Source organism: Haliotis asinina, chromosome 8 (genome assembly GCF_037392515.1).
Source record: "Haliotis asinina isolate JCU_RB_2024 chromosome 8, JCU_Hal_asi_v2, whole genome shotgun sequence".
NCBI classification, from domain to species: Eukaryota; Metazoa; Mollusca; class Gastropoda; order Lepetellida; family Haliotidae; genus Haliotis; species Haliotis asinina.
In genome coordinates, this window is record NC_090287.1 from 30,538,432 (window position 1) to 30,826,789 (window position 288,358).

Here is a 288,358-nt window from a genome sequence, read left to right on the forward strand (position 1 = left end):
GTGAGCTTCCATGCCTTGGTCAGCATGTCATTTTCCCCTTATGGCACTGATCACAAGATCAAAGGATTGTCTGGTCCAGCCGTGATGTGCTCAGCATGCCACCAGATGGAACACTGACAAGGCTGGTGTTAACAAACAGAAAAAAGATTTTACAGTCATGGTTGTGTTGAACATGTAGATGTCTCGAAGTTTGGTCCCTTCATTTTCCTTATTTAAGAATCATTCTGCAGTTGTGTTGATCCTCAAGTGAGTGTATGAGTATTGCTTTATGCTGGTTTTAGCAATATTCCAACAATATCAAGGCAGGGACACCATATGTAGTACCCATGTAGGAAGTGAAATCCGGGCCTTCACAGTGACGAACGAACACTTTAACCACTAGACTACCCCGCCACCCACTTGAACCTAAAGATGTATTTACATAGGTTCCCTTGTCACGTTTAAGTATATATATTGTATTATCTCCCCTCCATTTAAAATACTTTAAACATTTCATTGGTCAGTGACTCTTTAACAAGTTTCCGTGTGTATGTATGTGCTTATGTATCCACACCAGCAGTGGCCCACATACCTACATAAACATACAAATGCAATACAACAAAGTGAAACTAGAATTTGGTATACAGTTTATTGTAAAGAACAAGTGGCATTGAAGAAAACATGAGAAACCAAGTAAAAAAGTACAAAACAAAAGCTGGAATAGTTTCCACGAGCATGACAGTGAAGCTGATAGTCCTACCTATTTGATCTCGTTTGTATGTTGAAGAAATCAGATGACACATGGACACATTGGTCCAAAGAGAGACTTGTTACAACATACATAAACATTGATATTGACAAGATATGCAACCATATAACAAAAGATATGTAACTCATTTTACAGACAAAATAACAACAACGCACTTATGTTCATATGGAGTGGCCATTTACTCCTCACTGGATCCCACTATGTCTCTGTGATATTGAAAACAGATCAATTTAATGTTGTTAGGTAAAACACATGCAGTTGTAAAACAAACAGTGTATTCTGGTGAAAACATTACCGGGTGTTTCATGAGTTTGAAAATATGATGCTCTTATATACCATAAACGATTGTTGTCTCATGAAAACAATTGTTTTACATCTAAATTTAACATGTAGAAACATCAGTGAACCTGCAAAGCATATTGTTCTTTTTGTTTTGTTCTACTGCTTAGTATCTTCAAAAACAATCCTGGACATAACAAAGTGATTCCTCTGGGATTTGAAAGGCTCCATGACAGAACTGGACACTGCTGTGAGCTTATGTTTAGACAGTTGAGAGAAAAAGAGGCCCCAGTGACAATCATGTAACATTTTCATTGTGGTATATTATGTGAAACTAAGCATATAGAGGATATTACATGAGTGTCCATGTCGTACGATGTTTATGACATGAAAGCCTAAATATTGCTATGTCCCTAACACGAGCATGGGATATACCGATATTTTGCCATGGGTGTCGTTAACATGGTATGATATGGCCACAAACATAATGTTCTGATTATTATTAAAGTCATCAAATTGAGGAAAATACACCCAAATTTACTTTCAGATATAGGCTGGTCACCCACCTCGTTAAAAAGTAGAATGCAATGTCACAGAAGAAGCATGACATCCTAGCACTGTTCATGACTTCATGTCCAAATGATAAAGTGACAAAATATGAATCCTGATAATTTTGCCCTCATAAGTAATAAATCTACACAAGTATGTGACATCAATGATTTTAGACATCACATTACAAAATCTGTTATTTATAAGATAGGTCAGTCCAGTTGTCAGGACTTACCTTGAATTGACACAAATTCTTATGCTTACAATTGTTATCTTGCAATAAAGATTTTACTGTAAGCTTGTGTCAATCTATCACTAGATAGATTAATGGAAAAGCAACTATTACTGGCACCTACGTTTTAAGAGATAAAGTGTTGTTAATTGTTACACAATGCAAGGCAGCTTAAATATCCCTGTAATATAAAAAAATAAATACACAACATACATTAATTTTCACAAACATCATGAACACGTTTCTTCGTTAAAAACATTATAATATTTGTACACAATATCTATGTACAATATCTAAAGACAAACGACTATTAAAACTAAAAAAACAAGATAAATAATGATTATGCAGAGTTATTTTCATTGTAATGTGGTAACGGTCCACATGCTAGATGCAACCTGTCAAGGAAGACAATTTGGAAATGTAACGAAATAGTTGCCTGTCACAAAACAAAATGGACATACCATACGAAGTGGTGGATTTATGGGCAAGGAGAGTTACAAGATTTTCATACTGTTTTAAGAACTCAGACACTACATAAATTGTTAAGTTACATAGATAATTTGTACACGAAGTATACTCAAGTAATCTGTACTGATGAAAACAATTAACATAAACCTTTTTTGTCAAAACAAAAAAAACTTAGCTGCTTAAGTTAGACAAATTAATTTTTTTCCCATTAAAAATATTTTAAAATGTTTGCTTTCAACCGAATAATTCCATTTTGTAACCGTGATTCTTCCTAAAAATAGAGATACACACTAATGCTGTAATTTTGATAATTTAAATGACAAGATTTTTAGGACAATGTCCTGTTTAGGCTGACATCTCATGAACAGGTGACTATGTTAATAAGAATTAAGTTACACACACATTCCGATCATGTGGCGTAATTTCTGCTGGACAGACAATGATCACCATCCCTAATAAGTGTCGTAACTCAGACACAACAGCATGACAAGGGCTCTCCTTATTCAGTTCATTTGTCATACAGTGCAGGATAGGAATAACCTGAGACAACTATTTGTACCTGAAAAGGGTGGAAAAATGTGAGTAAATACCCAATTCTGTTTTATCATCATGGTTGATCAAGTTCAGTTCAAATTAGTCAAAACAGAAAAGATGTACCTAAACTAAAGGTACCACAACAGTTTAGGGCACTTGACATGGACATCACCTTGAGGTGTGTCCTGAAGGTAAGTTTCACCGGCATGGAAATTTCAAGAACCACTGTTCACAATCAACAAAGAATAACCCGTCAGAAATCAAACTGTATAAAAACAACAGTCATCAGAGTACACCATAAGAAGTAATGCTCAAAGCTCCACATAACATCACAACCAAACAAAAACTACTGATAAAAGTAATCTCAGACCGAAGACTGGAGTTAGGTTCTGTAGCTCACCTTATATCGAAGTTGAAAAATGAGTTTCTCTGGACACTGGGATAGAATTGTAAACAAACACACATTTCCTTCAAATAGTTCATAAAGTTAGTATGCTTGAAAATCTCTATTTCACAAAAATCAAATGGATGGTTGTTTCTATAAACTATTAGGCATTAAAATAATACAATAATTCTAAGCCTTTCTGCAGTGAGAGTGTCTCAGTTTTCAAGGAGGGCCACAGTGTTAAAATTTAAAAGTGTTTGTTAATACCACAATTCAAACTTTGTGTCTGTATTACAACAATTCAGATTCATGAAGATGACTGGTTCTACAACTTGACATCACCGACCCTCACGAAAATCTGTCCATCCTTGGTAACAAAACAGAATACACACACCATGGCACAGACAATATGGCTGGCAATGTTGTAAGGCAAGAGAAATATACATTAGTAGGCAGTCAGGCATTCAAAGTTTGCATGCTTAAAGAGCGGAAAATACCAGACAGGAGACAAGGATTTGTTTCTCTGACGTGTGCAAAATAAGGAGGAGAGTATAACAGAGTTCTCTAGATATTCCAGATAATTATCATACGCTTTAGCAATGGTGCAGGCTTCCATAAATGAAAATAAAAAATCCACTCGGTCAACCATTATGAGTTGGTATAAATCTCTTAAAGTCAATAAAACAGGGATGGCAACAGGTGAAAGTCATTTCTGCTGAAAATCAGCTGGGGCCAAGGCCCCCAACCGGGTCGAGGGGAGGTCAAGATCCATTGATTTGCATTCCAATCTATGGATTCGATAAAAATTGCCATCCCTGAGAAAATGTCTATATCATGTTTTAAAATGTGTTAGATAAACACTGTGAAAATCAAATAAAAGTAAACAGAATATACCTGGGTGCCTGAATACTTCAGACAATATATTTCCAACCAATGCCTACATCATTAATTTGCATTTTTGAATAAGCGGAGCCAAACAGTTTTGTACACCTACATTACTGTCCTAGGAATGACATTATTGATAATACCTGAGAACAAATGACTCTTTCAAGAAGTTAAGGAAGACATAAAATTACCCTAAAAAATCAAGGTTCCCCTGCTAAAATGAGAACGTTGACCTTTGCCCTTCCAAATAAGAAATGTTTAAGCTATTTTATCAACAATTAATATGCTTTATAGACTTTGGAGCGGAGGGTTTTGGGTTTGGAGCACACTATACAGAACAATCCAGCGGGAAGCACCATGCATCCTGAGCTAAAGTGTAACAGGAAGCTGTGGTTCAATAACTTTGGTTACCACGTGAAGACTCGAGGAACAGCAAACATATACAAGATGAATATTGTACATACAAAACATTTTACATTCCAAATCGTGAAAAATTACTTGTGTTTGATAACACACAAAACCATTTCAACATAAATAGTTCATTTACACATAACAACGCCTTACTGTTAGTTCAAGTGGCAGTCGGAAATGTTATAGCACAAGGTCATTCACAATAACATCAGTCGAGTAGCTGGACTACAACGTACAGTAACCATGGCAACAGTGGAGGGAATTGGTAACATATTTAGGAAAAATACTGCAATCTTGGATAGCTGTTTCATCAAAATTAAATCCCATGCCACCATTCTCAGTATAATCATTTCATCAGGATCAGGAGAAACAGATCACCTTGCACTAGTCAGGACGTAAACTTTGATCAACAGTTTCTACTGAAATGGCAACAGTCAGCCCAAACGGAGGACTAGCTGTGGTTTACCATCACACAAAGAGTATTATCATGGTAAGAAAGTTCAGCGAAGACAGGAAAGATTTGACTAGCTAGAAACTATGCATCACTTAAACACAATCTTCATGGTCAGTAAAAAAATATAAAATGATTATCTTGATATTAAGAAAGATAGACTTAAAGTTGTCCATAGAACCATACCTTAGTTTGAATGTGCGAGTGAACCTAAATACCACTTTGAATAGTATTTTCTGTTCAGATTAACCTTGAGAGAGGGAAACCAATTCATACATGTTAGAGACATGCAGTAATATTCTGAACACAACTATAGTGCCAAGATGATAATAAGGGCAATCTTGGATTCAAAGTATAGCGTTTAGTGCTACAAACACTTTGTGGATCGGGCCCCAGATCATGATGTTAAAGATCATCACTTCACAGCATCACAGCACTCACAAGAGAATGACTTATACTGTGTATGCTGTATACAGTCTATATAGAAGCTACAAGTACAAGAGTTGGTAAGATGTTGAGAAGCTAAGGTCAACTACTTGTACTGACATGTTCTTCGTAGTTTAATATAGGAAAAAAAATCTCTGCAGTGAAGATGAGTGAGTGAGTGAGTATGGTTTTACGCCGCTTTTAGCAATATTCCAGCAATGTAAAAGCATGGGACACCAGAAATGGGCTTCACACATTGTACCCATGGTGGGGGATGGCGTCTTCGGCGTGATGAACCAATGCTATAACCACTAGGTTACCCACAGGCCCACTTGAAGATATGAAATGGTAAGAACAGAAAAAAAATGAGGATTTCGTATGGACTGTAATAAATCCCCATTTGGAAGCTGGAGAGTAATGTTGAGCTGTTGACTTGGTCCTTCATGCAGCACTGTAGATGCCAGTCCAGAGGTGCCATTGTAGAAGTCTTGGAAGTGCAAGGAGGGTGGCAGGCGCAGTTACTGCAGACATAAATACATCTGTTGATATTGAGTGAGTGAGTGAGTGAGTGAGTGAGTGAGTGCAGCACTATTTCAGTAATATCAGAGTGGGGACACCAAATATGGGCTTCATACACTGTACCCATCTAAGGAATCAGAGCCAATTCTCAGGCACGATCAAACACTTTACCCACCAAGCTGCTGTGAATTCGAATCCCAAATGGGACTTAACTCAACAAATGTACTAGAACCTGTACTTCACAGAGAAAGTGTAATCTGAAATGTAATGTATGTACCCTTTTTCTTCAACTCACGAATCAACACAAAATACATCAACATCCCTTACCTCTTGGTCTGTTGAGCATAGAAATTATTCAGAGTGCGAACCTACCTCAATGAGTTTGATTGCGTCTTCAGAGAACACACGAGGTGGACACCGTGAGTACTTCATACACAGCTCATCACCAAGTTCGTCAATGATGACCAAAGCCTGCAGGTGATGATGGAAAAGGTCAGTGACTCGAGTGAGGGGGGAAATCAAACTTGAATGGCAGCCTATAACATCACAGTAAATGTACGAAGGGGCGGATACAGCTTCTTAGTGAGTGAGTGAGTAATTTTATGCTGCTTTTAGCAATATTCCAGCAATATCATGGTGAGAGACACCAGAAATGGGCTTCACATTTTGTACACATGTAGGGGATTGAACCTGGGTCTTCAGCATGACAAGCAAACACTTTAACCACTTGGCTACACCACCAGCTATACAGCTTTTAAGAAAGGGGTGGGGGTGGAAGGGCTGGATGCACAGTTACTTTTCACACGCTTTCATGAGAATTTCAATAGTCATTTAATAAACTGTCAGGACGAAAGGGTGGTGTGCAATCCCCTACCCTCCCCTCTGGATCTGCCTATAGTGTGTATGCTAATTGGGTCACATGTTACAAGCACTGGATCATTTCCTTGGTAGGATGTTGTAATTGCTTTGATTGGTTAGTACAATTCGGGAATCTACTCTAGTAAGCTTGTGGAAGCAGGAACCACCCTACCCAGGAACCACAGGAAGTTAAAACATGGGGCACTCTCCTGAGAGATAAACATGAGTGTAGTGGTGAAGATCGTTTTATCTTAGAATAACTGCAAGAACTGGGCAGCTGTTCAACTACATATCTAAGGGAGACAAGCATTGAGGGTTGGTTGCTGTTTAACATTGTACTCAACAATATTCTGATGTTCTGTGGTGGCAGTCTGTAAATAATCAAGTCTGGACCAGACAATCCAGTGATCAACAGCATGAGCATCAATCTTTGCCATTTGGATACAATGACATCATAAACAATGAGTCAGTCATACAGAAAATGCTACAATCCTCACAACTTACTTTATCCAGCATCTCTTTCGTGTGAGCAGCAGACAGACAGAACCTGGCTCGAGATTTAATGATAGGAGTAGCTGGGAATCCCACAACCACAGTTCCCAGACCTCGCTCTAAGGCCTGTCTGTTGAAGGCACTGTAACAAAGTAATTCTTTCTGAATCCTGTTTCAGAGACTGGACATAATTCTTAACAAGAATTAATTGTTGTTGGGTCAAAAAAAAAGCCCCAAAGACAATCAACTAGTTTTGTTTAATGTGGCACTCAGCAATATTCCAGGTACATGGTGGTGTATAGTTGACAGGGTGATACTCTTCTTAACATAAAATTGTATTTGACAAAAAGTGTTTTTTTTTTGTAAGACTGGCATTAAATTACTTACGCTATTTTGGATGGTAAGAATATAAGCATAGGCACAACTGGAGAATCCTTATTGCCATAGACAATGAAGCCCAACTCTTGGAGTCGGCGACGAAAGTAGCGGACATTCCAAGCCAGTTGTCGGATACGCTTTTGACCTAAAGACAAACATGAAACACTTACTGAGAGTGTACATAACTATGAGATCTCGCAGCATAAAAGAAACTTGCAACGATCAAAATATTTAACACAGAGGATGTGAAGTAGTAAACTCAAGAGGTAAGGAATAGATTGCCTTCAAAAGTTGCCCAGTTCTCCAGACGTCTGATCTGTTGGGGAGGAAAGCCTTCAGTGATGCAGGTATTATGTATTTATCTATCAAACAGTGCATGATAAAATAACTATATAATACTGAAGAATGGTATATATCATTGACATAAATGTAATAATGACATACATGTCACTAGTTTCCGGTCACGTGACATCTAATCACATGTACCCATATTGACATGGCAGAAGTGGATAAGCTTGAGCATAGAACTGTCTTAAAGTTTTTGGTCATAGAGGGATGATGGAGCACATTAAAGAGCACCTGACAGCAGTACGAGTACTCCCTGGGATGGGTGATTGAGTACATTAAAGAGCAACTGACAGCAGTACGAGTAATCCCTGGGGCTGGTGGTGGAGCTCACTACAGAGCAACTGACAGCAGTACGAGTACTCCTTGGACTGGCAACGGAGCACACTAAAGTGCAACTAACAGTAGTATGAGTACTCCCTGGGATTGACTCAGTACTTTTACTGCTGTTTCCGCCATTCTCATGCACTAAATTAAGAATGGGTAAAAACAACAAATCCAGAAATTGACCTACCGAGGGTGGTTCCATCTCTACCCATGATGATCTTCATTGAGTGAATGATCTGCCTAGCAACAGGTGGTGAGATGGCACAAGCATAGATGGCGCTGTGGGAGTTCACTTTCAAGTGGTTGATCAGGCGCTGATACAGTAAAAAGTGTGTGTGTTGGGTACAGTGTCACATTTTTCTGCACCATATTTGAGTTATATTACAACATGAGAGACAGACAAATAAGAAAGCCTGGAGCACTGGATGACAGATTAGGATCTTAAGCCTATATCATTCTCTTCTAACTCTACAATGCATTGCCCCACAATACTACTACTAGGTAGAAAAATCCACATAACACAATTATCTGGTTCCTTCACAAAGTTTGGAATAAATAAATTGATGTGTGTTTGCTCTTACAAACATTGATCAATTTATTTTCACTTTTACATTATCTTAATATCAAATTATGAAAAATTATGAAAAGATTACTAAAAAAAGTTTTGGACAACATCGTTTTGGATTGAAGAGATTGCTTGCGCTATAATGATGTGAGTTGCATCACACAGACATCATAAATAATCATGGGATGGCTTGTTTTCAAGATAAAGTTGAAAACAAAGGTTTTAAGCATCTGAAATTCCACACAAATATCTCATTCCAGGATATCAGTCCTTTACCCATCCATGGGGACATAAACATACAGATCATGAAGTTCACGCAACATGTCAGTCCATTGTTTTGTGTTAATTCCTAGAAACCAACCTTAGTTCCACCAATGTAACCTCCAGCTGCACCAAAGCTCTTGGTGAATGTACCCATCAACACATCCACATCTCGTGGGTCGATGTTGAAGTAGTCCACAACACCACGTCCATGTGGCCCCATGGCTCCGATGCTGTGAGCCTCATCCAGGTAGATATATGCCTTGTACTTCTTCTTCAAGGCAATGATCTCGGGCAGACGGACAACAGACCCTTCCATGCTGAAAACATACATGCTTTAACCTGAGACTAACTGATATGCAGATCATGCCAATAGTTCACAAAGGCTTCCCACAGGCACAGTAGCAGGTTTTCCGCTAAGTGAAGAAGTAGTTAAAGTCTACCCCAATGTATCCCTTATTAAGATTACCCAACCTGTAACCCTTAGTCTGCCCAATCCAAACCCTCTAAACATAGTCCCCGGACATGAAATCCTTATTATGGTTCTTTCCTACTTTCACATCTTCACAGTCTTCCGTTCCTGTACTCATGTCAAAGTCTTCCCAACTATCCCCATGCTAAATTCGACCCTGAATGTCACCATTATCAAAGACCCTACCTGTCCCCATGTCAAAATCGTCCCTATGTGTCCTCATGTCAAAGACTCTACCTGTGCACATATCAACATCTACTCTACCTGTTCCCTTATCAAGGTCATCGCTCCCCTACCTGTACCTGTTTAAAAGTATCTCATATCAGTACCCTTTGTCATCAGTCTCCCCTCCCTGTATCCTTATAACAAGTTTCCAAGTCCTATACCTTCTGATCCTCATCCCTAACTGTAGCCCTTAATCAAAGTTCTGCCTACCTGTACACCCCTTCTACAACAATGAGAATCTTCTTCCAGGGTCGGTGAGTACGAGGCTGTCCATGCACAACAGCATCGCTGAGTTTCTTTTCTAAATCCTTCATGTCTGGAAGAAGAAACATTTGTGCACATCAATACAAAATGAAGAGACAAGACCTTAAAGCATGATTCCAGCAACCAATAATGACTCAGCAAAACAGATCTGTCTCCAATCTGCGAGTGAGGTGATATCAGTAAGTTTGGTTGCACCCCACTTTTAGCAATATTCCAGCAATATAGAAATGGGCCTCACACATTGTACCCATGTGGAGAAACGAACCCTTACTGCTTGGTATTGTGAGTGCTTTGACCATGAGGCTATGCCACTGCTCTTTGAGATGATATGAATCGTTGTGTTCAAGATTATTTCACTACCAGTATATAGTGACATAAACCGGAAGTACAGTCAAACACCATTGTGTCAAACTTACTGTGGTCTTGTAGTAAAAGTTTGGTTCCTTTGTGTGTTTATCTTTCATTACCTTTGATACCTCGAAGTAACTATGTAGGTTACCTCCACACATCAGCGTTTGACAGTACTGTACCTCATCTTACATGAAAATCAGGAAGACAGTCAAGTAAACTTAGTCTCAGTATTATTTGTTACACTCCTCTGCTGTGTCTAACAAACCCTAGTAGGAGGTTGCATCAGGTAACCTTTGAGTGACCTATGACCGTCCAATTAAACGTGAGAGGGCCAAACACACTTAACCAATCACAAAAGAGCTACTGTTAAGGGTTTGGCAGGACAAAAATTTCCAAGTCAATGACAATGATCTTTCAACAAACGAAAATCATAAAACAGATATCTGACCTGCACTATAGTAGTAAGTCTATTTACACTTTGAGGTTTCTGTTGACATGGTTACCATTAGCTAATATTTCCGTTAGCTGACATTATGGAATATTGCCAAAATGTTATTTTCTGCAACTGTTCACTCACTGTTACTGCGTGCTCCATGTGCATCACCCAAAAATGATCACACGGAAAATAGGGTTCGGGAACAAACCTTTTCCAGGTAAAAAATCAAAAGGTATACGAGAATGTCAACTTTCGCATTTTGGTAAGCCTTGTTCTGACTGGTCAATCTCAAAGGTAACCCGACATGACCTCAGTCTGCACTCTCCAGTCCTTGTTTAATCCGAATAACATGAAGAGCATAATTTACAAAAATCTTCCAGAAAGACACATCACAAGAAATGTGGCACAGGGGATTTAACCACTGAATTTCCATCTTTGGTGCTGTTGCACAAAGTGAACTTAGGGCTAAGGTGAATGTATTTCCAATACCTAAACATAGACTTAGGACTGTCGTAGGGCAGGAACATGTATACTGAACAGCAACAGAAATGAAAACTACGAAAACAGAAATCTGATAAAAGTAAGCGTTCATCGTAATGTCTCTTTCAAAACCTGACAAATAACATAGGTGTTTCTTTTGCTGTTCAGTAATTAAGCTGTACTACAGGAGTAGCCTTTATTTCTATGTATTTATTTCTTTTTCAGCAATATTCTATCAACTTCATGATGGAGGACAAGAAGGCAACCAAGCAAAGGTCTCACAAGCCAAATGTTCATAAACCAAGCCCAAACTGCTTGAATGTTATTATGTTGACCTGATTTTCAAATAGAAAAGGAAATATTGATGATGTAATAGCAGAGGAATGAACATCAATCATTTATTACATTAATATTCACACATGATTGCAAATAATGACTTACTGTTATGCTTGTACACTCTGATTGTGGCACCACTAAGCCGTGAGCCCAGTACCAGGGAGGCGTGGTTCAGCTCATCACTCAGGATGAGGCAGCCCTGCAACAATCACACACAACCATTCCAAACATCTCCATACATACATTACACAAAACATTGTAAACCAAAGTCAATATCAGGGATGTCGCGATACACACATTTCATGAATCGATATGTATCACAATAAGAAACTTTTGATATATGTCACCATCTGAATGTCTCCATTTAATAACTTCAAGTTATGATGTCATTTGTAGTGTTTCTGATGACATTTTTCTATAGCAGTCATATAGGTTTGTAGCACATAATAAAAGCAGCTTTGGTTAAAATATTTTGAGTTTTTCTTTTGTATTTTGGAAAATTGAGAATGGGGAGTTGTATTGCGCTCATCCACTTGATCATTCAGTATCAATATTGTTCAGATGTATAATCATGACAGTACTACTTTGGTTCCCCATGCTGGTAGTTAGATGAACTTCCCCCAAAATATAGAGATTATGTCATCTCTTTCTTAGCCTTCAGAACTTTAACATGCACTGGGGTAGAAAAAGAAGCTTCTAGACAACAGCATGTATGCACAAACACAACTGAACTATGCAACTATCATGCATTTCTGTGCTATTTCTAGAGCCATGGTTTCCTTTAAACTTAAAGTAAGTTAACACTCAAGCTTTTGAAACTGTGATTAAATCTTTACAGCAAGTCACAGCATACGATAAGCATTTTTGATGGAAAAATAGTTCTCGACAAAGAGAGACCATCGAATTCATTAGTCCCAGTCACATGTCAACATTTTGCTGCCATTTTCTGGAAGTGAAAACCTAAAGGATGTCAAACAGACTACACACTGCTGCTGTTTGCAGACTTCTGTTCACTAACCTTATCCACCAGGGCAGGCATATTCATGGAGTTGGTGGCGAAGCCCATTGGGAAGGTGACTGACGCCTCAACTCCAAGAAATTCAGCCATCAGGTCATCCAGCTCCTTGTGAATGTCCAAATAACCTGACAACATATCAGCAATAACTACAGAATTGGTAAATGGTTTCGAGATGAATGGACATACCAGGCAATACATCTAAGTGTTTCATGCATTTCCTGTTTACTGGTTCACATCCACCTTCTCCTCCATACAACTGAACCAGCTCCTCTCTGCTGGCACACACACACTCCCCAAGCTCCTGTCTACTGGCATACATGAACATCCCCTCCTCCACACAACTCACCCAGCTCCTGTCTACTGGCACACACACCCACCCCCTCCTCCACACAACTCACCAAGCTCCTGTCTACTGGCATACACGCACATCCCCTCCCACATACAACTCACCAAGCTCCTATCTACTGGTATACATGGACATCCCCTCCTCCACAAAACTCACCCAGTTCCTGTCTACTGGCACAAACGCCCACCCACTCCTCCACACAACTCACCAAGCTCCTGTCAACTGGCACACACGCCCACCCCCTCCTCCACACAACTCACCCAGTTCCTGTCTACTGGCACAAACGCCCACCCCCTCCTCCACACAACTCACCCAGTTCCTGTCTACTGGCACAAACGCCCACCCCCTCCTCCACAAAACTCACCCAGTTCCTGTCTACTGGCATACACGCACACCCCCTCCTCCACAAAACTCACCCAGTTCCTGTCTACTGGCACACACACCCACCCCCTCCTCCACAAAACTCACCCAGTTCCTGTCTACTGGCACAAACGCCCACCCCCTCCTCCACACAACTCACCCAGTTCCTGTCTACTGGCACAAACGCCCATCCCCTCCTCCACACAACTCACCCAGTTCCTGTCTACTGGCACACACACCCCCCCCCCCCCCTCCCTCCTCCACACAACTCACCCAGTTCCTGTCTACTGGCACACACACCCACCCCCTCCTCCACAAAACTCACCCAGTTCCTGTCTACTGGCACACACACCCACCCCCTCCTCCACAAAACTCACCCAGTTCCTGTCTACTGGCAGAAACGCCCACCCCCTCCTCCATTGTTGTGACCTCAACGGCATCCGCACAAGGCCCCTTGTTCTCTGCGAAACCCAGGTAATTGTATGACCCAAAGTTCAATGCAGGTATTTTCCTTCCAGTGAGACTGAAATAAACAAAAACATGTTTACTAAGAGAGTTAGAATGAAAACAAAAGTCTAAAGCAATGCGCATGGTGTACTGCTACAAAATGGTGTGGTAGTCAGAACATGAATGATTGATCGTAACCCGATGGGTTTGCTCATTAATCACTGGTCTATCTGGCCCAGATTCAAATATATGTGGGCTAGCTTCATATTGGCATACTGTGTATACTATGTTTTCGAATGCGTCTGGATAAACAGGGTAACAAGTATAGTGCCAAAGTTTCATCAGCCTGAATATTGTAAGCATTAAACAAGATATAGGTGTACAAACAATTAAAAACTTTATCGCAGAATTTTGATGTACTCACTTATAGTTCCAGCCATAGTCGCGTGTAACTATTTCGAGCACCTCGAATTCGGCCCCTGCACAGCTGGAGATTGGTCGTATCCAGCAATCCTTGATACGCCGGAATACGTTTTTTGTGTAGAAACTCTCCCAACTTGCATAGAGCGGTACAAAGTCCTGAAGGAAACACACACAAAAATGTCAAATATCAATCATTAACATTAATCAAATCAGAAACACTCCATTTTTTTTTATCAAGAAACACGTTCAGAAGATGCCGTTGCACATTCTACACCAAATTGTCACTGTCTGTCCAAGCTTTGACATTCTTGTTAACTTTAGGTGTGAGAGAGAGGCAATGTGTCTTTGTAGTGTTGCATCCAGGGATTTGGGATAAACAAAAACATCCCATTTAATTATTACAAAAGACAGGGATCTGACACCAAACAGTTGGGATCACAAATTGACTAAAGATAGGTATTTATCTTTACTAAAGAATCGTGAAGCTTAGTATCCAGCAAGGATCTATGATTCACTTGCATATTCAGTGAATTGAAACACAGCCCTTTATGAACTCAATTCATTATTCATGGTCTCTAGAATGGAGTATTTTAAGAAGTGTGTTTTACTCGAGTCCTCATGTCCTTTTTCAAAGAGAGATAAGCAAGAAAGGAATATGTACTCGCCTTCAGAAGTCATGCTAGTTTGCCAAGGCAACACATATTATTATCGACAAAGACCATTTCATTCCATATTTGATTGTCATGAGATCATTGGTTATTGCTGTGACAAACGAACCCATTCAACATGGGCATCCATGTTGTGCATCAGTCACATACCTACAATATTGTATTCATAAATAAATATTTGTATTCATTGCCCAATATTCGTGATACATATCATATTCGTCAAATAACATATTCACTGCAGTTCTGTTATGCACTGTTACAACAGGTTGTTTTCATGTTGCTTTCCTGTCACAATTTCTTGGAAAGAAAAGAGAATTGTTGCTATAAATAAATGGGCCAATCAGTGAGCAGTCAACAAATCATGACTTGTATTCTGTCTGCGTTGCGCACCTTAATTGCATACAGAATCATAGAAGTTGCGCACCTTAATTGCAATCTTTAATCATACAAGATTCTTCTAATTGCAAATATTTGAGATGAAAAAATTTGGAGATGTTGACTTTAAGACTGGCTTGAACTGATATGATGTGCAACATGATTTTGATGCATTAACTAGCGTAAACGAAAGTATTTAGGGTTTTTTTCATACGCTGGCATTTATTTTTCTTGATCATTCTAACTTTTCTACAGAATATTACATGTAAATACGCAGCATATGGACTAGGTTTGCAAATAATTGAACCTGGAGCAGACAATCTAGTGGTCAACAGCATCAGTCTAGGCACTATGTCATATGTCAACCAAGTCAGCAGACATAACGGTCAGTGAGCATGACCATCCATTCCCATTAGTCGCCTTTAAGACAAGCAATGCTTGCTGAAGACCAATACTAACCCGGATGACTAATTCACAGTTGCCATAATTCCATTTCTACATTCTGTACTATCTCAGGAAACATCTGAACATTAGACCAGCAGGTGAGAACAACACAATCAGTATGAGTGAATGTGATAATGCATTTATCACAAATTGTTTTCAGTATGTAACCATGGTGATAATACTTTTTAGTTTTCATGATGCATGAGCTGAAAGACGGTCATGTTTACTGGCCAGTTGATCATTGAAGCCTTAAAACAGAGCTTGACAGTCTTTCATATACAGTAGAACACGGATATAACGAACTCCAAGGGACCAAGGGATTTAGTTCGCTATATCTGTTGTTCGTTATTCATGTTTGACCGCCATATTGGCCGTGAGCTGATTTGCATACGATACCACGCCTCTGTTTGAACCTGTCAATCCAAGCACTGTTGCAACTGAAATCTAAATGACCTAACTTGGATGCCAATTCATTTGCCTTAGTCTGCAACATGGGACCACTCAAGGGAATGTTTTCACTTCTCGCTCCTTGAAACCATTTGTAGAGCGCATCTTCCACATCTTGGTGATTTGCAGTTCGTAACTTCTTGCGGGCGGGGCCGAAATCACTAGAGACACATTTTGCCAGTATCGAGTCGCGATTCTTAATAATGGAACTGAGTGTTGATTTCGGAATGCCAAAGTCGAGAGCGATGTTTGTCTTCGATCTTACTCCTGATTCTACAGCCTGGATTATCTGAAGCTTTGTGTCAAAGGTGATAGCTTTACGTTTGCCTGCCATAGCGACGAGAGCAAACTGAAGATCTGTGTATCAGTCAAGCTTTTAAACACGATGTGTTTCTTTTGTTAATTAATTAATGACTATCAAACAATGTTGATTCACCGCCAACGAGGTTAAACAATGTTGATTCACCGTCAACGAGGTTAAACAATGCTGATTCACCGCCCACAAGGTTGATGTATACCGCTAAGTCGCTGAGTTGACACTGAGCTGACACTGAGTGAGTTCGCTACTCACATCGTTAACTGGGCTTGGGGTCAGGAAATCAGTTCGCTATAACCGTTAATTCGCTACTCACGAGTTCGTTATTCACGTATAATTTTAATGATATTATAAAGGGACCATTGACGGGACTTTCAAATTTGTTCGCTATATCCGTTTGTTCGCTATATCCGTGTTCACTATATCCATGTTCTACTGTATACGTGTATTCATGTTTTTAATGGAACAAATGTTTATGAATATTCTTCATGCATATGATAAACTACTAACTCAGACTCGGTATCTATGTGGTTAAGGGTATGTTTTATCAGCAATCATTTTGTGCATGTAATTATTGTGCATGTTTTAGTGAATTTTGTATATAATCTTTGTTTGAGACTGTTTTGATACAAATGAAGTTCCTCCAGGATAATAAAGTTATATGTCTTATCTTATGACATGTTCACATACTAATGTAATATTGCTGACTATCTGATTTATAAGGAGTTCTAAATGGAATATAGGAGACATGTTTTTGCAGTAATTCAACAATACGTGAAAGGTTGTTCTCTCTGCATTCATTTGAAGCTTATGTTGAATACACATTTATCACATGTGCCTCTTACGACACAGAAAACAAATCCCATTCTAGATCTTCATAGGACCCTTGTCATTTGAGTGAGAGCGAGGTAAGTGTTACACTGCTTTTAGCAAAATTCAAACAGTACCATGGTGGGAGACACCAGAAATGGGCTTCACACATTGTACCCATGTGGAGAATTAAACCCGGATCTTTTCTTTAACCTCTTGGCTACCCCACTACCCCACTTGTTATTTGACTACATTTGTTACAGGTGAACTTAGATGTAGCCAAAATCCTAAGGCTCTTTTGGGGTTAAAGACTTTCTTCTAAAAACCTTCAATTGGCTGTTACAATACAGTAAGAACAGTGACACTGTGAAACTATATTTTGTTTGTAAACAGGAAAGAATCAATGTTATCGGTGGATTGGAAAAATGGCTCATTCCAATCATTCAGTTTTTCATATGGTATTTCTGTGAAAATTGAAATGGTACAGGAATCATATTTATATGACAAACTCGCATACATAACAGCCTGATTTTTTTGTACTGCTGTTAGCTGTATATTTTAGTTAGAGTGTTCATAAACAAACTATGGTTATAACAAATGAAAATAAATGGCCCTCCCGGTGAAAAGGAAAGTAGAATGAGTTTAGTTTCAGCAATATTCCAGCAATATCATCACAGGGACACCAGAGATGGGCTTCTAAAATTTTACTCATGTGGGATAGACCCAGGTCTTTGGCATGATGTGACAACACTTTATCCGCTAGGCTACCTCACTGGCTAGCACACTGGCTAGCACACTGGCCACCACACTGGCCAGCACACTGGCTAGCACACTGGCTAGCACACTGGCCCCAACACTGGCTACCACACCGGCCACCACACTGGCTAGCACATTGGCTACCACACCACAATGGCTACCATACTGACTACCACACTAGCTACCACATTGGCTACCACACTGACCCACATGGAAAGTAACCCTCTGGTAATATCATATGCATAAACCACTGATGAGATTATGAATAGTATGCATTAAGGCATTAATACACTATAAGGTGAATATGGTATGTAGCACGAATGAAGGGCCTGAATATGTAGTCACAAAACCAATTATCAACTTTGAATGATATCTTAGCTTTGTTAAGAAAGAGAACAAAGAAAAGACAAAATTTAGAAAGCATACTTAACATTTTTTTCAATGATGATATTAATTACACTGAATTGTTTATGAAAATGTTGGTGTAGAAACACAATTTCCACGGAAAACTTTAGTTAATTTATTTATCATGTTTATATTACACAAAAGGTATACTGAATATGTTTGACTGCACTTTCTTAAAGGTCACATGCAACCAAAAATCAAACATAACTAAAACACATTTATCACTTATTCACGGTACATAAAATGCATTGCTGATTAAGAAAAAAACCCAAATAAACAAAACAATAAGCGTATAATCTCAAAATCAGAAGTGCATTATTTTGTACTTGGGTTTACATCCCTCAAAATCAAGTAGCCGCAATACTGAACAAAGTCAGAGCCGGTGGTGTGCGCTCAAGTGTAACGAATCTTTTTCACTGGCCACTGGTTCATTTGTCAATATGCTTAGCCGGCTCTTTGTTTAAGGCATGTAAGTTGGATACGTGTTAACAAATTTAGTGAATTGCTTGAACTGCGATTTGGCGGGCCTTATTTTCATCGCGTTATTCTTTTTCAACTTTATAGGTTCAATTGGCATTTTTGATAATTTGTTTGGGTAAGTGCATACTGAAAAGTATCAAAATCTGCGAAGTTGTGTTTTATGTTGCATGTGACCTTTTAGTATTAAATGCTGAAAATTTATTAGATCAAAACCTTTTTAAGTGTGTGTGTATGGAACACAAGTTCTGCTGCAAAACAAATAAAGTTTCAGTCGTTTTATCTATCATATCTATTCCGTTTTCAGAAATTGTAAAGTATCAGGACACATACTGTATTTTGATGACAATCATCTTGCAGGTTCCTGGTTATCAGGATATATGTCTCACCAGGATACACGGCTCTAATACCATGGTTTGAGAGTGTCACTGTCAATCTGTCATGACAAATAACAACCTTTATTCTTTTTCCCCCACTAAATTATTTACATGAGTAGGTACATTCATAAATTACTATACAAGGGTCATACATTGTACTTGTTGAAGAGCACATCAGTCACTGCTGTAAGTAACACTTGGTTAAATTTCTTGTTGTAAATCATGTAAACAAGATAATCGATCTATGCAAAAGAAATGCACTAATATGAACTGGTGGCTGATCAAAGTCTACCACTGAGCTATCAGGTAACTTAGTAAGGATGGTTTCCATGCTTGACATAAATGGTTCGCACCAAAAGTCTGTCACTGCTTGGTTACCTGTTAAAGCTGTTACGATATACTCGCATATTTGGTGAATAGAACTGTAGCTCTTCATGAATTCAATTTGTTATTCGTGATCACCAGTAGAACTCTTACAAGTAGCAAAAGCGAACTCGAATACCCGGTGGATAAAACCCGACCCGAACTTGAGCACTGAAAATTATAGAATAAATTATAGTGAAAGCTACATGTCTCTGTTTTATGTACTTTTCAGTAGAATTTCACACAAGAATGCAGCACTTATAAGTTACAATGTCTATACTGAATTGAAAACTCACACGAAATCTTTCCATAAAATGCAAGGCGTGGTTTTAATGAAACACAAACCTTACATCAGTGACATATTTAATTTTTCACATACCTATGTAAAACATGCTGCTATCCTTAGAAGCAATATCTTGTCTGAACTGTTATTTTTTTCATGAAATGTCTGTAACATGTGCTGATAATATACTTGTATTACCTGTATATGGGCCGTAGGCTTAAGTACAATAAATATCTTAGTCTTGTCTTTGACTAACATCGGTCTATGCAGGACCACATTACTCAACTGACCACTGGCAAACAGCCCAAAACAGAAACCAGTTCAGGTGTGTATAGTACCACATGTCACAAGACGTGGTAATGTGTTTGAAAAGCTTTAAAGGGGCACTGATGCGGAGCAATTTCCGTGGACTGGTGTAAACCTTTGTTATTGTTTTTCTCCAGTGAGTACCCGGATGATATCCCAGAATTCGTGACTGGTTCGTGACCTCTGCTGCGCAGTCCGTATGTGCAACTGATAGTTTAATTATAGACAGATCAACTGAGGTGAAGTCATTTTTACTTCATTACAAATGTGTTATGATAACAAATGAAACACTTTGAAGATTTATCATCTGCCAGTGGTAGAAATGGTAAAAAGCTATCAGGACGGAAAAATACCGGAGCCAATGTACGTCTCTATATTTTGTCTCATAACCCTAATTAGTTTATTGTCATATTTGTAAGATTTTGAAAATTAATAAAAGAACACACGGTCTGCTTATACTCGTAGTAAATACATAACAGCAACATTTATACATTGTATAGATTGCCAATGTGGATCTTATTTCACACACATACGCGATCTAGTGTGTGTTTTCTGTCATATCGATTCTGCTGAATGCTACAACAAATAAATTAAAACAAAATGCAAATAATGAATGTAAAACAGACTAATTTTATAGCAACAATGTCAGGCTACTACCTTGTTCAGGAATGTATCGATATCCACGTAAAAGAAATCGTATTCCATTCATCTGCAGCTGGTAAATAATCCTGCTCTGTGTCGCGTGTCTTACACAACTGTCTAAAGCAACACATCGTTTCACGTCATTCGTTGGTGAAAACCTGATAAACCTCTCACTGGTCACCCAAGATAGCACACCTGGCAACTAATTGTATGATGTCCGCTATTATAAGTAATTTAGTTAACCAATAAAGAGCAATCAATCTATCAACGCAAGGGTGGTTAATTCTTTGAAGGGAGGATGTTGTTTTTACAATCGCACTTTACGACAGGGTGTAGTCATCTACACACACTACCTTTTGACAAAAGTAATTAATCAATCAGTGTGTTATCGGTTAATCCTTTGATCGATGTTTGTTTTTGTAACTCAGCTGATAAACCCTCTTGCATCACCTACATGCACATATTACATAACATACAATACATTTGCCATTACAGACCTTAATTTATAATGTTGAGTATTTACTCCAGACAGGAGAAATGCCAAATGGGAACCTTTGTTGAGTAACATGAGTGGTGTTACTACTAATTATACCTGTTATGAATTCATTAATTGACCATCCAGAGAATGATGACAAATAACACGTGTAGGTTTACACCTACACCATCAAACGCAAGTTACAGCAAGGAAGATGTAATCTCTGTGTCGCATGCAGCCTGAAAACACTTATGGGCTGAAACTGTTTTGAGGATACCAACGGAATTTCGTTACATAAGTAATACATACAGGCATTTGCTGTGTACTTGGGTAAATAGGTGAAATAAGGGTTTTTTATTTACGTAAGAAAATTTTCAGATTTCTATACCAAAGGCAAAGTCATCGTTTATTGTTTACGAATTCAAATAAATCAACTGTGTGTTTTTATTATCATAAATAATAAACCATTGTAGCTACCATAGCTACCAAAATTTACTTATGATAGTTGCTATCACAGCTGAACCAACACTCAAAATTACCTAAATATAAAGCTTTGCAATCTTCCGTACTGAAACAAATGGCTTGCTACGTGCCTGTAGACATCATATTTTCATGTAACATGATTGAATAGCGAGGTTAAAAACAGAGAAATAGGATAAAATCGACTAACTATACCATCCAAGCATCCGAAAAAAACTACATTGCTGGGATATTTTGTTACGATCAGACAAGGAATACCATGGATATTTTTAAATAATGGCATATGATGGGCATCCAGCCTCCTGACTCTTTTGGGTGAAGAAATTCTGCTAATATGGACAGGAGCCCAGTTCCTTTGTCCGTCACGGTCGAAGGAGCGGGCGCTGACCAATTTGCAGTTTGGTTCCGTAATTAGACCTTTGGCGAGAAACATTATTCGCTCCGTATCAGTGCCCCTTTAAGACTAGGGTAACAATGAGTTTTAATGTATGTTTTGGGGGTTTGTAACTTTCTCTCTCTGTTCTGAAGTGCCAAGATCAAAATGGGCCCAAACGTTCGACCTTTTGTCACCCATGACTGCGCATGTGGTTAGAAATGCAAGAATGGAATATGTACTAGCCTTGCAGTTGTGCAAGTAATGTCAGTTTGCAATGGCTGCACATGGTACTGTGGACTATAACTATTAGCCTATTACATAACAAATGTGAGTGTCATGTCAGATGACTGGTTATTACTATGACAAATTAACAGTCAACAAGGGGGTTCCATATTGTGCATCAATCACTTTATTACAATATGGTATTCATGAATAATTACTTGTATTCGTTACCCATAATGAATATCATATTTGCCACACAGTGTATTCATTGCAGCCCTATTACCTATACATGTGATAATGCCAGTGGTAGCTGATGCCAAGATACAATGGAGAATGCTGTAATAATCCACGCTGTTTCCTCTCTACCACGTCTACAGTCATATCTCCCCTTACCATGGTGAGAGTCATTCGGTACTTGGCTAACCACTAGTTGTACTTAAGAGCTACGTTTTGGTAATTACCACATTTTACCAAGAAGTAACTCTTATGTTCTAGGAAAAGTTTGACAGATCTTTTCAAAGCCACACTCGAATCTGTCAAAGATATGGCAGAGGAGGAAAAACATCCACAAGGCAAAAACTATTGTTGTAATAGCTCACAAATCAATTTAATTGATAACATTAACAGAACTTCCCTCATCTGTAAACATATTATACATGCTTGAAACTTTCCTGTATCACTGGAAACAGGGATCAAGTGAACTGTTTTACCTGTTCTGGTCACTATGGCAGCTATGAATGCCACACATCATTAATTTCGATGACTGCTTCTTGTCAGGAGCAAATGATATAATTTGCAGCCACAATTATACCAAACATACAACTCTCAACTTGTATATTGCTTTTCTGCATAATGTACCATGTACTATGGCTTGGATATGGAATAATACCATCGGTAGGGTTATTTTTTTAAAATGTGTTTAACAGGTTGAGATGACACTGTGTAATATGTACCAGTGGGAAATCATCTTGTCACATCATTTCATTTTATTGCTTAATGAATCTGTAAACATCATGTAAACCTGTCAACTTGAGAGCAGAATTCTTGTAGACCAGAAATCCAATGATCAACAGCATGAGCATCAATCTACACAACTGGGAACTGATGACGTCAGCAAGCCTGACCACCCTAACCAGTTAGTTGCCTCTTACAAGCATGGGCTACTGAAGGCCAATATTTTAACCCTGACCTTCACAGGACAACACTTTCAAGATTAGTTCTACTCCATTTGTCCTTGACCCACAAACATGATAAACTATGTTATCATCCAAAGAAGGATTTCCTGATATGTGCCTTGGCATTCACAATGACCACACTCATATTATGCTGGGAGACTGTCAGTGCCACTGATAAACATTGTATGTGATGCACAAAAACATTTTTTTAGTCATTTCAGCTTGTCAAATTTTTTTATATCTTAAGTAAAATTATTCAAGGTGCATAATATTTTTATAATTTTATTCATGCTGAAAGGGCACAGTGAAAATATTTCATGTGCCATTTTAACATTTACTGTGCCATGGAAATGTTTTGGCACTGAAAACAAAGGTCTACAAAGTTACATTTTCAATACAAATTAGCATTTTACACAAGAAAAACATGGGCTGTCAGGCTTAGTGCTTGGTCCTTACAGATATTTCTTTAAAAAGTAGACTTAGATTTATTAAGGATGTTTAATGAAGCAAGATACTTGATACAGTAAATACGGTATTTCACAGTCTATGGGCAGGAGTGCAGATATTATTTGGGCACAGGCTTCTTTCAAGATAAGAGTAAGTGGATTGTGAGTGTTGTAGACCAGACATTAACTGAGCAGTCGGTAAACATAGTGCAGATGTTTGTTCCTGTTAAACCCACCTAAACATTAATTGATATGTTGTAGGGAAGTCTGTTAATCATAACGCCATTCCAGAGTTATTCAGCATTCAATGGCCTCAATTTTCATCTGGAACCAATGGTGTAACTGTACTGTAAACCAGAGTTTACAAATGCCGAAATATCAGGGTATCAACTATTCAAATCATTTTCACAATGAAATCATAATTCATTCTTTTCAATTTGTATCATATGAGTAATATATGGTGACAGTTGGTACCACAGTGGGTCCAAAGTTGGCCACTGAGTCCAGATCACATGGAAGATCAATGTTATTATCTATTGTGTAACCTGCAATCTATAGTGTGTGCGTGTCAATCCATACTGCTAAGGGATTAACCTGATGTAGAAATCATATTTGACACAATCTGCATTGAAAATATTCTCTTTGCATTTGGATTGACTTAATGACTTGGAGGTCAACCAATTCTCATAGTAAGTGACAAAAACTGAAAAGTACTAAGACTTTGATACTGATACAAATAGTGTGAAATCATACTGACATGATTCAATTATCAACTTGAAGATCATTATGCAACACAATATATTAACATAATGAAATAGGTATAACTGATTATTAAAACAGTGAGTTTAGTCCTATGCCACTTTTAGCAATATTCCAGAAATACCATGAAGGGGACACCACCACAAATGGGCTTTACTGTAGTTGCAGTGAATTCAGTATGACAAGCGAGCACTTCAACCACTAAGCTACCCTACCACCCAAATTGAATATTAAACTGCTTCAGTGAATGACTTTTCAAAAAAGTAAGAAGAAACCATTTAACATGAATTTTTTATATCCATATGACTTCCCAGGAAGACAGAAGAAGACCCTTAGGCAAACCCCAAGGTGTAAGCAGGTACTTGACAAAACAAAGCCCAATAACTCTCCATTTCAAAGCAGCTGATATGTCAAAATATCACCATTTAACTTGAAGACAAAAATATCACTGTCCCACCTTCAGCTAGTTTAAGAAAAGTAATTTAGGTCCAACAGTTACCAAGTCTAAGGATTGCATGAGTACAAATGCATTAGTAACAGTAAGGAAAGGTACAGTCATCTAACACAATGACCTCAAAGATGACCTTGACCATGTTGACACATGATTCCAGTATTTTATGAAGTAAGATTTGTATGGATGCATACAAACAGATTATGCATAGAGGTCACCTTGCCCTACGTGAAAATGACAAAACCATGATTTACAAACACTTTAACACTCACCTTGACCTTTGACTTATCTTGTCAAAAAACAGCTTAATGCTTAAGGCCATAGCTAGTATATACCATGTTTAAGGATAAAAGCATGAACTTATTTTGAGGGATTATAATCAAAAACTTTTCTGAAAGCTTTTTGAAACTCTGACCTTCACCTTGACTTTTGTTTTGACATGTGACATGTGCAAACGGAATCCCCCTGGGCTATGAACATGATGAGACAGACAAATATCTATTGTCAGTAATATTTCTTTAGCAGACATCAGATACATCACCTCTCAAAATAAGAAAACCACTTATCAACACTAATAAAACATTGCCAGTATATTCGTCAATGTAGCTAGTTGCAAGTTATTTCATGAACTGCTATTGATATTGTGAGAGATAAATGACACTGTGCACTTTTCAGGATTAATACACTTTCTGATGAAGAAATTCTTTGATACGATCAACAACATTTATGGGAAACATTTGAGCACAGGTACAGAGCCGAAACATTTCTTGAAACCTGGAACAAACCAGGATTCAAATCCTGAACTGCTTGCTGCTGGTACAGTCAAGCACAGGCAAACTGCAGCGCAAATGGAGTTGCATAGCATAGAGAATATGACAAGTCTTCGTATATGGAAGTGAAGCAAGCAAAGGTTGGCAACGTACTTCCCTCCCTTCGGATCCAAAAATATTTTTCATGTCAAAATAAGATATCACCAAGGGACACAACTTGGAAAACTGAACCACCCATGCTCCCCTTCTTGGCTATGAAAGGGACAGTCACGTTCCAGGATGTTCACTGCAGTTACAAGGGACTAATTTGTCCTGTTGTGTAATGGGTGTAGGTAGCTTCTGTTTGTAATGCAGTTACGAGGGATCAATTTGTCCAAATATATAATGGGGTGGCCAGATTCTTTGTAAGGAGCAGTCATGAGGGACCAATTTGTCCTGATGTATAACGGGGTCAGCTAGATTGTTTTGTAGGGTGCAGCTATGATGGATCAGTTTGTCCTAATGTATAATAAGGGTTGGCACTTTCTATGGATGGTGCAGTTATGAGGATACAGTTTGTCCTAATGTTTAATGGGGTTGGCCAGATTCTATGTATGGCGCAGTTATGAGGGACCAATATGTCCTAATGTATAATGGGGTTGGCTAGATTCTATGTATGGTGCAGTTATGAGGGACCAGTTTGTCCTGATGTAGAGTAAGGGAAGCCTAGCTTCTGTTTACGGTGTGGTTGTGAGGGACAAATTGTAAACTGAAATAGTTGGAGTGTTGAAAAAGTTCACAGTGTTTACAGTACTGTACCTCATGTCCTGGTTCATTGGCTGCTCTCTTCTCCCATTTTATGTACACTCGGTAATATTCCTTGATGTGACCAATCACCACCAGGATGCCAAAGGCCAGATAGGTGATAATTGCCACCACAAGAGGTGTTTCTTCAAATGACTCGTAAAAATCATCTTTCCAGCTGTCTTTCTGAAAAATAAATTGCAAATAAGGGTCAACTGACGTTTCATCTACATGGAATTATTGGTATGAAATGACTTTAATTTCATCATATTGATTCAACAGTGATAACTATGCTGATTTGAACGATTGGAGTCAGTAAGTGAGCAAGTTTTAAGCCACAGTATACCAGCAATGTCACTTCAGGGTGCACCCAAATTCGACTTCACATATTGTACCTATGTGGGGAGTTGAACCCGAGCTCTTGGCATGATGAACGAAAGACAGGAGTGAGTGAGCATGGTTTTATGCTGCTTTTAGCAATGTTCAAGCAATATAATGATGTGGAACACAAAAATGGGCTCCACATATTGTACCCATGTGGGGAATTGAACCTGGGAATGCTTTAAGCACTGGGCTGCACCACCAGTCCTTGACACTATGATGACAGGATGACAATATCAGGTACAAAATCATGTATTAATGTAAACCCTTTATAAAAAACATGGGACATTTCTTGATCAAATTAACACACACCTTAACGCAGCATACAGGTTCTCATGGTAATTTTCAGCAAATGCTGAACATGCTGAATATGTCATTCCATGGAATTAATTGATATTCTCAACTTGGTTGAAGCAATCTTACCCACAGTATCGTATTGGTTTTTGTAGGTTCATTTTTTGGTTTACTTTAATTAAAGTATGTCATGTCTTCTGAGATCAAAACTATTAAAGCTTTGTCATTCAAAACTTGGCAGCTTGCATAGGAATTTTTTTACAGTAATAAGTTTTGATATATTTCAGCCTTATATACACAAGAGTGAGATTCCACTTATCATCTGAAATCCAGTGTAATGTTATATTAGACCACTTCCTAAATCATTAAATAGCATTTTGTATTCATAGTTGCTGTCCAAATTAACTGATCATGGGGGTAAACAAAGTCTGTGGTCTAAACTAGCAGTTTTCTGACTTCCAGTGAAAGCCGCAGTGGCTGAGCAGATGAGACGGCCAACTTTGTGTGTTGGCAATCAGGTACCCTACTCTAATGCATGGGTTTGAATCACAGATAGGACTCAATCCAACAAAAGTAACAGAATCTGTCCTTTACTGAGAAAGTGTAATGCAAAATATAGCATATACTCTTGTTACATTTGACCATGTTCTAAATAGTAATTAGTATTGTGCAGTCATCATTCGGTAATCAAACCTGTGATCAGAGTGCAAAAGTACAGTTAACAAGCTTTAGTGGAAAGGAAAGTGATACCATTTGATTGTCTAGGTACCTCATGCAATTGTTATTGTCGCATAAGCATGGTTGCTGTTTCATGTAACTCCTATAGCATGTCATATCTGATATCTCTCGTGGAAGTTACTTTGGGATAATACACAAAAACATTCACTGTGACATTGGCACTGTATGTTATTATGGTTATCATGAGAGGATATTTCTGTACACAGTTTGTATCCATTTGCTTTCTTAGGCACGTGGACTTTCAGTGGTATTTCCTGTGCCAGTGTTCAGATTGTTACGTTGATGTTTAATGCTGGACTCAGCAATATTTCAGCTGTATGGAGGCCCAATGTCATTTACCAAACATATGTGACAAATGAATAAACTGTAGACAAAAGCATGTGTGTTTCATTATGAGGGGATCTTTATTGATTGCTGCTATGGGTTTTTATGTAACGCAACAAGACAATGAATGTGAACATTAAATGACAAAAAAGTAATTTCAACCCATTATAGATTCAATATGATGGCAATAACTACAGTCAGATGTTCTCACATCAGAGCACCACAGAAATTTAAATTAGAATACTCAGATACAATTTCATAAAAAAAAAATATTGTTACCAATACAGTAAACATTGACTTAAATCTTTCAAATTGACACAAATAAATGGTTGACACCTGGTTGGTGGGTGGTTGGTCACCACAGAGCATCCAGGTGCGACTCATTCAGTTAAAGGTCACATGCAACCCAAAAATCAAACATAATTAAAATACAATTATCACTTATTCATGACATATAATATACATTGCTGCTTGTAAAAATTCAATTACACAAAATTATCAGCTTACAATCGCGATTCAAAAGTGCAATATTTTGTACTTGGGCTTACTTCCCTCGAAACGAAGCCCTCGAGAGACCGAACCCAGTCATAGCGGGTGGATGTGCACTTAAGTGTAACAACAGCTTCCGACTGACTCATTCATTTGCTGATATGCTGAGGGCTTATTGTGTGTACAGAAAGAAGATCTATTTGATAGGCATTTTAGAAGTATGGTGAGTCACAAGAAAGTAAGATTCTTTATGGATAACAACTTCATTTATTGTACTTGATGTGCCGTCTCAGTATGGATTCATATACCATTGTCGAACAAAATCACATACACTAGTAGAAGTTGTTATCCATAAACTTTGATTAAGAATGTATATAGAGATTTTGGGATTTGTAAATACATGTTCTCTGAATTTGCGTTCAATCCAATCAAAACTCAAATCAGTAGAGACGGTGAACCACTGCATGGCTGGAAACTGTCATTGGTCCAAGTACAAAGCAGGACTTGAAACTGACAAAAGTTTGCACCAGTTTCCGTCAGATCCAGTCATCCTAGAAAAATGGATGTAGTTTGTTTGCAACCCACAGACGTAAAAGCATGTCATGTGTACAAGCATCACACCTGCCTAATTACATAATGTGGCAGAGACAGGACTCGGATGCACGAGTCATAAATCAATTTATTTTGTTTATGGCATATAGCCTGATAGGTGTTAAGTTCAAATTGCATGTGGTCAGTGATTGAAGCTGGGTATACTGTCTTTAGCAGATAGGCAGGCAGACATAGAGGTGCGAATAAACCAGACACTGAGCTTTCTATGTGACAGAGGCTGCTTACCACAATCAACAAGTTTATTTTACGCAACGAGTAGATTATTACTCCCGGCATGCATACTGTTTTAAGTTCTGCGAACCTATTCACTGCACATGCATTATGGGCGCAGCGCAGCAAAGCAGTTGAAACTACTTTTTCCCCCCAACACTGGGGGAAATTTAGTGAATCGTTTGAACTCTGATTTCTCTGGCCTTTTTTTCATTGTGTTTTTTCCAACTCTATAGGTTGAATTGACATTTTTGATGATTTGTTTCAGTAAGTGGATACCGAAAAGTATCAGAATCTGCAGAATTTTATGTTGCGTGTGACCTTTAAATAAGGATCAAAATTTAATACAATCATTATCTCTAGGTTACGTTATTTACAAATCCAAACATACAACATACATGTTTCACCAGATGATTCATCTGTGCGGAAACTGAATCATAATTTTCGCTACCTGTTGTTTATTGAAGTAGCTAAGAATGTCATGTCTAACTCTGTCTTGTTGTGGCCCTCTAAATTGTGCTTTTAATGACGAGACCAATGTGGTCACAGAGAATCTACTGTGCAATTTCTACAAGCGGCTACTAAATTAAAAACAAAACAATCAATCTTTATTTTAGACAAAAAATACGGATACTAAACAAATCCAGATACATGCACCTGCTACTAGTACTAGCTCCAAAGCCAAACGTTATGGCAAGATATCCCGACTTTGTGTCGTCTGCAATCTACTACCACTGCATTTTGCTCACCTTCGCATGTTTCCCATTAAGTCTCCCGTTTAGTCCGTTAACCTTGCCATTCTGCTGCTTGATCATCCCATTTCCCCCCATGGTGGTGAAAATACTGAAAATGCTGCCCCTCCCTGCCGCTAAACCATCGACGGCCTTGTCACAAACGTTACCTTGTTGGTCATTGGGTAGACCTAACAATTCTAGCCAATCATAGCTGAGAAAACAACTGCGATATCATGGCTGACCCGTGATTAAATCCTTACGTAGTAGCCTTGCTAGGGCTCCTATGTACTAAGGTCCAGCAAAGTTTTTTTCTTAGGATCTTTTATGTAAATTTAAATAACAACAAATATAATCACACTTTTTAACTACCATTTTGGAAATACGTCCTTCGGATAATCCAATAGGAAACAATGTGTTCTCCCATTTAGAAACAAACAACGCTACTGCAGTACAGTAAGTTTATGCACTGACACGTGATGCATAACGTGAATACATTTATCATGTGTACGTCACATCATGCCGAAGCGTATGTTGTTATGCTTTAATTGAAAGTGTCAGTTGTTTTGTGAGGTCATCAGTTAACAATGGCAAATATCAACACATAATTGTCTCGTCTTCCTGTGTATGGTCTCTGCTGTCGATAACATTTGCCAAAGCAACCAGAGACCGTACGTATAACTGGTCCTTGCATAAACACTATCCACACACTTCCTTGACCAGCCTGGGGCCATTCTTTGCCAGTGAAAGGTGTTATGGGATTAAAGGACAATGATGTTGTAAGATGAGGGAGTCAGACACTGGTGGAGCTGAATTCAACAAAACGACAAAAAGATGTCCTTGAGCGGCACAGAAGTTGCTGTAATATGACCAAGATCTGTTATGGATAAATCTTCTTTTGATTCTTTGACACAAAACGTTTCGGGGTCATTTCCGACCCTGGGTCTGAAATATTGGGTACACGTAACGTTTGGTTACAAAACTCGCCCCTTGAAGATACAGTGTAATATTTTTACGGCAACATTGCACTAGTGTAATACCGCTTGACGTATCACGTCAAAATGGTTTACAGTTGTGACTTCACAATGCTAATGCCGATGTCGCATTTTTTTAGACCTTGCTCGACTCGCGGAAAGCTGAGAGTCCTCACACTATACGGAATTTCGCGGCAGTTTCTGTCAATTTATGTTGGAGAGTTATAAACAGAACACTAAACTCGCTTCACTAAACTCACTAAACTTTCGTTAAAGTTTCAGTATCAAACTCGCTTTCGCTCGTTTGATACCAAATCATTAACTCGTTTATTAAAAATGGTATTACACGAAAGGTCGTTTAGTATCCTCTATTTATCTCTTATCGTGTATGAAAGAATATTGGGATTGGGGTTTGCAGTGTGACGTAATAAGTGGCGGCAGAATTCAACACACACGCAAGCCCGTAAACGCTAACAAATGCATCCGTAGACATTAAAACAAAACTCGTGCGTAATGGCAATGATTATGGGGATTTAATCATTAGAAAAGACTTCTATGGCTAATATGTTGTATAACTCTGTATACATATATTCCTTCATGCTTGATTAGAAGTAACTTAAAAGTGGCCAAACGTTACGTGTACCTATGCTGAATGTTCACGTGCTGAACTCTTGATCCGACTGGACAAACATTGTGATCCGACAGGACAAACATTGAAAAGAACGCACTCACGTAACAGGCATATATGTCGTATTGTCGTTTTATTTGTAACCGTTACTTTTGCACACATTCATTGACTTTAAAATAGTAGTATTTTCGGGATTCAAACCTGATTTAATATTTACCCATCAATAGAAACTGACTTACAATTGTGATGTAAAACAGCAGACATATTTTTTTGGTTTGTTTCTTCCCTGCACGGCTACACACAGACGCGACCGTGTTATGCAAACACAGGCTGTGAAGCACGCTCTGAGAACATCTGCCAAACAATCTCTTCATTCAAGCTTTCGCTTCTGAAATGTGAACATTTATCAACCTCAGGACTCTTATCTCTCGGCTTGAGACAGCAAGCACGAGTGTCGATACCAGGCGTTGTCAACCATAAACATGTTCCTACATATAACTGATAAACGTGACGCAGTCTTCAAGCCATGGTGATACTTCAAATTTTTATCGACACGGTCTCTCAGTCATAATTTTTAAAGCTCGAAATGTGGACATTTTCATTCTGAGGGGCATTCACACTCGCATTTAAGCGTTGTGGTGAGTGATACTGATAGCAGAGACTGGATCCAATGGGCAGCGTCCCGGGAGTATACCTGTGATATGCATAGACGTGATATGCACACGTGACTGTTGTGACAATGGAAACATAACATTCTGGGAAAATTTATCCAGGACATCGCAACATTCTGGGCAGGTGTTTCACAGGACAAGACCATATTCGTGAAGTTTACATAAGGACATCAACACGTTCTGGGAAGATGTATCGAAAGATATCACTATATTTTGGGAAGATTTATCACAAGAAATCACAACATTCTCAGGAGGGTTATCACATTACCACATTCGTTGAATGTTTATCACATGTCATCACAACATTCCATGAATTTATATTCCAAGACATCACAACATTCTGGGAAGATGTATTACAGGACATCACCTTTCTCCTTGAAGGTTTATCACAAGAAATCCCAACATTCCATGAATTCATATCACAGGACATCACAACATTCCATGAATTTATATTGCAGGACATCACAACATTCCATGAATTTATGTCACAGGACATCACAACATTCTGGAAAGGTATATCCAAGGGCATCACAAACGTCTATGAAATGTTATCACTGGACAATATAACATGCATTGAAGGTTACCGAGTCATGGATGGTTTCTCAGAAAACCTCATAACCTGTAAGAATGACCACATTCTTGAACATTTTATAATACATCACCATATTCTGGTAAGATTCCAATAAGACTGCATTATCCCAGAGAGGTTTACTGTAGGATATCACAACACACAGGGCGAGTTTCCATAATATCACATCATCCTGGAGAGGTTTATTGCAGGATATCACAACACACAGGGCAAGTTTCCATAATATCGCATCATCCCAGAGAGGTTCATTGCAGGATATCAGAATACAGAGGGCGAATTTCCATAATATCACATCATCCTGGAGAGGTTTATTTTAGGATATCACAACACACAGGGTGGGTTTCCATAATATCGCATCATCCTGGAGAGGTATATTGTAGGACATCACAACACACCGGCAGGTTTCCGGGACATCTCGACATTCTGGTATGGCTTAACACACAATAGCACAGCATTCTGCGATGGTTTGTCAGGAAACTTTGGAACACAGCAAGATGGTTTTCATTATATTTCCATCAGCCACCAGGTTTCTGTTTGTCATGGTGGTACTCACTGGACCATCTACATCCAATCCCGATTCAGACAGGTAGGTACATCTTTGCTATTGTACTCTTACAAAGATGGCGACATACATTACCTTTTTAAACTACAGACATAATACCAGGATTACTCGCTAGATAGCTGCTACATGGCTGAAAAAATGCTGATGCAACACTGAAATTCAACTCACTCCATAACGTTAACCTCCAATGGAAGTGATTTCAAACTTTTCAAAATTCCTATGTTGTATGTTGAAGAGATACACACTTCATGAATCAACAGATTCTTTATTGCAATAGATGCAACATTTCGGTGTAGATCCAAAGTTTGTCATCAAGGAAACGTTCCACCTATTGCAATAAAGAACTTGTCTATCCATAAAAAGTGTTCCTCTTTATCACACCAGCTTCTTAATGCCACTAAAAAAGTTATGTTGAATGTTGTCATGGAAACAGAAAATGCATTATGCTCCATCTGTGCTTAAGTGCCTTGAAGCTTTGGTGATCTGTTCAGATTAATAGGAAAGCTTGACAGGTGATGATAGACACTCTCAGTGACATCAAATAAGCAAAAATATAAGGACCTCAAAAAAAGACAGAATGCAAATTTTATTACTTTCCTGAAATTTGTCAGAATTGTAACTGTTAACATATTTTGAAGTCAAACAATATAAAAATATGAATACACAAAGCAAGTAAAACACATAGCAGCAGTAAAACAGGGAAGTATCATTCTGACATTTCTGCACAATGATGAATATAGTGACATGTACCGAGTCAGTCAAATGCATCATAGTAACAGGAATAAGCCAATGAAAGACAACAACTTACACCTTATACCTACGTATCTAGGACCTCCACAGTTGCTGCAGGCAATGGCAACACACAAAATGGAGTCCATCCACTGATTTCATGATCAAATATCAAACATATTATTTCACAACAAATGACATCTGTGAAATAACAAACAGCCACATATTTATTGCAGTGTCTTGTAAACTTTATTTCAGAGGCAAATGAGGGGAAATATCCTTCTGATATCTCCAATCATTGGAAGAAAACAGATAGCCATATATCATCATAAGAGTCATGTTGGAGGTCTTTTTGAAAATTCTGTTCTACAAAAGTGCCTCATATTTCCCACCACTGAACCACATTTGTTTTCTGACAAAATAGGACAGTGTTTCATCTAAAGTTTCACAAATAAAAGATTTTTTAGAATTTCACATTAAAAGTCATCAATATTCAGGCTAGAAAAAGTTTCTGTTAAAGGTACACGTCTGATGACAAGCATTACTGTGGTATAAGTAGTATCATGGTTTAAATTATTAATCTGTAGCCTATTTCTCATATCTCCTTCACATGTTCTGTATACTGATTCTAAGTGTTAACTCCAATATCTTCCATCTGCTGCCATGTCAATGTGTGGGGTATATGACCCACTTTAACACTACTTGTGTATGTGATGTGGAAAATGCAAACATCTGTACATTCAGCATCAACATTAAATTGCATAAATGTAGGAATTCATATTGAAAATAATCAAAACTGGATTCAGTATAGGAGTGTTTAGACATATTCACTTTGATAATACTTAAAAACATAGCATAATGTTGTCAGCATGAATACATAACACCCTTAGCTCAGAACATGTTTCCTTTAAAACCTGAGCAAGACTCAAAATTACAAATGTGTAAAAGACTTCAGCTTGTAATTATTATCAGAGCTAAAGCACCATCTGTACAACAAAGAATGTCAACTTGCATTCATATTGGTAAAGTTTCAGCAAAAGGTGCTGGAGCTGTATAGTGGTGGACATGGTCACATTCTGTTGACAGGATGACGCCCTAACGAAGCCAGTCACTGCACCATGTTGGAATGTTTTGCTGAAGTCACAAATGAAACTTAAACCTTAACATTAAAAAAGAAATATCAAGAGATAAAAGGTTCCCAATTACTTATCTATGGAGAGTGTTCAACATTTACTAGACACTGTCTATGCTTAACGTTAAAAATATTAATAGCTATCAATTTATAATGGGACATTTTACTTTGGCACTTCAATCACTTTTGCCAGAATTCAGGTCAGTCATTTCTTTATAAATTGTACTCAACTTAAAATATTTTTTAAAATGAACAAAATATCAAGTTCTTGATTTCCTGCCTATGCTCAACATTTACTGGGTACTGTTTCAGATAATGTATATATTAAGTCTACTCCTAAGCTGGAACTTGTGATTGTGCAGCGTATCTATGACAGAAGGCAGAGTGGTCCTTACTGAGGAAATATAACAATACTTTCAACAGTTTTTCCACTATATTACACCCTGTTACCTTAATGTGGGTTGACAACCAAGACCTGGGGTGATGTTCTAGGCATAATAGGACTGGTAAAACCCAATGACCCCTAGATCTAGGTAGCGGTATATCTGTGTGTAAAACTATATTCACGGTGAAATACATAAACAGATATTCCATAAAACAGCACAGACAGTTACCAATAACAGACACTGACAGCTCCAAGATCAGATTTGAAATTGTCTATTTTAGCCATAATATTATCTATAACTGTTAGCTGTACCAGTCTGTGCCAAAATATTTGAAAGCCATTTGCCCTTAAGTGCTAGAAGATCTTCTTATTCCTCAGAGAGGACACATGGCTGAAACCATCTGTCACTGCACCTATCTAACAGAGACTGGTTAATGGCTGTACCTGCATTAGGTCACATTTACAACATATTATGATATTCTTGTGGCCATCCATTCTCAACAATAGACACCAGAATTTAACATTCATTCATGTTTAAGACATAATTCAGTCAGATTATATTTAGTTGATATAATTAAACAAAGAGTTGACATGGAAACTCAAGTGGGATTTTCCTTTGACTGGTTATTTTTCCCTCCTGCCTTTAGGTTTTCTGAGAAAAAAAAATCTGTAAATCAAGATCTAAAATTTTACTGACTTAATAAGATTTTCGCAAAAATCAGTGACAAATAACAACAATGACTTCAAACAAATGCGCTTTTTGATAATATGATAATCACAGAAGGTGCATGGAAATGTGAACTGGACTTTCAGTGTAAGGCAATTGTGAATGAAACATGCAGAATATTTGTAGAAATAAAAACTGCAATAAATCTATATAACAATCGTAAAATAATAACTCTCTCAAGAAATATGTGATTTCATTATAAACAATATAACCTCTCAAGTATTTACATAAAACAAATCAAAATACATACAATTCACAACAGTTTACACACACTACACGTGCACAGCAGTAAACAGTGAAAATCAAATATTATACTTTGTGAATCCTACTTGCATTTGTTGCTTTCTCAAACAATAGTTCATTGTCAAAACTCCAAAGGCTTATTTACACAACATTCCATAATCACTTGTGAATTTATAAACACTGAATAAAAAACATAGGGGTATTTTGCAGTAGTGAAGATTGATCACACAATTTCATATAAACATCCCCCAAAATATTTTGTCAGCTTTATATTCCTGGTCACTTTTAGCCTGTCGTACTGACCCTAAGTAAATATATCCAAGGAAGCCCATGCAAGTCTAGAAAATGTGGCAAGTCTAGATTTTCTTAGCATCTGAAAATGAAGAAAGTCTCAGGGTTCCATTTCATTATATTTCTTTTTTTGTCACTATGAATGTTTTTTCAGTAAAATATGTTCATTTCAGAGACTAGGTTTTAGTCTAGGTCACTTCAGTAAAACGTTTATACTTTTAGTGAGAGAAATGAGCCTTAGAATGCAACACAGAAGTGACATCGAGTCCACTTCCTGGCAATGAAGCTAGGCTTTTGTTAGGGGGAAATTTCATGTGAAACCCATGAGATGTATCCTTAGCACTGATTGGTCTGAGCTGACCACTCACAGGCATCCTTAACACTGAAAGTTGGAATGATTCTCTGCATAGTAACCATATTTATTCACAGGTGGCTTAAAAGAGGTAGTGTTTCCAAGCCTGAGATTTACTATCACAATAGTTTACACAGACTATCAGGGAGACATTATCCCACACAGAGTTGAAGAAATACAATTAAATACATTAGTAAAGAACGTTTTATTTAATATCAGTCCTAAAATGAACAAGTAAAATAATTTTAATGAAATGCAAATACCACATGTAGCAGTTTCATTTTTTTTTGCTCGAATTATGAATTTTTGAATTTTGAATTATCAATTAACACAAAATATCAATATCCTGCTTTACTGGTGACTTGTCTAAACTTGCTGTAATGTAACTGCATATTGCTGAGTTTTTCAGCCATACAGGCTTGTAACCTGTCTGCTTATTGGTAAATTTTCAGCCTGAGAGGCTGTGACCTGATTCATTATTGGTCCATTTCTCAGACCAATAGCAGTTCTTGTCCTGAAGATTATGCTTCTTGGAAAATATATTGATGTTTTACATTACCTTATCCACACCAACCAAGACCATCTTAAAGCCAGAAATGGCATAAAAATGATCCACTGAAGTTAGACTGGAAAGAAAACTGAGAAATGTCTCCCAGTTAAATACCCATGCAAGCCATGTAAGATGGCTCAGAGATACAACAATTTTTTTATCACATTTCAAGATACCACAAAAGTTTCAAAATACACTTGGTGATCATTCAGATTCCTAACTGGCTAAACTAAAACTGTCAAGCACTTAACGTAGTTTCTCATACAAATTGTACAAGTGAAAAATAACCTGTTTGATTATTATTTACTGTAGTTATGTCCAATCCCTTGAAGGTCAATGTCTAAGGGACGTTCATAATTAATGGCTTGGAGTATGGTGATGATTTTCATGGGGTGTGACCCATTTTGTTTGGGGGAGGTAGGGGGGTCATCAAGTTAGTACACATAACCTGGATTTCATTGATTTTGTACATGACAAGTAGTGGTGGTCACTTACTTTGAACACGTTTGTGTGTGTGTGAGTGATTGTGAGTGTGTGATTGTGTGTGATTGTTTGTGATTTTGTGTGTACATGCAACTCCACAATAATCATCATCTCCACCCTAGCCATAGATCATGAACAGTGCCTTACTTGTACAGACTGTCACAGTAATATGAAACCATACTGACCAACAATTAAGAAAATGCTAGATTTAAAAAGAATACCCGCCTAAAATGACTGCATCAGACAACAGGCAAAATCAGGAGTATTGTAGTTAAATGGTATGTATGGGCAAGATAAATTCTAACACGCTTCATAACAATCTCAACTTGTAATGGTACAAGATTTCTTTCTACTCAGCGCTGGGCTGGCTGAATTTAAAAGGCATACTTTCATGCTGTTTTATACCACAGAGTATAACACAGATGTAATCACATTCCCTCTCAAAAATTGAAATAATTTCATGGCTGACCCTGAGTACCTAATTACATACCTAAGAAGTTTCCACCTAAAAATCACACCAGTTAAATATTATTTCAGTTTTCCTTAACCTTTGCTTTGCTCCAGTCTTTCATTGTAGTAGGAGTTGATTCATTTGTGGTAATATCCCAAGTGAAGGTTTAAATGCTTTACCAACTAGTTGTCACTCTGGTGGTAATATTGCCAGACATTCGTTAAGTTTTGGCTTCAAAGCAATGACTTCATTGATAACCCCAGCATCTTTTCTGCATGGGTCTGACCCAAAGTCATGTATGAAAGACAGAAAAAGACCATCACATAGTACTTGATGAATACAAACTATAAACAACAGTTGATTTTTCATTTAATTGCAGGGAATTTGCCTTGCTCAAGTTATCTCCCCTTTAAATGAGTCACATGGGACCTGACCTTCATGGGCACGAGGTTTCACAAAACTGAAAAGGGACAAGAAGAAAGAAAACGCTGTCACACTGAGACAATCTAAACTTCTAACAAAAAGATGATCACCATGCACAATGAAAGAAAATACTTTGTTCTTGACCAGACCTTCTTATAATACTTTAGGACATTATGCTGGAAAATTGTTTAACGAAACATGTATGTTTACAAAGCACATTCACTCATCTGATGGTGGTATGCCATGAATACCATACAAATATTATGTTTATCAGCTTGTGTCCATACCACGGTGATCTCATGTTAACCAAAATCATGTGATTGCCATGGTGATCTTGTGTTAACAAAAATTATGTGATTACCATGGTAATTTAATGCTCATCAATACTTTGAGAAATTCATGTCAACAAGAAAATTGTAGGAAATTATGACTCTAAAACAAAACAAAACAAATATATACAAACTAATGTCACTATAGATTATCCCTTCAACATAGCGGCTAGACTTTATACATCAACATTATCACGTCTGGAATGATTTCTGCAGATATTCACTAGCCCAGACCAATACTATTTTTTGTTTTACAGATCTGCCTGCTGTATTTTTTGAAGAATTAGGAAAAAAATAAAAGTCAATTTTCCCCGCTCACAAAATAAAATCCTAATGTTTTCATTGGCCAAAAATGTAAACGGACAAGAAAATCTTTATTTTAGATTGTTTTTCGCATACACACTTCATAAATTGTCAAAGTAAAATACTTTGAGTACTTAAATGGAATATTACTTACTACTTTGATTGGTTATTTTTATTTTTTCTTTCCTCCTGTCTTTGGGTTTTCTAAGGACAAAAATCCATAAGACCAAGAAAAAGAATTGGTCTGGCCATATAGTCAAAAGCAAATATATCATAAATAACATTTCAATAAACTGTTAGGCATTTGTAAATCTAAAAGCACACTTACAATATTATCATAATGCATCTTCTAGTGGTTGCATAGCTAAACACATCATGTCGGACAAGAACATCACGACTGACTGTGAGATAAATACAGGCCTTATGTAGATGTGTGTAAAACAGTTGCTGACAATGACTCTGGTCAAACTATGAGTAAACTGTGTTTTGATTAGGTCGAAACTAGATGCATATCTCTTTTGATACCTGCAAATAATTAAATACTATCACCAAGATAAACTTTTTTTGTATTGATGAATGAACTAACTTTTTAACATGATGCATTAATATATCAGTAAATTAAAACACAATTTTTAATATTTGGTTTCAAAAAGTTTGTAAGTATTATTTCAAAATGCTGCTATGTTCTACAGAGGAGGCGCTGAAATGATGTAGTGATGTTGAAGTGTTTGCAGGACTATTTCAGATATAAAATAAAGAAGCACTACCTTGATCTCCAGGGCTTTATTAGCGATTCTTCTGACCTAAGTTCCTCTGAACTGCAAATGCTCACTCAATGGAGTCAGGGTTCAGGTGTTCTCATCGCAATTATCTCCTCTGGAAAAAACTCTTCAATTTATGAAGCTTCAAAATTCTTTCTTTTTTCCCTTCCTGTAAGTCTTGCATTGTACTATGTGATCACTGTGCTGTTAACAAAAAAAACAGCTCCTAAACATGAGTCCAAGTTTTGATATGCAATAAGTCTTTGGTAAATGGTAATGAGATAATTTAAAGGTAAATGAAATTTTGAAGTATTGTGGATTTGGGGGTATCAATTTGTGGATATGAGTGTTTATTTGAAAGGTATTTTGCCATATATGAATCAAGTGTATTCAATTTGATATATATGTATGTACAACGTTGAATCAAATAGCAGAATTTTTTATACATATTCGTCATAATTTGACCCTTTGCAAAATAGATTTGGGAAAAGTCAGGTACAATGTTTTGAAAAACCCTGTCAGCAGATGCTACATTATGTATAGAACATTTGGTTAAAATAGATTAAAATGTTCATCCCTACGACCTTGCCACCCCAAAATAATGATAAATACCATCTTCCATCATACACACTACAATAAATGATAGAAAATCTAAATTCTATTATGGCCCAAAAGATAAAATCAGCTCTCCACTAGGATGGACAGGATGGTCAAATGAAGAGCACTTTCACATATACCATTCAAAAAGGTAGGGGATATTCTATTTTCTGAGCATACCACTAGCCAATGCCATCGCATATGAGAAAAAGTAATATATATCCATACAGATGAAACACTGCCAAGGGAATGAATGAATTGTCATATTTTCCCTCAAATCTACTTCCCCACTTGTTTTCTCTTGATTTCATGATCTGCATTATACAAATCTTGTAAATCCAATACCCTCTACTTTTCTTAATGGTATATTTTCATTTCATGATGTATGGGAACATCAAACTATTATGCCTGCTATGAGTTCCCAGCTGTATGTTTTAGATGATGAAACATGAAGTTCATATCATAAACATCGTTTTGATAAGGATCCTTTCAAATAAATAACACCCAAACAAGCAATAAATAATAACAACTTAGCTGCAGAACAGCACCTCATATCGGAGGAGCTTTGAAGAAATACAATCTTCAGTGTCTACATTCAGATACACCTCGGATACATGCAACTTTTCATGACTACATCCCTCAAACATCTCTTACTGAGCTACTGTTGACAGATGTCATTTTGATGATAAAGTGGAATAAAGAGTTGTCTTTAAAAGAATGAACTGATATCAATATATTGATACACAAAAATAAAAATATTGCTCCTTGATAATTTTTGACCTTATCAAAGTAATTTGTACTTATCTACAAAAGTATTAATAGAAAATCTTTGCATCCACTTTCCCATATAAACCAGCTTTAAATTGCCAGTGTACTCCAGTACAGTGGCACATGTAAAATCTCTTGCCCAATAATTCTTCCACTATACCAGTTGATTTTCTTGTCGATTTTTAAATAAGCAACATAATTAAAATTGGAAGGTCAGCTGGACACTGGTACAGCGTGATATACATTTGCCTGCCTCTCAGAAAAAAAACACCACTGGACTGGGACTTCAGGCAATAGCATATTTCCACCCGTGTAACCATGGTAATTATAAATCTTTATCGTATCACTCATACCACTACAGCATCTTCCATTCTCTATATTTGACTTCTGATATGTGATATTTTCACCCACACAGCAACTTCAACAGATGACAGCCCATCGTTCCTTCACGTCGAAACCAAGGTAATCATTGCCGCTCTATGTAGCAAATAGTCATAGGCAAATAATACACAATTTCTCCTTGTATCCTGGGAATCAAGAAATTGCCAAGCTTGAAAGCAGCGCATCTCAGACATCTGTGGATTTCTGATGAAGATGACACTTCTGATTGCACTGGCACTGTGTTAGTGAACAGTGTATATTATACCGCTAAACATTTGCTGTGGACCACACTTCTAACTGACGATGCTCAGCAAATATTAAGCATTCAGCATATCATGTTGAGCATATATTCTTCATAGTTGGTTGATGAGATCTTTGTGAGATTTCATGTAGGCTACCATGGTAACAAACAATAAACGCTGAGCTGATGGACTTGGTCCACAGTGAAAAAAACATTCAAAATGGCTGACATCGCCATGAAGAGGTGCATGTTTTTAACATGCACTTTGTTCGGGGTGTGCAGGACTTGCTTGGAATGTTTCACTGAAACAAGAGAAGTAATAGCTGAAATACCATCTTTCAAACATTTGCATGTGAGAGATTAATAGAAAGAAGGTGGAGGGCATGTAAATATGTTTCCCCTAACTCCAAGGTCCTCCATATCCCTTAGTTTTGCAGTGATGCAAAAGATTAACATACAAAACTTGGTCAAGTAATAAATATTAACATGATCCATGGCTGTGTAATATATTCATTCTTGATGGTGATTTTCAACCTTGATAACTTGTACAAAATCTGTCCATAGTGCAGTTTACTGTTCATCATGTCCCAAACATAAGGCAAGGGAAGTAACTCTGAAAACAATTATTCTTGGTATGATGCTAATGAAAGGATTAGCGTGAGTGAGTGTGAGAGTTTTACGCAGCACACAGCAATATTTCAGCTATATGGCAATGGTCTGTAAATAATCGAGTCTGGACCAGACAATCCAGTGATCAACAACATGAACATCAATCTACACAATTGGAAACCGATGATGTGTCAACCAAGTCAGCGAGCTTGACCACCCAATCCCATTAGTCACCTCAAACGACAAGCATAGTTGCCTTTTACAGCAAGCACGGGTTGCTGAAGGCCTATTCTGCCCTGCACCTTCACAGGTTGCTTGTTAAATAGATAGAGAGAGCAATGAAAGGTGAAGGATAGACATCGGTTACCTGAAGGTGTGGCTCTGGTTCCTCCTTTTGTGTGTATGCTGGAACTGGCAGACGTGAGTACTTCAGATGCAACTTATTCCCCACATCTTCAATAATGTTCAGGGCCTGAAACATCACAAACACATGAATCAAACCTGTGGAGTACATGTCAAAGTGAGCGAGTTTAGTTTTATGCTGCACTCAGCAATATTCCAGCTATATGACCACCCAATCCCTTTAGTCGGCTCTTCCCACAAGTATAGTTGCCTTTTATGGCAAGCATGGGTTGCTGAAGGCCTATTCTACCCAAGGGCTTTCATGGGTCTCATGTCAAAGAATACATCAACCATATGTGAAACATTTCAAACACCTACACCTAGTAGTATAAGTAATAGGAGCACGAGACCATTTCAAACAAATAAGTAAAGGGAATATGCCAGCCCACAGCGCAGACAGCTGTCTGCTGTGGGCTTGTGTGAAGGGAGATGGGTTGTGTCATTTTGGGTTTGGTGTTTTTGAAAGGGGGTCTAGATCTATGTTATTTGATATTAAATACTTATTTGTTTGAAATGGTCTCATGCCCTTATTCTGAATCTGAAAAAAAAACAGACCTAAGCAATATTTCCTGCTTCCCTTCCATTAGATGTGATAAATTATTTGGAATATAATAATGTTCAGCATTTTTTGTTCACATAACAGATCTGAGAAGGAAAAAACGAAAAGAAAATAGACTCTGTCCACATGTTATCTCATGTAAACCCCTAGTTCAAATACTGTAAGACCAGTCCCTGGTCAGCCTTGTAAATGTCACTGTAAAAACAGACACAGGTAGACATCTCTGGAGCCAGTTTGCCATAACCCGTACAGCTACCACTGGTAGAACTTCAATACTGAGTTTAATAAAACTACAACCCATACAACTAGGACCTAATGACTCTCATAAAATATGAGTGAATGATTCACTGACATTGGTTTAATGCAGCTTCTAGCAACTTTCCAGCAATATCACGGCTGGGACTCCAGAAATGTGCTTCACACAATGTACGATCACCCAAAGTAATCATTATATCTAGAATCATGAAAATAACTTAAGTCCATGTTTTGTCTAAAGTCTTTACACTAAAGACCAAATTTTGTCTTCGGTTGGGTATAAAACGTACTGAGTCTTTGAGAAGACAAAACATAATCTTTAGTCAAGTTGTTCAGTAAGTTTTAGTCTTGCACAAAAAACATTTCTGTTCTGGAATTATATGACGCATGAACACAGATCAAAGGACCATCATTATGTCTGCATTCACTATCTCGAAACCTATTTTGAATGCCACCCTCCAAACGACTTACTTTATCCAGCATCTCTTTGGTGTGAGCGCCAGACAGACAGAACCTGGCTCGAGATTCAATGATTGGTGTAGCTGGAAATCCCACCACCACAATACCCAGACCTTGCTCCAAACATAAACGACTAAATGCCCTGGAAGAAAAATTATGCAATGACTAAAGATAAAGAAAGTTTAGGTTTTCATTTGATCCTTTGATTTTTTACCTCAATATCTGTTGAAACGTCAACTTTGAAAGAATAAAAGAAGATGTACATTGAAAAAAAATTGTCATCGTTCTGCATCAACTTCACTTCTAAAATGTCCATCAAAGAACTTAACACTGAACAGAAATCCAGCTGGTGTAAATGGAGGTAATTACAATCTTCCATTTAGTACCTTCCAGGCATCAAAGCGATTTCACAGACAATTTTCTTAATTCCTAAAGGCAACTAAGGATAATACAGTGCAAACCACTATATTTTCACCAACCAGGGAAATTAGACAAAAACTGAACAATACTGACGTAGACCACTTTAGTGAAAGACTCAGAGTCTATGACATGTACACTACACGCCTATAAAACAGTATGCAGGCATGTAGAGAAGTGCTGATGAGAAATTCATGACAATGATCATGTACAGGCCATTATAGCACCTCAGTAACAGCGTAAAAACAACATTCACATAAAATTACACTGCAGGAAAGATGTAGAAAATCTAGCCTGTCCACAGGATTGGCTGGTCTGATCTTTTACCAGTCGTTCCAAAGTTGTGCCTGTCCTTGAAACATAAATAAAAAAAACATTTCAAAACTTAAAACCAACATGACGACAGACTAGATTTTTTAAAACTCTTCCTCACAAAATTCCCCCGTCTCGGATGTTGGGACAGGCTATCTTTCCTACACTGAAAACTTTCAATCACATACGTTGTCTTGGCAGGCATGTAGAGGAGCATGGGCACGACAGGTGAGTCCTTGTTACCGTAGACGATGAAGCCCTTTTTCTGTAGTTCTTTGCGGAAGTATCGGGTATTCCAGGCTAGCTGCCTAATGCGTTTCTGACCTGTGCAACATACAAGGCATACAATTGTGAAAATATTCCTGCACCAGTGTAAAATACCCATACCAGTACTTACACTAACGTTGGTCCCTGTCCAAAGATGAGGTAGAACTGACAGAATTTGACAAGTTCATGTTATTGATCCTTGAGTGAGTGAGTGAGTGAGTGAGTGAGTGAGTGAGTGAGTGAGTGAGTGAGTGAGTGAGTTTAGTTGTACGCCACTTCTACCAATATTCTAGCAATATCACTATGGTGAACACCAGGAATGGGCTTAACACATTGTACCAATGTGCAGAATTGAAACTGTGTCTTGGATGCAACAAGCCCTAAAAGAACAATAATGCATATTTAAAAAGTTTTGGATTTTGGACAATAAGAACCCCAAATCATTAATCTCCATCTTCGTGGGTTAATGTGGGTTTGTTTTTCACAAAGATCAGTCATCTTATTCTGGTAAACGTCACATGAGAGAACAATGACTTGCAATCCATCAAATCAATGAGTCTCAAAACCTGATCCACTTGCCTATGGACTGCAGTCAACATAAGTTGTTGGCACCTGTTCTAAATCAGATTCACAAGCGGGAATCTTGAATGAAATGATTGGCTTGAATCATGATCACAAGCATTTGAATACAGCATGCAAGGGACTTAACTGCATATTATTCTAGCAGTCTACCACTGAAAGTGACTCTGGGAGTCAGTAATTTAACAAATACATCATCCTGTTTAAGGTTGGCTGGTTGCTTGCTAAACGCCACATTGGCAATAGGCCGTCAATACTGCGGCTGCCTGGAATGGAGAATCCTGTGATCAAAAGCATGATCATTGATCTGCATATCACACCTATGTCAGTTCCATCTCTGCCCATGATGATCTTCATCGAGTGGATGATCTGCCTGGCTACTGGTGGTGAGATGGCACAAGCATAGATGGCGCTGTGGGAGTTCACTTTCAAGTGGTTGATCAGGCGCTGGAATCAACACAAACAAGAGGTGGATGAGAGTGTGTGTGTGTTGGGTAATATCACACTTATTTGTGTTTGATTTATATTATATTTTGAATCTTTTAATCAAAATCTCCATTTATTGCCACTTACAATACATGTGGTTCTCATAAAACAAACACAAATTGTCAAAAAAGTTGACAATTACCTTACTTCCTTCAAAGAATTGTTGGAGACTGTTGCAGAAGGATTTCTTTGTATGTTTTTTACAGCTGCACTCAACAATATTCCAGCTATATTGGGGAAGGTCTGTAATTACTGAGGTTGAACCAGACAATCCAATCACCAAAAGCATAAGCATCGAGCTATGTAACTGAGCTATAATGACAGAAGGCAGGTGTGAAAGGAGATCAAACCTGGAAACTTTTGAGGTAAGGGATCTCGAACTCTAATCTTATCCAAGGGGACATAAACATACAGGTCATGAGATTCAAGCAATAAGTCAGTCCAATGTTTTGAGTTAATTCCTAGAAGCCAACCTTAGTTCCTCCAATGTAACCTCCAGCTGCACCAAAGCTCTTTGTGAATGTACCCATCAACACATCCACGTCTTGTGGGTCAACGTTGAAGTAGTCTACAACACCGCGTCCGTGTGGCCCCATGGCTCCGATACTGTGAGCCTCATCCAGGTAGATGTATGCCTTGTACTTCTTCTTCAGGGCGATGATGTCAGGGAGTCTTACTATCGACCCTTCCATGCTGTAAAAGATTATTTAGAAACACTTGAAAACAGTTCTTAGAACAGTACTGTAATGCCACTACACTGACATTCTCATACATGTATCCCACCTTATCCCCCTTTCCAGGTTAAGTCTGATAGTAAATCATCTCTGTAAACCCTGATGAAAAGTTCCCTGTATCTGTACCCTTTGATGGTAAGTCTGCCTTAACTGTACCGACAATAACAAGTCCCTGCTGTCTGTACCCACTGATAGGACCACTCTGCCTGTACCCCTTGATGGTATGTCTGCCCTACCTGTACTGACAATAACAAGTCTCTGCTACATGTACCCACTGATTGGTCCACTCTACCTGTACCCCTTGATGGTATGTCTGCCCTACCTGTACTGACAATAACAAGTCTCTGCTACCTGTACCCACTGATTGGTCCATTCTACCTGTACCCCTTGATGTTAGGTCTCCCCTAACTGTACTTCATTAGTATAAGTCTCCCCACCTGTACCTTCTTATGACAGGTCCTTTGACCCTTCTCCCCAATCTGCACAACTTATAATACATCTCCCTCACCTGTACACCCCTTCTACAACAATGAGAATCTTCTTCCAGGGTCGGTGAGTACGTGGCTGCCCATGGACCACAGCATCACAAAGTTTCTTTTCTAAATCCTTCATATCTGAAAGAAAATCATAAAAATCAAGTTTAGTTTAAAGGAAAGCTCTCACAATTTCACATTTGATACAGCTGTTTCTGAGAAGAATGAGATTATATTCTTGTGATATTCCCACGAAAGTGTCACCCAGCAGTATTCCGGGACCAGACAATCCAGTTATCAACAGCATGAGCATGATCTATGCAACTGAGATACAATGATGTGTCAACCAAGTCAACAAACCTGACTGCCCGATCCCGTTAGTTGCCTCATATGACAAGCATGGGTTACTGAAGGCCCACTCTAACCTAAATCTACTCATGTACTTATAGACTTTGGGTACAGGTGAACTAGCAGCAACAAGCAAGAGCCTTACTATTATGTTTGAATATTTTGATTGTAGCACCACTGAGTCGAGCACCCAGGACAAGGGAAGCGTGGTTCAGTTCATCGCTGAGGATGAGGCAGCCCTGGAAACAGCAAAACATGGATCAGGAAACAGCAGAAATTAAAAGCACCAATTCATAGTGACAAGCTGACAGATGTCATTCACAGAATGACGAATACAAATGTCAGAATGTCAGTGTAACTATACCAGATGGAAAATTGTTCAAAATGACTTCCCCCCAATTTTGTACCACACTAGTCTGGAAGGCTGCTACATAGAGAGCTGATGTTTGATCTTAATAAGTTACAATACTTTTACTAACCTTATCCACCAGGGCAGGCATATTCATGGAGTTGGTGGCGAAGCCCATTGGGAAGGTGACAGCTGCCTCAACTCCAAGAAATTCAGCCATCAACTCATCCAGCTCCTTGTGAATTTCCAAATAACCTGACAACAAAAGATGATCATAATTGGAATGATTAAAGAAGAATGGTCACACCTGGTAACATAATTTAGCTGTTTTTTCCTGATATATTCATGCAGATTCTGCTGATTCTCTATGTCTCAAAAGAGATAGGGAGAAAAACTGTGACAATGAGAGACAGAAAGGGAGAGAGAGAAGAACTCACCCAATTCCTGCCTACTGGCACAAACGCCTACTCCATCTTCCAAGGTCGTGACCTCCACAGCCTCAGCACACGGTCCTGTGTTCTCAGCAAAACCAAGGTAGTTGTATGACCCAAAGTTCATAACTGTTTTCTTCTTGCCAGTCAGCCTTGAAAATACAGTTTTTTGTAAGAAACCATAATTCTTTTTATAATGTCTTAAGGGAAATATATACCTTCATGCTTACAACCCATTTTTCTTAGAAAACTTTTCAAAACTGTCAAGTCAACTTAACTCTTTTCTTCCTGCAATTTCATCAAACACTACACAAAGGTAATTGCAAAAGAAAATCTTTACACACCTGAAAATAAGGGTCAGAATTGCTTTTAAGGAATCTAAGTTTGCTTATGAAGCTAGTAAGGCTCGATGACTTTTCTGAGTCATTGCTTATGAAGATATGACTGACATGCAACATCATCATACAGCTGAGATATTGCAGGGTGAATGATAAAGACAAACTAAGCACACAAAACAAATCTAATAGTCTTTGCTGCATCCCAACCTTAACATCTGGTTACTAAACTCCTCATCCATTCGACGACCCATTGTCCATTTTGTCTTGTTTCTATACACTAGATATGGCAGGAATATTGCTACAAGCTGTGTAATAGCAAACCCACTCTCTCATCCACTCTTCTTTGACAAGCTATCATCCACACTGTTTTGTTTGAATATGCCAGATATCAAAAACAAATGAAAAAAAATAAAATAAAATGAACACAGAAATTTAAACAGAAACTTGTATCCTCAAAGTTCCTCAAAGTTATCATCATTTACAATTTGCCACAGTTACAAAGTAGAAGAGTTAGCAGGAGATGACAAAGACCCTCACAAATTAAAAAGATCAAAATGACCACTTGACAACATAGTCTTTATATGTGTGTAAAAAAATTCTTATTAGTAAAACTTAGAGACTGGTCTGGAAAATCACACTTCTAAAGCAGAGTCAAACTCAAACCTCTTGGCATGGAAATGGAAAACATATAGAACCTAGAAAAAAACGAGTAGCAAAGGGCATCAGCTGGCAACCTGACTTTAGTGTGTGCAAAGTCGAAAAATACACATTAGTTTTAGAGGTAACAGAGTCAAAGTCATCCTTGTTGCCATGGCAACTGGAAACTTTTGTGAAATAATCACAGATAAAAATATCTTCAAAAAAAAAAAAGGAGTAATAGGCATGATTCCTGTGACAATTGTACAAAGCTACATTATTGATGAAAGGCAACAAATTCTAATCAGCCATTCTTAGATTTTTCTAGAGTAAATAATCATTTTGTCTGCCACACTGTCATGTGAAAACTACCTTAAACAGTCACTGCTGTCTTGTTCGGAGTAATGTTAGCTCAGCATGTCCAACAAACCAACCTGAGAACCATTGATTGATTTATTTTGTAAGGTTTCGTAAACCAGGCCCATTTACACCAAGACAATAATAAAGGTTTGTTTAAGTCTTAGAATTATAATAAAGCGGAAAGCCTGCCACATGATCTGATTTAATAAAATTTCTTCCTGAATTTCATGGCACATATTAGGGGCACAGCAAATCTGCTCCGCAGCAAATATGACAACACTGCGAATTAATAGGAATTAATTACAAATTCAATAGTGACTAAGCAGCTTGTGTATTGGTAATTATATTTGGTGAAATAATACAAAATTTATTTGACATGTTTCAAACATGTTGACAGTTTTGATTTATTGTAACAACGGCCAGCGACCACAATACTGTAAAATGAAATATATGACCATTATTTGGACTGTCTATTATCACTGGTTATTATCCTGAATTGATATTCAGTTTTGCATTCCTCGTTTTGATAAACACACATAACCTCATTCTTTTAAAAAAAAAATGCATATTCACTTCTAGTGATCGAATAGCGAAACGATTTTATGAAGAGACACATTCACAGACTACAAGAGTAAACAGAACTTGCAAACAGTATTCTTGGCATGTTAAAGTCCAGTCACAGTAGAGTTATTAGTGCGAACTTAAAGACTGACGCCACCATTACCTGATGGTGAGGTGTTCTTGCAATGCAGTAAATGCAATTTTATAATCTTACCTCACAAATAAATGTCATTTTCTGATTGGCTGAGCCAATGTGTACCCAGCTTACAAGTGAGCAACATTTTCTGTGTAAATGGCTGGAAATGCCAAACTATTGGAATTTGTTTGAGACTTTGTGTTAGTACTGTTTGGTCAGATGCCTAAGTCAGGTACTCCTTATTATAAGATACCAGCACTTCAAACTGTTGAAAATTTACATTGAGGTGTTCAGTACAATAAATATGTTGTTCACTGGTCCTTCGGGGTTGATGTACCCTTGATATTTGTTTACAATCCATGTCCCCCTCAATACCAGTGAACAACTTATAATAGTGCCATTGATAGGCAGCCAAGAGTTATCTCCCCTAGTCTATACATACTCGAAGTTCCATCCATGGTCAGGGGTGACACGTTCCAGGGTGTCCATGTAGGCTCCTGCCACGCTGCAGATGGGCCGGTTCCAGCAATCCCGCACACGGCGGTAAAGGTTCCGTGTGTAGAAGCTCTCCCAACTGGCGTACAGAGGCACAAACCCCTAAGACCAAAACAAACATGTCATATTTTGACATGACAAATGTAACATATATTACAAAGGTGCAGAATTAAGTTGGTGAATAGATCACAACCTTCAAAACATATGTCACATCCACTTGTATTAACTTTGAGGTACTGATATTCAGTGGACACATCTCAAAAGGAATCTGTTTGTAGTGATTCAGATATCCAGACATTCGTTTATCAAGACAGTATCTGAGAAAATGCAAGTGTCCACATAAACAAGGTTTAAAAGGAGATGCAACCACTGTGACCATCAAAAATGCCCATTCGACCTACAAAGTTGAAAAAAAAAGGTGATGAAAAACAGCCTGCGAAATCAGAGTTCAAACGATTCACTAATAAGCAATGCACTAATTCAATCATTGACCACATGCAATTTGAAATCAAAACCTATTGGGCTTATGTGCCACAAACAAAGAGCCGGCTAAGCGTATCGGCAAATGACCAGTGACCAATGACCAGTCGTTACACTTAAGTGCACAGCTCTGACTGGGTTCTGTATTGCGGCTGCTTCATTTCAAGAGAGTTAAACACAAGTACAAACTACTGCACTTTTGATTTACGATTATACGCTTGCTTACGTGTTTTTTCTTAATCTGCAATGCATGTTATATAACAGTGATAACTGTGTTTTAATCATGGTTGATATTTTGGTTGCATGTGACCTTTAAAGAAAACTTAATCTAATGTTTGTAGTTTTGTTTCAGGTGAGGCCTTTGCTGCATCCATCAAGATATCAAGTGTTACACTCTTTGTTGAAACACTACTTACGGGCAGTTTAATTTCTGTAATTGCCTTAGTTGTTTCCAATCCATGTGAGCGAAGGAAGTCCCGGATGTGTCCGACCACAACAAGGATCCCATAGCCAATGTATGTGATGATGGCAATGACCAGGGGGGTTTCTTCAAAGGACTCATAAAAGTCTTCCTTCCAACTACTTAGCTGCAAACAAAGAAAACACAAATATACATCAAACACTATCAAAAAAGTATCATCTCTACCACTGTGACTTTAAACAAAGGCTGTGGTCAAAATGGTACTACATGGGCAGAAAGAGGTGTTATAAGATACATTTTCGATAGTATCTTACATGATTTATTCAAATTCATAGGAGAAAATAAAGTCTTTCTTTCAGTATTTTACCCATTTTGGGTTGGAAAGAGATGTTGGTTGGTTATAAAAAGACCTTTCTTTCTTTTCGTTCTTTCTTTTCTACTATTCACTTTCAGAGTTAGCTGATGCTTAGACGTCTGCTGTAAGACAAAGGAGTGTGTTAGTTTGCAGGGGAAATCACTGTCGAGTCACCAGTGACTCAGTCAAAAACTATGTCTGATACAAAATAACATCAGGGTCAGATTTGATAGTAGCATTCTAAATTTAGGGTATCAAGTGACATAAAAAATAAAGTCCTGTCATTATGAAAAGTCATGTGTGAGGAAGGCAAGAACATAAACTGAAACACAGCAGTTATGTTTCAGATCTGCATCTCCAGTTACACCATCTGTCAAACCAGAATACTTGGTCCCTTCAGGTGCATGAAAGAGAGAGCCTATCATATCATCTATATAACAAATTTCTTTACAAAACAATGTGTACAAAACTTGCCGATTCATTGTGTAAATAGCTTTCTAATACAGTTGCCATCACCATACAAACCCATATTGTGCTGACATATCGTCATCCATTTTCGGTGACTGAGTCATTTAGTTGAAGGCTAAAATCGGCTTTCAGTCGACTTGCAGAAATAACAATAAAGTACAGGTAGATGTCACGAGTGGTAATTGATAGGTCAGTCACCTATGATTGTGTGTACATTTAGTATAAATCGATTGCATGTGATGGTAGCATAATGACAGGCAAAGAAAGCAGCTAGGGTACATGAAGCATCCAGTCTGGACATGATGCATTGTACCATGAAGCATTTTGAGTCATGGTCATCTAAAACCCTACTTTTTAACTCTTTAATCCTAGCAAAGACAAGATGGTCTATGGTACACACTGGGGCTTTTCATCACAAGGAGCTCTATTTCAGATTTGTTGATCACTGTTTAAAAGTTTAGATTCTAGAGATTTAGGTTTGTGCATTTACAGAGGACCAACTGTCTAAAAGTATTCCTTCTCACAGTAACCACGCAGCCATGCAAATTTTCGTTAATTTTTCAACCATTCTGTAGAAGCTGAAAATGTAAATGTATAAGCATGTTAAACAGTGAGTGAGTGAGTGAGTTTAGTTTTGTGCCACAATCAGCAGTATTCCAGCTGTATGGTGGCGGGCTGTAAATAATTGAGTCTGGACCAAACAATCCAGTGATCAACAACATGAACATCAATCTGCACAAATGGGACCGATGGCATGTGTCAACCAAGGCAACAAGCCTGACCACCCAATCCTGTTAGTTGTTTCTTACAACAAGCATGGTGGCTGTTTATAGCAAGCATGGGCTGCTGAAGACCTATTCCACCCCAGATCTTCAGTGATACATGTTAAAGACCTTATGTCATGACTTGCTTAAGGCCTTTAGATATGGTGAGCCAAGAAGATTCAGGCCTGGGTGCAAACAAAGGAGCAAAAGATTGAGAAAAATATAAATGTAAGACCATCCACCATAAAAAGGTAAGGCACAAAAGGCCAGCATCTAAATCATGGTGAAATGACATTTACTGAGGTCAAGGACAGGTCACAAATTTATCCTTCCCCTTCAATCATGGCCATACTAAACCATCAGACATGTTGTGGACAAATAATCCCATGTGCAACATGATCAACATGGCTAAGTGTGTCTGTCATAGGATCCTGTGTATTAATGCACACAGGGAAACAAACAATCCCAAATGGAAAAGCCCAATATACTGCCAGTTTGTAGGTATGGTTGTGAGGACTCTGTATCCTGTTTGGAGCAGCTTGGTTGCTTTTTAGGTGATTAAAGTCAACTGAGCATGACCATCTGAACCATTTATCCCCTCAAGCGACTAGCATATGATCGTGGACACCTGTAGTGAACCAGAATCAGCCTAGTTAGCTAGCTTTCTCTAAACTAAGGGTGTCTGGCAGACTAGTTGGGAAAACTAATCTTTGAAATTTCACATTTTCCTGAATACCAAGAAGTTTACACATTGCATTTTGATGTTACATACAACATAATGACACAATTAAAGCATTAAAACTCACTATTTTGTTTTTACTGGTTCAGTACATTTTCTCTCAACTTAGACACAAAATAAGTTATTTATCATTAGTTTAACATGAATAACAGAAATTTCTCAAACCTATTTGGAGAATTTTTAAGTAAAGTAGATATACTAAAATGCTGATAAAAACCTCTTTTTGAGATATTTGAAAAAAAATCTGATACGAAATTTCATCAAATAGTAGCAAGTGTATTTCCTTGTGTTGATACAAAAGAAACACACTGTCATGTCATTGTAACTGCAAACACCAACCCATTTCATCCCTGATTTGCTAACTTAGGGTTAACATTAGATACTAATTAAGTCCAAATAAATTCCCAATCATCTGTCTGTACTGTGCATTCCTTCAGTTTTATTGACTTTACCATTATTTATGGAAGCCATTGTTTGTGTTAATGCAACATAAGCTTAAAAAAACCTGACTTGCCATTCATGTTTTTTATGCATGAGTGAGTAACGGTCAAGTCTGTAAATAATCACGTCTTTTCAGATAGTAGTTGATGAGGATCTCTCAATGTTTATCTGGTCGTGATGACTTTGAATCGATGAGGTCACTGTTATCATCCTACCAATAAGTTGATTCTTATATGTTAGACAATGGGCACAGCTACACATAAGGACATTGGCCATCACAGATACAACTTTAAAATATTCCTATTATTTTGCTTCCCTGACCACTCAAACACAACGAAAGTGTACACAACCAAATAATGAAATCAACTTTCCCGCTGTGTTCTGAATATTTCCATACATAATCTTCACATAAACATAAAAACATACCATTAAATAAAGCCCCATGATTTGTGTGTGATAATTCATTCACATATAGATACATCACATACTGAAGCTAGAGTATCAGTCAGTTTGCCTGTTACTGAAAGACTTCATAAACAATGACAGTCCAATTAATTGAAATTAACAAAGATTGGTCAAAAACAACAAAGCAATCGATGACATTTGCACTATATCAAACACAAATGATTCTGGAACACTTTGTGGCATGAAAAACATTTTTACAAGTATGCTTTCGTTGGTGTTATCAGATTACATGTCATAAGCACTACCAGCTTGTGTTAGCTACTAGAGCTTGTAATTCATATCATCTATGGATGGTGAAACAATGGATGGTTGCCAGGCAACAGGTATATTAGTTTTCGTTTTTATACGACTTATTAGGTGTTAAGTAACATCAGATTTCCTTCTAAATGTTAGTTCTTACTCCAAGAGTAACCAGCAGTGATGCTGGCCAAAGCTTTCACATCACGTTTGGGGAATATTTTGCTTTCTATGCCAAACAACAACTGACAAGACATAAAACAAAACTGCCCCAAACTGATTAAGATATCAATCATACTCCATCAATGAATTCCTTATTCTTGCTGTTCAGCAATTTACCCCTCAATCTAATGTGTAACCCTTCCTATTGTCATTATCAAACTGAAAACAAATATTCTAATTTTGACCTCTGAACTCATTTTCTTTTTTGTCTTTACCAACGAATGAGCATTCCTTCAGGAGCAAGTTATATTATTGAAATACATGTATATAAGTCATGTTGCAGCTTTCAGTTACCACTTGAGAATGATCACTAAATTTAAAATCTTTCATTCCTCTGATAAATATAGGTCATCGCACAAATGTGTTTTGGGATGGTAATATCCTGCATTTGGAATACACATGGAAGAATGGGATCCTTCATGAGCTAAAAATGTAGCATTTATTACTAATGCAGGATATACACCACCCTAAAACACAAGAGGGTGATAACCAAATTATCATACGTCATTCTTACTTTATAACAATAAATTGGAAAATATGAAATATCAGAAATGGGCCTCACACACTGTACCTATGCAGGGAATTGCACCCTGGCAGTCATTCAAATTACCAAATCCAATATACAGTGACGTCTCTTTTATCCAACATCATCCATTGCACAGTACATTTTTGGATAAATGAGGATGTCAGATGAAATAAATGAGACTAAAGTACATTTATTCAATTTGTTATCAACAAAAGCGTTGGATCAAGCCAATTGTCGGATAAATGGAGGTTGGATTAACGAGATGAAACTGTACAATAGTTGGCCATAAGCTAGCCATCATTAGTGAAATTTCTATAGGCTTACATGTTAATTAACTCTTGCAAGAATAATTTCCATAAATTTAGTTTCAGTCAAAATGCTTTCAGTACTACCAGCTGGGAAATCATCTCAGCTCCATACACATATATTCCATTCAATTTTCTGATGATTATTAGTGAGTGAGTGAGTTTAGTTTTACGCGGCACTTGGCAATATTCCAGCTATATGGTGGCGGTCTGTAAATAATTAAGTCTGGACCAGACAATCCAGTGATCAACAACATGAGCATTGATTTGTGCAATTGGGAACCGATGACATGTGTCAACCAAGTCAGCAAGCTTGACCACCCAGTCCCAATAGTCACCTCTTACGACAAGCATAGCTGCCTTTTATGGCAAGCATGGGTTGCTGAAGGCCTATTCTACCCTGAGACCTTCACGGGTCCGATGATTATTAAGAGAAATGCAACTATTTAAACATCATATATTAGATATACCAATCAGGTTTAACATGGCTGTCTATGGGAGAGATTAAAATCAAGTACTCATGGTGCTTAATTAATCAGGTGTTGTCATTCAATAACTAATCATCAGAATGATGAAAGAAAACTATGTTTACATAACTGAAAATCAGTGACTTCCAAAATGTCTGCGAAATATAAAAATAAAAAGACTTTTACTTAATTATTTAAAATTACCTTTGCAACAGTTACTTAACATGCAAGTCTATGGATATTTCACTAATGATGACTCACTCATGACCATCTACTAAACTTTGATGATAACAGCTCTTGGTGCCATGATGAAATTGCTTCGGACATGATCAAAACAACTGTTCCAGGACAACAAAATCTCTGAATAAGACATTAATTTGCAAAAATACTCAAATTTACTATAAATGTGTGAAAAACTGTGAGTTACTAAATGAAATATTTTGCATCAGAATATTCACAGAAAATACACAAAACAAAAGCCTAGTTCTCAATGCATCTCTCATTATGCATGAGTTGAAAATATATTATCCATAACTGACAAACCTATAATATTTCTGATCATGCACAAGTTGGATGACAGGGTACTTTGTATTCAGAGCTATGCATGCAAAGCTCATGAACACCCATGTTATATGCATGTATGCATGTTTGTACTTCATATGCGTGTACATAGAACATATACAGCACTAAACAGAGAGCTTGGCAGACGCCTAGGGTATTGGGGTATATTTCTTCATTTGTATCATTTTATAACATTGCATCATTCTATTGATCCTTGCCAGTGATGCATATTCTCTTTAGAATGATCAACCACTGTCCCAGTTTGATCTCTCACAATAAAGTAACACATGCCCAAGATGGGTAAGTTAAGAACTAATTAAAACAATTTTATATGCAACAGATCACCAAATTAATAATACTTTCATATATCTGTGAATTTCCAAATATTTTGATTATGTTCACTCATACAGACTATTATATATATAACCGAATTGTTTGATGATACTTTAAGACTGGTAACATAGAATTGATATTTAAAAATTTTATATAGAATTAGTGAAATTTGTACATGCAGCCATTGGCAGCCTCTAGATATCATATTCTCATGATATAACATACTTCTCCATTAAGTGTTAAGTTGACTTAAAGGTCACATGCAATGTAAAACACAACTTTGCAGATTATGATACCTTTTGGTATGCACTTACTGAAACAAATCATCAAAAATGCCAATTCAACCTATAAAGTTGAAAGAAAAAACGCGATAGAAAAAAAGCCTGCGAAATCGGAGTTCAAACAATTCACTAAATTTCCCCCACCGCTGGGGGAAAAAGTGGTTTCAACAGCTCTGCAGCGCCCATAACGCATGTGCAGTGAGCAGGTTCGTGGAGCTTGAAACAGTATGCATGCCCGGAGTATGAGGTCATGAGAATTCTAATCTTGGATGTGTACACAAACAAGTAAATAATCTACTTAAAAAAACTTATTGATTGTTGTAAACAGCCTCTGTCAGAGAGAAAGCGCATTGTCTGGTTTATTGACACCTATATGTCTGCCTGCCTGTCTGCTGAAGACAATATGCAATACACAGCTTCAATCATTGCCCACACGCAATTTCAGGCTATACACCATAAACAAAATAAATTGATTTATGACTCGTGCACCCAAGTCCTGTCTCTGCCACATTATGTAATTAGGCAGGTGTGATACTTGTACGCATGGCATGTTTTTATGTCTGTGGGTTGCAAACAAACTACATCCATTTTTCTTGGATGACTGGATCCAACGGAAACTGGTGCAAACGCTTGTCAGTTTCAAGTCCTGTTTCTACTTGGACAAATAACAGTTTCCAGCCATGCAGTAGCTCACCACCGAGGTGATTTTTGATTGGATCAAACACAAATTCCGAGAACACGTATTTACAAAACCCAACATCTCTATATACATTCTTTATGGGGGATGACAACTTCTTCTAGTGTATATGATTGTTTGACAATGGTATATGAATCCATACTGAAACGACGCATCCAGTACAATAAAAAAAGTTGTTATCCATAAAGAATCTTACTTTCTTGTGAATCGCCATACTTCTAAAATGCTCACCAAACAGATCATCTTTCTGTGCACACATTGATCCCTCAGCGTATCAGCAAATGAACCAGCCATTACACTTGAGTGCACATCCACCCGCTATGACTAGGTTCGGTCTCCCAAGGATTTCGTTTCCAGGGAAGTAAGCCCAAGTACAAAATATTGCACTTTTGAAACGCGACTGTATGCTTATAATTTTGTTTATTTGTTTTTTCACAAGCAGCAGTGTATATTATATGTCATGAAAAAGTGATAACTGTGTTTTAATTATGTTTGACTTTTGGGTTGCATGTGACCTTTAAGTATCCCAACATCAAGGTAAGCTTGGAAGGTAACATATTTTTAATTACAAACATAGATGATCTTACCTACTTCTATTTTCAGTTACCAATTAGCCGCATAGTGAAATATATTTGACTAAAATCACAGTATATTCTACATGTACCAGTATGCAAAAAGAGTCCTTACTGTTCTCACATGCGTCCCATCGAGTGGATATTTATGCAGATTGAAAATAATGACCTCACCATTTCACTCGATCAGATGTATAAAGGGTATTTAGCACAAAAAAGTAAACTTCAAAATATGTGGAGTGAAAAGATCAGAGTGTGTCACTAAGTGTTAGTTGTTGTTTGGAAAATATAAGCATGATGAAATCATGGCTCATCTATCTGTGACGTCATGCAGAATTGGCACAAAATATTCTCATGGAAATATGTAAGATAATACATAAACGTACAAGTGTTCCTTTATATACTTCCAGAACTTTACTCACACTGCACTACATGTACAAAGAATGCAAAGACTGCCTGGAAAAGAATATGGAAACACTTGTTCTTTGATATATTCCTCTATTTGTTTCCAGAAGTTTATCTGAATCCACCATTCTCAATCTCTTGCCTAACTATTTACATTTACATGTTGTATTCATAATATCTCTGCAGTACTAATTGGCAACTGTTGTACTGAGTTAGCATGTTCAAGAAAAGGTACATGAAAAGTTTGTTATTCAGAAATGGTATGGGTTTCGGTCAGTTGTCATGTGCTTAGGTTTAATGATGTTGGTCATGACATCTTTTCATAATATACTGTTTTGCTATCTGTCATGGTTGCAGATGAATGTGGAGCATTAGAATATAGGATGACAAGCATAAATCAAACAGAATTGGAGATACAAGTACTATCTGAGTGAGTGAGTGAGTTTCATGCCACACTAAGCAATATTTCAGTCATATGACGGCAGTCTGTAAATAGAGTTTGGACCAGACAATCCAGTAACCAACAACATGAGCATCGATCTGCGCAGTGGGGAACCAATGACGTATGTCAACCAAGTCAGCAAGCCTGACCACCCGATCCCATTAGTCACCTCTTACGACAAGCATAGTATGTACCGTTTGAAGCATCAAGATAATGGATGACTGAATAAGTAGTGTTATCAGTTAGTCAGTGAGTGAGTGAGTGAGTGAGAATATTCCATATATTCCATCACATTGGGGACACCAGAAATAGGCTTCATAATATATCAGATAGATATAAAACGTCTATGCGAGATGGCCTACTGTCTTGTACGTGAGATGAGTTCGCTACACAGTACTAGGTGAAATGCTTGACTCATAATAAACCTATCACTGTGGAACTAACTTGACTGTGCGCAAACACAGCAAGTGTGACATTATGGTTATGTTTAGATTTTATAATATCACCTTGTTTGAGTTAACTCAGAGAAGTTGATTTCTGAATCATTGCATGAATTATTATTGCCATGCTTAGAAAATGCAATGTAAGGCCAGACCACAATTTCTTGTTTTACGGATATTTGTCCTCTGAAAACCTAAAGGCAGGAGGGAAAATAAATAAAAACAAAATTTCCAATCAATGTAATATTCCTTCTAAATACTCAAAGTATTTTACTTTTGGCAATTAATGAAGCGAATATGGGTCAAAAACAACCTAAAAAGTATTTTCTTGTAAGTTTACATTTTTAGCCGATGAAAACATTAAGATTTTATTTTTTGAGTGGGGAAAATTAATTTTTATTTTGTTTCTTTTTCTTGACTGAAATGTGGGAAATGTGAAGATCTTCTTTTAACTTTTTTTTATAAAAAAAAAAACCCAACAAAACAAAACAATTATTTGAAAACCTTTAACAATCATGGTGTAGCTATAGTAACAGTTTATAATAATATCCGTTTGTATGGTGCCCTATCCACACATTAGTGGTGCAGTATATCTGAGTATTTTGTTTATAAACATTTTAAATGCCTGTTAAATGAAGGAATGTACCTTGCACTCCTTAACCCTGTACATCTGAGACCATGCATATCTCTTTCCAGGTGTAGTATGTTTAAACTTGCAGCTGATTTTCAGAGATACAAAAATGATCCATACACTGAACGACTATGTAAATATTGTACAGAAAGGGAAAGATTTTATATTGAACAGAATTTCATATATTGCTTTTATGTGAGTGTTACTCAGCCCATAGAAATATGTCCCACACTGTAACATTTATGGAAAAGTTTTCATGTGAAAATGTTGATGGTGTATATAACCTATTTCTGTATTTGTATATGTCCAACAGCTATCAGAATTTACTGTTACAGTCAGGTATGCATGATTCATATATCACAGTGTGTATTCTAAGCCTATGGTTTTGAGTGAATACACTGTGTCAGACAGACATATACTTGTTAGAAGAGCTAGTATTGTAGAATTACTCCAGAGTGTTATACATAAAACAACATTATTCTAACATATTGCATTATTGTTAAGCATTTAGCTGTTCTTTCAGCATATTAGGCAAAAGTTCAAATCATATATACTAATTTACAGTCAAGGCTAATTCAATCTTTGCCATCTTAAATAAAATGCTAGCAAGTAGGGACAGTCAAGTTGTACAGGCTACAGGAATACATGGCTTAGCTTAGCCATGTTAACATGGCATAAATTTTCAGAATTATCGGGCCATTTTTTTACTTACTGCACAGACAGTTCAACCTTAAGCTGACAGATCACATCGTTTGAGAGATTTAAGCTGTTCAGGATGAACTGTCAAGCATTACCTACATATAACACTATGTTCAAGATACAATTTCAACTCAATAGAAATCACAAAAAATTTGGTATGTGCACATGGTTTTGGTGCATGATGAAGGAATCAAATTTCTACAGTGATTACTTTAATGATAACTTTTTTACATAAATTTCAATGGCATTAATACAATTTTGAATTGAAGAAAAATATGTATATATTTTTTCCAGATGAGCGCATTGGATGTTAGGCTTGCTGACTTGCACGTCATAATATCCCAGTTGCCTACCTCAATGCTCATGCTGTTGATCACTGTACTGTATGGGCCAGGCTCAATTCTGTAACTTTTGACTTATACTCCAGCTATATGGTTGCAGTCTGTAACTAATCTAGCCTTGGCCATACAATCCAGTGATCAAAGTCACGAGCACTCAATTGTGTTAGTCAGCTTTTTCAACGAGCATGGGTTGCTGAGGACCAATTCGATCTAACCTGGATCTTCTTGGAAAGCAGAGGTTTATGACTATGGGGAACAGGTTGAAAGAATATGGGTTTCCAGAGGAATAATGAGGGAAAGGCTCTACCTAAATGACCAGAAACCATGTGACTAAGGAGGACATGATCAATAGTATTGCCATTATAACCAACTTCTAGAAGACTGGCTACACATTTAAAGGCTGTGGTGCAAAACTAAACAAGGAGACACAGTCATCAATATGCCCCACAATGGCAAAATATTGTTGATGAATATGTCTATGAGTTATGATTATGTCAAATGTAAGTTGTGTACACAGCAAAGCAGATGGAGAATACTGAAAGGTTTCAAAGTTCTGATCCAGAAGAGCACTACCACCAAATTCTGATGACTAACGTGTTTAATTTGATTAGCAAACATGAAATTCCAACGTTTAATTATTTTCTGAAAATAAAATCAATAAAATATAAAGTTAGCATCGAGTAAGTATACAGACCTAACCTGGCACATTATGGGATCAGGGGAGTAGGGAGTGGGTCTGCCTGAAATGTGAAACCCTCAATGAAACCTTCAACCCACTCACAGGCTTGTTTCTATGGAAACGCACCTCCTCTTACCACCTGACTGATACAGTGGGAAATTCAAATCTGGATTTAGAAATAGAAAAATATATTTGCAAAATGTATGTTTTGTAGACTGTCTAAATCCATGCATTTCATCAACCTTCATAGCATACTTCTTCTTAGACTGTGGCTTCGTTTCATCATGAAGCCCTAAGTCAAATTTGTGATATATTCATAGAATGTACTTGAATACAGCATTGTTCTGCATCGAAAGACAGCTTTGACAAAGCAATGCATGGGTTTAAATCCCGGCCTTTAACTATGCCACTGGGAGTATTTCAAGGGCATGTACACAAACACAATGTCTCCTTGGCATACTTCTTAGAGTTGAAATTGAGAAAAGTGTCTGAGTAAAGTTTCAGAGTAGCTTTCCTGGACATAACGCTCTGGTTAAGCAAATAAATGTGTTTTTATGACACAAGCATAAAACTTTGCACATTTATAGATTGATGCATAGACATTTAAGGATATGAGGGCACTCAAAATTATTTCATTTTGCGCATGTGCAGAAGGTTTTTCTTGTTTGCTTGGTGTTAAAACACTGCACTAACCTACATTTCTGCTGTATGAGAGCGATCTGTGAACAATCAAGACGTCTGAATCAGACGACCCAGTGTTTGACATCATGAGCATAAATCATTTGATGACATGCATCATCCAAGCCGGCAACCATTCAGTCCTCTTAGTTGCCTTTAACACCAACCATGGGTCCCTTAAGATGAATTTTAACAGGGATGTTCAGGGGTCTATAATTTGACATCAGCATTCCACACACTCTTAAGTAAAGCCAAAGAGACTACAGTAGACTGTTATATCCAGCAAACGAGGGTGAGGTGAAATGGAGTGTAACGTCGTACTTGAGAATATTTCGCTTCATGTGATGTCATGCATGTGAATGCATGTGTGGCTGCTTATACTAGCCTAGACTTAAACTGGTTTCATAGTGCTAGCTTGCTGAGACATTGTGCCGCAGTTAAGCATGAATATCATGCTAAAAAACATAATACAGACTCTGAGCCAACAAGTCCTTATTGTCCCCATTAAAGCAGAGCGCCAGGCTTGTGCCATATTTAGTGAGACGCTGCCTGGGATTGATCCTGCAACCTTCCACTCTCCAGTCTGATAATCTGGACATAAAAAACATGCTGCATTTGCTGTAAAGATAGTTTATTGCTGTGGGATACTTGCAGAAAGTCCACGAGGATGACAACCTAATCCTGTTATTGACCTCTTATGACAAACGTGGAACAATGAACTTGGATCTTCATGTGCATGCGCACCTGCTAAATACTACTTTACCTTATCTGGCTACTGTTTCAACTCTGGAAAGGAAATCAATGTATTAAAGGGAAATTTAAACCAAATAATAATGATCCACCTATTCAGGTTAAATGTCTTGAAAATAAAGGAGAGTACATTTTATGAACACTGGCCTTAATCACACCAACAGATTCCCATGTGAGGACTGTTTGCACATACATATGTTGTTATAAACTTTTCTGCAGCTACAAGCCCAGGTTTCAATGCTTGTCCATAATGGAACGTATCACTTTCCTACTTAATCCAACTCCAACAGGTTGGAGTTACTGCTGAGTAAGAAATGACTAATCACCTATATGACCTGCCTTGTAAACTGGTTTTATCCACATGCTGTACAAGATCTGCATACGTTGATGGGAAGGGATTTATTGAGTGTTACTGCAAGCATTACAACATCTGTTCACAACTTTATCTTGACATGGCCATTTTTTGCAGCAAACGCATGAGTATGATGGGAGAAGTGAAGGGAGATCATGGTTAAGGAACACCTTGCTCTCCATTTGTAACAGTAACATCTGTGTCTTGCACCTTGATAATAAGTGAATGAGTTTTCATGCCACTATCTGCAGAATTCCTGCAATATCATGGTGGGAAACATTTAAAAAATGGTTTGCTCATATTGCACCCAAGTGGGAAACCGAACCTGGGTCTTCATGGACACTAGAACGCTTTAACCTCTGGGCTCCCCCACCGCCCCACTCTTGGACAGACTGAATAAAAGCCTTGGAGATAAAATAAGAATTTCCCCTTTGTAGCTTTCTTCTTTCCTATTACTTCCCTGCTACAGTAGCCGTGCCAAAGACGTGTACAAACACGTGCCCCGATTGGCTCGTACAGGTGCTTGTAGACTGTATCTATCCCAAATCAAACCTTCCCATGTGACACCTTATATCTGTGTATGGATGTATTGTATGAGAAACACAAGCATATTCATCAAATGTTCTGGAAGTTTCAGCTTTTCAACTTGTAATGATCAAACCTGTATGAGCTAGTAACAGCTGGTTGCTGAAGCACTTGTTTCTGTATATCCATATGCTAATAGGCCTCATTTTGTACCAATAACATGACATAAGTTTTTTTTATAGGGATGGTGTCTGCTTTTCATGCAGAAAAATATCATCTTATATGGTAATGTCCCAATGTTGTTTCCAGTTCTTCTTTACCTGCTTTTATGGTGATTTATTTTGACTTTAGTAAGAAAAAACATAGTAGGCTTTCATTGAGTAGTATAGGGAATGATAGTTCTGGCTCACTTTCAAGAAATGTCTCTACAACGCCTTATTTACTAAATAAGGCTTTGGTTGGGCCATTAGCTCTTGCTACTATTACCCCTACTACAAAAAAGTTGGCGGTAATTACTGTGCCTTGGTAGGAGGTAACACTGTGCCGTACGGTACGATCAATAATTCTTCTCTTACAAAACCCCTACCCGGCCCATCCCTCAAGTAGTACAAGTTAGGTTCGTCGGCTTTCATATCCACTTTATCTATGTTGTACGTTTTGACTGACCATATAGGATCGGTGGCTCGCTTACGGCTATCGCCCTCGTGTTCCCCCGGCTGGTATAGATACCTCACTAGGGCCCTATCTGGTATCTGTTTCTCCTTCCCACGCAATGGAGCGGCCGACTCTGCAACTATTGATTTTAGTTTGATAGCGTCTGCCGGTTTCTTACCGGTGAGACGGGTGACTTCATGGTTGATTGCCGACACCACCTTGGGTAACCTCGTGACCCATTCAGTCGATCGTTTTCCAGGGGTGGTCATCTCCCTAGCATACTGATAGCCGAACAAGCGCTCAGCCAAAGTCCTATTAAATCTCTCAACTATGGCTTGGCTGCGATGGGCTCCGGCCGTGCCACGCCTGACCTTTGTATCGTGTTTGGCTAGCAGTTGTGACACGGCACCCATGAACTCCCGTCCGGGGTCAACTTGCAGCTCTGTTGGCCACGTCAGTGGGCTGCGTTTGTATATGCGTTCAAATCCTCTGGCTACCTGGGCCGAATCTTTCGTGGTCAAGGGTTCGGCTTCCTTGTAACGACTGGCTACATCCACTACGGTTAAGGCATACTTGTACCTCTTATCGTGGGGTAGGAACAGTAGGTCTGCCTGGTGAATGCTATTAGGTATGTTAATACCGAACCTCCTTCTAGGCACGTAGCGTGGTGCCGGTAAATAGATCTGCCACAGGGCTTGTTTTTCAAGCCACGCTTTGGCTTCCTCCGGGGGTACTCGCGCTAGTTTAGCTAGCTTATCTACTGCGCTAGCTCCTTTCCAGTACCCACGCGGGCTGTAGTAAATAGCCTCAAATTTTTTCATGTCCATACGCGTATGTGTTTATACCATCAATAGCTATCCAACGTTTCGTGTCCATAGGCGACAGGGACGTCTTGTTTATAGTCAGTCCGTATATCTTATGTCCATCACTTCTAAGTGTGTTCATTTTATGTCTAAAGGTACGGGTCTTGAACAGGGCTTCCTTGAATCTGGCGTGTTTGATGTGTTGTTTCACCACATACTTCTTAACCCCCTTAGCCTTCCGGATCTCACTATTGTCGGCTTTCAGTATGGAGTACATCTTAGGTCTCAAACCTATGTACTCGGCTATGGGCGTGCCAGCACACTCGTCCTTCATCTTACCTAGGACCTTTTTATTTACCGTGCTGTGTAGGGTATGGGTCTTAGGGTAGTCGCTGGTGTCGTATAAATCGAGGTGTTTTTTCATGTCCTCGTACACGTCCTCGGTTCGAATCTCCATCAGCAGGGAATCCGTGTCAGTGTACAGCACTTCACACCTGTCGCCGTACTGTTTCTTGAGCTCGTTGTAGTAAAAGTCGTACATCAGGTGTTTGGATAAATCGAGGATGCTCATCCCCACGTAAACAGGCCGGTTGAATTTTATGTGGCTTTTCTTCATGTGTATGGCAACCAGGTTGTCTGTAAATATTTTATTACGGTTGAATGCCGGACTGGCTATCAATTTCCTGACCTTGTCTTCCTCACTAGATCTAACCAGCTTCACGGTTACGCGTTTCCTCAGGTTTTCCATAGTCTTACCAAACACCGAGTTATTCATGAGCTTATAGAGATTTTTCTCAAAATCACTGGTGGCTTTTTTTCGTAGGTCTGTGTTCATTCTGATGTAGGGCTCCATCCATGGGCTCTGGTCGAACATGAGCACCCTGTGTATTTTGGTCAGCCTCATACCCAACGACAGGTACAGCTGTAGGTTGCGATAGTGAACGATGTACTTGGTCTTATTCATTAAGTTAGGCACGAGTTTTTCAACGTCTGTCACACGACCACCTGACAAGTTATGTTGGTACTCAGACATCCAGTCTGTGTTAACCCTCATATGTTCGGGGGCCAGGGGGTAGCTGTTGTGCGATGTGTGTAATTCCTTGGGATACTCTAAGTCAACTTCGAGGATATACCCTTTGTTCGAATCTGGTGCGACCCCCATAACATCAACGTGGGGTACCCATTCGAATCCCCCTGTAGGTAGATACTGGCTCATGGCCCAGCCGTACAGGTTGTTTGCGTCGAGGTAGAGAATGTGAATGGTTGGTTTGTTAGGATCGTAACCTTTCACGTATTGATTATTTGCTTTCGCGTATCGTTTGGATGCCATGGAAATCCCACCTCGCAAGCCTTTCTCAATGAATAGGTGCATGTCGTAATCTGTGAGCAATTCCAAATTAACTCCGGTCTTTTTAAGCAAGGCGTCCCACGACAGACCTGGGCTGGTGTAATACCATGCGGGGTCGAGTTTATACTGCTTTAAACACGTCCGCCTGAATGTTTCAAACACGTCGGCTAACAGCAGTACATCTGTCCTCAAGTACAGGTCGTGATAATCACCCAGGTTCTTACAACCCAGTTTATTCCATACGTTAGTCGCGTGCGAGTAATCATCTCGTGAGACGGACGCCTCATTCAGCTTGCTATAAAAGCAGTCAATAGGGGGTAGTCTGGTCTCGGTGAACTTGGCCCAACTATCCATGTACTCATAGGGGTACACACCCTTCCTCATAAGCAGGGGTCTAGTCTCGGCGTCTGTGTATCGATCGGTGATAGGGAAGGTATTGTTGGCCTTGACCAGACTGTCGAGTGACGACAGGAGGAACTGAAACGAGTCAATGAACCTAAGTCCGTTTAAGCTGAAGGAGATGTATCTCTCCATGTTGTTGGGGATGCACGTTATATTACCATCGATTTTCGCGATGGCCTGCATGATCAAGTGTGAGTCGTACCCTCTCAAGTTGTGAAAGACAACGGGGATGTTTATTGTCTTAGGGTTGATTTTAAGCTTGAGGTTGCACGCGTTCTGAGCGGCGCCTCTATACTTACCAGTTATGTGGCAGTGATCTCTCACCGAATCACCGTTAAGTGGTGAGTCGCACACGTGACAGTTAGTGCTACTAGCGTGAGCTAGCCTGTCGGCTCGGGTCATACGCATGGGAGCGATTCTATACAATGCATTCCTAATAATTTTTTCTTCCTCCTGCAAACACTTTAGAAACCTTTCAGCCGCGTCAGGGCCCCTATACACTACCGGAGCTTTCGTTTCCCCGTCACAACGGACGACAATGTATCCAAACGAACAGGCTTTATGCTCTTGTGTCTTGTGGGTGAAGCTACCACTGGGAGCCTCGCCGGCGGCAGCCACTAAGGCTTCGAAGTCGGCGTATATAATATAAGGTACAGACATTTGGTTCTTGTGGTTACTGAATTTTAGGATATTTTCACCTTCCTTAGGCATGTCGACTCGTATGGCCGTCTGCCCCACACCTTGGCAATCATCCCGGTGGGATTCTAATAAATCAGCTCGACTGAAACCGTGTAGGCATCGTACACAAAAGTGTTTTTCCCCAACGTGTTTCGACTGGTCGTGCAACAACCGGCTGAGATGTTTTATCCACGTGTAGTGATACTTTTCACCTCGCTGGATCATGAATATATTGATAACTTGGCGATCCTTCACCGGGCTGACCCTGTGTACTATTGTTGTGTTACCTTCGTGCCCAAAGACATTTATAGCCAGATTATTCTGTTTTTCTACTTTAGTGATCTGGGATATTGGGGTGGGTTCATCTATACCATCCCAATTAAGCCCATCATCTTGGGGATAGCTAGAAAGCCTATCTGAATTCTTGCCAGCTGGAAATAAGGCTGACCTGATAGCTAACCTCAGGCAATCGTTTCCTCTATTCTTAACGTTTACTATGGCATGTTTGTTCCTATAGTAGGGAGGCAAGGCTAGGTATGACCCGCCTCTGAACGGCACGTAGTTAGCTATGTCTAGATAGACATTATCGATTTTATCTACAGCCCACCCGGACCCTAAGTGTGTCTAGCGTTCTAGGTATTCTCGTATCTGCTGAAAACTGGTATCGATTGATGTATCAATGGTCTCTGCATGTGTGACGACCTCTTGTTTACCTCGGAAGTAAGGCTGAACATACTCAGTGGTACTCCCAACCTGCTTATCGAGCGACATTTTCACTGTGATCTGAAACTTGATACTTCCTAGGTTATTTAGTTCCTGGTTGACCTTATCAGCTATCAGAGGCTTGATATCTGTAATGTCTATGTTTCTATCAACGCGCATGCGCCAACCTCTCAAATAATTGCCTACGGCGTGCTCAGTGCGCACGAACTGTAGGTCAATAGCTCTATTCTGTCGTAATAATTCTACAAGCTGTGGTTTTCTCATACGGGAATACCCGCCTAAACCCAAATCGTGTGCCTCGGCTTTCAGTTGTTTTACAGTGGGACGTGCTACGGGGGCATGTGATAACAATGCGGTTAACCCGGCTCTCCCCAGGTTTGAATAACCCGTGTGTCCAAGCTGTTTTGCTTGAGCTTTTAATTGTTTTACTGTAGGAGGGGCTTCTAAACCTAGTAATCTCAACAATGCTGACTTCCGCATTCGAGAATACCCGATCACACCTCTCTGTTTTGCGACCCGCTTGAGCTCGCTTACAGTAGACATCGTGTTTACACCTAAGAGAACCAATGTCTAATTGGTTCACAGTAAGGGGAGGTAACCCTTAAGTGGCTATCTTGAGCAGTCGCCTACGTTCTTTTATGTAGCCTTTTTTATTCTCGTAGATGAGTTGATGTCTGACTACGTTCGCTCCGTGAGCTTTACATAGACAGTAGTGTCCTTTAACCCCGATACCACACACAGAACACGTGTAGTTAGGACTTCCCATATGGAAACAACAGAACCCCTGATTCCTGCATTTCCTACCACAGGCCTCGGTCTTCCCCATAAGTATGTATTCGCATCGGTATGGAGCGGGTCTCATGTTTACTTATATAGGTATTTTAATTTAATTGCTTCGCAACCAACGCAGTAGCTGCTATACCCAACACTATGAAGCCCAGTTCACGATTCATTTGTCCCTTGGATGGTGTGTAGTACTGAGCGAGTGTGGGTTTATTGAGCGGTTCCAATTGTTTACCAGTTAGTAGGTAGTATTCTTTCATTGCTTCATCGACATCGTTGAATGTTTGAACGGCATGGTTTTCACGCTGGAGTTGTTCGTTAATAAAATCGATCCTCTGGAGGCGTTTTTTAGCGTACTCAGCCTGTGCTCTTTGTAATTTCTCAGTAGCGAGATCGTGCCGCTTCCTTTCTTCCTGTATTTCAGCCGCGTGATCATCTCGTAGTTTCGAGAAGAGGAAATTACTCCCGGAAAATGCCAGGGCATTCACTAACGCCCCACCGACCATCATAGCTATCGTGGCCATCCCTATATTTATTTCATTATATTATCAGGTATTATTCCTTGTTTTACTAGGATGTCTTTTGTGGCCATCGCCATACCAAGGTTCATTATGAGCATACCCATATCCTGCAGGTTGAAATCTAGCTTGATAGTTGGTTGTTTAAGCACCATTTTAGTCAACCGAGCGTACCCTACGGCTAGACTGGCGACCACTGTGGCGTGGTATGCGTCGTTGACGAACGTTTTCCCCTCAGACATTATGTATATGATATAAAATATTTTTAAATTATAACATGATATGCGGATCTACAGTGGGGCCTGCCGGCGGCGTGGGGGTATCCCCCACACCCCCAGAGTTTCCCTCAGTTCTCCCACTATATAGCCACGAGATAACCAAGGCAGCAGTTACGCCTACAGCCAACAACAGTCGGGGGTTGGCCACTTTATGTTGGTTACACCACCATTTTTTACCGGCAGCTACTCTCTTAGGATTCTTCTGCCTGGTTACTGTTGGGGGTACCCCCACTGAAGGGGTCTCCTCCATCACTGTTGGGGGTGGGGTCTCCTCCATCACCTCGGGAGGGGTTTCCCTCACTGGGGTTTCCTGTGTAGCATCCATCTATACTATTATTATTATTCTTTCTCTCAAATTGACAATGTTTTGCTGTGATAATCGCCGCCGTCACTGGAGCCAACAACATGCCATATTTGTGGTACAGCCCGCAGCTGATAGAGCTCACGGCGTGTTCGATAAAAGGGTCTTTCTCGAGGTCTTCCCACAGGTAAAGTCGGCGCTCTGGTGGAATGGGAAGGAAGTGTGATACAATACCGGTGTATATCTGGGTCATAGCCGATCCTATTGTCTTTGTCATTTCTGCTCCGAGCCGGGACTCGTATCTAGCGTATAGCTTATCGATTTCTTCGGCTGAGATTTTGTGAATTTTATCCGGGGTGTAGTCTCCAAAGTAATGTTTGGCTTTGCCGCCAACAGCCAACGCCACCAGTTTCTCTCGCTTGGGGGAATCCCCCACAGTGGGGGAACCCTCCACAGACAATTGTTCGAGCAATTCCTCACACTCCATCTTATAATATAACAAGTAAGATTTAGTTTTAACTATATAATACCCGATGCAGACAAAGCACAGAGAAATGAAGGTTAAGTTGCACACGACAAATACTTCAAATATCATAGCTATGCTTAGCTTTGCTTAGCTATGCTTAGCTTTGCTTAGCTTTGCTTAGCATACTATATATGCTACTGGTTGGTCGGTCTTTAGCACGAGCTTAGCGTGTTTAGTTTCAGCGAGCTGTTTCTTCACCCGTTCCCGTTCTAATTTACTCATCACATCGTTCTCTCTCAAACACTCCTCGAACGAATCCCTGTCCTTGCAGTGAAATAAGGCCACCCATCGCGTCTGCTCCCTGAGGTCTTTCAACACCGAGTTGAACTTCTGCGTTAGCACCCAGACGCTGTGATTTGCATGCCGGCCGGAGAAGGCCAGGTACGATAGCATGTCTCTCTTTTTTGTTATCTCGCGATTAGCGCTGCAGTCGTCCAGTATGAACAGCGTCGGTTCCCCTTTAAATTTCTCGTGAAGAGCTTTCAACCAGTCCTGCAGGCGTGTTCCAGGGTCGATTTTGTGTACGTCCGGGTCCGTCATCACCCAAGGTCGCGCGTACGTTTTATTCATGCTCAGAGTAGGGCACATGATAACGATGTTATCGAACACATCCTTGTAGTAACCCTCCAACATATCCAACACGAAAACGGTCTTCCCACAGCCAGTCTGCCCGCATACTATGGCGCAGTGTGGGTCAGTGGGCAGTTGTGGGTACCCCTGGGGGTCTCCCCCACTAGTAGATGGCTTGCACGAATCTCCCATTGTCTATATTAAGTTGCGCGTCCATAATAACGTACAGATATAATTTCAACTTACCAGCGGTTTGAGCCTTCTTAGTAATCTGGATGGTTATCCCTTCGCTACCGTTATCTATACGGCGCCCGCTACCGTGCAGTTTATCATCATCCGTGGATCGCATGTCCAACCATAGTGCGTACTTGGTGGTCAGGTATTCACCGATCTGCACGGAGCCGAGGTCCAGGTCCTTTGTTATGTAGTCCCCCACTGGTAGCTTTTTTATCTCATCCCACTGCTGGTGTGGTCTCATACCATGACTGAACAGCTGGTTGGGCACGCCCTCGATGGTCACTTCCACCTTTTCAATCTCGGGGTTGAAAAACTTCTCGCTGTCCCTCCGGAATGGATCGTAATCCTCCACGGGGACGACCAGGATACCTTTCATCGATCGCGCCGGCACGTTCAGGTTGATATTCCACACAGTGTCGCTCTTATCTCGCACGACTGATCTATGCCTCAGTACGCGATCGTACAGGATGGCCATCTTCCCAGAGTACTGGTTTCGAACCTGCCTGGCCAGCTCCGGGCTAGTGACCATGTCGAACTCAAGAGAGATGTTGTCTATGGCATAACTAGCCTCATCACCGTTCGGCGTACGCACTACTTTGCTATAGTCGTTAAACGTGAGCTCGTATTCGAGCCTATCACCCAGCGTGGCCTGGTAAAACGGCGCGTGTCCCGTGAGTAACTCGAAGTCGAGCGGCACGCAGAATCGATTCCCGTATGCTCGAGCGATGGCCTTTTCACCGTCCGATAGCTTGTCTTGCTGGTCTGTCGTGAAGACGTATCCTATGCGCGCCCGGGTTGATTTACTGATGCCCTGGTACACATCATTGACTCGTTCTCTCTCGCTTTTCCAGAGAGTGAAACACGTCGCTGTCGTCGATGCTCAGCACCTCGTTACCGCTGATCTTGACGGTCGTTTTCTTGATGATAGCTCGACCCACGTTCCGCACTAGCTCGCGTTTGTCGTTGTCGGAGGTCAACGTGATATTGAACGCCAGTCGAACAGTGCCTGGTACAATGAGGTCATTCTCACCAAGGTTTGGAAATCTAACCAGCAGAGTTTGATTCTGGTCTATCTTGCTGGGATTGTTGGTGATGGTCACCGACTGTCGCACGGCTCTGGCGCCTAATGGCTCTCTCAATCTTCTGAAAGGATCTAATTTTCTGCCGTACATTGTTATATAAAAGAAATATATTTTTAATACTAATGGATGAAGACATAGATATGACGGAGATGCCGGGCGCTAGTGCCCAGGCATTCGATGATGAGCAGGAGACCTCATTTACTAGTTCACCATTGAACCAAGAACTCTTGGAAACAACGGTAAATGATTATTACGAAAGTTTAAGAAGAGATAAAAACTACGTTGAACCACAGGGTCGATACCATAAGAATTTTTTTATTGATACAAAGGGTGTTCTACGCCTTAAGTCTGACCCAGGGGTTGACCTCTTTAACAAGAGCAATAAAAAACCACTGGCCTTGTCAACTCTAGCCAGCCGCCATGGTGTCGAATTTATCCGTAAAAATCTAAACATGAATGATTACGGTGGTGCAATACCTAAGGCCGTTAAAGAAGATCTGCAAGCTACCAGATCCCACCTCACCATTAGAGATGAAATGACACCACAGCGTGCTACAGAAGCCTCGGACAGCATAGAAAAACTGTTGAGCACCTACTGGGACAAACCGTTACCGGGGTTTGACTTTCCGGTAAGGGAACTGCACGGCTTAGACGAAGCCGTGAAACGCGTGCGTGGAGAACTCGTGAACAACATGGGGAAACTGAATGAAATCGACGAGCACATCGCTAAGGAAAAAACCAAACTCAACGAAACTGAAAACGATGATATGAAGCGTCGTATCAATGAACGACTACGTGATTTAGAAGACGAGAGACGTACACGATTGGAAGCCGCTTCCTCGAATCGTGAACAGCTTCGATCCCAGATCAGTCGTATTCGGGAAACAATCAATAGAATACTGAATGAGGATACAACTTTAGCCAACAGGATTCGGATATTGTTCCGGGAGCAAGGGATCACCATCGCCAGCATTCTAACTGCATTGGGTTTCATCATATCAACCCTGGTGGTGTCACTGGTGGGAGGAACCCCTGTGGGGCCTGCCGGCGGCGGGGGAACTCCCACAGGCGGCGGGGTTAAAGACTGGATAAAAAAACTCGGGGAAGGCCTAGCTAAACTGGCTGGTAAAGCCGCCGAAACCCTTCCCGGCATCCTGGGTAGCATCGTCTCGTGGTTGTTGAGCGCTCTGTCTAAAACTGCCATGTGGCTCAGTCAAAACCTGTGGGCAGCCATCGTCGCCGTGGCGGGTCTGGTGTACGTAGCGGCTAAGAAATCTTTAACCAAATAAGTCCCAAAGTTACCCCACCAACCACTAGGGCCGTTTTATTATCAATATGCTGCTGATAGGGGGGTACCCCCACATGTATATGGGGGTGTGGTGTTGGTTGAATTTTAGGCTCCGGAGGTGGCGCCACTATACCCGTTTCACGTGGTGGGATGTGTGGGATATAGGGGGTGTTAATATCGGGGTTGATACCCAACTTTTGGTCCGCCGTGGCTATGACTATTTTGTTGTTATAACCCACCACTTTTTTTACTCTCAGTTGCATATCACTCGGAGCCATGTACAGCCCCACGCCAAACACGTAATTGACTTTCGATCTGGCGTATTCTAACACGTTTTGGTAACGGTCGATGGCCCTCGGGAGATCAACTGGAGAATTGATAGCATCCTCAACGTTGGAAACGAATTGTGTCTGAGCGTCGTAAGCAGTTCCCTTACCGAGGATGTTGGAACGCGTCATCGACTGCGCACCCAACAGCGCCCACACGTACGTTCGAATCGAGTCGTTCAACCTGACTACCCCGGCACGAGTGAATCCTTTCGACGTGTCCAGCATGAACATTTTCCACCCGTCTGCGGTTGACTGCTCCACTTTCTGGACTGTGAAAGCAACACCACCTTTAAAGTTCATACGATCATCCCTCCATTCATTACTTGACAAAGCAAAGTCCTGGCGTAGTATATCTCGTTTCAGTAAATCATCACTGACTTCTTTCACTGATCGCGCGCCATCATAAGGAATACCCAACCCGTGGTTCGGCCCCGGCAAACGCCAATCCGTCTTTGGGTTTATTTCGAATTCATTGCAAATACGTTCGTAGGCCCGTCTATCGTACGGGTTGTTTGTTTCGTCCCACGCTTTATCCTGTGGGAGGGGGGCGCTGATCTCTTTAAGGATACGTCTGACCTGGTAGTACACGTGGAACTTGAACACAGACTGACTCAGCGGTCCACGCCGAGTGTCGGCCAATGTCACACCACACCCCGTTGTAGCGCACCACACGGCAAAGTTGAATTGATTCTGCCAGAACTGCATAGGGTTGTTGAACCAAGCGTGGACTGCCTTGATGTTAGTCACCGAAAGCTTATACTTATCGAACACATCTAAAAGCTGGGCATTGAAATACAACTCAGGAGCAACCACGATCTTCATGGGGGAGAAATCTACATCCAGTTTAGGGTAAAACACACCAGGGGAATACATTTTAAAACTATTATATAATGAGCATATATACTCTAACATGTACATAACACTTCCAGGAATAACGAGCGGTGAGGCCGTTCAGCTGACGCACGCGATCGATAACACGTCAGGTCAACTCGAAGTCGCACTCTGCGATATCACCTACCTACCGCAATGGACTAACATTAATATCAGCAACAATAAGCTGTTCGTCAGTGGAACTCGCAGCCAGATAACTGACGGCTACTACAGCGTGTGCTCTCTAAACGACGAGGTCTTCAAACCCCTGGGAGCCGAACTCAAGATGAACGACTCAAACGGTACAGTGGTGTTAATCAACAACGGAAGAAACCCTTTGAGGCTCGGCCGACCATTAGCAAGGATGCTCGGTATGTCTCCTGACGAGATAAAACCAACAACAACCGTCACAGGCACGAAGTTACCCGACCTAGTACCGTACCGAGAGCTGTACATTCATCTCAGTCAGGTGAGCACAACGTACAACATTCAAGGAGGTCACCCTTCCACTATACTGAGAGCAGTGCCGGTGAAAACTGAGAAATACAACGACGGTAGAACCGAGTCGTTTTCACCACGGCAGTATAAGAAATTAACCCAGGGCAACATACCTGAGCTGACAATATCGGTGTTAGATATAAATCATAATCCTGTAAATATAGGATACCTCAGCTTAACGCTTCATGTAAAATGACCAGCGCACAAGGGCCCGGAGTGAAAAAATGCGTCAATATCGGGATCTCCGACCTTGGAGACACGCGAGGTTTCGACGCTCCCGGAGTAGATGGTACATCGTACGCCTTGCAACTGAAAAACAACATTTACAAACGTGTTGAAATCCCCTCCGGTGGAGCCCTAAGTGATATGATAGATACCACAAGAGCAACAGTAAACACTAAGTACTCCCTTGTCAACACCGGTGATAATAATTGGGTAATATACCCATCGTTCGGGGGTAAACTGTTCGACTTAGACGATGTTGAGAGCACTACCGTCGTCCAAAACAAACCATATATGCTCGTCTTCACCGAAGATGACAAGTGGGTGTTGTTACCCGATAACAAGTGGTTTATCAATATTAGACTCGTCTCCCCCTACGTGTTCACTGATAACAAAGACAACCACCTAAACAAAGTCGTGAACAATGGAACCCTGCTCGTGGCTTACGTCCCAACTCAGAGACGTAGCATAGTCGTCAGCCCAGTCAACACTATAGCAGCCCACATGCTATCGAGTAAACCAGCCATACAAAACGTGAAATTGCAGTTGGTGTCTGAATTCGAAGGTGTGGTCACTATACTAGAGGATCTACCGGCAAACTCAACACTGATCATCAAAGTCTACCTAGGGGAACCATCGGGGAATGATGTCGAGATCGTGAAGGGGATCAAACTCGGGTGGGTGAAACGACACCAGTATCAAGTTTGCAACGTTTACGTGCGGGTGGGTGTCGACTCCAAGACCAGTCTGCAGGGGGTCAACGTGATCGTGGAAAACAAGATATCACTAATCAATATCTTCCTGCCTGACAACATACACTTCATGGGTATGAAGTTAACCCCTGAATTATTATCAAAAACCAGTTGGAATTATATCATAATAGTATAAAAATGACCAGTCATCATCCCAACACTACGCTTAACGACCTAGGAGATACGGAGGGATTCGATCAGCCTGGTGAGGAAGATGAATTATACGTCCTACACTTCAAAGACAACGTGTACAGACTGGTGCCGTTATCAGATTTAAAAGAGCCCAAATGGCTGATCAACTTAACACTCGCCTCACCTTATATCACAATAGATACATATACAAAATATGTCACTAAGATTAGGAACAACGGTATCTGGACCGGGGATTTCATTCCGGAGAGGATATTCATAGCAACTACTGAGACCGCAAAAAATAGGTTAAAGCCTGGAGAAGACAATAAATTAGCATTTATCAATTATAATCCTAACATAAGTCTTAATACATTCTCCCCTTTCACACTCATCATAGAAGTCTTCTTTGTATTTTTAGGTAATGAAAACACCTCAAAAGTACACCAAATTTTACCCGGGGTGTCAATACACTGGTTTGACGAACACACAAACAAATATTGTCGTATTGTTATACAACGGGATACCCACGGGGGTCCTATAAACCGCTTAATAAACCTCAGTGGGGTTTTTATTACAACAGGAAATTCTATTAGACTCTCACCTATTACCCTGACTACTAGGATAGAACTTGTAGACTTCAAATACATTGAAGGACTATTAAATGAAACCCAATTAAAATATCTTTCAAAATATATATTATAGGATGGGTCTGTACCCAGTCGTAGAGGAAGTAGCGAAGACGTTGGAAACCGTAGATGGGTTCCGCTTGAGGCAGTTATGTGATGTGAAACGTCAACTAGAACAAGACCGTGACACGCGGAAAGCTCTATGTAAAAAGTACAATAGAGCTTTCAATATCGTGGACGGGGTTGACACTACCCTTATGGCAACCAGCATGGGACTAGGGGCGGCAGGCGTTGGGTTGTTAGCTACCATCGTGGCCGCACCTATAGTGCTAGGTATTGAAATAACGGCTGGGGTGGCAGGGTTGGCAGGATTGGCGCTTAAGTTAGTATCACGCAGACTTAATCGTAAGGCATTGAAACACGACGAGATCAGGGTTCTGGCCGAAGCAAAGCTGAACACAGTGAGTGAGCGAATTTCCACGGCACTCTCTGACAGTAAGATCTCAGAAGAGGAGTTTCGTTCAATCCTATCTGAACTCAAAAAATATAACGGAATGAAACAAGATATTCGATCCAAGTCTCGTAAGTCTGCTATCAGCGAGGACGAGAAAAAAAAGTACATAGAACAGGGGATACAAAAAGCCCAGCAAGCCTTTATTATGAACACCAAAGAGATCGTAGGCGGTTCACGTTAAACTGTTTCATCGATATAAACATAACATAGGGGAACACGAGGGCGATAGCCGTAAGCGAGCCACCGATCCTATATGGTCAGTCAAAACTTACAACATAGATAAAGTGGATATGAAAGCCGACGAACCTAACTTGTACTACTTGAGGGATGGGCCGGGTAGGGGATTTGTAAGAGAAGAATTATTGATCGTACCGTACGGCACAGTGTTACCTCCTACCAAGGCACAGTAATTACCGCCAACTTTTTTGTAGTAGGGGTAATAGTAGCAAGAGCTAATGACCCAACCAAAGCCTTATTTACTAAATAAGGCTTTGTAGAGACATTTCTTGAAAGTGAGCCAGAACTATCATTCCCTATACTACTCATTGGTTTGCAAGCATTCCTTTGTTAAGGTTTAAAACTGCCCATTTCTTATGGTCATTTATTCCCAATCATATGATATGAATGTGCCACAGCAAGATGTAGAGGTTCATAAAATATATGATGGCAAGTTATTTACTTGCATGTCGCAGGGATGACCTGTTGCAACATTAGTGCTAGCATTAACCAAAGGTTATTCGTTCACTTAAGAGGAACTACGAGGCCACTGGCAAAGTAAAGGATTGTCCAACTCCTGGAACACTGAAGAGGACCAATGACCATGATCATGGAGATAAGCACAGTCGCCTTTCATGGCAAGCATGGGTTGCTGAAGGCCTATTCTACCCCTGGACCTTCATGGGTCCTCACAGACAGGCACAGTCAGAAACATATGGAGTGGTGCAAACTCCAGGAACTGTAACTCTGGGGAAATGGTGTGGGGTTCACCCCTATCTTCTACGTGTTACAAACGACCAATGTCATGTATGGAGACATTGTATCATCAGATGATCCATGCAGCTGAACCCTCTGGTGATGGCTCTGGCATGGTACGGGGTTGTGCTCCGTATCAGTTATGACGATACCTGGGACACATACTGGTCAATGTTTTCAACAGCAAGCACTGGAGACAGCCATGGTGCCACGCTCCGATATTAGTGATAACCTTATCAATCATCAAATACTCATGAATGTTATTGCTAGGCTGTCTCATGCCGCCATCACCATTCAGGAGCATAATTCCATAGAAACAATACTATGGCTTATAAGGACTCTCCAAGTATTAACATCATTGAACATCTTTGGGAGTGTCTTAGATGCCAGCTGGTGCTCCTAATGTTCAAACTGAAGAATTAAGGCAACCACAGCATCAGGAATTGCAGAGTGAGTGAGTTTAATTTTACACCGCTTTCAGCAGTATTCCAGCAACATCAAGAACAGAGAACACCAGAAATGGGCTTCACACATAGTGGCCTGTGGAGAATCAAACTGGATTTTCAGCATGACAAGCATATACATTAACCGCCAGGCTACCCCACTGACTGTGCTGTTATTAAGAAAGTATCCAAAACTTTTAAATTATGCATTATTGTCCACTACTGAGTTCTTTTGAGGGGGCCATGGGATAGCCTAGAAGTTAAAGAGAAGCCCATATCTGGTGTCCCATTCAATGACATTGCTGGAATATTGCTAAAAGGGAAGTAAAAACCATACTCACCCACTCCAGTTCTTTGGCCACTTATGTGGTTTTTCAGTCAATATTGATTACAAAGAGCCTTAACATACTTAAAAAGGGCGATAGAAAGGTGTGTCGTCCCCAAACAGGACTCTGAGCAAAGCTGGCGTCGGGGCGGGTCACTGGGAACTAGAGCGAGACATGGGAGCACGGTGCTACCACAGGGGTTTGTGGGTGCTACCACCCTAATTAGCATATCAATACAATTCACAAATTATGTAACACCAAGCTTTCATAATATTCATACAGCTCTGCCTCCGGGGGTAGATATATGCCACTGAAATTTAGGTGGTCTGCAGGTTACTCTGAGTTGGCCTCGGTGATGGTCAACCATGTCAGTTGTGACTTTTATTGGGTCAAGCGCATTAATAGGTCGTCTTCAACGGACATCAATCGTCCTTCGCTACATGAGCCTCAGGCTAAACATACGCCCCCTGCTAATCTTATATATTATTGAAGTATTAAAAAAAACAAATCACAAATGTTTCCTGTAATCGTAAACAAGATGTCAATTATAAATAGAACGCGATTCATTCACACAAGGCACGTAGTCAACAACAACAAAATCTACAGTCGGGCACTTGACTCGTAACATATCACCGGTGTCGGTTCATTCGGGAAGTTAAAACTGAACTTTGACGCGACAAAATAAACTTTACCTCCGAGTGTTTTCCATTACGTGTTCCGTTTACGCCGTTTTTACGTCCATTCTCGTGTTTAATTCTTCCATTTTCTCCCATCTTCTTACGTTCAAGCTAGACGTAGGCCAACAAATGGAAACCAGCAAGTCTACCCCACCCGATATAAACATGTGCATTCCTGCCGATCACTAAACCAGCTGAAGCGTTCTGCTTTCTGATTGGATAGTAATCTGAAGGCCGGACCAATCAACACTCACAACACGTTTAACACGAGAACAGATATTTCGCAATAATCCCTAAAGCTCTTGTATGTGGTCAAATTCTGAAATGTGTGAAGTAAATTGTGTCTTATACGTTACTTACCTGTAAAGTTACTACAATGGTTGACTTGACAATAATGTCCAATTGAAAACAATTTTTATAAGAACTGAATTATGTATGAGGCAGTGTTTGCAGCTTCGTAACCATGGAATATAACAACATTGCTTATGAAACTGACTGATGCCATATGGCGGTAAATTTGAATCGAGTAAAATAGCATGAACGTCAAAGGAAAGGGATAGTTATGCTGACCGTCTCCAGCTTAAATTCGCGGACGTCTGTTTTCGCGCAGCTGTCACTTCCGGATTTACACGGTCGATACACAAAAGTGTGACGTTAGATTTCGTGTTTATAGACAAGAAGTCGTCTTTTCCCTGCTGTCACGATTCGTAAATCATAAACTTCAAAGTAGAGATTTTTATCCAAAGTTTTCCAGCAAATGGCGTATTTTTACTCTTCTCCGCTATTGCAAACACATCAAGACGAAAATAAACCCCATAAAATAGTTTTCATTCATGACATCACCGATCTGACGGTAATGCTAACAAGGTCATACCCCGGAAGGTAGGGTGCTATACGGGAACAATAACTGTGGAAGCCCATTTCAGAGACAATGCTTATAACTTTTAACGAAATTTTCATGAAAAGCTACTAAGTAAAAGCAATTAATACGACTTTTTATGATGAATCAAATGGTTGTAATTAATGAATTACCAACATTATGCTTTTGTTTATTCACGAAAAGTCTCCAAAGGGATGTAGAATATTACTGAAATTTTCATTCAACATTACTGGAACCTTTACTTGTTTAAATGCATCTCTTTTATGAAAAAAGACAAAACTAGACAAAATCTGAACATTTCCTGACTAAAACCTTTTTATCAGCATTGTGAGCCATGAACTTCAATATTACCTCGGTATCAGATGTTGGCGTAAACTGTTCACCATACACTTTGTCCGGATTTTAGCTATCACGAATATTGATGTCGTTGCGCGCATTTGACCTTCACACTGTCGTGTGGATGATGGCTTGGTACCGTTGCGATAACGATGTGTCAAATACGGAAACGTATGTTGTTTTTTTTATAAACATTTCATTATATATGGATTAAGGTTTGTATAGTTATTGATTTTCATGTGCCTGGTTAATTCCACATACCGTGCAGATAACGTGTTAGGTCCGCTAATATTGATTACGCGAGGTTATCAATATACATGTATAAGCATATTGTTTGTGGTAACGTTCAATGCATCAGCAATGCATGAAACTCCTACAAAAAAACACAAAAAACAAAAAACAAAAAAAAACAAAAACAGAAGCCCACAGGGCTGATAACCAAACATGTTGCCGGCCCGGTTACTATGTAACTAGCCCTGTATAAAAAATAGAAAAATGAGACATGGTGCTAAAGGAAAGTAATTAATGAATTAGTTGTATTGTGGTATACTTAAACATGTGCAAAAGCAAATTTAATAAAACCATGACTTGGTGCTCACTGTTAATTCATTTAGTGTCGTTTCCACCAGAAAAGAACCACATTGCTCATGAGCTGAAATCATTCTCTAGACCAGTCACATTTAGAGCTAGATAAATAGGTAGGTTGATCTGAGGAAGTTACAGTTTGATTGATCATGAACTAAACAGAAATCACATAGTTACCACAATTGTAAATTATTTTCGAAACATTTCCCGTAGTAAATGACATGGTCAAACATATAACGTAGGAAATGTATTGGACAGGACCGACTATAAAATAAAGTTGTAGGCCCGCCATGTAACTGAGAAGCAGCGGGCCGCCGGGCAGACGCTATTTCATACGCTGGTTTGAGCTATGAGCATTATCTATTGATTAATCATCAAATTGTGTGTCATGTGTGTTCTAGAAGTCGAACTCCTAACAAAATCAGATTTATAATGCCAGGTAATACATTGAATACTGCTGTATAGTGTATCTTTAGATCCCTATGTATGTTGATCAGTCTATACAGAGGCAAACTGTGGCGCTAATAGCGTTGCGAAACAGAGACAAATTACCAGTTACTTCGCTCGCCCAGAAGTCATCATTATCTCTGTTGCGCAACCGTATTTGCGCGACTGTCATTCTGTGATCTGTACAAACAGATGTTGGATATACATGTAGTTCGTTATGTTTAAAGGTATTCTGAATTAAATGAAGTACTCAATCTATTTAGCATTGTAGGTGTGACACACATGTATCCATACCTGCCAACTCACGCCTTTGGCTTGAGACTCACGCATTTATTACTCATGTCACGCCCCAGGACAAAACTGATTAATCCCACACCAAACTGGGTTTATATGAAAAATAAACTTTTGGCCACTGAAAATCACACAAATGGGTCTAAATGCATAATTTCCAGTGACTTTTCTGAGGAGAAAATTAGCAATTATGAGTTGGTTTCAGAGGAGGATTCTACCTGGACATACGAACATTGGCTTTCGGCCTCATTACTGCATTTTTAGTTTAATTAATTTCTTGCAGCTGTAACTCACTCTGTCAGCTAATGAGTTAGAGATAAACCCATTACTGCATTCATGGTTAACTAGTTAATTACTTGCCAGTGTCACTAACTCGCTCAGCTAATAAGTCATAGATACAACCCGTTAGTACATTCTCAGTTGACAAGTCAATTACTTGCCAGTGTCACTAAATCATTCAACAAACAAGTTATAGATACACCCCGTTACTGCATTTTTAGTTGACTAATTAATTGCATTCAAGTGTCACTCACTCGAAGGATGAGGACTATTTTTTATGGATCTACAGCTTCTTTGTTCTGTATAGGCGACGTTTCGACATAGATGCTAATGTCGTTGTTCCAGTTATAATATTAACAACAGGGTTCATCTTCTTCTACCCAACGTCTAGGACGCCAGTTAAAGATGTCACTCACTCACTCACCCACTCAGGCAGCTACGTTATAGATACACGACAATACTGCATCCTTAATTGACTAATTAATTGCTTTGAAGTGTCACTGTGGACATAAGTCACGATAAATGAAAGAGCACCTGGAGTTCGACTGTGGTCTTAATTACACTTCAATAGCTTCTTAAGAAGCTCTTATATGACGTAGTATAAAATCCCACTGACATTCAGCTTACTGTGATCACACGCTCAATACCGAGGTTCAATTATCAGGGATTGACAATAGATATATTAACAACAGGGTTCAGTTTCTCGGGCATCGGGCCATCACTTTATGCTGTGTGTTAGTCATTGCTATTGCCAACGATCGTTTTACTTAAGGTCCCTCCCCATCCCCACCCCCACCCCTCCATTCCTCATTGACACGTAACGTATGATATTTGAAATATCACGAACAGCAAAAGAACCGCATCTCTGTTTTTGTCAACTTTTCAAAAAGAAGTGATAAATATGAACGTTTACTTTTATGAGATTTCATCTTTTCGAAACTTGCGTTTCTTTTAGGTTCTCTATAGTTTTGCACCGTAAATGTGCTGCGTTTAATTTCAGATTGTGTTCATGTACTTTGTTTTTCTTGGAGGGAAATTTACTAGTTCTTCACAGCACTTTTGTTTTCAGTTTAAAAAAAATCGAATGCCCGCCCATTGACGTGAGTGTGCCCGAGAAAGGCAACATATCGCATATAGCGGAGACTAGACAACTGTGGTAGTAGAATTCATACTGAGCTAAATGTAATATTTACACAGTGGGTTCTAGTTACTTGAAGGTTATATACTAGGGTCTGACCCTTATACACTGTGTATAGCATTAGTAAACAAATACGGATTGCACCCAATCAGGGCAATTAACTGAATTGCCTCCCCTGGACAAGTTAGCAATCATTGGCTGAGGATGCGAAACTCTGTGCACAGGCAGGAGACACCAAAAATGGGTTTCACATATTGTACCCACGTGGGGAATTGAATCCGATACTCCAGGTGACAACTGAACCCTTTAACCACTTGGCTACCCCGACGCCTAGTTACATTTAGAGATGTAAGACGTAATGTCATGACATGACGTCTTGACAAAGGAAAAGAAAGGACAAGCACGCACGCACGCACGCACTGTCGAACATTTCGCAGGGCTTACCAAGATGGTGCTAAAATGAAAAGATACAGTGCTGACAAATCAAGGAACATATACAAACGAACATGAGATACGAAACCGGAAAAAACACATCCTCGGCTCCATTTCACAAAGCCCTCGTAAGCCTAAGATCCTTTAATCCTCGCAATGACACGAGGGTCTGTGGCGCAAACCTGCACACCTTTATACACCCTTAATATGTATCACAGAAGGGGTATCCATTTTATCGCGCTTGAGATTTAGGTATGCAATAGTTGAGTCCAAGGATGTAGATAATGTCAGTTGGGGTAGGCTGGAGAGGCAAGAATATCCGTCAAAAACAATAGGGAAACATGTAAAAGTGAAACAAGCAATCGGACATTAGACTCTTACGAGGATTTTGTTTCCATCTCTGAGTCCGTGTTCTTATGATATACTAAATAATCTTTATCGTTCTATTTGTAATAGTTCTGTTAAGTCTGACGGACTGTGTGTATAATCAGATTATTATATTATTATGCATAGAAAATTCATGCAATTCCAATTTTGTCTGTTGTGACCCTATAGTTCCGAAATATGTATTTTACACAGTCCCGTTAAGTTAGTTGTCCAGTTTCAGCTTGAATATGCACCTGCAATAGAACACTTTTTAATTTAAACGGGTTTATTTGTTACTATCAAAATTACATATAGTTAGGGAGTGGGCGTTATGCCAGATAAATCACTGACAGGGGTGCAAGTTGCTCTCCCGAAGCACCCATAAAATACCTTTCATCGTCACTGGCGAGCGCACAGGTGGTTTGACACAAAATTGAAATCAAAATATTTGCGAGATGTTATATGTGTTGCCTTATAAATCTGTTTGTTTATTCAGCTATAACGACCTAACCCGGAAACACTATCTGTTATCTGGTTCACACAATGTTATCACAATGACATGTTTGATGTGTAATTGTCAGGTCTGTGTAGACATCACAGTGATAGTTTGCCTTAGTGATTATTAATGTCTTGACAAGTTACTTATCAGCGTGATACACTGAATACTCAGCAAACATATATAACGCTCAGAATTTGACTGGGATACTGTGTTTGAAAATCAGTGGTATACAATGAAATTATTGTATGTCTAGATTTAATTTAAAACCGAACACGTAGCGTGGTACGTTCTATCATTAGCGCGTTATTAAGATTTTTTAAAAAAAAAAAAAAAAAAAAATACACACTGTGTTGTAAAATCAGAGGTATATAATGTGATTGTATACCTCTGAATGACCTTGATTAACCCATCACAATCCAGTATTTACTGAAGTCATGGTAGAATGAACTTTGTCTCGTGCTTACTGACCTTCGAGACGTCGACTCATGTGACCGACAACAAGGCAATGACGTCACACCAACAATACTGATATTGTGAAGCATGTTCAGAATAATTTCAGATTAACCCGATGTCCATGAATTGTTGTATTCTTAGTCAAAGTTTTAAATGCGCTACTTCCCCAAATAGTGTTAAAGGTAGTCATCAAACGCTGCAAAGCCGAAATGTATTGTTTCAATTTTGGTGGACGTCTTTTTATAACGTTTTTTTTTTAATTTCTTCTGAGATTAACACAGTTAAACATGACATGTGTCAATGAATTAATGCGGATCATTAAGCTCATTTCCAGCGGAAATGGGTTTCACACATAATACCCATGTGAGGAATCGAACCCCAGTCTTCGGCGTGACGAGCGAACGCTTTAAACATTGGGTTTTCCACCGACCAACTCTTATGATGTGAAAGAGACGGAACCTTTACACGGGCGAACTGACCTCAGTTCAGATACACGTACCGAGGGTACCCGAGAACAAGGAATGTAAATACACCCTTTGTAGGTCAGAAAGTGTTATCACTCTAGGCCGACGGGGTCAAAGACCCGAACAGGTTATTACACGACACACACCTGCTTCAGTTAACCGTTATATGTGTACCTTGCTATGTACATGATTGTCAATGAGTTACTGTTGCTGAACGGATTTTATGCAGTCGTGACCATGCGGATATATTCTAAGATGGATCGGAAAGATTCCGTCTGGATCAGGTAAAAAAAAAACAAGTTCAAGACATGCTTTTATAAATTGTTCCGTCTTGTACCTGGAGCATTGTGAGCATTTTTAAATATTCGGGATTACAACAAATAATCGGTCTCGACGATGTAACGGTGTGTTGTGAAGCTGTGGTTAGTTAATGCATTTCAATCGGAGCTTCCCTTCGGGTATATATCCTACTCACATCAGTTTATGTTGGAAACGTTACATGATCCTTCATGTAATTAACATCCAAATCGACCTCGTGCATTAGATGTTCAAGTGAATCTCGTATTGGTGTGTGCAGATTAAGTGTCATGCAGATCAAGAATAAGGGCCCTGAAGATCTCTTTGAAAAGGGAGAACCGAATACTTTAGAACGGACAACTAAATTTTCGTTATACGTTGTCACAGAAAGATAGGATGGGTCGGTTATCGAAATACCCCCTGTTAGCATCGTCCTGGCGATGAAGCGGGCGTATTAGACCTGAACAGGCGTGCCTATACAGAACGTTCATTTCACTCTGACCTTACCAGGCGCCGAGTAGGGATGTAGGACTTGAGCCACGCTGTCAGCATCACAAGCAGTCGTCTGTTCAGGTTCCGATCTGATATGGAGCAAGGAAACCAATCAAACAATATGATTGCAGGTCATGACTTCTTATTACGGGGAGTGCTGGAGAGTCCTAACAGACATGTGGCAGATAAAAGTGGACGCGGTGGAGACATTACATAGGTCGAAGTACACGAGATGGGCACGATGTGCTCCTGGTCTGGATACCAACTCGTAGGCACGCAACGCAAGCGTGATAAATCCCTACAGATGCATGTATCGTCTTTGATTGATAAACTGCGATATTTGCATGGAAACTAGAAACCCTCGAGGTTATCTTCTTATCACAACGAGTACTTAACCAGGTTATTCTGAATTTTCGAATTTCAATGCTGGGATTATTGAAGCACGTCTAGATTTTCCCCGATTCAGAATCTTCCTTCTCACTGGGGCTCCTTTTCAGTTTAAAAGGTATCGTCTGGTTCTGTGAAAAACAGATATACTCAGACACTGAGCGTTAATCTAAAGCTTGGGTTAGGTGTGGCTTCATCTTCGGGTAGTTATAAGTCTTAGATTAAAGATTGGTTTCTGAAAAACAAAGGAAATCCGTTTAATCCGAAAAGGGGGTTGTTTTATTTTAGTGGTGAAGCATCGCAAAAAACTGGCTGAAAACGAGAATAACTGTTTTCTAAAATAAGTAACAAAAAATGAGTTGCTTATTTACAGACGACTATGTTGCATACAGTACTTTATTACAACTTCTAGGCTTACCCACTCAGCGTAGTCTTCCTTTAAAGCAGTTCACCCAAATTATGAATCAGTCATGTTAAATATAAACAGCCTTTCTTCTGACACCTCGTTTGTCAAACAATGTCGCTCCTTCTGTCGCGGCGTTTCCTTCACAAATCGTCGTTTGCGTAGTTTTCATCCCACCCTTTATTTTCGACCTTGATCTTAACAACTATATGTCTGTAAGTGTTTACATTGTTTTCAACGATTATGGCAGGGTTAAAGATTCTCTTTCTCGTCCTAATATGTTATTCTAACCCTGTCCGTCCTTCAAGTCAATGCGCTGCTTAGTACATAGCTGGACCCTAATGGCCTTTAAGTTGAAAATATTCTCGATAATGAATAATGTATTTTGCGTTCTATTTTTAAACTATGACTGATAAACATATGAATCATTTCTCTTTTTCTAAGTAAGCGTGAATAAAGATTAAACAACAGTCGTGACTGTTATATTCCTATTTCCAAGAAACAACCAACCACTGCAAGAAATCATCAGTAACATGTTTTCAATAATCTTCAATTCCGATGTTCACGTGCATTTTTTCACGTGTATTTCAACTTCACTTGAATCGTGATACCTTCGTTGAGTATGGATAAACGGTCATGGCGCCGTGTTGCGCAGCTGGGCTCCGTCTCTTGTACGTACAATATTTATATCGGATGCGTACAGTGATACCAATACCAGCTTAAGAGGCGCATGCGCTGATTACGTCAGGCGACGGCCATGTTAATGCAGTGAACGGTCTGACTGCATAGTGAGACAGTTAGCCACTTGAGCCATTCTGCACAACAGGTCTCGCGAACATTCTACCCTACTTGTGATAAAGACTCTTGCATTATGGCAAATTTCCCAGATCCAAACCCAATGGATAGTCAACCAGAAAGCAACAATTTTACAAACGATGATTTCGAGCGAGTGGACAAATACGATGCAGCTGGTGCCGAAATGGATGACTATCTTGCCCAAGACGAGGAAGTGACATCAACCTCCATTCCGGGTGAGGAACAGGCAGAAGAGGACCGATATGCTGCTGGTGCGTCGGAGGCTGAACAACTCATGTCAGATCAATTGATCTCGTTCGGAGACGAGCCTTCCCAACAGCCCACAGAATCTGCCCCAGAACCTGACTTCGCCCCTGTTCCTGTTCTTATCCCATCAATTCCCGACCCCTCGTCTGCATCCCCACCCTCATCATCTACGTTAGAGCCAACCCCGCCCCCTACCCCAGAGCCATCGGACTATGTTAAAACAGAGCCTCCTAAAACTATTGTGGAGTCTAGCGAGGAGCCTAAATCTGAAGGTAAATGGAGAAGTGAGGCTTGCAGTCAGCAGTACTTGAATATTGCACATCTCAGATCTCCTTAGCACGCTGCTTATGGTATGCTTATTACTTGATTTATGTGTATAGTTGCATGTCATTATATTTGATTTTCAATGTCAAAGGTACAAGGGATTAGCAGTTGCGATATGCACAATGTCAGTTGTTTTTTTAATATGGCAAAGGCTCATCGTCTATTCTTATCTGAGTTATGGCTGAAATGGCAAGTGTTCTTTTTGGGTTCTGTATTCAGTATAGATCTAACGTCCACATAAGAAATGTGTAAAAATTCTGAAAATTTGATTTGGAAGTATGTGAGTATATTGGGGCGAACAATGCAGTAATTAACAGTAATTTCTGGAGATTCTATTCCTATTGGTCCTTGGCATCTCCTTAACTCTCAGAATTCCATTCAAAGAAGAGATTCTTGACTCAGGATTTGTATAAGTAGTTGTAGACTGGTTGTGATCACAGTCTGAATGAGTTCTCTCCAAGAAATAAGATAAGGTCAAGTCTGACATTAAGCAGTTGATCAGTATGCTCATCAGTAGAGTACTTGGTTAGAAAAAGTTTTCCCATACCCATAATTCACTGTACACTTTGTGTGGACAACATTCAATGAAATAATCGAAATGTTCTGAATGGGTTAGAATTGTTGTTTAGCTTGTAATAGTTACAGACAGTATGGATATGAAACATGTATTATGGTATAGAGCTATAAGTTTCTGATCTTGCCCTTTTAACAGGTAATCTGTCTGTTTTATCTTCATGGTTTGAGTATTGCCATGGTTTACATGAGGAAATTTGCTTTTGTGAATTCAGTTTCTGTAGATATTAATTGGACTTGATGTGCTTATTCATAAAAGGTTTGTCTTTTTATTTCACTTGGTCAGTTTATAGTTTCATATTTTTCATACTTTATTACCTAATGTCTATTGGAATGCAGGATACCTTAATTTGTAAGTACAGATATGAGCATGATTAGATGGCACGTCTTCCTTCTTATAGTGAGTAGAAACAATGAAGATATCTGATTTGTTGTTTGTTTGGTCGGTTCAATTAAGTTTTTAATTCAGACTACCAGGGCATGTATCATCATCCCCATTTCCCAGTGTTCTGATCTTGTCATTTTAACCTCCGACAACTAGCAGCACGGCTCTTCTAGCTTTCTCTTATGTAGTCATGCAAAACTAATTTATTGAGAGTTTCTCTGAAAGTTTTCAGACAGTTTGTGCTGTACCAGAACATTCCTTTTTAAAGTTCCCTTTGGACTTTCAAATGGCCATTTTAGAAAGGTTTGAACCATTTAGAACTTTCAGGGCTCTCAAAAAACATTTTTAATTTATGTTTATTAATTCTATATTAGATTGTGCATGAAGTGTTTTTGAATTTTTAATCAATTATTTGTTTTGCTTACAGATTTGGAAATACTGGTATAGAAACACAATAGATGTATTTCTGTAGAAAGTCTGATGTATCAATGTTGTTTTGCTGTTACAAATACTAAAATTACATGTCAGTTGTTAATTAGGGTTTATGGCAGAAAGCTTTAGCTGGTGATGCAAGTGACTGATCATTTTGAAGAAGTAATTGTGTGTTCCTTGTTTGAATTCCCATGTCATCCTTCTCCTTGTTACTCATTACTGTCATGGTCATAATTTTGACAGCTTTTGTGAAATGTGAAAGTTAGAAAAAGTATGTCTTCTTCTTGATTCACATTTTTGTTTATATGTGTAAGATATATACTGTCTCTGAGTATGTGAAGATGTGACACAAAGAAAAAATTCAGAATTCTGAGCCTGAGGAAATCTCAGAGACTCAAGAAAGGACTATTGACTCAAAAAGACATGCTTTTAGAGATTAAATGTATTTAATGAAACATTAGTCAATAAAAATTCACAAATCGGTGCTTGGAGTAAAAGCATAATAGCTGAGGATGCCTTGTCTAAAGGTGAAATATTAAGTTTGAAGATTTTATCGGATCCCTTTAGTGTTTGCCCTGACTCTCAAAACGTGCGTATTTGACGCACAAATTTGCTCATGTACATGTACAGTGTAGTTAAAAGCTTATATCATTGTTAATGCAATGCTACTGGACCTGAAGTTCAGATAATCAAAGCTTGTAATTTGCTGTTGTTAAAACTACTTAGTTTATTGGTTGCCAGTTAACTACTCCATGCTGATTAAATACCTGACTGCTTTACCTTGTTTTTTATCATTATTAAACAATCACAGTTGATGTCTTGATGCAAGTGTCCATACTGAAGTTGATTCCCCAAAACATGACTGCCTCTCATGACACCAGGGAGTCATGAAGACTAACTTTTCATGTTTAGGGCAAACACTGCCTTTATTCCTAATCTAATGATTAATTTAATTGAAAAGTACCTATTATTTTCAATCATAAAGTGTTAAATACTGCCAAATTTAAGGTTATTTTATCAGTTTTCATTGTGTTTGTTCTTTATTATTAAGACCACATAATTAACCTGGTAACATTGATAATGTAATAAAAATGATGCAAATCTTGATCAAACTCAGATCGTTTAAATAATGTGGGGAGGTTAAGTTTCGTAATTTGTATCTGATACTTGCTTCAATATTGTTTCAAAAGATGTATTATGTATTGTGTTATCCGCAGCCAAAACAAAAACAGAAGGTTGCCATTCAGTCCCAGAAGTGTTCAAATTACAGTATTTAAAGTTACTATGTCTACATAAAACGAAAATATAATCCAAAAGGCGCCCAGAGCAATTCATCAGTTCTTGTGTTGAGGCAGTCTTCAATTGCTCAGTCTTTCTACACGTTCTTGACTTGATATGGGCTCCTTTTACATTTCATCTCAGGGTGCACCCGTCTGTCTAGCCATGACATCATATTGTGTTTTGAGAGTCTAGTTACATATATTTTTTATGTCCTCTTAACTACACATTCCAAATTTGTGATCTATTCAAGTTGACATGCTGTTTGAAAAAGATTTTTTACAGAATTACCTGGCACTTAAAAAAATACTGACACCTGAACAGTGAAGTATCACTTGATTTGAAATATTTTTTTTTGAATAATTGATAAATCCAGATTTGATTTATTGGTTACATCTCACACAGACAAATAATGTCTATTATGTATGTATTCTCATAAATACATGCAAACAGTTTTGTTGATCACTTGGACAGTATTTTGGACTTTTTGACCATTTTGAAGTACACTGTTTTTTATCCATATGAAACATGATTACTGGTAATATGTTAAAATATATGCAAATGTGTAATTGTAGGATGCTGAATTTGGCTTACTCTTCAGACTTACATGGTTTTGTATGTTCCTAGCTATGTTCAGTATGTTCCAAGTTTTTACTAAAACACTATGGTCTAAATGGTGAGACCTTGTGTCACAGCACTTAGATGTATTAATGTTTCATGTTATGCTGTGTGAAATAATATTTTACTTTTTTAACACTGGGTGAATATCACTTTCAGTTTCACATTTTTTGCTTTAACAATTCTGTGTCCGTTACTTCAGTGAGCAAGCTGAAATTGTAATAAGATGCATGGATATTATGTTTCAATGGTATTTTGTATTAAATGTACTTTCTTCAACTGACACTGTTGTGGTGATTGGCGTGAAGGTGATCTGTCGTTATCCCCTTCTTAACTCCCTTCCCTTGTGGTGGTTTCTGTCTTGTATAATATAATGCTACCTTCAGATGTTGGTTCATGGTCCCACACTTCTCCCAGAGGCTCAGAATCCGATGTTCCACTTGTCACCCCCCATATGTGTACGAATGAATTCCCACACTTTTAGTTACTCGTGCTGTGGTTTCTTAATAAAGGCAGACAGGCAATTTTGAACTGAAATTATCAAGAGGAAGAGCAGCAGCCGACTCATCTTATTTTTGTTATGAAAGCATTTATTTTGTGAACAATTATTATTTGTGTAGCTGAAGAATGATATGAAGAAAGAGAAGGTCTGCCGTGCACTTTGCTCAGTCTCCCAATGCTCTATTGATAATATCAGTCAGAACAATTACAGATTGTTTCCGACTGTTATCATAGTTACCAGACAATAAGTATTCTTAGAACTCAGACAGTATAAATTGTTAGAAGAAACATATGACAGTATAAGAATATCCACAGTAAAAGGAATATTTATTTGTCATACTCATCTTTAGATGCTTTGGGCATTTAGTAGATCTCAGTGCTCTTTAAAACCATAACCAACATGGTAAATTTGTTGTCTGAAGTCAACAGTAGTGAACAAACAGCCATAGAGTCTCACAGACTGCTGAGTTTATGTTTAGTTGTAAGCAGTCGTGCTGATAAGGGTTAGTGATAAGATTAGTCTAGAAGTTTGTCAGCTTGACTACAAGGTACAGGGACTACAGTATTTGGTATAATCAATTCGTCTGTCATACGTGTCAGGTGTCTTTGTTATGGATGGAAGTTTCAGGTTTCTACCCAAATAGACTGGTAGATGTTGTTAAAGTTTATGCCATTCAACAAAATTTTATATTTTCAGAGAAATATTTGTAGTAGAAAAAGTATTGTAATTTTACTTGACTTCTAAAGGGCATGTGATTGGTTTTGATCTGTCTGCAGTAATGAGTTATCCAAATGCATTAAGTGACCTACTGAAATTGAGAAGATTAAGGCTTTTTTTTTCTTTTCAAGGTGAATTTGTTTATCCATCAAGAGCTAAAGACTCTGAAAGTTGCTGATTCATAAGGACACAACAGTGACTTGCTAAATAATAATAATGTTAGGGCTGCAAAGATCCGCTATGAGGTGAATAGCGTAAATACAAATACAGTAACCAATACAATAGCATTTTAGCAGTTGATGTATTTGTTCTTCATTATATTCAGTGAAACTGCTACCAAATATAGTATAAATGTTTTGTCTATTATCCTGCCTGATTCGAAAATTCTTTCAATTTCATTTTTTGTTTTGATAAATACCATCCAAATTGAGGCAAAAACCTCTTTTTAAAAAAGTCATGAAAATACACATATGTTATTGACAAATTGGTAAGATGAAATGTTATGATAGTAGATAGAATCATGTAGAATTTGTTGATATGTGTAAATGTTTTGGTGGATGTGTATTTTATGGGTGTAACAGTAACGTTTTGAGGTGCACCAACAGGTTGTCATGTTTGTACATGTTGACTTATTCATAAAGCAACACTCAAATAGTTCATTTACAGTCGAACTCCATTTATCCGGACATTTTGGTTTTACCCAAAAATTGTCTGGGTAACTGGATCAAACAAGCTAAACATGAAAACTAGGTGAAAGCGAAAAGTGAAAATTGTTTCATGTGAGTATGTCAATAAATCAATCGTCAATAGTAATAATGGTGAATCATCATAACATTTAAGTGTACCGATAATACATGGAAGGTGAAACGTAGGTTACAAGATGTCAGGTTGTCTTGGACGTAATCATGTGGCGTGTGATGCTTCACGTGGTAAGATAGAAAACGTAAATCTGTGACTAAAAGTCACTATTTTACCAAGTGAATATTCTTTTTATCCCCCTGTCCGTCTGTCAGTAATCTTTTTGTTTGCGGAGCATAACTCAGAAACCATTTAATATTTTTAGACCAAACTTGATAGATATCATAATCTCAACCTATAGTTGTGCCTTTTGCTCTTTACAGAGTTTTGGCATTTTTATTTCTGTTTGTTTTTCCATGGAACATTTTGATGTTAGTCTAATGGTAGGGTGGGCTTCGTTTCCGGAGCAGAACTCAAAAAACATTCAATATTTTCCTGCAAAACTTGGTAGATATATCAATCACAACCTGAAGTGGTGCCTTTTGCTATTTACAGGTTTTTGTGATTTATCATTTTTCCAGTTTAGATGGGAACGATTCTGACTTATGTCTCAAAATGGAGGCAAGGGCATCATTTCCGGAGCACAACTCGAAAACTACTGAATATCTGACAGCAAAAATTGGCAGATATTTGAGTCAAACCACAAAGTGGTGCCTTTTGCTGTTTACAATGTTTTGGCATTTTTATTTTTCCTGGTTTCCATGGAAACTATTCTGACTTAGTTTCAAACTGGAGGGATAGGCTTTGTTTTCAGAGAAGACCATTTGATATCTTTCAACAGATCTTGGCAGATATATGAGACTGTTGCTGTTTGCTGTTTACAGATATATGGCATATATATTTCTTGACTTCTTGGAAATCATTCAGACTTAATCTAAGAAAACATCAAGTAACTGTCAGATGATTTGTCCTTTCAAATATGTGGGGATGGGGGGATATGTCATCTTCTGATGACTCTTGTTTTAATTTTGAAGATGCATTTCTTGCCCTGAAAACAAATGACATCGTGTTAAACAGAAAGTAAACCTCCAGACAGTATCACATTACTTAGATCATGTGACAAGCTATTTTTAACTCGCATCGCGACAGGTAGTAGGGGTCGATTTATAAGTGTTATATACAGTACAATTAACCATAATCTTACTAAACATGTGTTTTTGTTAGTGATAAGATCTGCTCACACCCACCAAATCCTAACTATTTAACAACCTGAGTGACTTGTATCCCTAGTGTTTCGATTGGTAAATAATTTGATTCCCATCAAATGCCATCTGATAAATTAAGAATGAATACACTTAGTTGTGCAGTAAAGAGTACTGACATGACACATACACATGCACACGTGCTCAGATCTTTCTGTGCAGATAACAAGATCATTTTTCAAAGGAAATCTATAGGAATGGTTTGAAAATTTGCCGTCCAGGTTCAGAAACACGGGGCCGGCTAAGTGAGAATGTAAGTTTTGTTTCACATGAAAATCATGCAGAAGGCAGGGATTCTGGATATGCGGGGTCTGTGTAAACAGGGTTTGACTGTATATATTATGTCTTAAACAGCAAGAAAAAACCAAGCACAACAAGAAAGGAGCTTCGAAACAGTAATATTGGATTTTGTATTGTCCTTTAACCTGTCACTGTGAATTGGTGATGTGGTCCATTTTCACAGAAGAATATTACTATGAACTTATAATGTTTATTGTTTACTTAAACTAACTAACTTTAAACTTAAGAAAATCTCATCTTGTCAGGTCACTACACACTCTTAAGATAGGGAAAAACAGGGCTGGTATTCTAGTTAATACCCACTGAGAGAAATGGAGATCATTTAGACCAACAGTTTGTAGTCACCCCTGATTTGGCTATTTGTCATTAGTTACAAGTATAAATTGATTTGTTGTTTATTGTATGGACTTTTGAAGGCTTCTTGTGATTCAGTTAGTTTCATGGTGTATTGCAAGCAACTAGAAAGTAACACAACAGTAGTGTACAAGAAATGTGGGGAAACCGTGTAGAGCCATTGTGTCGGCTTGAACATTGATCTAAATTATAAATTGTAACATTTTGAAGGTTACTCAGTCGTCTCAAAGACGATTTGACACATGTTGTCATACATAATTGTAGCTTGGTGTCAAATGAGGTTATCAGAATTTTTTTTGACAAATATCAGATTACGAACTAGGAAGGTTAAATATGACAATGATAACTCCTTATGACTCTTAGTTTCAAGATTCTTTTCCATTTTGTCTGTAATTTCCAGACGATGGATTGATTTTAACATACAATGATTTTCTTGTGTGTAAGGCTTACATTGCAAGTTCACTCTGGGCATTGGTGCCTTGCTCAGACACTGTACCTGACACATGATTTCTTCTGGTGAAGGACAAGTTCTTGGGGTTTGTTTGATAGACAGCGACAAGGTAGAATACTGATAATATAAGTCACTGCTCTGTCTTGTCCAGACTACAATGAACATGGTTAAACTCATGTTGCTATCAAGGGTAGTCAAACAAATTAGTCTATCATTTAATCAACTGATTGATACTTTAAATGCAGTACTGGTGCATCCCATACTTGTAATGGTTTAAAAGAAAGGTGGTGGGGTTGTATGCTGGGTGACCTAGCACTCTTTGTGTCGTCATACCATGATGCTGACACTTATAATATATCCCTTCTTCCACAGCTTTAAGTGGGCCAATAATTGATTTAAGTTACCATGAAGCAAAGTTCACTCTTGCTTGGTAGAATTGCTTTCTGACTTGTGATTAAAATCCTTTTCTGTAATGTATAAATCACATAATTAGCCTGTCATCAGATAATTAACCTAGCTTTCTTCAATGTCTAAGGAAGGATGTATAATTTATAACTTGAAAAATGACAAGGTTGATTTGTATTGATTGATGTTATATCAGAAGTAGTTAGTGAACTGTTAATGGAGTTGAACTGTCATCACATGAAGTGTTGTGGAGATACATTGACCACAAGCGCGTTTATTGCAGGGGAACAGCCGTCTGCACAAGCATGGATGAAGAATGTGGACCCTAGAGGTAAGTCTTTTTTATTTCATCTGACCATTTTTACATATTTTTGGTTCTCGAAAAATACTGATACATCTCAATCTGAGCTTCTTTTCAATGTTTTTTGGGTGAAAAAACAATTTGAGGAATATGTGTATTTATACAGTTTCATTTACATGAGGGTAGCTTGCTTGAAAAGCGTTCCTTCTTACACTAGATGTTTATGAAGCAATATTTCTGCTGTCACTGGTTGCAGTTAGGCTGAAACATTCCTGAGACCAGCTTTAAAACATCCCTAATCGATCACTGCATTGCGATGGGTTCCTGTGTTATTTCTGACATGTCCCACTGGATCTGCTTGGAAATTGCAACTTTTTTCGTGTTTTAATTTAGAGCACTAGTGGAGTTTTGAAGGAATACTGTGTGGATTGTGTTGAATGCAATATTACAGGGTTCTTTGTGTCCAGTAAGTATGATAGTGCTTGTGCTGCAACTGTGGAATCGGTCACCTGCAGATGGAAAAAAGCTCTCCATGAGGTTGCCTTCAGTATGGTAGAACAGCATGTGTCCATCTGTCCCCACTGGCTGAGTAACCAGGGGATTTGGCATGCATACTGTCTGACATGGTCAAATGTTGTGCCAAGCTTGCTAACCATCTCTATGCTGTGTACTTTGTGGAAATACTTCAAGCCTGCAATGCTTGCAGCTATACTATGGTCATACATTGTCATCGCTTCATTAACACCAAATTCTGATGGTATGATGCTGTGATGATATTCAACATTTGATATGGGAGCTTTTGGTTTATTTTGTGGCTTCTAATCATTGGCAATTTGTTATGTCACATACATGATGCGTTTGCTGACATCGTGTATATGTGATATATGTGATGGTGGGGGTAACATAGTGGTTAAGTGTTCATTCGTTATGTTGAGAATCTGGGTTTAATTCCCCACGTGTACAATGTGTGGAACCCATTTCTTGCGTTACCTGCCATGATATTGCTGGAATATTGCTAAAAACATCATAAAACTAAACATAATCTTTACGGTATTCGGACCTTAAAACAAGTATATCCAATGTGGTCCATGCAAGTATAGATTACTCCAGCTTTTGGAAATGAAGAGGAGTCTTTTGGTGCCAATATATTATATACTTTTTAAGATGATAATTGGACACCTTTTTCTTGTCAACAAACTATATTCTTTTTAGAGGTTTAATGTTTCCTATTTGACAACCTTAGTTACTACAGTTTGAGTTTACGTGCCCAAATCCAGTGCTTGGAAGTATGTCTGGGGCATTTTAGTGTTGTCACAATGATTATATTTAAGCAAGGGCTATGATTATATGCGACCTTTGTCAATAGTTATATATCTTTAGAAATATTGTCGGCATTGTTAGTCATTGTGAATATGAGTCAGTAGATATGTATCTGTATTATTTATTGCGGGACATTCGCAGTAACTTTCATAGGCATGTTCAAGCATGATAGTGAATATGTTTATCACTCATTGTTTTTATGTTTCATCAAATTCATGTAGGTATTGATATGTGTAGATTCTGATTTATTTCAACAGCTGTCCACCTCTGTCATGTAATGGTAAGCTACAATGCAGAAACTGGCAGTTTTAACTTAAGTCCGATCAAGGCTGAAAATAGGTTATATACTTAAAAGTGTGAAAGACTAAAGATCTTGATGGTTAAAGGATTACTTTGTCATGCTGAAGACCCAGGTTCAGTTCCTTATATGGGTAGTGCGTGAAGTCAATTTCTGGTGTTGCATGAATGGCTGTGATATTGCTGGAATATTAGTAAAATTGGCATAAAACCATACTTACTCACTCAGTGCAAGCACTGTTCATTACCTCCTAATGATGACATGTTAAAGAAAGGTTAAATACTTGAATCTGATTTGAAATATGTTTTGGCTTTGTTGAAGAAAATAAATTCTCATTTTGTCCAGTGTCACATCTCAGGTCATATCTTCCAACCAGTATAGTAGGCATCACTGCTGTTTCATCCATTGAACAGTATTCACATTGTATTATGCTGCCTTTTAATGCAGTGTGCAGAACACAAGAAATCTATTTGTTTTGCTCATTGTCTGTGGCTCCCAGCCAAGCATACGCCTACTTCATGTCAACAACCATAGAAATGCCAGTGGTATTGTAGATGATAGTGTTGGAGTATACTAAGCAAACATTTTGGTCATAGGGCCTTGTGATGGTGGTTATGTCATTTTATTGTGAGTCATATTAATAATAAACTTGTAAGTCGGCAATCATTTGGTATCATGTTCAAAAGATCCTGTACTTGGAAAATTATTGCTGAGAGTAGGAGACGAAAATGCATTTCTTTCTAGAGTTTTGGCTTCAGATAAAATACTACTGAGAAAATATAGGCAGATATATTGAATGTAATGGAAATCAACCAGTACCACCAATCACAGAGAGATAAAAATGGTCTGGTATTCTTAAGATTGCTTCTTATTATCTTTATGGTTTAAATACCTTCCAAATCTTTGATTAATGACTTATTGCGTATTTTATTCTAAGGCATGCAGTCTGCGTATTTGATATATGTAAGTTTAGGGTATGATTGATTACTTTCTGAGTGAAAGTAGAGAAGCTTGTATCGACATGTGTGGCATGTTGATAATATAGCTGTTTAATATGTTCTTTTACTGGGTTGATTTAGATGTATCCTTATTGTTAATATGACAAGTGCTAATTGAAGTTCTGCTGATATGACAGGAATGCTGGGAATGGAAGCCGACAATGTATGACCCAGTTAATGAACCAGCTCTTCATGCAGCAGGAGAAGAGGTCATCATTATTCACAACAAACACTGGTTAATTAAAACTTGCTACTTATATATCACTGACATTTACCTAGCCAGCATTGTTGAGTTAATTACTGTGTTAAGCATTTGATGTGGGTACGAGTTAAAAATAGCTAGCTTCAGTGTGGTAGGGTTGCTTTTGTGTGCACGATTTGGCTGCTATGTTGAGAAATGATCAACTGGGAAGTAATGCATTGTGAATTCACAGCAGAACCATTTCAGGATAGATCACCTTAACTTGTTCCACAGTCATAGGTTGATTTAAGTATAGACAGGAATACACGTGCCTTCTAACACCGGTATGAATGAAACGCCTAGTTTCGAGGCTGAAATGTATGTGATGGTAGTACTGTAGCGTGAACTTGATGTTGAGTTTGAAAACAGTAATGTCTTTCTGTTTTACTTGTATTTTGGTCAAGGTTATGGTAATGAGCCAGCGTAGTTGAAAGAGCTGAGCTTCTGTTGCACGTATGTGAGGCGTGTGAAGTGATTCAGGGATGAGTCAGGGGGTTTATTTAGAATGGTAGAGTAATCACCACCTTCCATAAATGATGTACTAGGAACTACAACTGCTGCCACCTGAGCCTCAAACCATGCAGGATGCCACTGGTTGAAGAGCTGGAACACCTGCTGTAGGTCCAGCTTGCAGGACATCGATATGCCTAGGTTGACCTTGATTGGATACAAATAATGGTCTAGACATATGTTGGTTTTATTCACTAACTGGATGAGTGAATGAGAACTTTTATAGTTCAATAATGATAATGTATTTTGGAGCTTGCTTTGGCTTATTGGATAGTTTTGGTTATTGCTCAAAATGTAGAACTGGTGTATTCAATATAGAAATAACAGATATTTGTCACATTCAGTGAACGGAATATTACGGACATGTCTGCTGTGTTAGAGCTTGTTAAACTGGACATGGAGTTGAGTCATGTGTTAGGGAATTAGCATATGTTGAGGATAAGTGTGTTATAGTGACAGTAGGATGCATTAGTCACATACAGTACACACCAAACAAGGTAAATGTCAAACAGATAATGTTATTACTGCCACAAAGGAGTAGGCTGTTACTCATATTTGCTTCCTCTCACCAGAAGATGAATTTTACCTTGGGGCTAAAAAATAATAATTTATATCTGATTCCATACCTTGTCCTTGACCTCTGTTGGACTCTCATGACAATGTGATATGGTTTTGTATTGCCACTCAGCATGGTCTCTCATATCTGATGTCTCATGCATGTATTCATTCTTTGATGTCAGATGCTGACACACAATCCTATAAGCAGCACCATATGATATGCCAACACACATCAGTTAGCCACCAGCAAGACTGGCTAATATTACAGCCGGTTCATATACCTAATGTTGTTAGTGGCTGGTCATTTGAAAATTTAATTTTCCTATGGTTTGCCACAGGTCACCTACTGGTTCTATAAGTAGTGGAACACTGATGTGTCATCTAGTATTAGGGCAAGCATCATCAACAGAGTTGGAAATTTGAGACAACCATATAGAATGGTTGTTGAGTTGGTATACAGCCCGTGTGTTGATATTGAAACTGGATGTAGAGTCATCCCATAGATTACTTAAAGTCCTTACTTCGTCACCTTGCTGAGGGAGTTCTGCTCTTCAGTTTTTCCATGCATCCTACCTTCGGAGCAGATAGTCTGTGGTTTGAATCCCACCACAGGAGATTTTTTAACGGCTTCCTTATTACTGCCTGTCACAAGAGGAATGGACTTTGTATGATAGGATGACAAATAAAGACATTGACCAGGAAGATCTTCCAGTCTGCCAGTATTGATTAAGTATAAGAGTCTGCGACTCCCATATGTTGAAAGATCATGACTAAAAATGATACTTCAAGAAATCTTGCCCACAAAGCACTTCGTGGTAAATGTCAAGTAATGGTGGAACCCGGAGTGAGCCTTGTGAACTTTGATGATTGAGCTGATTACAATAATTGTATAACAAGACAAACTACCATTCTGAATGCCAATTACTCCCTCTATACCTAGACATGGAAGTGTGCATGAAGCAAGGTATGTACAGTGCATTTATAATTAAAAGTTAATACAAGACTGACTTGAACTTTAGTTTCCAAATGATCAAGTCGGCTACTTTGAACCACTTGCCATCGTACACGGGCATTGGGCATTTCATTGATTAAGTCAGCTTCGGTAATTTTCATGACAATTTGTTGCAGTCATGCTCCATGAGACTAGCCCAGGCTGTCTCTGTGTCATGCTGCTCATGCATGACCCTTGATACCAGGGCGACCAGAATAATGGAAATTTATGCATGGGTCATTTTGTAGTGGAGCATACTGCTATGATGTGCAGTTGTGATATACTTTTGCTCACAATTTTCACATCAGTGTGTTGGGTTTGTTTGTTGAGCACCTCCTTTTAGAGATGCTTTGCGCCATGCATTCCCATTGTCAAATCTTAAAGGGCATGAGCTGCTCGCTGTTCGTGTGTGAAGCATTGTTGTGACAAACAGAGTGGCCACATGTTGACAGTTATTTCTATAGGCATGGAAATAACCTCAGCTGTTGCACACGTACATACTTCTGTATTACAAGAATGTGCATAAGGGAGGATTGTTTTTCAGCTGTTGTCATGTACCTGCAGCACAGACAGTTGGAACTGATGTGTCAATTGACCATTGTGAAATTTATTAGGAATGATTTAAAAGAACAATGACCTAATACATTAACAGTAAATGTCATTCTGGATGGAAATGTGTCTGGATGTCGTTTGATCGTAGGTGCTATAGTTCAGTCTGCTGAGTTTTGTCCTGTAAGCATTGTCTGCTGTTCATGTACAAATTTCAGTCCTCCATAATTTCAGATCTCTCATCTAGGTTGGATGAAGGTTAAGTTGTTTCCTTCTATCATTAATGGAATTACTGTATTCAGAGTTATGTAACTATTTTGTGGATCAAAGTGGTGTTAAGATATGCTACCCATCAAAAGTTCACACTCACTAGTTAAAGTGTAGCCGCCTAGACAGACAGACAGACAATATGTAGTGAGTGCTTTAAGTGAATGTAAGTTTTTGATGGACAGTATATATTCTATGACTCTGGATGGAAAAGAAATATGCACTTCATGTTAAGTGTTTCTTATTTCAACCTGAGTTCAAGATTATTCCAGTGTGTGATTTCCATTTTTGCATTGTTTTCAATTGACATATTCTTTTCTGCATCTTCTCCATCCATCCCAAAGAAACATACATTATTCATGTGTTATTTATTATTTATACCCAGTAAAGTAAAAGATTATCTATTACCGTTGTTGCTGTTGACAGTTAAGGCATTTTCCTCGTACAAACTCATTACCAGATCGATCTACGTTGGCTGACTACACAGTAAGACATCACGGTGACTGCAGGTGCCCTTGTAACATACGTCTACAGCGCCGGTGTTGCACTGTGCAGCAAGTGGTATCTAAGCTTGTGTAGATCAATACCAAGCAGACTCCTACTTTCCCCTGCACACTAATGCTAGCCAAACATATGCTGCAGGCAGCATGGTTGATCCCAACAAAAATCAATTGTCACCGAGCTGTTTTCGTCCTGAGGGCCCCATAGTACCTTGTCTATCACTGGCACACAAACCCCTTTTCAGTTGGGCCTGCAAGATGCTCTTATGGCGGCTTAACTTTCTCAGCTTGGATTTATCTTGATTGGACATTTGAGTTTGAATGGAGGAATTATGGGACACTCTTTGTTGTACAGTGCATAGATTTCTGTTAGCATGATTGTGGATAGTCTGTCGTACAGACCCTGAAGTATACATATCCGAGAAAGCCTATGCAAGTCTAGAAAATGTGGCAAGTCTAGATTTCCATAGCTTCACGAAAATGAAGAAAGTCTCAGGGCTCCATTTCATTATATTATTTTTTTTTCACTATGAACGTTTTTTTTTTCAGTAAAATATGTTCATTTCAGAGACTAGTTGTTAGTCTAGATTGTGGACAGTGTATTAGAAAAGGCGCTTGCAAAATAATTAGGTGTACCTGAAAAATATCTTTTGTTTGTGTTGGTTAGAAATATTTTATACTTTTAGCAATTCCAGCAATGTCGTAAACAAATATTTTGCAATTACCAAGAGGATTTTTCATCTTATACAGATTGTACCATTGTTTTACATTTTAATGAGAGAAACTGAATTGACATATTTTTCTGCATGCATACAAATGACCAAGTAGGTTCAGTTATCATAGCAGTTTACAGCAGCATCATGATTGTATCATGATTTCATCTTCATTTAATGGAATTTATTGGATTTATAAGATTCTTGAGAAGTGGGTAAAACAGAATCCAGTTCTGTAGAAACACCCTCCAAGGGAACAATTATTAGATGGATATGCTGAAGTATCCAACTGATGGTAAGATTGACTTGGGTCCAATATGTTCTAACCGGACAGTCATCCCAGAAATGTCTTCACATTGAACATATTATCCTGGCACTGATCGTTATCTACTGTTGCTTAGTACTGTTGCTATTACACAGACCCCAATTCAATTGGTTGCAGTCTGACTCTAGCATGATTGGGGTTCCCCAGGGGAATAAATGGTAGCAGGGATGGCTGCAGATATAGTTCCTGTTTCCATCAGCACGAAGTACTTGAATCTTGTATTCTTGACATCCATTCACTGTCCTGCAACCAATATCCTATTCAGCCTATGGGCTACTGTATTTTTAGAAAGTGATAATTTTCCAGAAATATTGCCCAGGTGTTTAGTTATTATGCTGTTAGCCTAGTGACCAGTCAGCTGAATGTAGTTTCACTTGACACAGAAATTGATCAGCAATGAGGTCAGGGAAGGACAGCACCAGATCAATATGGCTGTTTTGTAATGGACAGGACCATCAATTATTTACTACCAGAACAACTTCGGTGTCACAACATACTCCACATTGATTGAAATATTTAACAGCTGTCATTGGTTGAATTTGGCTCGAGAACTCTTCTTTGACCTGATAGAAATAGACACCCAATTAGCATAATATATCTTCCTTGTGGTTACAAAGGCGGAAGTCACAGAATGTATTGATCAGCTTTGCTTGGTCAGATGCCCCAAGTCAGACCTTATGTCTCTAGTTGGTTACAAGTAACCGTTTTAGGAGAAACATATTACACACAATAAGGCATTTGCCAGTGAGGTGTTGAGTTTTTACAGCTCCACAACTGTGAATAGACATGTAATGAAAAATCAAATCGATCACATACATGCAAGCCAATCCTCCTCTCATCCAAAATCAACATGAACAATTTTCTAGAAGAGAAATGTATTGTGTATTGAAAGAATTCAAAGATTAAATTTTGATGTATGACTTTTTACTTCTTTTTATTCTCTGCTTTTTGCTTACTTATTACAGGATTTTAGATTAAGGTCAGTTCTTACAACAGCTGAGAAAGTATATTAGTAATGAGTAAAAGTCCTGGGGTTTTTAGGTTCAGCTCCAGAATGTGAATGCTGCGATCTCCGAGTGTATGACTCCTGACATTAGGCATGGGGTTAGAAATTAACAGGGGTCTGCTTGGCAGAGACTTGCACAGTTAAGAAACGACTATTAACATTTCTTTGAGAACTACTACTTCATCATTAGGTAGATTGCAGTTCTCTTGATATTCTCACAGATTAATGAAAACATAAACTGGGTGTTAATCCAGACCAACATAGATGTCTTCTATCTGATATTTCATATAGCTTTATGTAAAGTGGCTATGTATGTCAGATTCCTTCAGACAAATTCATAAGGTCATCCAGTACAGGCAGTGTGGGTGTCAAATATAGCCTGGAGGCTGTTATGGATGAGATACTGCAAATCAGTTGCAGCAACAATGTCATTGTCATATCAACAGGAAAATGTCAAAAATAGTAATTCTTTAAGCTCATTTTATGCACTCATCATTGAGGATTTTGTTTTTGTTGGGGCTAGGAATGCCTGACCCACTGAAAATTCACAGAATTTGTGAAGTAAAAATTAAACACACCTTTCAGATTTAACATTTCGTATTATTGGCATTGAAATTATTAACAAACATTAAATATATGCACCACAAACAAGTATGATGTGTCGCATATATAACAACTTCAGTCAAAGTCATTGTCAGACACTGGGGCTTGCGGGTTGCAGACTTCCATCGGACTATCTGCGAATATGCCAGCTTTGTCTGAGTGTCCAATGCTTTTCGTGAACACTTCTACCAGACTATCTGCGAATATGCCAGCCTTGTCTGTCGGTCCAATGCTTTCCATTAATACTGGATTTGGTTCAAGACCTTGAGGGCATTTATTGAGAAAGTATTGCTGTTGAGCTGTTGGGGGCTAATTCTGTTTAGTCTCATGGTCCTGTTATGTATATATATAGGAAACTTGTGCACATTCCCGTAATTTTACTGAAAAGAACAGATACCTTCATCTTTTTGAGGGTGACAATGGTGGCTAAGTTCATAGCCTAGACACTTTGTGGCATTTTCTGATGTCAACTGTTTTTTCAAACACAGATTGCAGACAGATTGTATTTGTTCCCAGTCACTTGTCAGCCATTTCTGGTTCTGTGGTGCCAGTTGAGTAATACCTTACATCATGGATAGTCAGACCCACCTGTAGTTGTGGTGATGATGTCAGTCAAGCTGTTAGCCCTGAGATTGCATTGCATAATGTATGCTTAATCAGCATAGCTTCTCCTGCTTGAGTGATAAGTCTCCATTTATGTGGGCATTTTTACGTAACATGCTTTCCATCGTATGATGTATGGCCATAGGTCAATGTGAGCAATGGTGTATTAGGTAACAATGTATATGTTATCTTGCGATTCATGCTTTTGATATGAATATTGAGATATTTGGCCATCTGTAAAATATTGACTTGAAAACAAGTATTGGATACCTTACACAGTTTACGTTAGGAATGTGCACATGGCCCAATGTAATAGAGTTCCAGGGTATATAGGGTGCAGGGTATGCAGTACTTCCTATCAGTGGCTTGAAGCAAATGGTATCCTGATCAAATGTCATTTTTACCTCACATAGATAATAAAAACATGAATTGATTGTTGTAATGTGTGGGGCTGGGATGATTCACTGATGCACAGATACATTTATCAACTGGTGTATTGATACAAAAGGGTATGCAACTTTTTTCGAACAGTATCGTCTTAAACATGTTTGAATACTTACTTAGAGAAGAATACGCAACTTTTAAACGTTGACAGCTCACATTAAAGTAGCTGTCTGTTAGGTAATATTCAGTAACTGCTGGCCTTTCCCACATGGTATTCAATTGTTCTTTTCATTGGAAGAGGTTGCTGCAAGCCAGTGTCAAACTAGCTAATTATTTGCAAAAGTGAAAATATTATGTAAAATATCAAAAGTTAGTAGTGAAAAAAAGCTCCAATACAAAACAGTTTGATGTATTTTTTGGATGTGGCATATGTCGTATCCTGTGTTAAATTTTCAGGTAAATAGAGAGTCTTAACGAGAGTGCATCCAGGAAAAGGTATTATTTGGGGCATGTCTGCCTCCAAAATTGATTAATGCTTGCTTTTGGGTAAGGCTTTCCCTGGTAATGTCTGTACCTATGAACAATGGCTGAAAAAGTGACTGTTGTACCGTTTATCGTTTTTATGGCAAACATTATGAAAGACATGCGCTCTGCCTTCACAGTCTAACATGGATATTGGAATTACATTGATTCCATTCTCAGTTTTTAACAGCTCAGAAATAATTTTTATAAGATGGCATTAGGTATTGATTGGTCATCTATTGATGGCCTCTTCTGTATGAGTAACATACACAAGTAATTCAGATGATTGAGATGATAAGTGTTTTCAATGACAACCAATCAAATTCTAGCTTTATCTGTTGACTTAGCAGGGAGAGCTGAGCTCATGTCTTTCTAACTCAGAAACCACATAAAGGATGAGCGGACTATTGTGTAAAGGTGAACTTCAGACACAACACTACAGAGTATATGGAAAAGATTTAAGCTGGAAAAATACTTTTTTGCTGTTTTAAAGAATTAGAAGTGTGGGTGTTTTTTTTTGTTTTCTTGAACAAGTATGTATAACCACGATTGCTGATGCTGCTTAGCAAACTTCACTGATTCATACTGTAAGTTGGAGGTGTAGAGACATCACATGTAACTTGAATGATGAAGTGTCACATGAGAACGTGTCAGCTCGCCCAGTTGGACTTGTATTCCTAGATCCTGACCTCCAAGGTGTGAGCTAATGTGACGACTGTCACATAAACCCCTCTCCTGTAACCTTACGTGTTGGTATACATTGCAAGCGTTGTAAGGTGTAGAGAGACCTGTAGCAAACTGCTGGTCATGCTGAGAGTATTACCAACCATATCTACCAATCCCATCACAGAATATGAAGACAAAAATGCCCTTATGTTTCTGAAATCATGTTAATTTGTCAAATGGGAAAGATTATTTTAAGTTATTTTCAACATGGATCAAGGTTCGCTTGTCTTCAAGGATGAGATGAGTGAAGATGAACAGTTGTAATTTATTATGCAAACAACATAGTTACTCTATTTTTAGTATTACATAAATTCTGACATGCTCTTTCAGCACATTATAGCAACCTTGATATTAACTGAAGAAGATATTTCCTGGGATAACTGGTACTGGTACTTGCTGTGTAGACTAACATAAATTCATCTGTGGTAAGGATTTCTTGTTCTAGGCAGGTAGCAGATCACAGTACATTGTGCAATGTATTGATTGAGACAAACTTTTGCCCAGACTTGGCATGTGTTCAACTAAGGCATGCTGAGGTTGTTGTGGTGCTGGAGGCCTCATGGTTACATCTGACATGCATTCAGCACTTAATCACCAACATACATAGCATGAACAATTCTCTTCTATAGTCTAGCAAGCATGGCATGATTGAATGCTAATTGATTTGAATAAAGGTGTATTTGGTTGATATGTTCTTTTCTTGTTTCAGTGACAGTGAAGAAATTTTGTTTTTTTGAATTGATTGCTGAAAGAATGATCAACTCTGAGAATTCATCGTGTGTGTAAATAAATATATTGAATGTTATTTTGTGATAAATTATTTATCTAAGAAGAAAAATCTTTGATAGTTATTGTTCTTTCGGTCATGTTTGCACAGACCTATACAGTTTTACTTTTATGCTTGGAAATCGAATGATATTATGAATGTTTGGATAGACAAATTAACTTAAAAAATTTGGAAATGTTACTAGCAACGATAGTTTGCTGTTTTAGATATTTCTATGTTGGTTTCTTCTTTCTGTTAGTTGCTAAAACCGGTGTAACACTAAACTCAATAACTCTTTCTGTCAGTCAAGTTTAAAAGCCTTAAATTGGACGGATTGTAATGTTAAAAATTGTCATTACAATTTAATGGGAAAGTGCTAGATTTTTTTCTCTCAAAACACAATGTAAAAAGCGTTCCCAAATAAAACATTAAGAAAACAAAGGAAGCAAGGAATATATCAAAGATAAAAATTAGAAATTCATTCATAATTGTGACCAGATTCTCACAGGTGTGGTTGGGGTGTAACATCTTTTAACATTAGGTTGATCAACAAATATTCAGCATTCTTTTCATCTAGTGGTGTATTTTGGTGGTACGTTTTGGTGGTTTGATGACATTTTCTTTCTGTTTTGTGTTCTAATCTTTTTTTTCTCTTCATTTTAACAGAGAGTTCTACTGAGCCTGACTTATCTTCCTGTAAGTGGTTTAAACATTGAGTCAGTCTCGCCCCCTCGCATGTTGCTTTAAATGGGGTACACTAGATGTAGTGGAATGCTTAGACTCTTGGGTTGCAAGGTTGTGTACATGTTGTCATCTCATCCATATGTTTTTTGTCTTTGGTTTTAGATGTCTTCATGAATAATTCATGTCCAATTTGCTGCTATGCTTACAATGGGCCTTATTCCTGGTTCCTGCAATAAGTAAGAACATAATGGCCTGCTATTGTGAGGGAGTCCTACGGGCACTGATTGACCTGAGCCGAGGGAGATATATTTAGTTCTGTAGTACCATGCAGAGTCGGCACAAGCTGTTTGTCATGGCAACTGCTAAAGAAAAACACTTTTCTGAAAACATCAGAACTGTTTTTTAGTGACATGTTTCGGGAACAGCTGAAGATGTGTGGTACGAAATAATATGAATTCCACACATGTAAACATACTTATGGAGTAAGAAAGAGTTTTGCTAGCAATAAACACAACCATGTGTAAAATGTATTACTATTTATTCTTGAAAGGGAAAGGAAGAGCTACCTGTCAGATTTGTATCAATCCAAAATTAAGGCTACCCTTCTTCATGCAAGTAAACATGGTAGAAAAGATCTCACTTTCACTATAGTAAATTCTGTTTCCTGGCATCCCTGCTAAATAAACTTGAATTGTTTGTAAGAAGTCTGAAGTTCTCCAGGGATATCTATCTGGTTCTGCAGAGAAGATGATGTTTGCCAAACATCCCAGTTTGAATTTAGAAAAATTATCTAAGTAGAAGTCTTTACAGATGTCAAATGTTTAGCGATTTTTGCCCCAATTTGTCTGTTAAATTTAAAGCCAGAATTTATCCGTTTCTGCTACAACGTGTAGTGAGATCATTTCATCTCCAGTACCATCCAACACCTTTTAGGACCTTGTGCTGGGTAGTCTAATGGTTTAAGCAGTCTCCAAGGTTCAGGTCCCAACATGGATCTTGTTCGTGAGACCTGTTATAGAAGGCCAGTACCATATGTCTGGGATGATGTTAATGCTGCTTATAACCTTGTCTTAGCTTGAGGGTCAAGGGCCATGCAGGGTAGATCTGCATAGCAGAATTAATTTCATGAAGATTGATTGTAGTGTTTGGGGTTTTTTTTTCCATAGATGTGTGCTCTTTCGTCATTCTTTCCTATCAACTGCAATACTTCTTGCTGTCCAGTTAACACATAACAGTACAGTTGTTGTGACATTGTTTTATTTAGGTTGCTTTAAATATTTTTTTGTTAAATCACATTTACTTTCAGTGTAGTTCTGTTTCAGGCAGGTCATGTTTAGTGGTCTTCATGTTGTGGTGTCCAGTCTTTAAATAGTCATATTAAAATACTTTGATTAAACAGTGGGTGGGGAAGAGTCCATAGTTGTCCAGTTTGACCCGAGTGTATGTAGGTCAGCCAGTGCATTCTGTTAAATAGTGATAATGAAATAAAACAATCTGTGTGCCTTTCAGTAAACAATTGTTCATGATACATTCAGTAGTCCAGTAATAAGACTTGTGTATCTGACCCATGTCGTGAGATGGGAATGTGCAGGTGGCATAAGAAATCTATCAGCATGGTATCTCACTGGTGGGTTGTCAGTGTACAGGCTACACATGTATATAGGAAGGCTGGCTGGATAGCCCACAGCAGGCAAGACTACGTTTATAGCCTGCTTGCTGACTTGACAGAGAGGTGTGCTGCCCTCAACGTGGCTACTTGGATCTCTACTACGGAGGGCTTACTCCAGGCACTAGGATCTCTTTTTCTGGCCATATGCTGCAGTAACAAACACTACACTTGAGACAGCTATGGAATCTGGTATGGCATCAGGAAATCTATCACTCTGGGGAATGTGTGGTGATTCGGGAGGGTAACAAAAAACAGATTTAAGGTGTAATTCAGGCAGGGTCTGTTGATAGTTGTCTACCTGAAGACCATATGAGCAGACAGGTGCTTATGATGCTCTAGCATATGGTGGTAATAGTCTATTCTCTTTTCACCTTTTTAAAATTATTTTATTTTCATAGAGTGAATGAGTCATTTAGAAATTAATACAGGTATAATGATTGTGCACCATATGTTTAGTTGAATGTGTTATTAATTAGAAAACAGTGACACTTTGACTATTAGCATGATAGATTAGGAGAAAGATGGATTATTTCTGGTATGTGTTTTTCATCATATCAGGACACACCTGTTTTCGGGAGTATAAAGGATAGTTGTATTTTTTATGCAGCAGCCTGTCATGATTGTTCTGATTTAGTTTTGAGAGCACAGCTGTAACAAAAGATAAAATTAATATGCTTCGAATTTTATGACAATCCTAATAAATTTCCACTTAAATGATACCAGTATCATGAGGATGTTTCTGTTTATTTAAGTGGCTGAAACATTCCTAAACTGATGTATTGAACAGGATGGGTGTAGTTGTTGGCCATATTGCAAGTAACATGATCAGGTATAAGTGTGCCACCTGATGTGTTCTCTAGACACAGAGAGGCTAAGTGATGACTAAACTGTGGACACAGAAGGCTTAACCTTTATACAACTCCTGAACACCACACTGGTCCAAGGGTGATAGAAACAATTAATTGATCAGGTTACACGATCAGTTGCAATAGTAAGACCTTTTGCTGTAGTGTAGTTAGGTTCTAGAGTAAATACTGGCAGTGTTAGCATTAACACAGAAACCAATGTTTTTCATGCAAATAACAAGCAAACAATATTTTGTGTGTGTTTTTTTTCCTTACATATAAAAGTTCCTTAAAACAGCAACATATGAAAAAACAATAAAATTGTAAATGATTCATGATTGTAATGAACATTTCCTCAACAAAAGATTTGGACTATGTACATGTATAAAATTTTATTTCTGCCATTACTCGTACAAAACCTACAGTAAACACTGTACTGGTGTATGTTGTTGTGTTACGTTAATGTACCTGGTCAGGACATTTGAAGTTTAAATAGTAAGACTTTTGGTTCCTGCTTCAAAGTTAAAACACTTCTCTCTGGTGGATGTTTGGGTGGCATTGTGATTAAGGCATTTGCTCGTCACATTGATAACCCCAGTTTTGTTCCTATCGTAATGCCCAAAGACAAGGTGCAATTTCCCACAGGGGTACGATGTGTGAAGCCCATTTGTGATGCCCCCTGTTGTGATATTGTTAGAATATTGCTAAAAGTGGCTTAAGACTAAACTTTATCACAGCAGGCAGTTCTTCACACAGCCTTGATATTGGTGACATAGCAGGAATGTTATTTCTGGGACACATAAATCCCATTTTTCTGTTACCTGATCCATAGCAAGGATTCTCTCAGATTTTGAATTCATGAGCTCATCACTTTTAATCATGCATTAATGAATATGAAGTCTAGTTGACATTTTATTGCCGTATTGAGGATTTTGGTTGCAAGATACATGAATGCTGCATCACATTCTTTGCATTTGACCTCCATAAAAAAATATTGAGATCTTTAGATCTGTGTTTGGCTTTGATATGAAGTCATTGTTAACTTTGTAATCAAAATTTGAAAATATAACATGAGTGGATAAGATTTAGAAATTTTACATTTTTAAAGCCAAATATAAGCGTATTTGCATTCATCAATGGTCTACAGATGTGCTTTCATGAAGCATGAATGTTTTGGGTTTTTTTTAACAATTTATGTAACTAAGTAAATTGAATATGTAACACACATGGCCAAATCTCTTCATCAGTAGCTTCCTTGACAGTGTGAAAAAAAAAAAAATAGCAACAGTGGTTGATAGTATGGAAGACATGGATGAACATCTAGTAGTTCATCTGTTATGGCCAAATGCTTCAATTGATGCTCTACATCATGGCATCCCTGTATGAAATTAAGAAGCTGACACGGAACTTGATGAGGTCCGGTAATTCATAGGCCCCCCTTGTCTGCTATCCCATCAGTAAGTAGGGAGGCGGAGTGCGTGGAGGTGTTCTTGGGAGTTTATAAGCAGGACATGGCTACTGAGTAGCACAGTATGCATCCCTGTGTTAATGGAAGAGAAGTCGTACATCAAAGCAGTTGCTTGTCCTCAAATCTGTTTGCAGTGTATTTATAGCTTCACTTAACTGTTATATCAACATAATGTGTTGATGAACCGTGACATATTGAGTGTCCTGCCTCTGTGTTAGAACGTGAACCATTCAAGCATGGCTTGCTGTGCACTATAAGTGTGAACAGGTGTAAATAATGAAGAAAAGTGATGGGATGTTTGAACTTATGAACCCTTTTTAGCCTTTACATTATTAATGGTTTGATGTTGAGTGTAACTTTGAAATGTAGCTTTGTCAATTGGAACATTTAATGAAATTGCATGTTGACTTGATTGAGATAAAATATAAAAATGGAAAAGTAAATAATAGGAATGACAAATCTTTATGGATGGTGAGCTTTAATGAGCGATACTGACATTTCCGTTTAGATAGTTGAACTGCTTTCAAGCATTTTGTCATTCCTATACCTTAGAACTTCTGGAATGACTCTCAAACAGTTCTTCTGAAATATCTTGTTCAAAGAATTTTGTTGTGAATACCTGGACTGTCAAGGTGTGTAAACTGCATGTGGTGCCATGACTAGTTTATCATCCCATAGAAGCTTTGAGTACAAATTCCTTTGTGTGAAACTATGACAAAAGATAAATAGTCTTTACTGGCACACAACCTGTCATATTTGTTTGTAAGCCTGTTTTGAAGTGCAACGTCCCCTAGTAAGCTTACTATTGAATATTGAATGTTGCCCCAAGTGCCACTTGATACATTCCAGCTATTGCAACTAGTGTCAAGGCTAGCTGTAGGCGCCCTGCGCAGCATCAGTTGTTGCCATGGCAGCCCATTATGCATTACGCCTTGTTATGAATAGATCACTGTTGTGAGCGGCCCATTACTCTGACAGTTTTCCATTAAGCAGTGACCCAACTTATGCATTTTTTAGCATTGGTGAATGATATTATTCATTTATGCTAATCATATATCTGTCAGAAAATGGTAATTAAGATAAAGCAAACTAAGATGGTTGAAGCTATTTAAGAGTGACCTCATGTACTGACATTGTTGGGTGTCTTCTGTCATGTTCACTGAGATGCATGATTGCTTTTGCTGCAACATGCGAGCCTAAGGTCAAAATCTCAGATCCCAACTGCATTTGGCATATATTTCAGAGTTACCATGACATGTACATTGTTGTTCGTGCTCTGTATTAGATTCAATGTATACCTGTTCTCGTCCCTCATCTTCTTCAATCAGTGAGAGTGACCTTGAGGAGTCAGGTCAGTGTGACATTACTGGTGTTAAGCTTCTGCCAGTTTCAATGAATAAAGGATGCCACTTAAAATAAAGGGGAAATGAGAAGCTCTTGTTACAGAAGATGTCATTTGCTCATACTTCACTCAAGTAGGATTGAAATGGGACTGGTATTTCATGGTTCCTTTTGAATAGTCTTGATCGTTAATTCCAAACTTGAAAATCACCAACATTACATAGCTTGAAAAGCCAAGAATGACATGCCAAATTATGCAAGTGCTTTTGTGAAAATATATCTTGATTGTTTTTGGATTTTGTTTCTGATGAAATGCTAATAAATACAACTAAAAGATCATTAAAAATGACAGTTGGAAGCCATGAAAGGTCTACAGATTTAGTGTTCTTTGGGTGAATCTTGTTACTCAGGATTTTCTTCTTTGACAATGTTTAAATATTTGTGTCTATCAAATGTTATTTAACTTGTTTTGAATGTACTTAGTTGCTGGTTAGATTCATTAGAAAAACTGATGTACATGTATGAACATGATAGCTTGAAATATGTTTTCACATGGTAGAAATGTTTATATTCTACATGAACTGTTTGTCTGTCTTAGTTTTGGAGCTGATATACTGGCGTGATGTTCGGAAGACAGGTGTGGTGTTTGGCAGCATGATGTTCGTGCTTCTCTCTCTGGCGTTCTTCTCAGTGCTCAGTGTGGTGGCATACCTGTCTCTTGCCATGCTCACTGTCACACTCAGCTTTAGAGTCTACAAGAATGTCATGGCTGCCGTTCAGAAGACTGGCGAGGGACACCCATTCAAGTAATTAATCCCAATTTGTGAAAAATAAATGCTAATATAAAGGTTGTGATGGTATGATAAGGAAGGACATTTTACTTCATGCGCCCATGGCATAATGGTTACAAAATTTATTGACAATCTTTGGCAGATATGGGCCACAAAACTTCACTGTCTGGGCCATTGATAATTTCACTGTGCCATAAGTTCTCATAACCTTACAGACTTATGAAGATCTGACTAAGAATTGATGCAGTTACCCATGCTTGTAAGAGGTGACAGAATCGATCAGGCCATCATTTCCCAATGGTGTAGATTAATGCTCCAGAGTGTGGAGCACATAAAACTAAACTCACTCATAACCTTACAATGACTGCAGAGGATAAATAGTTTATTCTTTGTAGTTGTTTTTCTTGAAACTTCAAGCATTAACTTGATCAAGCCAGTTCAAACTGCATTTTGGAAGAATTTGAATGATAACATGATTGACTTTGTATGAATGAATACTGTAGTTTTAACAAAGATGGCTGCAAATCAGTGACTCATTGGTCAAATGAAGTTAAATTGTAATAGGAGCAGTCTATGTAAATATTTTTTGTGTAGATGAAAAAAATACTACATATGCAGATCCTGTATTGCAGTTTTAATGATGTCCATTTTGAAACGAATATGCCTGAATTGTACATAAAAAGTGACTGCCCCAGCCTCTGCGTAATGTAAACACCACTCGTTAGTGATTACCCCATTTCAAACATGTAATTCTTTATGATCTTCACCTTTCAGGCAATATCTGGAAATGGACCTTGACCTTAAACAGGACAAAGTTCAGCCAGTTGTGGAGACCATTCTGAAGCACATTAATTGCACAGCAAAGGAAGTTCGCAGGCTCTTCCTCATCGAGGATCTTGTTGACTCCATTAAGGTCAGTACAAGGGATATGATTATTACTGACATTTAGAAAGATAATCCTAAAGATTAAAATTTTAATGACTGTTAATCATGAACCTTGCATGTCTCCTTGACTGACAAACATAAGATGGTGGGATCAGCAAGTGGTTAAAATGTGTGCTTGACATACTAAAAACATGGGTATGATTGAAACCTATTTCTGGTGTCCTCAGCTGCTGGAATAATGCTTAAAGGTCACATGCAACCAAACAATCAAACATAATTAAAACACATTTATCACTTATTCGTGACATATAATATACACTGATGCTTTTAAAAACAGAAATAAACAAAATTATAAGCGTACAATCGCGATTCAAAAGTGCAATATATTGTACTTGGGCTTACTTCCCCCAAAACGAAGCCCTCGGGAGACTGATCCCAGTCATAGCGGGTGGATATGCACTCAAGTGTAACGACGGCTTCCGATTGGCTGTTTCATTTGCTGATATGCTGAGGGTTCATTGTGTGTACAGAAAGATAGTCTGTTTGGTGAGCATTTTAGAAGTATAGCCAGTCACAAGAAAGTAAGATTTGTGCTCGATCCAATCAAAAGTCATGTCAGTAGAGATGGTGAACTACTGTGTGGCTGGAATCTGTCATTCGTCCAAGTACAAAGCAGGACTTGAAACTGACAAGAGTTTGCACCAGTTTCCGTCAGATCCAGTCATCCGAAAAAAATGAATGTAGTTTGTTTGCAACCCACAGACATAAAAAAACATGTCATGTGTATCACATGTGCCTAATTACATAATGTGGCAGACACGGGACTCGGGTGCACGAGTCATAAGTCAACTTATTTTCTTTATGTCGTATAGTCTGATAGGTGTCAAGTTCAAATTGCATGTGGTCAATGATTGAAGCTGTGTATTGCATGTTGTCTTTAGAAGACAGGCAGACAGACATATAGGTGTGAATAAACCAGACACTGAGCTTTCTCTGTGACAGAGACTGCTTACCACAATCAGCAAGTTGTTTTACGTAACGAGTAGATTATTTACTTGTTTGTGTACACATCCAAGATTAGACTACTGCTCATGACCTCAGACGCTGGGCATGCATACTGTTTCAAGCTCCACAAACCTATTCACTGTGCATGCATTATGGACGCAGCGCAGCACAGCTGTTGAAACCAGTTTTCCCCCCAGCGCTGGGGGGAATTTAGTGAAACGTTTGAACTCCGATTTCGCGGGCTTTCTTTTTCATGGCGTTTTAAGGTTGAATTGGCATTTTTTATGATTTGTTTCGGTAAGTGCATACCTAAAGGTACCAGAATCTGCAAAGTTGTGTTTTACATTGCATGTGACCTTTAAAGTGTCATAAATCCAGAATCTTTGACTCCTTTTTATACTTTTATGTACTGCTTGGAACTGTTCAAGCATAATGTAACAGCTTTAAGAGGTCAAAGGAAGTTGCCTAAACTAATACATTCTTTATTTCATGGTTCCTTTTTTGGGGATGCTTTATCTCCATCAACATAAGTTATGCCTTGTATGCCATCATTCCAAAGTGTAATCGTTCCAGTTGTGTCACATGCTTCCTTACTTGCAACAGCCCCTTTCAAATGTTGAAATTATTCTGCAAATGTCTCCACCAGTGACAACTTAGTTTTCGAAACATCTCATATGTTTTTGTCAGATGTTTTAGCATTGTTCATTGATAACCTTTGAGGCAACAATAAGATCTTATTTAACTCTTTCCAGTTTATTCCTTTAGTGTTTTAATGATTTCACTTCCATTCATTTGCTGTCATAGATAATGGGATTCCAAGGTGAAATTGCCTCGAGTTACAAATGCTTGCATTGTTGATTGACTGGAATGGCTACTTTTGCGAGTTTGGGTCAGTGTGCCCTGTTATGTGAAAGGTTGTCTGAAATGTCATGTATGTCTTGCCTGGACTGAATGCCCTTATGTAGAATGTTGCTGACTGTGCTGTATTAAAGTATTCGCTAGTTACTTTGGTTGATACCTTAGGGTTTCTAATGAAGTTGTGATAGCAAAATAAGTATGTTATATCGACTCCTTTGTGAATACTTGTGTCCATTTCTTGCAGTTTGGCCTGCTTCTTTGGGTCCTCACATATGTTGGTTCGTGGTTCAATGGAATGACACTTATTATCCTTGGTAAGTGAACCCTCCTCACCCACCTATTCCAAAGGTTTTACAATCAAAATTTTTTTTCAGGCAGTAGAAATGTTTTAAAAATTTAAAATTTCCTCACCTGTTCATCTGTCATTAACTTTTCCCTTTTTCATTTTTTACATCTCCTCTGAAACTATGTGGCATGTGAATCTGAAACTTTGTGTGAATGATCTCAGCCTTCTCCCTCTAAGATGTGCTCACAGAATTTGTGTTTTTCAAAATGATGAAAATCAGTGACACATGTGTTTACCATTTGCTTCAACCATTGCTGTACTAGAATCCCTATTAACATAATGTGATGTCTTTTTTTTCAGCTGTTGTTGCAATTTTCACATTACCCAAGGTGTATGAGACTTACAAGGTAAGTACAATTGTTTTGTATTATCTGTCATGACATACAGTTGTTTGGGTGAACATTAATGTCCTCGTTGGACTTTCACAGCTTTATCTTTATAACTTTAGATCTATGTGTGACTGACAAGTGTATAAGAATGAAGATTTTTATGGATATCAACTTCTTTATGAGAGAACACAACGTTTCGGAGTTAATGCTTACTCCTTCATCAGGTGATTGAGAAAGGGATACAGAGGTGTATTTATATGTACAGGTAAAACAATAACAAAGTAACAAGTGGAATGAGTTAACGAAAGGTAGTATAAACAAGCACTGATAGGAAGCCGATAGTTAAGATAACAATGATGGAAGCCAATGGTAATGCATTACAGTTGATTGGATATGTTTACATAACATGATTGGGGATAAGGATGGAAGCCAATGGTGATACATTACGCATGATAGGATGATGTACATAACACACGATAGGGGGTGAGCATGTTACATGAGGGTTGGTGATGTACAAACACAAGTATGTACTCGGGTAGATAGGCTATACATGAATTACATAGATAGAATGTACACAGGTAGATGAGATTAATTTATCAATAAGTCCCAGGCACTTGGTAGGTACACTCCTTGGTCGCGGTTGATGGCTGGTTTCTGTCTCCGGATCTCGATGGCCTCTTGCAGTTTCCTTTGGCGCCAGTTGTTGTTGTTGGTAGATAGTATCCTAGTGTCCTCCCATCGAATTGAGTGTTCAGGGTTCTTGAGAATGTGTTCAGAGATGGCCGATTTCTGGTCGAGTTTCCTGACTGAGGTCTGATGTTCCTTCATTCTGGTGTTGATTGGTCTCAGCGTTTCTCCAATGTATAGGTCGCCACAGTTGCAAGGGATCTGGTAGATGCATCCTCTCGGGTTAGGGGTGTTCACAGCTGGGTCCTTTACCGTTGGCTTTTAGGTAGGTCTTGATGGTCTTGCCACTGGAGAAGGTGACATGGATGCTGGCTTTGGTCTTGATGAGGCGTGATATTTGATGACTGATGGGGCCAAGGTAGGGTATGGTTACTCTGATGGGTGATGGAGAAGGTTTGGGGCGGGGTTCTCGGTCCTTAAGGGCCTTGTTGATGGTGGCTGTGACGAGCTGGGGAGGGTAACCGTTGAGTGTGGTGAATGTCTTTCTGAGGTGGTCCAGTTCATTGTTTAGGGCATCGGGGTGGCAGAGGGCTTTGGCACGTCTGGTAAGGGTGGCGATGATAGCTTGCTTGATCTGAGGGTGGTGGCAGGAGTTGTAGTGGATGTACTGGTCGGTGTGCGTCGGCTTGCGGTAAACTGAGGTTCTAAGTCCATCGTCTGTGGTGTGGAGGTATACATCAAGGAAGGGCAGGTGTTGGTTGGTCTCAGTCTCCATGGTGAACTTGATTCTTGGATGTTGGTCGTTGAGGTGGTTGAGGAGCTCATTGGGGTCGTTGTCATAGGCGATGGTGGTGAAGGTGTCGTCGACTTTGCGGTACCAACAGAGGGGCTGGAACGGAGCTGTGGAGAGGGCTGCTTCCTCAAAGGAGGTCATGAAGATTTCTGTAATGAGAGGAGAAAGAGGTGAGCCCATGGGGAGACCGTGGATCTGCTTGTATATCTTACCATTGAATGTGAAGTAGGAGGTGTCAAAGCAGCTGCGGGCGAGGTTGATGATGCTGTCTATGGTGAGCTGGGTGTCCAAGTCATCTATCCGGTTGGCTAACTTGCTGCGAAGGATGTCCAGGGCTTCTTCTAGTGGGATGTTGGTGAAGAGGTCCACGACGTCGTAGCTGACCATGGTGCCTGTGGGGTTGGATTCTTTCAGCTGGTTGACAAAGGATGAAGAGTCGCTGATGTAGGACTTGCCATCTTTGCCAAGTGGAGCGAGGAGACGTGTGAGGAACTGGGCGGTGTTGTAGAAAACTGAACCTCTTGAGCAGACTAGGATCCGGGCTTTGGGCGGGTTCTTGTGGATCTTGATGGTGGCTCTTCCGTATGGGGCTTGGGAGTTGATAGGGTTCAGCTGGTTGAAGATGATGTCGTTGATTTCTCTCTTCTCATGGAGGTCCTTCAGGGTTTTCTTGTGTTGTCTTTCCAGTCTGGCCGTCGGATCTTTCTTGATATTGAGGTAGGTGGTGGTGTCTGAGAGGCTGTTGTTGACGAGCTGGAGGAATTCCGGGGTGTCCATGATGACTGCTGCTTTGCCCTTGTCAGCTTCGGTGATGGTGATGCTGTCATCCTTCTTGAGTTCGGTGATGGCCTGTCTCTCTTGGTGCGTGAGGTTGGGGCGGGGCTTGGGAGCTTGCTTGATGGTGTCTATAATCTGGTGTCGGAGGTAGTCTACGTTGCCACTGGGAGCCAGTTGTTGAAGTCCACTTTCAATGCTGGTGATGAAGGCATCTGTGTTGATCTTGGCGGCGACTGGGACATACTTCAGGCCTTTAGCAAGGAGGGATGTCTGAGATGGTGTGAGAAGCTTGCTGCTGAGGTTGATGACTGTCTTGAGGTTGGTGTTGTTGTTGTCAGCTTCGGGAATGTTGACGCACACCGACCAGTACATCCACTACAACTCCTGCCACCACCCTCAGATCAAGCAAGCTATCATCGCCACCCTTACCAGACGTGCCAAAGCCCTCTGCCACCCCGATGCCCTAAACAATGAACTGGACCACCTCAGAAAGACATTCACCACACTCAACGGTTACCCTCCCCAGCTCGTCACAGCCACCATCAACAAGGCCCTTAAGGACCGAGAACCCCGCCCCAAACCTTCTCCATCACCCATCAGAGTAACCATACCCTACCTTGGCCCCATCAGTCATCAAATATCACGCCTCATCAAGACCAAAGCCAGCATCCATGTCACCTTCTCCAGTGGCAAGACCATCAAGACCTACCTAAAAGCCAACGGTAAAGGACCCAGCTGTGAACACCCTAACCCGAGAGGATGCATCTACCAGATCCCTTGCAACTGTGGCGACCTATACATTGGAGAAACGCTGAGACCAATCAACACCAGAATGAAGGAACATCAGACCTCAGTCAGGAAACTCGACCAGAAATCGGCCATCTCTGAACACATTCTCAAGAACCCTGAACACTCAATTCGATGGGAGGACACTAGGATACTATCTACCAACAACAACAACTGGCGCCAAAGGAAACTGCAAGAGGCCATCGAGATCCGGAGACAGAAACCAGCCATCAACCGCGACCAAGGAGTGTACCTACCAAGTGCCTGGGACTTATTGATAAATTAATCTCATCTACCTGTGTACATTCTATCTATGTAATTCATGTATAGCCTATCTACCCGAGTACATACTTGTGTTTGTACATCACCAACCCTCATGTAACATGCTCACCCCCTATCGTGTGTTATGTACATCATCCTATCATGCGTAATGTATCACCATTGGCTTCCATCCTTATCCCCAATCATGTTATGTAAACATATCCAATCAACTGTAATGCATTACCATTGGCTTCCATCATTGTTATCTTAACTATCGGCTTCCTATCAGTGCTTGTTTATACTACCTTTCGTTAACTCATTCCACTTGTTACTTTGTTATTGTTTTACCTGTACATATAAATACACCTCTGTATCCCTTTCTCAATCACCTGATGAAGGAGTAAGCATTAACTCCGAAACGTTGTGTTCTCTCATAAAGAAGTTGATATCCATAAAAATCTTCATTCTTATGTATTTTCACTTCTAAATGACATTCAAAGACCTGACAAGTGTATGTTCAGATAAGTTATCTTTAAGTCTTTTGTGTACTTTATCTATGAGGTAAGTACTGTAATTACCTTTAAATGGCTGAGATGTACAGTGTAATAGTATTAGTTTAACTCCCAGATTTTCAGATCTGTTTCTTTTGAGATTCAATGAGTTTTCATGTGTTATCCAAATATTCACAGGTTCAGATCGATAACTACATCAACATGGCACAAAGTCAGCTCAACAACATTATTGCACAGTGAGTCCATGTTCATTTATTAAAAGAATATTATGCAGCAATTCATTATATCTCCCAGAGGGATCATCTATTTTAGGTCCCATTTGAAGAAAAAGCTTAAGTTTCAAATTTTCATTTGAATGGGTCCATTAGCTGGTTGTAAACAATAGATATCAGGGCAACTGATTCGATATCTCTCAAGTTATGAAAATATAATTTCATTGTTGGTTACAAGTTTTTGACTTCACAGTTTATTTCATCCTCAGTAGCTCCAGGGTATACGTTCATCTCCACTAAACCCTATATACCTCTAGGTCTGATCATTTTATTACGTCCCTTTGCAAGCTTCGCATTCTCACAGTAGCCAATCAGCTAAACAGCCATTGCAATTGAGCTTGCCAGTGTCAACAAAGATGGTGATAGTAGCTGTGAGGTTTGTTTGAAGGTGACTCAAATTTTGGGAAATCGTACAGACATATTGACAGGTCGGAAACTTTAAAAATTGATATGTGCAAGGAGACCTACCTTTTTCAGAGGACCTCTGCATGATTTTTGTTGCCAGATTTACTCATTTAAATAATTTAAAAAGGGATGGTGCGTTGTGACTAGTACACTCAACTTCCCTGTGTAAACACATGATTGGATAAAAGCCAGCCAAGGGAGGTAATAAATTTGTCGTGCCGAGTTTGAGATATCGAGGATGAGTTTAATTCAGTTAAAGTATTCATAAGTATTTTTTTTTTAAATTCAGTGATGATTTAAATGAAATATTGATGTAAAATTAACCCTTATGCCACTTGGTGTCCGAAAGTGACCACCTGCTCATGGCAGAGACTTTTATTTCACCAAAGCTGTATACATAGGAAAACTCCATGATTTCAAGCTTGCCACGGTGGTCGTTTAGCCTAGTGGTTTAAGTGTGCGTTTATCATGCTGAAGACACAGATTTGATTTCCCACATGGGCACAATTAGTGAACCACATTTTGGTTGTCTACTGCCATGATATTGCTGGAATGTTGCAAAAAGCACATAAAACTAAAGTCACTGGAGCTTGCCTTGCACATGAAAATGCTATGTTGTTACTGCAACATTAGGGGTAGATAGGCCTTCAGCAACCCATGCTTGCCATAAAAGGCGACTATGCTTGTCGCAAGAGGTGACTAATGGGATCAGGTGGTCAGGCTCGCTGACTTGATTGACATATGTCATCAGTTCCCAATTGCGCAGATCGATGCTCATGTTGTTGGTCACTGGATTGTCTGGTCCAGACTTGATTATTTACAGACCGCCGCCGTACAGCTGGAATATTGCTGAGTGCGGCATAAAACTAAACTCGCTCACTAAATCATAAGTGAGTGACATAAATCAACATGAAAATGCGTTGTTTTAACTGTGACATTAATCAACATGAAAATGTGCGGTTATAACTGCAACATTAATCAACATGAAAATGCCATGTTATAACTGCGACATTAATCAACATGAAAATGCCATGTTGTAGTTGGAATTGGGTTTTAACGGTTATACTCGCCTCTTTGCTCTTTGTGTTATTACAATCCTCACAATACTGATAATACTGATGTTCCAGGGTGCAGGCTAAAGTTCCCTTCCTGAAGAAAAAGGAAAAGGCACAGTGAATGAATAAACCACCTGATTGAGCAGCAGGTACAGAATAGTCACTGATGTCTTGGTGAAGCTTCATACGTCTGACATGTCTGTCCATCTGTGTGTTCGTTGGTTGTCCGTCAACATTGTTGGCGGTAGCGGGTTGGTGTCAAGTGCTGCCTTATTTGCATTATTTCAAGAAAAAAAGAGGTTTTTTTTGTGGACTTTTTGTATGCAAGCAAGATATAAAGAATGTGGCTACTTCGTGCATTTGTGCATTGTAAACATAGTTGCTGTGGAGCACAGTAGAGGCCAATCTCTCTGTGACTTTTGTCCAACCATTTTGCTGTAGTCAGGAGTTTCTTACATTTGTTTTTTAGACGCCAGTGTATGCAACAGCTGTTCATCCAAGTATAAAGATCTCAGTTGATTTATTTCATGAAAGTTACCATGTTCTCCCATTGCATCGTACTTGGTCTTTCCATGGTGATGTGCTGGTGATCATTAGGACGTGAACAACAAAACACAGAGAAGATAATTATCCCCGTTTGTATTGTACTTGTAAACAATTGCAATATTTATATCACTTGTAAATGATGCTTGTATAGTGTAGTGTGTTGAGTGTCAGGGTGAACAATGAAGGTATTGTCATCACCATAGTCACAGGCTGTTACTATGGAGACGTAGTTGTCGTACATATGTACATCCTTGTCATCCATGTTCCGTGATTCAACCAATAGATGTAGTGTTGTACAGTCAGATTTTCAACCAATAGTTTCTGGACTTTGTTTTCATTGTAGATGGCATACATTATTTTCTAAGATTTATCTCATACATTCACATGTAATATGACGATGTAGTGCTTCAGTTTGGAATTCTTGCTCAAAATTTAGTGTGGTATGTTTGATATTTTGCATGTAGAGCTGACATTTATATTCAAGCCAATAAATAACCCAGCACGCTATCTGTGGGTTGATTTCACCTATTATGAAAGACATTTCTCCAAACCTTTTTCTTAATCACTGGATTGTCAATGCATTTGAACTTGACTGTGAATAAAATTTCTGTAAAAGCTTCTTCAGTGAGTTTGTTGGATGTACATTTTGTGAAATCCTTAATGAGCTGTTTTCAGATGTTGAACCAACTGAGGAATTTGCTGGAACATTGCTGAAAGCAGCAATTATCAACAAGCCCACAACCAACAACTGGACCAGAAGGGATGGATATATAGTGTTATTGTTGGATATCCACTTCCTCTGAAAGCATGGCAAGATGTATCCAGAATGCATTGTCTTTATTAACCATGGATACTGTAAACTAACAGTGACAACACAGACACAACTGGAGCTTCTTTGATGAAGGTTTCATCATGTTATATTCCGGATTACAGTTTATCAGTATGTTACATATTCTGATACAGAAGCCATATTCACACTGTTGAATTTGCTTTTATCACCACACTTTCAGCATTGACATCAGGACACAATAGTGGAATGTAGATGTGGCCATGCCTTCTGCAGTAGAGTATTTGAGGGAATGAACCACACATCACCCATGGCTTGAGAATGCAGATGGGAGATAATGCAATTCGCTGTGCAGTTGCCTGCCATAGGGGAATGAAACCCACATTTCCATTTGACATATACCTAAACATTTCTGCATGCCAGAGATGATAGTTGGAAAAGAATGATAAACTCGCTGTGCAGAGTTGCGTCCCTTGGGCATGACATGAACCTGTAACCTGGGTTGTGTACCAAATTCTCCAAGATTGTGTTAAGGTTTGCCAGCACCACTCCCTTGCTTGTGATTCACCACAGTTGTATTGAGTAACCTACTCCAGACATTTTGTGATATGCACATTTATGGCGCTTTTGTTTATATTTACAAAGTGACGCGCACAAACACCCCGCATGACGACTAAATTGATGGCACCCCTACCTCCTCAAAACAAAATGGATGACACTAGCCGCAACCATCCCCTCACACCAGCCCAAACACACGCATTGAACAATCGGTGACCTGCTCCCCCTTCAGATTCGTCGTTAGCCGCGATGTGGCCCTTTATCCAGTGAAGACATGACTGCGATGCAGTCATTTACAGTCAGGATGTCAGGACATGTTTGGACCGCATCGCGGCTCTCCCCAAAATTTTCGTGTGCCCATGCCGTGGATCTTCTTGTGGCTCAAGCGTTCGACGACGAAGACCGGGTTCGAAACAATGCGTGACGCCTTTGCCTGGTGTCACCCACCGTAACATTGCTGTTACCCAGCTTGCTCACTCTTGTAGCAGGATGCAGTACTTGCTACACGCCTCACAATTTACTAAGAACAAGACCGTTCAGTACTATATTCCAGGTCATCAGCACACTTTCACGACGAACTTGCGTACTAGAAGACACGACGGTAATCAATGGACAGTCGTGCATATCTAGTAGTCAAATGTTGGCAAATGTTCGATAATTTAATTGCCAGTCTAAGTTATACCATATGCAATAAACCCATCGTCAAGTTGATAGAGATAAAAATTCACTAGGCAACTGAAGAAGAGTAAATGCGTGCAAAATAGCATGACAACGGAAATAGATTGTTTCGCGGTTCAACTGCATTAGTCTTGTATAACGTCTGGAATGTGTATATGTTTTATGAAAACTCCCAACAACGACAGCCATCTTTTCCTCCACAAAATGTATCTACACTAGTCACAACACAATAGAACGAAAGACTCGTCTAAGTAACCATGGTCTGTGGTTGTACCGTCCTGAAAACAGCCAAGATCGGTACAAGTACCCTGTCTGCTTCACAGACGCTAATCGATAATATATCGCTCGGCAACATTTCGCTCTTTAGAAAAGATTTCTATGCAGCACATGTTAAGGCATTCAATGAGAGCTTACGCTACACGATAATATTCAAAGTGCAAATGCTTTGGATCCCTTGTTATGTTTACCTTAGCAACCGATGCTTGTTGCGAGAGGGTGGGGTAAAGATCCATGGGTTCTTTACTGTATCTCACCGTACACTAAGGAACAGTAGATGTTTGTTCGTTGTTTAGCGCCGCACTCAGCAATATGTCCGTCACGTTATTTCTAAATAATCGACATTTTACCAGACAATCCAGTGGTCAACAGCATGAGCATACGCAACTGGGATACGGTGACATGTGTAAACGAAGACAGCGAGCCTGACCACTCGATCCCATTAGTCGCAATATCACTACAAGCATGGGTTGCACTTAATATTTTGCACCTACTCTGTTCCGGATCTTCGCCGACAGATGCTCGTATTATACTGACTATGGTTTCTGGTCCAGACTCGATTCTGTACCACTGATTGCGAAATTCACGCTAAGCAAACACAAATGTATGGACGGTATTATCAAAGTTTTAATCACCTACCTTTTACTGATCATTTCTATAGGATGCACCGCCATGATTTCATGCATAACTGACACACTACCAAACCACGGATACCAATATTCCAATTCTGAAACGAACTTTCGCTTGTCCTCCATTCAGAAGATAAAAATCGAACCATATATTTAACCCTAAACATGTGGCACGCTGTGGTACACTTTCTAATCCCATTTCCTAAAACCAGCTGTATATTTTGATTCTTGGAATGAATACTCAAACTATTTAAACATACCCAAAGGGTTGGGGTGAATCAGCTACTGTGATCTTTGGTGGGATATCTCTAATGCATTTATAATTTATTCTCATTCGTTTTATATTTTACCTATATGACGCTAGACGATCCCATGTTTTCGTGTCAGGTCGTGACAAATAAATATTCTTACGAACTGTGGCCAAACAATGTGAACACATTAAGTGAACTATTTTGGGATCGTATATGTTCCGTGTTGGGAATTCACACGAGTTACCTCAATATATAGAGTTAGTCCTTACACAATATACACAAACACGCGAAATCCGTAAAAAGCAGAATATCCACTAATGAATGGCACTCGACCTGGTTAAAGGAAGAAGCACGAGTCCTGGCCTGGCCAACCGTATTCTCCAATTTAGGTTAAGATTTAGGGTTAGAAACGTGGTATCTTTGCTGTAGTACAAAATAACAGTGTGCTGAAAAATGGATTTATCAACCCTGTCAAAACGTTGCAAGTAGTGTGCGAAATAATTTCCAATTCTTTTTACAGCCAGTCGGACCCGTAATTTGAATGTAGAAACTATGCAGAGGATTACGAAAGTAGTTGAGAATAACTATTGTCGGCACGACACGGATTTCATCATTAAGCTGCTAATATGGTGAACATTTATGTCAGGCCGTACTCTTCCGTGATTTAAAAGTGCATTGTAACTGAACATGTCGGGGAAAGCATTATATCTATAAAATGACCCCACGAAAATTCACTAGCTGATGTTTGCAGCATTGTAATCATTATCACATCGTGGATATACGTTCCTTCGTCCTCCTGCGAGTTAGTGCGGGTGTAAATGGTGTGCAGAATATTATAAAATAAAATTAATAATCATCTTGATGATTTTTTACGATTAAGTGTTTTCACGGGAAAGTAACTTTAATACAATGAATAGAAGACATATTACTTTTTAAAAGAATGTACATAATTTTTGATTCAGCCATTTATGGAAATGAAAATAATTCCCAACCTTATTAGCCAAAGGGAGATAATAAAGGAAATCTCCATAGAAAGGAGGATCAAAAAGTACCCTGTTCCGGTTTGATAGAACTGCTTGACGTTCTTGACGTTTTCTATCATTACTAAATAACGAAACAAGTGTGACTTAATTCAATGGCACACGATGCTGATCAATGTGAAACCGAACTAGTAAGGTCGAAATCAGTGGATGAGAAAGTCGCGGAACTTGAACTTAAGACAAGAGCACTTCACGATGCAGAGCCGTTGGCCAGAATCCTTGTGCTGTACACAGGGGGGACGATCGGAATGGTTACAAGAAATGGAGGTTGTGCTTTTTTCTGATAATGATTTTTGTTTAGGTACATGTCTTTTCGTGTTAGAGTAGCGTCAAATAAAGAAACTAAACAGACGTTCAAGTTTTGAATGTGCGACGGAATTGTTGAGACATCTTTAGGTCGTCAGTTTGATCTTGATTCTCCTTCAAGTCCACTTGTCCAGTTAACTTACACGCAGTCAGTCTTTACGTTGCATTGATCAACGCCATGGATAGGCCATACTATTTTAAAAGCTATTTAAAAAGGTACAAATAAATACATATTTATTTATGCTATACAACTATTCATTTGTACTTTTACTTCATTGTGAAACTCCAACTTCAGCTTATTATGTAGCCCACCAAACTACAAACAATGAGAGAGCAGTTTGCTCTGTAGAGCAATTTCGAGTGACAATATGGCCATTGTCACTTCTGCCTTTATGAACATTAATGTTCTTTGAAATAACGAGTAGTTGTGTGGAATTTAGTACACATTCTTTGACATATAAAAGAGGTCAATACAGAAAAATCATCACACTAACGTTCACTTTGAGTGTATGATTACAGTAAGAATGTTCAGAGAGTAAAGGCCAAACTGGATGAATATCAGTGACAGATGTTCTTAATTATGTGTGTGATGTGTAGTTAAAGGTGACTGACCGAACAGAATACAATGTCTATATGACATGCATAATGATGGATGACAATTAAGTGACATACTGGAAATGAGAGCATAGGTCACTATGACCTTTGAATGAGAATGTTTATTCTTTCATTACATTCACATAAAATATATCATATTTGTTTATCTACAGTAAAGCTTAATATTTGTTATTTTGCATGTCTTTTGTGGACATAGATATGAGCATGGGCCACCAAAATTAACTTCACCATGATGTAAATATGACACTGGGCATGCAAATTAACTTCACTCAAAATCAGCTTATTTTCACTCTTCTCAAGCAGTGCTGAAAGTGAACTAATGCAGATCATGGTCTTTAATTGTCCACTGTAATCTTGATTGACACTTTAATATTCCTATGGCCTCAATATTTAGATTTGTATTGTGCAAACACTTATCACCGTTTCCTGTTTATCTATATATCCTTGTGGTACAGTGTATGAACCAGAGCCGGACTGCATGGTGCAGAAGCTGAGAGCTCTTCCTATCTTCCATGATGCTGAATATGGAGATGCACATTTTTGTGCTGAAACGGAGTTGAATCATCTCGCTTTGCCGTAAGTATGTTCATTACATTGTGTTATGCATAAAAATTAGGAGTAAGGAACTATCTTAGTGAAACACATACCAGAATATGATGATTACATATTCTTTAGACAGGAGGACAGATCTGATGTTTGTTATTTGCTATAGATATCAAACAATTATATGAAACATTGAGTTTCAACCTTGTTGAAAAAGTTCTTAATTTTCCTAATGGGTAATTTTGACTTACAGTTCAAAGAAACAGTGAAAACAGCATGGCTGAGAGTAAAAACATGAAAGTCATTTGAATTTGGAAAACTCATTCATATTTCATTTTCTATATGGTAATTATAATGGGTACAGTGTTTTCACTCACCATGATGACAAACAATGAGGAGTGATAGATATGATATGTTTCTTGTGTCACTATATGTGAATGTATGGTGTAATGCAGGCTGCTCAAATCGAAGCTGAAAACAGACGGCCAGCCATCTCCAAATGGGTAACATGAACAATCACTTTGCTTGCCTACTGACTCACTTTGCTCATTATTCATATTGTTTGTATGGACTGTAAGCTGGTGTACTTATGTCATGAACGATGGAGACGACTCTGATGTTAAGTCACTCACCTCTGTCCATCTTATAGACGGCTGTAGAAGTACCGAGAAAGGCAACCCTGACGATGAAGTCACTCACCTGTCTGTCTTGTAGAAAGATATAGAAGGACTAATTGATTAATACTACTTCTGGTGTATGGTTTGATGAATCCTAGGTAATGTAGATGGTGTCATTTAGATGATAGCATTTACAAGAATTCTAAAACATAGTCTTTAATTCAAATCTTTTTCTTGTCCTCTTTCAGCATGTTTCTAAGTCTATATAAATGTTTGAAAATAATATTAATTAACAAACTCTGTGTTTGGTTGATTTGGCATTGATGCTTGAATTGATTTTTATTCAGTCCCTTTGTGTATTGACTAAGAATCTGTTAAATATGAAAAACTTATCTTGTCTGACCTTTGTAATGAATAATTGTGTGAATCCTCCAGAGACTGGAAAAATTAGAAGGTATGAAAAACAGTTGTTCCCCACAGCGATGTGAAGCGGGAGACTATGTATACAGCGGTATCTGTATGTCTGTACGTACATCCTGATTCTTGTTACGCGATACTAGTATCTCGTGAACTATTGTACCCAATATCTTCAAATTTAATGACAGCCTACTTTGGGTTATTATGCAGACACCAGATAGTTTATGTGACCTTGACCTTAGTTTTAAGGTCACCACGACACTTTGGCCACTTTTCACTATTTCAAATTCTTGTTAAGGCGATACCTCACGAACTACAGTACCCAATATCTTCAAAGCTGGTGACAGTCTACATAGGGGCATTACGCAGACATCATTTAGTTTTGAGGCCTTGACCTTCTTTTCAAGGTCACCATGAGACTTTGGCCTCTTTTCAGATTCTTGTACCCAACATCTTCAAATTTGCTGACAGCCTACATTGTGGGATTACGCAGAAACCTGTCAGTTTTGGTGACCTTGACTTTATTGTTCTTTAGCGGTAGGGGACATTGCCATATTTGTGACAACACTTGTTTCTCACTTGTGTGTGGTGGGATGATTACCATTTATCAATTTTTATTTGTTAGATCACACTTCTGTTTGGGTCAAAGTCAACAGTAGGGTTATCAAATACAAATAAGAAAACAGAGCTTAAATCATCTTGTTTAGAATTAATATTGGTTCACAAAATGTTTTAACGAATATTACCCATGTGAATTGCAAATATACATGCATAAGATAAAAATATATTACTCTCTTAAGCATCATGTCTGGCAAAATCAAGGATAATAGTGTTAGACAATAGTAGTGTAATCCCAAATATAACATATGTTACATTTGACCACTTTCTGAAAGGTATTGTGTAATCACCTGTATGGTAGGCAGTTAGTAAGTTACAAATCACTGATTTTAGAAATTATCCTAAATACACACACTGTAGTCGTTTCCTTCATCAACTGACATTAAATCTATTTTCATAAGTGACAAAGTGCATTTATAATATATCAACAAATATTGCAACCCAACTGACTGACCTTTGACCTTAACTGAAATATCAAGAATTCTGTAGAGATGAAAATCGTTTGGTGAGTATAACTGAAATACGGGAATTTTGATGGTGGTGAAAATCTTTCATTCATTTCATGGACCTTGCCATCCTGACGTTCATTAACTTTGACTTTTTGCACATAAACACCTCGTCAACATGGTGAATGGAGCTTTCAGTGGAGAACTTTATGCTTATATGAACTTGAGTTTCATTTCAAAAATGGTTGATGGAATGTGCTATTTGTTGTAATTGTACAGTGTCCAAGTTGACCTGAAATGAATATTATATGAATTTTACATGCATGGACATTTGATGTTTTCAAACCATTTGAAGTCTAATTAGGTACATATCCTTTATTTATTATTCCATACCAAGTGCCCAGGGTGACAGTTAGGATGAGGATTGTTAGTTAGCATGACATGATTCCAAAATGCAAAAGAATGTTGACAAAATTCGTTAAATGCTTTACTGTTTTTGACTGTATTAAGTACCCTGTTCCGAAAAGCCTACTTGACCAAGACATGGTGCAGCCCTGGGATGTATAACTTAAATTATAGCTATAATAGTAAAATGGATAGAATTATCATGAAAACACCCACATGTTATGAGAATTGAGTGGTAACTTTATAATGCCATCAAAATGCTTGGTGATGGACCATTATCATGCCCATTGTTAGGTGATGTCATAAGGATCTCAGCTCTTGATGTTCAATCACTTACGGTGTGCACAAAGCCAAGGTCGAATGTCGTTTTTCTCAATGGTGATTTTGTCTGTTATGTTCTATGATGTTTCCATATTTGTAAAAACTGGGGCAGTGACCTCTATCCTTTGTTGTTAACAGTAGATATCCTTCATAACCGATACTGTTGTTTATGTATATTTTGTTAAAAATTCTATCCATTTTAACTCTAATAGTTGTAAAGTATATATTTCAGGGCATTATCATGTGCAGAAGCCCTCGGTCTTTTCAACCGCCCTCCTTTGTAGGGCACTTAATGAAAGACCTCAGGCTTCTGCCAATGATAATGCCCTGGTAAATATCCATACCCTTACAGTAACTTTTATTGAAATGTCAACAATGAAAGGTATTGTTAACAAAGTTTGTAAACTTTTGGTCAGCTGCTGACAAAACAAATTTGCGTGTAGCGCTACTATCAATTTTCAGTACATTGTACTTTCAGTAATTTCAGTCATGTATTGAGATTGGAACATTATACATGTGAAAGACCCTTTCTATATGTTGGCCCTGCTGTCACAACAGTATCAGTGAAATATGATAGACATAACATTAGTTGTATGTATAATAGTATGCTTTTAGCTGCAGAGTTGAGGCTGAATATGGGCTGAATGCTTATAACTCTATATGCAAGAAGAAGACTAACATGCAAATATGATATGTCCATTAAGAGGATATAACAGTCTAGTTGATGAAGCTGCCATGCATGTAACTGACTGTATTGGATGTGAGCTGAATTTAAATTACTCTCCTTTTTTTCTCGCAGCTTGTCATGTCCATGTTGTGTTGGAGTAATTGTTGTGCCAGGTGTCTTTTTCATTATTGGTTCAACTTAACAAACATCCCTGCTATCCCCTTACTGTGATATTGATATGATACACTCATGTGAAAGTGTTGAATAGCTATTCTTACAAAATATGGACCATATATGTTTATTGTATATACATTTGATGTAAATCCTTTATGAGGCAACAAAGTAGCTGCCATAATTTGATATCTTGTCACGCAAAGGAAATGTATGACAGAACAGATGCTTGTACTATCAGTCTAAGTAAACTTAGTCTCAGTGTTATTCGTTACACTCCTCTACTGAGTCTAACAAACCCTTGTAGGAGGTCACACAAGGTAACCTTTGAGTAACCTGTCACCATCCAATCAAATTTAAGATGAATTTAACCAATCAGACAACAGCTACTGTTTAGGGTTTGGCGAAACTTACAAAATTTCCCAATCACTGTCACTGTTACCTCAAAAAATGAAAATCTACATAAAAACAGATATTTGTAGTATATAGGCTTAGGGCTTTCTGTTAACCTTAACCAATATTTCCGCAAACTGACATCCTTTAATATTCACAAAAACACATTTTTCAGTGCCTGTTTCCTCACTGTTGCTTTGTTCTGATTGGTCTGTCTCAAAGGTTACCTGACGCCACCTCCTACTAGGGTTTGTTAGAGTCAGTAGAGGAGTGTAATGAGTAACACTGAGACCAACCAAGTTTATGTAGACTGCTTGTTCTGCATGACTGTCATATGAGTGGTCTGTTGATAATGATATCAATTGCTGGGTTCGTTGTTAACATATGTGTATAATGGCCTTTTGGGTATACAGTAGATGTGTCATCTCATGTCGTACCAGAAATGTTAATTGTTATTGTTTATACAGAGTAAGTACAAATTTTATCTATATTGATATTGAATTATTGACCGCTGCTGCAGAAACTTGAATATGTTTTGGAAACTGTGGTTGTGACTGACGATAAATGACAAGAAATTCAATGTCAGACATCAGATGGATCAGCCACGATCACTATTAGCAATAAGTCTTTTAATTTAGGTAATTTTTATTGATACATTAAGCAGAGTAGTAGTATTTATTATTGAAGGGTAATTTTGGATCCTGACATCAATTCTAATATTTCCAATCAATGACGGAGTTACTGAAAATATAGACCACAACATAAAACTTATAGAATTGTGTCCAATATTGCTGCAATAATTTTAAAATGAGATCATTGTGCTTTCGGCATGTGTAGTGTAGTGTGGACAGATTCTAGCAAGGACTTGTTACGGACTTATAATCACAATAACAGATTTGTATGGCAGAGTATCCATTATTATGTTCAATAGATGAACAGCAGAAAAGGGAAGAGTGGTATTTCATTGACTGACATTCATGAGCAGTAATTATGGTGGGAAGTAAACATTAATGAGTAGATTGCATTGTGTCAGGTTATTTCAACAGTATTTTATGATGATTGATGATTCCCAATATTGACTGATTCGCTTGATTGAATCATTTTGTTAATTGATATTGTTTTCAGTACATTTTTATTTTGTGACAGGCTTACTAAGGAGGAGGTGAGAGTGCTGTTCACGGTGGAGGAGTTTGAGCCCCTCCTAGACTCATCCAACATGAACATGCAGGACTGGGCAACCATTGCCCACAGGATACAGGTAGTTATCTCCCTTCATCAGTTGGAAGTTCCAAAGTGAGACTGTGTGTTCTGATGAGGGTAGAATGATCCTGTGTAAAACCATAGAAATATTAGCATCTTGATGACCTTTTCATGTTAACTGGTCAGCAGTCTGATGATGTCACTATGCAGGAAAATATGGATGTCATCCATTGTTTATGATGTCACACCAGTGTTTGCAATACTTTTACTTGGCAGTAGGCCACAAAGGCCTGCTGCCACTTGCATGCTTTATGATCTACAGGCCCTGAATGAACTCTGCAAGCCCAATAATACCAATCAAACCAATAAAAAACAAACTAGACCACACTATACCATCCTCCGGGCCTCAGGGCTGGCAATAATTTCAAATGATATGTCACACTTCAAGATATGGCTGGAATATTGACAGTTATGATTGATACATTGACAGGCCAGTGATTTACACCTCATTCACTTCAACTCTTTTGCTTTGGACACTTTTTCTTAATTCAGTGAACCCATGAAGATTCGGTTAGAATTGATCTTCAGTAACCTATGCTTCTTCTAGGAGACAACTAACAGGATCAGGTGGTCAGACTTGCTGACTTGGTTGACCTGTCGTTGTATCTCAGTTACGTAAATTGATGTTCATACTGTTGATCATTGGATTGTCATGTCTAAGTCTCAGTTATTTACAGACAGTTGCCTTATATCTGTAATATTGCTGAGTGTGTCATAAAACTAAACTCACTCACTCACTTAAATCTGTGATAGCTAACCAGCCAGTGTTTCTAACTGTGGTGTGATGGTATGCTATTTTCAGGCCAACTATGACCAGTATGATGGTTTTGTAGTTCTGCATGGCACCGACACAATGGCATACACAGCATCTGCTCTTTCCTTCATGTGTGAAAACCTGGGCAAGCCAATCATACTGACAGGTTCACAGGTAGGTGGGAATATACACACAACCTTTGTCAACTAAACATGAATACATGTATAGAACCTTGAACTGGTTCTTTCTCTGCTCCCTTGACGTCTTCTCGTTCAATACAAAACATCCAATGCACTAGTATGACGTTACATATTTACAATACACCTTCTTACCTGGCTTTAATCTGTTTTAATGAGCTTTGGAGAAAGTAGAATCGTCAGGGGTTCAATGTGGGATCTGGGGTGCAATACCGAATTTATGCATTTCAACTTAAATATATGGCATGTGTTCAGGAGCCAAAGTGCATTTAGTTACTACCAATCAGTTTGTTATTCAAGTGTTTATTATAAACAGTTTACTGGATTATAGTTTTTTAATATGAATGAAACTGAAAAGTGAAAAAAATGAAGAATTACATAGAATTGCAGAGTGAGTAAAAGCCTTGAACCAAGTGCATGTATAATATTGGTATCAAGTTTGCTTCTGATGTTATGTTCAGTTGTGTGTGTGCATTGACTGGTTCTGATTGTATTTTACTCTTATCACCTGACTGCTTATTTTTAATGCAGATTCCAATCTATGAAGTGAGGAGCGATGGACGAGATAACTTCCTGGCCTCTCTCATCATCGCTGGGAACTACTGTATCCCTGAGGTGAGCTGCTACTCTTTATCTAACTGTACCCCATGAGGTTTCTTGGTTAGATTATTTTGGTTTTTTTGTTGTTTAACACCACAGACAGCAATATTATAGCTAAATGGCAGTGGTTTCTAAATAATCAAATCTGGACAGGCAGTCCAATGATCCAATGATGAACAGCATAAGCATCTATGTAAGCAACTTCGGTACGATGACTGTGTCAACGAAGTCAGCGAGCATGACAATCCTATCCCATTAGTTGCCTCTTACAACAAGCATATGTTGCTGAGGAACCCGGACCTTCATGGATCAAGTTAGATTAGTGTCCAGCAATGAACCCATGTCATTAGTAGATTGATCCAGTGTTCAGCAAGAGTGTCTTGTTTTATTGGGTGCTATGGAAACCAGATGCTGAGCAGGTTTGCTGACTCACTGGCTTGTTTGGACAGACATTACGTGCCGCTGGTATTCTGTGGTGGCAAGTAATGTCAGTGTGTACTGAGACACTAATTATTTGAAGGAAATGCAAGTTCTATGGATAGACAACTTCTTTATTGCACTGAATGTAAAGTTTCGATGTAGGTATTATCACTGTTATCAAGCAAGTCACTTGAAGCTGATTATCCATAGAACTTGTTTTTCCTTCATCTTTACAACTTCTAAATTAACATTCTGACCAGTAACAATTATCTATTGCTGTATACTTCCCAGTGAGATGTAAATGAAAATTGAGTGCACACTGACTGAATAGTAGTGTCACGTATTAAACATGCTTTTGGGTAGGTAAATTTTATGCGAAATCATTTGATGTACATATTTGGACAAAATATATGTTTAGAGGAGGAAAACAATCTGCAAAACTTAAATGCAAATTTGAAATTATCTTTTCTTCACATTTGTAGAATGAAGGTAATGTTAGTACATACATCCACTATAGTCCGTTTGACTCAAAAGCAGACTGATGAATTGCAATCTAACTTGAAAACTAATAAACATAAAATACTCATTGAAAAGCTGATCATAATAAAAACATCACACCAATTCTGTGAGGGTTTTGCAGAATTTTTGTCCTAAACATAAATAAGTTCTTAAACAAACTATCATAAAAATATTGACACAGTTCACTGTTTGTTATGAGGGAGGAGTGCAGAGAAATGGACAGCAAGGTGTGCAAGAAAGCAAGGAGACAGCACAGCACAGGTTAATGAATCAAAAACATCAGCATTTGTGCATGTGCCTCATGTTTTCGAGTTAGATTGCAATTCATTGGTCTACTTTTGAGTCAAACACACTATAGTTGTATATGAAAATTGATATCCCTGAGATTTACCCATTTCCTTTTTGCATGGCCAGCAACTTTTTTGTTTGGAGGGTATAGTGATCTCTAATATTTTTATGTTCCAGGTACTTGTATGTTTCAATGAGAAGGTGTTTCGGGGTAACCGCACCATCAAGAATGATGCTACAAGTTTCAGTGCTTTCAAATCCCCCAATATGGACCCAATTGTTACCCTGGAGATTGATATTTCAGGTAGTGTCAGTGGCACACAGTTTTTAAAAAAAAACACAACTTTTTTGTAATGGTTTATTTATATTTTGTAGTATATTGTTCTCCGAGGTTTAGTGCATCTGTGCAGTTTGGTCTCAATAACAGATAGAAGAAATTTCCCAATATTTATGCAGTGGTCATTTCTATTTCTCAAGGTTGCATGTTCTTGATCTGCTTCTAGTTTTGATAAATTAACATTCCTTACTGGATACAAATGTTCCTTATTACAACCTACTGTCCTGATAATCTCTGCAGTGGACTGGGCAGGAGTGTTTCGCAGTGGGGCCACGGAGAAATTCAGTGTGGCGACCAACTTCTGCCCCAATGTTGGTCTCTTGAGGATCTTCCCAGGCATAACTGCCCAAACTGTGAGTGAACAAACAAACAAACAAACAAACAAGCAAGCAAGGTTATGACTGACAAGACAATAAGCGAATGAGAAAGAAGGTTTCTGATGGTTATAATACTTGTTTCAGACTTGTAACTTCAATTTTAGACTGCCCTTTGAATTTTTTTCCATTAAATTTTTTTAAGTGATCACAAACAAATTTTAGAATGTGAGTTCACCAAGATTGTATGTCAGTATTTCCTAAAGGCTAAGTTTATGCTGAAAATAGAAACTGATTATGTCTTGGGTGTAAATGTTTTACAGCCCTTAAATGTCACGCTGATGTTATGTCATGCTAAGCTTTTTAAGGTTGCGTGGTTAAAAGTCACATTTCTGTAGCATTGTGGCGAAAGCATTCAGTCATCATGCTGAAGACCTTGATTTGAATCGACATATACCACAATGTGTGAAGCCCATTTGTGTCCCCATGCTCAAATTTGAGATGGATTTGAATTGGAAATGGAGGTGACACTGTCCAGTGTCAGCTACTGAACTGATGTGTGTCTGTGTGTTCTAACATGCAGGTACGAGCGTTCATGCAGCCACCGATGCAGGGAGTGGTTCTGCAGACATACGGAGCCGGTAATGCCCCTGACAACCGAGACGACCTGCTGCAACTGTTCCGAGAGGCCACCAATTGGGGCATCATCATCATCAACATCACACAGTGTACTCACGGCAGAGTTTCTACTTCCTATGCAACAGGGAAGGTAAGGGAGTACATATACACAATAGACACTCAGCTGGGTTCACAAATTATTGTGCCCCGCCACAGCATAGAATGGGAGACTATGTATTCAACAGCATCTGTATGTGGGTTTCATCTGATTCTTGTTCATGTGATATGTTATGAACTCTTGTACCCAATGTTTTCAAATTTGGTGATAGCCTACATTAGATGATTACGCAGTCAATTCAGACATCTTGTGTGTGACCAGGTAGTGAATATGTAGTAAGTAATTCATTCTTCTTACGTGGTGAGGGACATTGCCACATTAGTTGCTCATATGCCATGATCAAATGAAACTCACATCACCAGACAACCCACTTCCATACATCATACAACATTTCTTGTTTGGATTCAGAGTAAGACGGGGTGGCAGGGTCGCCTAATGGTTAAAACATACGCGTACAGTGTGTGAAACCCATTCCTGGTGTCCCCTTCTGTGATATTTCTGGAATATGGCTAAAATGGCCATAACACAATACTCACACCAAGTAAGACCAGTTCTTTAGAAACCAATATTGGTTGTAAGGTGTCAACTGGTTAACAGTGTGTAAGCGTACCCTGAGATGGACTGATGTTCATAAATCTCACATAATGCATCTCGTTGACTCCATTAATTCCTGTGTCCATTTTTAAGAAAGAACATTTTGAGTGTAGCAATTTACCAAGTACAGATGAATGAACCAACAAATAAACACAAATCTGCCCACATGGTTTGGCACGCTTTGGCTACTAACCAATCAGAATTTGACAAATTTATCTTGAGGATGATAACAAACAAATAACAACACACAGTGCTTCTGCAATGTATCTATAATCCTCCTACAGCATATATTGCACTATATGATTTAGATTTTCATCTTTAAACATCCTTCCTGTCTCCTTCCTGATCTCTGACTCTTTCTTGCCTCCAGGCCCTGCGAGAGACGGGAGTGATACCAGGAGGGGACATGACACCCGAGGCAACCCTCACCAAACTTGGGTACGTTCTTGGCAAAGACAGCTGGTCACTGGAAAAGAAACGGAAGGTGAGGGCACTGACTACTTCTGTGTGTATTTGTACTTATTGTGATTTGTAATTCATCTAGGTTCTTTATCAAGTTTAAATTGTCAGATTAGTCAGAGTTCTTGATGAAGGAATCATACTTTTGTGTACATCCAATCTGCAATATGTACATCATGATACTAAAATTTTAGTCACAGCGATATATTGCTTAAGTATTGTGCACTGAAACTGCAATGAAATATTTATCCCTTGAATTCTCCATCACAAGGGATAAATATTTCAGTGTCAAAAATGTTAAGGACATTTTTACAAATGTTAATTCTCATTTAATTATTGGTTTTTTAAAAGAAATTGATTTTATGGATGAATTTTGAATAATATGTTCTGTAAATAGATGTATTTTAATTATTGGTAGTTTAAATTAGTAACTAGAATTGTTAGTGGCTGTACCCTCAAAGGGGGTTGAAGTATTGTAAAATTATTGTCCTCCTGAGAGGGTACGTAAGTCCAAAAACATTCACAGTATATTTAAGTCTACCAGGACTTTAATCGTAGAATTCATGTTATTTTAATTTTGGCTAACTTTTCGTACAATCGCCAGCAGCTGAAGGGATGGTGTAAATCCAACTAGGGTCCATGTAGGTAGCAAAGGTACTGTCAGTCCCCATGGCCCCTAGTATGGTGATCTACCTTCTGTTGTTGGTGATCTATAGTCTGTTTTTATATTGTATTGTCTAAATAGTGCTATTAGTTTTAACTTTCCATGCTAGTTTTAATTGAAATTGTGATATTCTAGTTGTTTTACTGTCCTTCGTTGACAGGTTTTTATAATGTATATATGCTCTTTTTCATTGTTGAATGTTCTCATCATGATATGGCTGAGATATTGCCAATGTGACGTTAAATATTAACTCACTCACTCACTGAAGCTGCAATGTGATACAAATCCTGATGGCGATATGATATGGATTGGGATTCTAAAACCTTTAATTCTAACACCAGCTACAAAACATCTCCAGATGAAACCAAAGCAATGCTTTAATGGAAGATACTCTAATTTGAAAAGTCACATCGAACGCTTTTATGAAAACAAGTACAAAATAAATAAGATATAATATTGTTATGAACAGAAAGCATTTATCAAAAACAACTAATGTCTCCATGTTGCTGGGTGCTGTCACTGCAGTCACATAATAGAATGAAAACTGTAATTGATTTTAAAACACAATATCTTAAAAGATATCCTGATCTGGCAGTCTTCAAAATTAAACATTGATATATATTGTGGCTCCTTTGAAGTATCATATTGGAATAAAGAACAATGTAAACGTTTGTATGGATTCACTGTTTCTGCAGCCCATGGATTAATGCATTGATGCATATTGATGAATCATCACACCAATAGTTACATGTCCTAGCGCTTTTGTTTTTTGTCCTCTTTTATCCATTGCATATGAAAGACCTGTGGTTAGTCTTAAGCAGAACACAAAATTCATTCTTAAAAAACTTGTGGTTAATTAATACTGAGTGATTAAGAGTTGCCCAAAATTTGTCTGCTTCTCTCTTGCCCACCAGTGAAATCACAGACAGGTTACGTAATTCTGTCGCCAGAGCACTGCAGCGAACTGGAAGTGACATAATTTTGGGAAGGATTTTCAGTTACTTGTGTATAAAGTGTGAAACAAGCTCATCAAGTTTTTAATTCCCAACGTAAACAAAGACATTGCGTTGCCGGTAATTGTTCGCAGGGATCGGGTAATGGTGTCACCATGCACAGATTTCCACTTAACCCCACAGTCCAAGCTAAATGGGTTATATTTGTGAGTGCATAGCGAGCGTTACGGAAGCCTGTAGTATATGATAAATAGAATGGTTCAGCCCCTACCTCACTTCCAAGATAGAAAATGCTATTGGATTTGTTTTCATTGAGTTAAAAAATCCAAACTACTTTCTAGTTGTATTAAATGATTGATGATCAAAAGGATTTTGCATGACACGACTTATAACATAATGATTTCTTCTTTGGATGCGAGGTTGTTGTCGAAGTGACTATAATATTGTGGGTAGTACTATATTGACACCTACCTCTCTTCCAAGAGAGAAATTGTTATGTTGTAAGCTAAGTCATGTAAAATCCTATAGTCCATCAATCAAAGATATATTTTACTACCCGTAGAAAGTAGTTTAGATTTTGTAACTTGATGAAAACAAACCTAAATAGCATTTTTTCTCAGACCGGCAGATGTTCGAGACAGGGTGCCGTCATTTCTGAAAATGGTGATCTCACAGGATAAAGTTCTAGAAGCAATTAGATTATGGTTTGTTTTCGTAAAGTTAGAAAATCAAAACTACTTCCTACTCATAGCTAAATATGTATTTCAGTCATGACCAAAAGGATTTTGCATGACACAGTATTGTTATTTATAACAAGCGATTTTGACAGAATCGCCTATGAAAACAAGTCGTAACTCAAACTAAAAATGCTTTATGGTTCAACTTCTTTATTATACAAGGTCACAACGTTTTGAGACAGTTCCTGGTTTCTTCTTCAGGTGAAGTGAGGGTAAAACTAAAGGGATGTGGTATATACACACATAACAGTAGACAGATAACAATGGGTAACAAGATATACAGGTTTTCCTTATATAATAAAGAAGTTGAACCATAAAGCATTTTTAGTTTGATTCCACTAACTTCTAAATGCCTTTGAAACAACTTAAGTTGTAACACAGAAGCTAGACAAAGCAGGTGACAAGATAAAATGAAAGTAGATTGTGAAAACATAAAGCATTCATATTTCACAACTGTTGTCATGATTTCAGGTTTAGCCAAGGCTGTGTAAACAAGCTAATTTACTCCTGGAAGTGTACACATATTCTGCAGCAACCCACATATTTATTCGTCACATTATGTCACAGAGATGCTTCCCTCTGATAGGTTGAAATTTTGTTCGCAGGAGAGAATTTGTGCACTGTTGTCAAATGGTTGATTTAAGATAATTAAATGTCGAAATGAGTTGTTTTCACAACAGGGTGTCATTTATAATGATGCCAGTAGCTTATTTATGTATTTGTATCCCCCTAGATCCTATGTCATCTTCAAGCAATACAATGAGGACCGGTTCTGCGTCTGAGTTAGATATCCATGTTAAACATCTTATTGTAAAACTTACACAGATCTACACTTGTACAAACAGTCACATGTATGTCCATGCACATTGCCGTGTGAGTACAGGAAGTGAAACTCACCTGATTTTCAAGAATGAATGTTTTGGTTGACGATGACATTCTGTTTGCCTGTCAATGCATATAAAACTGTCATGTAGGAGGTTTCCTTACTGTTCCACTTTGACCTGTGTAGATGATGAGTCGCAACCTGCGTGGAGAGATGACCACATCCATCCAGGAAGAGATCTCTATCATGGACCATGAGCTGATCGAGAGTGTAGCCAGGACCCTGAGCCTCAGCAGCAAGGATGTAGGTTGTTTGTACACTAGTTAGGGAGGATCTCATATACACTTCACATGTCAGATATAGTTGGAGTGTAGACTCATGACACTAGCCTGTATGGATGCTGAGAGAAAAGAGTGAAGGACTTTGCTGATTGCTAATTACTTTCTTTCACCCAGTCATCAGTCCAAATTCTGTCTTCCACAGGTCCTCTGTTATATGGGATGATGGGGTAGCCTAGTCAGAGGGGTTCAAAAGTCCAATCGGCTGACACCCAGGACAAGTCAGTTTTCATTTTGGGCAATCATATGATGGTATCTTACTTGTCAGTTGGCAACTAGATCATTTCGGCTTTTGGTTTGAAAGTGCAGGTAAACTTGGATTTCATTTTATATCTGGTCAAAATGGTGCTATTAAATTTTACAATGATAAGCTGAGTTATCTTTCTTTGCTATTTATCACTTCTCAGTAAATAGTCCACTAAACACTAATATCAAGTACCATATTGATGTATTTTTTTATAATTACATTATCATGATTATGTCATAAAAATCAGGGCAGTTGGAAAATTAGTCAGGACAAGTAACATTTTTTAACCTCTTCTTGTGGTTAAGGGATGTGCTCATCTGCAGATTTCATCAAAAATACGAGGGGAAGTCAATAAGTTCATAGAAGTGGGTGCTGATATATCCTTGGTGATGTTGTCATTGGTGTCATTATTGAGTTGATTCATCTGTGACTCTGTATACTGATACCCAACCTTCCTCGAGCATTTACTTGAGAGTTAGAGCCTTTAAAAGACGATTACCCTGCACAAATCATGGAAACCTCCAAAACTGAGTTTCGTGCAGTTATCAAGTTTCTCACTAAAGAAGGTGTGAATGCAACCGAAATCCACAAACGCATGATCAGTGTGTATGGCGAGGAAGCCCCTCAATATTCCACTGTGGCAAAATGGTCAGCTGAGTTTAAGCGAGGTCGCAGCTCCTTGGAAGATGACCCACGGTCAGGAAGACCTTCTGAGGCCATTACAGAAGATACAATTGCCCGGATCCAACGCTTAATTATGTCCGATCGGAGAATAAAGGTGGACGAGATAGCTTCAGAGTGTGGCATTTCACATGGAAGTGTTTGCACAGTGATCCATGAACACCTGCACATGTCCAAGGTATCCGCAAGATGGGTCCCTCGTAACCTAAATGCACATGATCGTCACCAGAGAGTTGAATCCAGTCGTGAGCTGTTGGACATCTACAACGCTGATCCTGATAACTTTCATGCTCGTCTGGTTACTGGGGATGAAACCTGGATTCATCACTGGGATCCCGAAACCAAACAAGAATCCATGCAGTGGAAGCACAAGCATTCTCCTGCACCCAAGAAGTTCAAAACACAACCTTCTGCTGGCAAGATCATGGCAACCGTTTTCTGGGATTCAAAGGGTGTGATTCTCATAGACTATAAACCACCTAAAACTACGATCACAGGGGCTTACTATGCTGACTTGTTGAAAAGATTGAGAGCGGCCATCAAAGAGAAGAGGCGTGGGAAGTTGACAGCTGGAGTCATGCTTCTCCACGACAATGCACCAGTCCACAAGAGCCGTGTTGCACAAGCTTCTCTTCAACAATGTGGCTTCGAACAACTAAACCATCCCCCATACAGTCCAGATCTGGCCCCCAGCGACTACTATCTGTTTCACAATTTGAAATCTCACTTGCGTGGAACAAGATTTGCCAATGATGATGACCTCAAGGCAACAACAGAGGCGTGGCTGAGGGACCAATCTGAAGACTTCTATTTCAAGGGCATAGACAGTCTCAAAGACAAATGGGCAAAATGCATCGAGGTTCAGGGAGACTATATTGAAAAATAAAACCAATATCACAACCATTGTGTTCTGTTTTATATCGAGTTCTATGAACATATTGACTTCCCCTCGTATGAAATCAATAAAAAAAATTAAAAAATGATAATTATAGCATTTAATTCAAAGAAAAACAGGAAATGCCAAATACAATAATTTTCTGACAGTTATTTCATCAAGATATGCAGGTTTTGTACTGGTCATGTTATAGCCTTGATACTTCCTGATTTATTTTTTCTGATTTATAACTGAAAACATAGGTCTGTTGTAAACATTTTATACAGCTTGCTCTTTTGTTATTTCTTGATTAAATCATCTCATTGAATTATCTTGTGTTTCCAACGAGCAAGTGAGATAGTCACTGACATCGGTGTCAAGCAGCAAGTAACGCACACGCTAATTACCACTTGTGTTATCGTTTGTGCCTTGTTGATTGTCGGATTAATGTATGTGTTTACAGTGTATTTACAGTAATCACTTGCTAGATTGGTGTGTCAGTCAGAATGCGAGAATGTTGGATTAACAAGAGTAATCATCATTTTGAATGTTCCCTAAGTTTTTTGTCTGATTAACATGATTGTCGGATTAATGAATGTCTGACTGAAGTACATAAAACAACATGTCAGTGATTACATGTAAAATGGCACCAACGAGTCATTTGATATGAATATATCAATCAAAGGAAAACTCAACTCCAGTGCTTACCAAGGGGCTTTAACACAACAATGAGTGTACATATTTGATTACAAAAGGACTGGAGGTGGAGATTTTGTTTATCATCCAAAATCATTATTCTGTTTCATATCTATAGCTAATATCAGTTTCCCTGGCATGAAGGTTAGTGATATCATCTGAGTGAGTGAGTGAGGCTTAGTGTTTAAAGCCTTTGCTTGTCATGCTGTAAGACCCATTTTTGATTCCCCAAATGTTTGAAGCCCATTTCTGGTCTCCTCAGCCATGATATTGTTAGATTATTGCCAAAAGTTACAAAAACCAAACTCACTCACTGGATACATTTCTGGTGACCCCTGCCATTTTTGGCCTGAAGCCAACACTGACGTGAAACATCATTTCAGTGTCGGTATGGTCCATGAATGTTTTATGCCTGAATAACTTGAAACATAGTTTCCTCTTTTTTAATATAATCTCACTAAGCCATACAACTGTTGTCTTGGATGTATGAATCTCTGGTTTTGTCCTGGAAACTTTTTCTGTAGTTTTCACTATGTACCCCGAATGTCTGAAAAGGTGCATGTCAAATTACTGATTGTTTCAAACTCACTTTACACTCCCAACAAATTCTCTCTATGACTAACCCCATTTAACCCCGCTGATGCGAAATTGTTTCATATTCTTGATTATTTCAAAGTTACAGTCCATTTCTGGCAAACCCTTCCTATATTTAACACTCTATTAACCAAGATGTGAAGCTAAGCATGTGCAAATCTCTCATTTGTTTTGAGATCAAGTTGTTATCCTAAGAGTTAACATGTTTTAAAGACTCAGGTACAAAATGCTTTCAAATGCTTAAGTGTAGATATGAACCGTACTCCTGGTTTTATTTCGGATTGTATGACTGTTATTTATAAAACATGTACAATGCAGGATATGTCGTTTTTCTAGTCTGGCAGGTTATGTGGGATTCTTTGTTATCAAACATTCTCAGTGTGTAAGATCCTTTTTATTTGTAAAACATTATTCATCATGGGTCTGGGTTAGAGTAAGTTTTCAGTAATCCATGCTTGTTGTAAGAGGCAACTACCTGGATTTAGTGGATAGACTTGCTGATTTGGTTGACAAGTCTTTGTATCAATGCTCTTGATACTGATCACTGGGTTGTTTGTTCCAGGCTTGATTATAGTGGATCCTGCTTTGAAAACTACCGAGTGTGGCATTAAACAAACAAACAAACAAACAATCAAACCTAAATACTTCATTCTTTGATCAGTCTAAGTAAACTTAGTCTCAGTACTTTTCGTTACGCTCCACTACTGAGTCTAACAAAACCTATTAGAAGGTCGCGTCAGGTAACCTTTGAGCGACCAATGACCATCCAATCAAATGCAAGACGGTTAAATAGATTTAACCAATCAGACAACGGCTACTATTTAGGGATCAGAGGGACTTTCAAAATATTCTGGTCACTGACACAGATCTCTCCACAAACAAAAATCTGCATATAACACAATTATTTGACCTGCAGTATATATGCTTTGAGGTTTCTGTTGACATGGTTACCATTAGCTAATATTTCCGCAAGATGACATCCTTGAATATTGCCCAAAACACCATTTTCAGTGACTGTTTACTCACCGTTGTCAAGGTTGTACGTACGCCATGTGCATCACCCGGAAGTGAGTGTACGCTAAATAGCATTCAGAATCGTTCGGGTACGAACCTTTTTGACATAAAGAGTTCAAAAAGCATGTGCGAATGTGCACTTTCGCGATTTGGTAAGCTGTGTTCTGATTGGTCAGTCTCAAAGGTTACCTGACGCGACCTCCCATAAGGTTTTGTTAGACTCAGTGGTGGAGTGTAACGAAAAGTACTGAGACTAAGTTTACTTAGACTGTATAAAACATGCACAGACACTCAGCTGGCCTGGTCTTGATGGACTGTCACATCTTTTGTTTCCAGGAGATTGTGAAACTGCGTGATGCTCTGTACCCCAACTTGATGTGTGCTGCAGCCAACACCGGAGATGTACCAGCCCTGGAGAAGTTACGCCAGACTGTGAGTAGCAGTGTTGCATGCTGGGTATTTTATGATCATAATCAAACTTGTTATCCCTTGCCTCATGGCAAGTGCAACATGGAGGATATAGTATTAGGCTGCACGTACGCTTTGGAATGTCTTAAAGGTCACATGCAACACAAAACACAACTTTGCAGATTCTGAAACCTTTTGGTATGGACTTATAGTACCAAATTATCAAAAACAGAAATTTTATAAAGTTGAAAAATAATGCAATGACAAAAAAGCCAGTGAAATCTCAGTTCAAACGTTTCACTAATGTTCCCCCAGTGTTGGGGGAAAAATGATTTCGCTAGCTGTGCTGAACTACACCCAGAGTGCATGTGCAGTGATCAGGTTTGCATGGCTTGAACTGGGAAGGTGACTCATACAAACACAGCAAGTGATGCATGCAACGATTATGGCTGTGGTCGAAGTTGGAGTTCAAGAGGTGTTTCTTGTTATTTACAAGCATCTTGGGTCTGCAGTAATACATATTCACTGGTCTGATACATGCAGATTTGCAAAACAAGTTTTCAAGAAAGTGTAGCATTAGAAATACTAATTTAATTGTTAAAAATTGCTCATCTTGAAAACTGAAATATCACCTTAGTGACAATGCTCATGAATGTGAATTGAACAGAACAAGACGGTCTAAAAGGTTTCATCAAAATGTAACTAATGTGACAGAATATATATGATATGATAAATTAAGAGAATTTAAAGGCACAAATTGAATAAGTTTGAGTTGGTATTTTGCCATTTAGCTAATGCAGCTTCCATGACATTGTTTGTCTTGTGTCAAATACATATCAAGAACATGTAAGGGCGTATAACTGATAGGGACAAAGCTGAAAACAGACAATACTGAAGTAAACTTAAGTTCACTTGTACACATTACATGAATTTTTACTTCTTGTGTACAAGCCCATTCTGGTGTCTTCTGCCCCTGATATTGCTGAAATACTGCTAAAAGTGGTGTAAAAACATAGTCAAATTGCATTCTTCGTCTTCAGGGAGGTCATATATCTGCTGCAAACCAAGATGGCCGCACGGCGTTACACGTGGCCTGTCAGGGTGGTCACTTCTCTACAGTGCAGTATCTGCTCCACTATGGGGCCTCGGTCCACAGCAAGGATTACCATGGCGACACCCCATTGATTAATGCCATCAGTGGGAAGCACATGTCCATTATCAAACTGCTGGTCCAGACTGGTGCTGTCATTCCTCTGAAGCCTGAGAAAATGGCAGTAGAACTGTGCAGGTGAGTAGCTGGATACTGGTTAGCCAGCTTATTGATTAGTATATCAGAGTGTATCTCACATCCCATACACACAGACATTTGTCCCAAGATTATGATCAGCGCTACTGTCCACTTTATATTCATGTTTTCTATTTCACATTGTATACTTGCTCATTTTTGCTGTTGTATGACCCGTGAACGTCCAGGGTAGAATAGGCCTTCAGCAACCCATGCTTGCAATAAGTGTCGACTTTGCTTGTTGTAAATGGGGACTAACGGGATTGGGTGGTCAGGCTCACTGACTTGGTTGACACATGTCATTGGTTCCCAACTGTGCAGATCGTCTGGTTCAGACTCTATTGTTTACAGACTGCCGCCATGTAGCTGAAATATTGCCGAGTTTCATTCCCCCTTGGACACAATGTGGGAAGCCCATTTCCGGTGTCCCTTGCCATCACTAAAAGCTGTGTAGAGCTAAACTGTAGCAATATCTTTCTAACCCTTATTTCAGTGCTGCCTCTCAGAATGATGTGGACACAATCAAAGCGTGGCATGAAGCAGGAGCTGACCTCAACGCCTGTGACTACAACTACCGAACTGCACTACATGTGGTGAGTTAACGCTGACTGCAGAAATAGATAAATACAACAACAGTATTGAAACAGTGGTGGTTCATTAGGAGTTGAATACTTACTGACAAACAGGTGGCTGTGGGAGGCAGGTGCTGTTGAATAAAGTACAAAACAAAAGTTAAATGTTATGTACAGTTTTTTTTTCTAATGACAATACTTATGTGTCATGTGCTGTGCGCATGTACAGTGCCTGTGTGTTTTGTAGTGTGTGTATGTGCAATACCTGTGTGTTTTGTAGTGTGTGTATGTACAATACCTGTGCGTTTTAGAATGTGTGTATGTGCAATACCTGTGTGTTTTATAGTGTGTGTATGTACAATACCTTTGTTTCAGGCTGTGTGTACCTACAACACTGAAGTTGTGCAGTACCTCCTCGACAATGGTGCCAAAACAGATATACAGGATATATTTGGTAACACACCCCAGTCACATGCAGAGAAGCTATGCTACCATGACATCTTGAAGATGATGGGTCAAGAACCATCTGTCAATCACTCTGCATGACAGTCAAGCAGCCAATCAGATCAAATATGGGTGTTAGCTGTGTAAAGCTGTATCACTTGGATGTGATGGTGGTGACAGAATAATGTGAGTGTGAGGTTATCACCCTTAGCCAGTAAATATGTGTGAGGTTATCACACCTAGCCAATAAATATGATGTGTGAGATTATCACACCTAGCCACTAAATATGATGTGTGAGGTTATCATACCTAGCCAGTAAATATGATGTGTTCTTTCTAAAGTAGTGCTCAATGTTCTGTTAACATGTGTAACAGTCTATTTCATTCTATGTATGTAGGATGTGAAAATTTACTTGAGCAACCATGGTTACTTTTGTTATTTGAAATGTGCACATTACTGTGGGATAGAAGAATCATCCACACTGTCTGGTGCACATTCTCTTCCCACAGAGGTTACTTGTCATATCTTCCTACGAACCTCTGTTCTAATACGACCATATTTCGCGGTTCTCATAAAATCCCCTAGCGGCAAAAAATGGCAGCAGATTTATCTCCCTTTTTTTCTGTCCAATCAGAACACGTATTACATTGATCTAGATTCAGCTTGACAAAATCAAGCAATGTGGAGAAACAAATACAACATGACTGAGTTCTGTCTAGAAGAAACATTTGAGTATTGTGCTCGGCAAGAGGTTCTAGTGTTCATGATGCATCCGGAAACTACCGAGATCTTGCGAACGATCACTTTTGAAACAAGGTTGCTGATTGCACAACAAAATCTGATTGCCTCCAGTCACGAGCCTTGAACACTCCACCATGAAAGGGTCGTATTAGAACAGAGTTTAGGTAGGAAGATATGACAAGTAACCTCTGTGGGAAGAGAATGTCTGGTGGCAAACGTAGTGTATGCCATTGAGGGAAGGTGGGACATAATATGAATGGTCACATCTCGAGGCAAGATACTTCTTGGGCGGAGGGTTAAGCGTTGTTGGAAATATTTTGGAGCCAGACACTTAGGGGATATTTAGCTAGATATTTTGGGAAAAACTGTTGAGATTATAATGTTATGTATGTGCATATTGTATAGAAATTATTGTTAAAGTGTTTAAGTGAGGTGTTGTAAATTGTTATGATGAAGGAGGAGGTGATGATATATTTGTTTTATATTTGAGTGATGATGTATTCAATTTGCCCAAAAGCACTTTTAGATCTTTCAAGTTCTCATTTAATAAAGACCACATGGGACTCAACAAGGTCCATATAGAACTTAAAGACCACAGAAGACTTAACAAAGACTATGTAGGACTTAAAGACAACAGAAGACTTAACAAAGACGAAAGAGATCTTAAAGACCACAGAAGACTTAACAAAGACTACATGTACTTAGGACTGAACAAAAAAAAGACCAGTCTGAACAAAGATCAAAAAGAACTTGCACATTGTCTAACCTGGATTATATCTTCAGTCCCAATGAGTGCCGGTTTAGACAGATTCCACTGTACTGAGATGTGATAATATGCACCAACCAAGAAGTGATCTTTGGAGGATGGTTGTGTTCTGCTGTGCGAAGTTGGATGTTTATAAGAGACTCGGCTTATATCACTTAAATCTCATAAAAACATAATGTTCCTCTGTTTGAAGATCTGTGGACCAATAGTGATGCCAATTGTCAGCTTTGTGAAATCATTCAGCTTGGTTTTACATGAATTCATAATTTGATTTGTACAAATTAAGACCAACCCAGGGCAGAAATGTTATACTGGTACTGTCTTGTGGATGGAAATCCTGTTGCACTCTAGAGAGGGTGTGTGTTATATATCAACAACAATGTAAAAGCACCACTTCCTTGGAAGTTGTTTCAAGAGACAGAGATATCAGAGGTGCAGGTTTGAATAGCAGACTCACTGATCCCAGGATTTTTACAAGCTGTCATATTGATCAGCTGATCAGAAAATGGACATAACTGTGTCACAGTCTACCCAGCTGTGCATTGGGTACCTCGTTAGGATGAGAGAGCCACAATAAAACTTGGTGCACAACAGGGGAGTTGTATAATCCCAAGGGAGTTGAGATTGACAATACGATGTGATGCTGAGATGTACATCCAATGATGTAAACAGATACCAGCGCCTTGAACAAGCAATAGTTGCATGGGTATGTGCGCTATATATAAATATCCAGTAATAATAATAACGACATGACCTGCTGTGTCCTGAGGTCTTCGACCAGAGTTTTTTGACTGGAGTATTAGATTGACATAAGTAAAATTGATATCATGTCAGATCTAATTTAAATGACGTTGGTGTCTTACCAGTAAAATGGCTTGTATTGTAATGACATCAGTATCATTTGGAAGATGATATATTCATGAGGTTGGTGTCATATTTGTGAAAAGATCTGATCATCGTTAGATGTGATATCGCATTAGCATAAAAGATCAAATTTTCATGAGATTGGTATTGTATTATCGTAAAACATCAAGTTTCATCATTATGGTGTAAACGATAAGATTTCACTAAGATTTGTATTATTTAGTGTAAAAGGTAATATTTTCATGAGATAAGTTTCCTATTTGTGTAAATGATCTGATTGTCATGAGGTTGCTTTTCCTTCCATGTAACAACGACTTAAGATTCCAGGTGACAACACACTTTTATTGTTTTACAACAACCTGTATTATCAAAAGTTGATTCGGACATAGTATATGTGAGGTGTCTGTGATCTGGTTCCACTTCATCATCATGTAAAGTAAATATGGCTGTTACCGAAATTAGAATAACATATCGTTATTCTTGAATGAATGTGAAAGGTGTTACACCTCAGTGTTAGTGAAAAGGGTAAGTATATATTTAAGGATTGGAAGACTGCAGAAAAGATAAACCATTGAGAAAATGAAGTTTATGAAACAATTTCACTTGAACATATTACTGTATTAAATAACCCCTGATTTCAACTTGGATAGGTACTTTCTGCTGCTACAGAAACACATTGTACATGCCAGTAGTAGTCAGGGTATGTTACTCTTCCCAAGTCACAGTTATTACACTATAGGTTTTCTGCATAGCGGTACCGTGTGCAACTTTTTATGTTTGTAAATATTGTAAGACTTTATATTTTCTTTCTTGGTTTCAAGAGCGATTTGTGTAATTACTGGTGGGTTAAAACCCCAGTGGCATGAAAAATGTTTTTTTAAAAGGTATCTGTAAATGATGTGTGAGAAGAAAAAACTCTTTTGAAGAAGTTTTTTGATTGCACTACTGTTTTGGTGAACAGTATCTTGTTTTAGATTTTCTGTTGAATCTTTTCATTTATTAAGTAGGTCTTTAAACCAATTATGTATGAACTGTATTCATAGCCTTGCTTATGCCCAAATGAATGCTCATTTGACACAAGTATATACCGGTAATGTTTGTTATGCCTTTGTACCAAGAAATTATTTTGTTCAGTTTTTCTGTTTTTGTTCTGAGATGTGGTTTATTGTGTTTGGACATGATTCCTATCGTGTGAATATAACATAGATGCTGAGATTTATACAGACACATAACTGTGAGTGTAATGATGTTGAAATTTCAACAGATGTAACTGTTATTTGTTGAATTGTTTTACAGAAATGTTTTCATCAAGTGCTATTTTATGTTGTTGTCAATCTTGTTTTTATTGATTGGGCATTTTACCAGAATCTCACCAAAGTATTTGTTGTTGTTTACATCAAGTTGCTTGCCATAGGGTATGAAAACGAGTTTTAGTATACCGGTATATCAGCATTATGGTGTTTGTTGTTGGTCTATGGTTTCTGGTAGGGGTGAAATGGTACAGTACATATTGTGGTACAAGGTCTTCGGCTTTGGTCAATTTCACTTCTGCAAGTGAGATGTGATAATGATGCAGAAAAATGATAACAACAATCAAACCTTAAATTGTTTGATAAAATGGACAGGCGATAACCAAAACCTTTGTTATTTTGAATAGTCATTTTATAACTAGATTGAAATGACAGTATGAAAACCAAAAACACAATATTTTTGGATTGCATTATAGTACACCGAACCGAAGGCGGTTCTTCTAATAGTGTGGTATATCATTTCACCCCTAGCTGAGACGGTGGGGTAGCCTAGTGGTTAAAGCGTTTGCTCGTCACGCCAAAACTCCCGGGTTCGATTCCCCACATGGGTACAATGAGTGAAGCCCATTTTCTGGTGTCCCCCGCCGTGATATTGCTGGAATATTGCTAAAAGTGGCATAAAACTAAACTGGCTCACTCACTCACCCCTAGCTTTTGTGGGGAAGGAGATACAGAGAGAGCTCCATGGCAAGGACTGCGCAAAGGTTATCATAATGGGTTTATTATCAGCCTTCCGGTGCCTTGGTCGTGTGTACATGATCATTGAAGAAGATGGAGAGTAAGCCCTCTACTCTACCTGTGAAACAGACTACTTGATTCCTTGAGTTTTAGGATAGAGGTTTTAAGATATGGAAGGAGGATTTGTACGTTTCATCTTTGAAATGTTTGATGTGGCAATTAAAACTTAGGTACCGGTCATTTATTATTGACTAGTTGGCAGAGATTACAGTGATGTCATGGAAAAAGGACATAGGAAAAGATTTAGGGTCACGAAAATATATCACAACAATAGAGGGGTTAGGGTGAGGTCAGGATAATGACATCTTTAATTTTTTTCAGATAAAAAGTACATTTTGAACAAACGTTTGAACATTAATTTGATGTAACGTCTGCTATATTTAGCATTACGCTATCTGAGTTAAGGATACTTTTGTTGGGTTGAGTTCCAAGTATTAATTTATACTTTCTACAAATGAAGCTATTGGTTGGTGTTGGGATTAGGCGGGTTGTGTCATGAGGAAATGTGACCGAGGTATGGCCACAATCAGTGTTTGCCCTTAACCTTGAAAACTGCAGACCCTAAAGGCCCAGAACCATATGAAGTCGTGGTTCCTGATCAGAAAGTGTAGCCTATATTTCAGCTAAAATATAAGTGTATGGAGTTTGCAATGTATTTCGGTATTTTGTTCGAGGTTAAAAGATCATATCTCAGTGATCTACATTGCTTCATTGAAAATGATAGTTGTTTCACTTCCATGGTGAATAAGATAAAACCTACAAAGGACTGCATGATATACTCTGAAAAAATAATACTGTTAGTTACTGGGGATGAAAACCCTGTCAGCCATTAGAACCTGCAGAAATAAATGCGGTCGGTGAGAGTGGTTTTCAGTTGGCTTTGGGCCTAAGGACAAAGCTGACAATTTAAAGCTGTTAATTTTAATGCTGGCCTTAAGGTTCTGTGGATATGATACAGCTTTTGAGAATAATCCCTGCGTTCTCAATAACTAATAGAACAGGTGACCAGTCCCAATAAGATTGGCCATAATTTAAAAAAATGTGTTTTAGCACATGTATTAGTCACTGTTATTGCAGTGATTTGTTCATGAAGGTGCAAATTTGTACTTATGTAATATAATTGTTTGGCTCTCTGATCTGACAACCAACAAAGAGCTGCGCTATTTCCCTATCTAGTCCTTTAAATGAATTAAATTTCAAGTGAATTATATTTTATATCCTGGAATATATAAAATTCTTGACTACTATAGTATGAAATCCATATCATGGCTGTTATACAGCTGTACGTAATTTATGCATATCAGTGTATTTTTTGTTCTCATTTGTAAAACAATATACTCTAAATATTTTTAAAAGTTATGTTTTAGCAGAATGTTTTTGTGATAGCATTTAAACTGTTTGTTTTCTTCAAATGTTACAGCCATATTTTTGTGTTCTTTGTAGTGTATTTTTATATCATTTCATGTAATTTCTACTTGTGTTGATGTAGTTTGGTCTTAACTGACAAACATGTCAACACCAGTGCACTCACGGGTAAGTAAGAAATGGTCCTTCTCAATTCCGGAAAGATTAAAAGTTTACTGCACCATATTTTGCTGGCTTTGTTTCTTTTTTGACTTTTTTATGTAAAGAAATGTACTTAAATACTAAAGGAGCTCTACTGGAAAGCAGTACTATTAAAAATAGTGTCAGACAGTTGGTCTTTCACTCTTGTAGATAATATGTTGTGTCTGGCTGACCTTAAGACACACCACCTAAAACACCAGAATTAATAAATAATAATAATGTGTCCATTTACATAGTGCACTAGCTATACTCATTGTACTAACAGTCAAAGAACAGCACATTATTACCCTGGATAACCCAAGCAGTGAGGCGTTATACGGTTATATTCACACGACTTATCACTCCAGGTAACTATTTTCTATTAGGTGAACAGAGGCAATTTTGAACAAACTCACAGAGCTGAGGTGAGGATGGGATGTTGTTGGGCAGGAATGAAGCCCCAGAAACTGTCAGGAGTCAAGCTGAGATGCATCCAAGGACTCTTCGTGCCCATTGTTGCTTAATGATCTCTCCTGTCATTCACTGATTTATTACCTATAAAGGTGAAAATATTGGGGTTAATTTTTCTCATTTTGATAACTTTTCTAATGAATGTGACATAATATTTGTGACTATATCATATTATGTTTATGACACTCGTGCCTGAGTATCGGTATATCGCTTGCTTGAGAAATACCAGCCTTTAGGCACTCATGTTCTGTATGAAGTGCTCATATGCCCAGGCAACAGAGAGAATAGCAGGTTGCGTGTCAGCAGAGTACAGGGTGTAAGAGCTGATTTGACACAACATATGTGTGACAGAAGTCAAAAACTACCTGTGTGTTACAGTGATGTTGACATCGATCATATGACCAACATATGGTGACCATATGACATAACAAATAAGTAATGTCACATCTTGTTTTGAATGTGATAACTGAATTCTGTAATGTGGCATTGATTCTGTGGTATAGAATCAGTATAATACTTACAATTCACTCATGGGAGCTCAACCTGCGCATTGTGTGCTCTGGGGAGTTGGGATGTTCCACTGTTCTTAGTCCTACGCCAATCATAAACCCCTAAAATCCCAACTGCGTTACGTTACAACTAACCTAAGATCAGTCTGTGGAAAAGGGCCTTGATTTTTGAGGCTCTCTTAGCTCTAAGATAGTTGTAAGTGCCATTCATTAACATTAACTTATGACTATCTTAGCTCAAAGAGAGCTTCGAAAATCTAGGCCCAGGCTTAAATTTCAGCTACGATGATTGTAAAATTGGCATACCTTGCTAAGATTGATCTTTGGTAAGATCGGTTTGTGGAATGGGACCCAGGCGTGCCTATTATATGAATGAAAATATAACCTCGTCCATTGACAATGCTATACAGGCAATTCTTGCAGCTTACTGACAGGTCTAGTGAGTTGACATCTGTATATAGTAATGAAGACATAAAGGACACAATTGATTTGTTCATTTCGTTTATTGTAAAAAGCACTAGCAACAGCTAAGTGTATATTCTTCTGAAGACAATGAAACATGACAAGGAAAGTTCTTGATAAGAAAGACATGAGGAGATAATATCAGAAAATGGGATCACAGTATCCTTGGAGGCATGGCTGTAGATGTCTGAGGACGGCTTTATAACACTGGTCATGTTTTTCAGTAACCACCCTATAAAAGCACAATGGCTGTCATATTGTCAAGACATCTGTAATGTGTTGGCCAAGAAACTTTTTATGAAAAAGACAAGTTACTAAGTTCTTAGGGATACTCATTTGTACTTTTAGAGGAAGGCACATGTAACAGTTTCTCATCACATAATGCTTACTGCTTTAATATCATGGCACTAGTTTGAAACTGTATGTAACAACAGGTAGATGCTGCAATGTGATGTATGTCAGTATCAGCTGCTTGTAATGTTTCCTGAACTACTGAGTATTCTACTACAGGCACTGACTTTAAAGCTTGTTAATAAGCACTATGTGTCTGATGTTGACGACAAATGTTCTGGTAGACAGGACTTTCTTGACAGCTCCTGCTGCTTCTAACCAGCAACATTTGTCTGTGGTGATCTCTTGCCAGGACGATGTGTAGTTGAATTTGTTGCTAAGACAACATCCACTCTCTGTCCAGAGAAATCGGGGCCCGGCTTGCACTGAAACAAATAAACCAGATGTTAACAAGCAGATCTGTGACCTGAAAGAGATGCTCTTTTATTGTATCGGTACTAGTGACATTGATAACAAATGTTTGATTCTTGTCAGGTTATGAAAGCACCTTCTATCAGGGAATAAAAAGCATTTATGGAAAATCGTTCTGACTACCTGTTTCAAAAAGATACTAACATATGTACTGAAATGTCATATTCATTACGCCTTGTGATCCGTGTCTGTATTGTCAGCATGAGAGTACCTTGTTTTCCTCAGTCGTACTCCTCCAGTTGTCTTCACGGCCGAGATATAGCAGAGTCTGGCAAACTCAATCAGCTGAAATATAACACAAAATCTTAGTTTGTCTCTTGTCTGACAGACAAATAAGTCTGTACAAAGAGATGGACAAGTCTTCTAGACAAAGACTATAAGGTCACAATTTGCTTTGCATTTTCTCACTGTAGACATTGTGGAAAGCCAACATGGCCCTCTAACTCTGCTTCGCTCATTTTCTTTATCAGTACATGTTGAAGACCCGGGTGTGATTCTCCACGGTGTGTAAAGCCTAGATCTGGTGTCACCCATCATAATGTGGATTATTGCTAAATGTGGCATGGAACTCAACCCAGTCACTCACTACTTGTCAGTAAAATGTGGTTGTTTCTGTTTTATTTCACAACCAAAGTTATAAACAATTATGACCTGCCTTTCATTTGTTTGGTGCCTATTTAAAACAACAACGTTATGTTGATAAGACTTTCAGTTCTTATATAAGCGATGAAATAGTTCAGAGACACTGCACCCACCTGGTTCTGTTTGTTAGGAGTCAGCATCTTCGTGGTGGCCTGTTTCCCTCCCGCCATGAAGACTCTGAGAATCTCCTCCAGTTGCTGCACCAACTCCTCCTTCACACTCGCACTCTGGGGAATCACAAGACGTCAAGCAACACATTTAACACATTCTTCAAATTAGTCATACAGACTTTCATACCAATTATCAATTGATCTACAGCTCTATACCAATGGATATTAATATCAAATAATTAGTTTGTGATCACGTTTGAAGGAGCTGTCAAAAACAACAGCCAGGTCATTAAAAATCCATAAAATCACTGTTAACATGACATTGCAAATGCATAAAGTTAGTGAAAAGTCTCAAACAAATCTGATTCCCTCAGTTACGGGTTGAACATGGAAATATTATCAAGACTCATTTATAATACAAATTACGAGAAAATTTAAGAAAAACATTTTTAGAGGTAACTTTAAATCTGTGTTCTATGTATGGCAAGACACACCTGAATTGGCTGCCGTGCCCTTGAGGTCCGTGATGTCTCCTCAATGTATGACTTTCTCTCCTTGGGGTATTTTCTGCGAGGGGTAACCTGCTGCTCCCCTGTGACTGTAGGTTTTGTGTTTGGAGTGTACACCTTCCCGTGGACTGTAGGTGTTGTTTTTGGAGTGTACGGTTTTCCATTGTCTCTAGATTTCTGTTTGGGAGTCATCTGCTTCTTGTATGGAGTGCCTGGTTTCCCTGAGCTCTTGCATGGCCTATCATCCATTGATGTTTCCCTGAAATTTGGGTTAAAGCGTTTTTTCAGAGGCACACGTTTGTTTTCATTGTAGATAAGTTTCCTTTTAGCACTCTCAAAAGTTGGTGATGCATCTGACACCATATTATCTGACTGAGGAAGACTCTCTCTTGATGGCAGTACAGGCTTGGTACTTCCTTCCCTTGTGTCTGTCACAAAATCCACACTGTGCGACTCTGATGTCACTGTCCGGAGGTCCCAGAACTCGCTGCCAAAACTATTCTCTCCCTCCTCTGATTCGTTCATCATCAAAATGTTAGCATTTCTTGTTCTTTCTCGTATACTCTCTGGGTCCCCACATGACCCTGGACGTGCAAGCACTGATGACAACAGAAAAGAGCATAAAGCTGGTGGAGACTGAGATAGAGGTGATACCTTGAAGGGTTGCACAAGTGACTTGTGTTTGCTTGATGATCTCCAAGGTTGTAAGGAGGATGTGCTTCTTGTCCTGGACAAGACTTCAGTTGACTTGCTGTTGAGCCTCTCCATGTCTTTCGCCTGAGGGACAGTCTTCTCATTTGATTTGATTACTTTCTGCATAGGAGCAGGTTCTGTTTCTGACAATTTCCTCCACGAATCTGTTCTTGTGTCTGGGGTCAGCTGGAAGACTTTTACCTTCTCTGAGATCTTTAGCTTTGGTGTGTGGGTCTTCAAGAAGGATGCCTTCCATGTTAGGAATGTTTGTGACTGATGTGCTGATGATCCATGTGGGGTGGATGAGTCCTTTGATTTCAGAACACCTCTTTTGGCAGATGTCTCTTGTGAGATTTCAGTCACTGAGGCTTTGTTTGGAGTGAAGCTACTTGCACAGAGGAATGGTTTACGAGTCAGGATGGCAGGTGGTGGAGGTGATGGCTGCATGATCACCTCATCTGTTGTCTGCTTTGGAGGAAGAGTCACCCGTTCATTCATGGGAATCTGCTTCGCCTGGCTGTCAGTTGGGTTATCTGTTCTATAGATACCTTTAAACCATTTTTGTCTCTGAGTGTGATAGGAACATGTGTTCTTGCATGGTGAAGATCTCTGATTCAGACTAGCGATTTTCTGACCAGCAAGCTTGAAGAAAGGCAGAATCCCAGTAACATTCGCCAGTGGAGTATATGCTGTGTGGCTGGATACTGGTGTCAGTGGTTCGGTATTGACAAGTGTGGCATTGACTCCATTCGATGTTGATGGTGGTGAGCTCACTGATGGCTCCAGGTCAGAATCCACTGAAAGACACAGTGATGAATTTCTGTTGGTTAATGATGGTAGTGATGTGATTGTTGCAGCTTCTGGTGATGTAAGTGACATGTCTATTGCAGCTTCTGGTGAAGCAAGTAATATGCCTGTTGCAGCTTCTAGTGATGGTAGGGACGCATCTGTTGCAGCTTCTGGTGACGGTAGTGATGTGATTGTTGCAGCTTCTGGTGATGGTAGTGACATGTCTGTTGCAGTTTCTGGTGATGTAAGTGACATGTCTATTGCAGCTTCTGGTGAAGCAAGTAATATGCCTGTTGCAGCTTCTAGTGATAGTAGGGACGCATCTGTTGCAGCTTCTGGTGACGGTAGTGATGTGTCTGTTGCAGCTTCTGGTGATGGTAGTGACGAGTCTGTTGCAGCTTCTGGTGATGGTAGTGATGTGTCTGTTGCAGTTTCTGGTGATGTCAGTGATGTGTCTGTTGCAGCTTCTGGTGATGGTAGTGATGTGTCTGTTGCAGCTTCTGGTGATGTGTCTGTTGCAGCCTCTTGTGATGGTAGTGACATGTCTGTTGCACCTTCTGGTGACGCAAGTGATGTGTCTGTTACTGCTTCTGGTGATGGTAGCGACACAGTTACTGTTCTGCCTTGAGATGGTATTGACACGTCTTCTGTAGGTTTAAGATTGATGTCCATGACTGGCTCTGTTGATGGTGACAACAAGACAGAGAGTGAATATGAAATAGTGTGGAAAACATATGGTATGTGAAATAAATCACAGACATTTTGACAAGCTTCCTCTTCCTCTAGGACTAATAAACCAGCTGTGATTACTGAACTTGCTTGATAATCACACATTTAGGACCACATATTTCGTTATTTAAAACAACAAAAGTTCATAATTACAGAAAAGTTGAGTTGGCATCATTCCCGCCATATAGTGACAAGATCAAGTCTGAAGTCATATACCCGTGAAGGTCCTGGGGTAGAATAGGCCTTCAGTAACCCATGCTTGCCATAAAAGGCGATTATGCTTGTCGTAAGAGGCAACTAATGGGATCGGGTGGTCAGGCTTGCTGACTTGGTTGGCACATGTCATCGGTTCCCATTTGCGCAGATCGATGCTCATGTTGTTGATCACTGGATTGTCTGGTCCAGACTCGATTATTTTACATACCGCCGTCATATAGCTGGAATATTGCTGAGTGTGGCGTAAAACTAGACTCACTCACTGAAGTCATAGACGTTTGAAGTACAAAGTCCAAATGAATTCTATTTCAAAAACATCTACATTGATTACAGAAATTTTAGAAAAAAAACACAGAAAATGTCATGTCACTGAATTCAAAAGCAAGCAATTAGACCAAATGCTCATAATGATCACAGCTATTTGTAATAGATTGAAGTAAAAACATAACTGAATCTTGTTATCATGGAATCACTGGTCACTATCCTTTTAATTCATAATTCTGTTAGAACTTGACATGAACCACTTCTCGAGAACCTTGAATATTATTTGTCTATTAACAACATAAACAATGTTGAATCAAGTTACCAAGCACGTGTTGAGTACCTTCAATGATGGATTCCTCGATCTCTTGCACTGTCCACACCAGGTCCAGCACCTGTTGTGTAATTATCTCCCTTTGTTCCAACTCGCATACACTGAGAACAGTGTGTATATTTTCAAGACTGTTTGCTAGTGCCTGGTACTGATGCAGTGGCTCTCTGTTTGGCCCTGAGAATAACAAGAATATGGTTGTTAAATGTTAAGTTGTTAAGTTAAATTAATGTTGGCCGAAATCTAATGGGTATTTGGTCACTTATAAATATTAAGTTCACCATTATCATGGGGCTACGTGTTATTGAGATCTGCACAATGTTCACCTTGGTTGGATTTTGTTTCATAGTAACTCCCAACACATTGTTTTCCTCTCTCCTTCATTTCTGAAAGAAATCAGCTTACTGAAATGTTATGGCTTTCGTTTCTGGGACCTGAGACTTGGCTCATGATTTATTGCACAGAACTGCGTACATCTTTACAACTGATAGTCTTGAAAAATAACTTCAAAATCTCGTAAATATATATTTGTGGGTGTATTTATACGGCTAATTTGTTTTGAGGATTTTCATACCAAAGATAAATTAAACGTGTTTTCCGTCTCGCCTCCTGTACAACAGAGTTGCTATCACGACTGACATGGCTTGAGGTTGAGTCCAACAGACAACTTTACTTACTCTTCGTGACATGGTCGCTCACTGGAAGGTAATCCAAGATTAGGCTTTGGGTCTGAACACTATAAAACCTTCCAAACACTGTAACTAATATTTGACTACATTTGTAAAATTAAATTTGGAACAAATACCATCAGTGCATTTATCTACCATTAGAACCAAGAGAGACAACTCGAGCGAAATTTCCTCGCAAATTTGTCGCCTGAAGACACAGTGGACTTAAGACTTATCGGCCCATGGTGACTGGTTGACAACGCGAATCGTATGATAATACTTCTAAATAACGGTATACTCACGTTGATTCATATTCCAGCAAGTTCTTCACTTTTCGGCCCCCACTTTTCTACTGTTGTTGCAACTATCAAATACGTTGGTCGTTTTGAAGATACCCTGGTTCCCGCAAGAAGCTGGAACTGTCATCACGTGATCGGATGTTGACACTTGTCTGGTAGCCAATCATTGACTAGAATATGGCAGGGGCGGGGGCCAATTTAGCCGTTACACATATCTCGAACGGTCAGTGATATGGCTCCCTAAAATTCCTTGTGATCAACGAACTGTGACTGCATCCACACTTTTCATTTAACTTGTAAACAATATGATGCTATGTTGTTAAAGTTTTCATCGGCCAACTATTAACTTAAATAAATAAATATTTATTTATTTATTTATTTATTTATTTATTTATTTATTTATTTATTTATTTATTTATTTATTTATTTATTTATTTATTTAAAGTAACCACAAATCACCATCATTAATCACAAACCTCTCTCTCTACCATTACCTTCATTCATAAAAGCAGCTGGACATCCCACTTAGACCTTACCCCAACACCATAGTGCCCACAGTGCCAAGAGCGGTGAACCAGAGACGGACGTGGGGAAGAGTGAGATAAGGCAATCAACACCTGTCATGTGATGTGTTTATTCTCCAGCTCACAACATGTCAACACACTGTCAACAAGGATGAAGGGAGCCGCCTTTGACGCACCGTCTCCAATACCCAAGCTGCCTGCAATACCCCCCTCCCCACAACCATCTCCACGCCATAGGTGCTCAACGCTTCTCGTGGTCTGCTCGAGCCGTCTAGAAGTGGCCATCGAATTAATTTAAAAGATAAACAAACCCAAAAACATTTGATGTCTCCTTGTGAGTCATTTTCATTGTCAGTGGTTGTAGACGCGGACTTTAATAAACAAACGAACAACGAGGCACAATAACTTATTGCATCGTGTGTGAGATATATGTTCTCAAGGAAATGTAGCAGTCAAAACACAAAAACAAAACCACCCTCTCCCACCCACCCAACAAAACAAGCAAAAAAAAACCAAAAAAAAAAAAAAAAAACCCAACAAACAAGACAACAAACATAAAAATATTAAAAAACCCAAACACAAAATAAATATAAAAAGCCCCCGAAAAACAGACAGAGAAAAAAACCGAATAAAAATGAAAAAAGCAAGTACCCCTTAGTTCAGCTCCCCATACTACCTCAGGAATGTTTCCATATTAGAAATTCATTTAATTATGCATCCAAGTTTCATCCTTCAGGTTGTCATATCTTTCGGTAAAACTTTAACCGTCTTTTCGACCAAACAGTAAATGGCCCGTGTGCAAAATACACAGTATATATGTCGGAAAGCGCCAAATCATCATCATCATCATCATCATCATCATCATCATCATCATCATCATCGGTTTACCGTGCATGTTGAGATCCGTGAATATCTTGGTTATCGGACATCGATTCTTGTCGAATAGACGACTAACGGAATAGGGAGGCGTGGCTCCTGACTTGATTGATACGTATACCAGTTACGTGAATAGATGCTCATGATGTCTATCACTTTATTGTCCGCTCCCATCTTGACTATTACAAACCCCACTAAATAGCTGGAAAACTATTTAAAATACAAAACAAATCATACACGAACCGACCCGTGAAGGTCCGGGGTCGAATAGGTCTTCAGCAACCCATCCTTGCCATGAGCGGCAAGTATGCTTATCGACTACCGAGATCGGGTTTTCAGACTTGCTGCCTTGGTTGACACGTCATCGGTTGCCAACTGCACAGATCGATGCTCATGCTGTTGATCACTGGGATATCTAGTCCAGACTCCATTATTTGCATAACGCCGCCATATAGCTGGAATATTTCTGAGTGCGGCGTAAAAGTAAACTCACTCGTGCACGAACTTCGTCCCTTTCCTCGGATTTAACTCTCCTATACAGAGTGGCACTTGGGGTCACCACCTGGAATTAGCATTTCGGACACCGGCAAGAAGTCTGGATTGATGGTGAAATAAGAAACGGAAAAAAGTAACCGATTTTGCAAGTTGTTTGTTTTCTTATTTACTAACTAAGTATAACATTTTTTGGAAGTTCTGTGCATCCTGCTCTCTATGTTCTGGTTGGTGTGTGTGTGTGTGTGTGTGTGTGTGTGTGTGTGTGTGTGTGTGTGTGTGTGTGTTTGTCCGCACGTGTGTGGCAAACCAACAAAGGTTGTAATATAGCAGAAATATACGGAGTTACGTTTCTGTTTCCCACTGACCAATAAAACAAGACGATAACGTTCTGCATTCATTATTCGTGCCATGCATCTAATCGCCAGCGATCTAGTCCACACATGCAAACACAGGAATTTCCGTAATTCAGCCAGAGGCTTGCACACAGTATCTGCCTCAGACTACTGTATTTCTGTACTGAAAAAACACCACGTCATCTTTTTTGCGTCCCTTTAAACTCTGACGTCAAAGAGAAATTAAGTTAACAATCAGCTGAGGATTTAGAGAATCAGCCTTTCCGCAGAGTACGCAGTGTTACAAAAGCAGACGAAAGGAACAGCGGTTGACAGCCCCTGCTGCCAGCTAGTTCCCAGGGTAGGTGACAGCTGTGATATACTACAGTAACTAAGATTTATGAACTAACTGTGGGGTGTAATGGTTTCTGACGTGATCAAGACGGATAAATGTAATGACAAAGAATACACATGAGATACACATGTGAAATGAGAGAATGTGGGAAAGAGGAAGGTACAGATTTAAGATACTGATGGAGTAAGACATGTTTTAAGTTTCTGATAGTGCATTATAGGATTGTGTGATTGTAAGTGGCGTTCATTGAAAATCGATGAAAGGGAGATAACTCTAAATCTGTTTACCTCATGTCGTCTGCAAAATGGCGATTCGCCTCGCATTCAACAGAAGTGCTTCAAACAGTTCAAAATTAAAATTCAGGTGTTCGGAAAGATAAATACGTAGTTCAACCTACCCCGCCTCTATCCAACTTCTATCCGGCCTCTATCTATCTATTGTCCAGCCACTGTTCTTTCATTTTCTAGTTTCTGTGAAGAAACTGTTTAATTACTGTAATTCAATCATCGTGTGGATTATTTGAAAAAGTGTCACGAGAAACACTGGAACTTAAGGAATTAAAAGGCATTTCGAAACCATCGGATTGAGTTGGAAGTTTACATCATCTACCCCCAACAGAGAGAGAATTTCAGAATTCACATAATCGATCAACATTGCCGAAACCATTCACAATAGAGCTGTCTGCGTTCATATGAATAGCAGCAGCATCACAAAGACAGGAACTGACTCACAAAGTATGAAGATGACTTAATCGGATAAGCGTTCGAATCATGATGACACTGGATGTTTTGTGTCAAGAGAAAAAAAAGGCAAAATGACAAATCACACTGATACATTTACTCAAGTCACATAACCCGTTCATATTGTATTTGGAGTGATATGTACTAATGGATTCCTTACATGTGCAGATAGATTAATAAATACATGGTATATACAGATGGAAGTACGTCCAATGCACAATGCTGGATATAGTTACTTAGAATGAATGATGTTGCTAGATGTCCTTTACACCAACAGAATAAACTCAATCCAACTTCAAGATCAAATAACAACTTATGTATGTAATAGTCTCTGTTTACTCTTGGTTTAAGCTTTCTTTTGCAACTTGAATTGCAATTGCAGACGTGTTGAAAAATACATCTCATTCAAAGGCCACAACCATCTGCCTGTCACAACATGGTGCTCAGAAACACTTCCTGTGAACAATGCTAGGTCCAGATTCATCATACTCCTCCTTGGATATCCACAGCTGTTGAAAGGTTGAAAGCGAGGCCAAGATGGAGCCACCGATCCACACCGAGTACTTCCGTTCAGGCGCCAAAATGACCTTGACCTTGATAGCAGACGGTATGGCGCACAGTTCCTTCGTCATTCTTTCTGCCAGACCTGCAGAGATGGAAAAAGGACGTTGAATGAATGAATGAATGAATGAATTTCTTTATTTCCTCCAGAATTTACATCCGAAGATTTACAGCATCTCTGATGTTACTCAGAGCAAACACATAATGTTAATATATAGAATATGAATGCTAGAATAGAAATATGAATGCTAACGTCATAAGCTGTGTAAATAAGTATTCAATAACATATGTACACAGACTGCCGGTTATTGCTGCACAGAAAAGATAGGACTATCCAACACATTCTTGAGATGAAATACATATTTACAAAGTAATAGTGACACATTTTCCCAAGTGGTCAGGCTAACAATTCTAGGTAATGTTTGAGCCGCTCCCCAGAATAATGCAAGCATTTCATTTTCATCCAAAAGTTCAATTTCAACATAACTGTCAACATCCAGTTGGTCAATGAGGGTGGAGAAGAATTAATTTCGTTCAGCTACATAGTACTCACAGTGCAAAAGTACATGTCTGTCATAATCAAATGCATGTCTACCACATCTGGAACATTCGCTAGATATAATTGGTCTAGATGCTATCTTTAGAGAGTATTGGATGCAATATCTAAGATGTGGACATGCTAGCGCTAATCTCCATAGTATATGAAACTTAAGTTTTGAATGTGTTGACCTGTATCTGACCAGATCTTCTCTTAGTAATAATCTGCTTTTCCACCTATTTTCCTCATACATGGATATTGCGTTACATACCATTCGTCTCCATTCGGTTTTGCAGGGGAATGTTCCAGTACTGATAAAGATCGAAATGACATTATGAAGGTTGTACTTAGAGGCAGTTGATATCATTGCATCACATATACTGGTGCTAGTATTTGTATTATTAATATTGGCTGTCGCTAGGTACGAACATACTATATGTTTCATGGTAGAAAAACATGAGTTTGTGCAAAGCCTTGTGCACAAGGTGAATGTGTGTTATCAATGAATGAAATACAGACAGTTTCACATACACCGACACTGTAATGTAGTATTTAAAACCAAACAGGCCTTAAAACAGGCCGACTCCCGCCTGCAAAACTGCAAAAACATATTTAAAGACAATTGCGCAACATTGTGTCGTGGGCCACACATACTGATTTGGTTGATGTACGTCATCTCATTTGAACGACGCCATGATGTCAATCACTCTATTGTGTGCTCAAGGTCCATTAATGAACACATAACCCACATATAGCTAAAACATTGCGTTAACACTGTCAAGCGCAAAGGGCATGCAAAGCCAAGAGAGTGAGTAAACAGAAAATAGCGGCTATTGTGATCTACAGCCGCACCCCACCTGGATATATCGTTGATCCCCCTGACAGAACAACATTATTGTAGAGATCACTCCAGAGGTCAGTGTCACAGTTTTCCACCGAGCTTCTGACCATCTCGTGGACGCCTGGACTCCCCATACCTTTGAATGAAATAGGTATGATTCTATTTTCAAACGGCAACATCAAGTATATGGATGTAGCAGGGCGTTAGGTCACCCTTTAGATGGCATCCTTACCTTGTCAGCTTGATAACCTCTTTGGGCATGTGGAGAATGCGTCCGACATCGGATCAGGAGGTCCTGGCTGGACACTACACATGTGTGTATTACTGAACGCTATCAGGGTTACGACTGGAAATGTCCCGCAAGACTTACACAACGGTCAGTATTCATAAGGGTTCTATCACTCAACTTATCTATTTATATAAGACAAGGCTATAGCAGTTCCATTAGAATTGAATGAACAGTCATTGGAGAAAGTGTCCTGTAACATTGACCTGTGAAACTCGGCTGGAACAGACATTCCGGAGCTCGGAACCTCTCATTGCCGATAGTTATCACAGACCCGTCCGGCAGCTCGTATCTTTTTTCAATGGCGCTGGACTGTGCTGCTGACACCATCTCTGACTCGAAGTCCATGGCAACATAGCAGAGTTTCTCCTTGATGTCTCGCACTATCTCCTTCTCAGCTGCAATCACAACAATTCCACATGTCACAAAGACGATACATGGGAAATTGTCTGACAAGCATGTTCAAAGAAGAGTTTTGAGCAAAATATCGCGTTCAGGAAAACATGTAGATGTGTCAGTATATATGGTGGAGAGATTGTGGGCAATACTCAGACAAGCGTGGACTGTTTCCCGATGAAGAACGACCACTCACATGAAGTAGTAAAGTTGTATCCTCTCTCGTGTAGAATCCTGCTGAGGTAGGAGGTCAGGTGACGGCCAGCCAGGTCCATTCTCCGGACAGCATGGGGCAGGGCGTAGCCTGACATAATAATCTCAAATCAGGTTATACAACAGGTATCGTTTCACTGACAGAAACACGCGTTAACTTTAGAGTGTTGTTTCACATGCTCAAGGTTTAAGGTTTGTTGTGAAATATCCCGTTTTGTCTCACCTTCATATATGGGCACAACGTGCGAGACGCCATCTCCCGAGTCCAGAACGACGCCAGTGGTTCTCCCCGAGGCGTACAGCGACAACACCGCCTGGATACTCACATAGAAAGCGGGAATCTCGAATGTCTCAAACATGATCTATAACGAGGAAACAAGCGTCAGTCACACGATCGAGATATCACGAAACAACCTTAACTCCCACTCTGTAACATTGCACTAAGGTTACCATAGTGACTAACGATCACCTTAGTGCTTTGTGAAAGGATGTCCTGAAGCATTGTGAAAGCATGTCCTGAAGCATTGTGAAAGCATGTCCTGAAGCATTGTGAAAGCATGTCCTGACGCATTGTGAAAGCATGTCCTGACGCATTGTGAAAGCATGTCCTGACGCATTGTGAAAGCATGTCCTGAAGCATTGTGAAAGTCCACTATTCCAGTAGCATCGCGGAGACGTGTGAAAACTCTGGTCACGGCAGACCCGTGACTGACATCATGAACACCATTTCATATAGTCGGTGAAAGTAGCATCGAGGAGACGTGTGAAAACTCTGGTCACGGCAGACCCGTGACTGACATCATGAACACCATTTCATATAGTCGGTGAAAGTAGTATCTTGTAACTGCACGAACCGCATTTATAGGCAGATTTTTAGATACTGGGATACAGTTCTGCCTCGATCGTACGTTTGTGAGTGGGAGGGATGTGCGGTAGTGTTTTTGATAAAGGTAAACTCTTGAATCTCCATACAGGTAAATGTAATCACCTGTAATTGATGCCAGTCTGCACCACTGTATATAATTCATATGACGCATATGGTTGAAACAATGCCACCCAATAGTGAGGTCACTGACCTTTAGTAACCCATGCCTGTCGTACGAGGCGACTAACGCGATCTAGTGGTCAGGCTCGCTGACTTGGTTCACACATGTCATCGTATCTGAATTGTCAAGATCGATGCTCGTACTGTTAATCACTGGATTGTCTGGTTTACAGCCGGCCAGCATATAGCTGATATTCCTGCGTGCAGTGTAAAACTAAACTCGCCCATTCACGCTCATCCCATCACGACCCCTACCTTCCTATCTTCTCACTGTAAATACACGAACAGGTTGTTCAGATTTTGGAGAATACATTATTGTGCTGATCGGGGGTAGAAGACAAAGTATACCCTTACATCTCCATAACGATGAAAATGTTTACATGTTTGATGCTAGTATACAGCCCGGTATATGATTTATAGGACACATGGTTTTAACAGTGAGACCTCCCCCTTGTTAGGTGACCTTACCTGCACCATCTTCTCTCTATTAGACTTGGGGTTGAGTGGTGCCTCCGTCAAAAGTACTGGGTGTTCCTCGGTTTTCACTTTCAGCTCGTTGTATAAGGTATGCATCCACAAACGTTCCATGTCGTCCCAGTTGTTGATGATGCCGTTCTCTACGGGGTATTTCAGATTGAGGGTATCTCTCTTAATCAGGGCCTCCTCCCCAATGTAACAATCTTTGGACCCCATCGCTGGCATGCAGACCTGTTGGTGTGATCTCAGTGGATGAAACCATCGCGCGGTAAATTTTAACTCTTACAACCTGGCTAAGAACGTTTATGTTCTAAATGTATGTAACTCACAAATAAAAAATAAACAATGTAATGATGGGAGATTTCAGCGAATGAGGTTCACATTTGAGCTGTATGTTGTAAATATGGGCAATATGCACAGCGTCATATGGGGGTTTTCTCCAAAAAGGTTTGTTGCGGACACATTCAATAATATATGCATGTATTTGAAAGAACTCTTAAAAGGTACTCTTTGCCTATGGATTTGTAACCGAGAACACTGATATATGTCTTTTTGGGTTAGGGTTAGGTTTAGTCAGAGTTATGGGTTAGGGTTAGGTTTAGTCAGAGTTATGGGTTGGGGTTAGGTTTAGTCAGAGTTATGGGTTAGGGTTAGGTTTAGTCAGAGTTATGGGTTAGGGTTAGGTTTAGTCAGAGTTATGGGTTAGGGTTAGGTTTAGTCAGAGTTATGGGTTAGGGTTAGGTTTAGTCAGAGTTATGGGTTAGGGTTAGGTTTAGTCAGAGTTATGGGTTGGGGTTCATTGATTCATCTTATGTTAGTAGGTTGTTCACTTGTTACATGCCCAAATACATTTAGCAGAGGTCTCGTAATTTCGGTCTCTGCTCACAATGCTCTGCCAGCAAATGCAATCATATCTTATCGCTATAATTGGTGTAGTCGTTCGATTGCACACATGGGTACAACGTGTTAAGCCCATTTCTGTGAGAATTATCGAATCCAGTCTAAGTAAACTTAGCCTCAATGATATTCGTTACACTTATAAGTGGAGGAGAGTAAGTTTACTTTGACTGACCTTGAATAAATAATACAACTCACTCACTATTATTTTAAACGCATACGGCCTGGGTGCGAACGTTAAAAAATATGAACCTGTGTCACAAATCAACAATGTACACGTTTAAAAAGAAACGCATAGGTAGTATTTTTTCCATCTAACTTTTCGAATTTGAATCATTGGTGGCTATGTAAGACACTTACTGAGACTCAGCGCAACAATGGGATTGGTCATTTGGAGGCTGGGGAGTCTCAGTCTGCGATTGCAAGGGAACTGAATGTGCCACAGAGTACCATAGCAACACTTTGGCATCGCTACCAGCAGCAAGGGTCATCACGTGATCACCGGATCTTAACCATATTGAACATTTGTGGGACGAATTGGATCGCCACAGACGTTACCTGCTCTGCTTGTGACCTTGAGGGAAAAGTTCCCAGGCACCTCATCCGGAATCTGGTCCAGTTTATGGGACGCCGATGAAAAAGAACCATTGATGCTAATGGGGGCCACACAAGATACTGACTGCTCTGCGACCTTGACCTTTGAACACTTGGACCTTTGGGACGTACGGTTTCTTGCAGTATTGGGCCGATAATGTTCATTCAGGCTTTCTTCATGACTGCCCTTTATTACTGGACCTTAAGTGTATAAATTGATGACAATTTTCAGCTATGCGTTTCTTTTTTGAGTAGTATGTTTTAAATTTCTAGGAGTAGGAAATTGCATTCCATATCAGTGAGTGTTTACACTCAGTATTATGCCAGGCCTTATTATTTTAGAAATATCGACTCAAAGAAGCGGACCACGAAACCTGATTTAATTTGAGACCCGGTATATACTCACGTGGACCTTAGGTCTACCGGCAACTGTTGGAAACACAACACGCGGGGCCTCATCTCCAGCAAAGCCGGCTTTACACATCCCAGATCCGTTGTCAATGACAACAGCGGCAAGATCTGTATCGTACTCAGACATGATGTATTGATGGCTGCACTATATGGTTTGGTGAAACTTCTGAAATAAACGGGTTGAGTTCTTAACTTAGTTATGCTACAGTACAGCTTTTGAAATGACACCTGAGTGAGTGAGTTTAGTTTTATGCCACTTTTGGCAATATTCCAGCAACATCACGGCGGGGAACACCAGAAAATGGGCTTCACATATTGTACCCATGTGGGGAATCGAACGCGGGTCTTCGGCGTGACGCGCGAACGCTTTAACCATTAGTCTACCGCCCCGCCCCGAAATGACACCTGAATAAATCTTAATATTTTTATGACTGGTGTCAAGTAGGCCCACACACTGGTGTCTGTCTATTCTTCAGAAAATCAAAATCCAAACAAGAAAGCTGGATAGTCTTCAACAGCCCAGATCTTGCTTGACACATGCCATCGTATTCGAATTGCTCAGATCGATGCTCATGCTGTTGATCACTGGAGTTTTGGTCCAGTCTCGAATATTTACAGACCACCGCTATATAGCTGGAATATAGCTGTTTGTGGCGTTAAACAACAAACTAAAATGTACAAACCATAAACAAAACACAATCGGCTGAAGAACATATGAAAACTAGACCACAAATGCTAAGATGCAAACAAACCTATGGATAGACATCGGGCATGTCAGGGTCAGCATAAACATCGGGTTTCTCCTTAGGATACACATCGGGTATTTCCGGGTCAGGGTAAAAGCCGGGTATGCCCTTGTCAGATACACATCGGTTATTTTCAGGTCAGGATACACATCGGTTATTCTCTCTCTCAATCTTTATTCAGAACTGGAGGCCACAGGCCCACAGTACACACACACACACACACACACACACACACACACACACACACACACACACACACACACACACACACACACACACACACACACACACACACACACACACACACACACACACACACACACACACACACACACACACACACACACACACACACACACACACACACACACACACACACACACACACACACACACACACACACACACACACACACACACACACACACACACACACACACACACACACACACACACACACACACACACACACACACACACACACACACACACACACACACACACACACACACACACACACACACACACACACACACACACACACACACACACACACACACACACACACACACACACACACACACACACACACACACACACACACACACACACACACACACACACACACACACACACACACACACACACACACACACACACACACACACACACACACACACACACACACACACATATATATATAAAACAGTTCAACGGTTATTTCCGGGCCAGGATAAACACCAGGTATGTGCGGGTCAGGATAAACAGGGTATTTCCAGGTCAGAACTGACCACCCATATCATACTCGAATCAGGTGGTGTAAACTTGGAGATCTAGGATGGACTAAGCTACGGGTTTGCTGGACTCAAACAGGGCTTTTTGGGTCTAAACCAAGGGTTCGGACGGACTAAAGTAGACGATGGAGCGATCCTGAGCTATGAACAAATATGATTTGTCCCATGTAGCAGAGCGTTGCACATTACCTGCAGTGTGCGGGTGTGTGAGAGACTGTATCTGTGGGTCAACATTTTGGCCAATGCTGGCCAGATTACGCTAGTCCCTATGACGGCGTTTACATGTTGACACAGAATGCTCATCTGTCCCTTTCGTTTCAGAGTACATACATGTATGTTGATCTGTAAATATTTATAGGTGCGGAGACCTGGACTACCTCTAGCAATAGTCGAACGTTCAGGCATACATTTTGATATTTTGATAAAAAACAACGCATTGTAGGCTTACAAAACTGAGATTACCTCAAATATTTAAAAAAAATAGTATACAATTCATTCAGATGTCGTACATGATTTTTCAGATGTTATCTGTGTGCACAGAGCGGTTGCGATAATTGATGCTCATGCTGTTGATCACTGGCTTGTCTAATCCAGACTCGATTATTTACAGATCACCACCGTATAGCTGCAATATTGTTGAGCGCGACTCTAAACAACAGATAAAACAATGGTTACAATGACCCAATTATTCGCTTCTCGTTTTTGTCAACACGTCCCTAAACACGATAATGCAAATGTCGAGCGGTGTTTAGCGACAACTATTGTCAGTAAATGGCGCGTTATTATTACACGTTTCATTTCATCACATTCAAGACATTCCTATTGTGTCTAACTTTACGTATCCTATTATTTTACATTAAAACATTTTGATTTAGTAATTTCAGCATTATACTCACTGTAACGGTCACACTGACCATGACACAACCCCACACAACTGACACGGGGAACGGGAAACGACAGGAAGTTGTATCTCGATCGATACAGGGACGCTCCAAACAGCCCGGGACTAATTTTAACGTACCAGATAAGACAATTCAAAAGTGTCGTCAAAGTGCAGGTGTACAATTAAACATTGTCAGGAACTGCATCCAGAAACTTGTCTGGAAGTACTAGGTTTCTAGACATTACACGCTTAACATATAGGCTAGTTTGGCTGATATATGGCCCCTCATACTGCCGGTACGGGGTGCGTAGCCGATACGAGTTTACATGATATTAAACAACACTGCTTGGTGTAGTATGTCGTGACGCATCTACTTTGTGTTACAGGACGGTGGATCACTGATGTAACAGGTTATGTGTTTGGGAGTAACGGTTGAATCGGATACCTCTTTGCATTAATGAAATCACCTTTCAACTTTAAACCTAAATTATGATGTTCTGGATTCAGCAGTAAAACCTAGCATGTGTACTATCGATATTAAGTATCAAAGATATACAGCTGATTGTATGTTTTAAGAAAGGAATTCGACTTCAACACTGAGTAATTTACTAAATAAATAAGGTTAAGGTGATACACAACATAAAGGAATAATGGCTAAAACTTGCACCTATTTGCATTGATGGGTCTTTTAGTTCCAAACCAAACTTTTAGCAGAACGCTTGGCGAATATTGTTTCTATCAGTATTATAGCGCTGTATTAGATGTATTGGTGTATCTTGATATTTACCGTGACGATAGTTCTTGTGTGGTTCGTTGTTATTTTGCCTCTCCTGGTTAATATGTACTTCTATGCATGAATGTAACATGTCACGGATATTGCTGTATGAATTTAAATACTATGTCATATTTATTTATTTATTTATTTATTTATTTATTTATTTATTTATTTATTTATTTATTTATTCATTCATTCATTCATTCATTCATTCATTCATTCATTCATTCATTCATTTATTTATTTATTTATTTATTTATTTATTTATTTTTGTGGGGTTAGTACTTTATCAGGAGTAACAACCTTTATGGATAGCAGAACAACCAACTACCCTTCCTACACGTCCTTGTAACCCGCACCTCCTTCAGCCATCTCTAAACCACTGCGTACAAACAACCCACCCATACGGATCAGTATATCAACTACAGCTCCAATCATCCTCCCAAAGTTAAGACTGGCGTCATATCTATCCTAACTAGAAGAGCGAAAAATATATGCTCAACAAACATGCATGATGAAATCCAACACCTGAAGACAACCTTCGTAGAACTGAACAACTATCCAGCCCAAATAGTCCATAGAGCCATAGCTGCTACCCTGTCACCTCCCTCTGAAAGACCCAAACCTGAGTCAGAACCCATCAAGATCACCATCCCCTATATTGGCATCGATACCTCTTTTACATCATCATCCAGCCTCAACAACCTCCTCCATGCCAACGGAAGGAAACCTGTAACTGTCGACAACAAAAACCCAAAATGTGTGATTCACAAAATAAACTGCGATTGTGGACAGAGCTATATAGGCGAAACATCCCGACCGATCCACACCCGTGTGAAAGGACTCCAGACATCAGTCACAAAGTCCGACATCAAATCAGCCATCGCTGATCACATCCAGTCAAACCCCAATCACCTCATAAACTGGGCCGATATTACCATCCAACAACCAAAAGGACTTCACCAAACGCAAACTCACCGAAGCCATTAATATCAAATGTCAAACTGTATATCCTCACTATATATCCTTTGCCACCACTGCATGTTTCATTCCTGCCTGACAACGGTGCAAGAATCTGTACCGAAACGTCACACTACCGTAATAAGGAAGTTGTTATCCATAAAGTTTTTCAATCTTGTACTCCCCAACTTCTAAAATGCACTCAAAGACGGTATTTTATCAGTCACGTGAACCAATCAAAACTCGACATTCTTACATGAGGCTGGATAATCGCGTTTTAACAGTTCGTGTGTGTGTCCTACTGAGAGAATGAATTATGGGAAGGAACGCAGCAGTAACATGAGAGGACATTAAGTACATGCCGTTGTTGTTTTTGCCATCATAAGGTTTCCAGGAATCAGGCAGTGGCTTATCATAGTTATATTTCCGTTGTTTTCTGCCATATTGGGTACCTCATGCTGTTGATCACTAGATTGTCTGGTCTGGACTCGATTATTTACATAGTGCTGGAATATTGCTGGGTGCGGCGTAAGATTAAACTCGTTCACCTATATTTGGTAATATTTCATTCCTCTTCTTGTCACAGCATGTAAACAAGTGATTAAACATTGGTGCAACATATAATTTTCTTCGAGGTATTCTGAGTAAAATGTATGAAGCAGGGGTCTATGATTTTATGACGACTGTTGAAGGGAGTGACATGAGTCACACAGATGTAAAGCCCTGAGACAGAAAGCAGCTTTTGTGATGCCGGTGAAGTTTGGCCTGACACCCCGTTGCCAATTGATAAAACTCTGATGGGGCTATGAGAAAATAAATTTGTTTGTTTGCAGGAAGAACGTGAATTCCATACATTGTCTAGAAGGCGATGGAAGTCTGCTGTCTGCTGGAAGTTACTGTCCCTTAACTACTGACGTCACAGACTAAACACGTCAACAATCAACTGACGTCATAGATAATGGTAGTGTCTGTGGTGTAGATGACCGGTGGACGTTTTGCTTCTTGGGTGTGCTAAAACAGCTGTAACGCCTTGGTAGGAGGTGAGTGTTTGTATCTTCATGTGTGAAAGCCTGTCCTACGGTACGGTACGGTACGATTGGGTTGGGTTGGGTTGGGTTGGGTTGGGTTGGGTTGCGTTGGGTTGGGTTAACCCAGCCCTAACGTCCTCACGAGAAGTTGTGGTTCTGTATTCTAAAGGGTAAACACGACAACATATTTGTGTACATAATAGACGACTGCGTAGAATTGCGAACTGCTTCCTGTTGTTCACAGCTCGTTAGTAGCAAGGAACTAACGATTCAGTCACTAAACAAGTTTTCTTTGTTTAAACGACTTGCGGTATCACAAAACCAAAGACAAAAGAGACCGTCGCTCTTCATGCAGAGAGTCGGAAAAACCTTGGCAGTAAAGTAAAGGTAAAGTGCAGCAGTCACGAAAATAAATGTTAAAATCTGTTTCGGTGTAGCAAATGTGATTAATGTATGGTGATATTTCCACGATTTCTGTTTGTTAGAGCACGTTGTATAACAGAGCACGCTACACGAAGTTTTTGCAAGGATTAGGAGCGTAGTATTGCAATATACAAGTGATTAGGTGTATCAAATAATACTGATTATTATATCCAAGTGACAAAACGACATCAGACTGAAACATTTATTCACGATATATAATCTATACACATTGTTGCTACGTGAGAGATATGTACAGATGGATTCATTACATGTGATATGTACACATGGATTGGTGTCTGTGTGATATGTTGTACAAACGGATGGATAAATATATGCTATATACAGATGAAATCATGTACATGGAAATATACACAATGTTGGATAACATTAATGCCCCTTCAGAATCATGTAAAACATGGCGCCCTTAACACGGCATAGTAGTGGTTAGGAGTATTGACAATTACAGGGTTTTCTCTACCAAAAGAACAAATAAATATTTCAATCCATTCGTACACACAGTGCGAGAAGTCCAATGACATCTTCTGTGTGTAATATTCTCTCTAAACATGCTGGATGGCGTTAGCCTTCATTGACACATAAAAACATGGAGAAACCTCTGAGTCAGAACGACACCCCATTCCCATTGAAAGAATTATACCTTCACCCCTCACTGTCAACTTGTGTCACGAAATAGCGGTCAGAAACACTTCCTGTGAACAATGCTGGGTCCAGATTCATCATACTCCTGTTTGGAGATCCACATCTGTTGAAAGGTTGAAAGCGAGGCCAAGATGGAGCCACCGATCCACACCGAGTACTTCCGCTCAGGTGGAGAAATAACCTTGACCTTGATTGTGGACGGTACGATGGCGCTGAGTTCCTTCGCCATTCGATCTGCCAGACCTATAAAATAACAGCGTCACTATTTGTAGAAAATGGGACAGTCATGAATGAGAACAATTCACGATGCAAAGTGGTGAACTGTAATCTTGGATTCTTACATTTAATGATATAGGATCAATCGCAGTGCATTTTGTCCAGGAATAACCATGTCATATTTCAAACACGGCTTTTGCCTTGGCAACTACAGCAACACCTCACCTGGATACATTGTTGATCCCCCTGACAGAACCACGTTGCTGTACAGATCCTTCCTGATGTCAATGTCACAGTTCATCACCGAGTTGTTGACCATCTCGTGGACGCCGACACTCTCCATACCTGAGTAAACAGCAGGTGTATAGAGAAAGGGTTGTTATTATATACTAATGTTTATTATATATCACTGATCAACACCAAGTATTCATGTTTATCGTTGAACGCAATCGATCATCGCCAATGCTTATGAGGATAAATGTTTTTTTAAGTTCCGTTAGAACTGGATTGTCCGTCATCCTGTACTACTTACCCGTGAAGCTCGGCTGGAACATACACTCCGGAGCTCGGAACCTCTCATTGCCGATAGTTATCACAGACCCGTCCGGCAGCTCGTATCCCTTCTCAATGGCGCTGGACTGTGCTGCTGACACCATCTCTGACTCGAAGTCCATGGCAACATAGCAGAGTTTCTCCTTGATGTCTCGAACTATCTCCTTCTCAGCTGTAAACACAACATTACAACTTATCACAATCAAGAAATACGGGCTACATAAGGTGTATGACACAGTGTTATTGATACCGAAATATATATAACTATGATGATATTGGTCTTACATTTGTGAAGATTAATCAATATCCTGTTACCAACTGTTGTGCTCATTCGATCCAACATATTTCAGCATTATGTGTGAAACGAAATAATGCTTTTGAAATTTATTTTTAGGCTTTAATTCATATAAAATCAGAGAGAAGGAAAACTGTTTATATCATAACATAAGGTATGGTATATGAATGATATGAAGACACGTGTGGACCACTCACATGAAGTAGTAAAGTTGTATCCTCTCTCGTGTAGAATCCTGCTGAGGTAGGAGGTCAGGTGACGGCCAGCCAGGTCCATTCTGCGGACAGCGTGGGGCAGGGCGTAGCCTAAGATAATCACAAATCAGGTTATATAATAAGTAGCACAGGAATCACACGTTACGCTACTTGACAATATGAACTAACATTTTGTAGTCTATTGTGAAATATCCGATTTGGTCTCACCTTCATATATGGGCACGACGTGCGAGACGCCATCTCCCGAGTCAAGGACGACGCCAGTGGTTCTCCCCGAGGCGTACAGCGACAACACCGCCTGGATACTCACGTAGAAGGCGGGAGTATTGAATGTCTCAAACATGATCTGTAACGAGGAAACAAACACCAGTCACATTAAGATGCAATTTAACGGCACCCTTATGTGCAAGCATGTCCTATATGCTATAAATCTACAATTTTGAAAAGATGTACCATGTCATCTTGGTCTAACCACACCTCCTCATTTAGTAAAATGCAACCATTTTCATCTTCTAAATGAATGTTATATGCCGATCTCAATCTCGGCATTTTACTGCATCAACTATGAACAAAATCGAATCCAGTTATTAGTGGTTGACAACACGTGAACAGCCAGGTGAATCATTGTAAACACACGAACAGGCTGTTCAGATTTTGGAGAATACATTATTGTGCTGATCGGGAGGAGAAGACAAAGTACACCCTTACATCTCCAGAACGATGACAATGTTTACATGTTTGATGCCATTATACAGCCCGGTATATGACCCTTACCTGCACCATCTTCTCTCTGTTAGACTTGGGGTTGAGTGGTGCCTCCGTCAGAAGTACTGGGTGCTCCTCGGGTGCCACTCTCAGCTCGTTGTAGTAGGTGTGGTGCCACACACGTTCCATGTCGTCCCAGTTGTTGACGATGCCGTTCTCTACGGGGTATTTCAAACTGAGGATACCTCTCTTACTCTGTGCCTCGTCCCCTATGTAGCAGTCCTTGCTTCCCATCCCGGCCATGTAGACCTGTAGGAGGGATTTCAGTGCTTAAGGACCACGTGGTAGTTTTATAGGCAAATGTTTAACATTGTAAATGGACATCCGTTGCAAATAATGAACACGTTTCGCAAAAAATAAACAAACATGAGCTACTTTTGTAATTGTGCTTTTTGTTATACTGACAAATATTCACATTAACCAATACGTCAAACCTAATCTTGTTGGAGCTAACGATACAAGGATGTAGTGAAACCGTATTTATTGAATGAAGACACTGTCTACTCACATCGTACTTGGGTCTACCAGTGATGGCTGGAAAAACAGCACGTGGGGCGTCATCCCCAGCAAAGCCTGCTTTACACATTCCAGATCCATTGTCAATGACAACAGCTGCAATATCTGTATCGTACTCAGACATGATGTATTGATGGTTGTACTGTTTGTGTGGGTGAAAATTCTGAAAGAAAATAATTGGGTTACTTACACTATCTGAATACTGGAACAATACAAGTGTATTAGATGAAGCCCTTTACTCACTTTGCCGGACACTGGTCAATTTACCCCAGCGAGTGATAAAGCTGACATAGTGTTGACTGTGGCGTAAAACAAGATTCACTCACTGACCCTAACAAGTTAATCGCTCATTGTTAGTGCACTAGTTTGCTACATATATTCCATATATCCCATTTGACCTAATGTCAGTGTATAAAGAATAACGTCAGGTTTCACCTACCTGTAGTAACTGTTTCCAGATGTCGATGTATGTGATTCCTCCACTATAAACTGTTGGGTATTTATACCCGGGTACTGAGCTATTTCCTGGAATCGTCATATCGATTATTCATAGTTTTCTCCTTGTATGGAAGGGAATCCCCCGATAAATATAGAAGTCACCCAACTTCCGAGAAACCAGGTGAATCCTGATCTATAAATAGATGTGATTTGTCCCGGGTAGCAGGGCGTCGCATATCGCCAACAGTGTGTAGACATTTAGATACTATATATGTAGGTAAACATCAGCCTGACCTATATTGGTCATAACACGTTAGTCACTCTAACGGATGGCAGACTTTTGCGTATCAATAACTGAAGTGAATTTTCACGTGGAATATCTAGCTTTCCCTTCTTGTTTCATAGTCATTCTATATTCTGATGTGCAAATATTTTCAGGTATCACAATTTGAGTTCTTTGGAAACACACCACAACATTGGAACTCACACAAATAGTTTAGAAACCTACCCGTGAAAATCCGGGGTAGAATAGGTCTTCAGCGACCCATGCATGCCATAATAGGCGTCTATGCTTGAGCTAAGCGGCGACTAACGAGATCGGGCTCGTTGACTCGGTTGAGGCATGTCACCCGGTCTCACTTGCGCAGATCGATGGTCCCGCTGTTGATCAGTGGATTGTCTGGTTCAGGCTCGATTATTTACAGATCGCCCCAGATTGCTGTAATATTGCTGAGTGCGGCGTAAAACTAAAGTCGCTCACTTCTATTTTGTACAATATTTCATTCCCCCATGTGTGACAGTGTGTAACCAAGTGATAAAACATTGGTGCAGCATATGATTTTCTGTGAGGTATTGTGACTAAAATGTATGAAGCAGGGATCTATGATTTTATGACGACTGTTGAATGCAGTAACATGACATAGATGTAAAGTTCTGAAACAGAAAGCAGTCAGAGTGCGGCGTAAAACTAAACTCACTCACTCACTCAAGTTTGGAAACCATGTGTCTTGGTTTCTTAAAATGTGCTATGAATGTTTAAATTCAAATATTGGGGGAGGGGTATGCGTGTGTGTGTGTGTTTGTGTGTGTTAATATCCCGTGTTTCATTGTTTGATCACTTTCCCGACATTCCTGAGACTTTAAATGTGAGAATACAGTAGAGCAGAACTTTTGACGTGGTGATATGAAAACTTGTCAGACAGCAATGACACAATCACACACAAATAGCAACTGATACGGTTTGCACATGACACGATATGAGAGTTACTTCCCTTGGTACTGTGACCCTTGACGACACAGGGACACACTCCAACAACAATCGCGAGGACGATTTGTAATGTGTCACGTAAGTTTTGCCTTTTGATATCGACAAAGTAGCTCAATATTTAAAAATATATTCAGAAATATGTCATAAAATCAAAGTTTCAATACAACTTCGTGAGCATCGTGGTAAATAAAAGCGTGGTAAATAAAAACTGCAGTGGTTGATATACGACCCCCATATTGTTATTGCCTGCGTCATGCATGGCTGCCATTACTTGATATCGACGCTGTGTCTCGCTGTCAGTACAACATCGCAAAACATCCATATAGGGTTAAAGTTACGATGACAGCACTTCCAAATATGAATGGCATGAGAAGCATATCAGTGTATGGACTTATACATTCAGCCAGGTTTATTCCTTGATACATTTACCATGTGTATTTGTTTACAATGTGTATATGTTTACTATGTGTATGTGTTTACTGTGTGTGAGGGACAATTGCTATTATATTTCGCAGGGAGTCTATATGATTACATCCTGCTTAATTATATATGATCTCTGGAAATCCTTGATAACATAATGACATGCAAGTGCCGATGGAATAAAATAACTGAGGGAATATTTCCGTCTGGACGTTGTGTTGTGTTGAAAACAAATTAAAAAAATAGATTCCATGTTCTATTACGATTACTCCCATCCAGTAAATCACCTAGAACCGTTAGTGTACGTTTCTCTGTTAATTCTCCGTACTCCTCCCAAAGACCTCATATGTATAGTCGCCATTAAGTAAGGATGTTGTATACGTTGGTTGTGCACACTGGTGCCTGTGCCAAGCAAGCTGATTCTCCAATACTTCATAAAGATAAATTTACTTTGTATTGCACTGAACGATCGGAATGAGCGTAGCAGTAATACAAGACGACGTTTGCCACACTGTGCTGTTGACCTTGCCTGGATAAGATATAAAGCCCATGGACACTCGCTTCTGATAGTTATGTTTCTGATGTTTTCTGTCATAATGGGTACAACATTTCATGGGGGCACAATGGTGCAGCATGTGACGCTCTTTGGGGTATTGTTGGTAAATGTATGAAACAGGGATATAGGACATGTATGACGACTGCTAAATGCAGTAGCACGGCAAAGACGCATGTCCCTAGATGAGATGCGAAGTACTGAAACAGAAAGAAACACTTGTGAAGCGGATGGTATTTGACCGAACACTCCGTTGCCCATTGATCATCAAAGAAATCAAATATTTACTTCATGGAAGAAGAATCGAATGAATGCATGTCTAGAGGGTAATGGAAGTCATCTGTGACGTCAACAATGGAGAATCGTCATGGCATTTTGCATCCTCATAAGTACTGACGTCACAGACTAAACTCGTCAACAATCAGCTGACGTCACACATAATGAATCTATGGGCAATATTGGCGACCGGTGGACGTTTTGCTTCCTAGGTGAGTTACAACAGCAGTCAAGCCCTGGGGCCCGTTTCACGAAACTCTCGTAAGCCTAAGATCTCGTAACTTTTCTCGTAGCATCCATAGCTCCTGTGTTACAGTATAGGAGGTACAATGGCTACGAGAAAACTTACGAGATCTTAGGCTACGAGCGTTTTGTCAAACGGGCCCCAGGTAAGTGAGCGCTGTTGTCTTCTAATGTGTATTCGTTTGCATTTAAGGAAAGCCTAGGGGTAAAACTTTGACATATCTGAGTACATATTAGACGGATGCGTAGATTTGGTAACTGACTTTCTTGTTCCTTAAAGAGTCCATAATACATGTATTAGTAAATGAATAAGTTAGTTACAGTTTACTTAGGAGATAAACACACTGTGTTTGTAAATCAGAGGTATATAACGAACTCATCATAGCCCAAAATTTATCTACCGAATACGTAGCGTGAAATATAAAAGGGAGCTATCATAACTTCGTTATGTACCTCTGACTCTGAAACAAGGGAAAATGTGTCCGTGCCACCATAACTGCGTTCTTAAAATTACAAAATACATTCTGTATTGGAAAATCATATTGTCATTATATACCCCTGAATGTCGTTCATTAAGCAATCATAAACCAGTGTTTTCTGAAGTCATGGTAGAATACTGTTTGAAAGACACGTGATTGTGTTTGTATGAGAAAACTACAGGGAGTCGGAAATATACTTCAGGTAATGCGCAGTGTTATCAATAATAATTGTTAAACAGAAACTGGTTTGGTGTTGTAAGATCGATAAATGGTGAAAATTCTGAAGAAAATGTGTTTAACGAACGGACTACGTCTAGAATTGTTTCTTTCGATATAAGCATAGACATTTTTGGAGGTGCTCGCGGTTACATGTTCACATTTTCCCTTTCAGGATTTTTATAGTCAGATATATTCTAAATAGATATTTCCTATGCGTCATAAAGTTAAGAGAGTTTTCAAACTTAGTTCACATTAAAATAGATTATTGACATTTTCTTCTCAACCAAATACGTAAGAAGCCATGGGGTATCATAATGTCTGAAGTGTTCACTCTTCACGCCAAATAGTTGGATTCGATTCACAAAATAAGTGCAATGTTTCCTTTTACTGTTGTCAACATATGAACAGTTAGATTTCTGGATGTTAACAGGCAAAAGAAGAAAACAAATATTCGACGGAAACATTTATTCAAGTCACATAACCTTACACATTGTTGGTACAAGTGATATGTACAGATGGATTCATTACATGTGATATATACACATGGATTGAAGTATATGTGATGTGTTGTACAGATGGGTTGATAAATATATGATGTATATACAGATGATTTCATGTACATGGATACATATATACAATATCTGATAACATCAGTGCCCTTTTATAATCATATAAAACATGACGCCTTTTAAAAGGCACTGTAATGATTCAGATCATTCATGATATTGTTCGGTGTTCTCTACTGAAAAACAAAGATGTAATCCACCGTTAACGCGACGTCAAGTCCAGACAACAACTTCTGTGTGTAATATCCCCTGTTAATATCCTGGGTGGTTTTTGCTGTCGCTTGCAACGTGAAGACATTGATTTTTCGATTGCAATTTCAAATATAAAGTACACCTCCTTCCTACTGAAAGTCTAAACATTGCACCCATCATTGTCAACTTGTGTCACGATGTGTCGCTCAGAAACACTTCCTGTGAACTATGCTGGGTCCAGATTCATCGTACTCCTGCTTGGAGATCCACATCTGTTGAAAGGTTGAAAGCGAGGCCAAGATGGAGCCGCCGATCCACACCGAGTACTTCCGTTCAGGCGGCGAAATAACCTTGACCTTGATTGTGGACGGCACGATGGCGCTGAGTTCCTTCGCCATTCGATCTGCCAGACCTGTAAAATAACAGCGTTACTATTTGTAGAAAATGTGACAGTCATGAATGAGAACAATTTACAATGCAAAGTGGTGAACTGTAATCTTGGATTCTTACATTTAACGATATAGGATCAATCGCAGTGCATTTTGTCCAGGAATAACCATGTCATATTCCAAAAGACGGCTTTTGCCTTGGCAACTACAGCAACACCTCACCTGGATACATTGTTGATCCCCCTGACAGAACCACGTTGCTGTACAGATCCTTCCTGATGTCAATGTCACAGTTCATCACCGAGTTGTTGACCATCTCGTGGACGCCGACACTCTCCATACCTGGGTAAACAGCATGTGTTTAGAGAAAGGGTCGTTCTTACTTACTAATGTCTATTATACATTACAAATCAACACCAAGTATTCATGTTTATCGTTGAACGCAATCGATCATCGCCAATGCTTATGAGGATAAATGTTTTTTTAAGTTCCGTTAGAACTGGATTGTCCGTCATCCTGTACTACTTACCCGTGAAGCTCGGCTGGAACATACACTCTGGAGCTCGGAACCTCTCATTGCCGATAGTTATCACAGACCCGTCCGGCAGCTCGTATCCCTTCTCATTGGCGCTGGACTGTGCTGCTGACACCATTTCTGACTCGAAGTCCATGGCAACATAGCAGAGTTTCTCCTTGATGTCTCGAACTATCTCCTTCTCAGCTGCAAACACAACATTACAACTTATCACAATCAAGAAATACTGGCTGCATTAGGTGTATGACACAGTGTTATTGATGCCGAAATATACTGACGATCATATTGACTTATATATTTGTGAAGATTAATCAATATCCCTTGGCCTTAACAATCCTGTTATTAAGGTAGAAAGGTTTACCAACTGTTATGCTCATTCGATTCAACATATTTTAGCATTAAGTGTGAAACGAAATAATGCTTTTGAAATTTATTTTTAGGCTTTAATTCATATAAAATCAGAGAGAAGGAAAACTGTTTATATCATAACATAAGGTATGGTATATGAATGATATGAAGACACGTGTGGACCACTCACATGAAGTAGTAAAGTTGTATCCTCTCTCGTGTAGAATCCTGCTGAGGTAGGAGGTCAGGTGACGGCCAGCCAGGTCCATTCTCCGGACAGCGTGGGGCAGGGCGTAGCCTGATATGATAATCACAAATCAGGTTATATAATAAGTAGCACATGTTACGTTACGTGAGAATATGAACTAACATTTGTAGTCTATTGTGAAATATCCGATTTGGTCTCACCTTCATATATGGGCACGACGTGCGAGACGCCATCTCCCGAGTCCAGAACGACGCCAGTGGTTCTCCCCGAGGCGTACAGCGACAACACCGCCTGGATACTCACGTAGAAGGCGGGAGTATTGAATGTCTCAAACATGATCTGTAACGAGGAAACAAACATCAGTCACATTAAGATGCAATTTAACGGCACCCTTATGTGCAAGCATGTCCTATATGCTATAAATCTACAATTTTGAAAAGATGTACCATTTCATCTTGGTTTAACCACACCGCCTCATGTAGTAAAATGCAACCATTTTCATCTTCCAAATGAATGTTATATGCCGCTCTCAATCTCAGCATTTTACTGCATCAACTATGAACAAAATCGAATCCAGTTATAAGCCAGGTGAATCATTGAAACACATGAACAGGTTGTTCAGATTTTGGAGAATACGAGTACATCACTGTGCTGATCGGGAGGAGAAGACAAAGTACATTCTTACATCTCCAGAACGATGAAAATGTTTACATGTTGATGCCATTATACAGCCCGGTATATGACCCTTACCTGCACCATCTTCTCTCTGTTAGACTTGGGATTGAGTGGTGCCTCTGTCAGAAGTACTGGGTGCTCCTCGGGTGCCACTCTCAGCTCGTTGTAGTAGGTGTGGTGCCACACACGTTCCATGTCGTCCCAGTTGTTGACGATGCCGTTCTCTACGGGGTATTTCAGACTGAGGATACCTCTCTTACTCTGTGCCTCGTCCCCTATGTAGCAGTCCTTGCTTCCCATCCCGGCCATGTAGACCTGTAAGGACAACGTGGTAGTTTTATAAGCAAATGTTTAACATTGTAAATGGACGTCCGTTGTAAATAATGAACACGTTTCGCAAAAAAGTAAACACACACGAACTACTTTTGTAATTGTGCTTTTTGTTATACTGACAAATATTCACATTTACTGTCACGTCAAAACCTAATCTTGTTGGAGCTAACGATACAAGGATGTGTTGAAACCGTATTTATTGAATGAAGACACTGTCTACTCACATCGTACTTGGGTCTACCAGTGATGGCTGGAAAAACAGCACGTGGGGCGTCATCCCCAGCAAAGCCTGCTTTACACATTCCAGATCCATTGTCAATTACAACAGCTGCAATATCTGTATCGTACTCAGACATGATGTATTGATGGTTGTACTGTTTGTGTGGGTGAAAATTCTGAAAGAAAATAATTGGGTTACTTACACTATCTGAATACTGGAACAATACAAGTGTATTAGAGAAAGCCCTTTACTCACTTTGCCGGACACTGGTCAATTTACCCCAGCGAGTGATAAAGCTGACATAGTGTTGACTGTGGCGTAAAACAAGATTCACTCACTGACCCTAACAAGTTAATCGCTCATTGTTAGTGCACTAGTTTGCTACATATATTCCATATATCCCATTTGACCTAATGTCAGTGTATAAAGAATAACGTCAGGTTTCACCTACCTGTAGTAACTGTTTCCAGATCTCGATGTATGTGATTCCTCCACTATAAACTGTTGGGTATTTATACCCGGGTACTGAGCTATTTCCTGGAATCGTCATATCGATTATTCATAGTTTTCTCCTTGTATGGAAGGGAATCCCCCGATAAATATAGAAGTCACCCAACTTCCGAGAAACCAGGTGAATCCTGAGCTATAAATAGATGTGATTTGTCCCGGGTAGCAGGGCGTTGCATATCGCCGACAGTGTGTAGACATTTAGATACTATATATGTAGGTAAACATCAGCCTGACCTATATTGGTCATAACACGTTAGTCACTCCAACGGATGGCAGACTTTTGCGTATCAATAACTGAAGTGAATTTTCACGTGGAATATCTAGCTTTCCCTTCTTGTTTCATAGTCATTCTATATTCTGATGTGCAAATATTTTCAGGTATCACAATTTGAATTCTTTGGAAACACACCACAACATTGGAACTCACACAAATAATTTAGAAACCTACCCGTGAAAATCCGGGGTAGAATAGGTCTTCAGCGACCCATGCATGCCATAATAGGCGACTATGCTTGAGGTAAGAGGCGACTAACGAGATCGGGCTCGTTGACTCGGTTGAAGCATGTCACCCGGTCTCACTTGCGCAGATCGATGGTCCTGCTGTTGATCAGTGGATTGTCTGGTTCAGGCTCGATTATTTACAGATCGCCCCAGATTGCTGTAATATTGCTGAGTGCGGCGTAAAACTAAAGTCGCTCACTTCAATTTTGTACAATATTTCATTCCCCCATGTGTGACAGTGTGTAACCAAGTGATAAAACATTGGTGCAGCATATGATTTTCTGTGAGGTATTGTGACTAAAATGTATGAAGCAGGGATCTATGATTGTATGACGACTGTTGAATGCAGTAACATGACATAGATGTAAAGTTATGAAACAGAAAGCAGTCAGAGTGCGGCGTAAAACTAAATTCACTCACTCACTCAAGTTTGGAAACCATGTGTCTTGGTTTCTTAAAATGTGCTATGAATGTTTAAATTCAAATATTGGGGGAGGGGAATGTGTGTGTGTGTGTGTGTGTGTGTGTGTGTGTGTGTGTGTGTGTGTGTGTGTGTGTGTGTGTTAATATCCCGTGTTTCATTGTTTGATCACTTTCCCGACATTCCTGAGACTTTAAATGTGAGAATACAGTAGAGCAGAACTTTTGACGTGGTGATATGAAAACTTGTCAGACAGCAATGACACAATCACACACAAATAGCAACTGATACGGTTTGCACATGACACGATATGAGAGTTACTTCCCTTGGTACTGTGACCCTTGACGACACAGGGACACACTCCAACAACAATCGCGAGGACGATTTGTAATGTGTCACGTAAGTTTTGCCTTTTGATATCGACAAAGTAGCTCATTATTTCACAATATATTCAGAAATATGTCATAAAATCAAAGTTTCAATACAACTTCGTGAGCATCGTGGTAAATAAAAGCGTGGTAAATAAAAACTGCAGTGGTTGATATACGACCCCCATATTGTTATTGCCTGCGTCATGCATGGCTGCCATTACTTGATATCGACGCAGTGTCTCGCTGTCAGTACAACATCGCAAAACATCCATATAGGGTTAAAGTGACGATGACAGCACTTCCAAATATGAATGGCATGAGAAGCATATCAGTGTATGGACTTATACATTCAGCCAGGTTTATTCCTTGATACATTTACCATGTGTATTTGTTTACAATGTGTATATGTTTACTATGTGTATGTGTTTACTGTGTGTGAGGGACAATTGCTATTATATTTCGCAGGGAGTCTATATGATTACATCCTGCTTGATTATATATGATCTCTGGAAATCCTTGATAACATAATGACATGCAGGTGCCGATGGAATAAAATAACTGAGGGAATATTTCCGTCTGGACGTTGTGTTGTGTTGAAAACAAATTAAAATAATAGATTCCATGTTCTATTAGGATTACTCCCATCCAGTAAATCACCTAGAACCGTTAGTGTACGTTTCTCTGTTAATTCACCGTACTCCTCCCAAAGACCTCATATGTATAGTCGCCATTAAGTAAGGATGTTGTATACGTTGGTTGTGCACACTGGTGCCTGTGCCAAGCAAGCTGATTCTCCAATACTTCATAAAGATAAATTTACTTTGTATTGCACTGAACGATCGGAATGAGCGTAGCAGTAATACAAGACGACGTTTACCACACTGTGCTGTTGACCTTACCTGGATAAGATATAAAGCCCATGGACACTCGCTTCTGATAGTTATGTTTCTGATGTTTTCTGTCATAATGGGTACAACATTTCATGGGGGCACAATGGTGCAGCATGTGACGCTCTTTGGGGTATTGTTGGTAAATGTATGAAACAGGGATATAGGACATGTATGACGACTGCTAAATGCAGTAGCACGGCAAAGACGCATGTCCCTAGATGAGATGCGAAGTACTGAAACAGAAAGAAACACTTGTGAAGCGGATGGTATTTGACCGAACACTCCGTTGCCCATTGATCATCAAAGAAATCATGGAAGAAGAATCGAATGAATGCATGTCTAGAGGGTAATGGAAGTCATCTGTGACGTCAACAATGGAGAATCGTCATGGCATTTTGCATCCTCATAAGTACTGACGTCACAGACTAAACTCGTCAACAATCAGCTGACGTCACACATAATGAATCTATGGGCAATATTGGCGACCGGTGGACGTTTTGCTTCCTAGGTGAGTTACAACAGCAGTCAAGCCCTGGGGCCCGTTTCACGAAACTCTCGTAAGCCTAAGATCTCGTAACTTTTCTCGTAGCATCCATAGCTCCTGTGTTACAGTATAGGAGGTACAATGGCTACGAGAAAACTTACGAGATCTTAGGCTACGAGCGTTTTGTCAAACGGGCCCCAGGTAAGTGAGTGCTGTTGTCTTCTAATGTGTATTCGTTTGCATTTAAGGAAAGCCTAGGGGTAAAACTTTGACATATCTGAGTACATATTAGACGGATGCGTAGATTTGGTAACCGACTTTCTTGTTCCTTAAAGAGTCCATAATACATGTATTAGTAAATGAATAAGTTAGTTACAGTTTACTTAGGAGATAAACACACTGTGTTTGTAAATCAGAGGTATATAACGAACTCATCATAGCCCAAAATTTATCTACCGAATACGTAGCGTGAAATATAAAAGGGAGCTATCATAACTTCGTTATGTACCTCTGACTCTGAAACAAGGGAAAATGTGTCCGTGCCACCATAACTGCGTTCTTAAAATTACAAAATACATTCTGTATTGGAAAATCATATTGTCATTTTATACCCCTGAATGTCGTTCATTAAGCAATCATAAACCAGTGTTTTCTGAAGTCATGGTAGAATACTGTTTGAAAGACACGTGATTGTGTTTGTATGAGAAAACTACAGGGAGTCGGAAATATACTTCAGGTAATGCGCAGTGCTATCAACAGTAGATGTTAAACAGAAACTGGTTTGGTGTTGTAAGATCGATAAATGGTGAAAATTCTGAAGAAAATGTGTTTAACGAACGGACTACGTCTAGAATTGTTTCTTTCGATATAAGCATAGACATTTTTGGAGGTGCTCGCGGTTACATGTTCACATTTTCCCTTTCAGGATTTTTATAGTCAGATATATTCTAAATAGATATTTCCTATGCGTCATAAAGTTAAGAGAGTTTTCAAACTTAGTTCACATTAAAATAGATTATTGACATTTTCTTCTCAACCAAATACGTAAGAAGCCATGGGGTATCATAATGTCTGAAGTGTTCACTCTTCACGCCAAATAGTTGGATTCGATTCACAAAATAAGTGCAATGTTTCCTTTTACTGTTGTCAACATATGAACAGTTAGATTTCTGGATGTTAACAGGCAAAAGAAGAAAACAAATATTCGACGGAAACATTTATTCAAGTCACATAACCTTACACATGGTTGTTCTCTACTGAAAAACAAAGATGTAATCCACCGTTAACGCGACGTCAAGTCCAGACAACAACTTCTGTGTGTAATATCCCCTGTTAATATCCTGGGTGGTTTTTGCTGTCGCTTGCAACGTGAAGACATTGATTTTTCGATTGCAATTTCAAATATAAAGTACACCTCCTTCCTACTGAAAGTCTAAACATTGCACCCATCATTGTCAACTTGTGTCACGAAATAGCGGTCAGAAACACTTCCTGTGAACAATGCTGGGTCCAGATTCATCGTACTCCTGCTTGGAGATCCACATCTGTTGAAAGGTTGAAAGCGAGGCCAAGATGGAGCCGCCGATCCACACCGAGTACTTCCGTTCAGGCGGCGAAATAACCTTGACCTTGATTGTGGACGGCACGATGGCGCTGAGTTCCTTCGCCATTCGATCTGCCAGACCTGTAAAATAACAGCGTTACTATTTGTAGAAAATGTGACAGTCATGAATGAGAACAATTTACAATGCAAAGTGGTGAACTGTAATCTTGGATTCTTACATTTAACGATATAGGATCAATCGCAGTGCATTTTGTCCAGGAATAACCATGTCATATTCCAAAACACGGCTTTTGCCTTGGCAACTACAGCAACACCTCACCTGGATACATTGTTGATCCCCCTGACAGAACCACGTTGCTGTACAGATCCTTCCTGATGTCAATGTCACAGTTCATCACCGAGTTGTTGACCATCTCGTGGACGCCGACACTCTCCATACCTGGGTAAACAGCATGTGTTTAGAGAAAGGGTCGTTCTTACTTACTAATGTCTATTATACATTACAAATCAACACCAAGTATTCATGTTTATCGTTGAACGCAATCGATCATCGCCAATGCTTATGAGGATAAATGTTTTTTTAAGTTCCGTTAGAACTGGATTGTCCGTCATCCTGTACTACTTACCCGTGAAGCTCGGCTGGAACATACACTCTGGAGCTCGGAACCTCTCATTGCCGATAGTTATCACAGACCCGTCCGGCAGCTCGTATCCCTTCTCATTGGCGCTGGACTGTGCTGCTGACACCATTTCTGACTCGAAGTCCATGGCAACATAGCAGAGTTTCTCCTTGATGTCTCGAACTATCTCCTTCTCAGCTGCAAACACAACATTACAACTTATCACAATCAAGAAATACTGGCTGCATTAGGTGTATGACACAGTGTTATTGATGCCGAAATATACTGACGATCATATTGACTTATATATTTGTGAAGATTAATCAATATCCCTTGGCCTTAACAATCCTGTTATTAAGGTAGAAAGGTTTACCAACTGTTATGCTCATTCGATTCAACATATTTTTTGCATTAAGTGTGAAACGAAATAATGCTTTTGAAATTTATTTTTAGGCTTTAATTCATATAAAATCAGAGAGAAGGAAAACTGTTTATATCATAACATAAGGTATGGTATATGAATGATATGAAGACACGTGTGGACCACTCACATGAAGTAGTAAAGTTGTATCCTCTCTCGTGTAGAATCCTGCTGAGGTAGGAGGTCAGGTGACGGCCAGCCAGGTCCATTCTCCGGACAGCGTGGGGCAGGGCGTAGCCTGATATGATAATCACAAATCAGGTTATATAATAAGTAGCACATGTTACGTTACGTGAGAATATGAACTAACATTTGTAGTCTATTGTGAAATATCCGATTTGGTCTCACCTTCATATATGGGCACGACGTGCGAGACGCCATCTCCCGAGTCCAGAACGACGCCAGTGGTTCTCCCCGAGGCGTACAGCGACAACACCGCCTGGATACTCACGTAGAAGGCGGGAGTATTGAATGTCTCAAACATGATCTGTAACGAGGAAACAAACATCAGTCACATTAAGATGCAATTTAACGGCACCCTTATGTGCAAGCATGTCCTATATGCTATAAATCTACAATTTTGAAAAGATGTACCATTTCATCTTGGTTTAACCACACCGCCTCATGTAGTAAAATGCAACCATTTTCATCTTCCAAATGAATGTTATATGCCGCTCTCAATCTCAGCATTTTACTGCATCAACTATGAACAAAATCGAATCCAGTTATAAGCCAGGTGAATCATTGAAACACATGAACAGGTTGTTCAGATTTTGGAGAATACGAGTACATCACTGTGCTGATCGGGAGGAGAAGACAAAGTACATTCTTACATCTCCAGAACGATGAAAATGTTTACATGTTGATGCCATTATACAGCCCGGTATATGACCCTTACCTGCACCATCTTCTCTCTGTTAGACTTGGGATTGAGTGGTGCCTCTGTCAGAAGTACTGGGTGCTCCTCGGGTGCCACTCTCAGCTCGTTGTAGTAGGTGTGGTGCCACACACGTTCCATGTCGTCCCAGTTGTTGACGATGCCGTTCTCTACGGGGTATTTCAGACTGAGGATACCTCTCTTACTCTGTGCCTCGTCCCCTATGTAGCAGTCCTTGCTTCCCATCCCGGCCATGTAGACCTGTAAGGACAACGTGGTAGTTTTATAAGCAAATGTTTAACATTGTAAATGGACGTCCGTTGTAAATAATGAACACGTTTCGCAAAAAAGTAAACACACACGAACTACTTTTGTAATTGTGCTTTTTGTTATACTGACAAATATTCACATTTACTGTCACGTCAAAACCTAATCTTGTTGGAGCTAACGATACAAGGATGTGTTGAAACCGTATTTATTGAATGAAGACACTGTCTACTCACATCGTACTTGGGTCTACCAGTGATGGCTGGAAAAACAGCACGTGGGGCGTCATCCCCAGCAAAGCCTGCTTTACACATTCCAGATCCATTGTCAATTACAACAGCTGCAATATCTGTATCGTACTCAGACATGATGTATTGATGGTTGTACTGTTTGTGTGGGTGAAAATTCTGAAAGAAAATAATTGGGTTACTTACACTATCTGAATACTGGAACAATACAAGTGTATTAGATGAAGCCCTTTACTCACTTTGCCGGACACTGGTCAATTTACCCCAGCGAGTGATAAAGCTGACATAGTGTTGACTGTGGCGTAAAACAAGATTCACTCACTGACCCTAACAAGTTAATCGCTCATGGTTAGTGCACTAGTTTGCTACATATATTCCATATATCCCATTTGACCTAATGTCAGTGTATAAAGAATAACGTCAGGTTTCACCTACCTGTAGTAACTGTTTCCAGATCTCGATGTATGTGATTCCTCCACTATAAACTGTTGGGTATTTATACCCGGGTACTGAGCTATTTCCTGGAATCGTCATATCGATTATTCATAGTTTTCTCCTTGTATGGAAGGGAATCCCCCGATAAATATAGAAGTCACCCAACTTCCGAGAAACCAGGTGAATCCTGATCTATAAATAGATGTGATTTGTCCCGGGTAGCAGGGCGTCGCATATCGCCGACAGTGTGTAGACATTTAGATACTATATATGTAGGTAAACATCAGCCTGACCTATATTGGTCATAACACGTTAGTCACTCCAACGGATGGCAGACTTTTGCGTATCAATAACTGAAGTGAATTTTCACGTGGAATATCTAGCTTTCCCTTCTTGTTTCATAGTCATTCTATATTCTGATGTGCAAATATTTTCAGGTATCACAATTTGAGTTCTTTGGAAACACACCACAACATTGGAACTCACACAAATAGTTTAGAAACCTACCCGTGAAAATCCGGGGTAGAATAGGTCTTCAGCGACCCATGCATGCCATAATAGGCGACTATGCTTGAGGTAAGAGGCGACTAACGAGATCGGGCTCGTTGACTCGGTTAAAGCATGTCACCCGGTCTCACTTGCGCAGATCGATGGTCCTGCTGTTGATCAGTGGATTGTCTGGTTCAGGCTCGATTATTTACAGATCGCCCCAGATTGCTGTAATATTGCTGAGTGCGGCGTAAAACTAAAGTCGCTCACTTCAATTTTGTACAATATTTCATTCCCCCATGTGTGACAGTGTGTAACCAAGTGATAAAACATTGGTGCAGCATATGATTTTCTGTGAGGTATTGTGACTAAAATGTATGAAGCAGGGATCTATGATTGTATGACGACTGTTGAATGCAGTAACATGACATAGATGTAAAGTTATGAAACAGAAAGCAGTCAGAGTGCGGCGTAAAACTAAATTCACTCACTCACTCAAGTTTGGAAACCATGTGTCTTGGTTTCTTAAAATGTGCTATGAATGTTTAAATTCAAATATTGGGGGAGGGGAATGTGTGTGTGTGTGTGTGTGTGTGTGTGTGTGTGTGTGTGTGTGTGTGTGTGTGTGTGTGTGTGTGTTAATATCCCGTGTTTCATTGTTTGATCACTTTCCCGACATTCCTGAGACTTTAAATGTGAGAATACAGTAGAGCAGAACTTTTGACGTGGTGATATGAAAACTTGTCAGACAGCAATGACACAATCACACACAAATAGCAACTGATACGGTTTGCACATGACACGATATGAGAGTTACTTCCCTTGGTACTGTGACCCTTGACGACACAGGGACACACTCCAACAACAATCGCGAGGACGATTTGTAATGTGTCACGTAAGTTTTGCCTTTTGATATCGACAAAGTAGCTCATTATTTAACAATATATTCAGAAATATGTCATAAAATCAAAGTTTCAATACAACTTCGTGAGCATCGTGGTAAATAAAAGCGTGGTAAATAAAAACTGCAGTGGTTGATATACGACCCCCATATTGTTATTGCCTGCGTCATGCATGGCTGCCATTACTTGATATCGACGCTGTGTCTCGCTGTCAGTACAACATCGCAAAACATCCATATAGGGTTAAAGTGACGATGACAGCACTTCCAAATATGAATGGCATGAGAAGCATATCAGTGTATGGACTTATACATTCAGCCAGGTTTATTCCTTGATACATTTACCATGTGTATTTGTTTACAATGTGTATATGTTTACTATGTGTATGTGTTTACTGTGTGTGAGGGACAATTGCTATTATATTTCGCAGGGAGTCTATATGATTACATCCTGCTTGATTATATATGATCTCTGGAAATCCTTGATAACATAATGACATGCAAGTGCCGATGGAATAAAATAACTGAGGGAATATTTCCGTCTGGACGTTGTGTTGTGTTGAAAACAAGTAAAAAAAATAGATTCCATGTTCTATTAGGATTACTCCCATCCAGTAAATCACCTAGAACCGTTAGTGTACGTTTCTCTGTTAATTCACCGTACTCCTCCCAAAGACCTCATATGTATAGTCGCCATTAAGTAAGGATGTTGTATACGTTGGTTGTGCACACTGGTGCCTGTGCCAAGCAAGCTGATTCTCCAATACTTCATAAAGATAAATTTACTTTGTATTGCACTGAACGATCGGAATGAGCGTAACAGTAATACAAGACGACGTTTACCACACTGTGCTGTTGACCTTACCTGGATAAGATATAAAGCCCATGGACACTCGCTTGTGATAGTTATGTTTCTGATGTTTTCTGTCATAATGGGTACAACATTTCATGGGGGCACAATGGTGCAGCATGTGACGCTCTTTGGGGTATTGTTGGTAAATGTATGAAACAGGGATATAGGACATGTATGACGACTGCTAAATGCAGTAGCACGGCAAAGACGCATGTCCCTAGATGAGATGCGAAGTACTGAAACAGAAAGAAACACTTGTGAAGCGGATGGTATTTGACCGAACACTCCGTTGCCCATTGATCATCAAAGAAATCAAATATTTACTTCATGGAAGAAGAATCGAATGAATGCATGTCTAGAGGGTAATGGAAGTCATCTGTGACGTCAACAATGGAGAATCGTCATGGCATTTTGCATCCTCATAAGTACTGACGTCACAGACTAAACTCGTCAACAATCAGCTGACGTCACACATAATGAATCTATGGGCAATATTGGCGACCGGTGGACGTTTTGCTTCCTAGGTGAGTTACAACAGCAGTCAAGCCCTGGGGCCCGTTTCACGAAACTCTCGTAAGCCTAAGATCTCGTAACTTTTCTCGTAGCATCCATAGCTCCTGTGTTACAGTATAGGAGGTACAATGGCTACGAGAAATCTTACGAGATCTTAGGCTACGAGCGTTTTGTCAAACGTGCCCCAGGTAAGTGAGCGCTGTTGTCTTCTAATGTGTATTCGTTTGCATTTAAGGAAAGCCTAGGGGTAAAACTTTGACATATCTGAGTACATATTAGACGGATGCGTAGATTTGGTAACTGACTTTCTTGTTCCTTAAAGAGTCCATAATACATGTATTAGTAAATGAATAAGTTAGTTACAGTTTACTTAGGAGATAAACACACTGTGTTTGTAAATCAGAGGTATATAACGAACTCATCATAGCCCAAAATTTATCTACCGAATACGTAGCGTGAAATATAAAAGGGAGCTATCATAACTTGGTTATGTACCTCTGATTCTGAAACAAGGGAAAATGTGTCCGTGCCACCATAACTGCGTTCTTAAAATTACAAAATACATTCTGTATTGGAAAATCATATTGTCATTATATACCCCTGAATGTCGTTCATTAAGCAATCATAAACCAGTGTTTTCTGAAGTCATGGTAGAATACTGTTTGAAAGACACGTGATTGTGTTTGTATGAGAAAACTACAGGGAGTCGGAAATATACTTCAGGTAATGCGCAGTGTTATCAATAATAATTGTTAAACAGAAACTGGTTTGGTGTTGTAAGATCGATAAATGGTGAAAATTCTGAAGAAAATGTGTTTAACGAACGGACTACGTCTAGAATTGTTTCTTTCGATATAAGCATAGACATTTTTGGAGGTGCTCGCGGTTACATGTTCACATTTTCCCTTTCAGGATTTTTATAGTCAGATATATTCTAAATAGATATTTCCTATGCGTCATAAAGTTAAGAGAGTTTTCAAACTTAGTTCACATTAAAATAGATTATTGACATTTTCTTCTCAACCAAATACGTAAGAAGCCATGGGGTATCATAATGTCTGAAGTGTTCACTCTTCACGCCAAATAGTTGGATTCGATTCACAAAATAAGTGCAATGTTTCCTTTTACTGTTGTCAACATATGAACAGTTAGATTTCTGGATGTTAACAGGCAAAAGAAGAAAACAAATTCGGTTGAAACATTTATTCAAGTCACATAATCTTACACATTGTTGATACAAGTGATATGTACAGATGGATTCATTACATGTGATATATACACATGGATTGAAGTATATGTGATGTGTTGTACAGATGGGTTGATAAATATATGATGTATATACAAATGATTTCATGCACATGGATACATATATACAATATCTGATAACATCAGTGCCCTTTTATAATCATATAAAACATGACGCCTTTTAAAAGGCACTGTAATGATTCAGATCATTCATGATATTGTTCGGTGTTCTCTACTGAAAAACAAAGATGTAATCCACCGTTAACGCAACGTCAAGTCCAGACAACAACTTCTGTGTGTAATATCCCCTGTTAATATCCTGGGTGGTTTTTGCTGTCGCTTGCAACGTGAAGACATTGATTTTTCGATTGCAATTTCAAATATAAAGTACACCTCCTTCCTACTGAAAGTCTAAACATTGCACCCATCATTGTCAACTTGTGTCACGAAATAGCGGTCAGAAACACTTCCTGTGAACAATGCTGGGTCCAGATTCATCGTACTCCTGCTTGGAGATCCACATCTGTTGAAAGGTTGAAAGCGAGGCCAAGATGGAGCCGCCGATCCACACCGAGTACTTCCGTTCAGGCGGCGAAATAACCTTGACCTTGATTGTGGACGGCACGATGGCGCTGAGTTCCTTCGCCATTCGATCTGCCAGACCTGTAAAATAACAGCGTCACTATTTGTAGAAAATGTGACAGTCATGAATGAGAACAATTTCAACATTAAAAGGGGTGAAATGTTGTCATGCAGTCTTACATTTACTGAGACAGAATCGATAGCATTGTATTTTGTCCAATGTAGCTTAACTGCGGAAACAACAATGTTTTTAAACCATGGCTTATTCTAAACACTCCAACTGCCTTGGCAACTACAGGAACACCTCACCTGGATACATTGTTGACCCCCCTGACAGAACCACGTTGCTGTACAGATCCTTCCTGATGTCAATATCACAGTTCATCACCGAGCTGTTGACCATCTCGTGGACGCCGACACTCTCCATACCTTAGTAAACAGCAGGTGTAAAGAGAAGCGGTTGTTATTAATACTAATTAGTTATACTAATGTATAGTATATATCACTGATCAACACCAAGCACTCATGTTTATCGTTGAACGCAATCGATCATCGCCAATGTTTATGAGGATAAATGTTTTTTTAAGTTCCGTTAGAACTGGATTGTCCGTCATCCTTTACTACTTACCCGTGAAGCTCGGCTGGAACATGCACTCCGGAGCTCGGAACCTCTCATTGCCGATAGTTATCACAGACCCGTCCGGGAGCTCGTATCCTTTCTCAATGGCGCTGGACTGTGCTGCTGACACCATCTCTGACTCGAAGTCCATGGCAACATAGCTGAGTTTCTCCTTGATGTCTCGAACTATCTCCTTCTCAGCTGCAAACACAACATTACAACTTATCACAATCAAGAAATACTGGCTGCATTAGGTGTATGACACAGTGTTATTGATGCCGAAATATACTGACGATCATATTGACTTATATATTTGTGAAGATTAATCAATATCCCTTGGCCTTCACAATCCTGTTATTAAGGTAGAAAGGTATACCAACTGTTATGCTCATTCGATTCAACATATTTTAGCATTAAGTGTGAAACGAAATAATGCTTTTGAAATTTATTTTTAGGCTTTAATTCATATAAAATTAGAGAGAAGGAAAACTGTTTATATCATAACATAAGGTATGGTATATGAATGATATGAAGACACGTGTGGACCACTCACATGAAGTAGTAAAGTTGTATCCTCTCTCGTGTAGAATCCTGCTGAGGTAGGAGGTCAGGTGACGGCCAGCCAGGTCCATTCTCCGGACAGCGTGGGGCAGGGCGTAGCCTAAGATAATCACAAATCAGGTTATATAATAAGTAGCGCGGAATCACACGTTACGCTACTTGACAATATGAACTAACATTTTGTAGTCTATTGTGAAATATCCGATTTGGTCTCACCTTCATATATGGGCACGACGTGCGAGACGCCATCTCCCGAGTCCAGGACGACTCCGGTGGTTCTCCCCGAGGCGTACAGCGACAACACCGCCTGGATACTCACGTAGAAGGCGGGAGTATTGAATGTCTCAAACATGATCTGTAACGAGGAAACAAACATCAGTCACATTAAGATGCAATTTAACGGCACCCTTATGTGCAAGCATGTCCTATATGCTATAAATCTACAATTTTGAAAAGATGTACCATTTCATCTTGGTTTAACCATGTCGCCTCATTTAGTAAAATGCAACCATTTTCATCTTCCAAATGAATGTTATATGCCGCTCTAAGTCTCGGCATTTTACTGCATCAACTATGTGCAAACTCGAATCCAGTTAAAAGTGGTTGACATCATGAACACGCTAACACGTGAACAGCCAGGTGAATCATTGTAAACACACGAACAGGTTGTTCAGATTTTTGAGAATACGAGTATATCATTGTGCTGAGCGGGAGCTGGAGAGAAAGTGCATTCTTACATATAAAGAACGATGAAAATGTTTACAAGTTTGAAGCCATTATACAGCCCGGTATATGATTTATAGGACACATGTGATTTTAACAGTGAGACCTCCCCCTTGTCAGGTCATCTAAACAACGTGACCCTTACCTGCACCATCTTCTCTCTGTTAGACTTGGGGTTGAGTGGTGCCTCTGTCAGAAGTACTGGGTGCTCCTCGGGTGCCACTCTCAGCTCGTTGTAGTAGGTGTGGTGCCACACACGTTCCATGTCGTCCCAGTTGTTGACGATGCCGTTCTCTACGGGGTATTTCAAACTGAGGATGCCTCTCTTACTCTGTGCCTCATCCCCTATGTAGCAGTCCTTGGTTCCCATCCCGGCCATGTAGACCTGTAGGAGGGATTTCAGTGCTTAAGGACCACTTGGTAGTTTTATAAGCAAATGATGAACATTGCACATGGGCGTCCGTTATAAATAATTTAACACTTTTCACAAAATATGACATACGAAAAACTGGGGAAAGGGGATTATAAGGTTTTTGGTTACACTGACAAATATTCCCATTTACTGTCACGTCAAGCTGAATCTTTTCGGAACTATTAAATGTAGGTAAACCTTATTTATTGAATTTGGACACTGTCCATCGTACACTCACATCGTACTTGGGTCTACCGGTGATGGCTGGAAAAACAGCACGTGGGGCGTCATCCCCAGCAAAGCCGGCTTTACACATTCCAGATCCGTTGTCAATGACAACAGCGGCAATATCTGTATCGTACTCAGACATGATGTGGTGATGGCTGTAATGTTTGTCTTGGTGAAACTTCTGAAATAAAGTGGTTGAGTAACTAACTTTTATAGAGGAAGCATTCACCATTATTAGGTATTTACTCATACTGTTACCAATAAATTGCAAATATAATGTGATATGACAAAAAGGCTAACGGTAGAATGTACTGGATCAGCGCGAGTTTTACTGTAGTCTTATAGATATATCAAAACAAAAAAATATTAGTAGATACTCAATCACAAATAAACCGATAAAGAATACCGGGTAGGTTTTTGCTTCACTACGTTCCAACTTACACTTGTGTGCATCGTTACTTATGCTGTCAGACACTGGTTTAATTAACGCTACCGAGTGATAAAACAACACTCACACACTGACCCACCAAGGGAAATCACACTTGCACACTGTAGGAGTTTACTGCAAATATTCCTATTCCAGTAGTCCTTCCATATATGAACAATAACGTTAAGCTTCACCTACCTGCAATAACTCGACTGTTTCCAGATCTCGATGTATGTGATTCCTCCACTATAAATTGTTGGGTATTTATACCCGGGTACCGACCTATTTCCTGGAATCGTCATATCGATTATTCATAGTTTTCTCCTTGTATGGAAGGGAGTCCCCCGATAAATATAGACGTCCCCCAACTTCCAAGAAACCAGGTGAATCCTGATCTATAAATAGATGTGATTAGCCCCAGGTAGCAGGGCGTCGTGTGTCGCCGACAAAGGGTAGATGCGTGAGATACTATATATGTAGGTAAACATCACCCCGACCTATGTTGGTCAGAGTTAGTCACTCAAACTGATGTATGAAATATTTTAATTAGATGATGAAACGCAAAATCACAACATTGAAACTCACTCAATTATTTTCAAACACTACATGAATGATTCATGCAATTGTATTACATATGTTTCGGGTTGTCTTAATATGTGTTAGGACCTTTTAAATGTTATTTAAATGTTCCGCACGAAACGCTACATGCAATGTCAATTTTCACAGTCATCTTTGTAAACACGGTCCCCAACATTATGCATTCAAATATCAAACTTGAAGAAGAGACAAAATTCGTAGGTAAATATTCCGTGTTTCATCGTTGAATCTCTTTTACGACATTGCTAAAACTCTGAATATGAGAGTATAGTAGAATGGGCATTTTAACTTGGTAATATGAAAACTCAGCAATCATCTCTACGCTGACCGCAATAGTGACACAAACATTAATAGCAACTGACACAACGGCCACATGAAACTATATGAGAGTTACCTCCCTTTGTGCTGTTGCCTGTGACGAAACGGGGACACACTCAAACAACCAGAGATTATTTTGAAGCTGTCAGGTGAGTCAATTACAAGTTTGTCCTTCGATGTCGATAAAGTACCTCATCATCTTGATATGTATATTGAGAAATGTGTAGACAAAAAGCAATGTTTCGAAAGTAAAACGGTGAAGATCACGGTAAATAAAGACTACTTTTGTTGAGATGCGACCCCTTATCTTGCTACTGGCTGTTTACGGCGCGTTGCAGACACTTCTTGATGTGGAAATAACAAGATTTCGAAAATACACCTTTCAGGATTACGGTAAGTATAGGCAAATCTGGTTAATATACGATCCCTCATATAGTTGTACAAGGCTCGGGGCTGCCACTGCTTAATATGGAAGTAAACAAACTGTCTGGACAATCAATACGGCTCAAAATCACCCATGTATGGGTGGATAAACGAAGGTTACTCTGATAGTGACAGCATTATCCGCCCTCAAAACATAGAGCATTTCATTATATGGACTTGTCACAGCCCCAACCATTTGGCGATGTTCATACCCTGATATGTTTACTGTGTGTACACAATGATTTACACACACTCTGTGAGTGAGTGTGTGCGTGTACGTGTGCATGTTCTGTGGGTTAAAAAAAGGCTGCCCAAAACTCCTGGACATATCCTGCACAAATTGGATTGTGTCAGTTTTCCATTTTGGGTATCAGATCCGTGAACTTACAACTGAAAAATATGGGCCAAATTTTAAACCTCAGCTGCCCAAAACTCCTGGACATATCCTGCACAAATTGGATTGTGTCAGTTTTCCATTTTGGGTTGGCAGATCCGTGAACTTACAACTGAAAAATATGGGCCAACTTTTAAACCTCAGTATACTGATGAGTCCATCTTTTAGCCTTAAACAAAATGATTCAGATTTGTGTATTAAGGTTTAACGAAGATGCTTCTTAACAAAATAAAGGAGTCTATTTCGATTCTGGACACTTTCTGTATATTTTAGGTAATGAACTCCGGTTACTACGAATAAAAAGAATTGCCCCCTTTCGCTTAAACCGTACTTTACTGTATTCATTTGGTAGCGTGGGGTCCTACTTATATACAGTACTTCTTTAGATAGGTCACACACTTCTTTGGAGCATATTTTAAAGCTTTGTCGCAAAATTTGCTGGTTAGTTGTCACAATGATTCATGGTGTTCAGTCGGTGGTACCAGGGTCATCTTCTATACAGACAGACAGACAGACAGACAGACAGACAGGTTTTATTCAGTAGTGAAGGCCCAGTGGCCCATAGTACAGATTTTTTTTCTTTTTCACAAATATTGGTCACGTGACACGAAATTATGGTTTTACATGTAATTTAAGGATGGACATCAAATGTTTAATAAAACTGGCAGCTGATTTAAAAGTGTCATCGTTTTTAGATTTAAGTATTTTATATATCGTTTGTGGGGAATCATTAAAGCATTTTAAATACTTCCTTCGGCCGGCAGAGAATGCCTCACAATCTAATAATAGGTGACGTTCGTCTTCAGTTTTACCAGAAGAACAATAAGAACATGATAAATCTTCTAGTGTAGTTTTATCTTTTCTATAACGCTGTATTTTTAAGGCATGTAGAGAGATTCTAAATTTACAAAAATTTCTTAAAAGGGACTTATCATTAAGGACCCTAATATATTTTTCAGGTCCAAACATCGATTTACATTGTGAATAATGACTTAGAAAACTCGATGAATTTACTGATGCGTGCCAATTCTGAATGTATATATCTTTTATTCGTTGTTTAAATGCTGACAGAAACATTTTTATATCACCAACATCTTGCTTAAACCAAACATAAGAAAACCCGCTTGAAAATAACACATTTCGCACACCCGAAGCCCAAGAATACTTTCCACGTTTGTCTAGGGATAATAATAATTGATAGCTTTGATACGGGTAGCGGTAATCGGGCATTCTGATAAGTTTAATCCAGTATCTGATAACTCTCATTTGACTCTCAATATGCATGTTATAGCGTCCTGTATCGCCAAGTACGGCTTTGTTGGAAGCAAATTTACCTACAGTAAGAAATCTTTTAAAATATGATGCATGCACATTTTCAATGGCTTCGAAGTAGTTTACTCCCCAAATTTCAGATCCATATAGCAATATTGGTGCTATTTTAGTGTCAAAAAGTAAGCAAGCTGAGTCAAATGAAATAAATTTATTAGCCTTAAAGAGTTTGAAAATGGGAAATAATGCCTTCTTAGCTTGTGCTGCAAGAGTTTTAGATGCCATGGACCAATTTAATCGTCTAGAAAATAAAAGACCCAAATATTTATAATATGAAACAACATTCATACTTTTGCCCCGGAATAACCATTTTTCAGAATGTGCCACTATGCCCCCATTTCTAAAGACAACTATATTAGACTTTTCCATATTCAACTCTAGTCCCCATGTGTCACAAAATGTTTGAAGAATATTTATCTGTCTCTGCAGTCCGTTTACCATAAATGAAAACGTAACAATATCATCTGCAAAGAGAAGCAAAAGTAAATCTTTGATTTGGGGAGTAACAAATATTCCATTATTACATGATTTATACATATCATCTACAAGTTCATTAATAAAGAATATGAAGAGTACGGGGCTTAATACACAGCCTTGTCGCACACCAGCGGAAGTATTAAACGATTCAGTGTTGCCAGAATTAGTTCTAACACAGGCTGCAACAGAGTCATACATGCTTCTTAAAATATTATACATTTTGCCATGGCATCCTTTGGTATGTAACATAAATAGCAATTTCTTACGGTCAACAAAATCAAAGGCTTTCTTAAAGTCGATGAAAGCGCAATAGAATCTCCCTTTAGGTCTGCAGAGGTACTTTGTACATAATGACTGTAATATAAATAAATTATCAGTTGTACTATAATTGGATCTAAAACCAGCCTGAGCCTTGTCAAGTAGTTCGTTTAGGTCAACCCAGGCACGTAAACGCTTTTCTAATATATTAGCAAATAATTTTCCAGAAATATTTAGAAGAGATATTCCACGATAGTTGCATGGTTCTGATACACTTCCAGACTTGAATAAAGGGACAATCATGCCTATATTCCATACCGATGGGAATTTACCACTGTCAAGAACTACATTAAATAAATCTTTCAAATATGACACTAAAGAAGTAAAAGTACATTTGTAAAATGAGGGAGGGATACCGTCATGCCCCGCTGCCTTATTCCATTTCAATTCATTTATAGATTTTATTACCTCCTCTTCGGTAATTGGAGTTGACAAAACATCATGCGAGAATGAAAGCTCTTCACAATCGTCACAGTTATGCGTTGAGACGAAATCGTACACTGATTTATCAAAATCTGAAAGCTGTTTTGTATCTCTACAGGAAAGGAGACCTTTGAAGTAATGATACCATTGGTACGGAGAAATATTATCTGTGGGAACTGTTTTCTGATGATAGCGTTTTAACGTGCTCCAAAATATCTTACAGTCAGGATTTCTTGCTGCTATTTTAATATCATCTGCAGCTTTGGCTAAATAATTATCTTTTTTTAATTCGCAACATTTTTTAAAATTGTGTTTTGCATTCAAATAGGAATCGAGGTTAGAATCGCATTTATGCTTTCTGAAACAGTTTAAGAGTCTGTATTTTTCAGACTTAAGTTTGCCACATTCTTGATCAAACCAAGGAGGTTGGCGCGATTGACGGTGATAAGGTGAAGTGAGTCTGATGGCTCCTGCTCTAACGCCGGATAATTGAAGTAGGGATGTATTTTTTGAAATGGCAGAGTTAACATCAATATACATTAGATCTCTGAAATCATTCAGGATACCATTCTTTATGCCATCTACCAAGTACGTATGAAAACTATCTCTCTGGTCCTCCCGTAGTTTATACCCTACGGACTTGAACATGGGTATTACTGTATCATTACTTACGCTAGGCGTGGAAGCGATTATGTCATGGATTACACAAACAATCGGGAGATGATCCGACTCTGTACGAGGTTTAACCTCAAAACTATCAATATTGTTGAACATCTCAAATGAAATAAGCGCATAATCAACAGTACTACAGCCAGTCTTTGAAATGTAACTTAAACTTCCAGGGATATCAGGCAAACTTCTACCGTTCACAATGTGTATACTCATCGATTTACACAGCTCGAGTAAACACTTTCCATACATATTTGTGACAGTGTCATATGAACTGCGAGGTTTATCAAAGTTATCCTGCGCGTAATCGTCACTAACGGGTATATAGTCAGGACCGTCATTTACTATAAAATCTGGCTCACTCGCTGTTCTGGCATTAAAATCACCAAACAAAATAAACTTACTGGCTGCCCCATAATCAAACAGTACTTGTAAAAGTCTATTTTCTAATATGTCTATGCCGTTGTCTTCTGAAGCAGTATACTCAGGCGATCTTTCTGGGTGGATGTATACAAATCCAATGAATATATGGAAATGTGCAGAGTCATCTGTTAATTTGAAAAATAAACAGTTCTCCCAGTCCATATACACTCTCTGAAAAAAAGAAGAAATATTCTTCCGGATAGAAACTGATATACCTCCTGAATATCTGCCAACATTATGTCGCCTGGCGGCATTGCATACTAAATTATCAAAATTACTGAATGTAGCATCTAGGACGTGCTGTGCATCAGGACTCATTGTTTCAATACAACTGAATACATCATGAGATTCACAAAATGATGTAAAGTCAGGATCTAATATTTTGGTATTTATACCACAGATATTCCAAGTACAAAAACTTAGATAATGTGAAATACTTATCTCGTGATCTTTAATACAAAGAGAAGATTCATCAACGGGGCCACCGCCAATTTCCTATCTGGACCCTTGAGCAGACGACACATCGTGAGGGGAGTCAGCCTGGTGTTGAGCAGACGACGTGTTGTCTGGGGGGACAGCGGGAGGGGAGTCAGAGCGGTGATGAGCAGGTTGACTTCTGCTCGACCAATTACGGCGTCGGCCGATCTGACGGATATCTTTGGTATACTCATCAAAAACAAAAACATCACCGTCAATGACAAGCTTGTCATAGCTTAGAAAAGCTACCTTGTTCCCGTCCCTTGCCTGTTTCATAAAGGGAAATAACTGTTGTCTGATCCAGCGAATGTTTTCGGTAAAATCCTCAGAAACTTTATTAACACCATCCCCCTTCAACTGACGTCTCCCCCGTTCCATAACAGATTCCTTATCTTTATAAAATGTGAAACGGACAATGACTGGTCTGGTACCGGACTTGCTATGCAAGCGATGGGCGCGGTCAATGGGAACAGATGGGGCATTAAGCATGTTCAGTTTATTTGAGAGAAAGTCTCTAACTTTATTTTCAACTGTGTCCCATGTTTCACCTTGTTCTTCTGCAATGCCATGTATAATGACGTTATTACGTCTGGACTGGGCCTCTAACTTGTCTGTCTTCTTCTCCAAGAAAGACACCCGGTCTCGGAGGGAGTCGTTTTCAGATTGAAGAGCACGTATCTGATCGTTGAAATCACGTGCGAAGCGATCAGATTTATCGTTGAGAGAGGTAAGATCAGCTTGGATCGACTTTAGTGCCACAGCGAGGTCCGACCCATCTGTCAATGGTGGCGATGATACGATCCCGGTGACATTGGTGGTGGATAATCTGGTCTGCATCCTATCCACGGAATTGTTAGTCCTGCTCTGGGACTGGCGAGGTCCTGGGTTGGACTCAACGTCCCCCGAGACAGATAAGAGGGTGAACAACAACACAGCGAGTCTGAGTGTCAAACGGGTACCCTGGGGTAGCCTTAAAACGGGGCAAAAAAACACACGTCTCACCCTGGTCGGAATAAAACATCCTATAGCGCGCCTCCAGGTTTCGGTACACACACCCATGGCGGCTTCACTGTATCCTCACACTTTCATGCAACACCCTGTACATTTAAATTGCTGTTGCGAACTGATATTTGGCCATCAATTGCAAATTTATGTGCCGTTCAGTACACACGTCCACCTGGACAGGTAAGTCACGTGACCAGATCCAACGTGATCCAGCTATACGCTCCTTTCAACGAAAGATACAAATGTTTCTTTAAAAACGACAAAGGTTTCCTGGAGCTAAGTTGCCGTTCCTGGTGGGCAGTTTTCTTTGACGTATTTTTGTTCTGCACTTTGTTTGAAGAATACAGTCTGTACGTGATAATTGCTGATACACAACATCCTACTGAGTTTGACAGGTTCGGACGATAACGGTCGAATCTTAAAACACAAAATGGTTCCAACCAACAGTGCAATGTTCTTTAACCTTAGGTGGTTCCCGGCTCCCTTCGCGCCCGCCAACTTGCCAAAGATTATATTGAGATATGCGAGACGGGCCAAACAATCTGCGATGTCCTCAAAGTAATCACGTCAATGATGTTTCTTTAGTAAGTGATGACATCATAGACAAAACACGTCAACAATCCACTGACGTCATAGGTAATCAGTCAGTCAGCTGTTTACGAGTTGACGGACGTGTTGATTGCTGTGTGTACAATGTATTTCAAAAGCAGAATCTTGGTGCGACATGTATAAGGTCAGATTAGGTAAGTGAGCGTCTTATTCTTCGACTTTAAATCACTTGAAATGTTCCTTACTCGTTAAGCGCTGACGTGTGCGTAAACTCGCCCGGGTGCGTAGACCTGGCGGCACAGGTTGTGATCGACCGCTGCTAGCAAGCGGATTTACGTAATGGTTGGCAGATGCAGCAATGAGTTCTTAGCGCATGTGTGTCGGGACGAGAGATTTAGGAGGAAATTCATTAGAAGGAAGCGACTCTTATCAGACGAATCCACAGTTACCAAGGAAACAAATTCTGTTCTCATCTACTGCATGTATGAAATCATTGTAAAATGTGAAGGAAACGGTATTTAAGAGTTCCTTTATTTGGAAAACGCATAAAGAAAATGAAAACGCGTCTGTGATATCATCAAACCTTCGCATGAAGGAAGGTGGTTAGTGCATATATAAGACTTTGTAGCTGCATCTACTGGGCAGGTATCCCATTTGCTGCGTTGTGCATGTTTACTACAGTATTCAGTTCGTGGCTTCGCCGATGGCAGAATGCTGAGGTCGCAAGTTTGACTTCGTCCACTGGACAGTTGTCGCGATGTTGGGAGTGCTGTTGACAGTATTCAGTTGGCAGTTTGGGGGTGTTCTTGCATTACATCGAAGTTGTTCTGGACTTGATGTTAGTCCAGTTTTCAGTTTAATCGTGTGATTCGCCAAAACGCTTGTCTTGCAGATAACTTGACGCAATCGGCTCGATTGGAGTTATTTTACGGGTGCTTCAAACATTCTAATACATCGGTTGTTTTGTTCTGCGCTTCCATGGAAAGTATAACCATGCACCATAGTGTAAAGCCCCCTCGTTACAAAGGACACTCACCAGTTGTAGATTCGTCGTTGTTTTTTCCGTACTGGTATCGTACGTATTCACTAGTACTGGATTCTGAATACATCCATGTAGCTTTATGGAATGAAGATGGGGTTTGTTTGCTTCAAGCCCAAACCGCCCTAAATGCGAAATAGTAGATCTTACAAAAACGATGTAATCGCTCTTCTTTTTCTGACACCTGACACCTGACCTGTGTTTAACACATATAAAGAAAACACACATTTCCCCGCTACAGTGAGGTTTGCGTTTGACATTTCACCTGTCAAAATCAAAGTTAGTTTCTTCAGGCATATTTAGGAACAATTCATTATAACACTCTAAGAAGAATGCAAATGATCCGCTATTTTCTTTTGATAACCATGATGTCTTGGGTGAAAGAAATTAAATGAAATGTTCAAGGGTTTGTAATATATGTATATTTTTTAAATCTGAAAGAATAAACAGTATGTAATATTCTTAGTCAGTCACAATATCTAGCGATGTATACAGGTTCTTAGTGCTTAGAAATGTTATTATGGTATGATTTTGAGTCAATTTACACCGTTATTGTTCAGCTACTTTAGCTAATGCTTACTTAGGGAACTATATGCCATTTTGTAATGTTGAACGTGCATTATCATAGTGAAATGATTGTGGCTTTCACAATGCGCTGAAAGTTTCAACATAATCGCATTTTGATTATTGTCAATAGCATGTAGCAACAATTTATAACAACATCTCTCAATAATTGGTTTGCAAAGAGGATGACGACCCACTGTAAGTGAACTTGTGTTCATTTTGGATGTCTGTTTATGACCGAAACACTGTTCTTGAATAATTAAACTACACGCATAAACACATCATTCAAGGGAAATAACTATTGGATACAAATTACCTCCCTTTAGTAATGTTGCTATGGTGAACGCTGTCGAAAATACTTTCATCGCTTGAAGGACAGTAATTATTTGCTATGGCAAAGGTGGCGGCTGAGATTGTGGAACTGGTAAGAATACAACTGTGTAAATAATGTTTCTGGGACCTTTCATGTCGTTGTTAAAATGGAAATAATACACAGAACGGAACTGTTGAATTGTGGACCCTGTAGCCTTGTTATGGAAAGTGAATCTGATCGATAACTGAACAGTTCAAACAATGTGTCCCGATTTCATTGTGTTTGCTTTTTAGCCACTTTTACCAGGGCCCACAAGCGGTCGTTGGGTATGGCGGGATGGAGATGGAGGACGGCCATCGCTGGAATTCGTTAGGTGAGAAAAGTAATCCGTGAAATGGACAGTGTTAGTACGGCGGTTCTGTGGTGTAGTGGTTATCACGTCTGCTTTACACGCAGAAGGTCGCGAGTTCGAACCTCGCCAGAACCTCTCATTCTTTTTAAAGAAATTGTAAGTTTTTGATCGGTTGAAATGACGCCACCGCCATACTCAGCGCAAGAAATAAGTCGGTGATTACCTTTAAAGATTATGCAAGGCTTTTATACAGTGGAATATGGCAATGAACTGTCAGTGGGAGATATCTGCACATCACTAAGTTAGTAGTCTGTTGTCACAGCATATGGAAACATTTGGAGAGCAGGAACACCATGTCCCACATCAGTTGTTAACGTATGCAAATTACATATGAAAAGTCATAGCTCTTGAAAAAGTGATTAATTTCACTGGAATGACATGTCTAATCATTATTAGAAATATTACAGTATTCATCTTTCCAGTAAGTTCTAAAAGATTTTGAACTCAGTATGACCCCCAACTGCCATTGCATCTTGCGTAAATCAAATCTTACTTCATCAAAAACAATCCTGAGTCAAATTTGTGGCCTTTGCACATTTTCTGTCCAAAAACTATAACAGGAAGTGGAATTATGTGTAACTTTTTACCTTGTATGCAAATGAACTGAAGTTGCAGATGTATTGTAAAAAAAATACCCCAAAATGATGATATTACTAATCTTAATGAAATGTCTGAATAATTTTAATATCAAAACTATCTAGATTTGTTACTTGTCTTAAGTAAACATTTGACAGTGTCATTTGCTTGTTCTTATAATGTGCTAAGGTGAGAAGATAGCAATACTGACAACAGAGAATTGCTTCACTTTCTTGGTCACATGAGGCAATCAGGATTGCTGCCAGCATATTGAACAAGTAGTGATTTTGTGCCATATTATTTGTAACGGAAATGAAGATTAAACATCAGCGAACTGAAAATTTATATATAAATTGCCAAATGTCAGTAGGCATTCATAATCATGATAGTAATAACATTAACTAGCACAATAATAGAGGGTCCCGTCACTGTTGTAACAGTCTCCTGGCTGGTGCTACAAAATATCACATCGGAGACCAAACGTCCAGACAAAACGATTTGGCCATAGAACATTTTGTTATTCCACTGCTACTGATTGGAATAGCCTACCCACTGAAATTAGACTCTGTAAAGACTATTCTTGACCTTTTGCTCTTATCTCAAGACCTACTTCTACGGACTCGCCTATTCTAAATGATTCCTACCACTATACTGTTTTCTTTCTTGTGTACGCCTTGAGCATGGATTGTGCACTATTATTATTATTGTATTATATATATGTACATGTATAGTCTCTCAGTAATATGAATATATTAAAGGTGACATGCTTAACAAAAGGTATATCCTTTATAAAAATCTGTACGGACATACTGTATACAATGTTAAAACATACAGACCTACCTTACAGTCAAGGCAGGGCTTGTTTGTATGAAATGTTAACCTATTTGCACCAGGTGCAATTTAAGATAAAAAAATAGTTGCACCAACCAAATTCCAGTTGCACAGTTATATAGAAGCATGCCATCTATAAAATTGACTTAGAATTAGAAGACTAGATTAGAAGAGTTAGAAGACTAATAAACAGGCTGCACTTTATAAAATCGGGTTGCACCAGTGCAAATAACAAAGCACTAAATTGAGCCCAGCAAGGTATACAATGTACAAAAGAGAGTGTAAGTCATAGTAATTGCCAAGAAACACAGAGCATGTTTTGAGCCCTTGAACATTAAGCATGATATTCAGCTTGTGTTTTCAAAATGCTTTCTCCTATTTTTTCTGATTTAGTCTGTTAAAATGCTATTCCAGTGACACCTTAATGTTCACTGTACCAATCAGACATCAGTGTTGTGCCCTACAACTCCTGAAACATAATATATTTCTTGTTCCTAGCCTTTACTGAATGCTATAGCCCTAGATGAAATAAGTCTAGATATTTGTAGGCTTATGGGTCTCCCTTCTCTACCGTGGTCTCCTTTCAAATTTAATATTGTTGTATGGCTTTAAAAAAATTGCATACCTTTAGAGGCTAGGGGTTAAACCATCCCTGATGTATTACATTATTAAGTCTCACTTTGTTTTATATAAGCTGCAGAGGTGTAGATGAGTTTGTCGTCTAGGCTTCTTGAAAGCCTGTATACTTAGAAATGGAAGATATCAACTTCTGAATAAAGCATGTTCAAAGTTTCAGGGAAAACTGGATATTATGGAAAGGAATACAACCAAGATAACAGCTTGTTTTGGCAAGTGCTTCCATAATCTTTGAAATACTGGATCATTAGTCTTTACATTGCTCTAATGGCATGTTGAAAGCCTGAAACGATTGTTTTGCAGTAACAATGCTAATGCCGACAGGCAGGACAAAAGAAGAAAAGCCAAAGAGCATGGAAGGGGTAGAGGAGACAGGTTTGTGTAACATTAGATACCATCACATAACAAAGTCATCAACACATGGTAACATGTTCAGATTTCATTTAACCGAATAAAGATTCATTAATTACAAAAAAACTCTGATTTGAATAAGAATAGTACTGATACATGATCTGATACTGATGATCTTCTGTGTTATTTCTCTTCTGATGCTCTTATTGACATTGTGTCCTTTACAGAGTGGCATCCAGTGTGGCTCGAGGTCAGGGCCAGGGGCGTGGCAGGGGGCAGGCTCGGAATAACACCACCAAGTCTCCACACCCATCTAAAAAAGACACTGCAGAAAATCCATACATCACCCTTGAGAATGTTAAAGGTGATTCTCTTTCAGTAGTTGAAAATCACATCTTAAGTTTATTTAGACTCGAAATTAGAGCTTCATGTTTTGTGTATTGAATATTTTTATAAGTGTGTATCCTTTTCGATGCTAATGTGTTACTGATTGTAATAATGTTGTCATAAAAGCACAAAGTGCTCTTAGAACGCAGACAGTCATAAGCCTCTCTGACTATGGGTGTTGTGATCGCTTCAGTGCAAGGATACCTTTGTACAACAGCAACATGGCCAGTTATCATGAGAGAGTAGGTATGAGATTGGCCTATTGCCTATGGATTTCTTGTGCTCTCCCCTCATTGTTATTATAATTTAGCAAACAGACGTGACACAAACATTTTTACATGCCCCCTCTGTGTGGTAAAAGACAAGTTGTACTGCATCATATTTTTATCTACTCCTTCCCTTCCTCCCACCGTCTTTGTGGTAAATTTTGATGAATCCCTTATTTCATTGTAACATTTTGTCATGACACTCTCCACCACCAGTAACCTCATTGTCCCTCCTTTACAACATATGTTTTTAACAGATTTGGCAACTGTATCATAGGACATATGGTGCAGATATTCCTGAATGAACTTCTATTCTGTTCTTGAGACAGTACAGTAACGTCTGTTCATGTTTATGGATTATCAAGTGTTGGAAGTTTATCACATTTGTCTTCCGTCCCATATCTGTTCATTTCACATATATACTGTATTCTTTGCAGTTGTTGCATTTGAGAGGATGATGGAGGCAGATCAGTGTCTCATTCCGGAGTCATTTGACAGTCTACGAGGGTAAGCTTGGATGAACTGTGTCTTTGGAAATGGTGGCAATTTAATGATAATTCTGTTTGTAATACCAATATCTGGAGTTTAAATCAGCAAAATCAGAGTTCAGGTTATATTCTCATTGGGAGAATTTTGATGATATTTTCATCTGCATAGATGATACTTTCTTCCGTGTGGATGACCCAATCCATCTACTATAAAGATACTTATATCTATGTAAAAAATACTTTCAGTATATATGGCGGTCCTTATTTTTATTTAGCCTTATATGTATTTTCACAACTTACCAAAATAATTTGAAATCATCTGATTTTCAACATTGAAATAGGAAATAACCCTTAAATAAATTCATAATAAATAAACTTCATCACATTTAAAAGAAGTTCATGTTATTTGATATTCATGTAGTACCTCAATAAACACATATCAAGTCTGAAAATCAAACAAACTGACATTGTTAGGTAGGCCAAAGGTTATGTAAGACAGACCCAGAGCTGTTTTGATAACTGAAGATAGTATGGTTACAGTGTAAGTCTGTAATATGGTAGTAGATAATAACTTCTAAGAAAAATTTTATAACATACACATAAATGTACGTATCATGTTTTCAACATAGATGAAAGCATTTTTATTCGACATTATGTTTTATAATATTGAACTGAAAAATCTTCAACAGAAGGCGGTTGTGCATTCTGTAGGGATGAAAAATTCTACAAAAGATTTTTCTATTTGTTAACGCAAATAATGATTAACGGAAAGCATAAATAAAGGTGGCTGGATGTTTTCTTAATTAACATTATTAAGTATAATTTCTTCATGTAATAAATCTTCAATTGATCTTATGCTTGCCACAGAAAACAACTGCAAGTCAGCCCTTTCACTAATAAATAATTTTTCAATAATATAATTGGTTATTAATCTTATTCGATATTTAAATCCAAATGTAGTGCTAGTTTAATCAATATGTAAATAGAGAAAATATTTTCCCTGAGGATTTTTGGATGCAGTTCAATTCAGCTTTGTTATGTTGTGGTAGATGAATGTATCATTGTTTCCAGGACCAAGCAGTTTGACACTTTCCTCATGTATCTACTGAGCTACTTCAACTGTTTCTTTGAGAAAATGAACCAGGAAAACAAGAAGAATCCTATGTATATGTAAGTATTGGGTTAGCCGCACAATATTATGTCGTTTTACTTGATTATCATGATTGTTCTCAATATTCAGTATGAATGAAGGGAGATAATCCTGCTTTGCCAAGCTTCATTTCTTTACCCTTAATTTTACAACAGCAATAACACCATTACTGTCCTTTCCACAGTAAATATTTATCAATAAATGTTAGAAATATTGTTGCTGTTCCTACTGCTGCTGTGCCTCCTCCTCCTCCTTCTCCTCCCTCCTCCTCCCTCCTCCTCCTTCTCCTCCTCCTCCCTCCTCCCTCCTCCCTCTCCTCCTCCAGTAGCTGCTGCTGCTACTACTACTACTACTACTCTGTGTCAGTGTATGAAATAGCATCAACCTAGTGGGCTTACAACTTTATTTTATAGCCACAGCTGTGGGCCAATACATTTCCCAAGGGTATATGCAACAATGTCATTGACTTCGGGAAATTTTTCAAAACTGATTCTTGGTAGCAAGACAACGTCATTTCATGATCAATCAAACCATAACTTCCACAGATCAGATCCTGTTTTTGATACAGGGCTGAATACATGTTAGCAGGACCAGCAACATTTTTTAGGTATCAGCTCTGTGGGTTTCCTGGGTTTTTACACAAATTTCATACACTGCTTGTATACATTGACATGTTGAATGGGTGACTGTCAGTTTGGCAAGTTTCACTCCTAGGAGTTTCTAGTCTCTAATTCTCTACACTGCACAGAGACCTGTTAACTGTGGTGCCTCCATATGCAAATGACATTGTTCGAAATAGGACAGTTGTAATATACTCTTTGTCCACTTGCAAATAAACCTGTGCCTGGAGAAGTTATTAATAGTGATTTTGAAAGTATTATTTGTATGTTTACAGAGAGCCTAGCCTGTCTGAGAAGATGGCCTATGCAGATGCTTGTGCGAGACTGGACGTAGCGCAGCGTCTACTGGGTCAGTCCTACTGTGTGCTGGTTCTGGGACTCGGCCTGGAGGATCAGCATCACATGGGATGTGGACAGTATGTAGTACCGATTTGCTGTATGTAGTTGCCATCTGAAGATCACAATCAAAATGATTGATTGGTTATGTCAGCCTACACACTTGTGTTTTAAATATTTGAACCGAGAAGAATTTAGAAACATTATTTAGTGATATGTACCTCTGTCAGGTTGTTTTAAGCTTGGAGTGGGAGGAAAACATCTATACAGTCTTAAAAAGGGATATATGAAGACATTTAAGTTAAAAGGAGTCAGAGGGTGAGTTTTCATTGAGACTTTTATCTGCAGGGCTATCCCCTTGAATTGACTTGAGACTTGTATTCTCTTATAGCAAAAAAATAAATTCTAAAACCAGTTCACCTCCTTGGTAAATCAATATTAGATATCTTTTTCTTATTCTCCTTGTGACTCTCCTATAACACCTGAAACCTCTCAGAAGTCTGTAAGGGAGAATAGTTTTAGCTGCTTGTGTGTCAATGTTATTGGATAGTGTGGATCAATCAAAGGCTTGTCTGGTCCAGACAAGAGTATTTACATGCCTACCATTCTTTAGTTGACTGAACACTGCTAACTGTCACATGCAACATCATTCTCTTACTCTCCCATTTGTATCAATGCTAATATAATGTATCTCCTTGTAGATCTCGAGTTTCCTCCACTTACAAAGATCGGTCAATGTTTGAGGTGAGCTAAATAAAATCTTAAATGTCACTGTCAATAACAGTCTTGTTTTGAGTGCATAAATTGTATAAAAGATACAACATGTTTTACAATATCTGTTCAAAATATCAAGACACTGTTTTGTATCTTTTTCAGAGATTTTATGTATATTGTACATATATTGTTTGGATCACATTTCGGAGGAAAGAGTTTGACATTGTCAAGAAAGAGATTGGAAGGTACAGCTTTGGTTGTTACAATGTCACATCAGTAATGATCAGCCATGTGCTCACAGCAGTACACTCTAGACTTAATTCATAAACTTCCTTATATTTGAAGCTATTGGGCTTGGGCAGCTCTATCATCAAAAGCCTATAACTCGGGCAATCAGAAATCATTGGCTATGGATTGAAGGCCCAGTTTGACCTGACTATATTTCTATGTTTGTGAGCATCATCCCCGGGATTACTTGTTTCAGCAAAGTAGTAAACATAATGTCTTAAATGTCTTAATCTTTTAGTATTATTATTACTTGCATCACTTCAGACTTTATCTCACTTTTTTTGCTGACTATACATGCTATATCTGGAATACATTTGCATCTTTATAGTGACGTTAAGCCCAAGACACTTATAAATAAATAAGTCACTTCAGCTTAAAACCACTTTATTTTTCTGAATGGTGCTTCATGTGCTAAGAACTCATAATAATGGCACAAAATGGCAGACAAGATATTGTTTGTAATGGAATCACCATCATTATCATTTCAGAATGTTGAGATCTGACACATTTAATCCAGCTATACGAGTGAAGTATGCTCCAGAAGGTAAGGGGAATGGTTACTCAATAATTCTTTGAACATCTTTGGAAGCTAAAGGGAAACAGTAAAGGTTTCATGTGAAGGTTGAAATAAGATAATGACCTTTTCTGACCTACCGTAAATTTCACATTTATAGTAAGGATCAATGAATATTGTAAGACTATTTCTTCATACTAGTGCTAAGGTTCAGATTTTTACATGACCAAACACAGATTTATGGCTAAAATAGATAAAACAGAAATGTTATTCAAATGTAATCAAACCTTGGTAAACTGTGAGCAAATGTGTGGCCCACATCTCCATGAAAAGTAAACTTTTGACAAAGGTTTGCTCATGCTGAAATATAAACCAAATATGCAACTTTGGGAACCATGAGCTAAAGAAATATAAAGGCCCAAGTAACCTATGTTGTTACAGTTATGTTGATTGTAGGTCAGATTTTGCATTCATATCATCAGTCAATGGTTTGTCTGGTCAGAGCTTGGTTATTTCCAACACATCTCCTAAGGCTTGTTACTGCTGTTTGTAATGTTAAGAAACAGGCATTAATCATAAATACTTCTAAGACAAATATGCAGGTCTGGAAAAGAGAAAAGGGCTTGTCCAACTCATACAAAATATGAGAATGATTTTTCATCACTTCCAGTGTTTTGGCCCATTGCTTTTACAAATGAATGTTTTGTGTTCCGTCATAATCAAAGACTAATATGTCGGGAGTTGGATTAAGTATGTGTTCTGTAGCTTATCATGGAGTGTTGCATCTCACCTAACAGAACCAAAAGAGGAACAGAAGCCAGACAAGGCAATCAAGGTGGAAGACCAGATACAGGCGAGGATTGAGGAGAAGAAACTGACTCCAGCAGAATATCGGCGACTGCATCCGTGAGTGTGGGGCATTTTCCTCCCCTTCATGTCGTGTTCTCACTATTGACTTGTAAAGTTACATCATCAATGTCAGAGAATAACTAGTCTTGATTATCCTTTGAAACCAATTACATGTATAGTGGATATATGACAGGTTTCTTTTCTTTCTTCAACTCTGGCACCTTCATCAGGTGAATGACAGAAAGTCACTTGTGATTCACCTGATGAAGGAGCAACTGGCCGTGAAACTTTGTGATAAAGCATAAACAGAAATTGTTGTTATCCATAAAGCATGTCATGTATTTATGTTTGTTCAACTTCTAAATGCCTTTCAAGAGCATCAATCGTAATGGATGTAAATTGAAAATTATATGAATGAGAGAATCTGTGATGACCAAAGGCATCTGCACAAAGAGTGTTACTCATAGTGTACTTCATACATATATCAGTTAAGTCCATTAGAGAAGGTACTGGTAATGAATGAAATACATACTTTGGCTTTCCTTTTTCACTCATCTGTTTGGTTCTGTTTCAGGAGGAGACCAGCCATTAAATCTATCATTAAGTAAGTGTCTTCTTCAGTAACAATAACATGATGCAATGCAAATAAACAAAGTCCATGTTTTATTTTCTCTAAGGTGTATTTCAGATAAATTTATGTATTTAAGATTTTTGTTATTTTGTGTTTGAGAGCTGTTCAAGATGCACTTAAAAACGTGAATGTGTTATGTAAGCTGAGATCACTTTCTACCATGTTTATGTCAGTGACGGTGTTGATGGTTTTGTGTTTTCCTTTCAGTCAACGCTCTCCGGCTGTTGTATCTATACTACCATCCCCCAAAGAAGAGGCCCATTGGCTGTTCAAGAGAACAACACCTGTCTCTTTAAAGTAAGAACGTTGAATGTTCAAAGGGCTATTTAAGAATAGCTCATCCTTAATCACTGGGACAACAGTTTTATAGTTACGTAATTTAGTGTGTTTCTTCTTCAATCCTTTGTTGACAAATTGAAATGGATTTGGCCTTGACTTATGTAAGGCCAAGGTGTATTAAGACATGTTTGTAACAAGATATCTAGGTTGACCATACATGTGCATACTGCCTGTGATATCTATGTTATGTAATGTTAATGTCTGTCAATTTATATACATTACCTCTCAGTATACTAGTGAGCATTCACTGTAGGGAAATAGGTCACAAGCAGCCATTCAGCATGACAAATCAGACAGATGGTCAGTCTCATGGACATGGTTTCTTGTATGTCTTGTATCACATCGTAATTTGGAGGTTGGGTGCTCATGATCTCAATCACTGGATTGTCTGGTCCAGTGAGTGAGTTTAGTTTTATGCCACACTTAGCAATATTCCAGCTATATGGTGTTGGTCTGTGAATAATTGAGTCAGGACCAGACAATCCAGGGATCAACAGCATGACCACTGGGAACTGATGACATGTGTCAACCAAGTCAGTGAACCTGACCCCAGATCCTGTTACTAACCTTTTGTGGCAAGCATAGGTTGCTGAAGACCTGTTCTACCCTGAATCTGTTTCTGGCCCAGAGTTGAGTGAGGCATCACCACCCAAAGAAACCAAACAGTTTATCTACTCAAACACTTGACTGTATACTTCCAGCTCACTAGGTCGGCAAGACCATGATGAAGAGGATGAGGAGGAAGAGCAAGAAATGATACAGTCTCTTACCATCAACTCAATGAAGCTGAAGTAGGTGATTCTTCACATCTCTTGGATACGCATTGATTTGGTGGCCAGTGATCGGTCAATATAGAAGATGATCTATATACTGGCAGAACAGCAGTGAAGCACTAAGAGTTAAACATAACTAGTTAAACATAGCTGGGGCTACTCTGGTCTACATTGTAGAATAAGTAGGATATTGCCATACAAATACGACTGTGATTTTTTCGTGACGATCCTTTTGGTATGTTGAAGTATGGTAAAAGTCTTTTGATGTGTCCTTCTTTAGGGTAATTATTATTGACTGACAAGACAGTATGCTTTATACATGAATAAATATGTTGTTAAATGTACTGAACCTTCAGGATCGGAATCATTGGGGAAGCTTCTAGTGGATTCAACAAGGTGACGTTGATGCCTCTGGGTACTGAGAATGAGGAAGAGGAAGGGGATGGAGGAGAAGGCCAGCAGAAGGAGTATGTTCATTTGTTATTGCAGCACACTCAAGACAAATTCACTTGGCTGTCTGTGATTAATACAGCTGTCAATGATTAATATGGCTGTCTGTGATATAATGTCTCAATGTTTGCATAAGGCACTCTTATAACCATGAAGTGTATTTTGCAAATAATATAATTTCATTTCTAATTTGTTGTTTTGATTTCTTGTAGAATGTCAGAAGATGCCAGTGGGGACAAGAGCCAGGCTGCAGGTCAGTTTCGTGATAGCAGATAAGTAAATGATCATAAGTCTTTTTTTCAAAGAATGTCTTTGTGAAATGAAAGGAATCTGATTTGTCAGTTGGACATATATAGAATGGACATAACTCCAGTAGCTACTGGTGGCACAATGATTAACTGTCAGCCATGATGGAAACTGTGACTTTTAGAAATAGTAATCTATGTTCCTCAGGGAAGATGTTAAAAAACTGACAAACAAACACACAGAAAGTATGTTGAGATATGCATTGTTCTAACAATGACTTGCTGTATACTGTGAAGGTGGATATGTACACTGACTATTGTACGATGGTGGTTTGGTGGATATAATGTAAGAAAGATTGTAGAGTAGTTCAAATCAATGACAGGGTTATACCGACCATTGAAAGAAAAAGCTCGGGCTTACACATGATTTTTGCTGAAAAGGTTGAGCAAGCCTTCAGTACTATATAAATATAACACTTTGAAACCTACACGACTTGCATGAAAATATTGGCTTGCTATGTGCCTGAATGATATTGATATAAGTTTTTACGTTTTACCCTGCCTGGCTTTTGACAAGGAGGGGCTAAAGCTAGGACTATTCACCTCTTGAGTCAGAGTGCTGTGTTTTACTGGGCATACATGTTGCCTTAGTAATTTAACTAGCACTATAAAACTGAGGTACAAGCAATCAATAACCAGAACCCAATGTTTAAACCCATGTCACCATAGCTCACAGTTTTCAACTGCCATGGCCTCAATATTTCAGATCGAGGCATGAGTCGACAGCAGACGTCTATTTCCCACGTGACAACTGAAGTCAATGATGATGACTAGATTTGATGAACTTTGTGCATCATCCGCTCACAGAATTAACTCTGCATCACTGTTGTATGCAGTATGTGAGGATATACAAGCTCCAGACAGATATGTGATCTGATATCAGAAGAACCAGGGCATCAATATGGCTGCCCCATTTGATGACCATGAGACTGGTTATTGTGTCCATTGATCTGAGATAATGGCCACCATATACTGGTCATGTTTACTATTACATATAAGATATAAAGAAATGAATACATAAAATGATCAGTGAAATGTGAGTACATATTTGTGTGGCATTGATCAGCAGCATCAAATGATCTACTTGTGGAGAAGTGATGCATCAGCCATGACATTGGAACTAGAGTGTGGAAAATATTGGATGTAAGAGGCACTTCAGGTCTTAGAAAATGGACGGTCATGGTCATTTATTAACAACCTTCACAACAAGCTAAGTTTGTTTTCATAGATCAAGATTTTTGTTTTCCCTCATCGTGTTATTGCTGAAATATTGCTAAAAGTAAAGTAAAACTATACTCACTCACTCAAAGATCAAGCGGTAATGACCTGACTTTGTTCAACGTTGACAAAATTTAAACCTATTCGATGTAAGTTTCATGCCAGTTATATTTCCCCATCTTTGCTGCTGTTTTTATTTTCATAAAAACTCAAATATTTTTTATTGGGGATAGTGTGTAACCCTTATTATGGTGAATATGGTACGTGTCATTACCCAGCTTCACAGACAGATGGATTACAGATGTGCATGCTTTATGAGAAAGTGATGAAATTTGTCACTTGATCGCTCTGGAACTGCATGCAGTGATGAACATGCACATCAAGAAGTTTACTAAATGAACATTTTTCTCAATGATATTGTCTGTGATATTCTACAATTTTGTTATTTGAAATGTTTGTTTATGATATTTATTGTACAGCATTATGAAAATGTGTCACATGTTTAGACAAATAGTTTTGTGTCTATGTTAGGAGTAAAGTGTGTTTGCATTTCTGGTTTATTATAAACTTGTATTATAGAAATAAAATTGTTTAGGTTGCCTTGGTGTAGTGTTGGAGTTCACTGCTTGGTGGGAAAGTATTACAAATAGAGGAATGAATATGGATGGGTTTTTTTTAGTATTTATCTCTGAACAATACCTTTTGCATCATGCTGACTAATTAAGTTGAAGATGACAACACCCATTGTCAGTTATACCACAAAAGGTATTGTCACATCATTTCAACAAGAGAACAGAGATGATATCTTTGCTATCAGTCCTCTGAGAAAAAGTGAAATAGTCAACTTGCAACTTGACCTTGAACGGGAAAAAATTTATCTCACTCATTATCTCTTTTGTCCTATGAAGATCCATATTAGAATATGTCTTTTAGCAACTCATGTTAGTAGGATGAGCCTACTGAGGCGGGTGGTCAGGCTTGCTGACTTGATTGACACATGTCATCTTATCCCATCATGGTTCTCTAGTGTTGAGCTGAAAGATGGTTCTGTTGCACCATGTTGTGAATTTGTTGACTTCTTCAGAGTCTGCCATGAGAGCGACTAGAGCATCATCAGCGAACATTACTGTGGAACACTTCCCCTAGCTACTCCTGCAATCGTTTGTACATGGACTGAACAATACCCTAAGAGGACACAACCTTGTTGGGCACCAGTGTAGATAGGAGTGACGTCGGAATGCACGTTGTTGACGTTAACACACTGGGTTCTGTGGGAAAGGAAGTTCGAGATCCACTTGCTGACAGGATAGAAGTATTCACGGAGAGGCCGAGGAGTTGCTGAAGGAGAAGATTCTGCAGAGGAGAAGTCGACGAACAGAATGCGAACGTAGGCGCGTGGTTTCTCAAGGTGTTCATAGACTCTGTGTAGGAGACACAGTGTGGCGTCCTCTAATCCACGCTGTGCCTGATTTGTGTCTGGCGTCATTGAGAAGGAAGCTGAGAACGACTCGCTTAGAACACTTCATCAGCACTGACGTTAGCTCCACAGGTCTACAATCATTCAAACAGGATGGATTTCTTTGGCATAGGATTGTTGGAGATAGTTTCCAAATTTTGGGAATGCAATGGTTACCCATGGAGCGCTCAAAGAACGTGCAGATGCTGTGAGCCAGCTGATTGCGACACTCTTTGAGAGCAATCCTGTCCACGTTATCAAGCCCTGCCCTTACCTCCGAATGTTAATTTTCCGAAGACAATGGGTGACTTTACTTTCAGAAATGATTGCGTCGTTTTCCTGGTGAGTTAACTGATTAAGGATGTGGTTTGTTTCTTAGAAGTCATACCAGTCACTCCTTTTCTCTTGTAGTAAGAAGTTTTTTGACACCCACGGCTTATTGTTCAGATATGTCATGGTCTGGTGGTAGTACGAGATGCACACAAAAAATGATGTCAGAGGTGGGTGCGTCCGCTAACCCATCTTTGTTTCTGCAGTCCTCCGTGAACACATCCCAGTTCGTGCTCTTGTGACGCCATGAACTATCAGTGACGTTATGTGCCTTGAGGGTGAGAGTGTATGTGTATGTGGTGGTGGTGTTGGCAGGGCTGTGCACTCCCCCTTGTGCCCTGAACTTTTGTTAAATAACCATTGAAACTCCGGTGTAAAGTGCACCCCCTTTCCCAAAACGCTGTATCCGCCTCTGTTAAACGTTATTTGTCAAGTTCTCGTGACCTCCAGTAAGAGCTGTGCTATTCGGTAATTTCCTACTGAGTTCTACTGACATTTTGGTACAACAGCAACGCGAGATAGTGCTTACTACATCAGAGACCTCATTGGTATTCCTCAGAACTGATCTTCAGTAACCCATGCTTGTTATAAGAGGCGACTTACGGGGACGAGTGGTCAGGCTCGCTGACTTAGTTGACATGTCATCGTATCCCGGCTGCGTAGTTCACGCTGTTGATCACTGGATTGTCTGGTCAGTACTCGATTAATCACGGACCGCCGCCTTATAGCTGGAATACTGCGCACTCACACCCGTCACTCTTGGCAAACGACACGGTTTGTCGAGGCACCACATGTGAAGCTTTGCAGTCATTGTGCACGTTGTGAAGACATGGTTGTTGGTTCAAATCCCCTTAGTCCCGATTACCGTATTCCCTCTAATATTTTTTCAACGAACTTCAGACTCAGCACTTGTTAGATGCTCGTCACTTTTTGGAGACCCAGCACTTATTGCGCTTGCTAGGTGAACCGTCATAACTGACGTCAAAGTTAGGGACCATTCCTTAATCTATTTTTGGATCAAGGGAGGATACATCAATGAAAAACATATCTGGCGCTTATCAGAGCCCCGGCTCTTATTAGAGGCCCTGCGCTTCTTTCTCAAACCACTGCTTTGTTTCAGGCGCATTTTAGAGGAAATGCGGTAGGTCCATGTTTCTTGGTGTGTCACTAATAATCACCTTGCGCATGTGTGTTACCAAAGTGGTAAAATTGTATGGCTTTCTGCACACACTAATCTGACACTCTGTGACATAAGTTCAATACAGCACAAATCGGCGTAAAACTACACTCATTCAATAGTGACAAATACGAAGGGGACGGCGGGGGACACCAGAATGGAGCTTCACAAATTGTACCCATGTGGAGAATCGAACTCGGGCCTTCGACGTGACGAACGAACGGTTTGACCACTAGATTACCCCACCGCCCGAAGATTGGGAGCTAAATCACTAGATTGGGAACTAAATCACTCAACAAAGTCTTATGAAATTTAATTGTGTCAGCACGAATGATGACAGCAACCCCTTCCGCTCGAATAGCCATTCAATTCTGCATGACGTCTTATCATAGCGAACAATATTGACTAAAGGCGATACCCTGGCAGACCATCAGTATTATTGTGTTCTTCATGACCAACGTCAATTAGCAAGAAATCGGGTGGACGGAGAAATCTGTACAAAAAACAACAAAACAAACCATGTACATGAAAATTAAAATTTTAAATCACTCTGTAATAGTCGTTATAGTCATTTATCATGCCGATCCACCCGGTATACTTCGTAGTTTCTAAAGGTCACATGCAACTAAAAAAACCCAAACATAATTAAAACACAATTATCACTTATTTATGACATATAATATACATTAATGCTTGTGAAAAAACCCAACTTCACAAAATTATAAGCGTACAATCGCGATTCAAAAGTGCAGTATTTTGTACTTGGGCATACGTTCCTCGAAACGAAGCCCTCGGGAGACCGAATCCAGTCATAGCGGGTGGGTGTGCACTCAAGTGTAACGACGGCTTTCGATTGGCTGGTTCATTTGCTGATACGCTGATAGCTCATTGTGCGTACAGAAAGATGATCTGTTTGATAGGCATTTTTGAAGTATGGCAAGTCACAAGAAACTACGATTCTTTATAGATAACAACTTCTTTTCTTGTACTTGATGCGTCGCAGGCTTTTTTTTCATCGCATTTTTTTCAATAGGCAGAATTGCCGTTTTTGATGAGTCTCTGCCGAAAGGTATCAGAATCTGCAAAGTTGTGTTTTACGTTGCATGTGACCTTTAAAGAACAAATGTCGATATATTCTTTGATATAACGAAAGACGAGGCAGAATCGTAATTGATTATTTTGTAACTGATAGCATAGATTCGATTGCGACGATACGAGTTTCGAGAACACAAACTATTGTTAATGTTGTTTCTTTAACAATTGCGATAAAGACGATGTGAATGTGTTGCTGGGTTCCAACATCTGTGAAGCACCAGTTTATCAGTTGGGAGTATTGAGATAAGTAGGTTCCTCATCTGGGTTAATTGGCCCAAATAACGAGGCCGTGCCATTATTGTCACACGGCTTCGTCAGTTAATGAGTACATGAATCATACATTCAGCTCAGTGTTTGATAAGGTCAGTGAGACTGTTCACACACGTACGTTCGATACTTAAGTGTGTTACATATCACTGGTAAATACAAACGAACTTGTTCGTTGGCTTAGTGGTTAAAGCGTTTTCGAAGACCGGGTTCGAATTTACATGTGGATATTGCTGGAATATTGCAAAATGTGGCGTAAAACTAAACTTTCACTTAGTGGCTGTTCCGAGTTACGTACCTTTGACGAGCCAGATGCATTGCCGGTTGAAAGATTATGAAATTTGAATTGCCAGTACCGTTCTTATGCTCGCCAGTTTCAACAGGGTGTATTTTTCTCGGATTATATTTAGTTCGCTATCCATCTCCTAATGAAACACAACGCACTTTAGGCTGACTCACTGTTTGGCGGACCACTTTGTCCGATGTGATTCATATATTAAAAACAGGTATGAACTTCCATCTACTGTTTGATACCAGGTGATTCCAGGGAAAATGTTATGGAATTACTTCTTTAAGATACTCCGCGTTAGAGTGTGAACCATATGCGCGAACAATTTTATTTCTCCTGGACCCGCACGTACAAAGCGACCTTTGCTGGCGCTAAAATCGATCTTTATGTGATTAATGTTATAGGATGAAATTGCTATCGTTCCCGAAATGGGACCGGTTAGTGCCGGTGGCTGACCTCCTAGAGTGAGTAAGTGAGTGAGTGAGTGAGTGAGTGAGTGAGTGAGGTGACCAGGAATGGACTCCATACACTGACGTGGGTAACCGGTCCTGTGTCTAGCAAGCGAACGCGTCAACCACATTGCCCACTAACAACTTAGACGTGTGCCTCTGTGGGTGGCCGAGTGGTTAAAGTGTTAAAACGCAAATAAAAGGACTTGGTTTGATTCATCACGTGTTTGATGATCAGCGACTGTATCTGTGTGTTGTAGTTCGGATCAAATTCGATTAATGTTTATAGCGAGATACAACTCCCCACTTTAATTTGGATAATCCACTCAGATTCCTTGTATTCCATTCCTTGTTCTATCCCCAACTGCTCAAACCGAGGAACGGAACTTTCTTCTTTAAAAGCCTGTATAGAATAACGCGGCAGGAAATCTGAGCACTGACTCTGAGGGTGTGGGTTCGAATCCCGGATGGAAATCAAACCCAAAAAGTAACAGAATTTGTACTTTACTAAGAAATTGTAATCCCAAATATGACATATGCTACATGTGACCTTTCTAAATGTCATTGTGTAATCATAATGACACCACAGATGCCAGCCCATGTCTCATGAAACAAACAACATATCAAGTACACTTTGTGAGTATCATCAAAACAGACGAAACCTGTTCTGAGTCTAGGTCCATTATGTCAAAAGCCTGGCGTTGTAAACACCAAGATCATCGACCTGATCATTTGTATACCTTGTATCGACGCAAGTGCCAATAATGTCTTTGTTTAAGTAGAGGTCGAATTATATTGATAGGAAGTGCAAGTCATGGGATAATTAAATCACATGGAATGGATATATTGTCCATGACAGCCATGGAGGAGTCGTTGAGGCGACCTTGGGATAGCCATTAGGGGTTTTTGGAGATGTGACAGCATAACACTGTGAATCTGTGATTTGTTTGAGATGTGACGTTTTATCACCTTGGAGCTATGGTGTATCGGAGTTTTGATGTTTTAATACTGTGAAACTATGTTGTTTTGGAGATGTAACGCTTCATCACAGTGAAACTCTTGCGTTTTGAAGTTGTGATGCTGTAGCACCATGAAACTGTGATGTCTCTTGCTGTTTCGAAGATGTGACGTGTAACTCTGTGAAACTGTGATGTTTTGGAGTTGTGATGTTTCAACACCCCGAAGCTGGTGTCAAAGAGATGTGACGTTTTAACGCGGTAAAACTTGGTATTCCAATACGTGGCGCTTCAAAACTGTCAGACATGAAACATTTTTGACATCGTAAAATTGTGATTTTAGAAAATGTGACGTTTTAACACTGTGAAGATTTCACAACAGTTTTGTTAAAGAGATGTGACGACTCAGCACCGCGGCACAGTTGTTTTTCAGGGAAATGACGGTGAGGTATCAGAGACATGACGTTTTAACACTGTGAAACTACGAGATACGACACACCGTGAAACACAATCAGTACGACGGGTTTAGGTGGATGCTACTATGGCAAATCATGCAGTACAGGCAGTGATTAATTTGTACCTGTGTGTCTACGGGATGCGAATATTCGGACTCACCTGTGACAAAGGTAAACCACTCACACACTCACCCATAACCTTTACTGTTTGTATAAATGTTTTCGTATGACATGTTTTTGCAGGTATACATATCTTTGATAGAAAAGACAACACCTTGTAAATCTTTCTGAAATATGTTTAAATATTTTTATTCATGAAAAAGAACTGGGATTGGTGAACAAGCTTTACAGCTTATGTTAACACGGCTTACCATGCCTCTCTGAAATATGTACATACAGGATTTTGATTTTGACTACACTTAAAAGTGATTGTATAACTTAAAGAGTGAAAATAGGTTCCAAGCAATATTTTATTTATACTGGCGAACCTTTTCTAGGTTGATGATATGATAATCATTAATTTCTGACACGTTCATATCAGTAATTTAGTCAGTAAATCAGCTTCAGTAATTACATGTTATTTGTCCAGACTCTTTTATTCGGAACAGCCTAACAGGGTAGAATAACCTGTAGCTTCTGAACGTCTCGATTCATATACATGTGGTTGGTATAGTCATTTGTACACCTGAAATATTTGGGGAACACATGGTACGAATTAGGGTCCGATGTATCGGACATCATTTCTGTCACTGACCCTTTAAAGCCGTTAACATGTTTCGTCTTGTTTGCTTCTGAGGCGTCAACCACGGTCACGTCATATCCAGCCATATGACGTACAACTCTCGTCAGTCGGCGCTGGGCGACACACACCGCCTTCTAATGGGCACAGTTAATCAGATCCTCGCTGAGCTTGATTGGAGTTCTGTAACCGTCATTTTTGATGATCAAACAGGTAAGGGCTATACAACATAGTTATGGAAAACTTTATCTGGTTGATTCAGTTAATCGTAAGTCCCCATGTCAAAGTATGAAAAAAATGGTCAAAAATGGTTGTATTTGACTAAATATTATATTTATATGATTTCGCAAAAAGTGACAACCAGACAAGTCCCTAGAGCCAAAATATTGATATTTTGCGATATTGCATATAGGGTTTTTGAATGCACGCTACCATTTAGAAAATGGTCAGATGTAACGTATGTTATATGTGGCATTACGCTTTCTCAGAAATGTAGAGATTCTAGTACTTTTGGTAGGTTGAGCCCCATTAGGGATTCGAACCCACACTCTTACAGTCAGGTACCTATAGTATGCACGCAGAACTAAATCCACTCAGCCACCACAGCTTCTACTGTGGAGTGAGTGAGGAAGAGAGTTGAGTTTCACGCCGCTATGAGCAATATTCCAACAATAGCATGGCGGGGTACGTCAGAAATGGGTTTCATATATTGTGCCCATGTGGGAAACCTTCCGCGTGACGAGCGAAGTCGTAACCACTACGGTGCGTCGCCGCCCTTCTACTGTGGAAGTCGCGATGGCTGAGTGGGTTAGATCGCGGGTCCATGGATGGTGTAGGAGGTAGGTGCAGGTATCGTGGTCGATATGTTAGGCCCCCTTTACACAGGACGGCGACCGCTCTGTCTTCTCTCTGCGTTTTACCAGGACGCACAACGGTCGCCAGACCTATGTTGCTCTGTGACTGCTGTGGAGTCCCTTGTACCTTCCTTGTACGACTGAAGCTGCCTATTTCTGACATTTCAGTGGCGTTCATAGAGCGTCCTAGGCGTCCTCTCTGCCTTCTCTCTGCGTTCTATGTACCATCAGCATTCATTGCCTCTGCCTTCATTGTGCATTCATTGTGGTTCGCTCTATCTTCTCTCTTCGTTCTGTGGAGACTGTTCGGCAACCGGCATACTCTAGGTACATAAGTACCTGGCTACGACAGTTTATCAATAGTTTCATGCGAGCAGGATAAGTAAAATCATAGTATTACGACCAGTACACATGAACCTGCGTTTCCAAATTGTTTGCAAGGTCAACAAGCATTGCTTTTCAACCAGATAGCCATTGCCATCATAAACAGATGAATAAACAGATATAGAAGAAGGAGAATGAGGACCCTGTGGGTCAGCCAATGATTGATGTAACACAGAAGGTTGCAGTTCGGGGACTACAACCAACTAATGCAACAACTGCGTCTAGAAGATGAAAAGTCATTCTACAAGTATCTGACAACGGAGACAGCCCTTTTTGACGAACCCCTCCAACGGATTGGCTTAAGAATCGCCAAACAGAACATGAGTTGGCGAACGAGGTTAGATCGTGGTTTGAAACTTGCCGTAACCCTCAGGCTCCTAGCAAATGGGGGCAAGTACCCAAGACCAGTGTCGTGTGCCACGAAACACGATCTCCATTTTCATGCATGAAATGTGCAGAGCTGTCTGATATGGATAAAAGAATAGTTGACAAATGCCGTGGAAATCAGCAGTACAAGACACACAAGTACACATATTGCTTATCGCATGTTTTTATTGTCGTGTCATGAAGTCTGACGGTCGCGAAAATTTGGCTGCTTACAGTTTATGGTCTGAAAAGGCAGAGGAGAGACAGAGTAAAAGCAGAGTAGATGCAGATGAGAGGCATAATAAAGGTAGAGCGAACGCCGTAGATGTTCAAATTGACGCACTAGTCGCTGAATGAAGGCAGAGGGAATGCTCAATGAACAACAATGGATGCATGCTCGACGGACGCACAGTGAAGGCACAGAGATGGCAGGGACGCCACAGCTAACGAAGAATTTAAGTGGCGTCCTTTAGCCGACCTCGGCGATGACTCTGCCTTCCCTGTTTTACCTCTGCTTCCTGCTATCAATCCACGACGGCGACCACTCTACGTTTCATTTGAGCATGTTCAAGAGTCGGTCTTGGCTTTGGCTCTGCCATCTTTCTGCCTTCGTGGCGATGACTGTGCCTTCTTTGTGCCTTCATTGTACCTCCTTTGAGCGTAGAACGCAGAGGGAAGGTTGAGCGTAGAACGCAGAAGGAAGGTTGAGCGTAGAACGCAGAGGGAAGGTTGAGCGTAGAACGCAGAAGGAAGGTTGAGCGTAGAACGCAGAAGGAAGGTTGAGCGTAGAACGCAGAAGGAAGGTTGAGCGTAGAACGCAGAGGGAAGGTTGAGCGTAGAACGCAGAAGGAAGGTTGAGCGTAGAACCCAGAGGGAAGGTTGAGCGTAGAACGCAGAGGGAAGGTTGAGCGTAGAACGCAGAGGGAAGGTTGAGTGTAGAACGCAGAAGGAAGGTAGAGCGGCCGCCGTCCTGTGTAAACGCGTAATCATCTCATTAATGTTCCAAAATTAAACTGTTGGTTTTCACGTCAGATGTATGGTGCCGTTACAGAAATATTTGTACGAAGTCTGTCCGAGGCAGTAGAAAAGACACGTGCCACTGAGTACCGTTTGCTGCATGTGCCTAACAATCTCCATGGCAACACAAGTCGTCATATCCGGTCAAAACTCTTGGAGTTCTATTTGGAGGATGAAAACCACTACAAAAACTTCCTGGTAGTTTGTGGAAGAGACTGTACAGTGGCCGTAATGGAAACTGTAAGTTTAATGTATCCATTTTTTATAGTATAAAAATGCATTCTCTGTATGATTCGTGAAGGGCTGGGGTAGGCCTTCAGCAACCCATGCTTGCCATAAAAGGCGACTATACTTGTCGCAAGAGGCGACTAACGGGATCGGGTAGTCATACCCACTCACTTACTTGACACATGTCGTCGATTCCCAGCTTGATGCTCATGTTGTTGATCACTGGATTGTCTGGTCCAGACTTGGTTATTTACAGACCACCGCCATATAGCTGGAATTTTGTTGAGTGCGGCGTAAAACTAAACTCACCCACTAAATCTCCTGTTCCTGATGGCTTTGGGACAGAGTGGCAGAGTTTGCAAATGTTGCCCCATGTACATTTGGCCTTGAACATCAGATGACTTTTCACCTGATGGGACTTTTCACCCTCACGAAATCAGATACTTTACTGCAGTGTGCCATAACATATACTTGGAATTCTAGTACTTTCAGATCTATGTACCTATTGGGGTTAAGTCCTCAAATAGTACTCGTATTTGTACTTTATATAGAAAGTGTACACCTTCGCACAGATTCTTTGAGTGGCATTTGGAAGTTGGCATAATGAAGGACGAGGAGCGTTCTATGGATATACAACCTCTTTAATATGTATATGTTAGTCGCTACATCGAAAGGTCGCTCATATTAATATTACATAAGTTGCATATCTCATTGTTGTCTCATGTACAGGTGAACACTCTTGTGTCGAAAGTGAAGCTACCGACGCATATACTAGGACTACATAGGGTCGAAACGTTCACTTCGACACTTCGGTTTAACTCTTTGAAAAAAAGCAGGGGAATTCAACTTTTAATTTGGACAGGAAGTATATGCATTACCAAACCTTTCAAAGAGAGACATCTTACGAACACATCACCAGCGGCATTTCCCCTTACGAATGCAATAAGCTTGTGTTAACTTACATTACTTTCCTCGCTTTGGTTCGAAAAATATTTGTCATGTCACAAAAAAATATCGCCACCATCAAATGTATACACCCATTTCTTCACTGGGTTGTGCTCTCACATTTCCAACCCCATGTTGAACAATCACTCACGTGAAATATTTTTTAGTCAACATTTTAAGCGCAACTCGTGGTAAATCAGACCGTTCTTCGGATCCATTCCCCCTTCCAGCCTCCGGTTCAACGGAGTGAAGGAACATGAGGGTATTATTCTACATGCAATACTTACAGTTACCTCCCCTGCTTCATTCACCCATTACGTCAGAGGTGTTTTTATGTAGAATAATTGTTACGAAAATTCTACCAGTAGCGACGAAAGATAAGACAAATAACCTCCAACAGGTTCATAATAACATTAGGCAAAATGGTATGTCTTTTTAATTCTTCTTCCGTCACTCCGTTCAACCGGAAGCCGGCAGGGGTAATGGAGGCGAAGAACCTCCACGAATACCACGACTGGCGCTTGAAATGTTGAATAAAACATATTTCACGTGAGTAATTACTGAACATGGGGTAAGAAATGTGAGAGCACATCCAAGTGAGGAAATGGGAGTGTACCTTTGATGGTGGCAATATATTATTTTGACATGAAAAATATTTTTCGATCCGAAGCGAGGAAAGTACGTTGCAAACCTTTGCTCGCTTCGCTCGCATATAAGAAGACTTGTTATATTCTCTATGCTGCGCAACCCACAGTTCGCCTGTGATTAAATATTGGGTCCCTTTGAAAGTAGGCAGCATACGTACTCTCAGTCCCGTCTTCGTCCTTGACGTTACTTGCATACTTCCAGGCAAATTCTGTGGACGATATATCCATGAAACGAACTTACATGCGTCATCATTCACGATGGCTGCTGTTGATGTCGGGTAACGTCACTTCTGCTGTTGCCAAAGCTGCACGTCATCTAGATCACGTGACTTGCATATTGGTGCCTTTTGAACTCACCTTGGAGCAAGAGACAAACATCTCTCAGACGGTACGTGTACAACTTTAAACATTTAGTACGTTGTTGTGATGTTGGGTGGGTGGTTTGGGTGGGGTGGGGTGGGGTGGGGGTGGGTGTAGGTAAGGGAGACGGGGGGATGGGGGGAGGGGGGGGGGGGGTAGCCTGGTAGTTCATGCGTCCGCTCGTCACGCCGAAGACCCGGGTCCGACTTCCCACATGGTTACTTCCGGTATGCCCCCAATGATATTGCTTGATTATTGCTAAAAGCGGCATAAAACCATATTCAATGGCCCAGATTGTTGTTGTATATATAGACTGTTATTAACTGGTACAGTTATATTTATGTGACATACGTTATATCCCCACCTATGTATTACAAATATTAGGGGCGCTGGGAAGGACAGTGGTTGAAGTGTTCGCTCCTCGCACCGAAGACCAGGGTTCAGTTCCTCACTTGAGTACAGTGTGTGAAATCCGTTACTGGTGTTCCACGCTATGATGTTGCTGGAATATTGCTAAAAGTTCTTAAAAAATAAACTGAGTCACTCACCATTACATGTATTTGTTAGTGTGGAATAGGACCTTATGTTGCAGACAGACGTTACAGTCACAGCGACCGCTTGTGTGAAGACACAGAATCGTGACGAACATGGCGTAGAACAATGTCAAGGACACACAGCCATTTCAACAAATATTTTCGGTCTTTTTCAGACATCACTTCCTTTGATGTCGTTGTTGTGGTTACCAGGGCATCGGAACTGGAGTTGTGTTGGACAGATATCTGGAGACAATTTTGTCGGGGAGGTGTTCCCAAACATACAGCTCGGGTTCAACCAGAGAGAGTTCGTTATCACAACCATGCCTGTGAGTGACATCACCTTGATAAACACTCATCTCTCATTCAGGAAGCAGCACTGATCTGTCTTTGAAATGTTTTAATATGTCGATGTGTAAACTCGAATATTGTTTAGTCTACACAGTCACAATGCGACATGTCTCTAACTGACATTCTTTAATGACTTATAACGATCTCCGATTGACAGTCGATAGTGTGATCCTATAATATCGAGAACGATCAGGTGGCAATTATCTTTAATATTCTCGTTCAATATTAATAAATATTCATTTTTTCGATCGTTTACCATGACAGCAAGCAAACGCCCCAAAGACGCTCAGAGTTATCGCCCTTCTATTACAATCGGATGCGCTCGGTGTTCTCCGATAAACTGCTTTTGATAATTAATCAGCTCGAGATAACATATCATATCACAGTATTTGCATACACGTACATGTATTAGTAAGAAATCCGGTATTTCTCAGTTTAAAATATGACACCAGTACCAATGCCTTACATGTGAGCGGGACACTGAGCTTATAACGCTCAATCAGGAACGAGTTTGTATTGTGCTGAAGAGAACGTTTCAAATGAAATGTCTGCATAAACTGTTACCATATATACAAAACCCGGACTGATTATTCAATAGATTAGCATATTCTGAATATTCCTTGTAGCAGACAAATTCGTCTTCGATTCTGGTCGCTATGAAGAGTTGCATTCATTCATTCATTCATTCATTCATTCATTCATTCATTCATTCATTCATTCTTCGTTTTGGGGCCTTTTTCCAGCACCCTATTCAAAATCATATTCTGTTTTGACAGTGGCCTGGATTTGTTATCAAATCAGTGTCAGGAGCAAACACAACTTACACTGGATTTTGCATGGATTTGCTGAAGAGTATCTCCGAGAGGCTTAATTTCACGTGAGTCATATGAAGCGGGTCTGAATGGACTATGTGTTTGTTTGTTTTTTGGCTGTACTCAGTCTGTAAGTAATTGAGTCTGGACCAGACAATCCAGTGATTGTCATGATCATTATCGACCAACATGGATACGATGACATGCGTCAACCAAGTCTTGGAGCCTGACGCCAATTTCGTTGGTCGCCATCAGACAAACACCATAGTCGCCATAAGCTGCTGAGGACCAGTTCTATGTCAGATGTGTGTATACGCACGTGCATTCCCGTTGCCTAACATATGCCTACAGATTGTGCAGCTTGACCTGATCAAGTGCATATTGATGCCTTGTTCCACCTTGTCACAACTGGTTGGGTCTATTACTGTGATGGGGTGCACCTTTAACAATCCGAACAACCGAGACAGGGTTGCCCTTTGACGTCTCAGTGTCGATACATTTTCTACAGTTTCTTTTTTTAAAAAAAGAAACTACAGATGGTTTAATGTTTCGGATGTATGCATGCCTCACAAGAACGCAACGTTAATAACATTCTCTGCCCGTAATTGTCACCAAAAATCAAACAATTAAATCACAATTATCACATATTGTACATACAATTTCATAAAAATCACCATCACTCCCCCTAGACATTAATTATGAACGGACCCTAAAGATCATAATCTTACAGATATCGCCTAGTAGAGCCGGCCGATGCGAAGTATGGACGTGAGAAGAACGGCAGATGGACGGGTCTTGTCGGTCAGCTAGTGCGACGGGTAAATATCACCATTGTGTGTTTGTGTGTAGTGCACATTGGTATTTTCTGCCAAACATACGTCATAGTTCTCTCTGTCTTCTCCATCTAGGTCAAGGCCAACGTTTGATTATGCAACCTTTCTGATACATAACATTGACCGAGTTCCATTATACTCCATGTACTTTAAACAGTCACCGTTATTGGAATAATATATAAATATGGCCACATACACTCAGATTAGAAGGTTATGTATTATCATCTTTTCCCATATGGATTATGTTGATTGTGGCCGATTTTCTCAGAGATATACTTTATAGATTATTCGATAACATCGCCGATAACTGTCTAGTCAATTGTTAATTGACCAGGCCCCGATTTTTCGAAACAAAGTTAACTTAAGTTTTTATGCAAATTTTAAACTGATTTTGACAATTTAAACAGGTGAATTGGCAACTTGAGTAATCTATCCTCCAAACTCAACCTGTTCGCTATGTTTAAGTATAATATCGATTTCAGAGTACTTTCGGAAATGTATTTGCCCAAAGTTGAGTAAAAACTCTAACTTCAGTCAAAAGTCAGACTTGTTTCGAGAAATCAGGGTCAGAACATTCAAACTAGATAATATTTTCTTCACAATCCCCTGAACTGCCGAACTAACAAAGAATAATTTTGATTGGTTGATTTCATTGGGGGCGTAAGGTCTGTGCGGAGACAGGTATTGTGGTGGATAAGATTTTATGCCGCTTATAGCACTATCCAGAAGTGGACTTCACACGGCAACGACAGTAATTAGTGAGACGGACGTTACTTACTGAACGAAGATACGTAGCCGAATGGGTGAAGGGTATATATCAGTTTGGATTGGAGAGACAATAATTGGAAATTACAGAATTGAAACAGTCTCTAAATATTTCAGGAAGTAGATTTTTCCGTTGCTGGTCTGTCGTTTACGGTCGGCCGCGAGGCAGTGATCGACTACGTGTCCACACCGCTCAACTACGATTTCAAGGACGTCGTCTACCGGAAGATAGGGTCAGACGAGGGGAAATGGCGCCTCCTCCTTGACGTCTACCACCCCTTGGTACTTGGATTGGGCCTGGCAACCTACATCATCGTTAGCGTCATGCTGTTCGGTTTCCTGACTGCCCCATCCTTTGGGGATATCACCAACAGGGCCGCGCGCTCTTTGCTCGTGGAATCATTCTGGTACATGCTCGGAGCCATATTTCATAAAGGTTCGTCCCTTTTAAGATACCTGGACGGAATACGGTTCTCTACGGCGATATCTCAAAAGGACTACCAAATATATTTCCTCGTAAACAAAGTCTGTCGACATTCCGACTTCAATATAAATTTCCCGGGACAAGTTCGTTATATCTGTCAGTTCGTTAAAACCACGCTCGCTATAAATATAGTTCACTTTAGTTTCATCATATCCACGTAATACCACGTAAGATAAGGTCTTATGAAGCGACAAAGGATTCGAATGGCCGGGCTCGTGGATTGGTTGACGCATGTCATCATATCCAAAAAATGTATATTGATACTCATGATATCAAGTTGCTTCATTGTCTGGTACGGACTCAGTTATTATAATTATTTTACAGTCATGTGTCATATGCCTGAACAATTGATTATGAAAATGACCCAAAGCTGCTATCATGTTTAATGTACAAATACATCATTTCAGAATCCAAAATCCAACTCCAGAATCCAAATGAACTACTAGTATATGAGATACGATCAGCTTAGTCTGCCAGCCCGACCAATGCTGTTAGTCGTCTTTCACGACAGATGCAGACGATCAGTTTGGATCCGGATTGTCACGGGTTTGTTTCAGTTCACGTTCACGCGATGTTCCCATGATGACATTTTCAGGTGGTTCCCACCTTCCCGTGTCGTTCTCTGCACGGATCCTGGTTGCTGCGTGGTGGCTGTTCACCATCATCCTGGCGTCTGTATACAGCGCCAACCTCATTGCCGTCTTCGCTGTGCCCAAGACGGCGAAACCGTTCACGTCCCTGAAGGAACTGCTGCAGAATACAGACTACAAGTGGGGTCTCATCGGCGGCGGATCCACGGAACAGTTCATCTCGGTGAGTGTCCTCTGTAGCATGAAGATAGATGCAGCATAGGGGAAGGGAACATATCAGTAAGACTGCCTAGACGTAAGGAACTCGTCATTAAAGGAGAAACCGTACATGCCTCAAGAGTTTCATGTTTAATTCATACGCATTCAGTGAGTGAATGATTGAGTGAGTGAGGCGGTTTTTACGCCACTTTTAGCAATATTCCAGCAAATCACAACGGGGTTGACCAGAATGGGTTCCACACATTGTGGGGAATCGAACCCGGGTCTTCGGCGTGACGAGCGATCGATTTATCCACTACGTACTCTCGCCGTCTTATACATTCAGCGTGAAATAGTGAGTGTATGACAAGATAGTTGACTCAAGCCTTCAAGTGGTCCTTCCCTTATTGCTGGGTGGCATTTTAGCAACTCAACCCCTTTAGATACAACGGTTTGCTGTGGGCATTTCATATTTTTATACAATATTGATAAAATGGTGTCGGAGGCAATTCCTATTGTTCCTGAGCCTTTCAGGATCGGCTTTTGCGCGTGTTTGTGATGACATGTCTGGGTTTACACCCATCCTTTGACGAACACCTTTTACCATTACTATTTGGTTGTTGATCACTGGATTTTCTGGTCCAGAATGTATTATTTGGAATATTACAGCGTGCGGCGTTAAGCAACAAGCCAAACCAACTGTTTGGTAATAATTTATAAAAAAACGCATAAATATTTTCACGTGAAGAAGAATTCTTTGCCCAAAGCAAATTCAAGTCAAACTGTGTCATAAGCATCTGTTTATAAGCCACTGTTAAATTGCCAAGGTTACCAGATGTTCGCGATAGGATTAGCGTATCCCGTTCTGTCGATGTTCCTTGTTCACTTGCTCATCATTCAACTCACTTGTCCGTGATAGTTCTTGTGATTCCTGAAAAAGGGCTTTAGTTCTATTTATTAGTAATTCCTATAACAGGGAAATAGAAAGGTGGGGAGGGTTTTCAAATTAAATATTAAAATCTATAAAACCATTCTCTTACGACGAAAACCTGAATTTTCTTTACAGTAGAATTCAGATTGCAAGCCGATATTGTCCACCTTGAGTGCAACTGCAACTGTGTTATTCACTTCTAATTACTTTTATTCTGCACTAGCGGTATCTAAATGCATGACCTCAGTAGTCAGTGTGATGTATTATCCAGACTTCCACGGACCCTGATATCCAGGCGTTCTGGCAGAACCTTGTGAAATTTAACCAGACGGACAGTTCCGTCCTGAGCGGCGATGCGTACCTTCATTTTGAGAGGGTGATGAAGGGGCGGTACGCGGTACTGTACGGCCACGAGCGGCTGAGCAAGGAAGTGGCTTGTAATGTAGAGTATCTGGGAGAGAAGCTTACCGTGTACTCTAAAGGACTGGCTGTACCAGAAGGATCACCACTGAAGGAGGACCTGGACGAAATGTAAGATGTTTCTGCATATAGCGGACTGACTGACTGATTGACTGACTGACTCTGACTGAGTATGGTTTTACGTGGCTTTTAGCAATATTCCAGCAATATCACGGCGTGTGGACACCAGAAATGTGCTTCTCACGTTTTAACAATGTGAGGAATGGACCCCGGTCTTCGGCGTGATGAGCGAACGCTTTAACTACAAGGCTACCTCAACGCCCTTTCTGCGTATGTAAAAGGACACAGGGTCTGACCGTTTGTGTAAGGACATTGCATGTGATTACTTGAGTAAAGGCACCGGGTCAAACTTAGGGAAAGACGTAGGATGTGGCTGTTATAGTGAAGAAAATGGGCCTAACTGACAATAAGCGTGACTGTTAAGACATTGGTTTACCAGCCTGAGTAGAGACATTGAGCCTAACTTTGACAGTGGATGCGACTGTTCGACTAATGACAGTAGAGGCAGTGTGACGAATAATACTGAACCAAAGTGTACTTAGACTGACATAGCAAGATGTGGTTTAAACAATATCTATCTAAATAATACACCTTGTTACTTAGACTACGATCGATGGCAAAGAGCTGGGCGTTTTGAATAAAGAAAACCCTACCAACGTCAGTTAATAATATGATGTACCTGTTTGAATGAGTCTAACTCTTCTCGTTATATGTTTTCTGCTGATTATCGATTACTTTGATAACAAAGAAGTACTGACCAGTTTCACACTACTTCAATACGAAATTTCATTTTGCATAAGATATAAGTTTGAGCACGTGCAATTTGAAACAAAAGATCACCTCGCTACCTTATACCTGTTGAATGCCGTGAAATCATGTTACTTACATATTTTTTTTATTATTTAGAATGTTGAATCTCCAGGAGAATGGAATACTGCGTATGCTGGATAAAAAGTGGTTGCTTAACGACTGGCAATGTGAAGTTGACGCCCGGACGAACGTCACAGTGACCTTGATCGACATACAGAGTATATTCTTTGTCCTGTTCATTGGCCTAGGTGGCGCTCTTCTGTCGCTGATGCTGGAGTGTCTAGCTCGCCGTGCCCAGATGTTACTGTGCTCGAAAACTCTGAACTCAAATATAGAAATCTGAATATGTAGTGTGTGTAATATTTTGTTGTTTAAATAATATTATATATATGATTGTACGTATACATGATACATACCTACTGTTTTTGAGATTATGAAAGCTTCCGGGTATTTCATGCTTGACAGATTCGGTTCACCCGGACACTAAGAGCATATTTTGTATCATGTACCCGGATAAGCTCTTCTACACATTCAAGGATGTACGTTATGCGAGAGACGTCATCAAGGTTATTCACACAATGATCAAATTCTTAACAGACGTCATCAAGGTTTTTCACCCAATGATCAAATTCTTAACAGACGTCATCAAGGTTTTTCACACAATGATCAAATTCTTAACAGACGTCATCAAGGTTATTCACCCAATGATCAAATTCTTAACAGACGTCATCAAGGTTTTTCACACAATGATCAAATTCTTAACAGACGTCATCAAGGTTATTCACCCAATGATCAAATTCTTAACAGACGTCATCAAGGTTATTCACCCAATGATCAAATTCTTAACAGACGTCATCAAGGTTATTCACCCAGTGATCAAATTCTTAACAATAACAACCTGTCGACATAGCATAATATCATTTTAACCGTTACATCATAATGTTGTCGTGTTTGGGTTGAATTAATTCAGGTCATGGTTTTAATTCTTGTTCTCTAACACAAAGCTGTTGTTGCAGACTGTAGTCTGAACACTGGTCAGAAGACAGTGTCGGTTCATTATCAGAGCTAACCGAGTGCTCATAGGCATGAGGCTGACACCTGAACACGGACTCCGATGACACCGCGACATTGACATGTACAGACCTGGGGCCCGTTTCACAAAGCTCTCGTAAGCTTAAGATCTCGTAAGTTTCCTCGTAGCATCCCTACCTCCTGTACTGTAATCATATGAGGTACCAATGTTACGAGAACAGTTACGAGATCTTAGGCTAACGAAGATTGGTGAAACGGTCCTGAGTTGTTTCAAGCGTTTTAGCAAGGTCGTGCTCAAGATGACCAAGCCCTGAGAGGGAAGGATTAAGCAGTTTGGATAAGCTTCTGTGGAGAGGTCAAGACTGATAAGGTGATTTTTGATGTATGTGGAGAAGTCAAGACTGATAAGGTGATTTTTTATGCAAGTATCAATAGAAAGTCAAACACTGAGTAAATTCCCACAGTGTTGTATTGATCCTGCAGGTTCTTCGGACCCTGGTTTAGTCCAATAACACGAGGTGGACGCAGTAAGGAAACTTGAATTTTATGCAAGGCAAGGACGAAAAGGCGAACCTGTCACCAGACATATCACTTACAGAACGCTTGCAGCTTCACTTTGCCTGTGAAAGAGCACGACCAGTTCGCCCTTGTAACAAGGATCGCTAATCGCAGACTTTTCGGAAATGATGCCGTCGCATAGTGATCAGTCGTCTATCATCGTAAACCGGTCTTCGGGCTTGACATTGACATGTGTGATGAACCTACTCGATTTCACTGACAAGTGTGACGTTAGGAATTAAATTTCATGATGATGGCTGATCGAATACTGAACAATTCACTTCAGCTGCGGACAGGTCACGTCGAATAGCATTTAATATAATGATCAGACGTCTGGCATCGAATACTTCGAACCTGGCATTAATACCTGTGGTTGGCCTACTCAATACTGACTGACAAGTGTGATATTGTGTAGGATAATAGTTTCAAGAGCTTATTTTCGACCTGGTGGATGATAGAGCACTTAACAATTGTCTCCATCCTCAAACCTGTGGGCACTTATCCTTTATTTTCTTGTTCTTATTCACCGAATATTTGATATCCATTGATTTTGTTATTTAATGTCTTTTGACAATACAACTATCCTCCTCCTTATTCAACGCGGAATCAACATCAGGGAAATGTATTCAGAGGCGAGAAATGTTCCTTAAGCCATTAAAAGCATCAGGAGACATCACGACCAAAGGGAGGATGTGAGACTTCCTGTTAGTGACCAAATATAAATATTGATCAAACTATTGAAACGTTAAATCTCGCGAAAGCTGCTTTAGGTACATTATATAAGTGTTATTACACAGCACATAGGTATTGTTTCTATGAATATAGAAGTATTACTGCTAAGAATATACCTCCTTGTTGTGTAGTACAAACCCATGCTTTCGTGTTAGAACAAACATGCCACGTGATTCACTCATGATTTACACGTGAATAGGCGCAATATCATAAGCACGAGAGTTTAAGAAATGCATTACATCCATATGTCAGGTGAGTTTAGTTATTTATTGTTCTGAGTATATCAATATTTTCAAAGACATATTACACACTTGGCTTCGAAACTCCACATAGTTGGCAAACAGCCAAGCAGATAAGATCACTCGCACCTGCAGTAAAACCCTTTTAACTACGTTTGTTAAATGTATTGATCTATTGATCTTAAGTTGAAAATGTTAAGGTGAACTTTCATATAGTTACAGGGGTGGGGTAGCAGTGTGGTTAAGTCGTTCGCTCGTCACGCCGAAGACCCGGGTTCGATTCCACACATGGGCACAATATGTGAAGCCCATGTATGGTGTCTTACTCTGATTGTCATAGAAAAGGATGTCCTACCCTATGCAGGTTCCCTATTCAGACATTTACCACACATATCCGTGTGTTTGTGGGTGAATAACTGACTCGCGTTTGCATGCGTTTGTGATAGGTGTACGCGTAACAAATATCTGGCGTCAAAACGTTTTCGTACACTCCGATTCACAGACGCGTGCTCATTGTACAGCGGGAATTGTTCCTGTACCTGTAACTGATTTGAGTGTGCAGATAGTTCTCTTGCTTTTAATAAGCAATGTGATAGAATGGTTTTTGTTCCATAAAAAGATTCCAGAACTGTATTTCTTCCTAGGTCAGCGAGTTTCGCCTCTTGTAGCAGTATTCCAGCAATATCACGGCGGTCCAGTCTTTGTGAGGTTATGCGCTGTACTTCATTTTACGGAAAACGTGTGTCATTGCCATGACTGAATATTTCATCTAGACTGGTACTCTGCCTATCCTACGCTCAGCGATAGCGCAGCGCGGAATAGGGCAGGGGAACCAGTCTATATTTCATCTCAAGGAAGTAAAGTGTTTGTTTAACAAAAATAAAAGTCGATAGAAGAAAAAAGAAAAAAAGACGAGAAAAACCGAGTTTATCATCTAATGGCGATAGTGGAGTTAAAAGTTTGAAATTTGATCTCTAAAAGAGAAAGCAGCACTGTCGCTGTTTATCATTACACTGCTAAAACATGAACAAGGTGACACAGGAAATATAGTCTAAATATGGGGTTCTGACGTAACATTTTGAAGCAGTTCCGCTGCCAGCATGAATACATGTACATCCGGACCGAGACTACCTCCTCTGAATTCAAGATGGCGCCACTTCCGGGAAGAACCACTACATGTTTCACTAGTAATGTCATCCATCATGTTGTTGAAATCGTTCAATAGCATTGCGGTTAGCTACAAAGCCTTGATTCCCTCCTTTGACTCTGTCCCCGCTTTGTCAGAATCACAGGTTGCTTGTCAAACGGGTTGGACAAACGTTCATTTCACGAGTCAACGTGAACGCCGCGACATAAACATGGATGTAAACAAACACGGAGTAGCGACGATCAATGTGCGAACAATAGTTCATGTTCAACGCTTCCGGTTGCCTGCCGCCTCCAAAACATCTTCAGCCACATCAGAACAGCCTCGTCAGATCCGTTTGCTGCTTATTGCAAACACATTTGTCAGATCATTCAGCCTTGATCCTATGTATTGATTTACAATATATTCAGGAAAGCTCTATGGATCGAATTTTTCGAGACAATTGTAGGCATGTTTTAATAATCTCGAGTGAGGACTTATTAAACTTCTAGTGTAGTTCAACATGGTTTCTAGAAATCGACATTCGACTGAATGCCATTTTCTGGAGGCAGTATGACGAAATTTGACTGTATTTGTTATGTGCGCCGTCAGCAACTGCACGTGGGGTACAATTTTGACAATTTTTCCGGAGCTCGCCTAACACATAGGTAAGTGTATGTGTACATGAACTACTTAATATTGTTTTAAAATATTGCATAAGTACATCATCACTCACTACCTTGTTATAAGACTGCGTATTATTTCATTGGTAACTTTCAAACTAGAAGACTTCGCATTTCTTTGTGTCTCCTATATAGTTATTCGATTACGCACCATCAGTAGCGGTGTAACCTAAGGAAACGGAACAATTGTAATGTTAAGATTGTATTGAATATATAATATATTTGAAAAAAATATATCTAAACTTGAGAATCTCTGGCCTCGCTTGAGGACTCAGCATCTGAAATCTCGCGAGAAGTCACCTGTCACCTGATCATTGACTTCGAATACACGTGATTAAGACGCCATTTCTCCATCATAACTGAATAACAATGTTAACACAATAAATTCGTCGATTGTGTTTATTTTGTTCCAATGTAAAACGACACTGTCAGATATGTATAGACGGGGCCATTCACACAGTTAAAGGGGCACTGATGTGGAGCGTATAATGTTTTTCGCCAACGATCTAATTACAAAACCAAGCTGCGAACTGGTCAGCACCTCGACCGTGATGGACAAAAGGACTGGGCCCCTGTCCACATTAGCAGAATTTCTTCACCCTACACAGTCAGGAGGCCGGATACCCATCGTATGCCATTATTTAAAAATATCCATGGTATTCCTTGTGTGATTGTAACAAAATATCCCCGCAGTGTAGTATTTTCTGATGCCTGGATGGTAAAGTGACTGGTCCAATCTGATCCTATTTCTGTGTGTCTTACCTCGACATTTAATCATGTCATGTCAAAACATGATCTCTACAGGCACGTAGCAAGCCATTTGTTTCATGTAAGTCCGAAAGATTGCGAAGCTTTATATTTAGATAGTTTTGAGGGTTGGCCCAGCTGTCACAGCAAAAATCATAATATAAATTTTGGTAGCTGTGGTAGCTACCCTGGTTTATTATCTATGATGATTGATTTATTTGAATTCGTAAACTAAAAGCAACGTAAGTACACAACGAATGCCTGTATGTATTTCTTATGCAACAACGAAGTTCCGTTGGTATCCTCAAAACAGTTTTGGCTCATAAGTGTTTTCAGGCTGCATGCAACACAGAGATTACATCTTTGATGGTATAAACCTACACGTGTTATTTGTCATCATTCTCTTGATGGTCAGTTAATGAATTTATAACAGGTATAATTAGTGGTAACACCACTCAGATTACTCAACAAAGGTTCCCATTTGGCATTTCTCCTGTCTTGAGTAAATACTCAACATTATAAATTGAGGTCTATCGTGGCAAATGTATTGTATGTTATGTAATATGTGCATGTAAGTGATGCAAAAGGGTTTATCAGCCAAGTACCAAAAACAAACATCGATCAAAGGATTAACCGATAACACACTGATTGATTAATTACTTTTATCTTCTACAGAGGATTTGTCAAAAGGCAGAGTGTGTAGATGTACTAATCTATACTGACTACACCCTGTCGTAAAGTGCGAGTGTAAATACAAGATCCTCCCTTCGAAGAATTAACCACCATTGCGTTGATGGATTGATTGCCCATTATCGGTTAACTAAATTACTTAGAATGGCGGACATCATACAATTAGTTGCCAGATGTGCTATCTTGAGTGACCAATGAGAGGTTTGCCAGGTCGTCACCATTGTGAAAGACCTGAAACGATGTGTCACTTTTTCGCAAATTAGATTATTGTAAGACACACGACATAGAGCAGGATTATTTACCAGGTGCAGATGAATGGAATATCGTTCTTTTATATGGATATTGATGGATACATTCCTGAACAAGGCAGTAGCCTGACATTGTTGCTATAAAATTAGTCTGTTTTAAATTCATTATTTTGTTTTAATTCATTTGTTGTAGCATTCAGCAGAATCTACATGACAGAAAATACACACTAGATCGCGCATAGGGAGTGTGTGAAACAGGATCCACATTGACCATCTTTACAATGTTTAAATGTTACAGTCATGTTAGAAATGTACTGTAAGCATAAGCAGACGGTGTGTTCTTTGATTAATTTTCAAAATCATACAAATATGACAATAAACTAATTAGGGTTATGAAACAAAATATACAGACGTACACTGCCTTCGTTATTTTTCCGTCCTAATAGTTTTTTGCCGTTTCTACAACTGGCAGATGATTAACCTTCAAAGTGTTTCATTTGTTTTCATAAAACATTTGTAATGAAGTAAAAATAACTTCACCTTAGTTGATCTGTCTATAATTAAACTCTCAGTTGCGCATACGGGCTGCGCAGCAGAGGTCATGAACCAGTCACAGATTCTGGAATATCATCCGGGTACTCACGGCAGGAAAACAATAACAAAAGGAACAAGCAGTCCACAGACATTGCTCCGCATCAGTGCCCCTTTAAATGCACTCGGTATATTTAACTAACTACTAGAGGTTGGGCCATATTTGAGTTCACCCATAAATGTATATATTATTTCATAACGTGATCGTATTTTCCTAATTTCCAATTGTATTTCGTGAACTGAAAAATGGTGAAACTGGTCAACTCATGATCTCTTAACATATCGTTGATGCAAATTTATTGTGACTAATTTCTTTGTCACTGAACGCGTAGAAAGTGCAAGCTTTCATGTTTCGAGCTATATCAAATAATTCTTCAGTTACGTCTTCGTGATCAAATGTTCATGCTGTGCTGACAACCCTTACTGTGTTAGTATGTTAACTCTCCTCAGCTCCTTCATTAATTTCAGACCAGTGAAAGTCCGGGGTAGAATAGGTCTTCAGCAACCCATGCTTGCCATAAAAGGCGACTATGCTTGTCGTAAGAGCCGACTAACGGAATCGGGTGGTCAGACTCACTCACTTTCTTGACACATGTCATCGGTTCCCAACTGCGCGGATCGATGCTGATGTTGTTGATGACTGGATTGTCTGGTCCAGACTCGATTACTTTTTTACAGACCGCCGCCATATAGCTGGAATATTATTGAGTGCGGCGTAAAACTAAACTCACTCGCTCACTCATTAATTTCATAACTCACACTGATCTGGTTTGTGTTGGTTGGTACATGCACCTGTGCTAGTTGGTGTTGTTTAGGTAATCAGTGAGTTTACTTTTTCCTTGAATGTAATAATTACTAGTACTTTGTCAGTACTGCAGCAATTACTTAGCCGCAACTACAGCAATCACATCCACCTCAGTCAATATACCTCTGTCAACATCAACCCACCCCCCTCAGTCGGTATACCACTGTCAACATCAACTCATCATCCTCAGTCAATATACCACTGGCAACATCAACCCATGCACCTCAGTCAATGTACCCCTGTCAACATCAACCTATGCACCTCAGTCAATATACCACTGTCAACATCAACCCATGCACCTCAGTCAATATACCACTGTCAACATCAACCCATCCACCTCAGTCAATATACCACTGTCAACATCAACCCATCCACCTCAGTCAATATACCACTGTCAACATCAACCCATCCACCCCGGCCAGTATACCACTGTCACCATCAACACATGCACCTCAGTCAATATACCACTGTCAGCATCAACCCATCCACCTCGGCCAATATACCACTGCCACAATCAACACATGCACCTCAGCCAATATACCACTGTCAACATCAACCCATCCACCTCGGCCAATATACCACTGTCACCATCAACCCATGCACCTCAGTCAATATACCACTGTCAACATCAACCCATGCACCTCAGTCAATATACCACTGTCAACATCAACCCATCCACCTCAGTCAATATACCACTGTCAACATCAACCCATCCACCTCAGCCAATATACCACTGTCAACATCAACCCATGCACCGAAGCCAATATACCACTGTCAACATCAACCCATCCACCTCGGCCAATATACCACTGTCACCATCAACACATGCACATCAGTCAATATACCACTGTCACCATCAACCCATCCACCTCAGCCAATATACCACTGTCACCATCAACACATGCACCTCAGCCAATATACCACTGTCACCATCAACCCATGCACCTCAGCCAATATACCACTGTCACCATCAACACATGCACCTCAGCCATATTACCACTGTCAACATCAACCCATGCACCTCAGCCAATATACCACTGTCACCATCAACCCATGCACCGAAGCCAATATAGCACTGTCAACATCAACCCATGCACATCAGCCAATATACCACTGTCACCATCAACACATGCACATCAGCCAATATACCACTGTCACCATCAACCCATGCACCGAAGCCAATATACCACTGTCACCATCAACACATGCACCTCAGCCAATATACCACTGTCACCATCAACCCATGCACCGAAGCCAATATACCACTGTCACCATCAACCCATCCACCTCAGCCAATATAGCACTGTCAACATCAACACATGCACATCAGCCAATATACCACTGTCACCATCAACCCATGCACCTCAGCCAATATACCACTGTCAACATCAACCCATGCACCTCAGTCAATATACCACTGTCAACATCAACCCATCCACCTCAGTCAATATACCACTGTCACCATCAACCCATGCACCTCAGTCAATATACCACTGTCAACATCAACCCATCCACCTCGGCCAATATACCACTGCCACCATCAACACATGCACATCAGCCAATATACCACTGTCACCATCAACCCATGCACCTCGGCCAATATACCACTGTCACCATCAACCCATGCACCTCAGTCAATATACCACTGTCAACATCAACCCATGCACCTCAGTCAATATACCACTGTCAACATCAACACATGCACCTCAGTCAATATACCACTGTCAACATCAACCCATCCACCTCGGCCAATATACCACTGTCAACATCAACCCATGCACCGAAGCCAATATACCACTGTCACCATCAACCCATGCACCGAAGCCAATATACCACTGTCGCCATCAACACATGCACATCAGCCAATATACCACTGTCACCATCAACCCATGCACCGAAGCCAATATACCACTGTCACCATCAACCCATGCACCTCAGCCAATATACCACTGTCACCATCAACCCATGCACCTCAGCCAATATACCACTGTCAACATCAACACATGCACCTCAGCCATATTACCACTGTCAACATCAACCCATGCACCTCAGCCAATATACCACTGTCACCATCAACCCATGCACCGAAGCCAATATAGCACTGTCAACATCAACCCATGCACATCAGCCAATATACCACTGTCACCATCAACACATGCACATCAGCCAATATACCACTGTCACCATCAACCCATGCACCGAAGCCAATATACCACTGTCACTATCAACCCATCCACCTCAGCCAATATACTACTGTCAACATCAACACATGCACATCAGCCAATATACCACTGTCACCATCAACCCATGCACCGAAGCCAATATACCACTGTCAACATCAACCCATGCACCGAAGCCAATATACCACTGTCACCATCAACCCATGCACCGAAGCCAATATACCACTGTCACCATCAACCCACGCACCTCAGCCAATAACCACTATCACCATCAACACATGCACCTCAGCCAATATACCACTGTCACCATCAACACATGCACATCAGTCAATATAACGCATTAGAACATTCTTTCTAATTTGGTCCTTTATTTGAAATTATAAAATCATACAAAAGTGCTGTGTTATGCTAAAATATGGAGGGGTTAAACATGAAACACAGACAACCAAAGGTGTATCATTTATCAGCAAAGTGAGTGGGTGAGTTTAGTTTTACGCCGCGCTCATCAATATTCCAGCTACATGGCGGCGGACTGTAAATAATCGAGTGTGGACCAGACAATCCATTTATCAACAGACTGAACATCGGTGTACGCAAATGGGAAACGATGACGTGGGTCGTGTATGACCACCCCAATCCCCTTAGTGGCCTCTTAAGACGAGAATGGATTACAGAAGACCAGTTCTTAACCGGATCCTCGCGTGTTTCTGAGGCTTGGTCTTTCTTGTGAGTCTGATGACTGGTGTTCCAAGTGTCCTGGTCTATTTTAGTCGCCATGATGGCATGAAATATCAGTTCCTAAACCTTACCAAATATACAAGCACATATACTTCACACACAGATCAGCTCAAACACTTGCCCTCTAACTCGTGGCGCATGAATTAATTTAAAACTCGTCCGTTTGTCTTGAGAACCAGAGAAAAGAGGATGATCATGTGACAAGTCACTTCTTTGAAAGGTTGAGATAAGCAATTTTAGACCTTGTTTCAGTTCACGAAATAAAACTGAGTACTACGAGGGCTGGTCAAAATGTTCTAGGCCTAAATAACGTCTAGAAATCTGAATTTAATAAATACAAGTTTGAACTTAATATAGATTAGTATTATGGAGCATCATTTCAAACTATTTTATACCATTGATCAACTAGTGTGAACGCAACGGGTCTCTGAAGTTTATTGGGGTCAGTATGTCTACTGTAGTAGAAGCGATGGAGCACCCTGCTGTTTTCAAGTTCTTGGCTGTGGCAGGTTGTCTTCCATAGGAGGTGCATTCACGTTTATTTTACCTTACACATAAATGTCGTTTTCTGATCGGTTAAGTGCTCCTCTAATATTTTCAATGTACCCCACTTAAAATCGAGATAAATTGCAATGATGGCAACTCATTCGGTACTTCGTGGTAGTACTTTTTTGTATCTCGAATAACATCACGCATGATGCACGGAAATTACCAATGTTTTGCGAATGCAAATCGATGGAAGGGAGATAACTCTAAATTGGGGTTTACTTGTGTCGTCTGCAAAATCTAACGATATCTACCAGACGATCTTGCCAAAACATTCAAATGTAGTCCCTTGGAATATTAAGAACGGGAATTACACTACACACAATACACTACACTACCACAACACCTGCGAGAAAAGCTGTAAGGTGCAGGATTTGAATCGTTGGATTAACACAGGTTGGCTGAAGTGTACGACTGATACCCAAACTTCAAACGGTTCAAAATTAACATTGAGGTATTCGGTAAGATAAATACGTTGTTCACTGGGCCCATGGATTGATGTACCCTCGATGTTTGTTCCCCAGGGAACATAAACAAACATCGAGGATAAATCAGCCTAGTGAACAACTTACTTTGTCGAAGGTATACGGGGATGGTTGTCCTTCATATTCCACAGTTAAGCGATGGACTGATCAGGAAGAGAAGAAAGAGCTCAGATGATGACCCCAGGCATGGGCGTATGTATTCTTGCAGACCGACGGGTGACTATTGCAGAACATGCAGTCTTAGTCTTGGATGAATTGAAATTATTATTTATGACCATTTGTGCATGAACAAGATATCCGCCCGATGGGTCACCAGGTTTGTCAATGCAGATTTGAAGAGACATTTCAAAGAACAAAAATTAGATTTGATTGCGCAAGATGTTTCTAATCAAACACTGGATTGACAAGGGATGAGACATCATTACGACCCGGAGTCAATCCATGGAGTGGCCGCACACCACTTCTCTTCCACCTCAAGTCTTCAAGGTCAGTAAAGAAAGATATGGCCAATATGTTCTAGGGTATTACCCATATTGACTACCAGGAGAGCTACCGGTGCCTACTATTCTCCACAGATTGAGTACTCTGTCACAGAGAAGCGCCGTGGTATGATAATACCTCGTCTCAGACTTCCGGACTGACAAAGGGTTGCTAACTCATCCTCCATTCTCACCTGACCTGGTCTCAAGTGACTTCAACCTTTTTCCAAAACACATATGCGTGGGAAACGCTTTTTGGATAAAGAAGAACTGAAAGCCACTGTAAAGGTGTATTTGGCAGGTGCTCCAGACGAGTTCTAAGTATGTGGGATTGAACAACAAAAATACCGATATGAGAAGTGCATCGCCATCAAGGGTAGGGGTAGGGGTGGGGCTGAGGGATTGTTACATGGAAAATGAAATAATCAAATCTGACCAGAGAGTTCACGGTCTATGTTGTTCGCCTAATCCTCGTACTGCTGTCGCCACAGCGGCTGCTATTGTCACATCTGACTATTCTATTACTCTTGCTTAAAGGTATACCTCTACCTAGCCTGCTTCCAGCCCTCGCTACAACTTCCGTATCTACTTGAACTATCAATCTCACAACAAATCGGACATAGTTTTATGGAGTAACACACTTACAAAAGTAGCATATATACTATTTCAGAAAAACACTGACAAACTACTCCTTTCATTGATGTGTGTTCTTCTATAAGCATACCTTTTAGTTGTGTGTTTCAGTGGTGTGCTTTTGGAGATTAACCATCGATCTAACTGTTAATTGCCATGGATATAGTGTTGTGGCAGCTCTCCAAATACACCTGGCATGCCATTATCACCAAGGCCGTTTTATCTTAGCATGGAAGACGTCGAACAGCAATCTTTGAAGCAGTGTCTAAATTTGTAAAGTCTTCAGCATGTGTTATCTGTGATTTTATACACATCTGTGTTCATAGATAGCGCTTGTTTACTTGAACCCTCAGAGCGTGATTGATTAGAAAGATTTCTGACAGTAAACGGTTCCAGGTGGTTCCGTGAAACCAGATATCGTGCCAGCAGCAATACACTGGCCTTAGAAATCAATGGGTATTCGAATGTTCCATCATTCTCCCCATCCCTTCAATTGCTATCGCATTTCAGTCTCATTACTGGGTGTACCCTTCTAACAAAGCACAGTGCGGCTTGACCTTCAAAGCATTACTTCATATTTGATCAAAAACTTATGTAAATCGTACACCTTTATACCTGCATGCAAAATAAACTAAAAGCTAAGATCAGAAGAACAATACGTTTGTCTTCTCTAAAAATATTTGCTTATGGATATCAAAGATATTAAAGGACTGTCAGTAGTGACTTTCTATAAAATAACAGGCAGTTGGTTGGCGTCCCGGACAAGAATGACTGTGTTGCTAGTTCACCTCGTCTCTGGGCTTCTCTGGCTAGGCGTGATCGCCTTCTCATCACAAGGTATGTGTCTAAAACATTTTTGTCAAATTATTTTGTTACTACGCAAACTAGACGAACGGGGATCCCAATATTTTGTCTGATTTTCAAACTTACCAGGAGGCAGAGATGATATTTTAGTTTTCAAATTCCATTTTTTCCCAGTGAACATTTGTGGTATAGATGCTGGTATTTTTGTCAGACAGGTGAAAAGCAGTCAGTGAGGACAGCATGCGCAGTAATGCATCTGGTTAGATCACAAGGCTACCCAATGCGCTTCCTGCAGAAAAAGCGACATATACATGTAATATTTGCACAATTCCGACTGTATCACCAGCATGTATTTATGACTCATAATTGAATAGTTATATTACCACCTGGCCGTGAAAGGTTGTCGTGTCATGTTCATCGATGGTACGTCACAAACCCTTCTAATGGTACTGTTGGAGAGCCTGACTTTCACTTTCCTTGCGGGCGTTTTGTGAGACGCATTAGAACTCCGCCTTAGGGTTACTGGTCTTCCCCGGTTTCCCAGGTCTTGGTCGATCCCGCAGTACACCGTGGGCCATTGGTCTGACACCCTTCCGTTCTTTCCTGCTGAAGACGTTAGTAAAGCAAGTCTAGATTTCATTTTGTTTTGAATTTCTCTTCTGACTTTTCAATTTCAAAAGAATTGTTTGTTTCTATCAGGGATACATTTATTCAGAGACTATGCATTAGTCCACAGTGAACACGTGCTTCCTTTCATGTCGACCAATGACCGTGTGGCTTATTGTTCAAGTTAGCAATGATGTTACATACCTGAATCATGAAGCCAATAGCGAGTCAGCGTGTATTTTCTGAAATAGCGAGATTACCAACTGGCCATCAAAGGTTATCGTATCATGATCCTTGTGGATACGTCACACACCCGACTGATGGTACTTCATTCTATGTCATCATGTATTTCCTGAAGACGACGTCTTGCCTTGCCAAGAAAAGTTGTCTCTTAAATCAATTCAGAAAAATGTATAACACATACTGTCAGTATGAAGTGAATACCCTAATGTCAATTGCGCATTCGAAGCACGTGAATAGGCATCATACAGTTGTTGCATTGTGTGAAGCTCATGTTTTTCATGTGCATTCCACTACGCCAGCATATAGTTGCCTGTTTGATTCAAACGTTCAATTTTCCCTTGGACACAGGTGGTGCTTGGTTCATGCCCATGTGTTCACATGACCAGTGCACATGCACCCTAGATTAGGCAAATTAAATTTCCCTTCACTGTCATTGTTTGCGATATTTGTAAAATATAAAAAAATACTAACAGTTTCTGTTATGAAGTTGTATATCCCTTGAGGTTTTTAAGTACTTCCCCTTCTCTCAGTTACTTTCGGGGAATATAACTTCGGCTGAACATGGAGATATATTTCGATATATTTTGTCACAAAGACAGTGTTAAATGCTTCACCTGTCGGTTTTGTCTGATACATTCCGTGTATTCTCATCAGGTGAGCTACACAGGTGAGCTCATTTCAAATATCAGTAATAACTCGATGTGCTATGGCTACGACAAATTTTAAGTCATCGTTCAAATCGATTTGTGTTCACAGAAATCTCATAAAACACTTTATCTTCCAGATTTCTTTCTTAAGGACGTCCACGGACTGAAATGCAATCATACCAGCTGGGTTCCAGGTTCCTGGATGAATGGGTATTGTCGATCCACTGACCACAACCACCCCGCGCCTCGGGGCGTGATACCTGTAGCCCTAGTGAGAATCTTGGACTATTTACAATGGAAACGGTGCACACTGATTTATGATCAATCGTCAGGCAAGTGATAATGGTGAAATGCCCCTTGAATGCAAACGCGAACGCCAAGTGATAAGAGCTTGAAAGTGCACGTGTCATGACCAGCCTGCTACCTTGCTGATAGACCCTTGAAGATCCGGGTTAGAATTGATCTTCAGCAGCCCATGCTTGTCGTAAGAGGCGATCGGGATGGTCAGGCTAGCTGACCTGGATGACACAATGTCATCGGGTCTCAATCGCGCAGTTTTATGTCTATGCTGTTGATCACTGGATTGTCCACGATTTACAGATCGCTGCCGTATAACTGAAATATTGCTGAGTGTGGTGTAAAACTAAACTCACTCACTCACCTTGTTGATAAATCATACTGTAAGTGACCTTTTGTTGTCTGTGTTTTACGTTTCACCTTTTAGCATATCACAGAAAATTTGCATGAATTAATAATTTCAAATAAAGAACCAAATGTCTTAATATTAGAAAGAATGTTCGCATTTAAGTGAAGTAGGTGGTGTGGTGCGGTGGTACTTGTACAGAGATGGGTGAAGAATGATGATTCATTTGCAATGAGGTGGATGGGTTGATGTTGACAGTAGTATATTGACTGAGGGGGATTGACTGATGTTGACAGTGGTATATTGGCTGAGGTAGATGGACTGATGTTGACAGTGGTATATTGACTGAGGTGGATGGGTTGATGTTGACAGTGGTATATTGACTGAGGTGGATGGACTGATGTACACTGTAATTTCTACAGTAAACCTGAGTAATTGCATAAGGCTAAAACGACAGTTACAGTCACACCTGAGCAACTGCTACAATCATACTGATTCCGTTATAACAGTACATTGTTTAAACCATATCTGTTGTAGCCGGGTTGTTGCATGACACTACACAGCTGGGAATGACGTTCAACGTCGCCAGGTCCTTCAACATCGTCAACGTTACGTCACTCAGGTCACGTGACTTAAGATCACACCTGAAGCAGTTCTATCTGTCTGAGACATCTCCGCATGACTTTGTGCTCTTTTGCAGCAAAGAGTGCATCGATGCTGTAATCCACGAGGTAAGGAAACCAGTCTCTCTTTCGGATTCCAACCTCGCGCATGCAATCTCAATCAACGGGGGCGGTGGGGTAGCCAGGTGGTTAAAGCGTTAGCACGTCACGCCGATGACCCGGGTTCGATTCCCAACATGGGTACAATGTGTGAAACCCATTTCCGATGTCCCCCGCCTTTGGAATATTGCCAAGTTTGCGTAAAACCTTACTCACTCACTCACTCAGCGGGTCATGGGTGGCTTTAAATCCTCCTCGGTCTCTGATAAACGTTTGCCATCAGTATGGGAGTAATGCAACATTAAAATAATTGAATAGTTTTGAATAGACATGTTTGCACAGATTATTCAAAGAGTTGTGCTAGTATTTTACCTCCACTGTATGTTAAGACGAGTGATCCATGTGCATTCGATCAGTTTACTTAAGTGGTTAACGCGTTCGCCCGTCACGACGCAGAGTTGGGTTCGATTCAAGACATGGGTGCAATGTGTGAAACCCATTTCTGGTGTCCCCCGCCATGGTATTGCTGTATATTGGTATTCGCTTGCCATGTCCTTACAACGATTCCGAATAGCCAAAAAGAGAAGCACATTGTCTGGACCTAGTGACCTCTTCATGTTTGCACTTGATACTTTGTTTCCCAAAAGGCAAATGTTTTCGACCTATACACCCGCCGCTACACCTACATGCGACATCATTCACGATGGCTCGTGGTGGGGTCACGTGACACGAAAGAGCGTCTGCTGAATTTGGGCGAGGGTCTTGACAACGTCGCAATATTGTCAGATCCCATATGTAGCGAGGACGGGGGCGTCGGCGTTGAACCTAACCACACTTCAGAGGTAGGTGTGCCATTCTTGTGTATCACAGTATGTGTGTATGTTGAACACTGGGACACGACCTTGAGGCCTTGTTATCGGTTAAAAATACAGATACTGAGATTCCAAGAAAGAATTCTTCGACCCTGATCAGCGGTTCAAAAACACGTCTTGTGTAGAAAATGTTAAATAGATGTTAGTCTTTTGATAAATAAAGCCATTCAACCTGACGTGTTTCCATGCAGTCCACTGGAGGAAACGTCTGCTTGGAGTTATCGACCTTGCTAAGGAGCCCCGAGGGGCGTGTATGGAGCACCGCGTGTTACCTTGACCCCAAGTCAAGCCATGTTGTCAAGGGCACCGTCTTCCCGAACTACATGTATGGCTACAACCAGCGCCAGTTTGTTGTTACCACAAAAAACGTAAGAATTTCAGTGTGATACAAATTTATAGTTAATGGGTCACAATTTATTGCCACGTCAGCAATACTCCAGACTGTGTCAATTATATCAGTGCCGATACATGACTGAAACAATGCCGATGCGACGTAAAATCTCAACTTAGTCTATTGCATTTAACAAGCATTCATTAGCAAACAATTGTTGCAGTGCCTGAAAGATACTTTCTTTTTCCAAACAGCTCGAAGTTTTCCTTAAACATGAAAATGCCACTCTGAAATAAAACAGTTCACTGTGAGTTTTCGGATTATATCTATCTATCTATGTATCGAAGATATTGCTCTCTTTACTGTGTCACCAAACCTGAAACGCAGTCTTGTACGTAAAGGGAGACAACTCGGTTGAACTAGTGAGACGCAGGATCCATACGTTCGGTGAGGTGTTGGCACTGGGAACCTGGAAGCTACTCTGTGTTTTCCAGCATAGTAGAAACACACTTTATGTATACTCTGACAATCGGAATGTTCATAACATATGTTATAACGAGAAGGCGGGGATCAAGGGAGCCCGGCTTTTGAACAAAAGAACTGAAGCAGTTGCTTTCAGTGTGACAGTTATGCGGCTTCGGTCAAAGAATTACCGGATATGCTTTCCGATGATATCAATACGGTAGATGCACCAACCGAGACAAATTAATTAGTGTCGTGCCTGCTGTAAATAGTATTTCTATAGACATGAAATTATGTTTTGATGAACATTAAAATATGTATTTTGCTGCATAAGTGAGCTGCATATGCCGTTGCATGCTTTAGTTACGTGTGATATTTTCATGAACATTTGAAAGCTAAACAAACACGGGTTTCTGTTCACATTAACACAAACGTGTGTACAACAACAGACATGCAGACATTCATTGTCTGAGATGAGTTACAGTTTCGGTATGTATGTGTTTTGGCTATGCTCTGTAGTCACCTTTTTCGTCAATTCTTGATCGGAGGAATTGGAATGGTCTGACACTTATAAAGCTGATACATGCTGACAGTCCACATGCCATTTCGATTACCGATTTATATAAATATCAGTTAAACTTGTTTTAGGATTATTTTGAAAAGCTTTCACATGTCAGTTCACTATATGTAACAAGTTTGAATTGAGTTTAACAAAATCTCTAAACGTTGACAGGGTTAAAGAAAAATAAATATATGCATAAACCTTACAATGTAGGTAAACCTGATCGACTTCATTGCTAAGCAACTGAACCACTGCTGAACAAATTTCATGGACAAAAACTTCTTTTATTTCGTCCCAAAAGAAGTCGTTATCCATAAAATATGTTCAGTATTTGTACTTCCCAGCTTCTAGAATGCCATTCAAAGAAGTTGTGCCAACCATTTCGCCTGGAATAAAGAAAATACTAGTCAATACTGGCTAATACAGAAAATCCTGGCTCGTTCTATCCGTGTGAGGGGGTCCACGAGGCCCTGTCGTTTAACTCAATTTGCCGTGCAGAGTTGCGTGCATTTGATCCACCAGAACCTTATGATTGTGTGTTCGAATCCAGATTTGACCCGGTAATGTTTCTATTCTGAACAGCAAAACAAATCAAGTTTTGAAAAAAATGAAATATCATAAAAGTAAGCGTTCATGTATATGTCTTCTATATAAAAAAATAACTAAACTCCATTTGCGTTTCTTTTGCTGTTCAGTATACAGTTGTTAGCGTCACACCTGTGCTCGTGGGTGTCACAAACTGACAACGTCCCTCATACTGAGAAGCCGTGACAATATTGTTGAAAATATATGTTAGAAAAATCGAAATGTACCTAATCTCGGGTAAATACGGTGCTGTTTTGTCACTATACGTCAATGAGTTATGTATTTTCGGCGTTACTTCAAATACACCCGGAATCCCTGTAATGTATCAGTATCCATACACGTTTGTATCATTACTGGTTTCGTAAAATTGTAAATTGTAAATTGTAAATTGTAAATTGTTCTCGCTGTTCAAATAATTGATTCTATCGGCAGGGAATCGATCTATATGTTTACTACAGACATGTGTTTGACGTGGCATTGTTAGACTATTCCACAAACCCAGAAGTACATGTATATTTTTGGTTGTCTTATGTCATGAAATGTCAGAGTGTTGCTCGAGGGTGATTAATAACTTTGATTAGTGACCGTTTTTGTCTTTGAATACTGACAGTGAAGTACAGTGTACAACGATGATCAAAAGAATACGTGACTGTGTCATATTTACAATGAGAGTGTTTGTCCGTAGTGGCTTGGCTTCGTTCGAAAACATACTGATGGCAATGAACTAACCTATGACGGTTTCTGCATCGAAGTGCTCAATGAGCTGGCGAATCTTCTCAACTTTACGTAAGTATAAATTAGACTTAAATATACCTTATTTATCATTACTTTTGATAACTCTAATAGCTGGTGAATTTGTGAGTGAATGTTTTGTAGCACCGCCGCCTAAATATTCAGGTAAACCCGAAACGAAACGGGTTGGAATTGGACTACCCATGTTTTTCGTTAAAGGCGAATAACAGGATCGGTTGTCACGTGCTATCGTATCCCAAATTCGTGGATAGATGCTCATTGTGTTAATCACAAGTCCAGACAATGGTATTTTTAAGACCGCATCAACAAAAAACAAAAACAAAACAAACAAACAAACAAATGTCCATGTCCATCCTTGTAGAGAAATTGAACCGAGAAGAAAACGACAGAAAGTAAATATTCTAGTATATCTTGAATGTCAACTTCATGAAAGCTAGACCAACGAAATGCAGGGCAAACTCAGGACATGGTACTTAGCCACCCAATCACATATATTTGTATTTCCCACTCTAACCCAGTCCCAGTGTGGTACATATAACTGCTTACCGTACATGCAATATCATACAACCAACGAGCTGACATTAACATTATAACTAGAACACTGAATATACATTGTCGGCTATGTTCACTAGGTATGTTCTGATAGAGCCAAGTGACAACGAATGGGGCTCTAAGGAGGCGAAAGGATGGAGCGGTATTGTTGGTCAGCTCCAAAGAAGGGTAAGACATGTTTTAAGCGAGGCATAACGACCGGGTTTGACTTTTGGGAAGGTCATCAAACCATAGACACGACGCAGAAAGACTGAGCTACGGGTATTATACACATGTGGAGATTCGAACCCAGGTCCTCGACGCAATGAACGGCAAATAATCGTCAGTCACTTCACTCACCCTGGCGGTTCAGAAGTGTAGCTGGCAGTAGAAACACCAGTCATCCCACCAAATCCAATTTTGGAAATCTGAAATACTTTTGTTGCTAAGTTGGGTGCTTTATCACAAATGCAGCTCATTTTCGAAAAGAACGCACCGAAATAAATCTGGCTGGTACTTTATTAATAAGAAACTTATTTATCAAAAAGAGCTATTGGGTACGATAGAGGACGCATCTACGCTTAGATAAGCAATACTGTATTGTTTTGAAATTGAAAACTGAAACGCTAATCAGTAGAATAATTACTTGGAAAATGTTTCGAATTCTGTCTAAAAGTGTATATAATGCACTTTACAACATTCAGTAAACATCCTTGTAACTACACCCCTACTATTTTAAATAACAAAAGTCAGACATACAAAGAACATTGTTAATGTTGTGATGTGTTATATATAATACAGGAGGTCGACTTTGCGATGGCGTCTCTTAGCCGAAACTCTGCTCGGGACGCCGTGATAGATTTCGTGGAGACTCCGTTCTTCAGGGACTACAAGGATATCATGTACCGGAAGTTGAACAGCACAAAAAGTTGGCGCTTGTTATTGGACATCTTCCGACCTACAGTGCTGATGTGTATTGGAGTGGCTCTGTTGGCGTACACATGTCTGTACCTTCTGCTGCAGTTCGGTCCCAGAGAACGCCGGGAGAAGAGGACGTGTCACAACATTGCCAATGTCAGTTGTTATATATACGGGGCGCTCTTTAGTCAAGGTATGCATGAACTTTATGTATGTACTTTATGTATATACGTTGTGTAATACCGTGTATGCATGTGATTGAGTGAGTTTGGTTTTACGCCACATTTAGCGATATCTCGGCGGGGAACACCTGAAGGGGACTTCACACATTGTAACCCTTTAACCACTTGGCTGGAGAATAATCACGAGTGAGTGAGTGGGTGGGTTTAATTCCACGCCGTTCTTAGCAATATTCCAGCAATATCACGGCGGGTGACACCAGAAATGGCTTCACATATTGCATCCACGTGGAGAATCGAACCCGGGTCTTCGGCGTGACGATCGGACGCTTTACCCACCAGGCTACCCCACCGCCCCCATTATCAAGAAACCAATTTTGAGTGTCTCCTGAGTTTCCTTTGGGCCTAAAAGACATTAATGATCAGATATTGAGTACTGGTATAGTAAGTTAAGTGATGTTGGAATGATGGTGGCCCCAGCAGGAGTCCAATCCCGAGTTTGTTGCACGTTGTCATGACACAATGCAATCTGCAGCATCCGTGAATTTGGTATAAACCATTCCACCTGATGATAATCTTTTGTTCACACGCCTCTTTAAATCTGCACGTTTTTGTCACTGAAGTGGTAAAATCCAGAGATCTGTACAACTCGGCGTTTCCTATTTTCAGCACCAGCAAGTTGATCATACCACTGAAACAGGTTCAAATGTCGTTCAGTCCAGAGCATTTATTTTGTTCTTTTCGTTGTTGACAGGAGGAGAGCATCTGCCTGTCTCAGCATCCGGGCGGTTTCTGGTTGCCTCGTGGTGGATCTTCTCTATCGTGATGTCGGCCACCTACAGCGCCAAGCTGATCGCCAACCTCGCTGTCCCCATGGTAGACAAACCCTTCACCTCCATCAAGGAACTTCTGCAGAACACAGACTACACATGGGGCGTGGTCGGGAAAAGCTCCACCTACTCTTTACTATCGGTATGCATTACACACAAGACCCGTGATGATACTTGGTCTGTTAGCACCAATTTGGTCGGGCAAAGCTCCACCTACCCTATACTATCGGTATGCTTTACACACAAGACCGGTGATGATCCTTGGTCAGTTAGCACCAATTTGGGATTTGAGTTCGTGTTATGATGATACTACCGGAATACAACAGACATGGTGTTCACAGCGACTTTCATTCCATTAACCAATGAATTAATTGCTAGTTATTTAGGTACTCGCTTTTGTGAAATTGTATCTGCTGAAAGTTGTAAGACATTAAATAACAATAGCAGTTATTACAACATTTGTAGTCTGGACGACTAACACGGAGGTTTATGCTTTTCAGAAATGCATTTAAACTTGGTTCTGATTTCCTGTTGATGGACTGTGTATTTCAATTTTATTCCCCGTGTGCATTCGTTGCTGCCGAAAAGTAGCTTCTCATGTCCTGTTGTTCACTGGTATTGCTAAATGTTTTAAATATTTTAATCTCCTTTCAAATCAAATCGGGTCGATGGTGTAGCAAAATGATGTGAAAGTTTGATCGTGATATTTAGAACATTTAGAACATTCCCCAAATGGGTATAACTGCGTGGAGCCAGTTTCTGGTGTTCCCTACCGTGATATTCCTTGAATATTGCTAAGAGCAGCGTGAGACTAATATCAGTCACTCACTTTAAATCGCATCTGCAATATTTTAGACACTGCCCTTTGATAAGAGCTTTTTATTCATTCTAAATATATCTATTTTTAATGTATAACTTCGCGTCTCGAGAAGTCTTAAATAGTGTTGATGCCAATTTATTTTCACGTTCTTTGGCACTCGAACAGTTACAAACCCGCTCACTCACTGCTAAAAGTGGCGTTAAACTCACTCACTTGAAATCGAGCATGCCATAATCTAGTCATTGATCTTTGCTAACATGATTTTATTTCAGTAAATAAATATTTATATTTAGTACAGAACGTCGCGTCTCGATAAGTCATAAATATTGGTGATGTCGATAAATTTTCACTCACTCACTCACTCACTCACTCACTCACTCACTCACTCACTCACTCACTCACTCACTCACTCACTCACTCACTCACTCACTCACTCACTCACTCACTCACTCACTCACTCACTCACTCACTCACTCACTCACTCACTCACTCACTCACTCACTCACTCACTCACTCACGTGTCCCAGATATCCAAGGATACCGACATCCAGGAACTGTGGAAGAAGATGGTTATGTTCAACAAGACGGACCCGTCAGTGTTCGGCCGTCGCGTTACCGACCACATTGAGAAAGTCCTGAACGAGCCGTACGCCTATATCATGGGCCATGACAAACTGGGGAACGGAACGGATTGTGAAGTGTCCTACTTGCGGGAGAAGTTGTTTCAATACAGCAAGGGAATGGCCCTGCCGAAACACTCACCCCTCAAGGACGACTTTGATAGAGAGTATGTACAAATTTATTGTTCTGTAACCTAAAAGCAAAACAATTATTGCTGACACATTTGTCTGAGAATTTGTTTCAGTGACATCATAGAAACCAGTTAATGCTTTTAAATTTGTCCATAAAACTTGTTGAAATGTAATATTTTTCAGAAACTGTGATAAGTGATAGATCGGATATATGAGTCATGTGACAGGTAGTGTCTTGAAGTATGTATGGTAATTTGGCGGTGTGAAAGGGAGTCATGACGTCACTCGGTCCTCGATTCGCAATGCGCTTTCCTCGTGCTTAACACGACAACGTTCTCACTTTTGGCAGTAGCAGTTCCAATATCAATTTGAAAGTAAATCCCCGACAGCACGTTGACCTTGACTTTGCAGGTACCAACCAGATCATGTCTGTCCTTTATACTGAGTAATTTGCGTCATAAACTGGATTAACCTTTGAGTTCCTTTATCTATCAGGCGTATCGAGACATCATTATTCCATGTTTTGAATGCTCGGTATTTTCGAATACTTTGTAGAATGATCCACTTATCCGAGACAGGATTCCTCAATCGCCTGGCCAAGAAGTGGATAATCTCCAGCACGACATGCCTGGATGGAAAGCCAGCGTCAACCGTGGTGACACTAGAGGACATGCATAGTGCCTTCTATCTGCTTCTGGCGGGATTCGGGGCCAGTATTTGCATTCTTGTCTTTGAAATGTTGTATCGCACTTTGGTGTCTTACCGATTCGAAAAATAAAGCTATGTATTTGTTCATAGGTACTCACTTTTATCATTTATTATGTTACTGATTCACTGTAACTAATTATATCTACATTGTGATATGTCTTGTAGTGGCATTGCACCTGTTCATTTGACGTTCCTAACATTATTTGGTAAGAATACTCGTGTGTCAGGAATGTACTATTTCTAATGGTAAGCAGTAGTATGGCGGCTACAATATTTTGGTGCAATATTTTTAGTAAGTGTAAACTTGAATCTTCAAGAATAATCAATAGGCATAGTTTGTAACATTCTTGAAGGAATTTTGTATGTTAGATCACAGCATGAACAGCCTTAAGCTTGTTAGGTATACTTTATCACTGCTGCATCCAGGTGAATTATATCACTATTACTGCCATTAATACTGTTAATATCTTATATATAACCACTGAATATGCACTGCCATTTTGTACTGTCACTGTATTCTTTGATGCCATGATATTTGGTCTGCAGTAATTCGTATTGCCAACGACCTTAATATTATAATACAGTTACTAAACGTATGATATTTTTGCATTGTTTGTTTGTCTTTTACGTATGGAACCCGTAAGTAGGTCACGGGACTTCGCGAGACCTTAGTACTTGCGGTGACAAACCTTTTTGAACGGTCTCATGGTTGTTAGAGGACAGTAACATATTTCCGATCTAACCATCCCCAAATTAGCCAGCCTAACAGGGATAGGTCACTCCCTTGCTTTCTTTACCATTTGTACAGTGACTTGTCTCGTTTCCAGCGCAACTTCAGCTGTGCTTAACAGAACTTCAGCCAGTTTGTTGTTTAGTTCCAGTTTATCAGTTGGAATTTTACAATGAATGAATGAATTATAGTAAGAATTAAGAGAAAGGATTATAAGTGAATGAATGAAAGAAATAAAGAAATAAGAAGTACATATGTGAATGAATGAAACAATACGAGGGGATGTCAATACGTTTTGAGCCTTGCATAGAAAAACACAAAATATTGGTATGAACCACAATTATTCTTCAACGTAGTCCCCTTGTAGGTCAAGACACTTGTTCCATCCTTTCTGCCAGGCGCTGATGCCATCTCTGTAGAAGGCGCCATTTTGATCCTCAAACCAAGCCTCAGTAGCAGCAATAAGCCCATTATCAAGTCTTTGAATGTCATTTAGAAGTGAAAATACACAAAAAGTAACACATGTGTTAACATCAGCTGTCCTTGTAAAAAAATCTACTTTAAGACATTTTTGTTTACATTGTTTAATTCACATATCTTATTGCATGTGGGGAATGGCATGGACATTAAGAAAATGTTAACTGACACACCACTCAAAGTATAAAAGAAAGTTTAAAATTATCACAAAGCGTTAAAAACATCTTTCCAGTTTTGTCAAATAATAAGATCAACAAGAAATATTGAGATCAACAAGAAAGAAAGACGTTACAGAACTATAACCCTCAAGCATCACCAGCATCAATGGCGGATCAGATCAGATCGTCGTATTTTTCACACGTCACATACGCCCTAATTTTTTTTCTACAATCATAAAACTATCACTATTACTTGCAAACACCTTTCACCTGATGGTATATTCCCTTCACAAAAATTAAAGGTATATGTGAAAGAAGTTTTAGAATAATAACTAGAAACACTCGAACAACACAGTGCATTATTTCCATGGCTGATCAGATCAAATCAGCGATATGTCACATTTTTCACACACCTCAAATACACCCTAACATGTTTTTTCAGATGATGAAACTGTCACTATTACTTGCAAACACATTTCACCTAATAGTATATTCCCCTCATAAGAATGAAAGGTGTATGTGAAAGATGTTTTGGAAGCAATATTTTTCGCACGCCTCAAATACGCCGTAACAATTTTTAAGGCATAAAAGTATCATTATTACTTGCAAATACCTTTCAACTAAAGGTATGTTCCCCTTCTAAAACTTAAACGAATGTGTGAAAGACGTTTTTATCGACTTAATTTTGTCTATCTTCGCGGTGAGTCGAGAATGGAAGCCAGTGACCTATCACATACTGACTTGAAACTTAACAACAAATCTACTGTCTCAATACTGACACTAATAACAATTATTTTTCTGAAACTGAAGTGACAAAATAGTTAACGTATCTTCTACATATAGCATTTCAGTTGTTACAACACTTAGCGAATGTAATCAGCTGTTGAAAATAAACCGGACTCAATCTTAAGCGCTAAGCTGCCACCATATTGTCTACACTGGTCACGTGACGAAGCGAGACATGCGGTCAGCGGCTTTTCGAGGAGTTTCTTCTCCCTCTCTCTATAGGCTCCCTGGTCCATGAGAGAAACAGTAGCAGCATGTTTACATGCAAGTTAGTAGCCATGGTCTTCTCTTGTCAAGGGCAGTTATAGAGACCCACAGGTATATCATACACAGAGAGGGTCGTTTCTTTGTCTACGACTATAACTACAATGATATAAATATCTTGATTATGTTTGTGTGAATATTTTGACCCTCATCAGCGCAGTTAACTGAGTTTAGATAAGCACAAGTATCACGCGCAGTACATGTACCCGTCACTACGCAAACATCAAGTGTTAGTGAACTGTTCCTGCGGCTCGATAACTTCAGTCATTTCATTAATATATAAATATGAGACCTGTTCAAATGACAGATGCTCAAAGATAACACATTATTAGTATGCAGAATGCTTACATGTCACTGATGGCTATTCAAAGAGATCTTGGTAGTCATCTATCGACTATGGACCGACTCGCCTGAAAGCAATGGGTTAAGGACCGACAGAGTTCAGGTCGACCACGAGTGACAACTCTCAGAATCACAACAGCTGGCATGCCAGTGTACGAGATGCTGGATGTCATCTATCGACTATCGGTCGACAGGCCTGAAAGCAATGGGTTAAGGACCGTCCACGTTCAGGTCGACCACGAGTGACAACTCTCAGAATCACAACAGCTGGCATGCCAGTGTACGAGATGCTGGATGTCATCTATCGACTATCGGTCGACAGGCCGGAAAGTAATACGTTAAGGACCGTCCACGTTCAGGTCGACCACGAGTAACAACTCTCAGAATCACAAGAACTGGCATGTCATTGATAGCTAGTGGAAGAGATTTTGGATGTCATCTATCGATTATCAACCAACTGGCCAGAAAACGTTAAGGACGTTCGGAGTCGACAATTAGTGACAACTCCCAGAATCAGAAGACACCATCCGTTCTTGTGAAGCGGCTTGTTAAATCAGTGTGGCTTCCACGTCGTAGTTTTTCTAAATGAACGCTCCAACATGGCCTGACGTCCCCGGGTATGGAGCCATATGACGTCCGTTGTTACTCGCAGAACACGATGAAATCACAACTAGCTTGGTGTCAAGCTCGAAGCCACTGGTCATGTCACGCAATGCGTAAGGTCCACGAAAGGTGATTTGTTTTGATCACAGAAACATTGCATATACAAAACATATCTTGTAGCGAGTATTATTTTGCGGGGATTCTTTCATGGTATTAGGGCGCCTCTTACACGACTGTAAACTAGACCTTGTGACGTTCAGCTAAAATCTAAATGGACACTGGGACATCCCAGGATGAATTTTTGGATTTTGATGTTCACAACGCCAGACTTTATGGGCGACAATGTTAGACCACATCATGTAGGTTGGGCTGGTGATTTCCGCACACTACCTTAGCCCTTGATGACAATGCCGTAGAGTATATTTAGTTCATATAATACACCAGAGAATCCTCCAGTAAACTATCTTGCTGTACGGGACCACCATGGAACGCAATACCCTTTCGTCAAATTCAAGATCTGATACAGTTATTGGGGAGGGTTAGGGATGTCATACAGTTAGCGGAGGTTATTGATATTGTGCTCGGGTGTTGATACTTTTGTGATATCTTGATCATTGTATGCCAAAAACCGTGAAACTGGCTGTTTATATATTTACAGCAATGCCATCTGTTTCGGCACACTGCTTCTCTCAATACATGGCAATTTTTTATTCTTTGGGTTCTTCCTCTGGGTTCTTTGGTAATATCACCGTATTGATACTATGGAAAAATATGGATGGTGCGATACTTCTTCATTTCGATGTTGTTTTTTTATTTTCCCAAGAGTGTGCTCGAACTATTTGCTAATGGTATTCATTTCCTTCAACATGGACTCAAATGGTTGAACAATGATCTCTCTTCGTGAAACTTTCAGTTGTTGGCGATATATAACCTGTTTTTGTATTGTTCTGTTAGTTTTAACTTTCCACGCTCGTTGTAACTCTAATTGTGATATTCTAGTTGTTTTACTGTCCTTTGACGACAAGTTTATATAATATCCACATGCTCTATGTCAATGTTAAACATATTCTCGTCACGTTATGGCTGAAATATTGCCGATGTGACGTTAAATATTACCCCATTCACTCACTCATCGTGAAACGGGTCTTTCAAAACCTAATCAAAACGACAAACTTGATGATATCGATGTATGAACCAGGATCACACAGTTGCTTTCTGAAAAAAGCCCAAACAAACAAGACAATTAAATATAAAACCCCATCTGGTGACATCCATTACTACTGACAAAGAACAAAAGCCTCAACTATAGTATCGATCCGAATATATATTTACACAGACGCATTCAAAGCTCATTTGAATGGCCCATTAATGACATATGGGTTTCTTGATAGATGAGATCTAGGACGCCTTGACAATACGCACATACAGTACTTCTGTGCCCAGAACGAAAGAGGCTGACACGATGCCTATAATGAGAATATAGAAGGCGCTCTGGAGGTCCTGTTCCGTCACCTCTCGAGTACGTGATGTGGTTGTGTCACATGTGTTGCTTGTTGATAACCATCTACGCTCTAGCTTCTGTAGGATGCCTCGGTCTGTAAGAACCAGCAGCCTGAAACGAACATGTGGGTGTTTTTTCCGCTCCTCTAAAGTGATTTACATTAAAATGCCACATCGATCAATCATATAACAAATCGTCTTTCAAAATTTGTAAAATTTTAAATTAAATGAACAAACATGTTGACACTGAACAGTAAAAGGATAGAGCATAACGAATTTGCTTTTAATATACGAAGGCGGAATAATAATCAGACATTCACTAGTTACGGACTTAATATGGATTTCATAGTGTTAATAATACAGAATTTGATTGTGTAATTGCCAATAAGATCATTGTTAAAGGTGATCGTTAGGAATCAATGTTTGTCGACCGGTAGACAGCTTCGCTGAAGTTTGTCATCCTACCCCAGCTGCATGGTTTGATGCTCATCATCATCATCATCATCATCATCATCATCATCATCATCATCATCATTCTGTTCAACCAATTTCTTAGCACTGGGGAAATATGGCACATTATTTGTCATAAGTATAGCTGAACAATTCTGAACGCGCTGCAGCTATGCTATCAAATGCTTTGGTAATCCAGAGAGAAGGGCGTTACAGAAATTTAGATGGGACACAACACAGAACTGAACCAGATGTTACGATCTTTGGATTTATAGACCTACGTATTTTGGCAATATTTCGGATGTTAAAATATGCATGTCTACAGATATGCATACTTTGTTTACACGTGTCTCTGCATTCAATGCTGAGTGAAATACAAATCCCAGATTGCGTTCACACTGCTGAAATAATTCTGAGAGAGGCGCTCAACAGCAACAGCACCCAGCAACAACAACAAATAACAGCACCAAACGTATAAACCTTAGGCCCTTGAACGACTTGGGGAAACAACTCTGAAACCTCCACTTTCATTGTCCATAACGTTGAAACCTAATTTGTAACGTTTTTTTAGGTGGAATGAGAATTTGATCTGTGAATATTTTCAGTGGAATATATAACCGGAGAAGAAACAACACCCAGCATCCAACATGACTAAAAATTATATGAATGGATGATTATTATACTTATGATAAAAACATTTATAACCAAGTGTTCGCGATTATACATTCACCGAATTTGTTAAAACGATCTGTACATTTTGAATTCTATCTACTGGTCCTCCCTCATTGCAGAGATACGGCATCTCGTAATCAAATAATGAAAAACGAAACAAGAAACGGACAAAGAAATATGTTTTTGCAGGTTTGCTCGTATGCCATTTTACTTACACTTTATCAAAATCTGGAGCAATCGGCGAGTTTTTCGGCATCGCTAGGCTTGCAGTGAAGACAGCTATTTTTTGTCCAAGAAAATCTACATCGCAGCTCCACGGAGTCTCCTGTTTGTATCGAGTGTACACCAAAGCATACTCGCCCCGTAATACGTGATCCATGTGTTTGGAAACATTGCTGCTCGTTACAGAAGAACTGGTCTTGTTGGACTCGGTTATAGCGTGCCACAACTTCAAGAGAACATCATCTGTAGATTCCTGAGAAGGTTAAACATGTGGTATATTTTCCACTCGGGTGAGTGAGGGAGTGACTGAGTTTGGTTTTACGCCGCTTTTAGCAATATTCCAGCGATATCACGGCGGGGGACACCAGATAATGGACCTCACACATTGTACCCATGTGGGAAATCAAACCCGGGTCTTCGGCGTGACGAGCGAACGCTTTAACCACTAGGCTACCCCACCGCCCCTTTCCACTAGGGAGTGTATGCATGTCTCTACAAATCATATGGGAAACATATTCTTGAAGTGGGCTATTGGATTGGATTTTCACGTTATAAAGTATGAGCAGCCACTGTACAGATGTAATGCGAACTCACTGATGAACCAGTCGGTTGGTTGGTTTTCTGTTTAACGCCGCGCCCAGCAATATTCCAGCTTTATGACGGCGGTCTAAATAACTGAGTCTGAATTAGACAATCCAGTGATCAACCGTATGAACATCGATCTACGTAACTAGGATACGATGATATGTCGACCAAATCAAAGAGCCTGGCCGCCCGACGCCGGCACGCATAGTCCCCAAGCATGGGTTACTGAAGGTTCACTAATCAACCAGTCGTTCTCCCCATCTCCTTGTCTGTTTTGCCTTGGTGCAGCATTGGGGACTGTCAAAAGGTGATTACATCTGTCACCGATGAAATACACCACACCATGAACCGTCGTGTGCAGAAGTGGGCTTCCAAACTGCACAGGGTGTAGAACTGAACCCGGGTCAACCATTTGCTTTGACGACTAAGTTACCCCGGAACCTATATTGATGTGAACGTTACCGATATAAACTGCTGATGAGCCTCTCCTCCGACGATTCCCCACGTGTACCGGTCAGCGTTCAGCATCTCCGTCAGGGAGAGGAAGGGAGGTGGAGTCTTAGGGACAGCGAGGGTTGCTATGAGTTTACCGCTGAAGATGGACGCCATTATCACAGAGAACAAGCACCACGATGAAATCAGCATCCGCCCGGATCCTGACTCAGGAATAAGTCCACCTACATGAGAAGAAGATAAACCTAACAACATTCACATACAAGAGGAGAAACGAGCTTCACAGCCAAGAAAGGAAAGTTCACACACAAGAGGTGAAGCATTATTGGGATAGCAACGTTAACGCAGAAAAGGAGAAATCGAACCTTTTTGTGGATAACAATATTCACATACAAGAAGAGGAAGGGGAAGCGTTGATGGGATAACTGCGTTGATTTACAGGACGAGAAAGGTGGGCTTCTTACAGGATAAACATGTTCACTTATAGCTGGAGAAAGGCGAGCTCTTATTAACATAAGTATGTTCACCAATAAAGGGGGAAAGGCGGGCTTTTCTTAATATAACAATCTTCACCTACAGCGAGAGGAAGGCGGGTTTCTATTAGGATAGCAACGTGCACCTACAGAAGGAGACAGGTGTGCTTCTATTGGGAGTGTTCCTGACTGACTGTTTTTGTCTGACTTAGAGCAACCCCGAGAGAGAGAGAGAGAGAGAGAAAGAGAGAGAGAGAGAGAGAGAGAGAGAGAGAGAGAGAGAGAGAGAGAGAGAGATAGCGAGAGAGAAACAACACCCTCACCCCCGCAAAACTTGTGGAGAGGAAAGCAAGCATAGACATGGATCACAGAAGTAAGGGTGGACACCCGGGGTTGTTAGCAAAAAGGGTAAATGTGTCCAGACTGAAAGTATATTTCACTCATACAAGGAAATGACTATTTATATTGTATCAAATGTAATATTACACGCCAATGTGGATTACCTCTCTGACACATGCAAGCAAACGCATGCCAAAAGGAAACGGCAAATGATTTCACAAGACCATGTGACCTTCCTTCCATCCAGTGCACGATGTGGGACAAGATACAGGTAACTGTGAACAGTGCCACCGCCAGACATACGTAGACTTTAGGATGAAATAAATCCAGTAGCAGACGCCATTTCGACACACGCTTGTCTAGACGTTTAAACGCTATGTCAGAGTACTCGTATGAGATGGGCGTGGATAGGAAGTCGATCACTCTCTGGCGTTCTGATGACATTGCTAGGGGAGCAATCGTAAAATCCACCTCCTGGAGTTAAAACAAAACAAATCAATGCAATAGGGATAATAAGACCCTGTTTTGTTCACCGTATAGGTGTAATATACTTAGAAAGGTGAACATTTATCGGCTAACAACCTTCGATATATATTAAACACCGAGTAACCATTAAACCATTACCATTCTCGATTATTCGTTTAAACAGACTTCAAAAGCTCCCGGTTACATCATTCTTGTTTGCTTCATGTAGTCTTAGAATGCTTTTTACTGTTTTTTGCCAGATGATAAAGGTGATTCATTTGGTAATTTGGCATGAAACCACATTTCGGTTCAAACTCAATTTTGCATAAGTGATTCAGGGTACACATTTTGTTATTGTGTTCTCAGTGAATCAATACATTCATGGGTTATGGTGTGGTATTCTTGTCACTTTAATGATGGATTATACATACTGTTACGAGTATGTATTTTCCGTATATTTTGTTATTAATTAAGTAATAATTATTATTGGGTCACAACATTTATTGTTTTGAATATTAAATATGACATTTCGTTTTATTAGCTGGTCAACACTTTTAGCATTCTGGTTTTCCGGAATTTATCTGCTCCTAGTTTTCTACTTCGGGGAGACTTATTCGAGGGCATTTTACAATGTTGACGATGTTCGTTTGTGCCCGAACTTTCGGGAAAAGCTTAAATATCTATATAAATGCTGGTTGTCGTGTTGAGGGGTACATTCGTACTCATTTACATCACTGCCACGCTTGATAATCGAAACCCGTCAATGCCAGATCTACATTATCTGCTGTCGCACCGGTCGCTGTGTTGACATTCTGCCATAGTTGATTCTCTCTAGCACGAAGACTTTGGTGAGTTTGCTATATTGTATTTTGTGACCCACTGACTTAGATTTTGTCTCTCTTGAATTGTACCTGAAATCTGCATTGTTACATTGACTTGTGACTTTGTATACCTTGCTCTCATTGTATAACAATACAGAATTTGAACGTAAAGGACTTGTCATTGTTCTGTTTTGCTGGTTCACTGGGGATTTCTCAAATTGTTTTCCCGGTAAATTCTTAACCGTAACAATACTACATATAGTCTTCCCACAGACGTTCGATATTACAACTCAGATATGACGTGTCCAATAAGCAGTTTGTGGGTGAACACTACAAACTATGTGAGATGAGGAGACAAGGTAAGTGCCGATAATTAATCTTGGAACAAACTCTCTTTGAGTGAAATATTTCAGCAATAGCGAAGGACAATTCCAGAAACACTATTCAGAGTTCGGATCGAGTATCTTTCTTTCATTTATTAAATCTAATGGCTCTGAATACACGAATCTGTTATGAGATACAGCTTCCTACAACGGTCAGACCACCTTATTACACACGTTTTGATATTAAAGTGTTTTCGCATGATGCATTTTTACACAAATATGCAAGTTTCCACACTTACCCTGTCTATAAGTTGACGTACGATGCCGTCCCAGTGGCCGTTTATCTCAACACCCCAGCGTCGGTCAGGAGGTTCCACTAAGACGTATCTGGAAAGAGATGTTGAGGTGATGCCCTTGAATCAGTGTCCCAAGCAGAGTATGATCTTGCACAGGACCACAGGACGATAAGACATGGCCAAGTATGATCTTGTCCGAGACCACAGGATGATGAGACATAACCAAGTATGATCTTGTACGAGACCAGAGGACAATAGGTCATGACCTAGCATGATCTTGCACAGGACCACATGACGATAGGTCATGGCCAAGTATGATGGCCAAGTATGATCTTGTAAGAGGCCACAGGACAATAGGTTATGGCCAAGTATGATCTTGTACAGGCCCACATGACGATAGGTCATGGCCAAGTATGATCTTGTACAGGACCACATGACGATAGGTCATGGCCAAGTATGATGGCCAAGTATGATCTTGTAAGAGGCCACATGACAATAGGTTATGGCCAAGTATGATCTTGTACAGGCCCACATGACGATAGGTCATGGCCAAGTATGATCTTGTGGTCTGTGACAGTGGTCTGTAACTAATCAAATCTGAATTAGACAATCCGGTGATCAACAGCGATACGATGGGATACGATGACATGTGTCAACCAGGTTAACGAACCAGAGCACCCGATCCCTTTAGGCACCTCTTACAACAGTAATTGGTTGCAGAAAACCAACTTTTACCCGGATCTTCTAGAGTACGTATGAGTATGTAAATAGAGTTACATTGGTCAGGTCAGAAGAATTAAAAAAATACCTTGTCCTGGGTGTAAACAATTCGTTGATAGATATTAAGAAACCTTACATTTAAACATGCTTTTTTCAAATGGTGAAACTTCATAAGAAAAGAAAATATCTTAAAAATCACACATTTTTCAAAAGATTTGTGTTTTGTAGCGACAAGCAATGACGTACGTGAAATTTAGCAAGGAAGCCATTATTTCCAGAAGTTCTATACAGTAACCTTTGTAGGTGATTGACCCGTTAGTCTCTGACCGTATGATGAACTGTCTCCACTGAAAACACATAGAAAGACGAATGAATGACCTCAATGCAGTATGATGCAAACAGACGGAATGTAGAATACAATTTAACAAGGTTTAATTAACTCACCAATGTTTAAAACTATTCGAACACTGCTGGTTTCAGTGCATTCCCTGTCTTACACCGTAACCTGTAACCTTACCTTTCACGTCCTGAAACAGGGGGAGGTGCTGCATCCTAGTGGTTAAAGCGTTCTCTTGTAAAGCTGGAGACCCTGGTTTCATTCCCCACACGGACACAATATTTAAAGCCCATTTCCGGTGTTCCCCTCCGTGATATTGATTGAATATTGCTAAAAGCATCGTAAAACTAAACTCTTTAACCAATAGGCTACACCACCGTCCCTCATCCATATTAAAGACAGCATTAAAGATGTAAACTAAAGTGTGACGAGAATGACTTAAAATGCTTTCCTCCACTATTTTGCCCTAATTGTATCCCAAAAGTTTAAAGTTCTTATTAAAGAAATTCCTGCGATCAAAGGAAATATGGACATGCCACAATTATGGGTCTTGCCTTGTCTGGCCTGCTCTTTAAAATTTCAACCTTCCATTCGAAGGTAAATGTACACGTCCATTCCAACGTACGTGTCCATTTTAACTTACCTCCATCAGCGCAACAGTTAACAGTTTCCCATTATAGCCGGTAAAGCTGTTTGGGAATATTTCAGGTGCTAGGGAACAGTTTTGCCTGCAAGCCTCCATGTTGATCTGACGCCACTCCCTGCCTCCCGGGGCCCACATTAGCGTGTACAAGTCAACATCACCCCTAGTGTGCTTCTGGCAACACGATAACATAAAATTGATTTTAGGATTTTTCATATATTTGATCAGGTGGTTTTGTGTTCAAGTGATGATCATTTTTTGTGTAATTGTTTGCCTTTCGCTGCTCAAGTTGTTCAGAGGGATTTTGCATTCATCGCATGATTTTCAGCGTGATCATCTACTGGACATATTGATTCATTACCCAATGAATAACACCACATATAAACACGCGAAGACTATGTTCAGTAGGGACGTTTTCACAAAACAAACTACAATGTATTCACTTTGAGCATATATCTTATCAATCTATGAATTCAAATCCAACCTCAATCACATCTGGGTCACAGTTTAATAAAAGAAGTTGAATGGGAACGTTTTGGTACATGTCAAAGTAAAACCGAATTGATTTCCGTTATATAACTTGTCAGTTGAATGAGAATGTCAAATCTGAGGATATCCAGGTCGTAAGTATTCACCGTTTCTTGGAAATCCAGTGAGCACATTTGTGGTTTTGAAAATCTCTTGAAAACAACCAAAGATCTATTGACAATCTAGTGAACACAATCACAGCTCTGCTGACAAACCAGTGAACACAATAATACATCTACGGACAATCCAGTGAACATAATAGCTCTACTGACAATCAAGTGAATACAATAACAGCTTTACCGAGAGTCTAGTGAACACAATCATAACTCTGCTGACAACCCAGTGAACATAATAATACATCTACGGACAACCCAGTCAGTACAATAATACCTCTACTGGCAACCCAGTGAACACACTCATATCTCCACCGACAATATAGTAAACATGATCACAGATCTACTGATAATGCAGTGAACACAATCATAACTCTACTGACAACCCAGTGAACACAATAACATCTTTCCTGACAATCCAGTGAACACAGTCATAGCTCTACTGACAACCAAGTGAACACAACAATACATCTACTGACAATCCAGTGAACACAATAATAACTGTGCTGACAATTTAGACAATTTCGCAGATCAACGACATTGAAAAACTTCCTACCACATTAACGAAGCCAGTGAACACAATCACAGCTCCACTGACAATCCAGTGAACACATTAACGTCATTGAGAGGCCTGTGAACACAATCACAACTCGACTGACTTTGCAGTGAGCATATTAACGGTACTGACAATATTGGTTCTTTGAATGAAGTGAACACAATACTGATATTGAAATCTAGCAACACCAATGCTGATCCTGGCATACAAAGAGTCACTGAGTCTTATACATGATACACATTGGGTCAGGTGATCCTATCCTCTGTCTGCATCGACTCACCCTACTTCTTGAAATACTGTATATATGATAAAAAAGTTGTTCATCCACAATCTTTGTTTTTGTCTGACTCTCCAGCTTCTACGAATTCAACTCAAAGAAGAACACACACTATGTAAGATAAGGTAGGATATAGCCTTATTATCTCGGAGGAGTATTCTTTTTATATCAAAAACGTTCCAAAAATGAATATGTACATATTCACAATAAAGCTCTATTTATTTTAAGTGAAGATGCAGGTAACAATGATCAACACGAGGATATACCATGCGGAAATAGGTTCATTTCTGTTTTGGACTTAAAGCATTCTTGGAGCTACTGTAACATGAGTCAAAAATTACCCACCATAGCAGCCAGGTTATCAAGTTGACTACCCAGTAGCATCAGATTTGGCAATCCATCGGGTGGCTCAAACACCAACAGTCGCGACTGGCTGCGTGTAAATGTTCTGTAGCCGGACTCGGCGTCGAGATTGTTCACCTGTAATATAATCTCAGTGGTGCAACGGTGAACATACAATACTTAGCTGACTAAAGAATGAAAATTTGCAAAGTGGCCATCTTGGATGTCATCTTGAATTTCCCGGAAAATGGATCCACAAAATTAGACACACCCTTAAAATATGTTCTATCACGATATTCCCCAGCACTTTGCAAAGTTTCATGCTTTGGTCCGGTGTGCAGCGATCATTTTTTAAATCGGACCTAAGCCAGTGTACTCGCTACAAATAGAGGGTAGCATATCTACTAATTC

The 288,358-nt window shown here is 39.5% G+C and overlaps 12 protein-coding genes and 1 non-coding gene across 18 annotated transcripts in view; 6 read left to right on the top strand and 7 right to left on the bottom strand.

The window, feature by feature from the left end:
* Nucleotides 1-614: 614 nt before the first annotated feature.
* LOC137294778 (serine palmitoyltransferase 2-like) lies at nt 615-30,815 on the bottom strand. The gene is made up of 13 exons (XM_067825889.1): nt 30,675-30,815; nt 26,893-27,063; nt 14,273-14,427; nt 13,779-13,924; nt 12,696-12,820; nt 11,783-11,876; nt 10,021-10,126; nt 9,214-9,433; nt 8,475-8,601; nt 7,625-7,760; nt 7,250-7,379; nt 6,260-6,358; nt 615-5,889 (listed from the first exon to the last, which is right to left on the bottom strand). The coding sequence occupies exons 1-13, from the start codon at nt 30,753-30,755 to the stop codon at nt 5,887-5,889; spliced, it is 1,593 nt and encodes a 530-aa protein (XP_067681990.1). The 5' UTR covers nt 30,756-30,815; the 3' UTR covers nt 615-5,886.
* A 9,832-nt stretch (nt 30,816-40,647) lies between these two features.
* Nucleotides 40,648-83,460, bottom strand: LOC137294777 (serine palmitoyltransferase 2-like). Its single transcript, XM_067825888.1, has 13 exons — nt 83,276-83,460; nt 53,329-53,499; nt 52,380-52,534; nt 49,913-50,058; nt 49,606-49,730; nt 49,272-49,365; nt 48,814-48,919; nt 48,045-48,264; nt 47,406-47,532; nt 46,428-46,563; nt 45,523-45,652; nt 44,203-44,307; nt 40,648-43,528 (listed from the first exon to the last, which is right to left on the bottom strand). The coding sequence occupies exons 1-13, from the start codon at nt 83,354-83,356 to the stop codon at nt 43,526-43,528; spliced, it is 1,599 nt and encodes a 532-aa protein (XP_067681989.1). The 5' UTR covers nt 83,357-83,460; the 3' UTR covers nt 40,648-43,525.
* An 8,250-nt stretch (nt 83,461-91,710) lies between these two features.
* LOC137293930 (reticulon-1-A-like) lies at nt 91,711-129,466 on the top strand. Of its 5 annotated transcripts, none has more exons than XM_067824792.1 (9): nt 91,720-92,040; nt 100,694-100,741; nt 113,258-113,287; nt 119,197-119,404; nt 120,164-120,302; nt 122,382-122,451; nt 122,784-122,830; nt 126,746-126,804; nt 128,373-129,466. In XM_067824792.1, the coding sequence occupies exons 1-9, from the start codon at nt 91,881-91,883 to the stop codon at nt 128,419-128,421; spliced, it is 810 nt and encodes a 269-aa protein (XP_067680893.1). In that variant the 5' UTR covers nt 91,720-91,880; the 3' UTR covers nt 128,422-129,466. The 5 variants fall into 5 exon arrangements, with proteins under 5 accessions (XP_067680890.1, XP_067680893.1, XP_067680892.1 ...); XM_067824788.1 differs by having other exon boundaries at nt 91,731-92,343; XM_067824790.1 differs by having other exon boundaries at nt 91,747-92,076.
* A 3,587-nt stretch (nt 129,467-133,053) lies between these two features.
* Nucleotides 133,054-156,855, top strand: LOC137294045 (L-asparaginase-like). Its single transcript, XM_067824973.1, has 15 exons — nt 133,054-133,332; nt 134,442-134,562; nt 134,985-135,032; nt 139,731-139,842; nt 140,647-140,772; nt 141,327-141,410; nt 142,800-142,926; nt 143,200-143,312; nt 143,857-144,042; nt 144,974-145,087; nt 148,426-148,542; nt 153,020-153,115; nt 154,132-154,379; nt 154,870-154,969; nt 155,324-156,855. Exons 1-15 carry the CDS (start codon nt 133,161-133,163, stop codon nt 155,492-155,494), a joined length of 1,935 nt encoding a protein of 644 aa, XP_067681074.1. The 5' UTR covers nt 133,054-133,160; the 3' UTR covers nt 155,495-156,855.
* Nucleotides 156,856-163,466: 6,611 nt separating this feature from the next.
* Nucleotides 163,467-168,975, bottom strand: LOC137295205 (uncharacterized). The gene is made up of 7 exons (XM_067826525.1): nt 168,885-168,975; nt 167,854-168,018; nt 166,616-166,894; nt 164,808-166,549; nt 164,317-164,430; nt 163,773-163,846; nt 163,467-163,515 (listed from the first exon to the last, which is right to left on the bottom strand). Exons 1-7 carry the CDS (start codon nt 168,973-168,975, stop codon nt 163,467-163,469), a joined length of 2,514 nt encoding a protein of 837 aa, XP_067682626.1.
* Nucleotides 168,976-172,212: 3,237 nt separating this feature from the next.
* LOC137293587 (actin-1-like) lies at nt 172,213-180,901 on the bottom strand. Of its 2 annotated transcripts, XM_067824224.1 has the most exons (9): nt 180,825-180,886; nt 178,385-178,555; nt 177,943-178,179; nt 176,479-176,718; nt 175,189-175,327; nt 174,949-175,056; nt 174,563-174,754; nt 174,087-174,206; nt 172,213-172,776 (listed from the first exon to the last, which is right to left on the bottom strand). In XM_067824224.1, exons 3-9 carry the CDS (start codon nt 178,141-178,143, stop codon nt 172,574-172,576), a joined length of 1,203 nt encoding a protein of 400 aa, XP_067680325.1. In that variant the 5' UTR covers nt 178,144-178,179; nt 178,385-178,555; nt 180,825-180,886; the 3' UTR covers nt 172,213-172,573. The 2 variants fall into 2 exon arrangements, with proteins under 2 accessions (XP_067680325.1, XP_067680323.1); XM_067824222.1 differs by lacking the exon at nt 177,943-178,179 and having other exon boundaries at nt 180,825-180,901.
* Nucleotides 180,902-184,187: 3,286 nt separating this feature from the next.
* Nucleotides 184,188-194,741, bottom strand: LOC137295206 (uncharacterized). Its single transcript, XM_067826526.1, has 16 exons — nt 194,582-194,741; nt 194,100-194,339; nt 193,550-193,688; nt 193,332-193,439; nt 192,788-192,979; nt 192,481-192,600; nt 192,086-192,281; nt 190,867-190,874; nt 187,656-187,741; nt 187,209-187,379; nt 186,710-186,949; nt 186,143-186,281; nt 185,918-186,025; nt 185,406-185,597; nt 185,099-185,218; nt 184,188-184,900 (listed from the first exon to the last, which is right to left on the bottom strand). The coding sequence occupies exons 1-16, from the start codon at nt 194,711-194,713 to the stop codon at nt 184,695-184,697; spliced, it is 2,397 nt and encodes a 798-aa protein (XP_067682627.1). The 5' UTR covers nt 194,714-194,741; the 3' UTR covers nt 184,188-184,694.
* Nucleotides 194,742-198,955: 4,214 nt separating this feature from the next.
* Nucleotides 198,956-209,994, bottom strand: LOC137295207 (uncharacterized). The gene is made up of 15 exons (XM_067826527.1): nt 209,938-209,994; nt 209,323-209,493; nt 208,818-209,057; nt 208,166-208,304; nt 207,942-208,049; nt 207,398-207,589; nt 207,079-207,198; nt 206,655-206,850; nt 201,740-201,980; nt 201,258-201,497; nt 200,708-200,846; nt 200,490-200,597; nt 199,945-200,136; nt 199,638-199,757; nt 198,956-199,438 (listed from the first exon to the last, which is right to left on the bottom strand). Exons 2-15 carry the CDS (start codon nt 209,452-209,454, stop codon nt 199,233-199,235), a joined length of 2,373 nt encoding a protein of 790 aa, XP_067682628.1. The 5' UTR covers nt 209,455-209,493; nt 209,938-209,994; the 3' UTR covers nt 198,956-199,232.
* Nucleotides 209,995-219,047: 9,053 nt separating this feature from the next.
* On the top strand, nt 219,048-231,796 carry LOC137294303 (protein phosphatase 1 regulatory subunit 36-like). The gene is made up of 17 exons (XM_067825303.1): nt 219,048-219,168; nt 219,351-219,430; nt 221,816-221,887; nt 222,091-222,227; nt 222,954-223,023; nt 224,076-224,174; nt 225,050-225,190; nt 225,812-225,854; nt 225,987-226,069; nt 226,601-226,656; nt 227,424-227,532; nt 228,050-228,079; nt 228,314-228,403; nt 229,147-229,236; nt 229,575-229,685; nt 229,881-229,921; nt 230,680-231,796. The coding sequence occupies exons 1-17, from the start codon at nt 219,136-219,138 to the stop codon at nt 230,745-230,747; spliced, it is 1,353 nt and encodes a 450-aa protein (XP_067681404.1). The 5' UTR covers nt 219,048-219,135; the 3' UTR covers nt 230,748-231,796.
* Trnav-uac (transfer RNA valine (anticodon UAC)) lies at nt 219,472-219,544 on the top strand. Its single transcript has one exon. It is a non-coding gene; the product is annotated as a tRNA-Val (tRNA).
* A 9,244-nt stretch (nt 231,797-241,040) lies between the features above and the next one.
* LOC137295208 (glutamate receptor 1-like) lies at nt 241,041-250,335 on the top strand. The gene is made up of 5 exons (XM_067826528.1): nt 241,041-241,265; nt 246,617-246,935; nt 247,579-247,796; nt 248,974-249,233; nt 250,089-250,335. Exons 1-5 carry the CDS (start codon nt 241,041-241,043, stop codon nt 250,333-250,335), a joined length of 1,269 nt encoding a protein of 422 aa, XP_067682629.1.
* A 20,746-nt stretch (nt 250,336-271,081) lies between these two features.
* LOC137294867 (glutamate receptor ionotropic, kainate 2-like) lies at nt 271,082-274,542 on the top strand. Its single transcript, XM_067826011.1, has 4 exons — nt 271,082-271,376; nt 272,117-272,334; nt 273,540-273,799; nt 274,320-274,542. Exons 1-4 carry the CDS (start codon nt 271,082-271,084, stop codon nt 274,540-274,542), a joined length of 996 nt encoding a protein of 331 aa, XP_067682112.1.
* A 4,596-nt stretch (nt 274,543-279,138) lies between these two features.
* The window catches only part of LOC137293978 (glutamate receptor ionotropic, kainate 4-like), a 10,895-nt gene continuing 1,675 nt past the window's right edge, over nt 279,139-288,358 (bottom strand). The window contains exons 3-10 of the mRNA XM_067824883.1: nt 287,951-288,085; nt 286,132-286,305; nt 285,398-285,498; nt 284,435-284,522; nt 282,691-283,000; nt 281,724-281,938; nt 280,670-280,929; nt 279,139-279,444 (exon numbers count right to left, since the gene is read on the bottom strand). Of these exons, the coding sequence (XP_067680984.1) occupies nt 279,231-279,444; nt 280,670-280,929; nt 281,724-281,938; nt 282,691-283,000; nt 284,435-284,522; nt 285,398-285,498; nt 286,132-286,305; nt 287,951-288,085 (1,497 nt within the window). The 3' untranslated portion in view covers nt 279,139-279,230. The remainder of the gene's footprint in view (nt 279,445-280,669; nt 280,930-281,723; nt 281,939-282,690; nt 283,001-284,434; nt 284,523-285,397; nt 285,499-286,131; nt 286,306-287,950; nt 288,086-288,358) is intronic.

What these genes read in the sequence shown, in the direction of transcription:
- LOC137294778 (XM_067825889.1), bottom strand. Translation starts at nt 30,755, where the DNA reads ATGGGGGGAAATGGGATGATCAAGCAGCAGAATGGCAAGGTTAACGGA. An exon ending in CCAATGAACCAGGACATGAG is followed by an intron (nt 14,428 to 26,892) that starts GTACAGTACTGT and finishes TGTTTCCTTCAG; the next exon opens with GACTTTGTACCGCTCTATGC. An exon ending in TTCTTACCATCCAAAATAGC is followed by an intron (nt 7,380 to 7,624) that starts GTAAGTAATTTA and finishes ACTTTGTTACAG; the next exon opens with TGCCTTCAACAGACAGGCCT.
- LOC137294777 (XM_067825888.1), bottom strand. Translation starts at nt 83,356, where the DNA reads ATGGGAGAAAATGGAAGAATTAAACACGAGAATGGACGTAAAAACGGC. An exon ending in CAAAATATTCAAACATAATA is followed by an intron (nt 48,920 to 49,271) that starts GTAAGGCTCTTG and finishes ATTTTCTTTCAG; the next exon opens with ATATGAAGGATTTAGAAAAG. An exon ending in GTTGTAGAAGGGGTGTACAG is followed by an intron (nt 48,265 to 48,813) that starts GTGAGGGAGATG and finishes AATCTTTTACAG; the next exon opens with CATGGAAGGGTCGATAGTAA.
- LOC137293930 (XM_067824788.1), top strand. Translation starts at nt 91,881, where the DNA reads ATGGCAAATTTCCCAGATCCAAACCCAATGGATAGTCAACCAGAAAGC. An exon ending in CGAGGAGCCTAAATCTGAAG is followed by an intron (nt 92,344 to 100,693) that starts GTAAATGGAGAA and finishes CGTTTATTGCAG; the next exon opens with GGGAACAGCCGTCTGCACAA. An exon ending in CTCAACAACATTATTGCACA is followed by an intron (nt 126,805 to 128,372) that starts GTGAGTCCATGT and finishes CTGATGTTCCAG; the next exon opens with GGTGCAGGCTAAAGTTCCCT.
- LOC137294045 (XM_067824973.1), top strand. Translation starts at nt 133,161, where the DNA reads ATGGCACACGATGCTGATCAATGTGAAACCGAACTAGTAAGGTCGAAA. An exon ending in TTGAATCATCTCGCTTTGCC is followed by an intron (nt 134,563 to 134,984) that starts GTAAGTATGTTC and finishes GGTGTAATGCAG; the next exon opens with GCTGCTCAAATCGAAGCTGA. An exon ending in GGAACTACTGTATCCCTGAG is followed by an intron (nt 141,411 to 142,799) that starts GTGAGCTGCTAC and finishes TTTATGTTCCAG; the next exon opens with GTACTTGTATGTTTCAATGA.
- LOC137295205 (XM_067826525.1), bottom strand. Translation starts at nt 168,975, where the DNA reads ATGATTGGCTACCAGACAAGTGTCAACATCCGATCACGTGATGACAGT. An exon ending in CGAGGAATCCATCATTGAAG is followed by an intron (nt 166,895 to 167,853) that starts GTACTCAACACG and finishes TACCATCACCAG; the next exon opens with AAGCAGTAACAGACACATCA. An exon ending in GGGCACGGCAGCCAATTCAG is followed by an intron (nt 164,431 to 164,807) that starts GTGTGTCTTGCC and finishes GTGATTCCCCAG; the next exon opens with AGTGCGAGTGTGAAGGAGGA.
- LOC137293587 (XM_067824224.1), bottom strand. Translation starts at nt 178,143, where the DNA reads ATGAACATTATCGGCCCAATACTGCAAGAAACCGTACGTCCCAAAGGT. An exon ending in CGTTGTGCCCATATATGAAG is followed by an intron (nt 175,057 to 175,188) that starts GTGAGACAAAAC and finishes TTATTATGTCAG; the next exon opens with GCTACGCCCTGCCCCATGCT. An exon ending in GGGATCAACGATATATCCAG is followed by an intron (nt 172,777 to 174,086) that starts GTGGGGTGCGGC and finishes CCATCTCTGCAG; the next exon opens with GTCTGGCAGAAAGAATGACG.
- LOC137295206 (XM_067826526.1), bottom strand. Translation starts at nt 194,713, where the DNA reads ATGTCTGAGTACGATACAGATATTGCAGCTGTTGTAATTGACAATGGA. An exon ending in GGGATCAACAATGTATCCAG is followed by an intron (nt 192,282 to 192,480) that starts GTGAGGTGTTGC and finishes GTTATTTTACAG; the next exon opens with GTCTGGCAGATCGAATGGCG. An exon ending in CTGGTAGACCCAAGTACGAT is followed by an intron (nt 186,950 to 187,208) that starts GTGAGTAGACAG and finishes TCCCTCCTACAG; the next exon opens with GTCTACATGGCCGGGATGGG.
- LOC137295207 (XM_067826527.1), bottom strand. Translation starts at nt 209,454, where the DNA reads ATGTCTGAGTACGATACAGATATTGCCGCTGTTGTCATTGACAACGGA. An exon ending in ATACAACTTTACTACTTCAT is followed by an intron (nt 207,590 to 207,941) that starts GTGAGTGGTCCA and finishes TTGTGTTTGCAG; the next exon opens with CTGAGAAGGAGATAGTTCGA. An exon ending in GTTCCAGCCGAGCTTCACGG is followed by an intron (nt 207,199 to 207,397) that starts GTAAGTAGTAAA and finishes CTGTTTACTAAG; the next exon opens with GTATGGAGAGTGTCGGCGTC.
- LOC137294303 (XM_067825303.1), top strand. Translation starts at nt 219,136, where the DNA reads ATGGCAAAGGTGGCGGCTGAGATTGTGGAACTG. An exon ending in TCATTTGACAGTCTACGAGG is followed by an intron (nt 223,024 to 224,075) that starts GTAAGCTTGGAT and finishes CATTGTTTCCAG; the next exon opens with GACCAAGCAGTTTGACACTT. An exon ending in GTCAAGAAAGAGATTGGAAG is followed by an intron (nt 226,070 to 226,600) that starts GTACAGCTTTGG and finishes TTATCATTTCAG; the next exon opens with AATGTTGAGATCTGACACAT.
- LOC137295208 (XM_067826528.1), top strand. Translation starts at nt 241,041, where the DNA reads ATGTATGGTGCCGTTACAGAAATATTTGTACGAAGTCTGTCCGAGGCA. An exon ending in CGGAGCCATATTTCATAAAG is followed by an intron (nt 246,936 to 247,578) that starts GTTCGTCCCTTT and finishes TGACATTTTCAG; the next exon opens with GTGGTTCCCACCTTCCCGTG. An exon ending in CCACGGAACAGTTCATCTCG is followed by an intron (nt 247,797 to 248,973) that starts GTGAGTGTCCTC and finishes TGTATTATCCAG; the next exon opens with ACTTCCACGGACCCTGATAT.
- LOC137294867 (XM_067826011.1), top strand. Translation starts at nt 271,082, where the DNA reads ATGGCGTCTCTTAGCCGAAACTCTGCTCGGGACGCCGTGATAGATTTC. An exon ending in CGGGGCGCTCTTTAGTCAAG is followed by an intron (nt 271,377 to 272,116) that starts GTATGCATGAAC and finishes CGTTGTTGACAG; the next exon opens with GAGGAGAGCATCTGCCTGTC. An exon ending in AAGGACGACTTTGATAGAGA is followed by an intron (nt 273,800 to 274,319) that starts GTATGTACAAAT and finishes AATACTTTGTAG; the next exon opens with AATGATCCACTTATCCGAGA.